This window comes from Oncorhynchus clarkii, chromosome 9 (assembly GCF_045791955.1).
Source record: "Oncorhynchus clarkii lewisi isolate Uvic-CL-2024 chromosome 9, UVic_Ocla_1.0, whole genome shotgun sequence".
Lineage (NCBI taxonomy): Eukaryota > Metazoa > Chordata > Actinopteri > Salmoniformes > Salmonidae > Oncorhynchus > Oncorhynchus clarkii.
Window position 1 is genome coordinate 43649003 of NC_092155.1, and position 241684 is coordinate 43890686.

General features: G+C 43.7%; 3 protein-coding genes across 7 annotated transcripts; all 3 read left to right on the forward strand.

Annotated features, from left to right (window-relative positions):
• Window positions 1-28425: 28425 nt before the first annotated feature.
• On the forward strand, window positions 28426-151115 carry LOC139416366 (nucleolar protein 4-like). 2 transcript variants are annotated; one of them, XM_071164903.1, is made up of 11 exons: window positions 28426-29002; window positions 65043-65195; window positions 69361-69472; window positions 81530-81639; window positions 103909-104056; window positions 144179-144537; window positions 145550-145732; window positions 145906-146094; window positions 148414-148533; window positions 148729-148933; window positions 149275-151115. In XM_071164903.1, exons 1-11 carry the CDS (start codon window positions 28664-28666, stop codon window positions 149496-149498), a joined length of 2142 nt encoding a protein of 713 aa, XP_071021004.1. In that variant the 5' UTR covers window positions 28426-28663; the 3' UTR covers window positions 149499-151115. The 2 variants fall into 2 exon arrangements, with proteins under 2 accessions (XP_071021004.1, XP_071021005.1); XM_071164904.1 differs by lacking the exons at window positions 28426-29002; window positions 65043-65195; window positions 69361-69472; window positions 81530-81639 and adding an exon at window positions 84204-84338.
• Window positions 151116-155253: 4138 nt separating this feature from the next.
• LOC139417237 (tyrosine-protein kinase Srms-like) lies at window positions 155254-176921 on the forward strand. Its single transcript, XM_071166484.1, has 8 exons — window positions 155254-156118; window positions 167700-167821; window positions 170601-170767; window positions 173764-173911; window positions 174275-174433; window positions 174714-174895; window positions 175121-175277; window positions 175506-176921. The coding sequence occupies exons 1-8, from the start codon at window positions 155772-155774 to the stop codon at window positions 175703-175705; spliced, it is 1482 nt and encodes a 493-aa protein (XP_071022585.1). The 5' UTR covers window positions 155254-155771; the 3' UTR covers window positions 175706-176921.
• A 12365-nt stretch (window positions 176922-189286) lies between these two features.
• Window positions 189287-224177, forward strand: LOC139416367 (intermediate filament family orphan 2-like). Of its 4 annotated transcripts, none has more exons than XM_071164906.1 (10): window positions 189287-190635; window positions 203779-203839; window positions 205318-205416; window positions 205543-205587; window positions 217825-218010; window positions 218168-218334; window positions 218802-218958; window positions 219911-220009; window positions 220266-220402; window positions 220568-224177. In XM_071164906.1, exons 1-10 carry the CDS (start codon window positions 190100-190102, stop codon window positions 220671-220673), a joined length of 1593 nt encoding a protein of 530 aa, XP_071021007.1. In that variant the 5' UTR covers window positions 189287-190099; the 3' UTR covers window positions 220674-224177. The 4 variants fall into 4 exon arrangements, with proteins under 4 accessions (XP_071021007.1, XP_071021009.1, XP_071021008.1 ...); XM_071164908.1 differs by having other exon boundaries at window positions 220311-220402; window positions 220568-221750; XM_071164907.1 differs by lacking the exon at window positions 205543-205587.
• The last annotated feature ends 17507 nt before the right edge of the window (window positions 224178-241684 follow it).

Sequence of the window (241684 nt, forward strand, 5' to 3'; positions counted from 1 at the left end):
TCTGGAAGTGTACGACAGCATGTTCCGGTTCCCGCCAATGTCCAGCAATTTCGCACAACCATTGAAGGGGTGTGGGACAACATTCCACAGGCCACAATCAACAGCCTGATCAACTATGCGAAGGAGATGTGTGGTGATGCATGAGGCAAATGGTGGTCACACCAGATACGGACTGTTTTTCTGATCCACGTCCCTATCTTTTTTTTAAGGTATCCATCACCAACAGATGCATATCTGCATACCCAGTCATGTGAAATCCATAGATTAGGGCATAATTAATTTCAATTGACTGATTTTGTTAAATTAACTGTAACTCAGTAAAATCTTTGAAATTGTTGCATGTTGCGTTTATATTTTTGTTCAGTATAATAGAACCCTCCTCCAAGTCGGAAGTTTACATACACTTAGATTGGAGTCATTAAAACTTGGTTTTCAACCACACAAATTTCTTGTTAACAAACTATAGTTTTGGAAAGTCGGGTAGGACATCTACCTTGTGCATGACACAAGTCATTTTTCCAACAATTGTTTACAGACAGATTATTTCACTGTATCACAATTCCAGTGGGTCAGAAGTTTACATACACTAAGTTGACTGTGCCTTTAAATAGCTTGGAAAATTCCAGAAAAGGATGTCATGGCTTTAGAAGTTTCTGATAGGCTAATTGACATAATTTGAGTCAATTGGAGGTGTACCTGTGGATGTATTTCAAGGCCTACCTTCAAACTCAATGCCTCATTGCTTGACATCATGGGAAAATCAAAAAAAATTAGCCAAGACCTCAGAAAACAAATTGAAGACCTCCACAAGTCTGGTTCATCCTTGGGAGCAATTTCCAAACGCCTGAAGGTACCACGTTCATCTGTACAAACAATAGTACGCAAGTATAAACACCATGGGACCACACAGCCGTCATACCACTCAGGAAGGAGACGCGTTCTGTCTCCTAGAGATGAACGTACTTTGGTGCGAAATGTACAAATCAATCCTAGAACAACAGCAAAGGACCTTGTGAAGATGCTGGAGGTAACAGGTACAAAAGTATCTATATCCACAGTAAAACGAGTCCTATATCGACATAACCTAAAAGGCCGCTCAGCAAGGAAGAAGCCACTGCTCCAAAACCGTCATAAAAAAGCCAGACTATGGTTTGCAACTGCACATGGGGACAAAGATTGTACATTTTGGAGAAATGTAATCTGGTCTGATGAAACAAAAATAGAACTGTTTGGCCATAATGACCATTGTTGTGTTTGGAGGAAAAAGGGGGAGGCTTGCAAGCCTAAGAATACCATCCCAACCATGAAGCAAGGGGGTGGCAGCATCATGCTGTGGGGGTGCTTTGCTGCAGGAAGGACTGGTGCATCATGAGGACGGATAATTATGTGGATATATTGAAGCAACATCTCAAGGCATCAGTCAGGAAGTTAAAGCTTGGTCACAAATGGGTCTTCCAAATGGACAATGACCCCAAGCATACTTCCAAAGTTGTGGCAAAATGTTTTAAGGACAACAAAGTCAAGGTATTGGAGTAGCCATCACAAAGCCCTGACCTCAATCCTATGAAAAATGTGTGGACAGAACTGAAAAAGCGTGTGCGAGCAAGGAGGCCTACAAACCTGACTCAGTTACACCAGCTCTGTCAGGAGGAATGGGCCAAAATTCACCCAACTTATTGTGGGAAGCTTGTGGAAAGCCACCCAAAACGTTTGACCCAAGTTAAAAAAAATGTAAAGGCAATGCTACCAAATACTAATTGAGTGTATGTAAACTTCTGACCCACTGGGAATGTGATGAAAGAAATAAAAGCTGAAATAAATCATTCTCACTACTATTATTCTGACATTTTACATTCTTAAAATAAAGTGCTGATCCTAACTGATGTAAGACAGGGACTTTTTACTTGGACTAAATGTCAGGAATTGTGAAAAACTGAGTTTAATGTATTTGGCTAAGGTGTATGTAAACTTCTGACTTCAACTGTATACTTCTGAGAGTGTGAGACAATAAAGTAGCGTAGTTCTAACCGTAAATTCACAACGGACTGCATCGTAAGTCATTGAATGCTGCAAATGTGAAGAATTTGTGAAGAATTTGGCTCATAGAAAAGGAAAATCATAAGAGACCAGGAGGAAGTTATCTACACGGTAAGTGCTACAGACGCCAGGCTTTTGCAGTTGGAACATTCCCATGTCAGTCAGAAATTCTGATATTCCAGGATGTTGTGGGAAAGTGTTGGGGGAAGTTTCCAGGGAGTAGAGTCTAGGGTCTCCTCTTTCTGGACCGGCCTTTGTTCCTGTCTGTTGCCCCACTCCTCCTACAGATGGAGACAAAAAGACATCAAAACCCGAAAGAGAACTGAACTTTTCTTGTGTCCAATCAGGTTGTTTTCATAACGACCTGTGGTGTAATCAGTTGGGTGAAACGTTCCGAATGTTGCAGGTAGAAAGAGATGAAATGATACGGGACAGTGAGTCATTTGTCCAACAAAAATCAAATTCTCTCTGCAGATTGTGTAAAGTTGCACTCTCCTGAATAGACCCAAGTCTACTGTAGCCTGATCCTTGGCGTGGTGGCATCCCCCCTTTCCCCTCTAAAGGGGAAGTGCAGTACACTGGAGACACCAAGGGCTGTGTGTAGGGGCCCACAGTTCAACAGGGTCGTGGGAGGGTGGGTCTGGCTGTGCATGTGACTGTATGTGTGTGTGCGCGTGTGTGTGTGTTCGAGTGCCTGCACGCACGTGCATCAGTGTGCGAAGGTGATAGAGTAAACAGGAGCCAGAGAGAGAAAAGGATAGAGAGAGGTTAATAGTAACAGGCAGAGAGGAAGTGTGATCGGTCAAACATGTTGGAGTCGACGTCTGTTTCCCCTTTGAAACCACAATGGAGGGAGACAGAACACTTCTTATCAACCGGGCCAGTCTAGCCCTGCGGTGAGCGAGGAGAGGCAAGAGGCCTACAACACTCACCCCCCATATACTCATACACATACACACACAGTCTTGTATAACAAACCTTGTGGGGACACACAATTCAGTCCCATTCAAAATCCTATTTCCCTAACCCCTTACCCTAAACCTAACTCTAACATTAACCCCAATACCTAACCTTAACCCTAGCTCCTAACCCTAAAACTAATTCTTACCCCAACACCAATTCTAACCTTAACCGTAAACCCCCTATAAATAGCATTTGACCTTGTGGGAACTAACAAAATGTCCCCAGTTGGTAAAATTTTTGTTTGTATAACATTATTGAGGGGACTTCTGGTCCTCACAAGTATAGCTAAACACGTCCACACATACATATACACACTGACTGTCTGGAGCTGGGGTCTGTAGGGAGTAATTGATGGCTTCCTGCTCAGCACTGTGAGAAACATGCCAGTGAGCTCTTGTCTCCCTGACCACAGGACTACCGGTACGCCCAGGCCTGTGTGTGTGTGTGTGTGTGAGTGCGTGAGACAGCCCAGGCGGTGGATAAGGGACATCCTGTCATATTTCACCCCACATTGAGGCCCTCTAATCTGGGTCGGACAGAAGCATAGGACTGGTGTCTCAGAGGAAAGAGGGTGTCCACTCAAACAGGCTTTGCAGAGACAATGAACTCCCTCTCTCTGCCTCCTGGACGGACGGACGGACAGACAGACAAGCTGTGAACCTCATACACTACATGACCAAGAGTATGTGGACACCTGCTTGTCGAACATCTAATTTCAAAATGATGGGCATTAATATGGAGTTGGTCCCCCTTTGCTGCGATAACAGCCTCTGGGAAGGCTTTCCATTAGATGTTGGAACATTGCTGCGGGGACTTGCTTCCATTCAGCCACAAGAGCATCTGTGAGTTCGGGGGCTGATGTTGGACGATTAGGCCTGGCTCGCAGTCGGAGTTCCAATTCACTTCAAAGATGGGGTTGAGGTCAGGTTTCTGTGCAGGCCAGTCAAGTTCTTCCACACCGATCTCGACAAACCGTTTCTGTATGGACCTCGCTTTGTGCACGGTCATTGTCATGATAAAACAGGAAAGGGCCTTCCCCAAGCTGTTGCCACAAAGTTGGAAGCACAGAATCGTCTAGAATGTAATTGTATGCTGTAGTGTTAATATTTTCATTCGCTGGAACTAAGGGGCCTAGCCCGAACCATGAAAAACAGCCCCAGATCATTTTTCCTCCTTCACCAAATTTTACAGTTGGCACTATGCATTGGGGAAGATAGCGTTCTCCTGGCATCTGCCAAACCCAGATTAGTCCGTTGGACTGCCAGAGGCTGAAGCGTCATTCATCACTCCACAGAATGCATTTCCACTGCTCCAGAGTCCAATGGCGGGGAGCTTTACACCAGTCCAGTCAACATATAGCATTGCGCATGGTGATCTTAGACTTGTGTGCGGCTGCTCGGCCATGGAAACACATTTTATGAAGTTCCCTACGAACAGTTATTGTGCTGACATTACTTCCAGAGGCCGAACTCTGCAGTGAATGTTGCAACCAAGGACAGATGATTTTTACGTGCCTCAACACTCGGCGGTCCCGTTCTGTGAGCTTGTGTGGCCTGCCATTTGGCGCCTGAGCCGTTGTTGCTCCTAGACGATTCCACTTCACAATAACAGCACTTACAGTTGACTGGGGCAGCTCTAGCAGGGCAGACATTTTAAGAACTGACTTGTTGGGAAGGTGGCATCCTATAACGGTGCCACGTTGAAAGTCACTGAGCTCTACAGTAAGGCCATTCTACTGCCAGTGTTTGTCTATGGAGATTGCATGACTGTATGCTCGATTTATACACAAGGCAGCAACGGGTGTGGCTGAAATAACGGGTGTGGCTGAAATACTCATTTGAAGGGGTGTCCACATAGCCCTGATCCAGCATGGCTGTGGACCACACTTTGTGTCCCATAATCAGCCAATTCTGGAGGTACCATTCTAATCCTCCTCTGTTGTGTGCTCCTGTTACTTAGCTACCGGTGGCTGCGGTTGCCTGGGCTCATCATGTTTCCCTGGCAACCATGCCAATTGCATTGTCTGCAATCCTGCGGTGGTTTTTCTGGGCCTGTCCCAAGGCAGCCCCCTCCCCCACACAGCCACCCACCCAGCCGCACTCCACTCTGCATATCAGGAGGAAGGCAGGACACTGAGATGACAGTGCCCACACACACACACATATGCATGTACACACACACACAAACAAACGGACAAACAGGGCTTCCCAGTGCACTAGACTTGTGAGCACACACACCAGGTGCGTGTCTGTAGCCTAATCTAATGGATTGTGTAACCTGCAGCCTGTTTCCTGTTTCCTGCTGCAGGATGACAGTCAGGAGAATTCTCATGCACAGCATTTGTGTATGCTAATCATTAACAATGCAGCCTGTTTGTGCCTCGGAAACAGGGAAGGCACTCTCTCCTCTTTTTTGTTTGTTTACACGCGTTGAAACGAGACCCAGTTAATTGAGTCTCACAGCTATCAAAGGAAGAACAAATACTGTAGGGAGTAACTGTGTTAAATCTGGTGCTGAGGTGTTGCGATTCTCCAAGGAGACACAAACACAACAAAAGCAGCCCAGACACCCCTGCTGTTTCTAAGCTTTGGCTATTACCATTAACTATTGTTTACTTTTCTTCCTGCAACACCACCAGCCACACATGTTGATGATCATGAGAGAAAGAACATCAAAGGCTGATTTATTCATTTATTAAAGGGAATTGAGGTGCCTTGCAATGGGAGGCTGACGTGAACACACATACTGTTGTTACTCTCTGTGAATACCAAAAGCACCGGCCGAATACTTAGCCAGTGATTTTCACTAAACAGGAGGGCTGAAGCAGGAGGGGAGTATATCTATTAACTTATTGAAGACAACGAGATGCCGAGGACCAGAGTGGTACGTACTGTAGGTGAACATAATGAATATGGTGGGGATTAAAAGGTTGGAGCTGAGAATCAATGACAATTACATTTATTCTCACTACTCTCACATTCTACAGAATGAGATCATTTGTTTTAGGTACATTTCAAACTATGAGCTACAGTCAAACAATATAGTATTATTCCGACTGAGACGTGCTGACTTTATTTTGTGAGCTGCACTTGCACACATGTAACACCAGGGGACAGTGTGGCACAAACATTCTCCATACAGATTGGCTGCAAAAACAGTGGTTTTGGATCAAGAGATTGTTCTATGTCTACTGAACAAAAATATGAACACAACATTTAAAGTGTTATTCCCATGTTTCATGAGCTCAAATAAGCACAAAAAAACATATTTCTCTCAAAATGTGTGCACAAATTTGGTAGTGAGTAGTTCTCCTTTGCCAAGATGATCCATCCACCTGACAGGTGTGGCATATCAAAAAGATGATTAAACAGCATGATCATTACACACCCTTGTGCTGGGGGAAATAAAAGGACACTCTTAAATGTGCAGTTTTGTCACACAACACAATGCCACAGATGTCTACATTTTGAGTGAGCATGCAATTGGCATGCTGACTGCAGGAATGTCCACCAGCGCTGTTGTCTGAGAATTGTATGTTAATTTCTCTACCATATGCCGCCTCTAACAGTGTTTTAGAGAATTTGGCAGTACATCCAGCCGGCTTCACAACCGCAGACCACGTGTAACCACACCAGCCCAGGACCTCCACATCTGGCTTCTTCACCTGCGGGATGATCTGAGACCAGCCACCTGGACAGCTGATGAAATTGAATAGTATTTCTGTCTGTAATAAAGCCCTTTAAAGGTAAAAAAAAAAACTCATTCTATTAGGCTGGGCCTGGCGCCCATGCCCAGTCATGTGATATCCATAGATTAAGGCCTAATAAATGTATTTTAATTGACGGATTTCATTATATGAACTGTAAACTCAGTAAAATCGTTGCATGTATTGTTGCATGCTGCGTTTATATTTTTATTCAGTATAGATTTGTGGCGGGGAGAGGTTGGGGGTGTTGAAATAAACAAATACATACGTAAAAAAACATTTTATTTTGTGCAAAATGCCATTATGGAACATATTCCTTCAATACAATTGCTCAGAAAGAGATTTTATACTACTTTTTTTTTCAAAAAAATATTGGGTCCAAAATTATGGCCACCTTTTTTTTCAATAGCCTTCAATACCTCACCTTGCGAGGATAATGGTAATGATACGTTTTCTAAAATGTTTTATGAGTTGAAGAACAATGGGAGGGATCTTAGACATCCCTCCATACAGAATCTTTCCAGATCCTTGATATTCTTCGTCTGCGCATATGGACTGCCCTCTTCAATTCAAACCAGAGGTTTTAAATGGGGTTTAAGTAAGGAGACTGAGATGGCCATTGCAAAATGTACATTTTGTGGTCAATTAACCATTTATTTATGGATTATAGTGTTCTTGGGGTTATTGTCTTACTGGAGGATTTTTAAAAAAATGGTTTAAGTGTCTTGCTCAAGGGCACATAGACAGATTTTTACTTTGTTGGCTAGGGTATTCGAACCAGCGACCTTTCGGTTACTGGGCCAACACGCTAAACGCTAGGCCTCCTAACAAGGTTTTTGGCAAAAATGTCATGTTACTGGATAAAGTTAATGATGTCGTTGACCTTAACAAGGGCCCCAGGACCAGTGGAAGCAAAATAACCCCATAACATCAAAGATCCACCAACATATTTTTACAGTAGGTATGGGGCTCTTTTCTGCATATCAATCAATCAATAATATTTATATAGCACTTCTTACATCAGCTGATGGTCTGAGAGTCAGCTGTCACAAAGTGCTGTACAGAAACCCAGCCTAAACCCCAAACAACGCAGGTGTAGAAGCACGGTGGCTAGGAAAAACTCCCTAGAAAGGCCAGAACCTAGGAAGAAACCTAGAGAGGAACCAGGCTATGAGGGGTGGCCAGTCCTCTTCTGGTTGTGCCGGGTGGAGATTATAACAGAACATGGCCAAGATGTTCAAATGTTAATAGATGACCAGCAGGGTCAAATAATAATAATCACAGTGGTTGTAGAGGGTGCAATAGGTCAGCACCTCAGGAGTAAATGTCAGTTGGCTTTTCATAGCCGATCATTCAGAGTACCGCTACCGCTCCTACTGTCTCTAGAGAGTTGAAAACAGCAGGTCTGGGACAAGGTAGCATGTCCGGTGAACAGGTCAGGGTTTCATAGCCACAGGCAGAACAGTTGACAGGCAGAATAAAACCCCACCCACTTTTCCAAAGCGCAGCCCCCACACCACTAGAGGGATATCTTCAACCACCAACTTACCATCCTGAGACAAGGCAGAGTATAGCCCACGAAGATCTCCCCGACGGAACGAACCCAAGGGGGGGGGTGCCAACCCGGACAGGAAATTCACGTCAGTGACTCAACCCACTCAAGTGACACACCCCTCCTAAGGACGGCATGGAAGAGCACCAGTAAGCCAGTGACTCAGCCCCTGTAACAGTGTTTGAGGCAGAGAACCCCAGTAGAGAGAGGGGAACCGGCCAGGCAGAGACAGCAAGGGCGGTTCGTTGCTCCAGTGTTTGTCCGTTCACCTTCACACACCTGGGCCAGACTACATATGACCTACTGAAGAGATGGGTCTTCAATAAGACTTAAAGGTCGAGACCGAGTCTCCGTCTCTCACATGGGTAGGCAGATCATTCCATAAAAATGTAGTTCTATGGGAGAAAGCCCTGCTTCAAGCTGTTTGCTTATAAATTCTAGGGACAATTAGGAGGCCTGCTTCTTGTGACCGTAGTGTACATGTAGGTATAAACAACAGGACCAAATCGGAAAGATAGGTAGGAGCAAGCCCATGTAATGCTTTGTAGGTTAGCAGTAAAACCTTGAAATCAGCCCTAGCCTTAACAGGAAGCCCGTGTAGAGAGGTTAGCATTGGAGTGATATGATCATATTTTTTGGTTCTAGTCCGGATTCTAGCAGCCCTATTTAACACTAACTGAAGTTTATTTAGTGCTTTATCCGGGTAGCCGGAAAGTAGAGCATTGCAGTAGTCTAACCTAGAAGTGACAAAAGCATGGATACATTTTTCAGCATATGCATCTTTCTTTCGACACAAGACCCACCACTACCAATCATTTTAACCGCTATCTTTTTTAGAAAAAATCTATTACTTGTTAAACAAAATCTCTTTCTCTGGGCAATTGTATTAGCATAAAATAATATAATTTCTCCCCCAAAAATGTTTTATTTATTTTATAGTCTTTTTTGCTCATCTTTATCAACGGAGCCAATAATTACATTGCATTCGGAAAGTATTCAGACCCCTTGACCTTTTCCACAATTTGTTACATTACAGCCTTATTCTAAAACAAAATCAATCTACAGACAATAACCCATAGTGACAAAGCGAAAACAGGTTTTTAGAAATATTGACAAATTTAAAATAAATAAAAACCTTATTTACATAAGAATTCAGACTCTCTGATATGAGACTCGAAATTGAGCTCAGGTACATGCTGTTTCCATTGATCATCCTTGAGATGTTTCTACAACTTGATTTGGAGTCCCCCTGTGGTAAATTGAATTGATTGGACATGATTTGGAAAGGCCCACACCTGTCTATATAAGGTCCCACAGTTGACAGTGCATGTCAGAGCAAAAACCAAGCCATGAGGTCGAAGGAATTGTGCGTAGAGCTCCAAGACAAGATTGTGTCAAGGCACAGATCTTGGGAAGGGTAGCAAAAAATGTATGCAGCATTGAAGGTCCCCAAGAACACAGTTGCCTCCATCATTCTTAAATGGAAGAAGTTTGGAACCACCAAGACTCTTCCTAGAGCTGGCCGCCCGGCCAAACTTAGCAATTGGGGGAGAAACGCCTTGGTCAGGGAGGCACCTAATGACTCTCAGACCATAGAAACTAGATTATCTGGTCTGGTGAAACCCAAATGTATCCTGAATGCCAAACGTCACGTCTGGACGAAACCTGGCACCATCCCTACGGTGAAGCATGGTGGTGGCAGCATCATGCTGTGGGGATTTTATGTAGCGGCAGGGACTGGGACACTAGTCAGGATCGAGGGAAAGATGAACGGGGCAAATCACAGGGAGATCCTTGATGAAAACCTGCTCCAGAGGGCTCAGGACCTCTGACTGGGGTTAAGGTTCACCTTCCAACAGGACAACGACCCTAAGCAAACAGCCAAGACAACGCAGGAATGGCATCAGGACAAGTCTCTGAATGTCCTTGAGTGGACCAGCCAGAGCCTGGTCTTGAACCCGACCAAACATCTTTGGAGAGACCTGAAAATAGCTGTGCAGCAACGCTCCCCATCCAACCTGACAGAGTTTGAGAGGATCTGCACAGAATAATGGGAGAAACTCCCCAAATACAGGTGTGCCAAGCTTGTAGCGTCATACCCAAGAAGACTCGAAGCTGTAATCGCTGCAAAAGGTGCTTCAAAGTACTGAGTAAAGGGTCTGAATACTTATCACATTTATATATTTCATTACATTTGCAAAAAATGTCTAAAAACCTGTTTTGATAAAGCTGCCAACAACAGATATGCAGCCATACAGGTGTTGACTGAGTGTCACCTCTGAAATAAAAGAAAAATGATGCATGATGAGGAATACAAATATCCAGCGTTAAATGGACTGGAATATTCCCCTAGCAGCATGGAGGGTTATGACAACGTTTGCATCCATTTCCATGCTTAATTAAGGCATTGTTATACACACCCACTAAACCAGGTGGACCAGGCATTGGTTATCATCGTCATTTTCAAGAAGACTTGCGGCTGTAATCGCTGCCAAAGGTGCTTCAACAAAGTACTGAGTAAAGAGTACTTATGTAAATGTCATATTTCAGTTTTTTTTTTTTTTATAAATTAGCAAACATTATTAAACCCTGTTTTCGCTTTGTCATTATGGGTTATTGTGTGTAGATTGATAAGGGAAACATCTATTTAATTCAATTTTAGAATAAGTCTAATGTAAAAAAATGTGTAAAAAGTCAAGGGGTCTGAATACTTTCCAAATGCACTGTACGTGATTCAATGCCAACTGTTATATTTGATTACTAACAAACCTATATTTCAAGTCGCAACCTATTTCTTTGAAGTCTCAACTTGCTTTTAATTAACCTTTGGTTAAACCTACTGAATAATATCAAAACAAACTAATATTTTATGTAAAAACAATCCATCTTTTCAGCTTATTCCAATTCCAATTCTCTTTGGAGATCAAGTTTGTTCCATAAAATCAAATAAGTCAAGGGATCTGAACACTTTCCGAATGCACTGTATGTAGGTTCAATGATCACCATAGCCGTGGTTATGATGATCACTGGAGTTTGTACAGTGGTTTACGAAAGTATTCACCCTCATTGGTATTTTTCCTATTTTGTTGCCTTACAACCTGGAATTAAAATAGATTTTGCGGGGGGTTTGTATCATTTGATTTACACAACATGGCTACCACTTTGAAGATGCAAAATATTTTTTATTGTGAAACAAACAAGAAATAAGACAAAGAAAACTGAAAACTTGAGCATGCATAACTATTCACCCTCCCAAAGTCAATACTTTGTAGAGCCACCTTTTATAGCAATTACAGCTGCTAGTATCTTGGGGTATTTCTCTATAAGCTTGGCACATCTAGCCACTGGGATTTTTGCCCATTCTTCAAGATTAAACTGCTCCACCTCCTTCAAGTTGGATGGCTTCCGCTGGTGTACAGCAATCTTTAAGACATACCACAGATTCTCAATTGGATTGAGGTCTGGGCTTTGACTAGGCCATTCCAAGACATTTACATGTTTCTCCTTAAACCACTCGAGTGTTGCTTAGCAGTATGCTTAGGGTCATTGCCCTGCTGGAAGGTGAACCTTCGTCCCAGTCTCAAATTTCTGGAAGACTGAAACAGGTTTCCCTCAAGAATTTCCCTGTATTTCGCGCCATCCATCATTCCTTCAACTCTAACCAGTTTCCCAGTCCCTGCTGATGAAAAACATCCCCACAGCATGATGCTGCCACCACAATGCTTCACTGTGGGGATGGTGTTCTCAAGGTGATGCGAGGTGTTGGGTTTTCGCCAGACATTGTGTTTTACTTGATGGTGCCATATTCTTTCAATTGTTTAAATAATGGATTTAATGGTGCTCCGTGGGATGTTCAAAGTTTCTGATATTTTTTTATAACCCAACCCTGATCTGTACTTCTCCACAACTTTGTCCCTGACCTGTTTGGAGAGCTCCTTGGTCTTCATGGTGTCACTTTCTTGGTGGTGCCCCTTTCTCAGTGGTGTTGCAGACTCTGGGGTTTTCCAGAACAGGTGTATATATACTGAGATCATGTGACACTTAAATAAAGTCCACCTGTGTGCAATCTAACTAATTATGTGACTTCTGATGTCACGCCCTGGCCATAGAGGCTTTTTATTCTCTATTTTGGTTAGGCCAGGGTGTGACTAGGGTGGGCATTCTATGTCCTTTTATCTATGTTTTGTATGTCTATGTCTTGGCCTGGTATGGTTCTCAATCAGGGACAGCTGTCTATCGTTGTCTCTGATTGAGAACCATACTTACAGTGCCTTGCGAAAGTATTCGGCCCCCTTGAACTTTGCGACCTTTTGCCACATTTCAGGCTTCAAACATAAAGATATAAACCTGTATTTTTTTGTGAAGAATCAACAACAAGTGGGACACAATCATGAAGTGGAACGACATTTATTGGATATTTCAAACTTTTTTAACAAATCAAAAACTGAAAAATTGGGCGTGCAAAATTATTCAGCCCCCTTAAGTTAATACTTTGTAGCGCCACCTTTTGCTGCGATTAAAGCTGTAAGTCGCTTGGGGTATGTCTCTATCAGTTTTGCACATCGAGAGACTGGCATTTTTTCCCATTCCTCCTTGCAAAACACCTCGAGCTCAGTGAGGTTGGATGGAGAGCATTTGTGAACAGCAGTTTTCAGTTCTTTCCACAGATTCTCGATTGGATTCAGGTCTGGACTTTGACTTGGCCATTCTAACACCTGGATATGTTTATTATTATTAAACCTACAGTTTTATATCTTTATGTTTGAAGCCTGAAATGTGGCAAAAGGTCGCAACTGTCACGCCCTGGCCATAGAGAGGCTTTTTATTCTCTTTTTGGTTAGGTCAGGGTGTGACTTGGGTGGGCATTCTATGTCCTTTTTTCTATGTTTTGTATTTCTATGTCTTGGTTCTCAATCAGGGACAGCTGTCTATCGTTGTCTCTGATTGAGAACCAAACTTGGGTACCCTTTTCCCCCACCTGTTTTGTGGGAAGTTCTATTTCTAATATTTTTTTTGTTGATGTTAAATTTGTTTCTTCTGACTTGTTTATGGTTTATTTCACTTGATTTGGCAATGTAAACATTGAATTGAGAGCGAGAGAGAGCGGTCCAGTTGCCAGGACCATAAATACAAATTCCATCTAGACACCGTTGCCCTAGAGCACACAAAAAAACTATATACAGTTGAAGTCGGAACTTTACATACACCTTAACCAAATACATTTAAACTCAGTTTTTCACAATTCCTGACATTTAACCAGAGTAAAAAGTCAGTTAGGATCACCACTTTATTTTGAGAATGTGCAATATCAGAATGATAGAGAGAATGATTTTATTTCTTTCATCACATTCCTAGTGGGTCAGAAGTTTACATACACTCAATTAGTATTTGGGAGCATTGCCTTCAATTTTTTTTTTTACTTGGGTCAAATGTTTCAGGTAGCTTTCCACAAGCTTCCCACAATAAGTTGGGTGAATTTTGGCCCATTCCTCCTGACAAAGCTGGTGTAACTGAGTCAGGTTTGTAAGGCCTCCTTGCTCGCACACACTTTTTCAGTTCTGCCAACAAATGTTCTATAGGATTGAGGTCAGGGCTTTGTGATGGCCACTCCAATACTCCTTAAGCCATTTTGCCACAACTTTGGAAGTATGCTTGGGGTCATTGTCCTTTTGGAAGACCCATTTGCAGCCAAGATTTAACTTCCTGACTGATGTTGAGATTTCCACATAATTTTCCGTCCTCATGATGCCATCTATTTTGTGAAGTGCACCAGTCCCTCCTGCAGCAAAGCATCCCCACAACATGATGGTGCCACCCGCGTGCTTCACGATTGGGATGGTGTTCTTTGGCTTGCAAGCCTCCCCCTTTTCCCTCCAAACATAACTATGGTTATTATGGCCAAACAGTTCTATTTTTATTTCATCAGACCAGAGGACATTTCTCCAAAAAGTATGATCTTTGTCCACATGTGCAGTTGCAAACCGTAGTCTGGCTTTTTTTATGGCAGTTTTGGAGCAGTGGCTTCTTCCTTGCTGAGCAATCTTTCAAGTTATGTTGATATAGGACTCGTTTTACTGTGGATATAGATACTTTTGTACCCGTTTCCTCCAGCATCTTCACAAGGTCCTTTGCTGTTGTTCTGGGATTGATTTGCACTTTTCGCACCAAAGTACGTTCATCTCTAGGAGACAGAACGCGTCTCCTTCCTGAGCGGTATGACGGCTGCGTGGTCCCATGGTGTTTATACTTGCGTACTATTGTTTGTTCAGATGAATGTGCTACCTTCAGGCGTTTGGAAATTGCTCCCAAGGATGAACCAGACTTGAGGTCTTGGCTGATTTCTTTTGATTTTCCCATGATGTCAAGTAAAGAGGCACTGAGTTTGAAGGTAGGCCTTGAAATACATCCACAGGTACACCTCCAATTGACTCAAATTAGGTCAATTAACCTATCAGAAGCTTCTAAAGTCATGACATAATTTTCTGGAATTTTCCAAGCTGTTTAAAAGGCACAGTCAACTTAGTGTATGTGAACTTCTGACCCATTCGAATTGTGATACGATGAATTATAAGTTAAATAATCTGTCTGTAAACAATTGTTGGAAATATTACTTGCGTCATGCACAAAGTAGATGTCCTAACCGACTTGCCAAAACTATAGTTTGTTAACAAGAATTTTGTGGAGTGGTTGAAAAACAAGTTTTAATGACTCCAATCTAAGAGTATGTAAACTTCCGACTTCAACTGTATACCTCGGCCTAACCATCAGCCCCACTGGTAACTTCCACAGAGCTGTGAACAAGGCAAGAAGGGCCTTCTATGCCATCAAAAGGAATATCAAATTCGACATACCAATTAGGATCTGGCTAAAAAATACTTGAATCCATTGCCCTTTATAGTTGTGAGGTCTGAGATCCACTCACCAACCAAGAATTCACAAAATGGGACAAAGACCATACTGAGACTGCATGCAGAATTCTTCAAAGATATCCTCCGTGTACAATGTAAACCACCAAATAATGCATGCAGAGCAGAATTAGGCCGATACCCGCTAATTATCAAAATCCAGAAAAGACCTGTTAAATTCTACAACCACCTAAAAGGAAGCGATTCCCAAGCCTTCCATAACAAAGCCATCACCTACAGAGAAATTAACCGGGAGAAGAGTCCCCTAAGCAAGCTTGTCCTCGGGCTCTGTTCACAAACAGACCCCACAGAGCCCCAGGACAGCAACACAATTAGACCAAACAAAATCATGAGAAAATAAAAAGATAATTACTTGACACATTGGAAAGAATTAACAAAAAAACAGAGCAAACTAGAAAGCTATTTGGCCCTAAACAGAGACTACACAGTGGCAGAATACCTGACCACCGTAAGCATAGCCTTGCTATTGAGAGAGGCTGCTGTAGGCAGACAAAGCTCAAAAGAGAAGACAGGCTTTGTGCACACTGCCCACAAAATGAAGTGGAAACTGAGCTGCACTTCCTAACCTTCTGCCAAATGTATGACCATATTTGAGACACATATTTCTCTCACATATTTCACAGACCCACAAAGAATTTGACAACAAATCCAATTTTGATGACTATTTGCACATCGTTACAACACTGTATATAGCCATAATGACATTTTTAATGGCTCTATTCCTTTGGAACTTTTGTGAGTGTAATGTTCACTGTTCATTTTTGTTGTTTATTTCACTTTTGTTTATCCATTTCACTTGCTTTGACAATGTAAACATATGTTTCCCATGCTAATAAAGCCCCTTGAATTGGAGTGAGAGAGATGAGTTTAATCTGAGAGTGGAGGGAGAGTAGAAGCAGGGAGGGAGGGGACAAGGTGAGCCCCAGGGCACAGCTGTTGTTGAATGGGAGAGGAACAGACAAAAGCCCTGGAGGGCATGAGGAGACACAGAGGGCTGAGAGAGACAGGCTGGGGGCAGAGAGAGACAGGCTGGGGGCAGAGAGAGACAGGCTGGGGGCAGAGAACGGTGTTGCAGGGAAAATACCTACCTCTCTCTCTCTCATTCTCTCACCCTCACACACACACACACACACATACCAGACCAGACCACTGACTGAGTCAGAGACAAATTGGAACAAATAAGGTTTGGTTCAAAAGTCTCCCTGGTGCAGGATAGAAAGATACCTACTGATAGATAATGGGCGTGGCCAGTCTGTTTCTACAACATCGTGTGCTGTATTGTAACATCAGTGCAGTGGATAGTGGATACTCATGTAAATGTGGGACAATGACATTATTTTGGATACTGTATGTCATTTTTTCACGTGTACAACTGTTTGCTGTTTTATTTACTCTCCTTTTTGTGTAACTCTGCAAACACTGCACGCACAATGAAGTAACAGAAATATCAAGCCCTGGTTTACAAAGAAAATCGCAAATGAATGAGGCAAATCTCTTCCCAGTCTGGGCTATGATGCAATCAGTGTTAGCAGCTCTCTCCCTGGACCTGGCAGGTGCAACCACAACAGGTCTACACAGAAAAAGGGCTAGGGCTTAGCGAGAGAGGGCGAGTAGGATGGAAAGATGGAGGAAGGGGGGGGGGGTTGTTCAGAAAACCTGGACATGGAGGCTTGCTGGGTGGGGGGGGGTCCTTTTAATTACAGCTAAATGGACTCACCAACAGTGTGAAAGCTGGTGTAAAATTACTCATCCCCACCCCCGGCTTGGGTCCCCGCTCTCCCCAACACACCCCCACCCCAAGCTCCATCAAGGCAGCTGTATGGGAAGCACACGCCGGCCCTGACCTGGGGGCATAACTTGATAGGCTGGAGAAGGTCAGAGATCATGTGAGTCAATAGGTTCTGTGACATCTTCCTTAGACAGATGGACTGAATGTGCAGCTCAGCAAGCTGATAAAGGCTCCCTTTTAATAGTGTGTGTGGGGTGTATTTGTGTGCACTCTCAGAAAAAAAACAGTGATATGTAGAACCATTTGTCCGTGTATGAGAACCCTCTGGAAAAAGGTTCCAGATAGAACCCATTCAGGTCAGATAAACCCCTTTTTGTTACAAATAGCACCCTTTCAAGGGTTCTGTTTGGAATCAGAGGTTTTATGTAGAACCAAAAAGGGTTATTTTTTTCCAGAGGGTTCTCCAACAGCAGAGGTAGGCAATTAGATTCAGCCACTGTACGATTTTAGTCCGAGAGGATTATCGGGGGACTGGAACATAGTTATAGTAATTTGTACACTGCAAATTGACCACAAGTAAGCCCAAAAAGAGATTATATTTCAAAATTCAACATAATCAAGGTATGAAATGATTTTAACACAAACACATCTCTTTTTATTTGTGGTAATACTTGGGAACAGATTTCCTGAATTAAAATCATTTCAGCTGAATTCCTTCTGATTTTAACCTTCTTTTGTTTACTAAAAGCTTTGGGGGGCCAAAGAAAATCCCTCCTGTTGCCGACCCATCCTCCAGGGGAAAATGGTTCTAGATGTCATTTTTTTTTCTGAGAGTGTCGACTATTTGTGTTTCTAACGCTCATACAAATCTGTGTTGGAAAATCTCACGACTAACCTGTCATTGAATCTCAGGCAATCTTTGGCATGCTGTTCCTGGCCTGCACACATGGGGACTCGGTCTCTGTCACACTCACATACACACACCTGGACATAATCACATAGTATGAGAACAACCAAGCACAGGCACACAGAGCAAACGAAAGGTTGTGTTACTGCTCTGTTGTCCTTCTGTGGTTTATATTTTTACCGTTCTGACTCCAGTGACTCTGTCCTCCTTCTGATGTACACATCCCCCCTCCCCACACTGACACTTCGCTTCGTCCCGCTGTTGGGACATTGGGTTGATACAGACACAATCTTTGCGGAATCCCTTGTTGCGGGACGTAGTTAACTGACACTCAATATTAGTAGCTCCAGTGTGTGTCTGTCAGACCGGCAGGGACAAGTCTACCCAGCGCTCATAGATTTGCATATTTTCAGCGGGGGGGGGGGGGGGGGTTGTTTCTAGGGGAGGCAGTACCCTGCTCCGACTGGGGGGATGGGGAGATGGTATGATGCTGAGCCTGTACGCTCCCTCCCTTTCCAGCCTGCAGCAAGGAAACAGGGGATAGTAATGCGAGAGGGAAAGAGCGCGATGGAGGGAAAGAGAGAGCGAGAAGGGAGGGAGAGAGGGATGGAGGGTGAGTGGAGAGGTGAACTCTCAACTCAGAAGGCTGTCCCCTGTAGCTCTGTGTGACGACCACACACACACACACACACACACACAAATAATCTGGACACATCCTCCATGAACAAAGAACAATCCAGTCCTATGATACCTTTGGTATTTATTATATTATATAGGCCTATGGTCTTGGCTGTTTAGTGTAACATTTAAATTACCCTGTACACAACTGCTTCGTTAGTAGGCTAATGAATATTTGCTTCCATTGCCGACGTTCCATAATGTCCCCATGGATCTATAGTTGAACTCTGCCATTTTGAGAGGTGGCCTAACCTTACTGTATCACATTTACATGTTTTAGGTTGATACTTTATGAAAAATGATGGATGAATTTGAGGCGCTGTGCGGGGCCCCGGAGCATGGGGTGCCGTCTTGTTAAGCTGCTACAAAAGATGGATAGAAGGTCATTAAATAGCCATCACGGGCTGCTGTACAGGACTCAGACACCGCAGTTATTAAAGCCATGCTTATGGATCAGTGGGGCAACTGCTCCTTTGGTGTCTAATTTACCTGTGGGATGCAGTCTTGGATGGATGGTAGGAAGGTGCCAGACAAGAGTCTCTGCGGTACAGTCAGGTGATTTATTTACAGCAAGGCTATAGTGTTCAGCAGTCGACTTGGATATTTACAGATGGATCCTCCGAAAAATAAGAAAAAGCTGGAATATATCGCTTTCTTGCACACACTTCACAGTGTAAGGCCTACAGTTTACAACAAGTATATCACAAACATATCACAGGCGGGTAACTTTCAGCCGTTTACCACTTCCTCGCCCTGAAGGTTTGTAACAGACTTGCATAAATACCAGTTGGTAACCCTCCTACTTCGATTGGGTCATACCAACACAGTTCACAGAAAGGGGACATTGGCCTAGATTCAACCCACACAGCTGATGGTTTGCCGGCGTCTAAGGTGCAATTGCATCGGCACTATCAAATCAGTGAGTAGCTTGATCATTGTCACGAAGACACACCTGTCTCACTCGCGTTAGAAGTTCAGAACTAGATGGGAAAACTCCAGGTGACGATGGTTTCCGTATAGAATCAGAACACGTCGTCTCCACTGCTTGTGTTGCTGGACATAATTGCTAAACAGTATTGAGCATGCGTTCTGCCAAAGTCAGGAAAGGATCCTAGGCAAATGTGCAACTTTCGTCCTTTGAGTTTATTGAAGGAAGTCTATGGTTTGCCAATATCCTTACTATGAACCTAGAGAAGGCGATCCCCTCTTTAACACATCTGCATCAGGTGGGGTTTGTACCAGAGCGCCTGTCCTCCAATCACATGAGACTTTTTCCACGTCATCTCAAGGGCTAGCAGTATCGCTGGATGCAGAGAAAGCTTTTGGATAGAATAGAGTGGTCTAACCTGTTCTATGCACTCTCAAAATTTGGTTTTGTGCCTTTTAACATGCAATGGATTGGGGCATGATCACGAACCTATTGCTTCAGTTTAAACTAATAGTATGATATGGTGTTAGATCATTTAGCTTGGTAAGACAGACCAAAACACACGCTGTAAGTGAATTATCACTCAATATAATATATTTTATCTTGCTTAGAATGTACTTTTTGCAGTGTAGGTCAAATGCTACAGTGGTCCACGACGCATCTTGAACATGCAACTTTTGGTCCGCAGCTGAACTCCCATCTAGCAACAACCGTAGAAGCCATTTGTTCCGGGAAACCATCGGTATTACCACACCAGCATGAATAGGCAACCAATCAGGCGCGTCGCCTCCCCGTAGGACCTGGGTTACATTCAGCACGGCAGAACGGTGTGCACCGGAAACGGTACTGTACCGAACTACTAGTTGAATAACCTTGTGATTATGGCCACCATATTGTGTGCTGCACAAGTTTTACGATTTCAGATGGTCACACCCATATTGATCAGGCCACACCCACCAAATGGGACCAAACGTCCCTCAAAGCAAAGACCGTACAGTATAAAGATGGGCAGAAAGTTATTCTCCAATAGAAATCCCAGATAACACTTGTAGGCAATGTCATGGCGACGTTGGCTAGCCAAGCTCATCCGTTAAAGTCAACTAAACACACCCCTGGCCTCGCCATACTAGGAAGCACGTGGTTTTGGACGAGCGGGAAACAAATAAGCAGGCGATTAACGTTTCTAACCTGAGTAATACATTACTTATATTAAATAGTTTCACGATTGCAAAATGCATAATACGTTTGAATTAAGTTTCATAAACCAAATTCTGGTGTGAGACTGAGCAACTGAGGGTGATGATGAAAACAAATGTGCACAGGAACAAATTGAATGGAGCTGCTGGGCACCAGATCGCTATACCATATGTGGTTAGTTGATAGGTAAAACACCTATCCAGGCGTTGTACCATATGGCATGCACCAGCAAAGTCTGAGTAGAGGAGCGCAACCCATATCTCCAACCACAATAGGCCTTTATAAGTTACAAAATGATGTTGATATGCTAATAACGTAAATGCTGTGGCAATCCTACAGCAGAAGAATAAAAGTTTATCAATTAATTCTGTAACAGGTACTGTAGTCAATCAAATGAATGCATTGTTGGTTGGAATATAAGGGGGAACATTAAATAAAAGTGTTTTCTTACTGTGCGAGGCTCAATCTTTCTTTTCTCAAAAAGAGTGGGGTGAAAACAATTGTCACCTGTTTTCAATACTCCAGCACGCTCCACTTGCGACAATAACAGCACCGAGCCATTTTCCAACATGTTTTATGAGATTGGAGAACACTTTGGGAGGGGTTCTAGACCATTCCTCCATACACTCCTGCTCGACGTTTCCGGTCTACTAATCACTGGGCCTGGCAACCCACATTGTGCACGCCTGGATTTCATCACCAGCCTGATTATTCTCCCTTCACATAGCCCTCAGTAAGCATCAGGCAGTATTGGTTACGTTCAGTACACTTCTCCTGTTTTGCATATTCTTCATGTTTATTACTATTAAACTCACCTTCTGCACCTGCTTCCTGACTCCCTGAGTATACTTTATAAGGGTGTATTTATTGTATAGAGTCTTTATTTTGCTCAATGGGTGCCAATCATTTTGAAGATGACTATGTTTGAGGAAGAAATGTATTTATTATTTAACCAGGGAAGTCACAGAGACATACATTTTTATTCCTAGGGAACCTTGGCTAAGAAAAGCAGCATATGTTTTGTTATAGGCTACATGGATTTAGAGCCATATCTCTGGATTTTACTCAAAGTGGTCATTCTTTTCTACTCTATCCACAGCGTTCGAGTTGCACTGCATAGAACCGCCTATTGAGATCTATCATAGAACCTATAATGAAAAAATATATAAATGCAACATGCAACAATTTCAATGATTTTACAGAGTTACAGTTCATATAAGGAAATAAGTCATTTAAAATAAATTCATTAGGGCCTAATCTGTGGATTCTACATGACTAGGCAGGGGCTCAGCCATGGGTGGTGGGTCTGGCAGGGCATAGGCCCACTCACTTGGGAGCCAGGCCCAGCCAATCAGAATTAGTTTTTCCCCCACAAAAGGGCTTCAATACAGACAGAACTACTCCTCGGGTGCCTGGGTGGCTGGTCTCAGACGAAATCTGCAGGTGAAGAAGCCGGACATGGAGGTCCTGGGCTGGCATGGTTACATGTGGTCTGAGGTTGTGAGGCCGGTAAGATGTACTGCCAATTTGTCTAAAACGACATTGGAGGCGGTTTATGGCAGAGAAATGAACATTAAATTCTCTAGCAACAGCTCTGGTGAACATCCCTGCAGTCAGCATGCCAGTTGCATGCTCCCTCAAAACTTGAGACTGATCTGTGGCATTGTGTTGTGTGACAAAATTGCACATTTTAGAGTGGCCTATTATTGTCCCCAGCACAAGGTGCAGCTGTGTAATGATCATGCTATTTAATCAGGTTCTTGATATGCCACGTCTGTCAGGTGGATGGATTATTTTGGCAAAGGAGAAAAACTATTTAAAAGCGATGTAAACAAATTTTGTGCACAACATTTGAGAGAAATAAGCTTTTTGAGCGAATGGAAAATGTCTGAAATATTTGATTTCAACTCATGAAACATGGGACCAACACTTTACATGTTGTGTTTATATTTTTGTTTAGTATACATATATATTTCCAGCAATCATATGCAGCTTCCTCATAATCTATTTCCAGCTGTGAACCAACACCTTTGCGCAACAAGTCAAAACAGATATTGATCTGGTGGGGGGTTTCAAAGCCAAACATGTATTTCCTTATTTGACTTCCTGTGTTCTAGATGGTGATGTATAGATGAAAGCATCAGAGTATTGACTCAGTCTGACTGACTGATAGACTGTGCTACATTGTAGGTCTGCTTTTGAGAGCAATAGATCTGGCACACAGCACAGAGACCTCCTCAGTAACAAAGACGTGGGTTATTTCGAAGCTCTCTTTCCCCCTTTTGCGCCTGTCTCTCTGAGGGTGTGTGTGTGTGTGTGTGTGTGTGTGTGTGTCTGTCTGTGTGCGTGTTTGCTCTAGTGTGCACAGCATGCCCTCTTATTGTGTGCATGCCAGTGTACCAGCGTAATCATAAATGATAGCTTCCCCAGTTTTGTTAGCTGAGCTGTGCATATCAATGTGTGTGTGTGTGTGCGTGAGTATCCGTGCACGCATGTGAGTGTGTGTGCTGGTATGTTAGTGTGTGACAGTCTTTCCTAGGACCCTGTCTGCACACACATACAGGCAGAGGCAGGATGGCGAGGATCAGGCGTCCTGAACGCCCACTTGCAGTCCCTCCAGCTGACTGCCGTCATGGCAACGCAGAGCTCTAGCTAGCCGAGCGAGTGAGGGAAAGGGAGCAGAGCAGCGAGGTCCTGGGTTTGTGTGAAGCCAGGAGCAGGGCAGCCTCAGCAGGCAGGCAGGGGGGATGCATCAGCCATTGGCCCGGACAGACACCAGCCCATTTCTGTGTGTGTGTGTGTGTGTGTGTCTTCAGGGGGGGGGGGGTTGATTTTACTCACTGTGTTAGGTCAGGGGGAGGAAGAGATGCTCTCTCCAATTATACAGGAGGAACAGGCTAGTGTGTGTGTCTGGGGAACTGAACAGGGCTGTGTGTGTGTGTGTGTGTGTGTGTGTGTGTGTGTGTGTGTGTGTGTGTGTGTGTGTGTGTGTGGAGGGGTGGGTCGCTGAAAAGGGCTGACTGTGTGTGTGTGCGGTTTGGGGGTACTGAGTAGGTCAGTGTGAGGTCGATTTTATTCTCAACAGAATCCGGTCAGGGATAGGAGAAGACTAACTCCATTAATTCTGAGGCAGGTGTGCGTGTGTGCGTGCAAGGCACCGTGAGCTTTGTTCTGCATACCACTAATTCAGAGATAGGATCATCCTCTGTTTCAATTTAGACTCAATAACTCCCTGCTGTGCAAGTCATCCTATTAATGAGCATTTAAACAAACACACCTTATGAAATCATATGGTCAGTGTCTTAATTCATAGCTAATGTCAGAAACATGTATGGCTTACTAAGGTCACATTTCATTGATTTCTTTGCTGGTTAGTTTCAGGCAGTTGCCATGTGAGGCCAAAGGAGCAGACACTATATTTTGCTTGATATGCACAGTGAGAGACAAAGCACAGATTTTGTGGAGTTTAATTGTAGATATCACCTAGTTTAGGTTTGTTTATATGTGCTGTCGCTGTAAAAAGTGGAACGGGGCTGTTGTCCATCTGAAGTGCTTTCACTGATTGGTATAATCGAAAATGATGCTGTTCAACCTATTCCATTCAATTGGTCTGAAATCAAATAATGAATTTGACAGATCAATGCGATTAAAAAAAATAAATACAAATGTAATTGAATGAAAGCTTCTAAATTGCTTTCAACCCCTCATTCACATGCACATTGCATATTGCATAGCAGTCTGTTCAATGTAGCGCCGGGCAGGTTATCTGAAGAGTTGGAGGAGTGGCTTTAGTGATTTTTGGCCACCTGTGAGAGTGTACATCATTCTAGTTAATATGTTCCGTTTTTTTTTGTTTTTGTATTGTTGTAGTTGCACACTGCCTGCACTGAATCAGAAATGATACTTGCATAAGTGCATGTGAAACTAAAGAACCTGGTAAGGCTATTATTGAGATAGCCATAGTTACTATACTGTAGCCAGTAAATGTGCAAGTCTTATTTAAATAAAGTTTTTGGATTCATTATTTCATTTTATGGAACAAACTTTATCTCCAAAGATAAAAATCGAAATGAACAAGATGAAAAGATGGGTTGTATTTACATGAAATATTAGTTTGTTTTTATATTATTTAGTAGGTCTAACCAAAGGTTACATTTAAAGTAAATTGAGTGTTCAAAGAAATATGTTGCGACTAATAGGTTTGTTAGTAATCAACAGTTGGCATTGAATCATATATTTGGTTTCAACAAATAGATTTTTTTTTCAATTGAGAGAACCTAATTTATTTACTTGTAACCAGTTTATTTAAAAAAATGTAAAAAAGAGTTTAAAATAAATGGTGTTTGTACGTATTCCTCTGTGTGGTGTGAAGGCCTGTGTTTCTGTACACATTATGTGTAAATGCATTTACACACTACAACACCTTAACCTAGTGTTTCCCAATCTTGTGAGGGAATGGACAAGTATTTACATTTGAATGACAATGTCAGCTAATCACTAATCACTGGCTCAAATGTAACAGAACCAAAACAAGCCAACTTAGACTCAGCCCCGTAGAGGTGAGAACGACCACGGGCCCCAGCCAGCAGTTGCGATTTCCACAGACTTTTCACAGAAACAGGAATGAAGTGTTAACCACACAGCACTAACTCGTTTTTTCCCAAACCGGCCGGTCACTAACTTCCAGGAGCCCTGAGATGAAAAAAGGGAAAAATAGGCAGACGAGGGAGGAAAAAAGATGGCTGCGTTTTGTAACATACTTTCTCTTGCTGTGGCGAAGGTCTATTCTATTTTTATTCCCTCCGTTGCATTTTTTTTTTGTCTTTATTCCTCTGGGGCAGGGACTCTTATTAATAGATAAGACTGTGAAGGACACACAAAAAAAATTGGTTGAACCTCAATGTAACATTAATACAACATCAATGCAAAGTTATCTCCGGAGTATAGTCTATCTTCGTTGTTGTTGTTGGGAGCCCCTCCTCTGCTGTATTCAGTTTCCTCCATGGTTTGGTGGTGGGGTTTAAGGAGCCTGGTGGGGGCCTTGTTTTTAGACCCTGTGGGCTCACAGGAACAGGTGTCACCCCAACAGCCCCATATGCAGTGGTGGAACTACGCCGTGACAACGAGACTACTGTGGCAACAACAAGCACATGTGTGTGCACTGACTGTACAGGCTACATTGACACAGGTATCCAAGCGCAAGTGCTACAATGCTTTGACAGAGAGCGGACAGATATGGATGTCGTTGTGCGCACTAGGCCCCCCTCTCATGCACAAACCATAGCACCACAGAGCATCATGGTCCATTTAGATGCTATTTCAAAGCAACCTGTTGTACTGTAGCATCCCAGCCATCCACTTTATACATGGGTGGGACTCTAGTGCTCTCTTTGACATACTGACTGCTAGGGTCAGTGATTGAGCCATAAGCATGACATTCACTTCAACACAAACTGTGATGTTCTGTAGATAAGCTCTTAATACCAGAACTTCAACTTAGACAGTTGATTGGCCAAAGGACAAAGGTAACAGAGACATTCTTTGGAGATAAACCGGAACAGAGTTGTGATGTATTTTTTTGTTGGTGTAAATGAGAAATGTCATGCCACATATCTGGTATATTTCATAGATGGTAGCTCAACTGGTGACAGTGGTCTATATTTTCTAACTCCAGGGCAATCTCATTCTTTAAACAAACTCAATATTCAGCCAGGCCACTAACAATACATTACAACAAAAAAACGTCTTTCTCATACAGAATGCCAGTTTAAGGGTATAAAGGGGTTTGGGATGTCCTGTTCCAGGGCTTGTACACCCAGACAGGGCCCCTTCATTGACACAAACATACTGTAGCAATTTGGGCACACAGTATCCATGCTCCTGTCTGTACCCACTCCAAGGTTACTCCCATCCCCAACCCCAAAACACAGCCTCCACTTTAGTTGTTCCCAAGCATACGGCCTTTGACACAGCATTAGAAGCCCCTGAATTGATCAAACAGTCAAGTAACCATGTTAGTACTGGTATAAGTAGTGATTTTCCCCAGATGGTTCTGTGTCCTCTATACACATACATGAAATACTTTATACTATACTTAAATAGTATTTTCATTAAATATATGGGGAATGACTTGCACTGTACGGTATGGGGATTACAGCGAGAGCTATAGGTTTTTAATTTTGGACAATGCACCTTGTATGTTCTGTGATGTAGTTCATCAAGGGAAGCAGAAACAGTGGGTCAATATACTAGGTCATAAAATGCCATTGATCCAACATGATGTTCCATGGTCTGTGATTGGGCTGTAATGGGATCCCCTGTTTTACTGTTCATCTAAACTATTGGATGTTATGAGCTATTATCAATAGCAATAACAGTCTGGGTGTTCTTTAGGGTAAGGTAGCCTATCCTATGTAGGCAAACTGAGAGTCTAGACTTTTGTTTTATCCATTACTATATGATATACTATACAGCTGGCATGTTGAGCATGTAGGCTACAAAATAATATGCATGGCCTGGTGAATGAAGAATAGGAACAGTTACAATCTTGAATTTGAGGACTCTTTTGAGTAAAATTGGGTATATTGGATGATGTGTGGTGGCCTCTCTCTTCTTTTTTTTTGATGTGTGAGTGTTTTTGTGCCTTGCTTCAGTGATTACAAGATTACATCTGGACATTGGATGGAGCCACAAAGGGCCACTGACTGTTGAGAGAAAACTAAACAGTCAACTGAGATGTTTTTCGAAAAGAAACACAAAGATCAGGTGGAGTAAAGCTACTCCAGAACACACATTGCTGCTGCATGGGTTCAAATCCGGCACACTGCTTTTTCAACACATTCTCCCGTCTATCTCTTGCCTATCTAATAAACATAAAATATGTGAGGAGTAGAATAATATCAATAATGAATCATAAATAATGATTAATCAATTAATTCAGACTTAATTCCATGACAGTATTTATAGTATAATTATGCTATATCAATAGGTTATCCCTTCATGACAATATGGATAGTGAAGAAATGAGATATTATTTTACAATAGACCAGTCATGTGCTTAGGCTATGCATGGCTCAAAACCCTGCATTTTATAGAAATTATGTTTTTGTTACAATGGGGCAAAAACATTAATTATTCACATGACCAATTGCCCATCAAACGTAAGAAACAGTGCCAACGGCTATTTGGTCCCGCATGGGACGGTCGCGCAACCCCGCTTTGTGTGCGTTTCGGCTACTGGGACTGCACTTCCTGGATTTCGGCGAGCCATTGCGCGCACCCATGTCCCATCGACGCGACGGAGTTCGTGTGGGGAAGAACAAGAGCCTGTCCATAATATATACCATTTGCTCATATTAAGGCTTATCTTAGGCTAGATCAATGTAACGCTTTATCCAGTAGAGAAACAGGAGAGACATCGATGCGCTTTGATTTCCGTCTACGTAAGACGGTTCGGGACAGCGGCGTTCTGGTCCGATTCAAACAGGTGGAACACGAATCAGGTGGAGTTGGGAGGAGGAGGGTATCACGACAGACCGGGCTGCTATAGCCATTCCTTCTAATTAGTTGTGGACCCGTGCTAAAATATGCACTCCTTATTCTAGCCCTACTTAACGTCAAATAGGCTACCACGTTTTGTTGTATCTGATATTCAAACGGCGAATCTTTATAGATTGGAGACCTTTAACACACAGGTGGGAGATACCCGTTTAATAGGACGGCACCTCTTTCAGTTCCTCGGCGCAGGATATGAGCTACTGACATTTGTTATTACCCTTTGGGACAGGAGACGAACGGTTTCCGCTAACAGGTGTGAGAGTACACCAATCGTTCATTGCCTGAAACGGAATCCTTCCTCATTGTTCGCAGAAATATCAATCTAACTCGTATATGGCTCCCTTTCTAACCAGGAGAGGGACATTTAACAGTTAATTGAAATAAATCGATAAATCGAATAAAATAGGGCATTATTAGTGTTTGGAGTTATTTTTGAGACCCCGTCCTCCAATCTAAAGGGACACGGGACATCAGAGAGAAATCATGTCAACGAAAAAACCCAGCGTGGATTTACCCAAAAGGAGCAGAAGCCCGGTGGCGTTAGAAGGAGAGATGTTCGGTGAATTTCAGGACTGGTGTCTCCGTACTTACGGGGACTCGGGTAAAACAAAGACAGTCACCCGGCGAAAATACAATAAGATTCTCCAGACCCTTTCACACACCGATGAGTCGGACCCTGTCTACATCGAGAGCAACCACATCAACGCCAAATTCAAATTCTGGGTGAAGTCCAAAGGGTTCCTTGTTGGGACAATTCAAGGGGACCTGAACAAGAATGGAGCCGCCGACAGACCTGTCCTGTATGTCCCTATCAAGGCGACGGTTAGTAAATGTTCCTCTTTCCTACTGTGCGCGCAAATGTGTGTGCGCACTATGATGATGCCCATATTTTCCTATGTAAATATGTGTATGGAGTCCTGCTACTGCTCTACGACAACTTTCCCTGGCCCTTTGATCCAGTCCTTTCTCACTGTCATGGGTCGGGCAGTGCCATGGTGCCATGCGCGCAGCGCTCTTATTACGACCCTTTTCGCGCAAATAGCATCGCCTAGACAATGATTTTGGCTCCAAAGAAAAATGAGACAAGTATACCCGGATGGCATGATAGTCCACTGTGCGTGTGCGCGCGTTTACACACACGAGGGCAAGCTTCCAAGCTATATTGTTGTTTTTTTTAAATCGGAGATATTTCATGCCGAGAATAGTCGTTTTGTCAGTTCCCACTATTTACATAGTGTTATTTATTTAGTCTCAAATCAATTAAATTCTGTTCATGCGCAATTTCCTAAAGCTCATCAATGATGAACATGGACATATGTGATGCATTGACGACATGGATGCAGCTGAAAAAAATCATTGAATTTCACCCCTGTGTGCAGAGTGCTAGAAACTCATTCTAAAATTGTATCAGTGCAATTGTGTAGCCTGTTCTTTAAATGTTATTCTAGTGGCTTTTGGTATTGAACGTTAAAGGGGGGGGGGGGGGGGGGGGGGGGGGGGGGGGGAGTTGAAAAGATAGACATCTGTGACTGTAAATGACAATGGAAACTAAATTCTAGTTTGTAGCGGTCCAGGTTCAGACAGGGGGACAACCACAGACCATTCATTTAGAGGATTTGTTACAAAGATGAATAGGTTACACATTTCAAAGCCACACAGTCACCTGCTGAGCTTGTGATGCAGCCGTTTGCTGCTGTTCCTTGCCTTTGCATCGAAGTCACATGAAAAGTTTGAGCTCCTGTCTTCTCCACACTTGATAATGTGTCTGTCCTAGATTTGAAGAGGCTATTCTGAATCTCTCTCTCTCTCCCCCATTGTACTGATTTCATTGAGGTTGTCTTAAAAGATTGAATAGAGAGTCTATTTAGGCATGGGGACAGGCTTCTGGACTAGAGTCTGTTACTTCTGTCCCACACAGGTTCTCTCTGATTGCATTCGAACCATTTGTAAACGGACAATGGTATACAATAAACACCTCTAAAATACTTTGCAATCATAAAAAAGGCATCTCAAATGGCACCTTCTTCCCTATATAGTGCACTACTGTTGACCAGGGACCAATACTTTTGACCCGGGAACATTGGGCTTTGGTCCAAAAATAGTGCACCAGGAGTAGGGAATATGGTGCAGCTTGGGAAGCACCCCCAAGACAGTCACATGACTTGTTGACTTGCTCAACTCTGACAGTAGGCTAATTTGAGCTGGCCGGCTACAGGACATTTTTGGAGGAGCTGTTAATCTGCTGTCAGCTAAACACAGAGACAACACCACTCATAACAGCGTTTTGGCAGAAGCTAAGGCAGTAGCTGTAAGTCTGCTTTCTGTCTGAAGGCAGCAAGCAGGGTCATATTATGACTGATTGACTGTGAGACACAGCCTGCTCTCACCCAGTCCTGCTGCTATTCCATTGCTATTCTACTATAGTGGACCGTGCCAAGCAGAGCGTGCAGTAGAGCGATGCTGAGCGATAGATCAACAGTGATGATGGGAAAAACAAATAATCTTAGCATCTTCAACAGCTGTAAAAAAAGCCACATTAAAAAAAACTCAAAAGTAAGTTTAAACCAAATATTGTATTGTTTGGTTATTAATGTTCAATGACATTTTTATATTAGAAGAAATCAACTGCCAATGTTAATTAATTAAGTGTTGAGACACTAACCAATTGGTCCAAGGCTATCATGTAGGCTCCACCCAGAATCTGATCTAGGATATTTCACTTTAGGATATTTGGCTGCTAATATAGGCTAAACTGTATGTTTGGTGTGTATGTGTATATGCATGTGTACATATGTACACTTTTTGTATTTCCTTCTTCTTTTCTTTATTCATGATTTATTATTTGTTTTCTTTTTTTTGTGATGTTGCTCCCCCTGTGTGCTGCTTGTATGTACTGTTTATTTCTTGAAAAATGGTGATGGAGACAGTCTTGCTCACCTTCAGGGTTCTGTTGGGATGCATGAGCTTGAACCCTCACTGCTTGTTTTGTATTTGAGGTTTTGTCCACTTGTAAATTGGACGTGTGTGTGTGTGTGTGTGTGTGTGTGTGTGTCTGTGTGTCTGTGTGTCTGTGTGTGTGTGTGTGTGTGTGTGTGTGTCTGTGTGTCTGTGTGTCTGTGTGTCTGTGTGTCTGTCTGTCTGTCTGTCTGTCTGTCTGTCTGTCTGTCTGTCTGTCTGTCTGTCTGTGTGTGTGTCTGTGTGTGTGTGTGTGTGTGTGTGTGTGGAAGGGATGGATGGGTGTGTGTGTGTGTGTGCGGAAGGGATGGATGGATGTGTGTTTTAGCTGGGTAAATTGTTCTAAATTCGACAGTATGTATACATTTGTTGTGTGTGTGTGCCTGAGATTCCTGAGTGAGCAGGTTGTAAATGTGTTCTAATTGCCAGTAGAGAGCTGTGGCCTGATAGGTAGTGTGTGGATGAATGAGGCCAGAGCTCTGGAAAGCTGCCTGAGGCTTGGAGAAACCTGGAAGGAAATGCCATACACACTGGTCCCACTCCCAGCGTGTGTGTGTTCACACGTGTGTAATACAAGAAAGTGTGTGTTAATGGAGCAAAAGTGTGTAATTCCTGCACATACCCGTTTGTGCAACAGGCAGCTATGTAGGCCTGCTCCCTCTCACCTACTAATTCAAGAGTTTTTCTTTATTTTCTACATTGTAGAATAACAGCGAAGACATCAAAACTATTAAATAACACATATGGAATCATGTAGTAACCAAAAAAGTGTTAAACCAATCAAAATATATTCTAGATTCTTCAAAGTAGCCACCCTTTGTCTTGACGACCGCTTTGCACATGCTTGGCATTCTTGGGGTGGCAGGTAGCCTAGTGGTTAGAGCATTGGACTTGTAACCAAATCCCAGAGCTGACAAGGTAAAAATCTGCTGTTCTGCCCCACTGTTCTTAGGCTGTCATTGAAAATAAGAATTTGTTCTTAACTGACTTGCCTAGTTAAATAAAGGTAAAATAAAAATGATCTCAACCAGCTTCATGAGGTAGTCACCTGGAATGCATTTCAATTAACCTGTAGTGACACCCCATCCCGTGAACGGGACCGTTGTCATCATCTGACACTAATTAGCATAACGCAACGGACATAAATCTTCCTAGAAAATCTTCCTATTCATAAAAATCACAAGTGAAATATATTGTAACACAGCTTAGCCTTTTGTTAATCACCCTGTCATCTCAGATTTTCAAAATATGCTTTACAGCCAACGCTAGACAAGCATTTGTGTAAGTTTATCATAGCCTAGCATAGCATTATGCCTTGCTAGCAGCAGGCAACCTTGTCACGGAAATCAGAAAAGCAATCAAATTAAATTGTTTACTTTTGATGAACTTGGATGTTTTCACTCACGAGACTCCCAGGTAGACAGCCAAAGTTCATTTTTTCCCAAAATATTATTTTTGTAGGCGAAATAGCTCCGTTTGTTCTTCACGTTTGGCTGAAAAATCGCCCGGAAATTGCGGTCACCACAACAAATATTCCAAATTAGCTCCATAATATCAACAGAAACATGGCAAACGTTGTTTAGAATCCATCCTCAAGGTGCTTTTCTAATATCTATTCAATAATATATCCGTCGGGACAATTCGTTTTTCACTAGGACCGATTGGAATAATGGCTACTTCTGTATTTTACGCGAGAATCTCTCTCGGAGCCACCATGTGACCACTTACGCAATGTGGCCGCCTATGGCTATTCTTCAACAGAAATGCGTAAAACTACGTCACAATGCTGTAGACACATTGGGGAATACGTAGAAAGCGTAAGCTCGTTGATGGTACATTCACAGCTGAATAGGGAGTCATTGGAACGCAGCGCTTTCAAAACCTGGGGCACTTCCAGATTGGATTTTTCAGGCTTTCGCCTGCAACATCAGTTCTGTTATACTCACAGACAATATCTTTACAGTTTTGGAAACGTTAAAGTGTTTTCTATCCAAAGCTGTCAATTATATGCATATTCTAGCATATTTTCCTGACAAAATATCCCATTTATAAAACGGGAACGTTTTTTTTCCAAAAATGAAAATACTGCCCCCTAACACCAACAGGTGTGCCTTGTTAAAAGTTAATTTGTGGAATTTCTTACCTTCTTAATGCGTTTGCGCCTATCAGTTGTGTTGTGACAAGGTAGGGGTGGTATACAGAAGACAGCCCTATTTGGTAAAAGACCATGTCCATATTATGTCATGAACAGCTCAAAGAAGCAACGAGAAATAACAGCCCATCATTACTTCAAGACATGAAGGTCAGTCAATACGGAAAATGTCAAGAACTTTGAAAGTTTCTTCAAGAGCAATGATGAAACTTGCTCTCGTGAGGACCACATTTTTTTAAATGGAATGTTGGCATATTGGCCGGTAATTAAAACAATTTATGGAATCATTCCTCTAAAATGTGCTGATTAACTACAGTGGTGAGAACAAGTATTTGATACACTACCGATTCTGCAGGTTTTCCTACTTACAAATCATGTAGAGTTCTGTAATTTTTATCATAGGTACACTTCAACTGTGAGAGACGGAATCTAAAACAAAAATCCAGAAAATCACATTATATGATTTTTAAGTAATTAATTAGCATTTTATTGCATGACATAAGTATTTGATATATCATTAAAGCAGAACTTAATATTTGGTACAGATATTACAGAGATCATATGTTTCCTGTAGTTCTTGACCAGGTTTGCACACACTGCAGCAGGGATTTTGGCCCACTCCTCCATACAGACCTTCTCCAGATCCTTCAGGTTTCGGGGCTGTCGCTGGGCAATACGGACTTTCACCTCCCTCCAAAGATGTTCTATTGGGTTCAGGTCTGGAGATTGTCTAGGCCACTCCAGGACCTTGAGATGCTTCTTACGGAGCCACTCCTTAGTTGCCCTGGCTGTGTGTTTCGGGTCGTTGTCATGCTGGAAGACCCAGCCACGACCCATCTTCAATGCACTTACTGAGGGAAGGAGGTTGTTGGCCAAGATCTCGCGATACATGGCCCCATCCATCCTCCTCCCCTCAATATGGTGCAGTCGTCCTGTCCCCTTTGCAGAAAAGCATCCTCAAAGAATGATGTTTCCGCCGGTCTCACGGTAATTGACCGTTAATTAACGTGAATACATTTAGCATCTCCTGGCTTCCATGTAGAGCCTGCAGGCCACCGATGCAGACCTTTGGAACATCTACATTAAAAAAAGTCTAATAAATCAACACCAATACAATAAATCCCTTATTTATTTTAGACAGGTCTAAAGAAACATGATATGAAGAAAATGTAGTCTATTTCAGAAGAACAGAATAGCATACTCTTCTGAGTTGTCCTTATGTTAGGCCCTGATCTGGCCATGCCATATAGCTGTGGGCTACACTAGTTCATTTAGCAGACAACATTTTCTTAGAATTCTGTGGCAATATTTTATATTATTTTATAGAATGAAGAATACAATTGAACATAGCTGAATAAAATAGAAAGGATTTTTTCTCCAAATGATTTCTGAGAGTGTGTGCACATGTGGCTGTTCTGTTGTGCTTATAACAAAAAAACAAGGTCCTCCATATACTTAATTTAGAGTTATTAATGTAACTTTAGTTGTGATACAAACCTTGGGCAATATGTTTTGAATTTTAATACGATCTAAGGCTTCATGATGTGACTCTAATGTTGATTTGAAAAAAGTTGAATGAAAGGCATGAACTCTGCTTTGTTTCTTGCGCAGGCTGCACACACTTCGTCAGTCTCTCATTCACAATTTGACAAGCACTTGATAATGCGTCAAATTTATCGGTGGCATCCCCCTAGTGTGTCTGTAATGCCTTCTAAAAAAATCCATGCCTTTTGCGGCCAGTGGCCATTGTGCCCTTGGGCTGAATATAATAATTATAATTTCCTTCTCTTGGCTGCGTGTTTCCGAAGCACCTCTCACTCACATGGCTCTCTCAGACATCTAAATTCTTATGAGCCAATGCCCATGTTATTGGGTACTTCTCACAGGCATCTATCTCCGGTCCGAAGTAGGCCAACAGTGAACACAGACACATCGGGAACGCAACTGCACACGTCCTTCTTGTCGAATTCCGAGGCGCATATATCCACATTTGTTTTTCGTCAGCCAACAAGATGATAAAATGCTGCAGGAGAAGAAGGCAGACGTTTTACATTCCCCCAACCGATTGTTTTTTTGTTTGTTTATTTACGTTGTTTGTAACTTACTTTTGAACTTATTTTGTACATATTGTTGCCGCTACCGTCTCTTATGACCGAAAATAACTTCTGGACATCAGGACTGCGATTACTCACCACGGACTGGCAGAATCCTTTTTTCCCCTTTAATGGGTCTGATGAGCCGACTCGAACGATATACTGCTTTCTCAGGAACAGGCCCAGATCCCCATGATTTGTGCGAAGAGGTTCCGGAGGGCGGGCTGCCTTCTGAGAATTCCAAGGCGATTGAATAAACCCCCACTTCCTTCCATTCTGCTTGCAAACCTGCAATCTTTGGACAATAAAATAGATGACCTACGCAGAAGATTAAACTACCAACGGGACATTCAAAACTGTAATATCTTATGCCTCACGGAGTCATAAATGAGCGACAACACTATCAACATACAGCTGGCTGGTTATACGCTGCATCGGAAGGATAGAACAGCATCGTCTGTTCTATCCTAACTTTTCTATCCCGAACTATGTATTTTTGTAAATAACAGCAGATGCATGATATCTAAGGGAGTCTCGCGCTATTGCTCACCTGAGGTAGAGTATCTCATGATAAACTGTAGACCACACTATCTACCTAGAGTTTTCTTTTATGTTTTTCATTGCTGTTTACATACCACCACAGTCAGAGGCTGGCACTAAGACAGCATTGAATGAGCTGTATTCTTAAAAAAAAAATGTTTTACCCCGTTTTCTCCCCAATTTCGTGGTATCCAATTGTTTTAGTAGCTAATATCTTGTCTCATCGCTACAACTCCCGTACGAGCTCGGGAGAGACGAAGGTTGAAAGTCATGCGTCCTCCGATACACAACCCAACCAAGCCGCACTGCTTCTTAACACAGCGTGCATCCAACCCGGGAGCCAGCCGCTCCAATGTGTCGGAGGAAACACCGTGCACCTGGCAACCTCGGTTAGAGCGCACTGTGCCCGGCTCGCCACAGAAGTCGCTGGTGCGCGATGAGACAAGGATATCCCTACCGGCCAACCCCTCCCTAACCCGGGCGACGCTAGGCCAATTGGGCGCGAACCCAGAGTCTCTAATGGCACAGCTGGCGCTGCAGTACAGCGCCCTTAACCATTGCGCCACCCGGGAGGCCCGAATGAGCTGTATTCTGACATATGCAAACAGGAAAACGCTCACCCAGAGGCGGCACTCCTAGTAGCCGGGGGACTTTATTGCAGAGAAACTTAAATCCGTTTGACCAAATTTCTATCAGCATGTTAAATGTGCAACCAGAGGGAAAAAAAACTCTGGACCACCTTTACTCCACACACAGAGACGCATACAAAGTTCTCCCTCGCCTTCCATTTGGCAAATCTGACCATAATTCTGTCCTTCTGATTCCTGCTTACAAGCAAAAATTAAAGCAGGACGCACAAGTGACTAGAAAAATTAAAAAGTGGTCAGATGAAGCAGATGTTAAGCTACAGGACTGTTTTGCTAGCAGACTGGAACATGTTCCGGGATTCCTCTGATGGCATTGAGGAGTACACCACATAAGTCATTGGCTTCATCAATAAGTGCATCGAAGACGTCGTCCCCACAGTGACCGTACGTACGTACTCCAACCAGAAATTACAGGCAACATCCGCACTGAGCTAAATGGTAGAGCTGCCGTTTTCAAGGAGCGGGACTCTAACCCGGAAGCTTATAAGAAATCCCACTATGCCCTCTGATGAACCATCAAACAGGCAAAGCATCAATACTGTACTAAGATCGAATCGTACTACACTGGCTCTAACGCTCGTCGGATGTGGCAGGCCTTGCAAACCATTACAGTGACACAAGCCTACCAGACGAGCTAAACTACTTCTATGCTCGCTTCGAGGCAAATAACATTGAAACATGCATGAGAGCACAAGCTGTTCTGGAAGACTGTGATCACGCTCTTCACAGCCGATGTGAGTAAGACATTTAAACATATCAACATTCATAAGGCCTCAGGGCCAGACAGATTACCAGGACGTGTACTGCAAGTATGCGCTGACCAACTGGCAAGTGTCTTCAGTGACATTTTCAACCTCTCCCTGTCCGAGTCTGTAATACCAACATGTTTTAAGCAGACCACCATAGTGCTTGTGCCCAAGAACACTAAGGTAACCTGCCTAAACAACTACCTGTAGCCATGAAGTGGTTTGAAAGGCTCACATCAACACCATTATCCCAGAAACCCTAGACCCACTCCAATTTGCATACTGCACCAACAGATCCACAGATGATGCAATCTCTATTGCACTCCACATTGCCCTTTCCCACCTGGACAAAAGGAACACCTATCTGAGAATGCTATTCATTGACTATAGCTCAGCATTCAACACCATAGGGCCCTCAAAGCTCATCAATAAGCTAAGGACCCTGGACCTAAACACCTCCCTCTGCAACTGAATCCTGGACTTCCTGATGGGCCGCCCCCAGGTGGTAAGGGTAGGTACCAACACATCCACCACGCTGATCCTCAACACAGGGTTACAACAGGGTGCGTGCTCAGTCCCCTCCTGTACTCCCTGTTCACTCATGACTGCACTGCCAGGCACGACTCACACACCATCATTAAGTTTACTGATGACACAACAGTGGTAGGCCTGATCACTGACAACAACGAGACAGCCTATAGGGAGGAGGTCAGAGATCTGGCCGTGTGGTGCCAGGTTAACAACTTCTCCCTCAACGTGATCAAGACAAAGGAGATGATTGTGGACTACAGGAAAAAGAGGACCGAGCACGCCCACATTCTCATCGACGGGGCTGCAGTGGAGCAGGTTGAGAGCTTCAAGTTCCTTGGTGTCCACATCACCAACAAATTAACATGGTCCAAGCACACCAAGACAGTCGTGAAGAGGGCACGACAAAACTTATTCCCCCTCGGGAGACTGAAAAGATTTGTCATGGGTCCTCAGATCCTCAAAAGGTTCTACAGCTGCACCCTCGAGAGCATCTGGTTGCATCACTGCCTGGTATGGCAACTGTTCGGCCTCCGACCGCAAAGCACTACAGAAGGTAGTGCGAACGGCCCAGTACATCATTGGGGCCAAGCTTCCTGCATCCAGGACCTATATACCAGGCAGTGTCAGAGGAAGGCCCTAAAAATTGTCAAAGACTCCAGCCACCCTAGTCATAGACTGTTCTCTCTGCTACCGCACGGTAAGCGGTACTGGAGCACCAAGTCTAAGTCCAAGAGGCTTATAAACAGCTTCTACCCCCAAACCATAAGACTCCTGAACACCTAATCAAATGGCTACCCAGACTATTTACATTGCCCACCACTCCCCCTCTTTTACACCGCTGCTACTCTCTGTTGTTATCATCTACGCAAAGTCACTTCAATAACTCTACCTTCATGTACATATTACTTCAACTAACCGGTGCCCCCGCATATTGACTCTCTACCGGTACCCCCCCTGTATATAGTCTCGCTATTGTTATTTTACAGCTGCTCTTTATTTACTTGTTACTTTTATTTTTTTATTCTTAAACGTATTTCTTTAAACTGCATTGTTGGTTAGGTGCCTGTAAGTAAGCATTTCACTGTAAGATACCTGTTGTATTTGGCAGATGTGACTAATACAATTTGATTTGAAGAGGAGTAGACCTAACAAACAGCAAATGCACCAGAAAGATGATGGTGTCCTCCTATTTTTAATAGAAGCCATCAAAACTCTGTTTTCTTACGTAATTGCATAGCCTATAGAAATGTTGCGCAACATGATCTCATGGGCTCTCATGAAGTGTTTGATTTGATGTTTGGATTATATTTACATTGATGTCAGAGTGATTAGAGGGACAATAGAGTGCTGAGTACCGGGTAGGCTACTACCCAAATTCTACCCGGTGCTGGGTAGGCTACTAATGACCATCAGAGCTAGGAGATGCCTAGTTACCATGACTAAACGGTCATGTAGAATTTGACTGCGGTCATGACTCGTGACGGCCGGTGTAGCCGTAATACGGTCACAATAACAGCTCTAGGCACAGGTGGCCTTTTAACACTACTGACCCGAACCGATCCGAACTGTGCTGGCCTGGTTCCGCATCTACCATCGTTGCTGGAACCATCCTATTACTGGAAAAAATATCAGAACCAGCACATTAGGGTTTAGGTCGATACAATAGTGTGAAAAGGGTAATGTTGTGATCTTATTATAAGAGAGAGTGGATGGAGACCGCAGGACACAGTTGTAGCACAGTAGTAGCACACCGAAAAACAGACGGACAGACAGACGAACAGAGAGAAAAGTGAGGTAGGCACAGCATTAAGAATAGCGAGAAAAACAAAACAGGGGACAAAGAGAGAGAGCGAGAGGGACAGAGAGAGAGAGGAAGAGAAGTGTGTGTGTGTGTGTGTGTGTGTGTGTGTGTGTGTGTGTGTGTGTGTGTGTGTGTGTGTGTGTGTGTGTGTGTGTGTGTGTGGCTTAGAGGAAGCAGCCCCACAGCTTAGCCATCACATGCAGTTGACACCAGCGGCTCCTATTAATAGGTCTTAACGTTTTTCTCCTTCCTTCGTTTTGCTGTCTCTGTCTTCTCTCTCTCTATCCCTGTCTCCCTTTCTCTTTCTCTCTCTCTCTACCACCTGCTGCACCTGCTCTTAGAGGGGGCTGACTTAGTTAACTGCAGTTTGATCAACTGTTGCTGCTCTGTGCCCATGCTCTTCTCAGGCCGCTGTCTGTCAGCTGCCTTCTTTAACCACAACCAGAGAGGGACGAGAGGATAGAGAGAAAGAGGGAAGAGAAGCGTGTGTGTGTTCTGTGTATACACAGACTTGAGTTACATTAGGCCGTCAATGAGCTTTTCTTAATGTCCGTGTATCAAGCGTCTCAGAGTGCTAATCTAGGATAAGGTCCCTAGTGTACATGTAATTGTATTCGTTGTGATCTAAATCGGCACCCTTACTCTGAGACGCTTGATACGGCTCCAGTTTCTCCGATCAGATAGTAAGAGTAGGAAGTGAGGATTTCTGCAGTAGGAGTCAGTCAGAAGGTTATCGAAAACGGTTGAACGAGATGTCGTCCGTCAGTGGAAACAGGAGACAGATGGGCATCTGAGGTTTTTGTGTGTGGCACAAAATTACCAGTAATACAGCAAATCATTCCACATAGGGTCACATGAGCGTCTGTCCAGGTCGGGGCTGTGTACGGCAACAGCCCCACACTACAGGGCCATGTTCATTAGTCACCAAACGTAATAAAACAAACTGAAACTGAAAGAGGACTGGAACTGGACTGGTCTAATAAGAAACATTTTCTGTTGGGTGCCCTAATGAGCATGACCCAGGGCTCAGTCACAACCCATCCTCTACTCTCATGTGCTGAGGGGGGGAAACAGGATAATATAAATATAGTGTACAGCACAGGAAACTGAGATGGCTCTTATCAATTGTTTAGAGTTAGTTTTACACAGACAGGACACACAAACTGTCTGCCTGTTTTGCATGTGTTTGAGGAGCATTTTGTGTGTTCATGCATGACGCATGCTCATGTTGGGGGTGTATGATGGGAGGATGCACTGTATGTTTTTATGTGTGTGTCTATTTTCCAACCCCCCCCCCTCCTTGGTCCTCCTTCTCCCGCTGCTCCCCGTGGCGGTGACGTGTCGATGGCCTAGGGTTTAATGGTGGCCCGCGGGGGTAACTTAATTGGGACGGCCCCCATATCAGACCTGGGATCTCTCTAATCTCAAAGGGGCCCTTATCCTGCAGAAATAAATACAACTAAATTGATGTGAATGGGTAGGCCTCTGGTTGTGTGACCCCCCCCTCCATGCCTGCCCCTGCTCTCTGAGGCCCGGTGCGTCTGTTCCTCTGTTGAGGGGTGGTAGGAGGGCGATGAGGGAATGGCCGGGGTGAAGCAGAGGGCATGCTCCCCTCTCTGAACCGAGGGGCTAAAGTCACATTGGTCACCCAGTGAATGTCACTCTGCAGCGAGGCAGAGCAGGGCGGGGTATGGTTATGGCCAGGTTGTGGAGCTGGGGCAGTTGAGGTGAAATAAAAGATTCCCTAAGGCACGTGCCCCCTCAGATTTGTCCTAATTTCAGAGGTTAAATGAATGACTAAACTTCATTTTTTTAAGCCCATGTTTCATAATATGAATTATTTATAAAAAAAGATCTGTCATCCATTTGCCTCTTTCCAAGGTGCACGGAGCAAAGAGATAGATATTCCCACACATAATAGGGAGACACGTGATCGCATTCAAATGTATGCAAGGTTTGAAATGATTATGTTTTAGTCAAACATTATATCTGCTTGGGCTTCTTGCGGTCAATTTGCAGTCTAAAAAATATTTGTAATTCCGTTCCTGGCCCCCGGACCATCCGCTCAGGAAAAAAACAGCCCACAGCTGAATCTAGTTGATGATCCTTGCGCTATCACGTGCAGTATCGTCAGTGGAGGAGCAGAGCGAGTGTAGCGTAACACACACAGCCGTTTGATTTGATTTTAGCTGCCACGGTTGGGCAGGAGGTATGTTTGTAAATTAATTTGATCAATAGCCTATTGATTAATTTTTGATGAATAAAAAAAAAAATAAAAAAAAATAAAATAAAAACTAGCAATTTTAAGTCGGAATTAATTAATAATTTCCACTGTGAAATAATATAGCGAGAGCTATGCATGTAAAGATTGACAGACATTTAGATGTGTGACATACCAGTGTGACAGTTGTACTAAACTCCTAAGGCGTAAATGTTCTTAAGGAATCAATGTGCATTCACTCATTAAAATGACAATTGAACAGGTAAAGACGTATGTTTAGATAACCTAGGCAGAACATTTGACTCTAGAAAGCAGGAGAAAGCTGCAAAATTCTCCAGCTTCGTGGGGGGGAATACTTTGTGCCCCCTCTCAAATAATGGGTGCATGGTTACATCCACAAAGATACATACTGTATGTTTGTTCTATGTAATTCTTTGGCTACGTCATTGTTTAATTTTCACTGTGGTACATAGCAGCAGGCTTTAGCCAATCAGGTCCCTAAACCTCTCCTCCCGCTCTTTGTCGGGACCCTGCCTGAGATCCAAACAATAGGTGACTGCACCACCCTGCCCCTCTCACTACCCTTATCTACCCTGTCTGGCCTTGTTCAAACACACAGCCTCCTATGCTCCTTATTTTCTCTCCCCCCAACACACACTCTCCTCTCTTTCTACAATGACCTCCACACGCTCACTCGCTCACTCACTCACTCACTCACTCACTCACTCACTCACTCACTCACTCACTCACTCACCAACTTTCGCTCTCTCCTGGAGCCTTAAGTAGCCACCCATTCAGGTGTGCTGCACTTATCAAAAACACCCCCACACCCCCTCCCCCCCACCTAATACCCCAACCTTGTCTTTGTAGTGTCATTCAAACAAGAGTGTCACATATCAGACGGATAGCTGGAGAGGACGGGGGCTAGGGAAGGGAAGACTGGAGGAGAGAAACAGAAGGTGGTGGGTTGGAGGAACACTAGGACAGGTGCTCCAATGTGGTGACCAGAATTCAGGGTGAATGTCATTGGTGACCACAGTAAGTAGGTGACCATAGTGTTAGCGAAGAAGTGACAGAAATGTGTATAAAACACATTCGAGCCTCACTGTCTCGTGCAAAGTCAACTGCTGTCTTCTAAGAGGTAAACATCATGCGTGGTGTTGTGTATGGATGTGTTTTGGATGGAGAGTGAAGATGAGCTCCACGCCTCCCTGGTGTTGTGTACGCGCCCACACACCTAACCTTCCAAGAGCGCGGGTGTGTGTGGACAGCTACCTGCTGGCTGTGCAGCTGTAAGTCATTGACTGGCAGTAATTGTGTTACTTTGGAGTCCTGGGTTACAGAGAGAGGGAGGGAGGGGAGGGGGGAGAACGACAGAACAACAGAGAGACTGGATGGGGCAGGAGATTAGTTTGTTTTCTTTGGCCACAGGCCACCTATAGTATAACAAAATCCACTTCATTTAGAGTGGGTTCAATGGAGGAGCCATCCGAAGTGTCCCGGGGCTGTTCCGTATATCTGAGGTTCGATCTGGAGCATTCTGGGGGTTTGTGTATTTTGGTGTGTGAGATTTGTGTATTTCTGTGTAGGATAGTGCTTTTGAATGATTTCGTTCAATCAGTTCGGAATTTATGAAACGTACCCCTGATAAAGGAAATGCACACTGCACCTTGGCAGACGACATATTAATAGGAGTCCCTCTGTAGAATTAAAGGCATACTTCACTCAAAGTCAATGGTATATGAGCATTTTCACGTCCAAATCAACTTAATTAACTTAATTGAGTTGCATTATACTTTTTTTTATACTTTAGGATGCTTTGGACATGATCATACAATTCTAATATAGGTACCATTGACACAAATGCTAAAAAGTATTTTGAACAGTGGCCAGGTAAACAAAACCAATGCATGGACTGCTGTCATACCTTCTCCATAGACCACTTACAGGGTAAGGAAACCAATATGTCATTTTGTCATTTGGCTGAACTATCCATGAAGCGGCATATTAATCAAACAGCATAGCAGGCAGGGAGACCAGAACGGCAGCCCCGGCTATGTGTTATGAAGCCTGTGTGATCTGCTCTTTAAAGGAGAAGAAAATATCTATCGACACTATATGGAGCTTCACTGTGTGTGCTGAAACAGGCACGGTGGTGGAACGGATTGATTTGGACTCTCCTCTTAGATAATCAGGGCTAGATTGCAATCTCTGTGAAATGACTGTCTGGAAGAAGACGTAGAGTGCTGTGGTGTAGTGTGTACGTGGGTCTGGATCTGAGGGTATAAATGCACACTCAGGGTGTGTCCGAAATGGCACCCTATTCCCTATATAATGCACTACTTTTGACCAAAACCCTATGGGGTTTTGCCTGTAAGCACAGTGCACAGTACATGCCAGGGTCCAGGGGTAAAGATGTCAGAAGTTCGCTATCTATCCCATAGAGCAGGGAAGAATACTCAAATCTAACTATTGGGCCTGCTGGCTGTCTTTTCTTCCAGGTAGTTGATTGACTGATTCATTTGATCAATGCAATTGCCCAGATTCTACTCACTTGGTGTCTCAGGTCTGAATCAACCCCTGTTTAAAGGCTGAGAAAGGCTGAGAAATCAAATCAGCATGGGCATCATGCTTATGACCTCAGGGGCTGGAGGAAACATGATAGTGAGTTATAAGGCGAGTGTTGGTGCACACTATCTGTGAGTGTGTGTGATAGGGTCATTGAACGGTTTTAACCAAAGATTTATAAACTTGGCAAAAAAAGAAACGTCCTTTCACTGTCAACTGCGTTTATTTTCAGCAAACTTAATATGTGTAAATATTTGTATGAACATAAGATTCAACAACTGATACAAACTGAACAAGTTCCACAGACATGGGACTAACAGAAATTGAATAATGTGTCCCTGAACAAAGGGGGGGAGGGGGGGCAAAATCAAAAGTAACCGTCAGTATCTGGTGTGGCCACCAGCTACATTAAGTACTGCAGTACAGCTCCTCCTCATGGACTGCACCAGATTTGCCAGTTCTTGCTGTGAGATGCTACCCCACTCTTCCAGCAAGGCATTTCTGGGGGGAATGGCCCTAGCCCTCACCCTCAGATCCAACAGGTCCCAGACGTGCTCAACGGGTTTCAGATTCGGGCTCTTTCGCTGGCCATGGCAGAACACTGACATTCCTGTCTTGCAGGAAATCACGCACAGAATGAGCAGTATGGCTGGTGGCATTGTCATGCTGGAGGGTCATGTCAGGATTAGCCTGCAGGAAGGGTACCTCATGAGGGAGGAGGATGTCTTCCCTGTAACACAGTGTTGAGATTGCCTACAATGACAACAAGCTCAGTCTGATGATGCTGTGACACACCTCCCCAGACCAGGACGGACCCTCCACCTCCAAATCGATCCCTCTCCAGAGTACAGGCCTTGGTGTAACGCTCATTCCTTTGACGATAAACACGAATCCGATGATCACCGCTGGTGAGGCAAAACCGCGACTCATCAGTGAAGAGCACTTTTTGCCAGTCCTGTCTGGTTCAGCGACGGTGGGTTTGTGCCCATCGGCGTCGTTGTTGCTTGTAGTTCTGTTACAACAGGCCTACAAGCCCTCAGTCCAGCATCTCTCAGCCTATTGCGGACAGTCTGAGCACTGATGGAGGAATTGCACTTTCCTGATGTAACTCAGGCAGTTGTTGTTGCCTGTCCTGCAGGTGTGATGTTCCCTGGCCACATCTGCAGTCCTCATGCCTCCTTGCAGCATGCTTAAGGCACGTTCACGCTGATGAGCAGGGACCCTGGTATCTTTCTTTTGGTGTTTTTCAGAGTCAGTAGAATGGCCTCTTCAGTGTCCTAAGTTTTCGTAACTGTGAGCTTAATTGCCTACCGTCTGTAAGCTGTTAGTGTCTTAACAACCATTCCACAGGTGCATGTTCATTAATTGTTTATGGGTCATTGAAAAAGCATGGGAAACAGTGTTTAAACCCTTTACAATGAAGATCTGTAAAGTTATTTGGATTTTTACGAATTATCTTTGAAAGACAGGGTCCTGAAAAAGGGATGTTTATTTTTTTGTTGAGTTTATATACACTAGATGACTCATAGGGGGCGCTGTGTTGAAGCCACTCCCCCACCATTGTAAAAAAATAAATATACATTTGTTTTTGTTACACTTATTCTATTACGGACATCTTAATGCATACTTTTAAGTTATATTATGTGAGATTAATATAAAAGGAACAAATATATATAAAACATTTTCTTTAAAGTATCATTTTTTGAGATTACTAATGTTACTGTCCCCACTACAAAACAAAAATACTAAAACACATGTAATTTTGTCCTGAAATACTGTAGAATTCCATTCATTCCTATGGAGGACTGCTCATACTGGGGAGTGCCAATATGGCCAACCAGTGGCTTCAAAGCCTCTCGATGGCCAACACATAGCATCAGCAATCCAGGGTTTATATGCTTTACATCATTGGTTTTAACCAGGCTTTTAATTGGCTTGGTGTCAGTGAGTACCCTCCCTACTGTGCATGCTCAGGGCCCACGCTCCTGACCCAGTCAAACTTCACTGCTGGCTTCACACAGAGAGGAAGTAACCCACTGGGCACACACTGGTTGAATCAACGTTGTTTCCACGTCATTTCAATGAAATTATGTTGAACCAATGTGGAATATACGTTGAATCTGTGCCCAGTGGGAAGATACTTTGCCATTCCAGTGTGTCAGCTTGTCATAATTTACTGTATTCTACCTACTGTAATTTAGCTTGGGGTTATGTTCCCATAGCATGCTGGAGGTCATTTGGTGTCATTAACACACGTCATGTTACAGTATGTACCCAGCTAACAATTCTAGGGAGAGAAGATGTTTTTCGAATGCTACCTGTAATCTTGCACTAATATTTGAGTGTCCAGTTTTCCTTTAGTTAGGGGACATTCTATCTATGTTAGCAAAAAACCTTTTTGAGAACCTTTTTTGTAGCACATTTTTGTGGTGTTAAAGTTAGGAGAACATTCTCTTAATGTCAAATGGAATTCATCTAGAACGTCGTTACGATGTTCTCAGAAAAAACAACATTTAATATTCTGGACACGTTTAATGGGCCGTTGCAAGAACATTCCTGCATATCAGTCGTCAGGATGGTCCCAAAGAAACGTCCCCCCCACCCATTTTGAAAACATTTTTTTATCAATACACATCACCAAGAAGAGAAGAAGAAGAAGAGATCTAGCTAGCTGTACATAGCTAGCCTGGCTTGCTGACATTTCTGATAAGTCCAAATCTGGTGTATGTAGTTCATGACACTCGTTTGCTACAACAAGTCGCAACTTTGTTTCAAAGTTTCATCACGGAATTGTAAAGCGGCGCCGTTACCATGGAAACGTTCTCAGCTGCACATCTGTGCTTGATCCGAATGCCACTTCTTTAGTCAGCTGTTGTACAACACATTCTAAAACTAGCTAGTTTTATCTCTGATCTAGGTTAGGGATGGTCAACTCCAGTCCTCGGGGGCTTGATTGCTGTCACTTTTCCCCCAGCCCCAGCTAACACATGACTCCAATAATCAACTAGTCATGGTATTCAGTTTAGTATGCAATTAGTTTAAATCAGGTGTGATAATCTGGTGTGATAGTTAATCCTATAGACAAAATACTCACCAAATATGATATTTAATCTCAAGGAGACTACAATAACAAGTCTCAAAGGTGAAGTTTCTACGCTTTGAAAACTGCAAAGGACAACATCGACATCCCAGAACTTCAGAGAGCAGTGTTGAGAAGACTGGGCTCTCATTTGTGGCTACCAAGGAGAATGGTCCTGTGATCAGATGACCCAAGACTACCTGAAGTACCAGCTACAACTTTGAGGAGACGTCGCCAAACAACAAGCACACCTGGGAAGGACTGGAGCCTTTCCTGATGTCAGACTTGGTGGTTCCTGGGAAGTTTGCAAACCTATAGAGTACTCAGAATTGTTGTTGAATGATGTGGGCCTAAAAGCAAACACATAAATCATACTAATAAGGGAAAGTGTGTGTGGGCAACATTAATTGTGCATTCAAAAAAAAAAAATTGAGCATATAGTCATCATTATTGTACTTTTGGAATGGATTTAGAACTGTTCTCTTTTTCTGGATATCTATGCTGTTGATGGTTTACACTTTAAATGAGCAGATAGTAGATACCCAGAAAAACGGATGGACTACCCTGGTGTATATAGACTGCAAAACAAGTCTGTCCGATTACACAGACAGGTCAAATAGACAAGAATACAAGGTAGGCTCTGTAACCTCCCTCAAAATAACAAAAGCACAGTGTACGGGAAATGTTCTGATCAACTACTGAACTGATATCACCCAGACCAAGGAAAATGTCATGCCCCCCCCAAAAAAAGATTGACGAAGATATCACCAAATGGGTTTTTTTTTTCTAATTGGGATCCAAATGAAGAGTAAAGTACAGTGTAGTCATGGAAAGTGTTAACCTGTTGTGGTAATACACTGTACTTGGTAATAAAAACATTACATGGCCCATTACAGTGGTGAAATGGCAGCAGTTGTGTGTTGTAAGGTGCAGGAGCACCTGCGATGTTGTTCCAGAGACCCTGGGATAGCTCTCCGGTACTCCATCATGTCAAAACATCACTCCAGGTAGCGGCCAGCTCCAGCACCTCTCCCCTTTCTTCAAATGTTTCCTGTAATGATAAGAAAATAAGCAACATATGAATTTACAGAATGCATCCAAATGTGATATAATTATGTTGTGGAACTAAGAGAGTCTCCAAAAACACCTGTACACAGTTACGCAAGTGCAGGTTTAAGGGAACGTTCTCTACAGTTGTGGGAATGTTTGTTTGCTGGATAACCTTGAATATTTAGTACACTCTGAATTGTCGACAAATCCCGTTCATAAGGGCAGTTCACTTCCCTTCACTACAGTTTCCATCTACTGTACTTCTCACCCACTCTAACCTCTCAAATGAAATTATTTACCTTTATTTCAACAGGGAAGCCATGAGACTAAAGTCACTTTTGCAAATGAGCCCGGAACAAAAACGAACACATCAATAGGCAAGTATAGATAAACCTAAATATACACATTAAGAATCAAAACCCAGTAAATTAAAAAAACACATTCTTCATTATAAAAATCTTCTGATTGCCCTAGGGATACCAAAGCATCCAATCGAAACGTATTTTGGAGATTATTCCAAAGGAGTCTCCAGAGTTAACCAACCCTGTGAACGGTTTTGATAACTTGTCATTTAAAATCTTAACAGTGAAGTTAGGTAAGTTGGAAGCTTGTGGAGCAGGGCTCTGTAAACAAAAAGAGCTTAATGATGTGATCTACGTGACTTCAAAGAGGTTCAGACAACTTTTTTGGTAAATAATTCAGTGGTGAGTAATACATATGTCTACGGTGATAAAACGAAAGGCGTTATGATAAACGTCATCCAGGGGTTTAAGTGGCAACTGCAATTTGATAAATAGTATCACCATAATCAAAAACGGATAGAAAGGTTCACTGCACCGTCTGCTTCCTGCTGACTAGAGAGGTCTGTTTCTGTAAAAAAACAAATCCCACTTTAAATCTTAGCTCCTTAACAAGCTCATTTGTACGTTTATTTAAACAGTAAATCATTGTCAATCCAAATACCAAGGTATTTGTATGCAGGGACTTGTTTGATTATAGAACCATCAGATGAGTGAAGATGTAATCCATTTGAGACAATCTTACGAGAACATTAAAACAACATGTGTTTAGTTTTGGCTGTTTTAAGCAAGAGTTTTAAATTAGTATGGTGTTACATCTGCGCCTGCCATACTCTGTACTGCTCATCCTGTGTCTCCATATCCTGCCGCCAGTCCCCCAGTGCTCTCTCCCTCTTTCTCTCTGTGTGTGTGTGTGTGTGGGCAGAAACAGGTGTGCTGGAGGTAAAGCAGATCCTCACCATCTGCAATCTGTTCCATAATCAAGACCTCTACAAATACTCAGCCCTGCCACTGTCACGCTGCCAGATCGTAACCTCTGCTCATTCTGTCCGCTCTGACGCTGGTACTGGTCTCCAGTCCCACGTCTCGTCAGTCCTGTTATCCTGTCCTGGACCCCCCACTCTACTGCTTCCCTGGATTCACCTGCTCCGCTCTGCGAAACATAAGGTCTTCCTGCACAGTTGCAAAAAATTTGACTGTAGCCTTGTCACGACCAGGTCAGCCGTCGGGGGAATTGCATAGATAATATTATCATCTGCATATAGATGAAATTTACCATTTTTAACAGATTGACCAATAGCATTTATATGAAGTGAAAAGACCAGATCCTAGTATCGACCCTTGCGGAACACCTTTATGTACTTCAAGAAATTTGGACTTAGAACTCAAGCCATCGTGATTGATGGGGTTATCACTAAGATAGACAGGAAGCCAGGCCAATCGAGGGCAACTTGTTCAATAAAATAGCATGATCAATATCAAACACTTTTGACAAGTCCACAAACATGGCAGCACAATACATTTTAGCATCTAAAGCATTGACTGTTTTATTAACTACTAATGGGGTTGCTGTGATAGTGCTGTGATCTAGCCTAAACCCAGATTGATTTACACTGAACAATAAAATATGAACACAACATGCAACAATGTAAAAGATTTTACAGAGTCACAGTTCTTATAATGAATCGGTCAATTAAAATAAATTGATTAGGCCCTAATCTATGGATTTCTCATGACTGGGAATACAGATATTGTCACGTTGTAAAGTGATAGGAGACAGGCGCAGGAATACCAAATAGTTTTTTTTATTTCTCTACCCAAAATAGCGCACGTCAGGAACATGACCGGAACGAAGCCCAAAATGAACACATACATATATTATATAACGCAGGGCTGTAACCCAAACAAAGAGCGAGGTGTAGACCTCTAATAAATACACAGGACGAGACCCGTAATAAAAATACATGGGACGAGACCCTTAATAAAAATACATGGGACGAGACCCGTACTAACATGCGCACAGTAACATGCAAGCTGATACAACAGAGCACAGGTACTCACAAGACCAACGGACATGGGAACAGTAACCAACAATGGAGAACAGAGGGCACACATATACACATACTACTCATGGGGAATGGGAACCAGGTGTGCGCAATGAGACAAGACAGTCCGGGGTAATGATCCAGTTCAGTGACACCTAGAAGGCCGGTGACGTAGACCTCCGGAGCTGGTGAACGACATTTTTTATTTATTTTTTACCTTTATTTAACCAGGCAAGTCAGTTAAGAACAAATTCTTATTTTCAATGACGGCCTGGGAACAGTGGGTTAACTGCCTGTTCAGGGGCAGAACGACAGATTTGTACCTTGTCAGCTCGGGGGTTTGAACTCGCAACCTTCCGGTTACTAGTCCAACGCTCTAACCACTAGGCTACCCTGCCGCCACATGAGCAGCAATACTGGGGGAATCCGTGACAGATATGCATCGGTTGGTCAAAGATACCTTTTTAAAAAAAAAAGGTAGTGGCATGTATCAGAAAACCAGTCAGTATCTGGTGTGACTATAATTTTCCTCATGCAGTGTGACACATGTCCTCCTCAAAGAGTTGATCAGGCTGTTGATTGTGTCCTGTGGAATGTTGTCCCACTCCTCTTCAATGGCTGTGTGAGGTTGCTGAATATTATTGGCCTGAACTAGAACACGCTGTCGTACATGTTGATCCAGAGCATCCTAAACGTGCTCAATGGGTGACATGTCTGGTGTGTATGCAGGCCATGGAAGAACTGGGACATTTTCAGATTCCAGTAATTGTGTACAGATTCTTGCTACATGGGGCTGTGCATTATCATGCTGAAACATAAGGTGATGGCGGCGGATGAATGGCACGACAATGTGCCTCAGGATCTCGTCACTGAATCTCTGTGCATTTAAATTGCCATCGATAAAATGGAAATTGAGTTCGTAGTCTGTAGCTTATTGCCTGCCCATATCATAACCCCATCGCCACCATGGGGCACTCTGTTCACAACGTTGACATCAGCAAACCGCTCACCCCCACAACGCCATACACGCTGTCTACCATCTGCCCTGTACAGTTGAAACCGGGATTAATCCGTGAAGAGCACACTTCTCCAGCGTGCCAGTGGCCATCGAAGGTGAGCATTTGCCCACTGAAGTCGGGTTAAAACGCCAAACTGCAGTCAGGTCAAGACCCTGGTGAGGACAACGAGCATGCAGATGAGCTTCCCTGAGACAGTTTCTGACAGTTTGTGCAGTAATTCTTCAATTGTGCAAACCCCCAGTTTCATTAGCTCTCCGGGCGGTTGGTCTCAGACGATCCCGCAGGTGAAGAAGTCAGATGTGGGCTGGCGTTGTTACACGTGGTCTGCGGTTCTGAGGCCAGTTGGACATACTGCCAAATTCTCTTAAGACGACATTGGTAGCGAAATGAACATTCAATTCTCTGGCAACAGCTCTGGTGGACATTCCTGCAGTCAGCATGCCAATTGCACACTCCCTCAACTTGAGACATCTGTGGCATTGTGTTGTGTGACAAAACTGCACATTTTAGAGTGGCCTTATACTGTCCCCTGCACAAGGTGCAGCTGTGTAATGATCATGCTGTTTAATCAGCTTCTTGATATGCCACACCTGTCCGGTGGTTTATCTTGGCAAAGGAGAAATGCTCACTAACAGGGATGTAAACAAATTTGTACACAAAATTTGAGAGAAACAAACTTTTTGAGCGTATGGAAAATTTCTGGGATCTTTTATTTCAGCTCATAAAACATGAGACCAACACTTTACATGTTTTGTTTCTATTTTTGTTCAGTATATATTCAAAATACCGTGCTCAGATAAAAAAGATTGAAGTTGCTTCTTCGAGAATCTTAGCTAGCTAGACATGGAAACCTGGAGATGGGACGATAATGATCAAGATCACTACTATCCCCATCCTTATGAAGTGGTAGCACATACGCTGTTTTCTATACTTTTGGAATATTTCCTGATTACAATGTTAGATTTAAGATATGGGTTACTAAGCCAACAATGAGGGGGCAGCACACTTGAGCACACCCAGTGGAGTTCTTGGAATATATTACAAGTATACAAGTAAGGCATCAAGGACTTCCTTTTTTGCGAATGACAGAAAACATGTTTGAAAGTTTTTCCTCCCTGTGACATACAACTTTAAGTACTTTTGTGCTCAAAGATAGTTTTTTATAAATACACTCAACACACAGTTCTGATGAGAGATCTATTTGGAGACATTTCACGAAACAGTTGCCATGCCAGTGACAGTAGTCAACCTGTGTCATCACTCTACAAGTGGGAGTGTGTGTTAGTCCACTGTCATGTCTCTGAACTGTCAACACCGTTCTGAAACAGCAGCATACTGGAATACTGAAACAGCAGCATACTGAAACAGCAGCATACTGAAATACTGAAACAGCAGCATACTGAAATACTGAAACAGCAGCATACTGGAATACTGAAACAGCAGCATACTGGAACACTGAAACAGCAGCACACTGAAATACTAAAACAGCAGCATACTGGAACTCTGATACAGCAGCATACTGAAATACTACAACAGCAGCATACTGGAACTCTGATACAGCAGCATACTGGAACACTGATACAGCAGCATACTGGAACACTGAAACAGCAGCATACTGGAATACTGAAACAGCAGCATACTGGAACACAAACAGCAGCACACTGAAATACTAAATCAGCAGCATACTGAAACAGCAGCCTACTGGAATACTAAAACAGCAGCATACTGGAATACTAAAAGAGCAGCATACTGAAACAGAAGCATGCTGAAATACTGAAACAGCAGCATACTGAAACAGAAGCACACTGAAATACTAAAACAGCTATAATATAATACAGAAAAATTATTGATACACTATCAAAGGGCAAATGTCTAGTAAACCACACACACTGTAGAGACATATAATACACACACACACACACACACACACACACACACAGGGCCATAGGGCCATAGGACCGACCCATTGACAGGCCAAATGGAAGGCTTTCATCAAAGACCAGTGAACAAAAAGGCAATTACATCACATCCGAGTTGAAAGGGATGAATGTTATTAGCTAGTTGGGTTCTGGATTCATTAGAGATAATATTGCACCTCTCCAGAGCGAGCCAAGCTGAGGTCAGAGGTGGACACTGCATACAATGCTGGATTGGTTAGTCACTACTGCTACTCTTGCTATAGTAGTAGTGCTGTCTTTTCAGGAGGTTTAATTCTCATAAGTCAAAATGTAATTTAAATGAACTTCCTGAATTGACAGATTTTCAGTTTCTACACACCAGTTGACTTGGCCTTGATATATGTACCTCTGTGTGTTCTGTGTTGAAAGGTATGGCTCATTGCAGTGCACTGTTTGGCTGTGTTAGCTATGCACTGCTCTGTGATTGTTTGTTAGAGACGAGCATACTCCAAGCACTACAGATGCTTGCACACACACACACACACACACGCACACACACACTGACCCACTTCTACTACTTCCAGCCTAAGCTAAGAGGCCTCTGGGTGTAGCAAGTCAGCCACTACCCCTCTGGTTGAAGGATGTGGTATAGCTGTAAAAAACTCTGTACTAAAGCACGCACACGCAGGCAGGCAGGCGCACGCACGCACGCTCACACACACACACACACCATGTGGTATGAATTGAAGGCGGGGCATCTCTGCGTGTGGGGCTATGGATGTGGCCTTGTCCCCTCTATCTAACTGTGTGCATGTTGTGTGTGTGCATTTATGGGGCAGTGTGTGTGGTGGCCTAGCTGTGGGGGCGGTGTGTCGTCCAGCTGCCTGCTAGCTCGCTATGTCTTGGACACAAAGTCGATGTTTGTACGAGAACACGGCTCTGCTCACCTCCCCCCTGGCATTCTCACAGTTGCCATGGTGAACAGCTTTTTTGGTTCTCAATGGAGGAGAAATTAACACCGTTTTTAATTGGCTCTGGGGCCTCAATTTTGAACCTCCTCCCCCTCCATTACCCAGCTAGCCAACCTCCATAAGCCAACCGAAGGGAGTGTCGTTTCCTCATTATTAGACAATGGCCCGTCCATATGAACACACACATATATCTGAAGGACCCTGCTCTACAGGAGGTTACCTTTGCATTCCATTGACATCCCCCTGCAGGTGACCTGTACTATGTGCACGAGGCATGACCCATCCCGACTCACCCAGTCACTCACTGAATGAACAAGTGGAACGTCCTCGCACACTCTCGGTCTTCTGTAGGTTCTGACTGAGTGTGCTCTACGGTGTGCGAGAGGGAGACGGCGAGAGGGTGAGCAGTGGGGAGAGGTGGCGATGGAGCGGGAGTGCTAAGGATGGAGGGATTTAGAGAGCATGGCTTTGTGAAATCCCCATGATGCCTCCTCTTTCTCCCGTCTCTCTCAGGAGAGGATGCTGCTGTGGGACAAAGGACTGCCTCTCCAACCCCCTCCCCCTCCTCTCACTGTGCCCCTCTCTGCTCTGCCAACGCCGCTGGATAATTAGCCCTGCTACGGCGCCTCACTGGGACTGGGGCCTGAGTCTGTCTGTTTGTCTGTACAGGGTAATTGCAACGCAACAAGCAACACTCCCTCCCTAAAAGCATGCTGTAATGACAACGGTGGTGATAATACCAGTATCACTGCTGCAGCTTTGCTGCAAGTAGCGATACAGCTAAAGACACTGATGACGATGATAACGATAACCATTGACTACTACCTCTCATCATCATCACCCTTTTAAAATATGCTATTGGTAGTCCCTATAACAGGTGGGCTACTGGGGTATTCATTCCATGATGTTATTGGTAGTCCCTATAACAGGTGGGCTACTGGGGTATTCATTCCATGATGTTATTGGTAGTCCATATAACAGGTGGGCTACTGGGGTATTCATTCCATGATGTTATTGGTAGTCCCTATAACAGGTGGGCTACTGGGGTATTCATTCCATGATGTTATTGGTAGTCCCTATAACAGGTGGGCTACTGGGGTATTCATTCCATGATGTTATTGGTAGTCCCTATAACAGGTGGGCTACTGGGGTATTCATTCCATGATGTTATTGGTAGTCCCTATAACAGGTGGGCTACTGGGGTATTCATTCCATGATGTTATTGGTAGTCCCTATAACAGGTGGGCTACTGGGGTATTCATTCCATGATGTTATTGGTAGTCCCTATAACAGGTGGGCTACTGGGGTATTCATTCCATGATGTTATTGGTAGTCCCTATAACAGGTGGGCTACTGGGGTATTCATTCCATGATGTTATTGGTAGTCCCTATAACAGGTGGGCTACTGGGGTATTCATTCCATGATGTTATTGGTAGTCCCTATAACAGGTGGGCTACTGGGGTATTCATTCCATGATGTTATTGGTAGTCCCTATAACAGGTGGGCTACTGGGGTATTCATTCCATGATGTTATTGGTAGTCCCTATAACAGGTGGGCTACTGGGGTATTCATTCCATGATGTTATTGGTAGTCCCTATAACAGGTGGGCTACTGGGGTATTCATTCCATGATGTTATTGGTAGTCCCTATAACAGGTGGGCTACTGGGGTATTCATTCCATGATGTTATTGGTAGTCCCTATAACAGGTGGGCTACTGGGGTATTCATTCCATGATGTTATTGGTAGTCCCTATAACAGGTGGGCTACTGGGGTATTCATTCCATGATGTTATTGGTAGTCCCTATAACAGGTGGGCTACTGGGGTATTCATTCCATGATGTTTGTAGTTGTGTTATATTTCTCCTGCTGCTGGGTGGTACAGTATGGGCAGAAAATAGCACATAGAAAAGCGGGCGATACAACATAGCAGGCAGCGTGTGAGCACGCTGGGGTGGTGAGGAGATGAGGGACGAGGGGAGGATGAGGGGAGGCATAGAGAAGTGATCTGGAGTGTCTGGAGAGGGATATTGGGATTGTTGAGTGTTTTAATCCTCGACTGGAGAGAGAGCAGAGGAGGAGCCCGCCAGCACCGTAACCCAACTAACGCTAACATAATGAAGCATGGTCAAAGGACTGGAGAGAAGAAGAGGAGGAGAAACAGGAGAGAGGATGGGGTGGGGGGAGGGGGTGGGTGTAGAGAGAGCAGGATAGGGTAAAGAAAGATACAGAGAGAGGTGGGGGAGGAGGGAGATGGAACAGGGGCATCTGAAGAATGAGAGCAAAGGAGAGAGGATTTGAGAGAGGGAGAAAAACGGGATGGGGATAGTAAGATGGGGAAGGAAGGAGAAGCGCGGCTGTAGCCATTCTGCTATGCCAGACTGTGCCACCCAGCCCTCTGGAAGCTGTGACGACAGACAGACAGGCAGACACAGAGCCTTGCCCTGGTTGGCACACGCTGGGCACCCTGTGGACACCCTGATCTGTAATCAGTTTGTTTACTAACGCAGCCATTTAGGGAAGATTGGCCCATAAAATGGGACTGGCTGTCAGATTCACTGTGAGATAACAGAGCTGTGAACACAATACACTTAACCCTTTTCTCCAGCCTCTTCCCTGTCTCTCTGTCTCCTATTCTTTCTTTCTTTCTTTCTTTCTTTCTTTCTTTCTTTCTTTCTTTCTCTCTGTACCCATCGCGCACGCTCTCTTTCTCCCTCTCTCTCTCTCTCTCCCTGAGCCCCATCTGTATTGTGTTTCTGAGACGGCTCATCTTAAAGGGGTGTCTCTTGTTTGTCTCTCTCTCTCGCTCTCTCTCTCTGACTGACTGGAGAGAACAGAAGAGAACATAAACAGGTCACCAACGTACGTATGCTTTGTAGAGCCACATTCCACTGCAGCTGTGCCTGCCTGCAGCCCGCAGCCTGCAGCCTGCTCCGAGGCGTGTACCCACTACCCACAACAATGATGAGGTTGCCCGATGCATAAAGAGGATGATTAGGGAATTGGCAGCGGTATATACTAGTACTATATCTGGGCTTAATAACGGTTGGCAAAAAAACAAAGGCATGGGGCTGCATGTACACACACACACACACACACACACACACACACCTCAGTGGATAGAAAGCCAGGCTGCTTATGTTAGTATGGTTAGGAGATGTTTTATCATTGATGTTATCACACCAGCTGGGTCTTTTGTTATTTTAAGCTTGGGTATGGGATGGCTTTCTGTGTGTTTGTGTGTTTGATTATGGGCCTGTCTACATGTGTGCTCTTGATGAGCATGTTTGTGAGCATATGTGTGTAAGTGTCCTGTGTGTGTGTGTGTGTGTGTCCTGGAAGTGAAGCAGGTTGTCTGCATCTGCTTGCTTCTGCAGCTGGACACACTCATTCCCGTCTGCAGGGGCTGTGCACGCTGCTGCTCTCCTCCTTCCTCCATCCCTTCATCCCTCCATTCTGAGCCGTCCACCGGAGAGGAGAGGAGGAGAGGGGGTGGGGTGGGCTGGGATGGCAGGGCGAGGGCCAGGCAGCCGTTTACTGAATCGACCCCTTGCGTCTCCTAGCAACAGGGCTGTTTGGAACGGGACGGGGGAGTTGAAGAGAGCGAGAAAGGCAGAAAGAGAGATGGGGGGGGGGGGGGGGGTGGAGAGAGGTAGAAGGAGGGAAAGAGAGGAGGAAGGCTGCACTAATTATGTGCCGCTGGAGAGACCACAGGCCTGGAGGTGCGGTGGAAAAGGGGATGGAGCCGGGGAGAGAGAGATTGAGAGAGAGAGAGCAGGGATGAGGGGAGTTTGGGAGTGAAGGGTCGAGGGAGGAATCACAGAGGGAGATGGAGGGAGTTAGGGATAGAGAGATGAGATGGCTAGATAGATGGAACGATAGATAAACGCGTGGTGGCACAGTAAGCACAGATCCTCGCATTGTAAGGTCGTCAAAAAACATAGCAGGACATTTATTTCTACCCTTTGGTCGTTTCACTCTGTTCGCTTTCATGCCCCTCTGTTGCTTTCTTGTCAGGGTCCAGTGTCAGCATCATATATCAAAACGTTTTGTGTTTGAGTGTGTTGCCTGCTGCCTCGGACTATCCCTTGGTTAAATTGGATGCTATCCAGCTGAACTTTGTTCTCTACGACCATAATTCACTCCCATGCATGAGCAGTATTTACATGTGTATGTGCGTATGCACGGGTTGCACGAGGGCTTCCTGAAACGGGAAAATAAAGGAACCGTCAACATAAAGTGTCTTCATAGAGGGTTGGTCCACCACGAGCCAGAACGGCTTCAATGCACCTTGGCATAGATTCTACAAGTGTCTGGAACTCTATTGGAGGGATGCGACACCCTTCTTCCTCGGGAAATTCCATCATTTGGTGTTTTGTTGATGGTGGGGGGAAAACGTAGTCTCAGGGGCCGCTTCAGAATCTCCCCAAAAAAAGTGTTCAAGAACCACACCTGTGTGGAAGCTCCTGCTGTCAATGTACTTTGTATCCCTCATTCACTCAAGTGTTTCCACTGTATGTTGGCAGTTGCCTGTACATAGGCTACATGTTTATGTATGTATGTTTGTTTGTTCGGTCATGTGCGGCAGGCAGCCTAGCCCTCTTTCCCTTTCTTTTTCTCTCTCCCTGTGCTGTGACTTTGATCCCATCGCCGGGCAGGCAGGGAGTGGGGGTTGGAGGCGAGGGGGTGGCCACTGTCCTGTCCTGTCTGCTGTGACCCCCCCCCCCCCCCCCTTCCTCCCCCCCGTGCCCCACATATATCCGTACACGCAGGTTTCTGCTGTCGCACACGCTATCGTCCCGGGCCACTGATGTGCCCTACAACCGTATGGGGGGGGGGGGGTGCGTCATCATATGTCCCAGGCAGCCACAGGGACAGTGGGTAGGCAGGCAGCCCACGTGTCCTTCCCTGGTAGTAGTCATACCTCCTGGAGGTAGAGTGGTATGGTGGGTGTGGGCCAGTGAATTCCTCTCCTTTGACCTCTCTGTAAAGGGCATGACTGCTGGAGCTGGCACAGTGGCACACCATGCAGCTCTACAAGCTTTAGAGCAGGGTCGTATTCATTATGACACACTGTAGTAAACGTTTTTTGCAACAGACAAATAAGACCCAGCATTGTCCTATGTTAATGTCAAATGTTATCCGCAAAGGGCCTTGTCGGTCATCTATAGAGTAATCAACAACAGTCCCCTTGTCTCATCGATGCCTCTACCTGTCAATGAGAAATAGCATCCTCATCATCGTCGTCATCATCATCACTAGGGTTACGTCGGGCGTGTAGAGAGCTGGCACTTTAGAAGCATGCAGCCCCCTCTGCCCCACACACCATCGAAATATAATGAATAGAACGGGCTTGGAACCTCTAACCCTGGCAATTTGACTGGTCAACTCATGGGTACACAATGACTGCCTGGTATTGTGACACAATCATTTCCATGGTAATGTTTCATTCAAATGATGTTAACTGATGTGGCTTTGTTGAATCAACAAATCGCGTGACTCAGTTATGGGTACACTTCCTGCTTTTATTTCCTGCTTTTTGTTCCTGTTTTGCTCTTATGGGTACACTCGCAATGGCCGCCTGTCCATCCATTAAGCCATTCATTTTATTTCTATGCCGCACGCCGCTCCATGCTGCCATGGCAACCCTCGTTACCTGCCGCTAGTGACAGCCGGAGCAAGGGAGAGCGGCAGAGGGATTGAGGTAGAGTGAGAAGGGTAGGGTGAGACCGGGGGGGAGAGAGAGAGAAAGACAGGCTTGCAGAAGGAATAACTTGTAGACTAAGGGAAAAAAAGGATTTGGAAGGGGAGGAAAAAGGAGGGTGGTGAGGGATTCTGAGAGAATAGAGGGAGTTTAGGGGGAAGGAGGAGTGCAAGTGGGGTTGGGGGGGGGGGGGGTGAGTGCGTTAGTGCATTGACTGACTTCCTGTCTATTGCTTCTGCTAAAGGATGCACAGGGATCGACGTTTTAAACAGCAATGAGGAGAGAAGTACCCCCCCAACACACACAAAACCTCCCCCATGTTCACCTGTCGGCTCCAATGAGTCCCACACAAAGCCAGTGGTGTGGCGTGCCCAGCAACACAAAACAGACATCTCAGCTCAGCTCACATACTGGGAATATACTCACATTAGGAGAGAACGACTGTGGAAAGATGAGACCATATTTAAGAAATAGAAGGTTAGAGCATAAAACAAGGGCAGAAAAAATGAGGAACGAGTCAGAGAGAATGTGGTGCGTGTGACTTGTTTGTAGGGGTATTTTGGATCATGTGTAAATCCACACACCGTTTGTTGACACAATTCAAGTTTTACTAGGTGCAGCCTGTGTCACATGACCCGCTGCCCCGCACACCTGCCCACGAGGTTGGCACTCCGGTTGTCATGGCAGCAAGTTTTGCCTTATGGTGAGCAGAATGCTGGTTGGAAGTAAAATGGTTTTTCCCCCACACCCATTTCTAGCCAGGACCTGTTTGTGTTGTGTGCTCTTTTGTGCTGTTGAAGCTTGAGCTTGGATCTCTGAACAGGATTCGTGTAAAGATAGGCCATGGATCCTGATAGATTAATTATCAATTGTGAAGATGGAAACATGAAGAATTCCACAAAATGAGAATGAAATGACTTCATTAAATGTAATGTTTTGTTCATATTTTCTAAGGTGGAGAGTACCAATGACAGATTCGAGTTTTATGGTTCTTTTAGTTTTGGTTCTGTTGCCGATGGTCATTTTGAAGATCCTGAACAAAGAAAAAAGATCTCACCTCACCCCTCTTACCATGACGGTTTTGTCAGTTTGTTGACCACACACTTTAGCCGGGATGAGAATACAATGATTCACCAGTCAGTGAAAGAAACAAACAATCAAACAAAGGCTATGAAAAAATACGCCTCAAAGAGCCATTTCTCTGTAGAAATTTAAAGTGCATTTAAATGCATCACCTGCTGTTTTTTCACAGGGACTTTGTGTGTGTGTGTGTGTGCTCCTGGCAGGTATCCCCCCTCCCAATCTCTCTCCCCCTACTACACACACAGCTCTCCACTGGCCTTGTGGGAGAATAGGGAGGTTCCCATCAAGACTTCCAGATATTCCAGCATTTCTCTCCTTCTCTCTCCCAGTGTGGGAGATACAGAGCTGGGTGGGAATCTCCTCCCTGCTTTGTTTTCTTTGTGTGTGTGTGTGTGTGTGCAGGGCCAGATTAAGAAATCATATGCCCTATGGCATTGTTTATTTTTTTTATCAGACCACCTCAAACCCTTTCTGGCACAACATCATTTTCTGTAAACAATGGTAAATGTACTTTTGACAAAAAAGCCCTTTTATAATAAAGCCATAGTAACATTTGCCATGTGGCATACAGGATACATACAGGATACATACAGGATACATACAGGCTACATACAGGCTACATACAGGCTACATACAGGATACATACAGGATACATACAGGATACATACAGGATACATACAGGATACATACAGGCTACAGGATTTTCACACATGAGGATTTTATTTTGTTGCAGCGTCAATTATTATTATTTTTTGCATTTTTAAAAACTATTAGCTGAATCTTGTTGAATACCACACAAATGACCAACATGAGTGCCTACTCCGACAAACTGAGATCAATCTGGTTTTGAATTCAAACAAACCCAGCCCAAATCATTATCCCAGGCCAATGGAGCGACACACAGATTGTCAAATATTAGGAGCCAATATATATACAGTATATATATCATAGGCTACTAAATAAAATGCCCAGTGGCAAACTGACTCATCTAATGACGAAGAGGAAGCCATGGGCTACTCACGGTGATGGCCGACGCACTCTGCATGGCAATCTCAAGATGAGCTACTTTGAAAAACAGTGCTGCTGTTAGCTACAAATTGGAGGTTGTTGAGAAAAAAGGGTTACTATTGGTTCTACGGTTCTCTTTGCAGCAGTAGGCATTTGCTTTCCAAACGTTTTTCCTGCGATTGCATTTTGAAATCTGCAAAAGGCAAACCTACAGCTTGTGTGTGTATAAGGTAGTTGTTGTGAAATTGTTAGAGGACTTGTTAGATATTACTGCATGGTTGGAACTAGAACATTAACATCTGCTAACCATGTGTATGTGACCAATAAAATGTGGTTTGATTTGATTTTCAGCTGCAACCAACCATAGAAATATAATTTATAGATGGGCAGTTCCCATTCAAGTCAGGACTGGCATCCATTCCTGGTGTACCCATGAGCTTAGCAGTCAAAATGCCATGGTTAAGTGATACAAAAGCCTTCTATGGATTATATGTCTATGGCCCAACGCAACAAGCTGTAGCCTATTTAGAACGTATGAGGCCCAAACTGTGGCCTTTCTGACTGTAGTCATACCAGTAACTGCCAAAATAACGGAAACCCTTAAGTAAACAAGGGATAGAAAGTATATGTTAAGGTGTGGGGTGCATTTTCCTGCCATGGTTTAGGTCCACTTGTAGAACCTATGCCAAGGCACATTGAAGCTGTTCTGGCAGCTGATCGTGGCGCGACACTCTTTTAAGACGCTTTCTGTTGGTGTTTCCTTCATTTTGGAAGATACCTGTATGTGCTTGTGATAACACTTAAATCCACAGTTCTTTTGAATAAACTATTGATCCTCTGTGGCTAAATGATGCTCTCTGGTGTACTTTGAACATTTAGAGCCGGCTCCTGTGGTTGGATAAAACCATATATTTTTTTTAATGTTGCCTCTTGGGCCCAGCTCCTGACTCACACAGTTGACCAGTCACATTTATTTAAAATGCAGTTTTTATTTTTATGTTTTATTAATGAGTTACCCAATCAAGGCAGGGCCCCCCAGTTACCTACGTGGGCCCCCTACCTCCTCTCCTCCCCCATCTGATGATTAGAAGAGTGGCAGCAGGAAGAAGCAGGCTAACTACACTCACTGAGATTGGAATCTTCCTGTGGTTGGCGGTTGCAGTGACATTTAACAATATATATATATATACTACATATATAATATATATATTTCCTTTATTATTATTTTTTACATCTTTTTTTCAGAACGATTTACCTTTATTTATTTTAGCTGTTTTTTGGGCCACCCTGCGGGCCTGGGCCAAGGGGATTCAGCCCCGGTAAAGCCCCTGCATTAACCCGGCCCTGTGTGCATGCATACCAATGCTGCTATTGGCGAGGACATTCTCTGCTTTACTGTTAATGTGAGTTTGTGAGTTCTACCCACAAAATACAGCCTAGCACTCTGGTACCCTGCAAACCATCGCTGTTCGCTGTTTTACGCCCAGAGTTGTAATGGAGTCTGTTGCACATGTTGTTAATGGTTGCTGTTCATATAATGACTTGTACATTGCTAGAGATGACCACCTTGTCGACATGGTCTCTACTGAGGTGAGACAGGTGGTCTCACCAACAGCACACATACACAAGCAACCTCTTGTCAGCAGAGCCTGGATTGATGTCGGTGATAATGTGTTTTCTTGTATGCTGAATAAGCCAGATATTGATTTTGTGTGTGTGTGGAAGTGGGCTGCTCATTGGACTGCTACATGGAGCAGGCCTTTTCTGACAAGCTGCTTAAATACCAGGCCCCCCCGTGTCATTTCTGAACAGCATCGGATACCAGTCCAAGCTTGCTGTGGTGATATTGGGAAGTCTCGGTCATGTTCACAGGCTGACAGTACCTGGCCTTCAGATAGCAGGCCTACATAAGACGAAGGTGAAGCAGCTAGCGATGTACTGCTCTGTGTCAGCAGTCATGGGCAGCCTTGCTGTGTGGAGAACAAGGTGCTATCTGTCCACATATCCCTGTCCTGAAATGTTACAATCCTTCTTGTATGAATTATGATTTGTGGATTTAAATCAATTATATTTTTAAAGTGTGTGTGTGTGTGTGCGTGTGCGTGCGTGCTCCTGGCAGGTCTCCCCCTCCCAATCTCCCTCCCCCTAGTACACACACAGCTCTCTAGTGACCTGACCTTGTGGTATAATAGAGAGGTTCCCAACAAGACTTCCTGAAAATCCAGCATTTCTCTCCTTCCCTCTCCCAGTGTGGGAGATACAGAGCTGGGTGGGAATCTCCTCCCTGCCTTGGTGTGTGTGTGTGTGTGTGTGTGTGTGTGTGTGTGTGTGTGTGTGTGTGTGTGTGTGTGTTCGTTTGTTTGTCTGTGTGTAGCCTTGGTGCCTGTAGGCCTCATCCAAAGGATCCAGCCTGCTAACGTACCACTCCTTCTCCTCTCCTCCTCTCCTGCAGTGTGCGGATGGGGGCTCTGGGTCCGACTCCTCTCTGAAGAGGGTGGCAGTGGTGGAGGACTTCTTTGACATCATCTATGCCATGCACGTAGATATCAGCGCCGACCCCGGCAAATCACCCAAACACGCCGGACAGAAGAAGACCTACAAAGCGGTGAGAAGACACTCAGTCTTTCTCTCTAACTCTTGTTTCTCACTCTTCCCCTTATGCTGTATCATTCTCTTCTATCACACAGTCACCCTTACTTAAACGTTCTCCTCCTTTACCTCATTATCTTGGCCTACTGCCTCTCTCTTTCCACTTCCCTCTGTAAGGGCTCCAGTAAGGGCTCCACACTCTTCTTTGTAAGGGCTCCAGTAAACAAGGTTCTAAAATTGCCCTCCTGACCATGGTATAAGACGTGTAAGGGCATACTAGGTTCGGTTTGCTTCTAGCAGAACTCGGCTAGGCGAAGTGAAGGTCTGTGCCTCGCATACTCCTTCAAAAGACCTTCGCTTGAAAAACAAGAAAAAAGAGGCAATATTACGGTTTGTCCCTCTTGAGTTGCCATAACAACAAGTAGACTTCCAAATGAATCTAAGCTGACTCAATCTGTAATAAATGTTTACTTTTTTGCAGAGGTTTTTAGTTCCACAATTTTACATCGAGAACTAAGATGCTTGGTGCAGTCATTTCTCAAGTGAAAAAATGTGCATGAAATATTGTTGTCTGTCTGTCGAATGACAACAAACACTTAATTGAAGAATCCCTACTGTTGACCAATCGCCGACGAAAGGGGCGTAGACTTCAGCGACCGAACGTTGACGAGCCTTGTGAAAAAACAATGTCAAGCGCACAAACATCCAGGAAAACCTTGTCGAAGACTAAAATGAGCAAAACATCACAAAATGTTGTTATATATGTACAAACTTTTTCAAACTGTTTTGGATGGGAAGCATTGCGGACGCGTTCCCCGGGTTCAGCGTTCAACAAAAAAAGAATACGAAGCTCCTCTGGTGGGAAAAATCATAACAAACATTTATATAACCCAAGCCCCTTTGTTACCTAACAGCTGTTCTTCGTCTCAGGTCCAAAAACAAAGAAACCGTGTAACAAAGAATTAACCATGTGTTTAAGAACTGTTGGCCTTCATACCCAGGGCTTGTCATGCCCATATTGTAATGCCCATATGGCATAGGGAAAGTTTTTTTTGTTTGTTGCCAGTTTATTGATTGATTGCCAGTTCCACACACAAGCATAACACATCAATTCATAAGTTCTTAATTCCTTACTTTCATAGTGGATTCATAATCACATTATCATAGGTAAATATTTCATAATAATATATTCTAAATATAATAGCACAAATAAAGAAAATCGAATTTGTTCTCGAACATGATTATTTGGCAATAATATGCTGTTGTCTGTTCCTCTCTGGCCTTTAGTATTAATTCCTGTTTCGTGACCTGTTTCTCTTTCTCTGTCCGTCTGGTCTTCAGATTCACATTCAACAACACTAACACTCTCACTTTCTCAGAATAACATTGAAATCAGGAAGGGCAACTGGCTCCTTTTAGTAGGCCAGCGGAACAATATATATATATATATATGTATATTGTATATCTTTGCTATCACGAGGGGCAAGGTAGGGAGGATGGATGTGGCTACGCAGACCCATGAGCCACTGCGGTCCCTCATGATGAGTTCCATCTTTTTGTGGCTCCCACCCCATCAAAGTTGCCCATCCCTGGTTGAAGTATTTGTATGATACTTCTAGACAATCATCTGAATATTTTCTTACACTGCAGCAGGAGTCACCACTGACCTGGAACATTCATGTTGGGCTTGGCCTTTTTCTCTTCAGTTCATTCACAGAACCTCCAGTGAACTTCATTTCAGATAAATAAACCAAAAATATCAATTAAATTTGAGTCAATAACTTTGACTCAATCTCTGTGACACATACCGCCTCCATAGCTACACCACTTTCTCTTTTTTTCATTTTTTTTATCTCACTTCTACAAGAAAATGCCTGAGATTACATTTTTTTTGTGCGTATGAAAGGAAACGTTTCACACTTTAGGGCTGGGGAGGATATGAGATTCCGGTGCCAGGCTGACCTTGTGGTCGCTGGGAGAAGGTATTTCTCTGTCTCTCCTTGACAACGATTCAGCCTTTCTCTCTCTCTGAGCATCGCCACAGTCGCTGAAGGCCAGATGTCTAGTTATATTTAGATGAAGGGTGATGGCCGCGGTGCGAAGCACACACCTGGGCCACATTCTGTTCATCATTCCTTCCTAGCTTTGTTTTAAATGGAGAGTTTTAACATAGTCTGCCGTTGGAAAATGTTGTACTAAAGTCAATGGGAGAAAACCTTTAATTTGCCCAATGTGTTGTAGTAGGACACTTTGCGTCTCAGTTGGGGATACTGCCCTCTTCTGGTTGAACATGGTAACTCATCTTTCCCTCAGTACTATAAAGGACATGCACTTTCATTTTTAGGATTTCCTTTAACTTCTAATGGATATGAATCAAATGAATTCATAAAATTACTGAAAATCAGTATCACATTCGTAGTGAGTAAAAGAGCTGTGACTGTGTAATGAGCAGAATACTTCCTCTGTTGCTGCATGTTAACTGTCGATTTCCTTTGCACACTGCCATGGCTTCCAGGGTACTTTGCCACACAGTGGGTCATGAAATGTTTATTACACACACACACACACACACACACACACACATTGAAGGACACAGGAACCTGTTGTTTCTGTCCTTCGCTGGCAGCGCTGCTCAGCCAACTTTTTGCCTACTTCTCCTCTCTGTCCCCCTCTGTGCGTTGTTACAGTTCTCTAGACCGGACAGAGCTGCGTTGGTGGGCATCCTCACCACCACAGGCCCTTTCCAGACCCACAGTTCCACCCTGTAGGCTACATGGGCTCTCTTTGTGAGCTTCTGTTGGGACTGGGAAGACAATGGCGATGGAGGCTAGCCTAGTCGTCACACACAGAGAGTCAACTCATCTGAGGGGAGCCGCTGTCTCGTTCCCCAACCCCCTCACTTTCTGTATATCCCCCCCCCCCCCCCCCCCCCCCCCCCACTCATGTCACCACTAGCACCCCTCTGGCCAGGATGGCATGGCCGCTCCTGTTTGTTAGAGCCTGAAGGAGACAGTGGCGAATCTGTGTGTGTGTGTGTGTCTGTTCTCCTGCTGCCAAGTCCAGCCTGGCCTTGCCATAAGAGCCACAGAGGGGGGAGGAATAGAGGGAGAAGTGTTTGAGGGAGGAGGGGAGAGGGGAGAGGTTGGAGGAAAGGATGACTGCAGGGACTGCATAAAAAATAAATAAAAAATGGGAACTTGACAGCAAGGGAGGGGGAGAGACAGGGAATACATTGAAAGGGAGGAAGAGAGGGTTTAGCAAAGAAAAGCACGACTGTTTATGGGTAGTCTCTCTACCAACACACATCCCTCTCTATCTCTCCATCTCTTTCTTTGTCTCCCATTAAAACCCTCTCGGTCTGCTCGACTGACTCGCCCCAGTGGCAGTGATGATATGCAGAGGGCTACGTGGTGCTTTGGGTGCATGTGTCAGATTGCCTTCTTGTCCTGTATGGGCTCGTGCTCACTACTGTTCTCCTAGAGATAATCTGGTGACACCAGGCCGCGTGTCAAATGACAAAGCGACAAACTGTCACCAAAGGCTGTGACTGACATTTGTATCTGTTTTATTCTCCTAGAGTAGACAGCACCCTGCTCTCTTCGTCACGCACGCGCGCACGCACACACACACATGTACAAACCATTAAAACCCTACTGCCAATTCCTGCCTTTACTCTTGGTGAAGGGTTTATTTATTGTCGGACACCGGTTTAACAGGAAGTCCAAACGGAGCCAGTAGAAGCAGTAGAGAAGGAGATCGAGAGGCTAATAGGCAGGGTGGAAGTTGCTGACGTATCTTGGTCACCAGTAACGGGCTGAGACAATGTGGTCTTTGTGTGAAGGGGGAGGATATTACATCTGTCCCAAGAACCTCAGTCTTACCCTTTCCCAGCTTAGCCAATACACACAGACACACACAGACAGTAATTCCTCGTCCCATTATGGTATAGCATTATAGAAACAGGTCTAATTTCCCCTCTTTTCCTCTGACAGCATGTTTATCAGCTATGTCTCTCTCTCTCTCTCTCTCTCTCTCTCTCTCTCTCTCTCTCTCTCTCTCTCTCTCTCTCTCTCTCTCTCTCTCTCTCTCTCTCTCTCTCTCTCTCTCTCTCTCTCTCTCTCTCTCTCTCTCTCTCTCTCTCTCTCTCTCTCTCTCTCTCTCTCTCTCTCTCTCTCTCTCAGATTGCGGAGACGTATGCCTTCCTACCCAGGGAGGCAGTGACCCGTTTCCTGATGAACTGTGGCGAGTGTCAGAAGAGGATGCATATCAGCCCGGGTGGAGCAGAGTTCAAAGGTTAAAAAAAAACTTTTCTCTTTCTCTGGAGCAAACTGCCGACTATCATCTCCGCTAGGCTCCTGGTGTGTCTAAATGACACCTTATTCACTATATAAAGCACTTTACCAACAGAGTCCATAGGGCTATATAGGGAATAGGGTGCCATTTTGGACACAGTGTCTGTTTAGGCCCATTTGGTAAAACTCTAGCTCTCACCAAATATCATATTATATGTCTCTTCATAACCCAGCCTTCTGTTACTGTGACTATCTGTAAAGCCTTCTGTTACTGAGACTGTCTGTAAAGCCTTCTGTTACTGAGACTGTCTGTAAGCCTTCTGTTACTGAGACTGTCTGTAAGCCTTCTGTTACTGAGACTGTCTGTAAAGCCTTCTGTTACTGAGACTGTCTGTAAAGCCTTCTGTTACTGAGACTGTCTGTAAGCCTTCTGTTACTGAGACTGTCTGTAAAGCCTTCTGTTACTGAGACTGTCTGTAAAGCCTTCTGTTACTGAGACTGTCTGTAAGCCTTCTGTTACTGTGACTGTCTGTAAGCCTTCTGTTACTGAGACTGTCTGTAAGCCTTCTGTTACTGAGACTGTCTGTAAAGCCTTCTGTTACTGAGACTGTCTGTAAGCCTTCTGTTACTGAGACTGTCTGTAAGCCTTCTGTTACTGAGACTGTCTGTAAAGCCTTCTGTTACTGAGACTGTCTGTAAAGCCTTCTGTTACTGTGACTGTCTGTAAAGCCTTCTGTTACTGTGACTGTCTTTAAGTCTTCTGTTACTGTGACTGTCTGTAAGTCTTCTGTTACTGAGACTGTCTGTAAGCCTTCTGTTACTGAGACTGTCTGTAAGCCTTCTGTTACTGTGACTGTCTGTAAGTCTTCTGTTACTGAGACTGTCTGTAAGTCTTCTGTTACTGAGACTGTCTGTAAAGCCTTCTGTTACTGAGACTGTCTGTAAAGCCTTCTGTTACTGTGACTGTCTGTAAGTCTTCTGTTACTGAGACTGTCTGTAAAGCCTTCTGTTACTGAGACTGTCTGTAAGCCTTCTGTTACTGAGACTGTCTGTAAGCCTTCTGTTACTGACACTGTTTGTAAGCCTGCTGTTACTGCAAGCCCATATTACCATGGATGAAGGAAGGGATTTTCACAGCAGTTGTGACAAAAACGGTTTTGAGAGCTGCTTTGCGCCTTCTTCTCCTCCTTCTCCTGCTGTTGGCTGTTGCCACCCAAAGGCAACCCATCCCCCCATCTCCCACCCCCTCCCTACACTACCCCCCCCCCCTCCCCCCTATTCAAATTAGTCATTGGAGTGTCCTGTATCGTTCCTAACACACTGCAATTAGCCCAATTAGGGGGCTTTTAACAAAGGAAATGGCCAGGAAACAAGCTCTTTTCTACAGTGAGAGCGACCGGAGGTTGGGGCGGGTAGTAGAGAGAGAGAGACTAGCGGGGTTAAGATGGGAAATGGAGAGAAATCTGGAGTAGGACAGAAAGATGGGGCAGAAATAAAGGAAAAGGTGAGGAGAGTCTGAAAAATGGAGAGAAATATTCAATGGCTGCCCTGCTATTTCATACATATTTTATTTGTCTATATTCAGGGGCCCTCCCATATTGACAGAGGGGCTGTCATAACTATATATATGGAGGGCCCTTACATATTACATAGGTAGTATGTAAAGTAAACCATGCCAATTAACATTAACCCCTCCCCTCCCCCCCCAAAAAACCCCTCCTCCGTCTTCATCTCCATCCCACACACACAACCCAGTGAGAGAAGTGCTCCCAGGCCCAATCTGTCAGTGTTGTGTCAACGATGATCATTAACGCTGGGTGTCGCTCATAAAGAGAGCAGCTAATTGGCTTCCTGTCCCGTGGGGGTCCTCCTCTTCCCACCCTGACCCCTCATCCCTCCAACCCCTCCAACCAAACACTCGCACGAAAGTTCAGTGCTGAATTATTGAATGCAACTCATTGCTGTATGCCGGGGCTATTTTTAATTGACTTCAGGCAGTCTTTCGCGTCAGGTCTTTCATCCGTCGTCTCTTCAACCTTCATCATGCTGTATAGGCGATGCAGTAGGAGCGGGTGTGAAGGAGGTGAAGGTTTGGACCCATATTAATGATTCCTTGGCAGTAAGGAGTGCTGATCTAGGTCTTTTTGCCTTTTCGATCATGATGAATAAAATGACATGGACGGGGGGGGGGGGGGGGGGGGGGCTGATCCTAGATCAGCACTCCTAGTCTGAGACGCGAGATTAATACAAGCCCAGGTCGCTGGTCCTGTGACGATCTCACTCCCTTCCTTATGCTGAACTCAATTCCTTAGCCAGCGTGTCTCATCTCTGTCATTTCAATTCATCTGCTGACCTACTAAAGGGACAAGGTTCTCAGGTCCGGAGTCCTGAAGGGCGGAAATACAAGGTAGACGATCAATACTTCTGCAGTAAATAGACAGGAGCGCCATCATCAATTACTGATTGATAGTGTGTGTATGTGTGTGTGTGTGTGTGTGTGCACGTGTGTATGTACAGTCCCAGTAGGTAATAAGTTGTTTGATAACGCTGATTGATTCGTGTTGATATGATCCTTGGCGAGGAGGACCCTGTAAGGAAGACGGACCATTGCCTGCACTTGAGGGATAATGTCAGTGCAGCACAGGAGAGGATAGCAGTTCAGTTATCAAGAGTTTGCAGTTATTTTGCTATATCATATACATTTTTTGTAGAGTCTTTATAAATGAACTGCTGGTATACATACACCACCTTTCAAAGGTTTGGGGTCACTTAGAAATGTCCTTGTTTTTGAAAGAAAAGCACAAAAAAAATGTGTCCATTAAAATAACATCAAATTGATGAGAAATACGGTGTAGACATTCTTAATGTTGTAAGTGACTATTATAGCTGGAAACGGCGGATTCTTTATGGACTATCTATATCGGCGTACAGAGGCCCATTATCAGCAACCATCACTCCTGTGTTCACATGGCACGTTGTGTTAGCTAATCCAAGTTTATCATTTTAAAAAGCTAATTTAGAAAAACATTTTGCAATTATGTTAGCACAGATAAAATGGGCCTTCTTTAGACTAGTTGAATATCTAGAGCATCAGCATTTGTGGGTTCGATTAAAGGCTCAAAATGGCCTGAAACAAAGAACTTTCTTTGAAACTCGTCAGTGTATTCTTGTTCTGAGAAATGAAGGCTATTTATTCCATGCGAGAAATTGTAAAAAAACTGAAGATCTCGTACAACGCTGTGTACTACTCCCTTCACTGAACAGCTCAAACTGGCACTAACTAGAATAGAAAGAGGAGTGGGAGGCCCCGGTGCACAACTGAGCAAGAAGACAAGTACATTAGAGTGTCTAGTTTGAGAAACAGATGCCTCACAAGTCCTCAACTGGCAGCTTCATTAAATAGTACCCGCAAACACCAGTCTCAACGTCAACAGTGAAGAAGCGACTCCGGCATGCTGGCCTTCTAGGAAGAGTTGCAAAGAAAAAGCCATGTCTCAGACTGGCCAATAAAAAGAAAAGATTAAGATGGGCAAAAGAACACAGACACTGGACAGAGGAACTCTGCCTAGAAGGCCAGCATCCCGGAGTCGCCTCTTCACTGTTGACGTTGAGACTAATGTTTTGCGGGTACTATTTAATGAAGGCGCCACTCTCCCATCCTCTGGTCATTCTCGTCTCTCTTTCTTGAGGAAGAATCAATACAGCTCCTGAAGCTCTCAGAGGCCAGAAGTGGGGGGAGGGGCCGTTCACCGCAGCCGCATCTAAGCCCTGCCCAACTGATTCCCCTGGGGACAGAGAGAGGCAGCCATTTAGTCCACACCATGTCCTGTCCCCTCTCGGGTGGAGCACCGACTCCCACCCCATCACAATGGGGGAAAGGTACATATGTGATCCTACAACCCTTCGCCTTTTGCAGCGGCTCATTTCAATGTATCCGCTCACAGTGAAGATGGATGGAGCTCACTTTACCCCCAAGTGCCCTCAGTACCAAAGCTCTCCTCCCGGCTCTCGTTCAATTAGCCGGGGCAGGAAGACAAAATGTCTGTTGCCACCAAGCACTGTCTCTAAACCACAGTGTTTTGACTCCGCCCCTTCCAGTAAAAAAGTATCTGTCGCAACGAAGTGTCTTGCAAATGGCGCAGAGAAAAAATCAACAAAGGGGCAACTCACCATTAAACGCTGCCAGAGGGCCCTCTGGCACCACTGGCGGGTGACTGTCATCTGACTTGTGGGTGACTCGCTGCAAGAGCAGGGAACTGGCGCGCATGCGCAACCCGACCCTGGGTCTTGTTTGCAGTTACAAAGGTGTACAGACTGCAGTTCGCTATGAAGCCAACCGTTTTCAACGGGATCCTAGCTTCAAGAAGGAGTGGCGACTCGGCTCCCATACTAGAGCAGGAAATCTATATATTGCGCAAGGGAGCAATCAGAACAATACCAGCAGAAGAGAGCCATTCTGGAGCCATTCCGGTTACTTCCTGGTTCCCAAAAATGGTGGGAGGGATAAGCCCCATTGTGGACCTATGGCTATCTGTGAAAGTTTGCTTTTAACGTGCTCTCTCGGTCTATTCGTCAAGGTGACTGGTTCACTTCAGTCGACCTGCAGGATTCTTATTTTTACAAAAGTATTCTGCCCGCACACAGGAGGTTTCTCAGATTTGCCGGGCTAGCAGGGGATTGAGAGTTTATATACATGATTACCTGCTTTGCTCCCATCACACGTGCAAGCCCGTCACACATTTTAACCCACCTCACAGAGTTAAGAGTTGAAGATCAACCAGAGAAATAGCTGTTTGGTGCCCACACAGAGAATAGAATACTTAGGCGTAAAGCTGGATTCTCTCTGTTATCACGCTACACTATCAGACGACCGCATTACATTGTCCCAACAGTGCCCTTTCCTGTTTCTCGGTTACGCTCGGAAAGTGTTTCCGAGTACGAGTACTGGGGTTGATGGCTGTGACGGGCCGCACCGCCAGAACGCACAGTAAAGATCCCTTGCCTAACGAATGTCCTTTTTCATTTTATGCACGTTAGCCCTTACTTTGCTCTATGCACATGGAGATACACATAATATATAAATGACGACGTTAACCAGTTAACCATTTTATTATTCTCAAACAAACCACGTTTTATATAATGTCTTCTGTTTACCTCTGTGTCTGAGCAGATACCGACACCATGTCTGCAGCATGGAAGCCGGCTGTGTTCTGGTAAAGGAATCCGCCACGGAAGTATAATTCTGGAGGGGATTTGGAAATCAAATCCAATTTTATTTGTCCAATGCTCCCAATACAACCTTACAGTGAAATGCTTACTTACGAGCCCTTAACCAACAATGCAGTTTTAAAAAATACGGATAAGAATAAGAAATAAAAGTAACATGTAATTAAAGAGCAGCAGTAAAATAACAATAGCGAGACTATATACAGAGGGGTACCGGTACAGAGTCCATGTGCGGGGGCACCGGTTAGTTGAGGTAATATGTACATGAAGGTAGAGTTATTAAAGTGACTATGCATAGATAATAGCAACAGAGAGTAGCAGTGGTGTAAAAGAGGGGGGGCAATGCAAATAGTCTGTGTAGCCATTTGATTAGGTGTTCAGGAGTCTTATGGCTTGGGGGTAGAAGCTGTTTATAGAAGCCTCTTGGACCTAGACTTGGCTCTCCGGTAGCACTTGCCGTGCAGTAGCAGAGAGAACAGTCTATGACTAGGGTGGCTGGAGTCTGACAATTTTTAGGGCCTTCCTCTGACACCGGCTGGTATAGAGGTCCTGGATGGCAGGAAGCTTGGCCACAGTGATGTACTGGGCCGTTCGCACTACCCTCTGTTGTGCCTTGCGGTCGGAAGCCGAGCAGTTACTGTCACGTTCTGACCTTAGTTCCTTTTTTTATGTCTCTATTATTGGTTTGGTCAGGGCGTGAGTTGGGGTGGGCATTCTATGTCTTTGTTCTATGTTTTGTATTTCTGTGTTTGGCCTGGTATGGTTCCCAATTAGAGGCAGCTATCTATCATTCCCATTGTCTCTGATTGAGAACCATACTTAGGTAGCCTGTTCCCACCTGTGTTTGTGGGTAGTTGTTTCCTGTTTTGTGTTTTGTCACCTGATAGGACTGTTTTGTTTTTTCGTTGTTTCACCTTTGTTATTTTGTGTTCAGATTTATAAAGTTAACATGGACACGTACCACGCTGCATTTTGGTCCGATCCTTCATATTCCTCATCAGACGAGGACGAGAATCGTTACAGTTACCATACCAGGCAGTGATGCATCCAGTCAGGATGCTCTCGATGGTGCAGCAGTAAAACCTTTTGAGGATCTGAGGACCGATGCCAAATCTTTTTCAGTCTCCTGAGGGGGGAATAGGTTTTGTCGTGCCCTCTATGGTAAAATCTCGCCGGATAAGAAGGCAGACAGACGTTTTACGTGCCCCAAACCGATTGTGTTTTTTTGTTTGTAACTTATTTTTGTACTTATGTAATATCTTATGCTTCATGGAGTCGTGGCTGAACGACGACTATCAACATACAGCTGGCTGGTTATACGCTGCACCGGCAGGATAGAACAGTGGCATCTGGCAAGACAAAGGGCGGCAAACTATGTATTTTCTGGTTTCTGGTGCACGATATCTAAGGTTTCGAGCTTTGAAAAGCTGGTCATGGCTCACATCAACACCATTATCCCAGAAACCCTAGACCCACTCCAATTTGCATACTGCACCAACAGATCCACGGATGATGCAATCTCTATTGCACTCCACACTGCCTTTTCACAACTGGACAAAAGGAAAACTTATGTGACAATGCTATTCATTGACTACAGCTCAGTGTTCAACACCATAATGTCCTCAACGCTCATCACTAAGCTAAGGACCCTGGGACTAAACACCTCCCTCTGCAACTGGATCCTGGACTTCCTGACGGGCCGCCCCAGGTGGTAAGGGTAGGTAACAACACATCCGCCACCCTGATCCTCAACACGGGGGCTCCTCAGGGGTGCGTGCTCAGTCCCCTCCTGTACTCCCTGTTCACTCATGACTGCACGGCCAGGCACGACTCCAACACCATCATTAAGTTAACTGATGACACAAGGACAACAACGTCTCCCTCAATGTGATCAAGACAAAGGAGATGATTGTGGACTACAGGAAAATGAGGACCGAGCACGCCCACATTCTCATTGACAGGGCTGTAGTGGAGCAGGTTGAGAGCTTCAAGTTCCATGGCATCCACATCACCATCAAACTAACATGGTCAAAGCACACCAAGACAGTCGTGAAGAGAGCACGACAAAACATATTCCCCCTCAGGAGACTGAAAAGATTTGGTTAGCAGATGTTATTGCAAGTGTAGCGCAATGCTTATGCTTCTAGATCCTACAGTGCAGCAGTATCTAACAGGTAATATCTAAGAATTCCACAACAAAACCTAATATGTAACAAATTCCACAACAAAACCTAATACACCCAATCTAGTAAAGGAATGGGATAAGAATATATAACCCCTATCCACATCGATGGAACAGTAGTGGAGAGGGTAGCAAGTTTTAAGTTCCTCGGCATACACATCACAGACAAACTGAATTGGTCCACTCACACAGACAGCATCGTGAAGAAGGTGCAGCAGCGCCTCTTCAACCTCAGGAGGCTGAAGAAATTCGGCTTGTCACCAAAAGCACTCACAAACTTCTACAGATGCACAATCGAGAGCATCCTGGCGGGCTGTATCACCGCCTGGTATGGCAACTGCACCGCCCTCAACCGTAAGGCTCTCCAGAGGGTAGTGAGGTCTGCACAACGCATCACCGGGGGCAAACTACCTGCCCTCCAGGACACCTACACCACCCGATGTCACAGGAAGGCCATAAAGATCATCAAGGACATCAACCACCCGAGCCACTGCCTGTTCACCCCGCTATCATCCAGAAGGCGAGGTCAGTACAGGTGCATCAAAGCTGGGACCGAGAGACTGAGTGGCTGCTGCCAACACACTGACTCAACTCCAGCCACTTTAATAATGGGAATTGATGGGAAATGATGTAAATATATCACTAGCCACTTTAAACAATGCTACCTTATATAATGTTACTTACCCTACATTATTCATCTCATATGCATACGTATATACTGTACTCTATATCATCGACTGTATCCTTATGTAATACATGTATCACTAGCCACTTTAAACTATGCCACTTTGTTTACATACTCATCTCATTTGTACATACTGTACTCGATACCATCTACTGTATCTTGCCTATGCTGCTCTGTACCATCACTCATTCATATATCCTTATGTACATATTCTTTATCCCCTTACACTGTGTACGAGACAGTAGTTTTGGAATTGTTAGTTAGATTACTTGTTATTACTGCATTGTCGGAACTAGAAGCACAAGCATTTCGCTACACTCGCATTAACATCTGCTAACCATGTGTATGTGACAAATACATTTTTGATGATTTGATTTGATTTGATTTATAAGTATAACATATATAGAGGAGCAGTGACAGAGCGGCTAAGATGCAATAGATAGTAAAGAATAGATAGTGAAGGATACAGTACATTATATACGTATGAGATGAGTAATGCGAGATATGTAAGCATTCTTAAAGTGGCATTATTGAAGTGACTAGTGTTCCATTTATTAAAGTGGCCAATGATATCAAGTCTGTAGGTAGGCAGCTTCCTCTCCATGCTAGTGGTGGCTGTTTAACAATTGGATGGCCTTGAGATTGAAAAAACAGCTTCTATCTCTCTGTCCCAGTTTTGATGCACCTGTACTGATCTCACCTTCTGGATGGAAGCGGGGTGAACAGGCAATGGCTCGGGTGGTTATTGTCCTTGATTATCTTTTTTGCCTTCCTGTGACATTGGGTGTTGTAGGTGTCCTGGAGCGCAGGTAGTTTGCCCCCGAGCCGCAGACCGCACCACCCTCTGGAGAGCCTTGTGGTTGTGGGCGGTGTTGTTGCCGTACCAGGCGGTGATACAGCTCGACAGGATGCTCTCAATTATGCACCTGTAAAAGATAGTGAGGGTTTTCAGTGACAAGCCACATTTTTTCAGCCTCCTGAGGTTGAAGAGGCGCTCTTGCGCCTTCTTCACCACACTGTCCGTGTGCATGGGCCTTTTCAGTTTGTCGGTGATATGAACACAGAGGAACTTAAAACGTTCCACCTTCTCCACTGCTATCCTGTTGATGTGGATAGAGGGGGTGCTCCCTTTGCTGTTTCCTGAAGTCCACGATCATCTCTTTTGTTTTGCTGACATTGAATGAGAGGTTATTTTCCTGACACCACACTCCCAGGGCCCTCATCTCCTCCCTGTAGGCTGTCTCGTTGTCGTTGGTAATCAAGCCTACCCCTGTTGTATCGTCTGCAAACTTGATGATTTAGTTGGAGGCGTGCATGACCAGGCAGTCGTGGATGAACAAGGAGTACAGGAGGGGGCTGAGAGCACACCTTTGTGGGGCCCCAGAGTTGAGGATCAGCGGAGTGGAGATGTTGTTTCCTACCTTCACCACATGGAGGCAGCCCGTCAGGAAGTCCAGGACCCAGTTGCACAGGGCAGGGTCGAGACCACGGGTCTCAAGCTTAATGATGAGTTTGGAGGGTACTATGGTGGTGAATGCTGAGCTGTAGTCAATAAACAGCATTCTTACATAGGTATTCCTCTTGTCCAGATGGGATAGGGCAGTGTGCAGTGTGATGGCGATTGGATCGTCTGTGGACCTATTGGGGCGGTAAGCAAATTGAAGTGAGTTTAGGGTGACAGGTAGGGTGGAGGTGATATGATCCTTGACTAGTCTCTCAAAGCACTTCATGGTGACAGAAGTGAGTGCTACGGGGCGATAGTTATTTAGTTAATTTACCTTAGCTTTCTTGGGAACAGGAACAATGATGGCCATCTTGAAGCATGTGGGGACAGTAGACTGGGATAGGAATTGATTGAATATGTCCGTAAACACACGAGCCAGCTGGTCTGCACATGCTCTGAAGACGCAGCTAGGGATGCCGTCTGGGCCAGCAGTCTTGCGAGGGTTTTACTCACGTCGGCCACGGCGAAGGATAGCCCACAGTCTTTGGTAGCAGGCCGCGTCGGTGGCACTGTATTGTCCTCAAAGCGTGCAAATTTGTCTGGAAGCAAGACGTCGATGCCCGCAACGGGGCTGAATTTCTTTTTGTAATCCATGATTGTCTGTAGACCCTGCCACATATGTCTCGTGTTTGAGCCATTGAATTGCGACTCCACTTTGTCTTTATGCTGACACTTTGCTTGTTTGATTGCCTTGCGGAGGGAATAACAACACTGTTTGTATACAGTTATGTTTCCAGTCGCCTTGCCATGATTGAATGCGATGGTACATTCTTTCAACTTTGCGCGAATGCTGCCATCAATCCACAGGTTCTGGTTAGGGAAGGTTTTAATAGTCACAGTGGGTACAACATCTCCTATACACTTACTTATAAACTCGCTCACTGAGTCAGCGTATACGTCAATGTTATTATCTGAGGCTACCCAGAACATATCCCAGTCCACGTCATTGAAGCAATCTTGAAGCATGGAATCCGATTGGTCAGACCAGTGTTGGATAGACCTGAGCACGGGCGCTTCCTGTTTTAGTTTCTGCCTATAGTAGGGGACCAACAAGATGGAGTCATGGTCAGATTTGCTGAAAGGAAGGTGGTGGAGGGCCTTGTATGCATCGCGGAAGTTAGAGTAGCAGTGGTCGAGCATGTTACTCGCTCGTGTACAACAATCGATATGCTGATAGAATTTAGGTAGCCTTGTTCTCAAATGAGCTTTGTTAAAATCCCCAGCTACAATAAATGCAGCCTCAGGATATATGGTTTTTAGTTTGCATAATGTCCAGTGAAGTTCCTTGATGGCTGCCTTGGTATCCTCTTGCGGGCGGATATACATGCTGTGACGATAACCGAGGAGAGTTCTCTTGGGAGATAATACAGTCGGCATTTGATTTTGATGAATTCTAGGTGAACAAAAGGTCTTGAGTTCCTGTATGTTATTACAATTACACCATGAGTTGTTAATCATGAAACATACATCCCGCCCTTCTTCTTACCAGAGAGATGTTATTCCTGTCGGTGCGATGCACTGAGAATTCCGTTGGCTGTATGGACTCCGACAGCATGTCCTCAGCTAGCCATGTTTCCGTGAAACAGAGTTTGCTACAAACCCAGATATCTCTGTACCGGAGCACCAAGTCTAGGTCCAAGAGGCTCCTAAACAGCTTCTACCCCCAAGCCATAAGACTCCTGAACAGCTAATCAAATGGCTACCCAGACCATTTGCATTGCCCCCCACCCTGTTCTACTGCTGCTGCTACTCTCTGCAGTACACTCAGCTGCGTTGACTTTTCACAAAGATACTCTTGTTTTTGTGAGAATTCGTCAAAAAATAAAAGAAATGTCACATTATTATCATGTCATGTCTCATAAATCAATATTTATCTTACCTCTATTGTTTTATGTTTTATGTCCTATGTTTCATGTCCTTTGGATTCGAGACGAAAGATGATGATTTCAGTGGGAAAGTCGGTACTACGACACTGAGGACAGTATGTATAGGGTGTCCAATCAAAAACCAATGGTTCAAATAAAGAAAATTGTACAGCATCGTGTCAGTTTGGCTGGATGCTGTGCGAGAATTAACTACCTGACGGGTTTAGGGATGATTCTGTTGGGACTACCCTGGCTTCGGAGAGCATGTCTGCAATATGGGAGTTAGCCATATTTCCTTATGTGATACATTAAAAAAAGAGTATTTGAAAGAGAACTCAAGGTCATTTTTTCGTAACCCTGGTCCGCAAGAGCCACTCTCTGAGGACGGGAGAGTTGCGTCTCACCTCATTCGCCACTCGACCTGTTTGTCTCCGACAGACATTGTGTGATTGGTTCTTCGTAGTGATCGTGCCCTCCATCGAGTCCCCATATGTATACGTCTCACTCACATTATCAGAGAACCAGGGTTATGAAAGTAATGTTGAGTTATGGGAGATTGAGAGTCATAATACTTTGTGTGTGTTTAATCTTCACAGAGAATGACAGACCGACATCACTGGTGCCGGATCTCATCGACTACAACATGCCGCTCACCACCACTTATCTGAAGCAGATGAAGCTTCAGTACATGAGTACAAATGAGCAGGTAAGAGCCTGTACATTATGTTGTCCAGAATAGGTGAGGGTTGGATGGAAGTGGCCGTCTTCACAGTCCTTTCTATCAGGCTCTCTGTGTGCCACACACTACCCCCCCTCCCTCGACAGCCCCCTATCTTCCATCCCCAATGCCATGTTGGCTATCTGTATAAGAGCATAGACAGAATCATTCAGGACTGCCAATCAAACACAAATAGGAAAGTGCGTGTGTGTGCGTGTGTGCGTGTGTGCGTGTGTGCGTGTGTGTGTGTGTGTGTGTGTGTGTGTGTGTGTGTGTGTGTGTGTGTGTGTGTGTGACTGGTATGATAACCAAGGAGGGAATGGGGTTCAGCTCATTCCAATTAACAAAGCCTCAAAGCGTCAGTCTAATTAACTGAGGTGTGAGAAAAGTTTGTCATGAATCTTTTCCTGGAGGCAGAACTAAGCAATTTCCATTTGATGGGCCAGCTGCAATGTCAAAATTGTCAATATCGTTAGGGTTAGGCATTAGGGTTAGCAGTGTGGTTAAGATTAGGGTTAGGCCTGTACCAACTAGTGACCACTCTATAGAGCTGCTGTGGCTTTTAGCTGGAGATTTTCAGCAGAGACTGAATTGAGGAACAATGACTCAACCTTAAAAAAAGGGTGCACAGGGCAGGTAGGGCTTGGATTGGGTGGTTGAGGGGCGGACGCAGGAGAGAGAGAGAGAGAGAGAGAGAGAGAGAGAACTACCCCATCAGGACACGCATGTCCAGCCCAATTCAATAAAGGAGGAAATTACCAAGCATCCTTCCTGTCTGTAGACACTGGGCGGTGGCTCTGCCCGCACCATGATGGGAGGGGAAGAGAGGAGGGGGAGGTGTGACAATGGGGAGAGAATTAAAGAGGGGTGGTTCATTATCCATTATGGGCCCTTTTCCCATTTATTCTGTCTTCTCTTGAGAAAACTCATTTATTTCTTTGAGGTGGGAGGTGGCAGGGGAGACATAAAGGTGGGGGTAGGTAGGCTATAATTACTAGAGGGCTAAAGGAAGACACCACATAAGATACCAGTTAAAGTAAAGACTAGCTTATAGTTTTATGATGCAGACAATTACACTGATGGACGTGACTATCCTCAATATTAAAGATGATCCACCCCCTAAAAATTGTTTTTATAAAAAAAGACTAGTTTATAAAATGAGGAGTAACACGATAATGATGATGAATAAAAAGCAGTCCATTTATAAGATCAAACAGGTGTCATTTGCATATTGAAAAAGACAGGCACACATATGGTCAATGTAGATCTTCTCTTTCTAACCAATATGAGTTTTATAGAGGGGAGAACGCTGCTCAGAATCAATGTATTGTCTTGGTCACTATAGCGACAGGGATTGAAGATGCACCAGGTGCTGACCTTTTTTATTTATCCTGTATTTAACCAGGCAAGTCAGTTAAGAACAAATTCTTATTTACAACGACGGCCTAGGAACAGTGGGTTAACTGCCTGGTTCAGGGGCAGAACAACAGATTTTTACCTTGTCAGCTCGGGGATTTGATCTAGCAACCTTTCGGCTACTGGCCCAACGCTCTAACCACTGCCTGCCGACCTATGGACCATTTCAAAGGACTACACTCATCAATATTTACTGTTTGTGTTACTGGTTCACGTATTATAACAGTTACCACATTGGATCCAGACAAATCTCTTGCTCTTCGTGGTGAAATGGTGTTTTGTTTAGACATACACTTTCCACGTTTCGCCTGTAGGTGGCAGAAGTTCCCTATAAATCTGTCTCAGAGAGCGTAAATGCAGTTTATTGACACACAAAGCATCTGTTGACTCCCTGTAAACGGACTCACGTGGATAGGGTATAAATCTTTTTAAAAGTTAGACTTTTTTTTAGACCTTTGTACTCCATTACTAAAAAATCCTTTCGAATGAAAGATGACTATTGTGTGGTCAAATCTTGAGGCATAGACGTTTCTTTAATAAATGCCTCCTTTGTGTGCACTGTATGCTACTCTAGGCTATTGATACTTTGTGGATCGCTCACTTATTTGTGAACAGATTTTGTTATTTTGAAATATCAATTACAAATTTCTGTGAGAATGCTTAATTCAAAAGCAAGTTAAATCATCAAGCCTATTTATTATAACCCTGTATCAGTATTTAGAGATTGTGAAAGATTTCCAAAGGTTTAACTAGTTATTCCATTTATGATTGTTTTTTTATATACTGCCCAAAGACTGCCGGACTAACAGGCCTACTCTTTGGCTAAGTAAATTATTAATCCACGTTTACATTTTAATTGTACTTTCCTGTCAACGAAAAAGTGAGAGTGAAAAGATAGCATAAAAAGTCCGGTATGGGCATTTGTAGAGAAAGAAAGCAATGTTCTGGGAATTAACAAATGGAAGAGGGGAGATGGGAAAGGCAGAGGGACGGTAGTAAAGCCTGTCTAAAGAAGCCAATGACAATTGAAATGGATTAAGTCAACCCACTGTATAGCAGTCCATCATTTGCACAAAGTGTGACGTCAGTTATCGCCGCCACGCCTCCGTCTTTGGGGCTGGTTGCCAGTGCGAGTCTCGGAGGGTCCTGTACTTGCTCCCATAGCAGGACATTGTCTTTAGAATTAGAAGCGAATAAAGAGACCGGCAAGGGGGAGGCAATTATAGAGGGGTTTGACACTCACACTTGAAAATTCACCATCAGAAGTGAAGGTAAGCATTTCTTTCACATGATATGGTTGTGTTGTTATTTTCATCTGCTGAGCTGTGCGCTATGTAAAAGCTATTTTCGCCAGCTGTGGGAAGCAATGTTGTGGCAATTACACCTCCACTTTTCTCTGTATTCTTACGCAAATATATAATAATTTCAAAACAATTAATAGCTGATAAAAATGCTTCATACATTTAGTTTTCTATAATAGCCTTAGGCCTTATAGCCTTTCGATAAGCCCTAGGCTATATTTTCTATCAATGCATGTATTATAGCGAATAGTGTGCTGTAGAAGTGAACAATCTATTCGATTCTCTCACAACTTAACATGTAGTATAATAGCCTACCATTCAAATATAATATAAATATCAAACATTTATTCCAAGAAGGTACTGCATCTGACATCTAACATCGCACATACATGTGTTATTAGCCATCCTTGTTATCCAATTAAACAATATGCGCTGATGTATTTGATTAATTAACATAATAGCATTTTATAAATTGTCCTAGTGATAATTCATCATGTTCTTTAGATGTTCGCTATGCAGCAACAGCATACTGTTAAAAGTGCATATTTACGTATAGTGTGTATCGTCGCAGGCCATTCTGTATGTCACATTGTTCTCTGTGGGATGCAAAATGACCAAGCAGTACAATTCTCTACAGTACAATCCAGCACCGCACCGCACACATCCCGCATCGCGCAGTACAATCCCGCACCGCAAAATACAATCGCGTGTCCATCTGCATTAATACAGTAATCACTTCAGAATAATACTGTACAGCAATTTGCTTTGTATATTATATCTTCCTAGTTACCAGGCCGCTGAAAAATTTGCAAGCCCGGGCAGGATACATTGTAGCTATTATAATTTCACCCTGAGAGATTTGAAATAATGTGACATATAGAAGTTCAATTTCGAGGTTCAATGTTACTATGGTAACACTTTCCCTGGACGGTTCCCCCTGATGGCCAGCGAGCCGTTACCCCAAAAGACCTAGCTAGCTACTTTAAAAAAAGGCTAAACATTCAAACGTTAATACCTGTCAGCTTTTGTATTTATATCTGGGGTACGTTTGCAAGCTCTTTCAACATTATTATCGCTTCAAGGTAGCCGAGCCACGGTATTTACGGTAAGTGAATGGAGGTAACGTTAGGGAGGAGCGTTAGCTTGCCAACATTTGACAGTTAGCCTAACGTTTTGCATCTCTGATAAATTAGCTTGCTGGGTAGCTAAATAGATAGCTAGCTATCTGTCTGTCTTATAAGTGGATACTTTGAGATACTGATGAAACGGCATGTTCCCTCAGTCCTCAGCACTATGTTCCCTCAGCCCTCTACTTGTCCACTGAACCAATTTCAGTCAAGAATCAGAATCACCTTTATTCGCCAAATAGATTTGCATACAGTAATTTACTTTGTGAAATGGTGCTTCTATAATAAACAGGATATACAGTCAGACAATAAACAGAAAATAATGACAACAAATATGGAAGCAGAATGTACACAATTCAAATACAGTAATGTATAGTATGTACGCTATGAACACACTCTAAAAACTACGGCAATGTGCAGCTCTATAAGCACAAATGCTTATTTTAAGGCAGAAAGGGCTGAGTATTTCATCATTTTCCACATGAATAAGTAAGTAATATATGGGACCTACTGAATTATGTTCAATCACTATGACCTTGAACTTTTGTCAATATACCAATGACCTGAATAGCATTTTCTGAGAAAATAAATAGTATCTCAGCACCTACTATATATACGCACTAACACTCACACAAAACCCACACACCTTCACATGCAATACGCAAGCACACACATAACACACACAAGCACACACATGCATACCAACAACACAAACACACGCACGCACATACACACACACTTTTACACTAATCATATGCTGCTGCTACTCTTTTCTTTACTTATTATTATATATCCTGATGCTTAGTCACTTTACCCTGCTTTCATGTGCATATCTACCTCAAATACCTCATACCCCTGCACATTGATCTGGTACTGGTACTCCCTGTATATACAGTGCCTTCGGGAAGTATTCAGACCCCTTAACTTTTTCCACATTTTGTTATGTTACATACATACATTATTCTAAAATGGATTAAATACAAATAAAAAACTCAGCAATTTACACACAATACCCCTTAATGGCAAAGCGAAAACAGGTTTTTATAAATGTTTGCAAATTTATAAACAATTAAATATCAAAATACCTTATAAGTATTCAGACACTTTGCGATGAGACTTGAAATTGAGCTCAGGTGTATCCTGTTTCCATTGATCATCCTTGATGTTTCTACAACTTGATTGGAGTCCACCTGTGGTATATTCAATTGATTGGACATGATTTGGAAAGGCACACACCTGTCTATATAAGGTCCCACAGTTGACGGTGCATGTCAGAGCAAAAACCAAGCCATGAGGTCGAAGGAATTGTCCGTAGAGCTGCGAGACAGGATTGTGTCGAGGCACAGATCTCGGGAAGGATACCAAAAAATGTCTGCAGCTTAGAAGGTCCCCAAGAACACAGTGGCCTCCATAACCTTCCAGAAGGACAACCATCTCTGCAGTACTCCACCAATCAGGCCTTTATGGTAGAGTGGCAAGACGGAAGCCACTCCTCAGTAAAAGGCACATGACAGCCCACTCTGAGTTTGCCAAAAGGCACCCAAAGACTCTCAGACCATGAGAAACAAGATTCTCTGGTCTGATGAAACCTAGATTGAACTTTGGCCTGAACGGCCAGTCTGGAGGAATCCTGGAACCATCCCTAGGGTGAAGTATGGTGGTGGCAGCATCATGATGTGGGGATGTTTTTCAGTGGCAGGGACTGGGAGGCTAGTTAGGATTGAGGCAAAGATGAACAGAGCAAAGTACAGAGAGATTCTTGATGAAAACCTGCTCCAGAGCGCTCAGGACCTCAGGCTGGGGTAATGGTTTTTTATTTGATGTATTTCTCCTTTATTTAATCAGGCAGGCTAGTTGAGAACAAGTTCTCATTTGCAACTGCGACCTGGCCAAGATAAAGCATAGCAGTTCGACACATACAACAACACAGAGTTACACATGGAATAAACAAAACATACAGTCAATAATACAGTAGAAAAAAATAAAGTAGAAAAAAAGTCTATATACAGTGAGTTTAAATGAGGTAAGATAAGGGAGTTAAGGCAATAAATAGGCCATGGTGGCGAAGTAATTACAATATAGCAATTAAACACCTGAATGGTAGAAGTGCAGAAGATGAATGTGCAGGTAGAGATACTGGGGTGCAAAGGAGCAAGATAAATAAATAAATACAGTATGGGGATGAGGTAGTTTAATGGGCTGTTTACAGATGGGCTATGTACAGGTGCAGTGATCTGTGAGCTGCTCTGACAGCTAGTGCTTAAAGTTAGTGAGGGAGATATGAGTCTCCTGCTTCAGTGATTTTTGCAGTTCGTTCCAGTCATTGGCAGCAGAGAACTGGAAGGAAAAGCGGCCAAAGGATGATTTGGCTTTGGGGGTGACCAGTGAGATATACCTGTTGGAGCGCGTGCTACGAGTAGGTGCTGCTATGGTGACCAGTGAGCTGAGATAAGGCAGGGCTTTACCTAGCAGAGACTTGTAGATGACCTGGAGCCAGTGGGTTTGGCGACGAGAGTGAAGCGAGGGCCAGCCAACGAGAGTGTACAGATCGCAGTGGTGGGTAGTATATGGGGCTTTGGTGACAAAACGGATGGAACTGTGATAGACTGCATCCAATTTGTTGAGTAGAGTGTTGGAGGCTATTTTATAAATGACATCGCCGAAGTCGAGGATCGGTAGGATGGTCAGTTTTACGAGGGTATGTTTGGCAGCATGAGTGAAGGATCCTTTGTTGCGAAATAGGAAGCCGATTCTAGATGTAATTTTGGATTGGAGATGCTTAATGTGAGTCTGGAAGGAGAGTTTACAGTCTAGCCAGACACCTAAGTATTTGTAGTTATCCACATATTCTAAGTCAGAGCCGTCCAGAGTAGTGATGCTGGATGAGCGGGCAGGTGCGGGCAGTGATCGGTTGAAGAGCATGCATTTAGTTTTACTTGCATTTAAGAGCAGTTGGAGGCCACGGAAGGAGTGTTGTATGGCATTGAAGCTCGTCTGGAGGTTAGTTAACAGTGTCCAACGAAGGGCCAGAAGTATACAGAATGGTGTCGTCTGCGTAGAGGTGGATCAGAGAATCACCAGCAGCAAGAGCGACATCATTGATGTATACAGAGAAGAGAGTCGGCCAGAGAATTGAACCGTGGCACCCCCATAGAGACTGCCAGAAGTCCGGACAACAGGTCCTCCGATTTGACACACTGAACTCTATCAGAGAAGTAGTTGGTAAACCAGGCAAGGCAATCATTTGATTAACCAAGGCTGTTGAGTCTGCCAATAAGAATGTGGTGATTGACAGAGTCGAAAGCCTTGTCCAGGTCGATGAATACGGCTGCACAGTAATGTCTCTTATCGATGGCGGTTATGATATCATTTAGGACCTTGAGTGTGGCTGAGGTGCACCCATGACCAGCTCTGAAACCAGATTGCATAGCGGAGAAGGTACGGTGGGATTCGAAATGGTCGGTAATCTGTTTGTTAACTTGGCATTCGAAGACCTTAGAAAGGCAGGGTAGGATAGATATAGGTCTGTAGCAGTTTGTGTCTAGAGTGTCTCCCCCTTTGAAGAGGGGGATGACCGCTGCAACTGTCCAATCTTTGGGAATCTTTGGGAATCTCAGACGATACGAAAGAGAGGTTGAACAGGCTAGTGATAGGGGTTGCAACAATTTCGGCAGATCATTTTAGAAAGAGAGGGTCCAGATTGTCTAGCCCGGCTGATTTGTAGGGATTTATCTGTGATGACAGTGTTTCCTAGCCTCAGTGCAGTAGGCAGCTGGGAGGAGGTGTTCTTATTCTCCATGGACTTTACAGTGTCCCAGAACGTTTTTGAGTTTGTGCTACAGGATGCAAATTTCTGCTTTAAAAAGTGAGCCTTAGCTTTCCTAACTGCCTGTGTATATTGGTTCCTAACTTCCCTGAAAAGTTGGTTCACCTTCCAACAGCACAAAGCCAAGACATCGCAGGAGTGGCTTTGGGACAAGTCTCTGAATGTCCTTGAGTGGCCCAGCCAGAGCCCGGACTTGAATCCGATCGAGCATCTCTGGAGAGACCTGAAAATAGCTGTGCAGCGACGCTCCCCATCCAACTTGACAGAGCTTAAGAGGATCTTCAGAGAAGAATAGGAGAAACTCCTCAAATACAGGTGTGCCAAGCTTGTAGCGTCATACCCAAGAAAACTTTATGCTCTAATCGCTGCCGAAGGTGCAAAGTACTGAGTAAAGGGTCTGAATACTTATGTAAAATGTAATATTTAATTTTGACATTTTTTATAAATTAGCAAAAATGTCTTAAACACTGTTTTTGCTTTGTCATCTTGGGGTATTGTGTGTAGGTTGATGAGGACATAAAAAAATAAAAAATAAACATTTTAGAATAAGGCTGTAACATAAAATGTGGAAAAGGTCAAGGGGTCTGAATACTTTCCCGAAGGCACTGTAGCTCCATTCTTGTGTATTTTATTCCTTTTGTGTTAATATTTTAACTCTACATCTTTGGGAAGAGCTCTTAGGCAAGTATTTCACTGTTAAGTATACACCCGTTGTATTCGGCGCTGACAAATACAATCTGATTTGATCTACTCAAGTAATTTGTATAATTGTATAATATGTACAATTATATGGCCTAGGACCCACTGAAGTATTGAATCATTGGTGACAGGTGACCGGGGCTGAGGGAACATGGGGTTGAGGGAACTGAGGGCTTGGGGTACTGAGGGAACATAAGGTTGAGGGAACTTACTGTAGGGCTGAGGGAACATGGGGCTGAGAGAACTGAGGGCTTGGGGTACTGAGGGAACATAAGGTTGAGGGAACATACTGTAGGGCTGAGGGAACATGGGGCTGAGAGAACTGAGGGCTTGGGGTACTGAGGGAACATAAGGTTGAGGGAACTTACTGTAGGGCTGAGGGAACATACACATAGTCCCAACATCAGAAGTTAACTTTAGTTAGTAGGAAACCCACAACTGCAAGTGCTTGTGAAGTTGCTCACTGAAGTTGTTTAAATTGTGTTAAAAGGCTGTAACTTCACAATACTCCTGTGCACATTATATTTTCGACTCCCTTATGCCCATGCCAAGGAATATTATAATGCATTTAATATCTTTGGCCCAGACACGCCACCAACTCGTTGAAGGCACGCCCTGTCATCCCACTTCTAACACCAAGTAGCCCAAGGGTCACACAAATCTGTGAAGTTTTTGCTTCCCAATTTCTACACCAAAATGTTGATAAGTCTACAAGTCGAAGGCTATGGTTGCTACTGTACTGTCAAATAATATGCACAACAGTTGTATCTTACCACTACAGTCGGCAGTCCACTGCTTTCCCAATCAGAACCATGGCAACAGAGTATTTTCTGCTGTCAAATGGTGTTTCTATAGGATGGAGTTGGCAGAAATCATTTGAGGGAAGACAACATAACTTTTCTGGCTGAATCCTAAAGGAACTGCAGCTGGTTTCCAGTAGACTAAGGGTTAAGGGCTTTAAAACCGCCTTTAGCATCCCCTGCCTTCGGCCAGCGCCTCACAAGGATAAAGCCTTGCAACAAAAAACAAAAAAATCTTGACCCCTGTAAGTCAGTAAGTCAGCCAGTTGGAGGGGTAGACTGCCTGCATAGTCCTTCCCTTGAGTCAAGCTCCAGAACTGCGGCAGTGGGTGTTTCCCTCTCTCCCCACTCCTTCGTTGCCTCTCCCTAATATTTCTCCATTTCATCTGTCGCTTACCTCTCTGTTGTGATGGTATAGCCTATTGTTTTGTGATTCCCCAAGAGTACCTCTATGAAAGTTGGACATGCTCATTTGGAAATATGTTCTTTTAGGGAAGATGATAAGGATGAAAAACTGAGACTTATGCAGTGTTTATGTACCTGGCTGACTATGGAGGATGGTGGAAGCACTGTGTTTTGGTACCACATCATAGGCCCCACTGTAGTATCCTGATTTATCCCAGTTGGTTTCCTCTCAGGGCAGACAGTGCAGTGTGTGCAGTTCTCGAGAGGAAGATGTGAGGTGACAGAGGATCGAACCCCAGGCTCCCTGTTGCCCCTGGCTCTCCACAGCTGCTCTCTCTGTGCTCAACCAGTGCTGTCTGCCGCGGGATGTGTGTAAGGCTTCGCTAACGGTGCTGCTGATGCAAGGCTCTGCTTTACTTACCATTTTACTAAATCACTAACATGCACCTCACTCAGTTTGGCTCAGTTATAGGCTACATCCTTGGTAGTAGGCTATAGCCTAGCCTAACCAGAAGCAAGCACAGTCTGCTTTTCACCTGGAGTGAAATACTCCTGCCTCTTTACGCAGGATTGGTTCCAGAAGGGAAAGGGGTTAATCCTCATACTCGTGGTAGATTTGTGCCTGACTGGATTGAACAGGAATAGGAGTGTTGGACAATACAGTAATCTCTCCAGGTATTTGTTAGAAATCGGGGTCCTCATCACATGGGTTTTTATCACAGCTGTAGATAAACATATGACTCAGGGTTTTCTGAATCATTTGTACAAAACTACACAGGGACACAATGCTCAAATAGCCTTTGTGGCTTAAAATCACCCATGTTGGTTTTGTTTACATTTGTTAACTATATTGACCGTTCTTCGTTCTCCTGTCAGTTGAAGCCAACATTTACAAAATAAATAGGTTAACTCATCCTCAACTAGTACTCACATTGAAATGATTGGAAACCAGACTGCCATAGGGCTCACCAGCTTGTAGTCCTAAAACCTGCAAATAAGTTAACTCTGGTTTGTTCAGCCATTCCTTTGGGGGAAATGAATGAGGAAAGAATAGGGTTTTTGGACAAACTTAGAAAATAAGGTCTGAGGTTGACACAGGCTTAGGAGATCTTATACATTTTATTCTATGGGATAATATCAGTCAGTTAACATGACCTTTATGAATTATGAAACCTTTATTGTGCTTTATGTGCTTTTTTAAAATGACATAAATGCTTCAAAATTCACGAAAAGTGACGTTAGCTGATGAAGATGATCTCATAGAACAAAACGTGTCAGATCTCCTAAGCCTGTGTTTACCACATACCTTATTTCCGGCGTTTAACCAAAAACTCCATTCATTTGCCCATAGGCTTTGTCCAACGAATCATGGCGTAGTTAGTGCCGACAAAAAGAGGCCATTACTATTGCTCTCTATTGACAAGGTGGATAAAGATAAAGCACATGGGGTTGTAGAGGTCATTGAAAGTGTGACTTTTCTCCACTTCTCATGTGAAATCTCTAAAGCTGCTTCTCCCTCTCTGATCCGTCCTCTGGAGGGGTGGTCAGATAGGCTTAGTATATTGACTGAGGTTACCAAGGGCACTGCTTAATTAAATTGGAATGTGCATTGCCTTGGTCTGCACTGCAGTGTACATGTATTCTGTAGAATAGAACAGTGGTCCTCAAACTTTTTGGTGCCGCGGTACTCTTTTGTGACAGCAAATTCAGAACACAACTCAAGGAAAACATTTTATATTTTTTTTCTTGAAAAAGCATGCAATAAGTTTCACTATGACTTCGACAGTCCATGGCTTGACAAACCAAGTCGCAGGCCCTCGGTAGGAACATTTTAAGAGCCCGCCTCTAGGCATTGGAGAGAAAGACGGGCATATTTCAAGCTAATTTCCTGCAATTCTACAGATTTCGTCATGGGGCAGAGAGATTATTTGTTGTTGATGCAGCTTATAAGGCTAATATCCTGCAATTCTTCACATTTTGCCATGAGGCAGAGAGAAAACATAGCCGTTTTAAAGTTTAAATTATTGTGCATTTATGTAAAAATAAAAAAACTATACAAGAAGTATTGAGTTGAAAAATTTATAATTGGTGGAGGACTGCAGGGGATACCAATGCCCCTGTGAGCATCCCAGGCCCATGATGTTGCCCAGGGTTAAAAACATAAATTGTAGATTCATAATATTACATTGTATTGTATTACACCCTCTAAATTTATTCCACGGATCCCTTGTCCAAAATTAGCTTATTCTGTTGTTGTTAGTAATATTCATAATACATTTTTTTTGAAATAAAAATACTTTGAGAACCCCTTGAATAGGCTACCAGGGTAATCATGCCATGCCATGGTAATGTCATGTTGGTTTAAGCATGTTCTTTTTATTTTATTTTTATCTTGATTTACTGTTGACAATTTTGACTGGTAACTAAGGCACTTAAACTAATTCCGAGAGTACTCGCTGAGAGAGAAGAGTAGTTGTCACCCTTTCCTTTGTGGAAGAGTGTGTTCATATCCCTGTGTTTGAGAGGATGTCAGGTTCCTGAAAGCACCCACCACAACCGAACCCATCACATTCAGTAAACCTTGGTTTGTGGAAGGAGATCAGGGGATTTCCTCCACTGTAATGAAGTCGCGCATTCATGTATTTGAGAAGGCAAAGTATAAATATGTATGACCGTGATTTTCAGACTGAGAAACATATCTGAATTCACTACACCGGCCGTCTGTTCCTATCAGCATCAAATGAAGCCTGTCGGCTTCTCCGAGGTAGAGCTGAAGCCTTGTTGTGGGGACTGTCAGCTAGTCAGACGGTGCTCATCAAGATGAACTGTTGACGTTTTGTGTTGTGATGTGTTGCTTTTAACTCCTTCAACCGGAACACTTACAGAATGACAAACTAGCTCCGTGTGGGGAAATCTCTAGGACTTGGATATTTGTTTCTCATTGTGGGTTATTGAAAAGACTTGTGTCTCCCTGTGGCTGTCTTGTCTGTCAGTTATGTTTAGCACCATATTAATAGCAAAGACTTTTGCCTCTGTTTTTTGTTGTTCAGACATGGTTAACTGAAGGATCTGCCAATCTGAAGTCACAGGGACCAAATTGGCTTTTGTCACAGTACTAGGGCTGGCACAATTACTGTATAACCTTGTAACCCCGGGGTTCTCAATTTTTTCACGCAGGTCCCCCTTCCAGCTTTGAGGAACGTCCCGCCCCAATTTCCTGCAATTCTACACATTTTGTCATAGGGTGCAGAGAAAATGTTGCCGTTTTAAAGCACATTTTCTTGCAATTCTATACATTTTACAATGCCTAATGTGTATTCATGTGATATTTGATTGACTCAACAAAATCTATGGACTAAAAAAACCTAGCTACATTTTTTTTTGCTGTTATGGGCTATTTTATCTGGAAATCTGATGATGCACTACCCAATTTCAAAATGGCATCTTATTACAACTTTCAAGAGTTGAAAGACTGAGTTCCTTTAAAAAGGTTTGGGAACCACTGGTGTAACCGACAGTTATGGATGAAGACCGTCATAAAAATAAAATAACCTTTGTATTATTTATTTATATTTTTGGGCGAACCAACACCTGACTGAAGACGGGGTAGCTGGGCATTCATGCAGAGTCCATTTCTGCTGTACTTTTGTATACTTTTTAGCCAGTAGTTCTGAAAGTAGTGCTCCTGAGCCAAAAGGGGTCCCCGAAAATTGCGTGCTACGTATGTGCCGATATGTGCATCACGTCATTGCTCTCTCGCTTTGCTGTGTGTGCATCTTGCTAGCTGTCACTCAAATGGCGAGGGGCTGAAGCTCATTGGCTAGAACTCAAATTGCCAGGGGCTGGCCCCCGTGGGGGAAAATGTAGGGAAAATGGCACAGCACAGGTGCCAAAAAACACAGTAATTCTGCTCATAGATTATGCATGTATGAACTACACAGTGACACATCCAGCCCAAAGTGGGAGGTTTAAAAAATAATTAGTAGTCGCCAAAGTTCCAGAGGATGCCTTTAACAACATGATACATCTTTGTTACCCCTTGCTGAAACAAGCAAGGTGTTGTAGCAAATAATGAATAGAATGGACTTGGATCTCTAACCCTGGCAATTACTGGTAAACTCATGGGTGCACTCACAATGGCTGCCAGGTATTGTGATGCAATAATTTCCATGGTAATGTAGAATGTTCATTCAAATGATGTTAACTGATGTTGCTCATGCAATGGAATGTATTTTTTGTAATGTCAGTTGAGTTGAATCAACAAATCACAGCGCATATTGATGGGTACACTTCCTGCTTTTACTTCCTGCTTTTACTTCCTGCTTTGCTCCTATGTGTACACTCGCAATGGCCGCCAGTCCACCAATTACGTCTTCATTGACTTCAATGGGGACGCCCATCCTATTCATTCTATTTCTATGGCAGCACATGCGGTCAGGAGCGGAGGAAAGGAGAAAATGTCAGTCAAAAAACGTTATTCCAACGATTATGATGGAGACTGCGGTCTTTGGCTGGCCAATTACCGTCATTCAAAATTCCCGACCATCACAGCCAATGCTACACCAATGCTTTGAGCTAGCTAGAGGGAGCCTGACCAAGCACAAGGTTACAGGTTGTGTTCACTATGATTCAGGAAGTCCCCTGCACACAAGCTCAGTCTCTTGATGGGGATAGCATTTTTGGTTGGCATTTCATCAGGAGTACGATCTGGTGTCTCAGAGAACTAAATTAGCTCTGTAGTGAGCTCCTCGTAGCTTATAACCAGACATGAACAGTCATGTGGAGCTACAGCAAAGCAGAGAGGAGATGGACAACTAGCCCCTAAGTCCCTATCTCCATCCATGGTTAATTTAGGAAAGGCCACCGGAGGACAACAACACAACGGGATGCATGAGTTTTCTTTCGATGCGATGTGATTGGAATGAAGCCAAATCTGGCTTCCCTTGACACTTTTGGACCATTCACAGTTGAGCTAACTCAGTTTAGCTCAATGCTGATGGGCTATTATTATATTTTTATTTTTTATCAAGGGAGACCAAATGCTCGCTGGCTTCCCTTGTATTCAATGCTACGGGCGGCAACAATGTCATACTCTTTTGGACCAGACAGCATCAGATAGACGGCCTACACAACGCTGTTTCACTCGCTCGGATGCTTTCTCCGGTGAGATACATTCAGCCTCTTGCGAATTGACGAAAAATTATAAAACACAGACAGACAAAAGACACATTATTTTGTATTTTTATATGGTACAGTTTTAGGTGAACCCTGACTTCCTGTGGCATCCATTCATACACGCCACTGGTTCAGGCAGATACTAATTGGAGCGCTCACTATTAGTAAACGTTTCTAGTATATTTTGTAGTATCTTTGTCTTGTTATAGCACATGATGCACTTCATGTAGGCCTGAGTTAGGGACCCCCAAAAAACATGTTTCTGGGTATAAGCCTATCACCAGAAACATGGTTTCATTGGTCCGTAGCTACATCATTTTCCTTCTCTATTTAGCATCAGGGGCTCGCTCGGGCACCATATCAGCAATGTACTGTAATTAATAGGCTCGGAGGCATGACATTTATGGATTTGCTTTCCTCTTGGTCATCTTGTTTCTTGCTTGCATCTTGTTTCTTGCAATCTGCTTCATATACCCATGTGTCTGTCTGTCGTTTTGTCTGTCGGTCGCTGGCTGTACATTGTGCAACTAGAGGAGCATCCTCTCTGTCTATGGCCTTGCGGTCAGAAATTATGGGACACCGTTCCAACGTCAGATTCCGCTGAGATTCTGAAACACAAGTCGCGGATCGTTCCGACGCCCTGTAGTCTTTTGCCTTTTTTTTTTACCCCTCACGTTCTCTGTTGTCAGACAGCACTGGATAGAGTAACATGCAGTGGCAGTGTAATTGACTGCAGAGATATAGTTTCAGAAGCAGTTTCCCCCCTCCTCAGCCCCAGCCCAATCTCACAGTGTGACTACCAGCCCTGCTCTGTTAGCTGTGTGACAGCTGAACTCAACAGGCACAGAAATAGCTTCTCACCAGGCTCGGTGGCTGATCAATTAAGGTCCGTTGGAATCACTGATTATTGTTCATCCTGTCTTCATAGTAATAGAATACTTTTTATTTGCCCTTTGGCGGACAGGCCTAGTGGTTTAATATCGTGCAACAGACATTGATATTCATCTGTCTGTGTCCATTACCTTGGCTATTCCAATCCTGATCCACTTTTTAGCTATCTTCAGTTTGCATCATTTTTGTCTTTCTGCCCCTGTTACACTGTAGGTGCATACAAACGTCTGCTATCTGTGTGTAGTGAATGGGTGTGTGCGTTTTTGAGTGTGTGCATGTGTGTTCATGTGTCAGTGGTGGTATTTTCCTCTCCTCGCGGCTGGTTTTCCGTGCGATCAATACTCTGCAGTGGAGGCTTGTAGTCTGCACTTTGTTAATCCTCCCAGGTCTGCCTGGGACTGTGTGTGTGTGTGTGTGTGTGTGTGTGTGTGTGTGTGTGTGTGTGTGTGTGTGTGTGTGTGTGTGTGTGTGTGTGTGTGTGTGTGTGTGTGTGTGTGTGTGTGTGTGTGTGTGTGTGTGTGTGTGTGTGTGTGTGTGTGTGTGTGTGGATTTACATTACTCCCCAGCCAACAAACGCCACACACTTATCAATATCCTCACCTCTGTTCAGAAATGATACACTCTTCCTGCTGCTTCCCCAACGTCCTCATTGATTTCTAAGAAAAAGGGGGTTGCCTGTTAAGTTAGCTAACATTCTCTCTTTTGTTAAAAATAGGTCCGTGACGCTTCTAGAATTTTGGATGATGGTATTGGCCAGCCAAATGAGGGTGGTCACTGCTCATTTTCTCCGCTCCTGAGCGCATGTGCCGCCATATAAATAAAATGGGTGTCCCCATTCAAGTCAATTATAGTATAATGGATGGTGTGTACCCATAGGAGCAAAGCAGGAAGTGTACCCATCAATATGTGTTGTGATTTGTTGATTCAACTCGCCTGACATTACAAAAAATACATTCCATTGCATGAGCCACATCAGTTAACATAATTTGAATAAACATTCTACATTCCAGCAAGGAGCAACAAAGTTCCATCACGTTAAGAGTCCATGTTACCGCAGAAACGGACTCAACCGCACAAATGCCCCGCTGTCCAGTCTTCAGTCAGCTGTTCGTTGATGGTTATGACAGTTATTTTATTTACATGGCGGTCTTCATCCATAACCGTCATTTACACGATTATACGGTAATTGTGCCAGCCCTAGTTAAAAAGTTATTTTTTATTTTGGAACTTTATTGGATTTATTGCTGTTGACATGAATGTGTAGCTCCATGTTCATTAGGAGATGTTAGAAAGAAAACACCACAATTTGCACGGAAGCCTGTTGTGTCTGATTCAGTCTTGTCACATGGCCCCAGGCCTCTCTAATTTGGTCAATCACATCAGTTGGTTGAACTGGGATTTATCCTGCTGAACATGTCTGTGTTACATTGCCTGGAGTCTGAATCCTCCTTGTATTTTAGCCTTCATCTCCAGCAGTCGTACTGTACGTAATTTCTCTCCTCTTCAAATTGCTCAGAACAAGAATTGTTCAGAATCAACTTCATTTCCAAGGCTACTGTTCCTGATCAGTTTCCATGGCAGCCAATAAACATGCTCTCCCTTCCTCCCTATTTATAGAGAGAATGCATTGCTGCTACTGCTCCTGTTGAAATACCAGCATCCATGCAGCATGCATCCATGTGATTGGAGGAGAAGAGGAGAGGAGGAGGAGGTGTAGGAAAAGTGCAGGATAGGGAGGGGGCAGGTGGAAGAACACCAATTTCATCAGGGAGGGTGTGTTGCTCACCTGCCTGCTCCACACTTTAACAAAGAGAACAATAGACAGAGTCTAGAGAGCTGGCTGGATATGAGAGCAGAGCAGACAGGTCTGCTTGCTAACTGCATTAGCTTGAAAACTACTTTCTCAGTTCCGGCCTCTGTGATAAAAGCACTTCAAATGGGGGAATTTTGCGTCGTCTACTTTCTTTACATTGGAGTGTGGTGGGGCTAGGACTAATTGTCTTGGTAAATACATACTGCTTTCTGCTGTTGAATTAGAAATAAATGGGATGGAATTTAAAACCTTGGTACAGACAAGCCTGTGCTTTAGAATATGTTTTTTTGTGTGACTTTGAATGACTTTTTTGAATGACTTTCCTTAGGTAGAGTGACAGTATGCAAAGCATACATCAATCATTGAACTTACTGCACACGGTCCTGTATTTAATGTGGAGCTTAGCAAGATGCCATATCAAAGCAGTGTTTTCATAGAGCTGGCCCTCCTCCATTCTGCTGTGCTTGACACAACTTCATATCCGCAGTCCACTTGCCTGTGATATGGAAGAATGCACATTGGAAGCTTTTTACTCTTCCACCGTGTTAAAAATAGAAATGGAAGCACTCCCAGTTAATCATTTTTAAATATACGTTTTTTCTCCTATCTCCTTGCACTGTCATTTAAACAGACTCATTTTGCTAGGCCCTTCGGTGGAGGCAGTGGCAAACTGTACCATGATTTAGAAGAAATTCAGAGGGCACCACGACCAATGGTAGCCTACATGATTTTGTAGTTCATTCAGCTCCTTCAGCTTTGCGACAACTGCTGATGTCAAACAGGCTTTATAAAATAAATCAGGTTTATTGATTGATTGATTGATTGATTGAAACAGAATGTGCTTGGAGCAAAGTAAGATGGATCTCCATCTCAACGCCCCAGTCATTTACGAAGCTGGTTAAACCGAGTCACTCATTCACACAATGTGAAGTGTTAGGTTGGATCTTAATTAGCCTAGGCTTAGATCTTTAAACATAGGCTTTTTGATGTTGTGCAGGGAAGGGAGTGGTGCTGTTGTTTTTCATTCAAGCCCAAAGAGATCACACCCGGGCTGTGATTTATCAGGGAGGGATATCTCTCTTCTTTCATCTGCATGTAGATGAGATGAGAGCGTTAGCGAGGGATCATTGATAAAGAAAAAATCTACATGAATAAAAGGAAGGGCAGCAGCCAGGATTGAGCCGTGGGGATAAAATGAATGCAGACAGATGGAGTAATACTGTAGGTAGATAGAAAATAAACCGTTGTTATGCACTGGATTCTCTCCCCGACCGACACACAATGACGGACCAGTTTGTGTGGTTTTATATGATTGTAATTGAAATGGAGTTAAGACGCAGATTAAATGAAGGTCGTTTAGGATCCCTCACTTGTTAATTCATGTGCTAACGATATTGGCCAATGTGTTATAGATGTTATACTTAGATCTTCAAGTCTATTTTCTCGTCAAGGCCTGTACTGACTGCCAACCAGTTAATCCACAACGAAGCCTAGCTTTATGTGCTCGTAAGCCTGTTGAGCTCAGACGTGTGTGTAAACCTAACTCATTGTAACTGTGGAAGAAGAAGACATAAGCCTATAGTGAGACCGTGATGATGTCAGCTAACAAATACTTGCAGCCTCCAGTGTGAGTGAGTGCTATAGGTAGCTGAGAATCCAGCTGGCAGCATCAGAATGCTGATTATGTACTCCTCTGATCTGCTTGACCTCAATAGGACATACTGCCCCTGACCCCTCCCACTCTCAGTGAATGATGACCCAGTGACCCCTCTATCTCCTCTCCACTGCCTAAGGACATTTGTTCTTTAGGTCCAGTGTGACAGCAGTCACAATCTAATGACAGTCTTCTTCTACAGTTTCTTCGTATGGGCCACCGGTTCTGTACTTAGATCCTGTCCCTTGTCTTGATGCCTTCAACTGTGCCATGTTGTAGGGCTGCACTTGAGTTGCCTTAACAGTGGACCAGTTAGTTAGGTAGCCTGTATCTCTCTGTGCACAGCAACGGATCAATAGGTCAATTTGCAAGTGAAGCAAGTTAACAAATAGCGGAGGTGCATAAAGATGGCAGCAGCCATGCACTAATCACAAATTCCGTTTCGGCGTATTGTACATTGCTCTTCGTTACTATTTTGTTTGGTATGGGCATTAGCACAGTATATTTGATCCCAAATGTAGGATTCAAGACGGCTGCAATTTTGAAAAAAAGAAAGAGTACATTGTGTTGATTTATTGACATATAGAACCATGTCGCGCGCCGTAGTTTAAAAACTCTGGATAGTGCTAAAACAATTATGGCATATCTGAATTCTGCCATCTTTATGCACGTTCGCCATTGGAGTGCGTGCTGGGCAGCCAGCATGGGGACAGATGGTGACTGGCAGGTTCTGTGGGCTATGTATGCGGGGGCGGGGTGGGGGCTCAAAACCAGCGGGGGACACACAGCCCAAACAGTGTGTGAAAAAACGGTTTCATCACTGCCCTTCTTCCAAAATCAGTACAGGTTAGTTTTAGTCTGTTTCACCTTTAGTCCTTTCCCCTAAAGTTGCTCAATCAGAAAAAAAAGTATCTGATTAGGCTAGAAGTGGTAGTAGGCTAAATGGCCTGTGTGTGCGGGTGTGTATGTGTGATATAGTCCTATGACGTGTGCATGTTGTGTGTGTGTGAGACTGTAAGCCAGGGTTCCCCAACTGGCAGCCCGTGGGTGGTTTTATTTATTTATTTATAAACAAGGTTAGAAATGATGTTTTAGTCAAATGTTATATCTGTTTGAGGTAATTGCCATCCATTTGCAGTCTACAAATGATTTGTAATTATGTTCTGGCCCCCTGACTATCCTGCTGTAGGCTAAGTGCATGTGTGCGCTCATAAGTGTGTGGAACCAAGGGGGTTAGCAAGTGATAAAGAGCAGTGCAATGGATGGGTCTGAGGTTTGAGCTAAAGGCTGTGTCTTGTCAGTCTAGCTGTTGTGTTGCCTGAAAGGCAGCTAGCTTGCTGCAGCACTCTGGACCTCATTACTGGGAGTGGCGGCTCTCAGATCCTCCTCGCTCTTTGCTGCAGCCGGCGGAGCCACACTGACACAAGCAGGCATAAAATGAACACCCACCAAATGCGGGTAGATTTATGTATTGGCGGGTAATAATGTCTATTTCACCAGCCACGTTGGTGGGTGGTCAATTTGCAGGGCTCTACAGTGCAAGCATTACATTTGCTAATAAAAATAGTCAAGTAAGTCAAGTATGAGCACATGGTAGGGTTAGATAAATGCTGCAGTAGCTGTTTTCAAAGTATTTCTGATGTTTTATTTCATAGCTGCTAATTGCACAAAGAAATACGAATCCTATACCATATCCAACCTTGCGCAGCAACACTGCCAGGAAGGAGAGCTGTGTGCAATGAAGTTAAGTGCTGATATTGATTCATTTTTGGAGGCGCTGCGCACAGGCCTAAAAGTTGGTCTAATTTACTCGAAAGTCTACAAAGTCAGACTTTGTCCTTGTGTTTCTTGGCTATTTAAATTGTTTTATTCATAAGCTTGGTTGTTTTTCCACGTTAGTTTGAGCCTGCTGCTTCAACTGAAAGCGAAGAGATACCCTAACCTAGTCAGAACTCACATTTCACACACACACACACACACCTTAACAGGACTCGAGTGGCCATGTTACCACGGTAACCTCCCACCCTTAAAGGGGCAAGCTGAACATTTTGTTGCTGATATTTTGGTTAAAAGACTCAGGTCGCAAAAAATGAAATGAAATTGAGCAACATACCACATTACTTCTTACTAATATTAAAATACTAAAATATTTTTTCTGGCAAAAAAAATCTGAGTGGCGGGTAGATAAAAAACTAAAACAAATCTATTGTACCTGCCACAGTGGCTGGTGGACCAAAAGGTTGGACACAAGTCAAACAAACACATGTGGAATGAATGTTGAATGAATGTAGAATCAGCTCCGAAATGGAAATGAAGACAGGTGCCTCAATCCTTATGGGGTCATTAGGATGGTTGGTTCTGGGCCTGGGTTTGGTCAGGCAGGGTCATTGTGCCTCAGCTGATCTGCTAATGCTTAAAGACTCTTAATGCTTCTAGACTCTTAATGCTTCTTATGCCTGCTATGGGTCTGCTGATAAAGGTTACTGGTAAATCAAGTTCTTAATGTGTTTCGTCTGTAGTCCCAGGTACTTCACAAATTTGAGACAGTTGACAAATCACATTTCACATGCGGTTTTGTAGGCCCAGTGATGCTCTGCAGCTCCTTGCTCAATGTGGTGACTAAAAAGGGAGCGATATTGAAATGACTGATGCATCCCACTGGGCACATACCTCAATTCAACATCTATTTCACATTGGTTCAACATCATTTCATTGAAATTAGGTGAAAACCGCATTTATTCAACCAGTGTGTGCCCAGTGGGATATCACTTTGCTATATTGAAAATGTGCAACGACAGGCTGCCTTTGAGTTTCTTCCATTTTCGCACACTTTCATCATAGTGAATTGTTGCCAGTTATGTCATTTTTATTTATACCAAATAGGCCTAACACTTTGTAGTCCAGACACGCACCAAGTGTCTAACTGCAAAATGTAATCCCCATTTAGGTCTCCCTGCTGTCACAAACAAGGTAGCCTCCCTCTGCCTCTGAGATCTGGTCAGTCATACGTTACGTCTGATATCTTCCCTTCTCTTTATTTTCTTCCTCTTCCACCTGTCTAAGCTGTCCACGGAATGACATGACTGACTCTCTCTCTCTATTTCTCTTTCTCTCTCTCCCTCTCTCTCCCTCCCTGTCTTTCTCCGACAGGATGAGAGTTCAGTGAGCAGTGAGGACTTTGATATGACCGACCCCACATGGATATCAGCTGATCACGGCCCTGCTTCCAACCTGAGTCCCCCGAACCACGGAGAGAGAATGCACAGCCCTCAGAACTCGCACATTAAGGAGGAGGACGGTAAGAAAGAGCTACTACTGCTGCTTTCTCTCTCTCCTCTGATCTCCCTTCTCCTCTCTCCTCTCTCTCTTTGATTGAAATGAAATTCCTCATTGGTATGGTTTGTGGGGGAAACGGGGAGCATTTCCAATGTCACTTCCCACACTCACACTCACACAGTCAGTCAATGTGTAAGTTAGGCTGGGAGAGAGCAGGCTTTTTGGACTGTGATGTGAGTGGAGTGGAAGGCCTTGGTGAGGCGAGAGAAGATGTTAGAATACATTTAGATCAAGCGAGCCTCACCCTGCTGCCCCGCTCTCTCTCTCTGCTTCCGGTGTGGGGGAAGGGCTACTATTCCCACACCAGGGAGGAAGGGTGTGAACGGAGGGGGTTGGATGTTATGAATAGAGCTGGGGAAAGAGGGGCAGGGAGCCTGGTCAGGTCCTCTAGGCCAGCTAGAGAAGGCCTCAGGAGATGGGTAAAAGCCACTACCACCACCTGAATGGTGTTACCCTTGAACTCTGTGTAGAGTCATGACAAAGGGTTGACGTATTCTAATACACACTCTGTAGCATCCAAGTATGAGTGGTACTGAGCAGAGAAACATTTTCCCCCTTAATACGAGTACGAGTGTGTTTTACTATGCACCTTAATGCCTTTCCATGGCTCCATTTTTCAGTGGGCTGTAGAGATGCTTGGCTGTCGTGGGTGACGAAGCGTTGCCTGCTGCAGCTGCAGCTGCCAGGTAAAAGTGCAGAGGTAATCTTCCCGGAGAGAGCCATCATTACATGTCCGCTCGTGGCAAGCAGCAGCAGATGGGCCCTGGGAGCAGCATCGCACCCGGCGGGGATGGGATGCACCGCCGAAAATAAGCTAATAAATCAAATAGTTAACAGCGGAGAACACTGCCAGCCGTGCTCTCTCCTTCGCTAACTCTTTAGCAGACAAATATTGTCTAAATCATTTTGGCTATTCTTATATGCAAAGTCGAAACGTCTATACAGAAATGGTTTGTTGTGGGGGGGGGGTCACATTTTGACTTGGAGGGCTGTGCCTTGTTCCAAGAGGGCCCCAAGAGGTTCTCAGGCCCTGGGTTAAGCGTGGCTATGATTTCACTGGGGCTCCAAAGGGAACCAAGAGGGGCTCCTGATGCACTGACTTCCCGAGCCTGAGAAGCTCCTCAGGCAGCTGGCTGAGCTGTGGACTGGCCACTCGAGGCGCTTTTACTGGAGATGTGACTGGAAGGGTCATTGGGTGAGTGTCTGTGACAACAATATATACTATTCTGTAGTACCTTAGGCACTAGGCACTCCGTCCCTCACCAGGGATCATTCTTAGTAAAATGCTTTTCTCCTCCAAGTACTCCCATGGTTCCTGCTGCTGCAGAACCAAGAATGTCCATTACAAGTGATTTAGGAAGTTAGTTTGTTTCTGTGTGTGTTGCCTGCTTGTAGACGGCGCACTAAAATAACAGAGCACTACTGTACTTATTTAGCTAGCTACTGTGATTTCCCACACTGAAGCACAGCACTGTACCATATAGGGATTGTGGTGGGAAACACTATGCTATATGAGGACAGAGAACCAGGACTACATGGTCCATGTCTTGTGTGTAGTACTAGGGCTAGCTTTGAGCACACACACACACACGCACGCACACACAATACGAGGCTAAACTGGCTGTAGGCTTTAGGAACCATCAGACTGGCTGAGTCATTTCCCTACATTTCTCATGACCGTACAGTGTTTACGTCCCTGCTTCCCCGCCTGGACTAGAGGCAGAGAGAGAGCAGAGCAGAGTACTACCACTACCATTACCACTACAATGCTGCAGCCTCTAGGCCAGTGGCACACATGATAACCTAATGTGTTTGAAGTCATGGAAAGTAGGCCAGTTGAAAATGACAGGAGGATTTTGATCCTCTTCCCCCAAGAGCTAAGGGATCGAGGTCAACTGTTCCAACAAAACACATAGATGAGAATAGCAATGCTGGATTATCTAATAGTCAGCGTAATGAACTGAGGTGGCCCTGTGGCAAAATATACTTGATGTATAGATGTATGTATGGACAGCTGGAATATGAGTAGTGTTGTTAGGTAATGAACCCCCGCTGCTCCAAAACACTCTTAATTGGACAATACCGAATAAGACCTAGCCAATACTTGTTATAAGCACCACAGACTCCTTACATCAGTATCGGATAGTGTAACAGAACAACAGTTATCCCTGAGAAAATTACATGATAACATATGTACAGTACTGTGCCAACCAGAGAAATTCCTTGGACAAATTAGCACATTTTGATTGATTGATGAGGTTTTCAAGGTAATGGCTTAAAGTTATGTGTAATGAACAGGGATTTGAACTCAAGTGTATTGATCGTTTTTGAAAATATAACCCATAGGGAAAAAAACTGCCACAGCTGGCCTTCAATAACAGAGGAAAACAAAGTGTTAGGCTAAAGGCACAATTGGGATTAAAGATGGCCGACCCATTGGAAACGTCAGTGTGTTTGAGTGACAGCGCCATGAGAAGCCTCATTAGTGTCAGCCGTGTCAGGTCCATTTACGTGGTTTCTCCAAGCCAGGGATTCCTTGAGTAATGTCTGTCCCTGACCGTAGTGCTGAGTTTAAGACGCAAGCTAGGAGGCTATCTTTATAAACCTGCCTCTATTGAGAAGAAAAGTGGTTGCATTCCAAAAGGCACCCTATTCCCTATACAGTGCACAGGGTCATTAGGGTGCCATTTGGGCTCTGGTCAACAGTACTGCATTATATAGGGAATAGGGTGCAATTTGGTACGAAACCAGTATTTCTACAACTGCCACACGCATACAAGGGGAGGTGATACAAATCGTGGCGATAATCGCGTTATAACCTAATGGAAATACTCAGGAAATATTCAGCACCGTTAACATATGATATTTCACAGTGTGTTCTATTTGATTATGAGTGTGTTTGCCAAGTTCATCTCTGGGATTTGGGGCACGAGCACGAGAGAGAGGCTGCAGAGTGAAGATAAAATCTAAAGGTGTCTTCAGATGAACTATGGGGAAGGAACAGGATAGGAGGACTAGGCTGCTCTTTTGTCCAGCTAAAATATACCCCACCTACCCCCAATTCCACATGCTTCGGAGAGATGCCAACTACCCAAAATGTATGCACGCTAGCATACGTGCTGGCGTGTGGTGTGGGAGGATGTCTACCACTAGTTGTGTCCTCATTTGTGCAGGGGAAGGATGCTTTCCACTGAGATAGGGCCAGAAGCCTGTTAATTATTAACTGCACCCCCCTCCACGACACACACAAAAAATAATAAGGCAAGTAAATTAATTATTACAAGCAAAAGCTCACTCGCAGGGAGAGAGACGGGTAACAATTTGTTTTGTTTACAGGAATGAACACCAGCTGTGATTGAACGCCTGCCTTCCTGTTGGCGTATTTATAATCAGTGTGTGTTTCTCAGGGAAATTGCAATTAGATGCCTGACTTTTAGCAGGAACAGTGTCTCCAACTTGGTCTTAATGAGGCAGTAGCAGCTTTGAGTGACTGGCTGGATGCTGCCTCAGAATGTTGGGACTCTCCCTCCTGGCTGGCTGCCATAGAGGATAGAGAGGTTTAGTGACCTCCATCTGCTTTCTTCCCCCTGCTAGCTAACTGCTAAGCTCTTCCCAGTCCCATTCCATGGCTGAGTACAAGGTGTGTGTGTGTGTGTGTGTGTGTATTTTTAAGACCTTGGGATCACTCCCCACCCATGTCTCATATTGTTTTATGGGAGGGTAGAAGGGTGCATTTCAGAGAACCGGCGTAAAGGTTGCCCCATAAATCTCAAAAATCTGGAAGTTTGTACCCGTCCGTATCAGTCACTCTTCTGGTTCACCCCACGCCCAACACCCAATTGGACGCCTCAGATAAGATAAGTTGCGACGACAGAGTGTCTGTTTGTCTTTCTAAATTTTAAAGGTGGTTCCTCAGCAGCACCCAGTGACCCGAGGTATTGTGACAGCTCAGCAACATCAACAGAAGGGTTCAGAGCAGTTAAGCAGGACCCTTTCATTGCTTCACTGGGTTAGTGTGAAATAGCTGCCTGTTTCACACAACTAAGCTTGCTACGTATGGCTAGAGTCAGCATGTTAGGCTGCTACCTACATACAGTGGAGTAGAGTGCAGTGTAGTGCAGTACAGTAAAGTACAATACAGTGTATTACAATAGTACTGTAAAATATGATGCGGTGCAGTGAGTGACTAGGTCTTCCTACCTACACTAATGGAAATATTCAGTTCAGTCGAGTACATGCTTAACTGAATGAATGACAAAGACGGAATGCAATATGACATTTTATTAAATAGTTTGGGGAATGGCCTCGGAGCCAGATGATGTGATGGCATGTAGCCCTATGCGGTGCTGCTGGCATCGAAACCCCCCGCTGGGGAAAAGGAGTTCCAATGATGGGCCTTCAGGTTATTATAGCTGGTAGTGGTGGGGAAGGGGATGGTTGTCAAAAACTGTTGCTGACATATAAATACATCCCAAGGTTTACGCCCATTGGTTGAGAGAGAGGAAGGTGATAATTGCAAGAGTGAGCCCATAGGCTAAACAGCAAATATGAGGAGTGTCCATTATTGTGCTTATAGACGATAAGTTAAATAGGTGAATTACATTCCACAAATGGCTAGTAAGAAAGAGGAGAAGAAATAAGACGCTATGATGATCTGTTTGTATTCATTCCCACAATGCCTGTAGAATAGGAAACCAAGTTAATGATGTTATGCTTACTGGATGACGTTAAGCGAGCATTCAGACCAGCCTTCCTGATTTGAACTGTTGTGAACTAGATTTGTGTTTGTCAGTCTTAACATAGCCCGATGATGGTGTATGCCCCATCCCTCCACAGTGGGGAATGGGGGCAGAGTAGTTCCCGAGTTTACAAGATGAGACAGATGTTTCCAAGAGAGGGATATGAGATTACCCAGGAACCCAGCTGCCGGGTTAAGCCTACTACACTGCCTATTGACGTGGATAGGGCTGTGGCGGTCATGAAATGTTGTCAGTCGGTGATTGTCAAGCAAATAACACAGTAATTGCGGCACAGCAATTGGCCGTTAATTAACATAAACACATTTAACATCTCCAGGCTTCCACACACAGCCTACAAGCCACTGATGTAGACCTTTGGAACATCTACATTTTAAAAAGTCAAATAAATTGAATAGCCTACACCATCACAATAAATCCATTATTTATTTTAGACAGGTCTAAAGAAACATGATATGAAGAAAATGTAGTCTATTTCAGAAGAACAGAATAGCATACTCTGAGTTGTCCTTATGTTAGGCCCTGATCTGGCTATGCCATATAGCTGTGGGCTACACTAGTTCATTTAGCAGACAACATTTGCTTAGAATCCCATGCCATTCATTTATATTGTTTTATAGTATGAAGAATACAATTGAACATAGCTGAATAAAATAGAAAGGATGTTTTCGCCAAACAATTTGAGGGAGCGAGCACATGCGGCTATCCTGTGTTGATCGGTTGACAAAGGAACAGGTACTCCTATATTCTTAATTTAGAGTTATTTATTTAACTTTAGTTTTGATACAAATGTTGGGTTATTTGTTTCGATTTTTACATGATGCGACTATGATTTGAAAAAAGTATCTTGAAATGCATGAACTCCGCTTTGTGTTTTTGCACAGGCTGTACACACTTCATTAGTCTCATTCACAATTTGACAAGCACTTGATAATGCTTTGAATTTCCTGGATGCGTCCCTTTTGTGTGGCCGTAATGCCCCCTAAAAATGCCTTTTGTGGCCTATCGGCCCTTGGGCTGAATATAATCATTTTAATTCCCTTTTCCCGGCTCCATCCCGAAGCACCTCTCACTCACATGGCTCCCAGTCACATGATCGGGTCTTTCTCACTGCCTGCAAGTGAAAACAGACACATCCGGGACGCAACTCCGCGCATCCTTATCCAATTCCAAGGCGCGTATTGAAGATATTAGGAAGAATTGTCCACATTTACTTTTCGTCAGCCAACAAGATGAGTAGGCCTAACGAACAGCAAAAGCACTAGCATATGTCAATCTACTATCCCCCATAGTACAAAAGTTGACCTATTCTGTGCGAGAAATAAATATTCCAAACATAGTCTGGGACAGTTGTGGGATGCGATAGATCCCAAATTAATACAACCACTAGCAATGAGGCTGATGCAACAGATGAGAACGTTTAGCTTAAAACATTGATAAACTGTCAGGCTATTTCTTCACATTATAAGCGCAGCAATGCGCACACGGCATTAGCAGGAAAACACCATTATCACAAGTGACCACAAATGCGATTATGCATGTAATGCTTTTATTATGAAGGTACATTCTTATGGTGAAAATGATCTTCCTCAAACTTGATACTCACGCGCTGCGTATGTATGCCAGTTAGGGTCTACACCCATTGTTGAGCGGATTAATGTGCTTCATTTTAATAAGTTATTTGGCCACTTTAGTTGCGATACAAACCATATCAAAACATATAGGCCTATGGGCTAGGCTACATGATGTGTGCGACTATGATTTAGAAAAAGTTGCACAAAACAAAAGCATGCACGCTGTTTGCCTTAAGGTGGGCATCATTCACAAGTGATAATATATTGTAATGAAACAGGCAGGGAGCAGGTCTCGAACCCTCGACCTTCTAGCCCGAGGTCCGGCGCGCTATCGACTGTACCGCAAAAGCATGCTCATGCGGCAGGGTCGATTTCCGCAGGTCGTTACAATATCATTAGGGTGGGAGGAGCTCTGGGCCACAACGCTGACAAACCCTCCATAGTCCCGACGGTGAAGATTAGCATGCTCTCGTAGCCATATTTACACTTTGCATACAGTAGGATCTTAATTTGTTCACTTTTTAGTTTGCTGCGAATGTTCCTGCAGGAAATGCGAACTTGTAGTGTATTCAAGGTTTAAAGGTAGCCTCAGCGAAATGATGTTGCCACGACCAGAACTTCAGATATTGAGATGAGCGAGATGCATGCCTTTGCTCTTGCACAGTCACACACAGTATCTGCATGTGGTGGTAGCCAGAGCACCAAAACAGTGGAGAAGTTGAGCTTCGCACTTCAACGCTCTTAGTTGTTGTGGAAATCGACCCACTATGCTGTTTACTTTTTATAATGTCAGACTTATTTTGCCCTAACAAAAAATGTATCAACCCGACAAAACATTTCCATTAATTATAATCCACATAATAATTCAAATTTGCTCTTGCTACAGGATTATTTTTCTACTGTAGCAAACTGGCTTTCCCTCAATCCCTGAATAACCAAGGGTTGCGCATCAGTTAGAATATAACCGTGCATCAGTTAGAATAGAACAGTGCATCAGTTAGAATAGAACAGTGCATCAGTTAGAATAGAACAGTGCATCAGGTAGAATAGAACAGCGCATCAGTTAGAATAGAACAGCGCATCAGTTAGAATAGAACAGCGCATCAGTTAGAATAGAACAGTGCATCAGTTAGAATAGAACAGCGCATCAGTTAGAATAGAACAGCTCATCAGTTAGAATAGAACAGCGCATCAGTTAGAATAGAACAGCGCATCAGTTAGAATAGAACAGTGCATCAGTTAGAATAGAACAATGCATCAGATAGAATAGAACAGTGCATCAGTTAGAATAGAACAGCGCATCAGTTAGAATAGAACAGCGCATCAGTTAGAATAGAACAGAGCATCAGTTAGAATAGAACAGCGCATCAGTTGGAATAGAACAGCGCATCAGTTGGAATAGAACAGCGCATCAGTTGGAATAGAACAGCGCATCAGTTGGAATAGAACAGTGCATCAGTTAGAATAGAACAGTGCATCAGTTAGAATAGAAGAGTGCATCAGTTAGAATAGAAGAGTGCATCAGTTAGAATAGAACAGCGCATCAGTTAGAATAGAACAGCGCATCATTTAGAATAGAACAGCGCATCAGTTAGAATAGAACTGCGCATCAGTCAGAATAGAATAGCGCATCAGTTAGAAGATAACAGCCCATCAGTTAGAATAAAACAGCACATCAGTTAGAATATTAGTGTTAGGAATCCTTTCATCTATACAATTTTGTAACTAACAGACCAATTATTTTTGCTTTCCCCAATAACATGCAGAGCAGAACAATGCTCAATACATGTAGTGGTTTATCCTGTCTTCTTTTCTCTCTTCCCTTTTCCTGTTTGTCTCTTTTAAGGAGCTCTAGTCTGCATATATCCCCTGCCCTCCCGAACCCACCCTTCCCTGTCCTCTCCCTCACAGCGCTGCTACTGCCTGCTGCACCCTGTGAGCAGTCTGATTCCCTGCCTTCTGCCTTCCCCGTGGGGATTGGGTTTTTGCTGGAGGGAAATTAGATCAGATAAAGCTCCCTCCAGCTCTGACTCTAGCCCTGGCCCCACAGTATCCTACACTCCAGTCACTCACACAGCCACAGCCTGATACTGCTGTGCTGCACTTGCTGGCCATGGAGGGAGACAAGGCAGACAGGACAGGACAGGACACGGCATGGCTGGGCCTGAGGTGGGACTGGGACTGGGCTCTGCTGAGGAGATGCTGCCACATGAATACTTAGTTAGCGTCATGCTTACTAGCTAAGCTAACGTCCACAGCCATCAGAAATACGGTATCATTCATATCAGGCACAATATATAAGATAAACAGTGTTACTCTTGTGGCCCACATTACTCTTATACAGCACATTTCCAAATCATTTTCTTTCCCCAAGATACTCCCAACATGGCCACTTCCACTTGGCTATTTGTGCATGAGATGGATTAAGGCCAGAAGAGGAAGTGGAAAGTGTTACCTACCTGGGATTTCTAGCTCCCATTCTGAGCAACCCTGAGGTCATCATTTACACTGTACACAGTTTTCTGTTTCTGTACACAGTTTAAATGTTTACATTCACGGGTCAATTTTCTCATTCTCCTAACCTTCAACCCCACTCCTTTATGCCCCTCCTAGCCATGAGGATATTGCCTGGCTGTGTTGGGCTGACTGATGTAGGAAGGGGGAGTCAGGGCTAGGGGTTGGTGCCGGGGCTGCTGGGGAGTAGGTGAGCTTTAGAGTCTGCCTGCTCCAGGGACAGGCACTCCCTGATGATGACTGAAATTGGCTATGTACAGTACACTATGTACTGCGCAAGGCTAACCCCAGACACTGAGACACAGTCAGACTAAGCTATACAGTCTGGCTGTACAAACATGGTCCCCTCCCTTTCCTGCTCCAGTCAGACACTTTCTAGGCTACGTGGTGCTTGTCTCCTGTTTTTCCCCTTGTGTAGAGCTCAGTCATTGACATATGGTAGGTCTAACTAAAGTCAGTGGGCAGTGCAATATCAGTATTCTATGTGTGATGTTTGTTTGATTTTCTATTGTCAATGAAAAGACTTTGTAAAGACATACCCAAGATGATGCCAAACTGACATCCATACGTAGAGAGAAATGTTCATGGTTAATGCAGAGAAAATTCAAGTATGCCTTGGAAACGTGCATAATGGGCGAGTTTCCGACTGGCACGATGTCAATGTGTCGTGTAAATGGCCAAAAAGAGTAGAAACAGCTCACCTGCTTTTACACTATGTGCAATGTTTCTTTTGAATAAAACATATGTACACCTTCCTAATATTGAGTTGCACCACCCCCCTCTTGCCTCAATTCGTCGAGGCATGGACTCTACAAGGTGTCCAAGGCCTTCCACAGGGATGCTGGCCCATGTTTTGGGGTTAACTCCAACGCTTTCCACAGTTGTGTCAAATTGGCTGGATTACCTTTGGGTGGTGGACCATTCTTGATACACATGGGAGACTGTTGAGTTTGAAAAACCCAGCAGCTTTGAAGTTCTTGACAAAAACCGGTGCACCCGGGCACCTACTACCATACCCTGTTCAAAAGCACTTAAAACTTTTGTCTTTCCCATGCACCCTATGAATGGCACACATACACAATCCATGTCTCATTTGTATCAAGGTTTAGCCATCCTTCTTTAACTTGTCCCCTCCCCTTCATCTACACTGATTGAAGTGGATTTAATAAGGGATCATCAATAAGGGATCATAGCTTTCACCTGGATTCACCTGGTCAGTCGATGTCATGGAAAGAGCCTGTGTTTTTAATGTTTTGTACACTCAGTGTAGTTTCACCATATTAAAACGAAAGTTCAGTCCACATAACAGGGTTGACCTTAAAAAAGTATTTTTTTCTTTCTTAAAATGTATCACATAATAATAATCTTCAGAGATGTCTTTGTCAAAGCAATAAAATAACTAGGGCTTTACAATGATGGTGAAAACTTGGAGAAATGTTGAGATTAAGTGGGTTAAAATCTTAGAAGTCATAGAGGATGCACAGAGGGACATGTCAAAAAGCAATATTTGTGCACAATTGCTACTTAAAATATCAAAGGTACGCAAAAAGCACTCATTTCGTGGAATGACCCTCTGCTTATTGTTCAGAAATCTTTTGGAGTGTTATTTGTACTGAAAACAAAGTGGCAGAAAAATGAAACAATGCTGGTGGTTGGCTTTGAACTCGGGAGGAGGGGAGTTGGTTCTGGGGTGGGGGAAGATAACGTGTGTGTGCGTGAGTTTGTGCGCTTGTCTGTGTGTGTGCGTGCAGGTACAAGTAAGTACGTACAAAATTGTGCATGTGTGAGTGTGTGCATATAGGCAATAGCATTTGTGTGCTGGCTAGTGAGATTGGGAGGGGAGGCACAGTCAGAGAGTGCCAGCACTTAGCGCCAATGAAGCTCAGTGGCTGGTACTGCCTCCATCTTGTGCAAGAGAGCATAAAGTTCAATGAGAACAAAGGTCACACACAGACAGATTCACACAGAAAAAGTTATCTTTGGTGCTGTATGTTCCCATTGTCATCCTCCATGAAACAACACACATAGCCAAAAATACACAAACGACACAACCTACTTTTCTTCTAAATTGAGTGTGCATTAGAACTTTAGCCAGACAGGATCAACATCTTGATTGCAGTTGTGCAGTTTTACAGCAGGCCATAAAGTGTTAATAATCTTTGGTACAGGGACTCGGGGTGTTAAGGCTGTGAAGGTGCTGTCAGAGTGGGCTGCTGTTAATAGACCGTTGAGGCCCAAAATAATGGGCACGACACAGCACCCTGTGGCCACCCCTGCATAACACACACCGGCTCACACAGTGAATACTAAAACACCTCTTTCAAGGGTGAACCCTCAGACATGGGATAATCACACTCACCGATATGCGCTTCACTCTTCGCTTTTATTTAGTAGCCTACATCAGTGTGCTTAAGCAAGGTAGGAACAGCTTTGTCGGAACAAAATGGGTTATGTTTGTTGTTGTGTTAATTGACCAAAATAAGCTTCAAACACAGATCATAGCCTACACTCTTAGAAAAAAGGGTTCCAAAGGTTCTTTGGTTGTCACCCCTTCTGTGGAAAGCAGTGGAGGTTGCTGAGGGGAGGACGGCTAAAAGTATTGTCTGGAATGGACTAAATGGAATGGTATATAACACGCGTTTGATACTATTCCATTCATTCCATTCCAGCCATTATTATGAGACGTCCTCTCACCAGCAGCCCCCACTGGTGGAAAGGGCTCTACATGGAACCAAAAGGGTTCTATCTGAAACCAAAAAGGATTATCATATGGGGACAGCCGAAGAACCCTTTTAGGTTCTAGATAACACCTTTTATTCTAAGAATGTACTTTGTTTCCAGCATTGTGCATGTGTCAGTGCTACCTACCTCTTCCCCCTTCCCATCATCGTTATTCATTAGGCTAGAAAACCCCCATTGGCTATTAGCCAAGAGAAACGGAGAAGTGTAGAGTCTTTGTGCAGCGCTTCCCGGACAAAATAAAAGGCAGCTGCTGACTCCTCCTGCACCTGTATCGATAACCAGCAGCCCTCCAATCAGCACCTACTCCCCTCCCGCATCCAGCAGCCAGCCAGCCCAGCCACCCACCCTGCCTCTGCCTGCCCCAGTCTCCCAGAATACAAGTGACAATGCCACAGAGCACTCAGTCCCATCACCATCCCCACCACAGGCCCACACAACTGGGGCAGCCTCTCCTCTTTTGTCTCTCTCCATCCCCTTTCTGTCCCCTTTTCTTTGTGGCAGGCCTTCAGTTGAACGATTGCATTCTCCAAAATATGATAGAGTAAGCCTACAGTAGGCCCTATGAGTAGGCTACTATGTGTGGATTGTAGCCTAGTGCCAATGTCAATGTTATTCGTAGGAGAGGAACTCTGAAGAGATGTGTGCGCTTGTCCAGTTGTACGAATCATGAGCATCAGGCTTCTTCTCAGAATATGGCTCCTGTTAATGAGGTGCAGTCTGTAGGAAGGCTCTTAACACCAGAGATGTGTTCTGTCCTATTCTATTCTGTCCCTTCCTCTAATGTTAGTCGTGGGGGTTGGAGTGAGTGGGAGATGAGGCACTCTTCTGCGCTCTCTCGCTCGCTCTATCTCTCCCTACCCCCCATTTAGTACTGCATGAGGGATGCCTGTCATGGTCACCTCCTCTCCTCACCTCCACTATCTATTCCTGGTTGGGTTGAGACTAAGCCTGCTCCTCCTCAGTACCTGCAGGCCTGTCCTATTGTACAAGCATGTCATTCTGTGGACACCTCATTTTGTGAATGTGTCACTCCTTGACATAGCTGTCCTGTATCTGAGTCTCCTGTCACTCCCCATCATCACCGGGAGATATGTGATCACTGAGCGGCAGACAGCCACACGCGCATGCGTGCTCACACACACTCACACACACACACACACACACACACACACACACACACACACACACACACACACACACACTTTCTCTCTACTTAACTATGAGAGCACTCTCCCAATACTGTTTCCTGGCCCTCCATCCTATCTAGGATGCAAAAATGCCTGAGCTGCCTTCTCTCTTCACCGCTCCCCGAGCTGCCAGACGGAAATGTTTATCCCCTTGTCTTCCTCTGGTCAGGTTGGACTACTGATGGTTGGTGTGTGAACTAGGTGATATGTGTGTTGGTATTGTGTATGCCGGGCTTGGAGGCAGTGTGTAGGAGCGGGGCCAGGTGGGGCTCCACAGTCTGGCCCTCTGTGTGGCTGCTGTGTGGGAGGGAGAGCAGGAAGGAGGGAGCTTTTCTCTCTCTATCTCCTCTCTTTCTCTGTCCCTGTCTCTCTCTCTTCTCCTCGGCATTGTATTTCGCCTCTTAAGGCCAGAGACAACACATGCTGCAGGCAGCACCTCAGACAGTCCATGCAGCGCAGTGGGAGAGACAATAGAGAGGGGGAGGACTGTGTCACTGACGGAAAGAGGAGGGAGGAGACAGTGGGTGAGAGAAAGGGAGGGGGACTGAAATGATACAGAGAAGGAAGAGGAAGGGGGAGGACGTTAAGGATACAGAGAAGGAAGAGGAAGGGGGAGGATGTTAAGAATACAGAGGAAGAGGAAGGGGGAGGATGTTAAGGATACAGAGTGGAAGAGAAAGGGGAGGACTTAAAGGATACAGAGCGGAAGAGAAAGGGGAGGACTTTAAGGATACAGAGAGGAAGAGAAAGGGGAGGACTTAAAGGATACAGAGAAGGAAGAGAAAGGGGAGGACTTAAAGGATACAGAGAGGAAGAGAAAGGGGAGGACTTTAAGGATACAGAGAAGGAAGAGAAAGGGGAGGACTTTAAGGATACAGAGAGGAAGAGAAAGGGGAGGACTTAAAGGATACAGAGAGGAAGAGAAAGGGGAGGACTTAAAGGATACAGAGAGGAAGAGAAAGGGGAGGACTTAAAGGATACAGAGAAGGAAGAGAAAGGGGAGGACTTTAAGGATACAGAGAAGGAAGAGAAAGGGGAGGACTTAAAGGATACACTGAGCGAGGGAGGAGGAGAGAGTATGGGACGACTAAAAGAAGACAGGGTTTGTAAGGCCTAAATGTTAGAAGGGGATGAGCTAGAGGGAGGACTGAAAAGATACTGATAACAAACATAGAAGAGTGCATATGGGCCTACACTTTTCTATTGGCTGAAGAATGGTAACCAGTGTGTTTGACAACTACGACTACAGAGTCTTCTCTTCAATACAGGTTTTTATGAAAGGAAATGAAAAGATTGAACATTTTGGGTTTTGGGTGGAATCACTGATAAAGTGAATGACATGCATGTCACTCCATGAACCGGCCTAAAAATCCCTAATTGGCTATCCAGTCAAAAACATTAGCCCAGACCCTAGGTAATAGCCTACATCTCTACTAGCTGTGAAAAGTGTTCCTGTTTTGCCTCAAATAAATACTAATACTAATAATAAAGTCAACAATGGAAATATGTTGCATCGATAGTATGGGAAGTGTTGTTTTCTACCTCTCGGGGTTCTTTGTTAGCCTCCATGAAGAAACACCCTACGCCTGCTCCCTTCTACACCTAGAATGTACATTTCATCCCCAGGTGTATACGCCTTCGCCTAACTGTTGCAACCGGCCCCGGTGGCTAGCTTTAAATGACTATAGCCCACAGTGATACATTGGCTGGTATGTCTAGAGACTCTTTCTCCTGGCGAGCCCACGGGTGCAATTTCACACTTCCTGTCGTGCATTGAAAAGTATTAGATTGGTGTGTTAAGTATTGCCTGAAGAGGGAGTTTCTACCATTGTTAAATCTTTGACAGTAAGTTTACAAGGGCACACCTCAGGCCAAAAAACATGATTCACCCTTCCCTATCTTAGAGGGGGGAGGGGGGATCATGGAGCGAGGATGTTTTTCAAAATGGTTATTCGAAGACAGCCCTTTATTGAATAGGGTGCCATTTCAGACATCTTTTAAAGACAGCCAGGGATCATGGAGGAAGGGCAGAGTGGCCATCTGTAGTATGGATGAAATGAGGCAGACACCTTGGTGTGATGGTGATTAATGGACTCTACAGTATGTAACAGAATATCCGCTGCTGCACTCTGTAATGAGATCATTGTATTAAAGAAACCGCAGTGAACTGAGAGAATATGACTTTTCCCCCTTGAAATTGGAGTTGAATTTGGCATTTAAGCCCTTAAGTCATTTGATGTGGTGTTTCTGGATGCATTGTGTGTGTGTTCCACTTTGGGGCGATGCTTGGTGATTCCAGTAAAGAGCCAGTTAATAACCGTAGAGCATTTTGCAGATATCTGTAAGTCTGCAAATTATCTGACTAGCTAGCCTGCAGTTGTTGTGTACTTTTATTAATTTGTACGTTTTGTGCAAAGAATGCCTAAACATCATTCTGTGTGTATAGTAGGTCTCGCCAGCCTCGCCAAAGGTGATGATTGAAAGCTGTAATGAGCTGAATCATGTATTCTGTGGAAATAGCTGGCAGTTCTTTTCACTGAGGACTGTGAGAGAGTGTGTGGTCTCGAGTTTAATGAGAAAGGGTTTGTGGTTACAACATCACCACTTCCTCCCCTAGCAGACTTCTTTCCCCTGAAGGAAGTCAGTCAGTCAGGGAGAGATAGAGAGATGGAGACACAGTGAGCAGCAGCACTCCTCTTGATACACAGAGAGAAAGACAGAGAGACAGAGAGAGACAGAAAGAGACAGAGATAGAGACAGAGAGACAGAGAGACAGAGAGACAGAGAGAGACAGAGAGAGACAGAGAGACAGAGAGACAGAGAGAGACAGAGAGAGACAGAGAGAGACAGAGAGAGACAGAGAGAGACAGAGAGACACAGAGAGACACAGAGAGAGAGACAGAGAGAGAGAGAGAGAGAGAGACAGAGACAGACAGACAGATAGAGAGAGAGACAGAGAGAAAGTGCAAAATATGAAAAATAGAAGACCTAATTAGTCCAGAAGGGGAATGTGTCTTAAGCAGTTCCCCCCCAAAAAACGCAGAGTGAGTGCAGCAACGGAGAGGCTTAGTGCTAAATCCCACTGCAGGCACGGTGTGCACTGGCCCACCAAGCGTAATGAGCATGAGAGGCTGCATATTAAACATTCTCAAAATCCTATTGACATGCCTTCGAGGAGAGTGACCACGCTATATTTCAGTGACCCAGATTGAGATCATCTTCCTGCTGAATCTTTTATGTGGAAACAAAAAATTAATGTTAACAAATTGTATTTACCATAGCCAAGAGATGTGCGGTATGGTAACGAAAGTGTGTGTGTGTGTGTGTGTGTGTGTGTGTGTGTGTGTGTGTGTGTGTGTGTGTGTGTGTGTGTGTGTGTGTGTGTGTGTGTGTGTGAGGGAGGGTGAGTAGGGGAGGTAGAGATTTGGAGTGTGACAGGGAGAGGATACGATTTCTCGCCGATATGATTTTCACGTTGTCTCTTGGGAATTGTGTCCATGTTAGGTTGACATCTTGACAAAATCTAGGGAACCCCCCCCCCCCCCCCCCCCCCCTCATATAGCATATTCTGATATGGAAATCTTGCCTATACCTTCTCTCATTTTTTCCCCCTGAATCCAATCTGTATCAATATGCAGTGGGAGAGAAAAGCGATATGGAAACTCAGCGGTCTGTTCCCAGAAGGCATTGGAGCAGGGAAATATTTACACAATTAAAGCAGCGGTAAGCGGCTGGGGAATTAGTCTCCGTGCTTTCTGCATTAGGTGACAGTACACCTTTCTGTGTCACAGACTGTGTGATAACACACATGCACATAGCAGGATAAACAACCATCTATCAGTGTAGATGTTTAACTACCCCAGCATTCTCCTCAATGGATAGCAGTCAGTAGCTAGGTTTCCATCCGATTCGCGATGTTCATGCGAATGTTCTAAAATCTGCATGAATAAAATATGCGCGTTTTTCCAACCAGTGTGACTTGTTGCGGATTGGAAAAAAAAGAACAGCTCGTGACGACGTGGTGCACACCAAATGTACTTTTCCGCTGAAGTTTTCATTTAAAGTGTGCTTCCATCGCATTTTCAACTCTACTGATAGTTTTGTCACACGAACTGTTGAGTTAAATAGCAAACGTGCCCACTCTGGTCTTGACAGGTGTGCTCTAGCCAACAGCTGGTAGATACAGTGTGGGTATGGCTGTACGAGTAAGCGAGTCGACATGATGAGATTATTATGGAGGAGAGCGAGAATATTTGTATTTGTCACACGCCAGTCAAGCATAGATCATCATGTCACCAGAATAAGACCCTCCGTATTTATTGGAAAGTAGCATCAAGGTCACTGTACAATTTCACCACCCTGTGAAGTTCGTAAGTCATTTCACCTGTAGCCTAATTAACTGCATGGTTACCCAAGTCGTAGTGGGAGGACCGCACACCACATCATCACGTGACTCCAGGTTTACTGTGATATAGTGGTTATTATATCAATATTTGCACTTATGGTGTTTCCACTTCCACTTTCCCACAAAATACGTTTTACTGACGCAAAAAGATCCCACCATGTTGAACGAACAAATTATCTGGCGGCTTTTATAAAATCGTACCGAAACCTCCTGTTTCCATCACAGATTTCGTAAGAAAATATATAGGGTATGACTTACTCGTATATAAACTGTAACATACTACATTTTTGTTTTTCCGTCGCAAACCGTTTTGCTACACATTGCCCTAATGAATACGACCCAGAGTGAGGTCCTGAGCAGCAGCATAAGAAGAGGATAGTCTGTGGAGCTAACGGGATTTTTCTCTCCGTCCTGTCTTACTGTTCAGCCTCTCCTCTCTCTAAAGGGGCTGAGCCCTCTATCTTCTCATCTCCCCTCCCGGGACACCACAACAAGTCATCCTCGCAAATAGGTCAGTCAAGTCCTCTGCTTGGCTGGGGCAGACAGCAAATGGCCACGGACAGTCGGGAAGAGCTTCTCTACCTCAGGCTCTTAATAGTAGATCAGTCAGTGCAGTCACAAACAGTCACACAAGTCGGCCGACAGGGCGTCACCGTTGAAGTCCCAGATCAGCTCCGAGGGATCATCTATCCTTGGACACGCCAGGGCGAGGTTAGGGCTAGGTGCTCTCCAGGGCAGCCAGGGCTTTAGTGAAAAGCCCAGAGGTCGTTGATAAGTGCAGTTTAAAGTAACGCTAGGCTAAGCGGCTTTGAGACCGAGGAATCACCGTCGGAGGATCTTGTTCCCGTAGAGCGGTGTTGAGCGCCAGAACCACACCCACCAGTCCAAAACCCCCGACCCCCAATCCCCCTGCAACCATTTTACTCACATATGCGCCTAAATATTTTTGCTGTGCGACCTAGAATTGTAAAGAAAACGGCTTGTTACCTCAAACATGTTTTCATTGTGCTCCTACATTTCTTTGTGCGCTCCTACATTTTTCAACTGTATAAAGGGTCCACGTGGAGCCCTGCTTTTGTGTGGTCTCACCCTTGTTGCGGTACTTGTGTCTTTTCAGAGATGTTTATCGAAGTTCTTTTCGAAGGCCTTCCCCATGGTTCGACTGCATGGTGAAATACCCTACATGCACCAGTGAGCGAGCAGGCACTGCAGTGGAGGTCAACGATTCCTAATGATGTTGTCTAGGAGTCTTTAACATGTTTCACCCCTCATTGCAATACTGCCGTGGCTCTGAAGCAAATGCTTTGCTTCCGTAGCGCTGCAGTAGGCCTAGCTGTCTGTGTCTGTGTGAGGCGTTGGGTTTTGCAGTGCTCTAGTCCTTTGGGAGGAAGCAGACCGCGCAGAGCTGGTTCCGCAGGGTGGAAGACTGGGTAGGTGGACAATTCTAATTTAGATGTGACTCATCACACGCACACACCTCATTGTGAGGAGGGGGGCGGGAATGTGGGCTCTTTAAATAGAGCCACGTTGAGTCATGCGGTAATTGGCCTGGTGGACACTACAGGTTAGTATGTGTGTGTGCACGTGCACGTGCGTGTGTGTGTGTTATTTTTTCTGTGTGTATGATCAGCTCTTTCAGCACAGGCATAGAGAATGTGAAATACTTTGTAGCAGAAATACTCTGTAGCAGAAATACTCTGTAGCAGAAATAGTCTGTAGCAGTATTGGAGGAGTATGTTTACTGTACTCAGGCTCTATTGTCCAAGACACTGTTCTCTGTGGAGGTCTCAAGCATTCAGTACAGTCTCTCTCATCCTGACTGCTGTTGACTGAAAAGTCCACATTCCCTCTAGGGTTCTCCTTCCTTCAATAATCCATTCTGTTCAAGGTTTGTGAGGGGAGGGGTGAAATAAGCAAGGGGAAACACGTCATCAAGCCCGTCGTCAAGCCCATGAACGCTATAGTGATAATTCTGTCCATCCTATAGTTCAATTGGAGCTTTATCCCCAAAACTGAACATTGACTGAGGGAAGGTCAAAGTGCAGTAGGATTTTCTATTTGCCTCCGTTTTGCTGTATTCAAAGTATTCCTCTTCTTACGATACAGTACACCAGTACCAGGCCAGTCAAATCTATTCTGTGTGTGTGGAATCCTTAGCACAGAGATGAGGACAAAAGAGAGGCCTCTTGGGTTCAGGTTATGAGAAAAAAAAATATGGCACTCTGGTATTGAATCTCCTGCATGCGAGTGAATGCTTTTAGCCAGGAAATATTTGGTATCTGCAGGCAGAAAAGGCATTTGCTTGGTTCCCCCAACCCCCTCTCTCTCTCTCCTTCCCTCCCCCTTCTGCTTGCAATTTGTCTCTTCTCCTTTGTCCAGCCTCTACTCCCTCTCTCTCTCCATCTCGCTCCCTCTCTCCATCTCCCTACCCTCTTTCCCACACTCTTTCCCTTTCTCACTCACTCTCTTCTCCCCATTTGCAAAAGGAAGATGGTTCCTTTAACACCACACATGTTCCTCTCAGGCCCTTCCCCCAGCCCTCTGAGTCCACCCCCATCCTCTGCATTTCCCTCTCTCTCTGCTTTTTTGCTCTCCCTCTCTTTCCCTCTCCTCTGCTTTGAAGCTGCAGTTTTAGTCCAAAAGGAGCGGCCCGCTGTTGCCACCCCACCCTCTCCTGATATCCTCTCCTCTCTGTGGCCATTCTGTTCTGTTCTGGCCAGATGCAAGATGACTTCCAGGGCGTGTGCATCTTGACAAGACTGATACACTTAAGAACACTGTAACTAGACTGGCTGCCAGCCCTCCTACAGCCTTTGTATCCAGTCTTGGTTCGGTCTTAGGCTGCTTCTGACACACTAACGGGTGACCTAACACACTACAGGGAAATGCCTTTATCATGGTGCCCCCCGCCCATTCCTCCTCAGAAAGCTATTTCATTCCAGATTGTCTCCATGAATATTGGAAATCATTCAGTCTGGGAAAGATGACAACCAAGTGCACCAAATGAATGGTTGTGTGGCTCTAACCTATCTGTGTGTGTGGATTCTTCTCCCCGCTCTCCTTTTTTCAGGCGCATACATGATGCAATATTTATTTGCTTTGGATCAGAGGAATGAAAGATGTGAGGTACGGTAGCTACTAGTTAGTGTGTTAGATAATTATGGACAATCTAGTATTCTATCTCTTCCTTGCTTCTCTCCTCCTCCCCTCATCTTCCCTTGGGAGAGCAATACTACAGATGCAACAGTAGATCAGTGGGCCTGAGTGACGGGAGAGAAGTAGAAGAATGGCTAATGAGTCATTAAACATTGGGGGTTTTCTGTAAATCAGCAGATATCCAGCAGGTTCTTTATAGATCATCTCTAGGTGGCTCCCATTTGGTTTAGAAAACCAGAATGTCAATATAAGGTACTATAATATACTTGGGGACTCAAACACTACAACAGTTTTTATAGTGGACGTGGTATTTTGCTAGAATAGGCCCAATTTGCATAGGCTAATTACTACATCCCTATTTGTCCCATACCCTATACCTCAGAATAGAATATTTAATGTTTCTTATTTTTGTTTGTTACATTTTTGCAGATTAGTGTTGATATGACACTTGGTTTATTAATATGTTTACTTCATCGGCCTGCTACAGCCCATGTTATTCAACACACTACAATATGAGTAAAGAGATACAGACGTAAACTGTATTGAGCTGAATAAGCTCTCTCTCTTTATCTCTCTCTCTCTCCCTCTCTCTCTCAGTGAGCGAAGGGAGGGAGGCATGGGACTGCAGAGCGTGTGATTTGTCATCCACTCCTCTCCCCTCGCTCTCCTCTCTTCCTCTGCATTGCCGTCCATTCCTCCTTTCACAAGGCCATTAAATGGGCTTTTTGTCTCTCCCCTTTTAAAGTGTACAATCATGTCGATTCAGTAGGGAGACCTAGTCTAGCCTATCCCCCTGTTCTCTTCTGTTCGCTGCTGCCTGCCTGCCTGCCTGCCTGCTCCCCATCCAGGCCCCAACCTAGGCCTGGGACTCTGGTAACTATCCAGCCTGCCGGCCGTGCTTCCACGCTATTCCCGCTGGGGCAGCATCCACCCCGGGGAGAGAGACACGCAGAGAGATAGTAGTAGTAGTAGTAGTAATACTACTAATAAACAATACATTTGTTTGTTTAGAATGCGTTCTTTCAATATCAGTTGGGCCTGAAGAGTAGAGCTCCTAATGTTATTGAAATCATTAATAAGACAGACATTATAATATTGACTGAAACATTGTGTAGAGCCAATGTAGCTACCCACTGTCCCTGTAATGAGAGCGATATCATTGTACAATCACAAAAAATGAAAAACACAAGACAGGGTAGAGACTCAGGGGGATTAATAGTTTGGTACAAATCCAAAGTTCATGATTAAATACCTTAAACCCTAAAAATGGGAAATTAATTATATTTGGTTGAAAATCTAAAAATAATTAATTATCTCACAGAGATGTATGTATCTCTCTCCATACTATTCAGATAACATATTCTCTAACCTTGAGTTAGAAATCTGCCATTTTCAAGCCCTAGGTAATGTGCTGGTATGTGATGACCTTAATGCCAGAGCAGAGAGAGACAGAAAGAGAAAGACAGAGAGCGAAAGAGATAAACAGAGAGAAAGACACACTGAGAGAGAGACACAGAGAGAGAGACACACAGAGAGCGCAAGAGAGAGAGAGAGAACAAGAGATACACAGAGTGAGAGAGACACATAAGAGAGAGACACACAGACAGACAGAGAGAGAGACAAAGAGAGACAGAGACCCATAGAGACACAGACAAAGAGAGACATAGAGAGAGAGACAGACCCGAGAGAGACAGACAGAGAGAGACAGACCGAGAGAGACACAGATTGATGGAAAGCGGTGTTGGGAGAAGGCATATGACATTACAAAATCAAGGTACACAAACCACAAGTGTGCAGTTAAAATTGGCAATAAACACACTTTCCTTGGGGCTATGGGGTGAGGCAGGGATGCAGCTTGAGCCGCACCCTCTTTAACATATATATCAATGAAATGGTGAGGGCACTGCAACAGACTCAGAAATCAAATGTCTACTGTTTGCAGATGGTCTTGTGCTTCTGTCCCCAACTGAGGAGGTCCTACAGCAGCACCTAGATCTTCTGCACAGATTCTGTCTGACTTGGGCCCGACAGACTCTGCATGCAGAATTCTGCAAAAATATACTTTGTGTACAATTCAAAACCCCAAACAATGCATGCAGAGCAGAATTAGGTCTATAGTTATCAAAGTCCGGAAAAGAGCTGTTAAACTCTACAACCACCTAAAAGGAAGTGATGCCCAAACATTCCACCACAAAGCCCTCGCCTACAGAGAGATTAACCTAGAGAAGATTCCCCTCAGCCAGCTGTTCACAAACACAAACAGACCCCACAGACCCCCAGGACAGAAACACATTTAGACCCAACAAATTGACAAAGCAAAAAGATAACTATTTGGTACTGGACAGAATAAACCAACTTAACAGAGCAAATTGGAATGCTATCTGAGACACATATTTCCCACAGATCACACAAACCCACACAGGATTTGAAAACAAATCAAACATTGATAAACTCCCATATCGGTCAGGTGAAATAACGCAGTGTGCCATCACAGCAGCACGATTTGTGGCCCGTTGCCACGAGAAAAGGGCAACCAGTGTAAATACAACCTAGATTTATCCGTTTATTTATCTTCCCTTTCTTACTTCAACTATTTGCACATTGTTACAACACTGGACTAAGCCAATAATATAACGTTTGAAATGTCTATATTCTTTTAAAAAGTAATGTTTACTGTTTATTTCCCTTTTGTTTATTGTCTATTCCATTTGCTTTGACAATGTAAACATACGTTTCCCCATGCCAAGAAAGCCCTTTTGAATTTAATTGAGACACAGAGAGAGACAGAGAGAGAGAAAGAGAGACTTTAACTGGATGAGAAAAATGAAAGTTATTATTAAGAGGAGAAAAGGCCAGCAGAGAGAGTACCCTGTTCTGTACCCTGCAGTCACTGTCACTCAATTCTCCCTACTGTTTCAGCCTCCCTCCATGCTGCTGGCATCATTGTTTACTACTCAGCGCTCGTCATTGTATCCTATTATGAGTTGACTGGCTGCCCAGACTCCGCATTTGCAGTATTTTGCAAGCAGCTCAACTGTGTAATGCCGTGCAGTGTTTTATGGTATTATTGTCCAGGATGCTAATAATTGTTGTGACTCTAATGATTATTTCTATCTTTTGTGGTTTCCTGAATAGCCATTGTTATCCCTTTTTGTCCCTAAGAAGTCATGTTGAGCGTATGTGTGCTGTTGGTGTGGGTGATACTGTAACACTAAATGGTTGACACTTGGATGTGTCGCGTTCTAAGGCAACCAGGCAGACGGACACACTGTCCTCCCCTGTGGCTTTGTGCCTCTCCGTGATCCCTCCTCCCTCAAAACATGACCCAGCCAATGCTGCCACTGTCTGTGTGTCATCCAGAACAATGAGAGGCTTTCTCCCGACCCAGTCCCTCCAAGGCTCTTTTCACTGACACCCAAAGAACGGACCATCCACCACCTGCCAGACCTCCAGGAGAAGAGAGAGGCTGGGCTTTTGTTCCCTCTTTCGAGGAGACTGTTGTTCCCCCATGCTGAACTGTATTGTAGGTATAGCTCCTGCTAAGTCATGTGGAGTCAGAGCTGAGGCTGAGGCCCCTAGCTGTGGTTGTCCTGAGAGTGAGGTATTAAAGCTATAGGGAGAGGGCTCCACGGTAGAGCTGCACGAGGGGCCCCACTGAGTCTGGAGGGAAAGGGCTTCACGGTGGAGCTGCACAACGGGACCTACCCGCTGTACTGCAGGATGCCAATTAGGAAGACCCAAGGACCAGGAAAACTGCGGAGCTTTGCAAGCCCCATTCTTCAAAGACAAGACGCCTCAGTATTGTGAAGGAGAAGTGAGGAGAAGGGTGTGTGTGTGTGTGTGAGGACTTTCCCATTAAAGATGCTGTTCGGAGATGATGATGATGAGCCTTCCTCTAATTATGTGTCTCTGTGGCTTTTAACTCCAAACTGATGATGGGCCCTTTAACTTTCAATCAATCTGATTACACTCCCTGTGATCACATTCAGCGGCAAATAGTTAAATAGAATGAACTATACTGTTGGTTGTGCTATGATATGTTGGTGTGGTGTGTCCAGTGTGTTTGCCTGCATGTGTGTGACTGCGTGCCCGCATGCTTAAGTGTGTGTGTGTGTGTGTGTGTGTGTGTGTGTGTGTGTGTGTGTGTAACATGTGCCGTATTATGTACATGTTAGTGTCCAGTGTGTGTGTCTGTGCACACATGGGTCTCTCAGCGCAGTGCGGCTCCTGTTCCCCAGGTGTTAGAAGTGAAGATTATTGGCTGTGTCAGGGGGCTGCTGAGACAGTAGAGGACAAACCCTCCTGGTCTGCTCGCCACTCTTCCCCCCTCTTTTCCTCTTTCACTCTTACACTTTCTACCTTACTCCATATATGTATATATATATATATATATATATATATATATATATATATATATATATATATATATATATATATATATATATATATATATATATATATATATATATATATATATATTACAATACAAAACATACACATATAAATGACAAGAAACAGACGCTCACAAACATCTACAACATCACCCCTGCCCAGACCGCCTTGCTCACACCCGCATCACTCGCTGTGACGTGGCCTCAAACGTCACCCACGCACTTTCAATGTCTAGATAATGAAGCGTTTGACTTTTCCATTGAGTAAACGATGGCGGATTGGTTGATTTTTCCAGTTTTTAAGTAGACATTTTTTTCAAGATGATTGAGGAGAAAAGTATCGTCCGACCAGTCGGGTACCTCACTGCACCCTCATAAGCCACGTCTTGTAATATGTAGACAGACGGATTAAAAGTACATTTATATTCTAATACTTCTGACAGACAACTTTCTAACTCCATTCATAACTTTTGGACTTTATAGCATTCCCAGAAGGCATGGATTATTTAGTCATTGTTACTTTTACACTTAAGACATGACTCTGCCGTTGTGCTGTAGAATTTGTGAATTTTGTCTCACGTGTAATAAATTGTATACATTAGTTTATACTGGATCAAGCGTACATTTTCATTAAAGGGACATTTTGCGAATATAAACTATTGGAACGAAGACTTAAAAAGAACTGATATTGGCACAAGATGGACGGAATGTTGGAACATAATTCATTAATTTACAGTTAAAGGGAAATGTCACCATTTTTTAAACTTCATATTCATCATCTCCAGCACCACGCCAACAGCTACATATGTGAAAATGGCACCTTTCTATGTTTTGTATTCAAAAAGATAGAGGAAGGTAAGTGTTTCCAATGACTTCATCAACCAATTAGTATTCAATTAGTAGGCAATGCATACTCATAATTGGTTAAAATCACATGATGCACACAGATAATGTCATTGGAAACATTTTATCTTCCTCTATCTTTTTTTCCACAAAACATAGAAAGGTGACATTTTCAAATATGTTGATGTTGGGGTGGTGCTGCAGATGATGAATATGAAGTTTTAAAAAATGGTGACATTTCCCTTTAACTGTAATTTCGTTAATTATGTTCCAATATTAATATTAATTCTGTCATGAAAATACATTTATTTCCTATTACCAAGTAATTTACAGTTTCTATACTTTTAGTTTTCCATGTGGACCAATTTATCGGTGAATTCTGAAAAGCTACCCAAGGATTGTTCCATGGGGTTGTGTTTTTAGAGAGTGAAATTGGTTATTGTAGAATACATTTAATTTTCTTCCATATTGTTATATAGTGTTCTTAACCATGAAGTTGTTTTTGTTAGCTTTATCCTTTGAAAATATACACGTCAAAATGTCCATCTTCAATGTTCCTCTTTAACAACATGTCAAAGCCCTGGGTGGCGAGTTGATACAATTCCAAGTCTGGAAGGCTCAGAATGTCTTCAGTGGGGTAATTGGTATTACTGAGAATAAATATGAAAACTTTGGGAGCCATGCCATTCTGCAGCGGTTTATTCTGCCTGTAAGATTCATGGGAAGATTGTTCAATTTAATTACTGTAGATCTGCTTGCATATTGTTGAGTAATGGGATAAAGTTTTCTTTCTCTCCTTCATTCTCTCCCTCCCTGTCTCTCTCACACACACGTCCTTCTGGTCTTTCTCCCTGGTCTCCTGCTCTCCCCTACCTTGTCCTTCTTCCTGTATCGGTGCTCCTTTGTGATGTCCCTCTCCCGCTCTCTCCCCCCTGCTCCCTGCTCCACACTCTGGGTGGGCCGGGCTTTCAGAGGGGGACAGCTGTCACTGCTGCAGCAAAAGGGGGAGGGGGGCAGAAAAGAGGAGACGATTGCCTGTGCAGGGGAGGGGGAGAGAGATGAGGGGAGGTGGATGGAGGGAGGGTGGCAGCGGGGAATGGCTTGTTGCTATGGGGATGCCAGGGCCTTGCGCAAGCATGGGGAGCAGCTCGTGCCACTTCTTAGTGGGATAATCCATTGTAATCCCGCAGAGGGGAGTCAGCGCACCCCCCTCACCCTCTCTCATCCACTATTCCCCCCACCCGCCTCGGGGAGATTGGAGAAGTGGGAGTGAAGGAATTAGCATCTGTTAATGCTCGTGCTCAGGTCAGCTCCGCTGAGGGGAGAAGGAAAAAAAGCCTCAAGCTGTCAGAACGTACTGGAGCCACTAATGAAAAACGACAGGCCGCCCCATTAGAGCTCCTACCCCTCTCTCCCACCCCTCCCCTGCTCCTCTCCATCCAGCCCCCCCCCCCCCCTCACTGGGCCCTCCCATTGGCCACCACCGCACCTGTCTAATCAACACCTCAGCTCTGCTAATGACGGAGAAAATCGATTCGTCCGTATTAAAAACCAAGGGGATAATTGTATAACAGTAATAGGACAAACTGCGGCAAGTGATATTTTTTGTCTGGCCGGGTCACATGTCATTAGCAGTGTCTGAAGGAGAGAAGCGAAACCAGCTGAGGTTTGGCTATGGGATGTTCTTTAGTGTTGTAAACACACAGGCTTGACCTGGCACAGGTACAGATGGCACAGGAACCACAGGAGTTACCGCTGCCTGTGTTTCAGCCTCTCCCTCTCTTTGCTGTAGCCGGCCCCTGGGGGCCTGTTGTACACACAGGGGTATATATTTAACACGTACAAGCATGCATGCACACACATATACACACACACACAAACAAACAAACACACTGGTTGTATCACTAACTGGTATGGCAACTGCTCGGGCATCCGACCGCAAGGTACTACAGAGGGCAGTGCGAACGGCCCTGTACATCACTGGGCCAAGCTTTCTGCCATCCAGGACCTCTATACCAGGCGGTGTAAGAGGAAGGCCCCAGCCACCCAAGTCATAGACTGTTCTCTCTGCTACCGCACGGCAAGCGGTACCGGAGCGCCAAGTCTAGGTCCAAGAGGCTTCTAAACAGATTCTACCCCCAAGCCGTAAGACACTTGAACATCTAGTCAAATGGCTACCCAGACCCCTCTTTGACGCTGCTGCTACTCTCTGTTTATGATCTATGCATAGTCACTTTAACTACTTTAACGTTACCTATATGTACATATTACCTCAACTAACCTATTTTGTACTTAACACTTATTACAACAAAAAAAAAAATCTTACAAAAAAACAAATCTTAACTTCTTAAAGCATTGTTGGTTAAGGTCTTGTAAGTAAGCATTTCACTGTAAGGTCTACAACTGCTGTATTCGGGGCATGTGACAAATTGTATTTTATTTTATTTTGATTTGAAAACACATCAGTGTGTACAGTGCATTCGGAAAGTATTCAGACCCCTTGACTTTTTCCACATTTTGTTATGTTACAGCCTTTTTTTAAATGTATTAAATAATTAAACAATCCTCAACATTCTACACACAATAACCTATAATGACAAAGCGAAAAAAGGTTTGAGACATTTTTGCACATTTCTAAAAGAAGAAAACTGAAATACCTTATTTACGTAAGTATTCAGACCCTTTGCTATGAGACTCGAAATTGAGCTCAGGTGCATCCTGTTTCCATTGATCATCTTTGAGATGTTTCTAAAACTTGATTGGAGTCCACCTGTGGTAAATTCAATTGATTGGACATGATTTGGAAAGGCACACACCTGTCTATTTAAGGTCCCACAGTTGACAGTGCATGTCAGAGCAAAAACCAAGCCATGAGGTCGAAGGAATTGTTGGTAGAGCTCCGAGACAGGTTTGTGTTGAGGCACAGATCTGGGGAAGGGTACCAAAGAATTTCTGCTGCATTGAAGGTCCCCAAGAACACAGTGGCCTCCATCATTCTTAAATGGAAGACGTTTGGAACCACCTAGAGCTGGCCGCCCGGCCAAACAGAGCAATCGGGAGAGAAGGGTCTTGGTCAGGGAGGTGACCAAGAACCGATGGTCACTGACAGAGCTCTAGAGTTCCTCTTTGGAGATGGGAGAACCTTCCAGAAGGAAAACAGTACTCCACCAATCATGCCTTTATGGTATAGTGACCAGGCGAAAGCCACTGCTCAGTAAAGAGCACATGACAGCAGGCTTGGAGTTTGCCAAAAGGCACCTGAAGACTCTCAGACCATGAGAAACAAGATTCTCTGGTCTGTTGAAACCAAGATTGAACACTTTGGCCTGAATGCCAAGCGTTACATCTGGAGGAAACCTGGCACCATCCCTACGGTGAAGCATGGTGGTGGCAGGATCATGTTGTTGGGATGTTTTTCAGCAGCAGGGACTGTGAGACTAGTCAAGATCAAGGCAAAGATGAACAAGGCTAAGTACAGAGAAGATCTTTAATGAAAACCTGCTCAATAGCGCTCAGGACCTCAGACTTGGGCAAAGGTTCAGCTTTCAACAGTACAACAACCCTAAGCACAGAGCCATGACAACACAAGGAGTGGCTTCGGGACAAGTATCTGAATATCCTTGAGTGGCCCAGCCAGAGCCCGGACTTGATCCCGATCTAACATCTCTGGAGAGACCTGAAAATAGCTGTGCAGCAACGCTCCCCATCCAACCTGACAAAGCTTGAGTGGATCTGCAGAGAAGAATGGGAGAAACTCCCCAAATACAGGTGTGCCAAGCTTGTAGCGTCATTTTTAAATACATTTTAGAATAAAGCTGTAACCTAACAAAATTTGGAAGAATTCAAGGGGTCTGAATACTTTCCAAAGACACTGTATACATCAAAACCCCAAACTGTCTGCTCAGAGAAGTACCACACACACATACACACACACACAACACAACACATGCATACAAGCTGAAACACACAAGGTAGCCCATAGATACATATGTGTGCTTTCCCTGGACCTGGCTGAATGAAGACGTTTGTGTGATTGGTCGTGCTTTTGTCACAGAGCTCTACCATGGGACCATCCTCAGCCACTGAAGTCACATGGTCTCTTAGGGGCCAGGCAGAACGCTGCTGTGATCCCTGTGCAATAGATTGACCTGACCTTCCTCTTCAGTGACCCCTCCTGCACACTTCTCTACTCTCCTCTCTAGACTCTCGTCTCTCTCTCACTCACTTTCTTGTTCTCTCTCTCTCTCTCTCTCTCTCTCTCTCTCTCTCTGTACTCAACTCTCTGCGCTCTCCTTTCTTTCTCTCTCTCCCTTTCTTTCACTTCTTCTCCCTCTCTCACTATGTCTCTCACTCTCAATTACTCCCTCTCTTTCTCTCCACTAGCCTTTACTCTGTGCTCAAACACTTTCTTCTGATGAATCTCTCATAGCTACACAATACCCTGTTCCCACGCTCTCCCTCTGCCTTTATGACAGGCGGCTTAGCCTTTTAACAAATGTCAAATGTTAGCATGCCTTTTTACAAGGGTCTTATCACTGCAGGGCTCTGCAACGCAACCATTTTACTCGCATTTGCACCTAAATATTTGACCGTGCAACCCGGAATTTTAATTTAGGAGCACTAGTGCTCCTAGAAAACTTAAGGATTCTAGCTTTATTACCTCAAATATTTTTTATTGTGCTCCTAAATTTCTTTGTGAGCGACTATGTTAACCTTGTGAAAAACATTTTAAAAAAAAGGTTAGCATGGAGCCCTGCACCGTCTGTGTGAGAATAAAGGGTGTGAAGTGTTGGTTATTATGTAGGCTAGGACTGTGTTGTTGTTGCCATGTCATGCTTCCATCTGTTCATCTCTGAATGTCTTAGCACATGTACGCCAGCAAATGAATGTGCTTTTGTGTGAGCGCGCTTGTGTCAGTGGCTCGGGACGCTACTCGCCGCTAGTCTGTGTGCTTGTACGTGCACTTTACTCTGTGGTTACTGGTTTGTGTGTGTGTGCGCACGCCCATGCGTGTGTGTGTGTGTGTGTGGATTCTCCTACATGTCTGTTCGTTCGTAGTGTGTGTGCTCTCCCTCATGGTTGAGCAGTATTTCTTTCTCCCTGTAGCTTCATGCTTTAGTTGCTCTGATGCAGTCGAGCTGATTGAATCGTGGACAGACATTGTGTCTCTCTCCCTCTCTCTGCACAGTGTGGACCGGAGAGCCGCCGCTGCCTGTTTTGTTTAATTTATCACTACATTAAATAAATAATCCCCTTAATTAATGCCAGGTTTTAATCTGCCCGGTTTATTTAAATCAATGTACAAGAGGCCAACTACAATAGAAACATTGATTTACGCACACTGTCTGGGAAAATATAGAATTGTCGCAACAGATTAAATCATATTGATTAAAATGTTTCTCTGTCATTTTTGACCAGGTGGGGTTGTGATCTATTGCTAACTTTTTGAATAAACAAGTTGTTTCTCTCAGCTCTAACCGCTGTAGGAATGGCGGCATATATCTTCTGTTCAATTAGAAGTTGGTAGATTACTGGCAATGAACATTGACTTGACTTAAAAGGCTCACACTGGGATTGTTTGAAGGTGTCCACCTGTCTGAAATGATCAACGCTGCTATATTACTCTCTGTTGTCTCTGGTGTGCGAGAACAGTTGGAGATGAATGTTGTCGGGATGGCTGATGTAGCGTCCTCCTCCTCTTCTCTTCCTGTGTCTGTCTGTCTGCTGTAGAGCGCCGTGACTGGCTCCCTCCCTGCCTCCCAGGGAGGAGCATGGGTAAAACGTTGATTGACTGTCTCTCCCCCACCCTCTCCTGTCCCTGCCTTGGTCCCCTGAGCCTGCCTCTGCCCTGGCGGCTAGAAGGTGCAAAGGCTTTTAAGCGTGTGTGTGTGTGTGCAAGCCTGTGTGTGTGCGTGTGTGTGCCAAGCGCTCTGAGACCTTTTCTGCTAGAAGGCGCAAAGAGCTTCTTAGGGGTGTGTGCTCGTGTGTGAGCGAGCACCTGTCCTTGCATGTACGCGGATGAGACCTTGGCGCTCAGAGACATTTCCTCTCTTAAACACAAACAGTCTCCTTTGTGCCCCTCGGCCTGCTAAACACTCCCATGTATCAAAGTGACATTCCGAATTCACAGGGGCCTGCTGCGCGCCACTGCCACTCCTCAGGAAAGGGAGAGCTGAGGAAAGAGAGAGCTGAGGAAAGAGAGAGCTGAGGAAAGAGAGAGTTGAGGAAAGAGAGAGCTGAGGAAAGAGAGAGCTGAGGAAAGAGAGAGCTGAGGAAAGAGAGAGCTGAGGAAAGAGAGAGCTGAGGAAAGAGAGTGCTGAGGAAAGGGAGTGCTGTGGAAAGGGAGTGCTGTGGAAAGGGAGAGCTGAGGAAAGAGAGAGCTGAGGAAAGAGAGCTGAGGAAAGAGAGAGCTGAGGAAAGAGAGAGCTGAGGAAAGGGAGTGCTGAGGAAAGGGAGTGCTGAGGAAAGAGTGCTGAGGAAAGAGTGCTGAGGAAAGGGAGTGCTGAGGAAAGGGAGAGCTGAGGAAAGAGAGTGCTGAGGAAAGAGAGTGCTGAGGAAAGAGAGTGCTGAGGAAAGAGAGTGCTGAGGAAAGAGAGTGCTGAGGAAAGAGAGTGCTGAGGAAAGAGAGTGCTGAGGAAAGAGAGTGCTGAGGAAAGAGAGTGCTGAGGAAAGAGAGTGCTGAGGAAAGAGAGTGCTGAGGAAAGAGAGTGCTGAGGAAAGAGAGTGCTGAGGAAAGAGAGTGCTGAGGAAAGAGAGAGCTGAGGAAAGAGAGTGCTGAGGAAAGAGAGTGCTGTGGAAAGGGAGTGCTGAGGAAAGGGAGAGCTGAGGAAAGAGTGCTGATGAAAGGGAGTGCTGAGGAGAGAGAGCTGAGGAAAGAGAGAGCTGAGGAAAGAGAGTGCTGAGGAAAGGGAGAGCTGAGGAAAGAGAGAGCTGAGGAAAGAGAGAGCTGAGGAAAGAGAGTGCTGAGGAAAGAGAGAGCTGAGGAAAGAGAGAGCTGAGGAAAGAGAGAGCTGAGGAAAGAGAGAGCTGAGGAAAGAGAGTGCTGAGGAAAGAGAGTGCTGTGGAAAGGGAGTGCTGAGGAAAGGGAGAGCTGAGGAAAGAGTGCTGATGAAAGGGAGTGCTGAGGAGAGAGAGCTGAGGAAAGAGAGAGCTGAGGAAAGAGAGAGCTGAGGAAAGGGAGAGCTGAGGAAAGAGAGTGCTGAGGAAAGAGAGTGCTGAGGAAAGAGAGTGCTGAGGAAAGGGAGAGCTGAGGAAAGAGAGTGCTGAGGAAAGAGAGTGCTGAGGAAAGAGAGTGCTGAGGAAAGAGAGTGCTGAGGAAAGAGAGTGCTGAGGAAAGAGAGTGCTGAGGAAAGAGAGTGCTGAGGAAAGAGAGTGCTGAGGAAAGAGAGTGCTGAGGAAAGAGAGTGCTGATGAAAGAGAGAGCTGAGGAAAGAGAGTGCTGAGGAAAGGGAGAGCTGAGGAAAGAGAGTGCTGAGGAAAGAGAGTGCTGAGGAAAGAGAGTGCTGAGGAAAGAGAGTGCTGAGGAAAGAGAGTGCTGAGGAAAGAGAGTGCTGAGGAAAGAGAGAGCTGAGGAAAGAGAGTGCTGAGGAAAGAGAGAGCTGAGGAAAGAGAGAGCTGAGGAAAGAGAGTGCTGAGGAAAGAGAGTGCTGTGGAAAGGGAGTGCTGAGGAAAGGGAGAGCTGAGGAAAGGGAGAGCTGAGGAAAGGGAGAGCTGAGGAAAGGGAGAGCTGAGGAAAGGGAGTGCTGAGGAAAGAGAGTGCTGAGGAAAGAGAGTGCTGAGGAAAGGGAGAGCTGAGGAAAGGGAGAGCTGAGGAAAGGGAGAGCTGAGGAAAGAGAGAGCTGAGGAAAGAGAGAGCTGAGGAAAGAGAGAGCTGAGGAAAGAGAGAGCTGAGGAAAGAGAGAGCTGAGGAATGAGAGTGCTGAGGAAAGAGTGCTGAGGAAAGGGAGAGCTGTGGAAAGGGAGAGCTGTGGAAAGAGAGTGCTGAGGAAAGGGAGAGCTGAGGAAAGAGAGTGCTGAGGAAAGAGAGAGCTGAGGAAAGAGAGAGCTGAGGAAAGAGAGTGCTGAGGAAAGAGAGTGCTGTGGAAAGGGAGTGCTGAGGAAAGGGAGAGCTGAGGAAAGAGTGCTGATGAAAGGGAGTGCTGAGGCGAGAGAGCTGAGGAAAGAGAGAGCTGAGGAAAGAGAGTGCTGAGGAAAGGGAGAGCTGAGGAAAGAGAGAGCTGAGGAAAGAGAGTGCTGAGGAAAGAGAGTGCTGAGGAAAGAGAGTGCTGGGGAAAGAGAGAGCTGAGGAAAGAGAGAGCTGAGGAAAGAGAGAGCTGAGGAAAGAGAGTGCTGTGGAAAGGGAGTGCTGAGGAAAGGGAGAGCTGAGGAAAGAGTGCTGATGAAAGGGAGTGCTGAGGAGAGAGAGCTGAGGAAAGAGAGAGCTGAGGAAAGAGAGAGCTGAGGAAAGAGAGTGCTGAGGAAAGGGAGAGCTGAGGAAAGAGAGTGCTGAGGAAAGGGAGAGCTGAGGAAAGAGAGTGCTGAGGAAAGAGAGTGCTGAGGAAAGAGAGTGCTGAGGAAAGGGAGAGCTGAGGAAAGAGAGTGCTGAGGAAAGAGAGTGCTGAGGAAAGAGAGTGCTGAGGAAAGAGAGTGCTGAGGAAAGAGAGTGCTGAGGAAAGAGAGTGCTGATGAAAGAGAGAGCTGAGGAAAGAGAGTGCTGAGGAAAGGGAGAGCTGAGGAAAGAGAGTGCTGAGGAAAGAGAGTGCTGAGGAAAGAGAGTGCTGAGGAAAGAGAGAGCTGAGGAAAGAGAGTGCTGAGGAAAGAGAGAGCTGAGGAAAGAGAGAGCTGAGGAAAGAGAGAGCTGAGGAAAGAGAGAGCTGAGGAAAGAGAGTGCTGAGGAAAGGGAGAGCTGAGGAAAGGGAGAGCTGAGGAAAGGGAGAGCTGAGGAAAGGGAGAGCTGAGGAAAGGGAGTGCTGAGGAAAGAGAGTGCTGAGGAAAGAGAGTGCTGAGGAAAGAGAGTGCTGAGGAAAGGGAGAGCTGAGGAAAGGGAGAGCTGAGGAAAGGGAGAGCTGAGGAAAGGGAGAGCTGAGGAAAGGGAGAGCTGAGGAAAGGGAGAGCTGAGGAAAGAGAGAGCTGAGGAAAGAGAGAGCTGAGGAAAGAGAGAGCTGAGGAAAGAGAGAGCTGAGGAATGAGAGTGCTGAGGAAAGAGTGCTGAGGAAAGGGAGAGCTGTGGAAAGGGAGAGCTGTGGAAAGAGAGTGCTGAGGAAAGGGAGAGCTGAGGAAAGGGAGAGCTGAGGAAAGAGAGAGCTGAGGAAAGAGAGAGCTGAGGAAAGAGAGAGCTGAGGAAAGAGAGAGCTGAGGAAAGAGAGAGCTGAGGAAAGGGAGAGCTGAGGAAAGGGAGAGCTGAGGAAAGGGAGAGCTGAGGAAAGGGAGAGCTGAGGAAAGGGAGTGCTGAGGAAAGGGAGTGCTGAGGAAAGGGAGTGCTGAGGAAAGAGAGTGCTGAGGAAAGAGAGTGCTGAGGAAAGGGAGTGCTGAGGAAAGGGAGAGCTGAGGAAAGGGAGAGCTGAGGAAAGAGAGAGCTGAGGAAAGAGAGAGCTGAGGAAAGAGAGAGCTGAGGAAAGAGAGAGCTGAGGAAAGGGAGTGCTGAGGAAAGGGAGAGCTGAGCGTGGAGGGAAGCAGGGATGGATTTATATTTTTCCAAGAGAGAGAAGCAATGCGATTTTTCATCCCTGCTTTTATCTTCCATTCATATAGAATAGAAACAGATCTATCCCCTATCCAAAATATGCTGTTCTGATCACATCCCAGGGAGAAATTTAGATATTTCTGAGAAGAGGAAAGACACAGGTAGAGTAGAAGAGCAGTGTTCAAAACAGGGATGCATGAGAAAATCAGCCCAGTCTCATTGAAGACACTGGTTCATCAAAGAGTATTGCTGCGGTTGACACTGTTCTCTCCACTATGTACTCTGTCACTCTCTCTCCCCCCCCCCTACTCTTTCTCTCTCTCACTGTCTTCCTATCTCTCACCCTCTCCTTCTCTCTCTAGCTCTCTCGCAAACTTTCAAGGAAATTAGCGTAACTTGTTGCTCTGCTGTCCTCTGCTTTTAAAGCCACTTTAGCCTCTGGTGGACAGAAAATTCAGTATTGTGTTGATACCTAATTGTTGGTTAGATTGGAGCGAAACACTATAGCTGTGTCCCAAATGGAAACCTTTTCCCTACATAGTGTACTACTTTTGGCCAAGGTCTGTATGGAATAGTGTACAACCCAATACCCATATCGTATCTGTTGTCTTTTGCCCAGATGCCTTGTGTCCTCTTATAGCTGAAGCTTCCCATGTTATTTCAAGGGCACTTACCGCACTTGTTGTGTCCAGTGTTTGTGGTCCTAGCTGCCTGGTAGCACAGCACATCAATGTACTGTAGCATATAGCCTATAGCCTGCTGAAGCTTCCCATGTTATTTCAAGGGCACTTACCACACTTGTTGTGTCCAGTGTTTGTGGTCCTAGCTGCCTGGTAGCACAGCACATCGATGTACTGTAGCATTGTGTGGAGACTGGAGAGGTGATCATATGTACCATGCTGTACCTTCAAACAGTGTACATTTTGCCCATGCTGAAGAAAAAAACAGCTAGACTAACACTGGCTTGTCATGCTGGTGATCAGCCTTGCTGTGTTTTTGCTGGTGACTTCCAGCCTTTGCTGTGTTTTGGACCAGCATGGACTAGCTTGGTCACAAGCATACCAGCATCCCCAGCATACGCTGGTCACCAGCATACATGCATTACCAGCATCCCCAGCATACGCTGCATTACCAGAATCTCCAGCATACGCTGGTCACCAGCATACATGCATTACCAGCATCCCCAGCATACGCTGGTCACCAGCATACATGCATTACCAGCATCCCCAGCATACGCTGCATTACCAGAATCTCCAGCATACGCTGGTCACCAGCATACATGCATTACCAGCATCCCCAGCATACGCTGGTCACCAGCATACATGCATTACCAGCATCCCCAGCATAAACTGGTCACCAACATACCAGCATGAGCTTGTCACCAGCCTAACCAGCTAGACCAGGGATGGGCAACATGGCCCGAATCCAGCCCGCGAGCACATTAAATCCGTTCTGGGGAAGTTTGAGTAAAAATACATATATATTATGTTTTGTGTTAAGAAAACACTCCAGGCCACTCTTGAACGTATAATACTAGATAGAAAGTAATTATTATATTACATTTATATTACATCATTATAATACATTTCAAATAAATTCCCTTTTTCTGACCCGCAAATTGCTTTTGACGAACAAATCGGTATGGAAAGAATCTGTGTGGTCTGTGAAATCCTGATGTGGCCCTCGAGACTAAATTATTGCCCACCCCTGAGCTAGGACTAGCATAGACCAGAATGGACCGGCTTGAAATTTAGGCTGGTTTATGCTGTATTTCTTTCTGCAGGAACTGGCTAGGCTATATGGTTCAAAATTGCATCCAATTCCCTATATAGCGCACTACTTTTGACCAGGGTCCATATGGGTCTAGTCAAAAGTAGTGCACTGTGTATGGAATTGGGTGCCACGAGACTCAGCCTGTCATTAGTAGACATTAAAGCTGTGGGTGGGAAAAAGCAGTCCACTGTCTGTCAGTGTCCACTCAACTTTACTTTTGCAGCATGTCTGTCTGTCTGTCTGTCTGTCTCTCTCTCTCTCCCTCTCTCTCTCTGCATCCGTGGACAACTAATAGCTTCGGCCTAGTGGTAGTCTGCCATAAAGTGGGGAATGAAACAAAACCTGCTGTGTGTTTTCATCTGTAAGCCTATGTGTGTTACTCTCAGTCCTGTCTGCCTGTCTCAGCAGCTAGATCTTCTGTCGTGCCATACTGAGTAAACTAGCCTGCGTGTTTTCCAGTTTGCCATATTTTCACGTATGGTTTCTTTTAATAGGGACAGGTCGCCTACAAATTCATTGACACGTTGAATCATCCGATGTGTTGCGCCCCTAGATCGTTGCTGCTGACAGAACAGTAGAGTAGTGGAGTACAGTACAGGAAGGACACCAAGGTGTCGTGTGCCTTTAAGAGCAGTAGAGGAGCGTGGCTCCCTCAGCAGGCGACCACACAGTCTTGATGAGGGGGATTTGTGTTGAGCTGACGGGAATTAGGCCTTACTCTTCATGCATGAATACTTTTTATACTCTAGTAAATACACACCGCCTGCCTCCCTTTCTACACTGCCGTAAACCACCACCACATCCTCTCTATCTTTCTCTCCCTCCATCGCTCTCCCGTTCTCCTCTTCTATCCTCCCAGTCCTGCCTTTTTGCTTTCCCCCTTCCTTCTTCTCCCTTCTCTCTCCCTCCCCTGTTTTGCCTGTCCCTTTCTCTCAATCTCTCTTCATCCGCCTCAGTCCCTGCCTCACGTACCCTCCTCCCACTATATCCCCCTCCTCCTGCTCACCCTTGCTTCATCCTCCCTCCTCCTCTTTTGCTCTCTCCCTCTCCCTGACCTGCTCTCTACCCCCCCACCCCTCTTTGACCTCTCATCTCCCCTCTCTATCCCCATGCACTGGTCTCTACTCTCTACCTCTACCACCCTCAACCATAGACTAACCCACTCTCTCTCATCCCTCTCTCTCTCTCTCTCTTTTTAAATCTCTACCTCCTCGCTCTCCCTGCCCTTGCTTCTGGCCCGCTCTAGCCCCACCTCCCCTCTCCCGCTCTCCTCTCCCTCCCCCCTCCTTCACGGTCATTGACCTGCTCTATGGCTCAGGCTCACCCCCCTTCCCCCTCCCCTCCCTCAGTGGAGGCTTTGGAAAGCTGACCCCAATACTGCCCTTACTGCACACACGCTCTCCACGGCTTTAAGTCCAAATTTACACACACACATGCACTGGGAGAGGCATATGAACCCCTCTCAGTCCCACTCGGAGGGTTATGCATACAGGCCAGGCAGTGTGTCTGTGAGAATGGGGATCTGTGTGATGAGCACAGGCTCTCCCCACCCCACTGCCACCACAGCATTGCTCTCAGCTGCACAAGAGACACTACAGTCCCTACTCTTCCTAGTCATAATGGGGCTGTGTGTGTTGTCTTTCGTGTGTCGTGTGTGTGTGTGTCTAGTGTGTGTGTGTTTGTCTGCACGTGTGTGTTTCTGACAGAGACGGGAACGAGGAGGACTGTGGGGGGGGGGGAAACAGGCCATCTATCAGCGTGTCTCAGTGGCAGAGCTGTGCACTAAACAATCACTTATTTACTAGCTGCCTCTGGTTGAGTTGAGGATGGGGAGGGGACAACTTTCCCTGGTGTGGAGAGAGGTGTGTGCGTGTGTGTGTGTGTGTGTGGAAACAAGTCGACATGCTCGGCTCATGGATGGTCAGACTTGGTATTAGTTTACCCTGGTACTATGATGTACGCCGTTGTACAGTGTAGCTTACAGTGTGTGACTGGTGTACAGGGGAGGTGGAGTGCCATGCTCTCATGAATAAGTATCACTGGCTGCCTACCTGGCCCCAGTCCAGCTCGGATGGCTTTAATTAACTAACAGAGCACAGCACCACACGAACCTCTCTGCCTCTTTGCCTGTCTGTCTCTCTGCCTGCCTGCTCGCCTCTCTGCCTGCCTCTCTGCCTCTCTGCCTGTCGACCTCTCTGCCTGTCTGCCTCTCTGCCTGTCTGCTTCTCTGCCTACCGCTCGACCTGCCTGCCTCTCTGCCTGTCCGCCTCTCTGCCTGTCTGCTTCTCTGCCTACCTCTCGGCGTGTCCGCCTCTCTGCCTGTCTGCTTCTCTGCCTACCTCTCGGTCTGCCTGCCTCTCTGCCTGCCCGCCTCTCTGCCTGTCTGCTTCTCTGCCTGCCTCTCTGCCTGTCCGCCTCTCTGCCTGTCTGCTTCTCTGCCTACCTCTCGGTCTGCCTGCCTCTCTGCCTGCCCGCCTCTCTGCCTGTCTGCTTCTCTGCCTGCCTCTCTGCCTGTCCGCCTGTCTGCTTCTCTGCCTACCTCTCAGCCTGTCCGTCTCTGCATCTTTGCCTGCCTGTCCGCCTCTCTGCCTGTCCGCCTCTCTGCCTCTCTTCCTGTCGGCCTGTCTGCTTCTCTGCCTACCGCTCGGCCTGCCTGCCTCTCTGTCTCTCTGCCTGCTGCCTCTATGCCTGCCTGCCTCTATGCCTGTCTGCCTCTATGCCTGTCTGCTTCTGCCTGTCTGTCTGCATCTCTGCCTGCCTGCCTCACTATGGCTGTAACACTTAGCTGACTGTGAGTGCAAATAGAGCCACACCACACCAACACACTGAGTGTTCCATGTGTATTCTTACTGACTACAACAGCTCGCTCTACTGCTAATCGATGGTACTGACACACTAAGGCCTTGGCTGGGTTGAGTGTGGGATTCACACTCAAGGTGTGATGTAGGCTCCACTTTTGATTTCCCCAAGCTCTCATTGACTGAAATATGTGGTTTTACATCTCTAAATACCATCTCTATGGGTTGTGCGTGATGTGATTCTACCAGTCTAACTGGTGTCCCTCCGTGTGTGTTTCCACAGACGACTCATCCTCAGAGAGCGGCAGCGGGAACGGCATGCACACCATGACACCTCCGTCCGCGGGTGGGGCGGCCCCGGGGTTGGAGGGGGGAGCGGGTGGACCCCCTTACAGGGAGATGGTAAACGGCAATGGGCCCCCGGCCCCGCTGGACTTCAGCACCACCTCCTCGTCCTCATCGTCCGAGGACCAACAGGCGCCGGTCAACCTGAGTGAGACCAGGCTGCCCGGGACTGCCCTGATGGGCCCCTTCCAGCCCGACCCCCCAGATGAGCTGCGTAGGAAGTACCCTGTCAAGCCCCTCCCCCATGCCGCTGAGCTGCGCCTGGACAGAGACTCGATCAGGGACTACGGCAACAAGGTGAGGCCTTCTGCTCATACCTGGGTATGAAATGATTGCAAATACTTTAGCTGAGATTTGATTGAGCTTATACAATACAATGCAACTTTTCTGGTACAGTGAACCAATAGAATAGTCACAAAACTGCAAGCCCTGCCCACCTGGCACTCCAGGCAGACTTAAATAAACACTAAAAAAAGAAGGTCTGACGGTAATATATTGCACACCAAGTGTTGAGCAGTGAGCCCACCAGGACTGTGTGAGTAATAGTCTGAAAGATCAGCGTGACCATTGTTATAGATGACCACTGTCTTGCTATGAACTATGCAGGGTGAGGTATATACGCAAGAAGGTGAGGTTCATTGGCAGGGCATTGGACAAAGCTGAGAGAGGTTTCCATTGAGATCCTGCCACACTGCAATTACCTGTTCAGTCTCGGCTCGGGAATCCAAGACATTATTCTTGACATGAAACCAGAAAGAGAATGTGCATGAGAGCAGCGAGTGTGGCTGTGCCACAGGAAGTAGTGTGTTGCTGTGCTTGTGATGAGCTGTGGTGAACATCCGTACAGGAGTCAGTGGAGGACAGTGCTATTGGGCCTGTATGAAAGGAGACTGGGGATAAAAGGTTCTTCCTTTCTGCTCTCTGGCTATTGAATGAGACACACACTTGACCATGCTCTGACAATGCAGCCTTGTCCTTGAAGGCATCTTCTTTACCGCGTTGTCACAGACGAGCGCCATTGGAAGGATCTGACAAGTAGAAAAGTTTGAGCACAAAAACGGCTAGCAGTTTTTTATCTCACTGTAATCAGTGTTCCTCACAATTGAGATTTTGCCGGCTGCTTTCAATGTGAAGGGAGCATACAGACGGAATGAAAACCTTACCGCGGCTTTGTATCTCTTCTTCTATTTATGTGTCTGTTCTCTCTCTGTGTGTGTGTGTGTTTATGCATGCACCTGTGTATGTACGTGTGCTTCATATGTGTGTGCGTATGTACACATGCACCTATGTATGTGTGTGTGTGTGACAGTCTCCTCAGTACAGCTCAGGAAGCTACGACTCATTGAAGATGGAGACGTGTGCCGAGGACCTGACCGTGACCAGAAGTGCGGCGGCAGCCGAGGACGATGACGATGACCATGAAGATCACGACGACAATGACAAGATCAACGACACGGAGGGCGTGGACCCCGAGAGATTAAAGGCCTTTAACGTAAGAGCTGCTCTCACCTCAGCTAGACATGACCGAACACACACACACACACACATACACACTGTACACTACACATATTAGAGCTCCTCTCACCTTTTCATGACCTTCACCTCAGGAACACAGGAAACAGCAAATAGCTAGCAGAGCAGACACACAAAGATTCTTCTTTTCAGATGTTTGTGCGTCTGTTTGTGGATGAGAACCTGGACCGCATGGTGCCCATCTCCAAGCAGCCAAAGGAGAAGATCCAGGCCATCATTGAGTCGTGCAGCCGCCAGTTCCCCGAGTTCCAGGAGCGCGCTCGCAAACGCATCCGCACCTACCTCAAATCCTGCCGCCGCATGAAGAAAAGCGGCATGGAGGTACATACCGTGCCTCCCATACCTCATCCTTCTCTTATTCCTACTCTCTTTCCTATTCCACCTCTGTCTTTCTTATTTCTCTCTCATTCAGTGTGTCCAGACGTACCACACCTACCGTACTCCCTCTCCTCTCGCTCTCTCATCCCTTTCTCTTTCACCCCTCTCGCATTCATAACCTCTCTATCAAATCAAATTTTATTGGTCGCATACACATTTTTAGCAGATGTTATTGCGGGTGTAGTGAAATGCTTGTATTTCTAGCTCCAACAGTGCAGTAATATCCAACATTACACAACAATACACATTAATCTAAAAATAAAAGAATGGAATTAAGAAATATATGTCCGGAATCCGGAGTATACTGAACAAAAATATAATCGCAACATGGAACAATTTGGGGTGGTTAGAGCGTTGGACTAGTAACCGAAAGGTTGCAAGTTCATATCCCCGAGCTGACAAGGTACAAATCTGTCATTCTGTCCCTGAACAGGCAGTTAACCCACTGTTCGTAGGCCATCATTGAAAATAAGAATTTGTTCTCAACTGACTTGCCTAGTTAAATAAAGGTTAAAAAAATAAATAAAAAAATGCAAATATTTTATTTTAGTTACAGTATAAGGAAGTCAATCAATTGAAAAAATTCATTAGGCCCTAATCTATGGATTTCACATGACGGGTCACAGATACACTATATATACAAAAGTATGTGGACACCTATTCAAACTAGTGGATTCAGCTATTTCAGCCACACTCATTGCTGACAGGTGTACAAAATCGAGCACAACGCCATGCAATCTCCATAGACAAACACTGGTAGTAGAATGGCCTTACTGAAGAGCTCAGTAACTTTCAATGTGGCACCGTCATAGGATGCCACCTTTCCAACAAGTCAATTCGTCAAATTTCTGCCCTGCAGAACGCTGCCCTGGTCAACTGTAAGTGCCGTTATTGTGAAGTGAAAACATAGAGGAGCAACAACGGCTCAGCCGCAAAGTGGTAGGCCACAAAAGCTCACAGAACGGGACCACCGAGTGCTGAAGTGCGTAGTGCGTAAAGAAATCATCTGTCCTCGTTTGCAACACTCACTAACGAATTCAAAACTGCCTCTGAAAGCAATGTCAGCACAAGAACTGTTAGTCGGAAACTTCACGAAATGAGTTTCCATGGCCGAGCAGCCGCACATAAACCTTAAGATGACCATGCGAAATGCCAAAGCGTCTGCTAGAGTGGTGTAAAGTTCCCGGCTATTGGACTCTGAAGCAGTGGAAACTAGTTTTCTGGAGTGATGAATCACACTTCACCATCTGGCAGTCCGACGGACGAATCTGGATTTGGCGGATGCCAGGAGAACGCTACCTGCCCCAATGCATAGTGCCGACTGTAAAGTTTGGTGGAGGAGGAATAATGGACTGGGGCTGTTTTTCATGGTTCAGGCCCCTTAGTTCCAGTGATGGGAAATATTAACGCTACAGCATACAATGACATTCTAAACAATGTCAAGGTCAATGTGGAAGAACTTGAATGTCCTGCACAGAGCCCTGACCTCAACCCCATCAAACACCTTTGGGATGAATTGGAACGCCAACTGCGAGCCAGGCCTAATCGCCCAACATTGGTGTCTTCACCTACTTCCTGTAGGCTGTCTAGTCGTTATTGGTAATCAGGCCTACCACTGTTGTGTCTTCAACTTGATGATTGAGTTGGAGGCGTTCGTGGCCACAGAGTCATTGGCAACCATTGCGAGTGTACCCATAGCAGAGACAGAGGATTCCCACTCACATTTTCTTTCTGGTTCATATAAGGTCATTGAACTAAGCAGATCAGGCCCAGGTGCTAATACATTGTGGGAGCCACCCCCTTAAGCAGACAGGAACGGACCATATTTTATTTTGCCCCCCAAAATAAAAGGCCGTAATGGGACATTTTCATTCATGCACCATTTGCCCATAGGAGAAAAGCAGGAAGTAAAAGCAGGAATCAACTCAACGGACATCACAAAAAAAATACATTCCATTGTGTGAGCCATAGAAATGTTGTATCACCATTGTTTATTACATCAGGATATTATACTTTCATTTTGTTCCTTACCTGGTGAAATATTCAGTTAAAAATGTAGTGCTGTTCAGTGCTCATGTATCTGGTTAGGAATGATACTATCTGAAATAGAGGAGTTGGAATAACTTTGTAATGAGCAGGTGCAACTGAACATATTGTTCGTGTAATATCTTCTGTATTATTAATGTTGAATATGCCCCCTGTGGTCAATGTGGGTACTCTGGCGTGGGGATGAATTTGTGCTGATTGTCTCTCCCCTGCTAGACACGACCCACACCACCTCACCTCACCTCAGCCATGGCTGAGAACATCCTGGCAGCCGCCTGCGAGAGCGAGACACGCAAGGCTGCCAAGAGGATGCGGCTGGATGTCTACCAGGCACATGTGAGTGCTCTGATGGTGTGTGTGTGTCTGTGTGTGTCTGTGTGCACATCGGGGTGTGTGTACAAGTGTGTATCTTTTCAGGTGGGTGGATGTACTGTGTATGTCTTCTAATAGCCAATGGCAAAGTCTGTTCTTAACCTTGAGTATATTATATACATGGAAGTGGGACTGAAAACTCTCTCGTCTCCACCTCAGGAGGAGCAGATAGCACTTGACAAGCCCAGTTCTCGCGAGCCGGCCTCCCTGGCCCACTCTGCCTACTCCCTGGCCGCCTCGGCCTACTCCCAGGACCAGCTCTACACCAACGGTGGGCTCAACAATAGTTACCGTGGTTACGGGGGTCTGGGAGCTAGCATGCAACACCCAGTCTCCCTGACAACCGCCACTGCTCAGAGCAACGGTGAGAGAGCATGCTTCGCCTCTTTATTTGGCCAGAGAATGGCAGCTTAGAGTAGCAGCATACCTTAGCTTACCTGAAGCATGTTGCTCGTACTGTAGAAGCATCACTGGGCGAGTTTAGAACAGACTGAGACTTATTGAAACGTATCGAGAAATCCAATTCTTGCCCATATTTGGACGTAGAAAACTTTTTTTTTTTTTTTTTTAATACAGGTGGAACTCATCTAAAATACATTTCCTACAGTGGATAAGAATGCATATTTATGTTTTTCAATAGTTACAATTATAGTAAAATGCCCCCAGTATATGTGTCTTCATTTGAGTGTGTTGTCTTTCCCCCAGGCCCTACTGACCTCAGCATGAAGTCCCTGGGGTCAAACTCTTCATCGGCCAGCTCAAACAGTCACGGGCGGAGTGCTGGTGTCATAGGTGGCGGGGCCTCGGCACAGCTCAGCCCAACAGAGATCACGGCCGTGCGGCAGCTCATCGCCGGCTACCGCGAGTCGGCCGCCTTCTTGCTCCGCTCGGCCGATGAGCTGGAGACCCTGATCCTGCAGCAAAACTGAGCCGGAAACTCCTCCTCCCCGTCTCCCTGCTTCTCCCTCTTTCTCTCTGACTCTCCCACACAACCCCTAACCAACTACTCTCCCACTCACCAGATCCATCTGTCTGTGTTTCGTCCTCCTCCACTGACCTGTATATTCTTCCCGTCTCCAGGAGGGAGGCATGCAACAGCGCTACCTTCCTCTAGTCTAATATTCTAACCCCCCCCCCCCCGATTGTTTTAACATCAGTGCGTGGAGAGAAAGAGCACTGTCTGCGACGACTTGGGAACAGCGTTTCTCCCCCTCTTGAACCACCTGTAAAGGAACATGCTCCCTCCCAATCATAATAGCTCTCCCTCACTTCCACAGCTCTGTGGAAAGAAGAGGGGTGACAGGGAGCGAGCCGGAAATTAGTCTACCAAGTGATGTGCAGGAGAGTGGTGGGGCTGGAGCGCTGGAGAACACTGCAGGGTTGTGCTGTGATGAGGAGAGAACAGCGCCCCCTTGTATGAGGAAGAGAAGTGGATCCTTTTGGTGTGCCAGTAAGCTCAATGTGTTACTGTACACAGATCCCCTCAACAAGCTCACCATCCCCAATAACAATGAAAACGAGACTCTCTGAACAGTAGTAACAAAATGTTTGTTAATGACAAATACTTTTGATTTGAGATCTGAATTTGTTTGTTTGACTATAAGAAGACATTTTGAACCACTTTTTGGATGAACAGAGGCTGAAGAAGGCTGGAAAGAAAGAGACAACCTGTTGCGCTCGGTGTAAATAAACTCTGTGTCCTAAAGCACTTTCCCATGATTCAGACCTCACCTCCCCATTGAGTAATAAAGAACTCGATGTGCCCGGGAGCAACACTTTATCTTATGCATTATGGAGATGCCATCTATTCCACATGGAAATACCTCAGATCTATCAACCCACCGTTCGAGTACTTCATTCCTACTGGGTGGCGACGTCACACAACGCTCATCACACAACACTCACCCGTTACTACCTGATGTGTTCCGTGTTTTCATAGACCTGCAGGAAGCAAAGTCTTAACCATTTCAACAAGTTTCCAGAGTAAATATTGTAACTATAGTTCGAATTTAAAAAAAAAAAAAAAAACTATTATTTGTCCTGTTATTTGTGTACTGTAAATACTCAGTCCATATTTGATTCTAGAAACACCATGAAGAGAACATGAAAAAGCATCAGTAAAGTGAAGGACTGGGGGGCAAGGTAGTATTTTCCGTGAGAGACTGAACCTCTCTGACGATAGCTGGTAGTTTTTTTTTGTTGGGGAGTTCCCCATTTTTTCCAACCCTCTTGTGGCTCATTGCTCTCCCATCAATTCCAGGTTTTGGTTTGTCCCGACTCATCACTCGATGATACCCTGTCTTTTTCCGTGTCCGGTTCTGCATTCCTCTCTCAAACCTATCCCCCATCTCCTCCCTGACCTGGGCCCAGGCCAGCTCGGTTCTGGGAGGGATAACGTATGTCTTTGTCTATTGACTCTTTGAGATGGCCATTAATCCACGCTGCTGCTATATGTACCGGACTTTTGCCACAGACCTGTAACCTCAAGTCAGGACGCCATCCTCCTGCACAACCAGAGCACCTCAATACAACAACACAAACAAAAAGAAGCTAAAACTACTCGAAACCGATAAGAGATTAAAATCTCACTTTTAAAAACGACATGCCATCCCAGTCAGTTGTTTCTCTCTGCTACTAGGCACTCTGGTTGATCTTTTTGTTCTTTCACAGGGCTGTGTTGTTTGTACAGTGACCTTTTTCCTTTTTTGCTTTCTTCGTGACTTTGAATCTCTGGAGGCATATAGGGATCAACGTGCTCCTCTTGCAGCCACTCACAAGGGTGCTTTGGGCATATCTATCTTACTGTGCAGTCAAAGTCTGGGAGGTTTGTACCTTTTAGAATGAGTGTGAGAGAAAAAAAAATGCAAAATGTTTCTTCAAGAGGCAGGCCTGAAGGGGCTGACTGTTGTGTCACTGTAATTTGCTCCCTTTTGCACACTGAAGCAACTGAAATCTGTGACGGAGGCCCTGCTTGTTCAGGGCTCCATCTTGCACTGGCGAGGTGTGGCCTACTAAAGGAAAGAGGAAGAGTATTTGCAATGCAGTTGATAATCATCCTGGCCCTTGACAGCATAGTGTTAACGAAAAATAAACATAGTGTGGGTGCTACGATGTTTCACAACCACCACTAATGGGGGGGGGGGGGGGGGCTTGTGTAAATGAAAGCCATTGATGTAGGTGTGCTACCTCCATGGCCTGAGATTGAACGGAGCACTGTGCTCACTGGTGCCACACTCTGAAACACAGAACAACACCTTGATAAAGCCACCCAGCATACATGTGCAATGTCAAATCCAATCTCCATAATGAGTACACATTGATGTACAAATATTTAATTTATGGAAATATTATGGCTAGATAGAAAGTAGAAAATGGACTCCCAAGACGTTCTATTTATCTCTGAGCAAGCTCTTGATAAGATCTGCGTGGTGGGTAAAAACGACACAAACACAAGAGAAATATGCAAAATGACCAGTCAAGAGGAAACCCCTCACTGTGTTCTCTCGCAACGTGGCTGTGAGGGCTTCAAAATGTGTTTTCTTATTAGTATCACCCTCATTTCTGCAGATCCATCCCTCACTCTGCTCCTGCCCTGGGGTCTTAGGCTACAATTACCTCAGCACATACAACACAGCAGTGTATCAGTACAGTAACATAGTAGAGGAATTACTGTATCACAGGTTGTTTTTTTTAGTGGGGGGGGGGGGTAACTTAGTAGGGGATCTGTCTTATTCACTTCCATCTTAAAACTGCCTTTTTTGCCACTGAGTTTTCAAATGATTGCCAGACACACAGTGCTGTGGCCAAACTGTACATAGTGCTGTAAGTGTTTGTGATCTTACAGTGCGGACGCTAGAGCCAGTGTTGTCGTCCTATGTGTTTCCCTGTTGCCCCGGGTCAACACAGAGTGATGGGTTGATGGATCGAGCCTCTTTAGAGATGACTGCTGGATATTGTAACGTCGCATGCCACAACACATCTGCTATATGGTTTTGTGAAGAAGAAGATTGTGACAGTTATGCATTTCTAATATAGACAAGGGACAGTTAAATGTATCTGTACAAAGGGAGTAAGAGATGAGATGATATAGTAAAGAGGATCTTGCTAAATACGACTCCCTCCTCTGTTTGCACCCTTTGGGGTTTGCTCTGTAGTTTCTCATAGACGGCTACATACGTTAAGAAAACATACTGTAAAAATAGGCAAAGACAATCTTGGAAAGGTGTAACTTGCTCACGGTTTGATTTCCATTCCTTTTCTGTGTGCAGCTATTGCATGCAGTGCGTCTTGGAGATGACAAGAGTATTTTAGCCATAATCAGAGGATTCTTACTCAAACTTCTGACTCCTCGAGCGGTTGGAGCACTCATAGTGGCCCCACTGTCGATACACATTTTTATCTGATTTCTATTTTTATTATTCATTTTGTTATTATTTTATATATATTTTGTAGTGCAAGTAAGTGGTCTTTTCAAATAATATTTTGTACAAAAACCAACATCTCAAGTGAAGTTACTCTGTATGCCTATACTGTACATTCCAAACAAGGATGTCAACACGTTTAACAACCGACCTGACCAGCATCACGTTTAGTGATGTGACCTCAGACCAGAGGGAGTGCCCTCTGTTAAGATTAGCATTGTTGACCTTGTGAATAGCGTCAAACATGTTGTTGATTGGAGCCATGATTATTTTCCTGCTTAGGGCCAACAAGACTTTACATGCCAGGGAATGTGCCAACCAAGCACAGACCAAGTCTACGCCCTTAACCATGCCCTTCATGAAACTCCAACTCCCAGACTACTGTATGCATCCCTACCCCGGGGAATGCTATGTGGTAGTGTCAGCACTTCAGTGGAGGGGAAGTGTTTTGAGTGACGAGCAGGGGTATTTTGCTGTGGGAAAGGTGTGATTCCCTTTATCATACTGTTTTTAGCTCCAGCTGACATTGGATTACACTGGAACTCATTGACTTTACAAATGACGCCCCCAATAGCGACGGTTCCATTCGGACAGGTGCAGTTGTGGTGCTGGTCAGGGTACCGTGAATGAATACACACTTAAAAAAAAAATATCTGCTTTGGTCAGATGTATAGCTCGTCACAACAAAAAAAAACAATAGAAGAACAAAAAAAAGTTTATTTTTCTATCAGGGCAGTGTACAGCTACAGTCAAATCAAAATGTTTTTTCCAACCATAGTCTGTTTTATTTAATCATTTGGTGGTGCTTTAGATTCCTTGGTTCTGTTTTAGGTTTTTCTCTTTACCTACTGTACCAGAAGCTGATTGTCTTTTTCTCAGTTTTGATTTGTACCTAATACCAATGTGAAACTGTATTTTCCTCCTGAGTTTGGACTCAGTGGAAGTGTGATGTTTACATGTACAGATTTGTTTTTGTAATTTTATTTAATTTGGTCATTTCTCTCCTCCTCCCCACTCTGTTAATCTAATATCTTGTACATTGATGGGAAATGGGACCGTGTCGAATAAGGTTAATGTCACATTTAGAAACTGGTTGTTGGGAGAGCTGTGTGCTTGGCTTAAGGAATGCCCTCTCCTTAGCTGACCTGATACACACAAACCAGGGGTCACAGTGAACTGACACTCTGGTGTGACTACTTTACCAATATATGAGAATTTGTTCCACAGTGAATGATAAGCCATTGACATACCCTTTGCAGGGTTTTCTAGACTATTAGTATATTTAGCGCGAAAAAACTAAACTGCAGACAAAAACCTCAGGAAAGGACATCACTTTTTTAACATGTCTTACTGAAGGGCCCATTTCCCTCTTTGATACCATATAAATTATATAAAAAAATAAGTATTCTTTTTTTATATTTATTGTGTTAAATATATAACAGTGGATACCTTTTTTCCAGTACATGTGGCTAAATATTTGAATTCTTTAGAAAAGTGTTGATAATATATGTAAAGCAACTTAAAGATTGAAAAAAACAACGAGAAAAAAAACGATTTCTGTTTGTTTAATGCGAAACAGCATGGGTGGTTATTTTACCTAACATATCACTTTGATTCATGAAAAACCAATGATTTCAAATTAAGCTTTCTTCGGTGTGATGTCACTGCTAAGGTAAAATGTTTTCAAATTCAAAAATTGGACTTTTTTTCTCCCAAGCTGTATGTCACAAGTCTAAATATACTAATAAAACAGTGTGCTATCAAACAGAAACCGATGTATTTTTGTATTTTGTCAAGGTTGTAATAAAGGAAAGGTTGTTCTTGTTCTTACAAAATATATATTATCGGTAAATACCTTTAATGGGTATTTTGTTATTGCATAGTATGTTTACATTAATAATATTGTGTTCATTGTACATGATGTAATATATCTAAACCAATGAGGAATTGGTGTAAGCAACACCGATACCATATTTCTATACTATAGCCTACTTCTACATAATACACTGACCAGCAATAGATTATAATTATGTTACCAGAAGCTTTTTTTTAAACTAGAGCAAAAAAAACAATCAATTAATTTGCTAAGGGAAATTATGCATAATTAGATAGGGAATATAAAACGCTGTGTTGCCTACACGTACTGAGTAGATCCCTTGCACCAGAGTTAAGGGCGTATATATATATATATATATATATATATATATATATATATATATAGGCCTACCCTCTGCGTTGTTGATTTAACCGCCAAGCAGGAGCAGTGGGCAGACAGGTTCACGGATGTAGGGACAGCGGGAGCTGTCGAGTGTTCCAAACCAAAACCCTGGGACTATAAACATGTCGTGGTCCTGGCTCAGCAAATGCAGTTCATGTGTTGACCGTATTCCAGAGAGATGCGGTATTTGGTTATCATTCGTTGGAGGTCAAGTATAGGTAGGGGTATTTTTTTAGGCGTACTTTAAATGAATCAAGGATCAATGTGGGCATGGATATCGTCTCCTCTCCCGACAATATATTGTTTCCGCATTCCCGCAGCCATCGGTATTGTGTCCCTGATTAATCGCAACACAAAACCGGTTTCTCCTGATTGCCAGCCTAACTATCGCTGATGCTGCACTATGCTTGTTGTGAAGGGAGAAAAGGGAGATCGAAGACGTCTCGAAACTGTAGGCTAATAGGCGTCTGGCGTTCCTAAATAGGCACATTTTATTTTCGCGTCGAATTTGTCGCGGTTTCCTTCAAAACCCTGGGATACCTCGGCGTTGCTATTGGTTTGGGATGGAGGGTTGTTGTCGTTGTTGTATGCCATGTTGTAGTCGGCTGTGGAACTGGATATGGCCCGAATTCCATTACCCAAATATCACCCGATCAGCCGAAATCCCCACTATTTCAGGTGATATCCGTGCTCCGTCCCCCAAGAAGAAACCGACCCAGCTCTATGCGGCTCTGTTTGATTTCGAAGCCAGGAGCGAGGAGGAGCTGACTATCAAGGAAGGTGACAAGCTGTCGGTAATAGAAAAGAGGGGGGATTATGTGCTTGCCAAGAAACTTACCGGTTCGATGGAGTCCGGACTGGTCCCAGCTACTTATGTGGCCATTCTACAGGACGAGTTTGCTAATCACAAGTGAGTGGCGCTTTGTGTGAGCTGGAGCAACCTCAATATTGTTTCATTCATAATATGCTTTTGAAATTTCACCATGTCCAATATATTGTGTAGGATCATGTTCATCAACTATGTCTACCAGGCTTATCAAGAAGGTAGACTATCTTCAACACAATGTTAATTGAGCCTGCAAAAACACGATTTGGCCTTATGATCATTCTTTCAAATAGGCCTTATTCAAATTCAATAAGGACAGTGTTGACAGAAAAGTGTCAATGCAGCACCCATCCCTCCCTTCCCATTCACTACTGCACAGTGCACAACATTGTAGTGTATAACAATCACACTGTATTAAGTTTCTGTAGAACTATGTGGCTACACACATAGTTCCTGCTTTTGTGGTCAGATTGGTGCAAGTGCAGCCAAGTTGTAGCTTTATTAAGAACTACGCTAGGTACAGCAGTCGATACACAACTTTTGGCAACTATGGTAAGCGTTCCACTCAGCTCACACCCACACCTGACCGTTTCAGGTGAAACCTGACCATGGACATGTGCATAGGGTTTGCTGAACAGCACAGGCGCACCCATTCTTGATAATAAATGTGAATAGCCTTCCTTACTATTTGGCTAAAGTCTAGCCTATAAACCACACCTACTTTTCCACTCAAAGCAGCTAGAAGGTTGTTTTCACACAGACCTCTATTTAAAGTGAACTCTGGGGTAAAATAAAAAGCTTAAATAACTATTGTCTTTGTATTCACACTGCCCTTGTCTTTGAATGAGGACTCAACTCTTTTGCCAGTTCATGTCACCTATTTTGTGGTCTGAATCCTCTTTGCATTCACATTGAGAAACTAACCAATATCTTTTTCCAACGTTCACTCAATGTACTCTAGGTTTTTCAAATCAAATTTTGTTGGACGGACACATATTTAGCAGATGATATTGCGGTTATAGCGAAATGCTTGTGTTCCTAGCTCCAACAGTAATATCTAACAATAAACAACAATACACACATCGAAAAAGTTAAATAATGGAATTAAGAAATATAAATATTAGGATGAGAGATGTTGGAGTCCGGAGTATAAATAAATATTATATACAATACCAGTCAGAGGTTTGGACACACCTACTCATTCAAGTGTTTTTATTTTTTACTTTGTTCTACATTGTAGAATAATATTTGGGTTAGGCGAATGCCAGGAGAACGCTACCTGCCTGAATGCATAGTGCCAACTGTAAAGTTTGGGGGAGGAGGAATAGTGGTCTGAGGCTGTTTTTCATGGTCCGGACTAGGCCCCTTAGTTCCAGTGATGGGGAGATATTAATGCTACAGCACACAATGACATTCTCGACGATTCTGCGCTTCCAGCTTTGTGGCAACAGTTTGGGGAAGGCCCTTTCCTGTTTCAGCATGACAATGCCCGTGCACAAAGCGAGGTCCATACAGAAATAGTTTGTCGAGATTAGTGTGGAATAACTTGATGGACTGCACAGAGCCCCTCCCCCAACCCCATTGAACACCTTTGGGATGAATTGGAATGCCAACTGCGAGCCAGGCCTAATCGCCCAACATCAGTACCCGAACTCACTAATTCTCCTGTGGCTGAATGGAAGCAAATCCCCGCAGCATCTAGTGAAAATCCTGCCTCCACCATGCTTCACCGTAGGGATGGTGCCAGGCTTCCTCCAGACGTGACGCTTGGCATTCAGGCCAAAGAGTTCAATCTTGGTTTCATCAGACCTGAGAATCTTGTTTCTTCTCCCCCGATTGCTCAGTTTGTCCAGGTGGACAGTTCTAGGAAGAGTCATGGTGGTTCCAAACTTCTTCCATTTAAGAATGATGGAGGCCACTGTGTTCTTGGGGACGTTCAATGCTGCAGAAATGTTTTGGTACCCTTCCCCACATCTGTGCCTCGACACAATCCTGTCTTGGCGCTCTACGGATAATTCCTTCAACCTCATGGCTTGGTTTTTGCTCTGACATGCACCGTCAACTGTGGGACCTTATCTGGACAGGTGTGTGCCTTTCCAAATCATGTCCAATCAATTGAATTTACCACAGGTGGATTCTAATGAAGTTGTAGAAACATCTCAAAGATGATCAATGGAAACAGGATGAACCTGAGCTCAATTTCGAGCCTCATAGCAAAGGGTCTGAATATTTATGTAAATAAAGTATTCCTGTTTTTAATACATTTCCCCAAATAATCTAAACTGTTTTAGTCTTTTTTTATGGGCTATGGTGTGTAGATTCCTGAATTTGATTTAATCCATTTTAGAATCCGGCTTGTAACGTAACACTGAATACTTTTTTCCGATGGCACTTTGTATTTATGGTACCACTCAAAAGTTTGGACACCTACTCATTCAAGGGTTTTTCTTTATTTTTACTATTTTCTACATGGGAGAATAATATTGACGACATCAAAACTATGAAATAACACATGGAATCATGTAGTAACCAAAAAAGTGTTAAACTAATCAAATATATTTTAGATTCTTCAAAGTAACCACCCTTTGCCTTGATGACAGCTTTGCACACTCTTGGCATTCTCTCAACCACCTCCATGAAGTAGTCACCTGGAATGCATTTCAATTAACAGGTATTCCTTGTTAAGTTTAAGGAGAAATTACACAAATTATGTGTTTGAGCCAATCAGTTGTGTTGTGACAAGGTAGGGGCAGTATACAGAAGATAGCTCTATTTGGTAAAAGACCAAGTCCATATTATGGCAAGAACCACTCAAATGAGCAAAGATAAACATTCCTTTTAAGACATGAAGGTCAGTCAATCTGGAAAATTTCAAGATTTTTGAAAGTTTCTTCAAGTGCAGTCGCAAAAAGCATCAAGCACTATGATGAAACTGGCACTCGTGAGGACCGCCACAGGAAAGGAATAGCCAGAGTTACCTCTGCTGCAGAGGATAAGTTAATTACAGTTACCAGCCTCAGAAATTGCAGCCCAAATAAATGCTTCAGAGTTTCAGTAACAGACACATCTCAACATGAACTGTTCAGAGGAAACTGCGTGAATCAGGCCTTCGTGGTCGAATTGTTTCAAAGAAACCACTACTGTAGAACACGAAGAAGAAGAGACTTGCTTGGGCCAAGAAATACGAGCAATGGACATTAGACCGGTGGAAATCTGTCGTTTGGTTTGATGAGTCCAAATATGAGATTTTTGGTTCCAACCGCCGTGTCTTTGTGAGATAGAGTAGGTGAACGGATGGTTTTCGCATGTGTGGTTCCCACCATGAAGCATGGAGGAGGTGTGATGGTGTGGGGGTGCTTTGCTGGTAACACTGTCTGTGATTTTTATTTAGAGTTCAAGGCACACTTAACCAGCAGGGCTGCCACAACATTCTGCATCGATATGTAGAAAGCTGCTTAGTGGGACTCATTTGTTTTTCAACAGGACAATGACCCAACACACCTCCAGACTGTGTACGGGCTATTTGACCAAGAAGGAGAGTGATGGAGTGCTGCATCAGATGACCTGGCCTCCACAATCACCCGAATTCAACCCAATTCAGATGGGTTGGGATGAGATGGACCACAGAGTGAAGGAAAAGCAGCCAACAAGTGCTCAGAATATGTTGGAACTCCTTCATGACTGTTGGAAAAGAATTCCAGGTGAAGTTGGTTGAGAGAATGCCAAGAGTGTGCAAAGCTGTCATCAAGGCAAAGGGTGGCTACTTTGAAGAATCTCAAATATAAAATATTTTTAGATTTGTTTAACACTTTTTTTGTGGGGTTACTAAACTCAGCAAAAAAAGAAACGTCCTCTCACTGCCAACTGCGTTTATTTTCAGCAAAGTTAACATGTGTAAATATTTGTATGAACATAAGATTCAACAACTGAGACATAAACTGAACAAGTTCCACAGACCTGTGACTGACAGAAATGGAATAATGTGTCCCTGAGCAAAGGAGGTCAAAATCAAAAGTAACAGTCAGTATCTGATGTGGCCACCAGCTGCATTAAGTACTGGAGTGCATCTCCTCCTCATGGACTGGACCAGATTTGCCAGTTCAGACAGATTTCCCAGATTTGCAAGTTCCCAGACATTTCTGGGGGGAATGGCCCTAGCCCTCACCCTCCGATCCAACAAGTCCCAGTGTAAACGCATTTTTTTTCCCGGCAATAAACGCGAATCCGACCATCACCCCTGGTGAGACAAAACCGTGACTTGTCAGTGAAGAGCACTTTTTGTCGGTCCTGTCTGGTCCAGTGACGGTGCATTTGTGACCATTGGCAACGTTGTTGCCGGAGATGTCTGGTGAGGACCTGCCTTGGAAAAGGGATGTTTCTTTTCATATGTGTGTGTGAGTGATATATATATATATATATATATATATATATATATATATATATATATATATATATATATATATACATACATACATACATACATACATACATACATACATACATACACACACACACACACACACACACACACACACACACACACACACACTGGGGCAAAAAAGTATTTAGTCAGCCACCAATTGTGCAAGTTCTCCCACTTAAAGGTGAGAGGCCTGTAATTTTCATCATAGGTACACTTCAACTATGACAGACAATTAGAAGAAAAAAAATCCAGAAAATCCCATTGTAGGATTTTTAATGAATTTATTTGCAAATTATGGTGGAAAATAAGTATTTGGTCAATAACAAAAGTTTATCTCAATACTTTGTTATATACCCTTTGTTGGCAATGACAGAGGCCAAACGTTTTCTGTAAGTCTTCACAAGGTTTTCACACACTGTTGCTGGTATTTTGGCCCATTCCTCCATGCAGATCTCCTCTAGAGCAGTGATGTTTTGGGGCTGTTGCTGGGCACCACGGACTTTCAACTCCCTCCAAAGATTTTCTATGGGTTTGAGATCTGGAGACTAGCTAGGCCATGCCAGGACTTTGAAATGCTTCTTATGAAGCCACTCCTTCGTTGCCCGGGCGGTGTGTTTGGGATCATTGTCATGCTAAAAGACCCAGCCACGTTTCATCTTCAATGCCCTTGCTGATGGAAGGAGGTTTTTCACTCAATTTCACGATACATTCATTCTTTCCTTTACACGGATCAGTCGTCCTGGTCCCTTTGCAGAAAAACAGCCCCAAAGCATGATGTTTCCACCCCCACCCCCATGCTTCACAGTGGGTATGGTGTTCTTTGGATGCAACTGTCCTCCAAACACGATGAGTTGAGTTTTTACCAAAAAGTTGTATTTTGGTTTCATCTGACCATATGACATTCTCCCAATCTTCTTCTGGATCATCCAAATTCTCTCTAGCAAACTTCAGACGGGCCTGGACATGTACTGGCTTAAGCAGGGGGACACGTCTGGCACTGCAGATTTTGAGTCCCTGGCTGCGTAGTGTGTTACTGATGGTAGGCTTTGTTACTTTGGTCCCAGCTCTCTGCAGGTCATTCACTAGGTCCCCCCGTGTAGTTCTGGGATTTTTGCTCACCGTTCTTGTGATAATTTTGACCCCACGGGGTGAGATGTTGCGTGGAGCCCCAGATCGAGGGAGATTATCAGTGGCCTTGTATGTCTTCCATTTCCTAATAATTGCTCCCACAGTTGATTTCTTCAAACCAAGCTGCTTACCTATTGCAGATTCAGTCTTCCCAGCCTGGTGCAGGTCTACAATTTTGTTTCTGGTGTCCTTTGACAGCTCTTTGGTCTTGGCCATAGTGTAGTTTGGAATGTGACTGTTTGAGGTTGTGGACAGGTGTCTTTTATATTGATAACAAGTTCAAACAGGTGCCATTAATACAGGTAACGAGTACAGGACAGAGGATCCTCTTGAAGAAGTTACAGGTCTGTGAGCGCCAGAAATCTTGCTTGTTTGTAGGTGACCAAATACTTATTTTCCACCATAATTTGCAAATAAATTCATAAAAAATCCTACAATGTGATTTTCCCGATTTAAAAAAATTAAAAAAAACAGTTTTATTTATTTTTTAATATATATATATATATATATATATATATATATATATATATATATATATATATATATATATATATATATATATATGTATATATATATATATGTATATATATATATATATATATGTATATATATATATATATATATGTATATGTGTGTGTTTTTCTTTCTCATTTTGTCTATCATAGTTGAAGTGTACCTATGATGAAAATTACAGGCGCCTCTCATCTTTAAGTGGGAGATCTTGCACAATTGGTGGCTGACTAAATACTTTTTTGCCCCACTGTACATACGTACGTACAGTTAAGTCGGCAGTTAGATTGGTGTCATTAAAACTCGTTTTTCAACCACTCCACAAATTCTTGTTAACAAACTATAGCTTTAGCAAGTCGTGCATGACAAGTCATTTTTCCAACAATTGTTTACAGACAGATTATTTCACTTATACTTCACTCACAATTCCAGTGTGTCATAAGTTTACATACACTAAGTAGACTGCTTTTTAAACAGCCTGGAAAATTCCAGAAAATGTCATGGCTTTAGAAGCTTCTGATAAGCTAATTGACATCATTTTAGTCAATTAGAGGTGTACCTGTGGATGTATTTCAAGGCCGACCTTCAAACTCCGTGCCTCTTTGATTGACATCATGGGAAAATTAAAAGAAATCAGCCAATACCTCAGGAAAAAAAATTGCAGACCTCCGCAAGTCTGGTTCATCCTTGGGAGCAATTTCCAAAAGCCTGAAGGTACCACGTTCATCTGTACAAACAATAGTACGCAGGTATAAACACCATGGGACCACGCAGCCGTCATACCGCTCAGGAAGGAGACTCGTTCTGTCTCCTCGAAATGAACGTACTTTGGTGCGAAAAGATCAAATCAATCTCAGAACAACAGCAAAGGACCTTGTGAAGATGCTGTAGGAAACGGATACAAAAGTATCTATATCGACATAACCTGAAGGGCCGCTGAGCAAGGAAGAAGCCGCTGCTCCAAAACCACCATATAAAAAAAAGCCAGACTACGGTTTGCAACTGCATATGGTGACAAAGATCGTACTTTTTGGAGAAATGTCCTCTGGTCTGATGAAACAAAAATATAACTGTTTGGCCATAATGAACATTGTTATGTTTTGGAGGAAAAAGGGGGAGGCTTGCAAGCCGAAGAACACCATCCCAACCGTGAAGCACGGGGGTGGCAGCATCATGTTTTGGGGGTGCTTTGCTGCAGGAGGGACTGGTGCACTTCACAAAATAGATGGCTTCACGAGGAAGGAAAATTATGTGGATATATTGAAGCAACACCTCAAGACATCAGTCAGGAAGTTAATGCTTGGTCGTAAATGGGTCTTCCAAATGGACAATGATCCCAAGCATACTTCCAAAGTTGTGGCAAAATGGCTTAAGGACAACAAAGTCAAGGTATTGGAGTGGCCATCACAAAGCTCTGACCTCAATCCCATAGAACATTTGTGGGCAGAACTGAAAAAGCGTGTGCGAACAAGGAGGCCTACAAACCTGATTCGGTTACACCAGCTATGTCAGGAGGAATCGGCCAAAATTCACCCAACTTATTGTGGGAAGCACGTGGAAGACAACCCACAACTTTTGACCCAAGCTAAACAATTTAAAGGCAGTTCTACCAAATACTAATTGAGTGTATGTAAACTTCTGACCCACTGGGAATGTGATGAAAGAAATAAAAGCTGAAATAAATCATTCTTTCTACTATTATTCTGACATTTCACATTCTTAAAATAAAGTGGTGATCCTAACTGACCTAAGACAGGGAATTTTTTACTAGGATTAAATGTCAGGAATTGTGAAAAACTGAGTTTTTAAATGTATTTGGCTAAGGTGTATGTAAACTTCTGACTTCAACTGTAAGTGGGTAAAACAGTATGTAAACATTATTTAAAGGGACCAATGTTCCATGACTATGTACATAGAGGCTGCTGCCCTCAGGTGCATGGGAGAGTAACTGAGTGGTAGCCGTCTTGTGACAGTGAATAAAGTTCAGTGCAAGGTACTGGGGGGGCAGCAGCTAGTGGTGACTATTTAACAGTCTGATGGCCATGCACTAGAAACTCCAAACTGTAGGACAAGCCATTCCATCAGCATGTGTTATTGAAATGCTACAGTAGATATACCTACTTACGTTTTGGATGCTAATAAATTGCATTTAGTTACAAGATGAGACATATTTCTAATCAGAAGATCCAGTACTATTAACATGAAAATATTATTGTTAACAGAATAAAGAGTAGAATACTAACTCCAGATTAAATAATGCTGTAATTGAAAATTGTACAGCCAATTTAGGCTATTGCTCCTTTTAAGAGCTAGAATTGATTTTGTACTTTTGATTGTAATTCTCACCAAACATCTTAAACTAGTCAAACCCCACAATTGAATAAGAAGCTTTCTTAGCCTATAGATGACATACTGTTCACACTGCACAAAAATTAAGCTCCACGTCAAGTCCCCATGAGTGACAAAACACTGAGCCAATCATGGCACAACGCTCCGTATTTTCTGCTGGCTTTGCCCCACCACCACAGAAAGCACTGCGCTAGGCTGAAACACCTGCATTTTGGAGCTGCCTTACTCAAGAAAACAAAAAAAGAGACCATGTTTGTATGTGGCTTTATTAACTCAATGATAAATATATTTTTAACTTTGTTTGCAAACTGATATGTGACACGTATTCGTTTCTTCAATTGATAACATGCATTGGTCAACTCTTCACACATACTCCACCACCTGCTAAACTATATATTTTCAGCACGTTTTCAAATGCCAACACGTGTTAAAAACACATTCAAAACAGAATGATGGCAAATGTCGTACATTTCTGTAGTAACCAGATTGAAACAGAGAATCTCACGAGAATATTTAATCATTCCAAACACAGCTGATTGCAATTTCAGCTGAAAGCCTACCCAAGTGTCCTGCAGGGAGAGGGAGACAAGTGTGGAGGACAAGGAGAGGAAGACCAAGCGCGGTGGTCTCTGAGATAAGGGCCACAATTCATGACCATGTTGTAAACCATGCTCTCTTTGAGGGAGGCCGGTTTAAGGGTGCAACCAAATCTGCAGCGTTCAACAGTTGCGTCAATCGTACGGACTTTCCGGCAAATCAAATCAAATTGTATTTGTCACATACACATGGTTAGCAGATGTTAATGCGAGTGTAGCGAAATGCTTGTGCTTCTAGTTCCGACAATGCAGTAATAACCAACAAGTAATCTAACTAACAATTCCAAAACTACTGTCTTATACACAGTGTAAGGGGATAAAGAATATGTACATAAGGATATATGAATGAGTGATGGTACAGAGCAGCATAGGCAAGATTCAGTAGATGGTATCGAGTACAGTATATACATATGAGATGAGTATGTAAACAAAGTGGCATAGTTTAAAGTGGCTAGTGATACATGTATTACATAAGGATGCAGTCGATGATATAGAGTACAGTATATACGTATGCATATGAGATTAATAATGTAGGGTAAGTAACATTATATAAGGTAGCATTGTTTAAAGTGGCTAGTGATATATTTACATTTCCCATCAATTCCCATTATTAAAGTGGCTGGAGTTGAGTCAGTGTCAGTGTGTTGGCAGCAGCCACTCAATGTTAGTGGTGGCTGTTTAACAGTCTGATGGCCTTGAGATAGAAGCTGTTTTTCAGTCTCTCGGTCCCAGCTTTGATGCACCTGTACTGACCTCGCCTTCTGGATGATAGCGGGGTGAACAGGCAGTGGCTCGGGTGGTTGATGTCCTTGATGATCTTTATGGCCTTCCTGTAACATCGGGTGGTGTAGGTGTCCTGTAGGGCAGGTAGTTTGCCCCCGGTGATGCGTTGTGCAGACCTCACTACCCTCTGGAGAGCCTTACGGTTGAGGGCGGAGCAGTTGCCGTACCAGGCGGTGATACAGCCCGCCAGGATGCTCTCAATTGTGCATCTGTAGAAGTTTGTGTGCTTTTGGTGACAAGCCGAATTTCTTCAGCCTCCTGAGGTTGAAGAGGCGCTGCTGCGCCTTCTTCACGATGCTGTCTGTGTGAGTGGACCAATTCAGTTTGTCTGTGATGTGTATGCCGAGGAACTTAAAACTTGCTACCCGTTCCACTACTGTTCCATCGATGTGGATAGGGGGGTGTTCCCTGTGCTGTTTCCTGAAGTCCACAATCATCTCCTTAGTTTTGTTGACGTTGAGTGTGGTGATATGTACGTCCTTCAATGATAATTGAACTACATATCACAGTGCAATACAGTATGTTCACACTTTTACATGTACTGACATTTTGAAATGTATTGATTTGTTTTTGTTTTTCAGTAGGATCCAAAGGTCGCCTCCCACATTGGCCCCTATAATACAGAGGCTCATTTTATTTTCTGGATGACCTGCATATTTGACTTGTGCCAGCGGAGGAGAAGGGGGCAAGAAACACCCCTACCTTTTTGTTGTGTTGGATAATGTGGCATTCCACTACTCTGTGAAGTCAGACTGGTTTGCTGCACATCCCAGAATGTCAGTACTATTCCTGCCTCCATACTCCCTGTTCCTAAACTCCTCTATGGGGTTTTTCTCTGCGTGGAGTTGGAAGGTTTATCACCACCATCCAGATGCCCTTGCTGGATGCAATGAATGTGGGGTGTGGAGACACTTCTCCTGAAGACTGCCAGGGTGTGGAGACACTTCTCCTGAAGACTGCCAGGGTGTGGAGACACTTCTCCTGAAGACTGCCAGGGTGTGGAGACACTTCTCCTGAAGACTGCCAGGGTTGGATTAGACAAAAAAATAAAAATAAAGGCTATTGAAGCAAATTGCTGCATTTCCGATTCATTCTTTTTACATATATTTTAGTACAGTCAAAGTGAAAAGGTGTTATTCTTATTTTATACCGATTTGTAAAAAATTATTCAAACTTCAATGAAAAAAGTTGATTTATTTAATGCTCCCTGTTAGTGTTTTTTTTAGGTCAGTGTGTTATGAGTGACAATGTATGCTTTCTGAGTGAGAATTGTTGCCAGTGTTCTGGTCGAACAAGCTTATTTTGAGACATGTATAAAGTGTTTTGGTGGTTTGAGTTTGAGTTTGAGGTGAGATTAACTGTTTGGCCAAGATGCATGTTGGTAATGCAGACTGTGTGAAGAGTTTTGTGTGGCTTCAGTATGGCTTCAGTATGGCTTCAGTATTGACCGACGCTTGTTAGCAATTTAAAAATACTGTAATGCCAAAATAACATGTAAAACAGGCAAGCTAAAAATGTGGGGCTCAAAACGGGCGGTGCTCTGCCCTACCTGCCCTGAATGACAGGTCGCCACTGCTCATACCCAAGAAGTTGAGGCTGTAATTCCTTAGTAAAGGGTCTAAATACTTATGTAAATGTGAAATGTATTATTTATTTTATTTAAAATAATAAACAATTACGCAAACTGCACCAATTCACACAAATTGGCTGAAAGGGACAAAGTGTGAAACCACCTTAGCCTACGTCATGTTCAGCCTGTCGTGTGTGTGTGTGTGTGTGCTCTCTTGTCTGCTCGTGTGCAATGCATGTCTCTTAAAATATATATATTTTTTAAAGTCTGTGACTGACTGTCTGCCTCGTTCCCTGTCTGTCTGAGGTGGTACTATGGGAACATTAACCGGGTGAAGGCGGAGAAACTGCTCCTGGCCTCTCAGAATAAGGATGGCTCATTCCTGGTGCGCATCAGCGAGAGCCACAGCGACGAATACACCATCTCAGGTAAGCCAATATTGCATGGTAACATGATAATTACTTTATGTTAACATATTAAGTACATGTTAGTTTCTTTTGGAATTCATTAACACAAGTGCCATAGTATGGTAGCCTACCCACTCTGTTGAATTCATTGTAGTAAATACCAGAAAGAGCCCATTGTTACCCATAAAGATCCTATTCAATTACATTATTTAAGTGATAATGCCCGAGAAGCCGGTGTTTGTTGAATATATTGGCACAGGTGTTCCGGCCACTATATCCAACACCGGCTTGGAGGGCATTATCACTTTTAAACAACGGGTTAACAACATATTCAATAAACAGATCTACATATTTTCATTAAATGTTATTTTGATTTAATTTATTCGTACTATTTCATCCTTCCACAAAGATATAGTCCTGACACGAATCTAGGGTTGCTAGAGACGCGACCCAGTTGTTTGTTCTTTTTGTTCTATATCTATGGACGAGACCCAGTCATTCGTTCTAAACGTTCCATTGCCATCCTGACTTGCAACGTTCTTATACCTGGCCCTGCTTTTACAGTCACGTCAAAAAAAGTGCAGCCAGAACAAAAGCAAAGTAGCTGCAATAGCATTTGTTTAAGCTGTTCCCTAGTTAAGATTTACTTGGGTACATCCATAACAATGAACTTATGTGTGACTTCGCCTGGCAGAAAAACAATTGCTCTCTTGTCAAGACACTGGTCAGACAAAAGAAAGACAATCCATGACATTCATTTGAGCTGATTTTAATAAATGAAACATGTATCTTTGTTATACGCCACAGCTGACATACAACAAGTAGCTATGTCACATTTATCTGTCGGAGTCTGCTACTACTTCTGCTGCCCTGCTTCAGCCTTTTAGGTGTTGATGGTGCTACAGTGTTCTCTTTGTTTTTGGCCAGGATGTTGTCAGTGACGGACGCCAGTAGCTATGGAGCGAACCTTCGCACCGATGCCCTCTCACTGACATAATCTCCCTCGCTTCTAAAGCAGCATTGGCCAGTTTCTGGACTGTTGTGGTCCTGATGTTGTGATTTGTGTATGCCATTGTTCCTGCTGCCCTGCAGATCTTGGGTAGAGGTGCTGCCATAGGTCACGCCCATCGGCTCTGACGTGTGCCAGATCGAGTCCCGGATACACTCTCCTCTCCTTGGATGGAGATAAAAAGACAAGGCCGTTCTCCGGTTGTTTCGATAGGTATTTCTCCAGTGATGACACCGGACATAGTGGGTTCCCTGGCTGCTCGAACATGAATCCCCTCTTGGACTCCCTGCCCCTCTCCCTTAGGTCCAGATTCTTTGTGGCCTTGTTTTATGTGAAAGTGGCGTATCTGAGAGAATGTGTTGTTATATTGTTTTCCAGTAGCCTAATTACGAGTGCAACTTAGAAATAACACAAACAGGCTATGAACAACATACCGTAGACCGTTCTCGTCTGTTTTTACGAGGAATGAGTTTGGCTTTTGTCTGTTCCCCTCTTTTCCTCTTCGACCCAGATGTAACTGGAGGTCAAACCACACTTTATGGACCAGACCCCTTGGTGTACCGGGATTCAGAGCCTGGGAGTTTTGGAGCTGGGCCATGTCTTTATCAGTGATGGGAGGGTGGCTGTTTGTGTTATGAATTCCTTGCCGCCTTAGCTGTTTGATTTTGCCCAGAAATGCATGACTCGAGGTGGTAAATTCAGTGTCCTTCATAAGGCACAAGTTGCAACCGATGGGTGGGTCATTTAGAAACCGGTTGAGCCCACTACGGAGTGCCAGGTAGCTACTTATGCTGTACGGCTCCCCATTTCATACATTTCCATAAAAGTGTCGGAGGATGTTCAACTCTTCCTTAGTGACAGTTTTGTAGTCAACAACGTTTTCTTATTCTCTGCTATCCAGCCCTCGAAGCAACACACAGCCCATTTTGTATTCTGAACTGTGTTTTTTCCATTCGGGCTTTTCTCTAGGTCATTCAATGCAGTATCCTCCAAATCTGCATGCCTGGGTATTATTGCCATCTATTTTTCCCCATTCATCCATAGTCATGCCGCCGAAAAGATCAAAAGTTTTCGCAACAAAGTATCGATTTAGCCAGTCACTTAAAGTGTTGTATGCTGCTATGACAACCAGCTCAATTTGCTGTCAGTGTCGTTCGGACACGTTCACTTTAGATGGGACGGTGGAGATTGCAATTCAATATTGACAAGGTTGGAGAGACAGAGCAAGGTTTATACAAATCTCTGCTGTTGAAAACCAAATGGGAGGAGATGTCTAGATGCTTTTTATAGTGCAGATCAAGTTCATACATTTACTGGCAGGGTTGATGAGACCGTGGATTGCGCATTGAGATAGAACAGAGTAAATTTCATAGATTTAGCTGGTGGTAACTTGTGAAATAGACACCGGTTGGAATGCGGTTTTAACCAATCAGCATTCAGGATTAGACCCACCCGTTGTATAATACATTACATTAAACAGAGTTCTAATATGTCATTCTATGCTGTTATCCCACCATTCCTTATTAAATCATCTGAAAATACCAGTGGAAACAATGGTGTAAAAGGACGTGCTACCGTTCATTCACCAGTGGGTGGCAATGAAATACTTCTTTAGTTGCAAACCTCCTACGTCTCATCACCCACTGTACTGTAAAAACTGAGAGAGCGATCTCTAAGTCAATGCTTATATGTCAAGTTGTGATTAATTTGGTCAATGTGTGTGTGTGTGTGTGTGAGACAAATGTGTAAAAAATATTTTAAAAAGTCTAATCATGTTGGTCTTGTCCATAGGCAGAAACAATGGGAAAGTCTTCCATTTCAGAATCCAGCGTTCATTGATTGGGGCATACTTTGTGTCGGACAAGATTTCCTTTGCCACTCTGGAGGAGTTGATCCGATACTACCAGAACAACTCCAGGAGTCTAGGAGTGCATCTGGATGAGCCATGTGCGCAGCAGGTGGGTGTGTGTGTGTACCAACCAACTCTCTCACACACTTACACATTGTGGATACCATTCACAATCCAGTTATTTTGTGGATGGTGAATATGTTAGTGTTTGGGCCACATATTCCCCCAAAATCAAATCGTATTTGTTAGAAATATGTGTTTTACTTTGACATCATTAGGGAATCAAGAAAATGAAGTGTAGAGGCAGGGATCAGGCTGTTTTTACTGGAGGCCTCTCAGTGATTCCAGTCTCTTCTCTCTTCCTTTCGAGTGGAGACGATGAGACTGAATCCGAGGCCGTGGAAAGCCACACAGACGCACACGCTTGCCCTTCACTCCAGGCCCTTTTTAGTTCACCATTTTGTTATTTCAAAATGTTCTACTTTTCATGCTTTTCTACTTTTCAATGTAGTTTTTTTTTTTTTAATAGTGTTAGCATTTATATTTCTTAGCTGTTAGACTGATACTGTTGAAATATCATACACTATTTGATTGTAGATGTAGTTTTATTGTATCCAAAATGATTTCTGTCCTACATGTTCAATTTGACAAACTCGGTGGCCTTGTGGTTAGTGTCCGCCCTGAGATTGGAAGGTTGAGAGTTCGATCCCTGGTCGATTCATTCCAAAGCCTCTAAAAATGGGATCCAATACAGCTCTGCTTGGCACTCCGCATTAAGGAGGTAGATTGGAGGTAAGGCCCTGCATTAGACAAGCATCCTGTCCAAAAGCCAAGGCTCGTGCAAGGCTACTTTTTATTTTTATGTTCAATTTGACTAAAGAGAAGAGTACATGAGAAGCTCATACCAAGACTAGTTGACCTCTTCGTGAGATTGAAGTTAGCTTCTTTTTTTCTTTAAAAAAAATATATTTGTGTTTTCTTCGTTGAATTATGTTGTGTAGTTAGATGTTCCAAGACAATCACAATGTTAATTCCACAGTAATTAAAGTATATAAAGATCAGGGATCATCAACGAGATTCAGGCCGTAGGACAATTTTTTTTTTTCTGAGCAGCAGCCCCGCAAGAAGCCCCGCAAGAAGCCCAAACTGATATAATGTTTGACTAAAACATAATATTTTCATACCTTGCTTACCTTTGTATACGATCGCTATTATGTGTGAGAATACTTTGGAACCGATTTCCAAAATTAAAATCACTTGGACCTGACCTGTTACATAAAATACTGTACAACAATGAAAATGCAAAGAAATATATACAGTACCAGTCAAAAGTTTGGACCCGCCTACTCATTCAAGGGTTTTTATGTATTGTTAATATTTTCTACATTGTAGAATAGTAGTGAAGACATAAACTATGAAATAACACACGGAATCATGTAGTAACTAAAAGTGTTAAACAAATCAACAACAAAAAATTGATTCTTCAAAGTAGCCAGCTTTGCATACTCTTGGCATTCTCTCAACAAGATTCACCTGTAATGCTTTTCCAACACCCTCAAAGGAGTTCCCACATCTGCTGAGCACTTGTTGGCTGCTTTTCCTTCACTCTGCGGTCCAACTCATCCCAAACCATCTCAATTGGGTTAAGGTCAGGTGATTTGTGGAGGCCAGGTCATCTGATGCAGCACTCCATCACACTCCTTTTTGGTCAAATAGCCCTTACACAGCCTGGAGGTATGTTGGGTCATTGTCCTGTTGAAAAAACAGATGTCCTGTTGAGCAAACCAGATGGGATGGTGTATCGCTGCAGAATGCTGTGGTAGCCATACTGGTTAAGTGTGCCTTGAATTCTAAATAAATCACTGACAGTGTAACCAGCAAAGCACCCCCACATCATCACACTTCCTCCTCCATGCTTCACGTTGGGAACCACACACGGAGATCATCCATTCACCTACTCTGCGTCTCGCAAAGACACGGCGGTTGGAACCAAGAATCTCAAATTTGGACTCCTCAGTCCAAAGGATAGATTTCCACCGGTCTAATGTCCATTGCGCGTGTTTCTTGGCCCAAGCAAGTCTTTTCTTCTTATTGGTGTCCCTTAGTTGTGGTTTCTTTGCAGCAATTAGACCATGAAGGCCTGATTCATGCAGTCTCCTCTGAACAGTTGATGTTGAGATGTGTCTGTTACTTGAACTCGAAGCATTTATTTGGGCTGTAATTTCTGAGGCTGGTAACTCTAATGAACTTATCCGCTACAACTTTAAAAGTTTTTGAAATTTTCCAGATTGACTGACCTTCATGTCTTAAAGTAATGATGGGACTGTCATTTCTCTTTGCTTATTTGAGCTGTTCTTGCCATAATATGGACTTGGTCTTTTACCAAATAGCCATATATCTTCTGTATACCACCCCTAGCTTTTCACAACACAACTGATTTCGCACAAACGCATTAAGAAGGAAAGACATTATTAAAAATGTACTTTCAACCAGGCACACCTGTTAATTGAAATGCATTCCACGTGACTACATCATGAAGCTGGTTGAGAGAATTCCAAGAGTGTGCAAAGAATCTCAAATATATCAAATATATTTTGATTTGTTTAACTTTTATTTGGTTACTACATGATTTCATAGTTTTGATGCCTTCACTATTATTCTACATTGTGGAAAATAGTAAAAATAAAGAAAAACCCGTAAATGAGTAGGTGTCAACTTTTGGCTGGTAATGTATATATTTCCTTTTTTTGTTCTGAAAATAAATCCACCAGTTGAGGAATCCTGATATAGATCATCCTTTGTAGATTATTTATTGATCATTTGATCATTTCTTGATTGACACATTTCTTTTGTAGCATTTAATAATAAATGTGTATTTTTAAAAGAGCCTGTGTTTTTAAAGAAACTTCCCTATCTTTGAATGTACTAAAGCTATCTGAGCATCACACATGCTTAATTAAGCTTGGAGTTTGCAATTTCAGGACTACTTAATTGGTTCCATTGTATTGGGCAAACAAAATGCAGCGCAGCTCAAGTATTTGAAAGTAGTCGCCATACTCGGTAGCTGTGAGTTCTGTGTGTCTAACAGTGTTGTGGTGTCCTCAGAGAGAGCTGTTTGACATGGAGCCTTGGGAGCGTCCTCGGGAGGAGTTTAAACTGCACATGAAGCTGGGGGAGGGCCACTTTGGAGAGGTGTGGGAGGCCCTGTGGACCAGCCATAAAAAAAGGGTGGCCATCAAGATGCTTAAACAAGGTAAGCATGCTAGCTCTCTTTGCTATCATATTAACTACAGTGTTATACATTATTCTGCACACTACAAGCAGAATTTTGATATAGTCTTTCTGGGCATGATCACTGATCAAATTCAACTTGACGAGTTGATGAGGGAATTATTTTCAACAACATACTGCAGATGGGCAAATGCTGCAATGGTAAAAACGTTATTGCAGGCAAACACAATTACACACTCGCTCACCAAGTCAGTCCATTCAGGTCAGGGCCCTCACATTGTTCATAAAGTGATTTATAATGCGTCATGGTCAGTCCTAAGCTCCTTATCTCACACCTGAAGAGCACTGTTCTCAGCCTCGCTCTGTCTTTTTGTCTCTCCTGCAGAGGACACTAAGCTGGATGAGTTTGTGAAGGAGATCCAGGCCCTGAAGAACCTCCACCACCCCAAGCTCATCCAGCTGTTGGCCCTGTGTTCCAGAGGAGAGCCTGTCTACATAGTCACTGAGCTCATGACCAAAGGCAGCCTCAAGTCCTATCTGGGCAGTGAGTCAAACACACCCACATGTTCGGCTGCATGCAGTGTATGCTATGTGTTCACAGATGATTCTGCTTGACCAATAACATATGTAAGTCGACACACAACTTTTCATAGGGTGATGAGATGAAAAAAATCATGTCTAGGGCTCAGGGCTTGATTGGTCCAACAGTGACCTAACCAAGATCATTTTGGTATCGAAAACCGGTGAAGGTATGTGTTGGCGCAATTGAGTAACTATTCAGACCCTTATCGATCCTAACCAGTCTGCTCCCTGTGCTGTTCCAGCGCCGGAGGGTCAGGTGCTGACCTCTGCCCACCTCATCTACATGGGCAGCCAGGTTGGTGAGGGCATGGCCTACCTGGAGGACCGACATATCGTGCACAGGGACCTGGCGGCCAGGAACATCCTGGTGGGAGATGACCTGGTCTGTAAGGTGGCTGACTTTGGCCTGGCACGCATCATTAAGGTAAGGATGTGAACTGTATGGGGAAATGAAGAGCGAGAACAGCCAATAAGTAAAGTTTAAAAAAATGCTGTAGAAAAATATACTGTATGTTGGGCTGACCTATCTGGGTAAAGGAAACCATGTTCACTCTCAGATGAAGCAAGGAAAGGTCTTGCTTAGAAAGCCATTTTTTTCTGGACATTTCCAAGGGAATATGAAAGAAATGGTGTGTGTGTGTGTGTGTAGGACAGTGTGTACACGGCCAGTAGAACCACTAAGATCCCAGTGAGATGGACAGCCCCTGAGGCTGCTCTCTATCAGCGCTTCTCCGTCAAGTCTGACGTCTGGTCCTTCGGTGTGCTGCTCTACGAGATGATGTCACGAGGAAAGATGCCATACGACGGTGTGTCAAACCTTTTCAAGACTATATTCTCTGGTCTTGATTTTTTTTTTTACAATTATACACCACGTGATCACAAGAGGAACAGTCAATCCTCATGACAGTTAATCTATTACCTCTATCTGTAAAAATGCTTTTCAATATTTCCCTCTGACGGATATTTCTCCCTCTTTCTTTCTCTCTCTTCTCTCACACACACACACACACACACATACACACACACACACACAGGGAAGAGCAATACGGAGGTGCTGGAGCTCCTGTCGACAGGCTACAGGTTGCCCTCTCCCAGTAGGTGTCCCCCCAACATCTATCGCATCATGTTGGAGTGCTGGAATGCCGAGGCTTCCAACCGGCCCTCCTTCCACGCCCTGCACAGCCAGCTAGACACCATCTACACCCGCATCTACTTCAAGACCATTGAGGTCTAGGGCTGAAGGAGGAGGCCAAGGTGTGACTGCACTGACATAGACACTACAAAGCAGAGGGGACTGCAAGACATTATCTGAAATGGTGATCCTTTTTCAACAGGCTTTAGTCTATTTTGACGGTTCTCTTGGTTGTTTTTAAATCAAGGTTATGTGCAATATAAAGCTCTTCCTGGAGGAGGGCAGGGGAAGTGGGGCCACTGTTAAGCCCACGGAGGCCCTATGCTACAGTATGCCAAACGGCCAGTCCTACAGAGAGTGCCTATACACTGACTATACAAAACATTAGGAACTCCAGCTCTTTCCATGCCATAGACTGACCAGGTGAAAGCTATGATCCCTGATATCACCTGTTAAAGCTACTTCAATCATGTAAATATAGAGGAGGAGACAGTTTCAAGAATTTTAAACCTTGAGACAATTTAGACATGGATTGTGTACGTGTGATTAAGGCAGCCCTTCGCTCCTTTCTGATTTAGGGGGGTTGGGTTAAATGAGGAAAACACATTTTATTTGAATGTGTTTTCACATCATTTGTACAACTGACTAGGTATCCCCCTTTCCCAATCAGAGGATTAATGGGCAAGACAAAATATTTTAAGTGCCTTTGAACGGAATAGGGTAGTAGGGGCCAGGCGCACTGGTTTGAGTGTGTCAAGAACTGCAAAGCTGCTGGGTTTTTCACCCTCAACAGTTTCCTGGGTGTATCAAGAATGGTCCACCACCCAAAGGACATCCAGCCAACTCGACACAGTGGGAAGCATTGGAGTCAACATGGGGCAGCATCCCAGTGGAACGCTTTCTACACCTTGTTGTACATGCCCTGACGAATTGAGTCTGGTCTGAGGGGAAAAAGGGCGACTCAATATTAGGAAGATGTTCCTAATGTTTAGTACACTCTGTGTATGTTTACACTACACAGACATGGCTCATAGAGACTTTGCTCACACAGTACACAGTGATGGAGGACATGGCCATTGAGACTGGAGAGTGATGAGCCATAGAGGACATCTTCTGGGATTTACTGTTCTACCAATGGAAGACAACTTTTTGAACTGTCAACGCATGATATTTAGAGATGTACTAATACAGTTTGGGAAATATGAGCCATAAATGTCCTTTATTCTTCCTTGATTTGAGTTTCTTCCATATTTTTGAGGTGTCCTCTCGACTACGCCATTGGGTATTTAACAAAAATTATAATAAATATTTTTTGGGATAACTGTCCTGTTTTCATTGTGTGTGTGGCCAACCAATATATTTTTCAATCCTCCATACGATAAGGGGAAAGCCACACCGACCTTAGCTGTCCATTACTGCTAATCATGTTGCTGAACTCATATGAATAGGCCTATGCGGTTAATCTTTTAGTGATAAGCTACTTGCTGAAACTGAAAACAGCTGTATAAACTAAACAAAAATTAACAGTTTACAATTTAGGCTACCTATACACGCTTTTATGAATATTTTATGTTAAAATTCCCATAGTTGAATTATATGCACAAATGTGGTTATTACATACGGTATATAAGATTAATGATTTATACATGCACTAGATGACTACCAGTGGGTGCTGTTTTGAAGCCACCGGGCTTTCATCTTGGCACTCCCCCACCATTGTAAAAACATTTTGGAACTATAGAAATACATGTAATATCTACATTTATTTTTTGCCACGTTTATTCTATTACAGACACCTTAAAGTTTAAATATGCATAAATCTTTCCGCCATTTCCTGGTTGCTAAAATTGTAATAGTTTGCCTAATTTCAGTTTGTGACAAAACAAGCAATGTACAGTGTAGAGAATCATTGTATCTAAAACGCTGTGAAAAATCTTAAACACAAAAATGAATACATATATATATATATATATACAGTGCCTTGCGAAAGTATTCGGCCCCCTTGAACTTTGCGACCTTTTGCCACATTTCAGGCTTCAAACATAAAGATATAAAACTGTATTTTTTTGTGAAGAATCAACAAAAAGTGGGACACAATCATGAAGTGGAACGACATTTATTGGATATTTCAAACTTTTTTAACAAATCAAAAACTGAAAAATTGGACGTGCAAAATTATTCAGCCCCTTTACTTTCAGTGCAGCAAACTCTCTCCAGAAGTTCAGTGAGGATCTCTGAATGATCCAATGTTGACCTAAATGACTAATGATGATAAATACAATCCACCTGTGTGTAATCAAGTCTCCGTATAAATGCACCTGCACTGTGATAGTCTCAGAGGTCCGTTAAAAGCGCAGAGAGCATCATGAAGAACAAGGAACACACCAGGCAGGTCCGAGATACTGTTGTGAAGAAGTTTAAAGCCGGATTTGGATACAAAAAGATTTCCCAAGCTTTAAACATCCCAAGGAGCACTGTGCAAGCGATAATATTGAAATGGAAGGAGTATCAGACCACTGCAAATCTACCAAGACCTGGCCGTCCCTCTAAACTTTCAGCTCATACAAGGAGAAGACTGATCAGAGATGCAGCCAAGAGGCCCATGATCACTCTGGATGAACTGCAGAGATCTACAGCTGAGGTGGGAGACTCTGTCCATAGGACAACAATCAGTCGTATATTGCACAAATCTGGCCTTTATGGAAGAGTGGCAAGAAGAAAGCCATTTCTTAAAGATATCCATAAAAAGTGTTGTTTAAAGTTTGCCACAAGCCACCTGGGAGACACACCAAACATGTGGAAGAAGGTGCTCTGGTCAGATGAAACCAAAATTGAACTTTTTGGCAACAATGCAAAACGTTATGTTTGGTGTAAAAGCAACACAGCTCATCACCCTGAACACACCATACCCACTGTCAAACATGGTGGTGGCAGCATCATGGTTTGGGCCTGCTTTTCTTCAGCAGGGACAGGGAAGATGGTTCAAATTGATGGGAAGATGGATGGAGCCAAATACAGGACCATTCTGGAAGAAAACCTGATGGAGTCCGCAAAAGACCTGAGACTGGGACGGAGATTTGTCTTCCAACAAGACAATGATCCAAAACATAAAGCAAAATCTACAATGGAATGGTTCAAAAATAAACATATCCAGGTGTTAGAATGGCCAAGTCAAAGTCCAGACCTGAATCCAATCGAGAATCTGTGGAAAGAACTGAAAACTGCTGTTCACAAATACTCTCCATCCAACCTCACTGAGCTCGAGCTGTTTTGCAAGGAGGAATGGGAAAAAATGTCAGTCTCTCGATGTGCAAAACTGATAGACATACCCCAAGCGACTTACAGCTGTAATCGCAGCAAAAGGTGGCGCTACAAAGTATTAACTTAAGGGGGCTGAATAATTTTGCACGCCCAATTTTTCAGTTTTTGATTTGTTAAAAAAGTTTGAAATATCCAATAAATGTCGTTCCACTTCATGATTGTGTCCCACTTGTTGTTGATTCTTCACAAGAAAATACAGTTTTATATCTTTATGTTTGAAGCCTGAAATGTGGCAAAAGGTCGCAAAGTTCAAGGGGGTCGAATACTTTCGCAAGGCACTGTATATATATATATATATATATATTATTTCACCTTTATTTAACCAGGTAGGCTCGTTGAGAAAAGGTTCTGCAACCTGGCCAAGATAAAGCAAAGCTGTGCGACACAAACAACACAGTTACACATGGAATAAACAAACATACCGTCAATAACACAATAGAAAAAGTCTATACAATGTGTGCAAATGAGGTAAGATAAGGGAGGTAAAGCAATAAATAGGTCATAGTGGCGAAATAATTACAATTTAGCAATTAAACACTGGAGTGATAGATGTGCAGAATATGAATGTGAAGTAGAGATACTGGGGTGCAAAGGAGCAAAAATAAATAACAGTATGGGGATGAGGTAGTTGGATGGGCTGTTTACAGATGGGCTATGTACAGGTGCAGTGATCTGTGAGCTGCTCTGACAGCTGGTGCTTAAAGCTAGTGAGGGAGATATGAGTCTCCAGCTTCAGTGATTTTTGCAATTCGTTCCAGTCATTGGCAGCAGAGAGCTGGAAGAAAGGCAGCCAAAGGAAGAATTGGCTTTGGGGGTGACCAGTGAAATATACCGTCTGGAGCGCGTGCTACGGGTGGGTGCTGCTATGATGACCAGTGAGCTAAGATAAGGTGGGGCTTTACCTAGCAGAGACTTTTAGATGACCTGGAGCCAGTGGGTTTGGCGACAAATATGAAGCGAGGGCCAGCCAACGAGAGCATACAAGTCGCAGTGGTGGGTAGTATGTGGGGCTTTGGTGACAAAATGTATGGCACTGTGATAGACTGCATCCAATTTGCTGAGTAGAGTGTTAAAGGCTATAGTCAGTTTTACGAGGGTATGTTTGGCAGCATGAGTGAAGGATGCTTTGTTGTGAAATAGGAAGCTGATTCTAGATGTAATTTTGGACTGGAGATGCATAATGTCTGGGGGAAGAAAAAAAAAATATATATATATCCTTAAAGTATACTTTTTTGAAAGTTCTGAAGTTACTGTCCACACTGCAAAAAAAATGACAAAGTAATTTTGTCCTTGAAACATTTAATTGAGCACCACAGTGAAAATGTCATAATACTCTTAAAACCTAGTGGTCAAACACGGAAATGCTTCCAATCATTTGTCCACTATTCATTTTTCCCATAGGGGATTTTAGAAACACTTCAAATGAAGTATGTGTTTGGTGCAGACTTACCATGGCATGAAGTTTGGATAACTGTGTAATTCTCTCTCGGACAAGGTGAGTTTAATCAATATAAAGTGTTGGACTTCTTCTGTCCCCTTTCTCTCTGTCTTAGTTAGCCACTGACAACACTTTAGCTAGCTCATTAGCAGAGCACTAGATCAGTAGGCTAGATCAAATATATATATATATATGTTTTACTTAGCCTAGATAATTGTTTGTACAGTATGTCCACTTTGATGTCTATTTCAGACCTTATGGCATTTTTCTAGCCATGTGGAGAAGACCACTAGAAGTCTGGTCATGTGGAGAAGACCACTAGAAGTCTGGCCATGTGGAGAAGACCACTAGAAGTCTGGTCATGTGGAGAAGACCACTAGAAGTCTGGTCATGTGGAGAAGTGCAGCTATAGTGAGGGGCAATTTCCTGGTTGGTCAGGGCCAGCATTAGGATAATCCTGTGTTGGTGTGTACATTCTCACTCAATCAACATTTATTTGGCATATTCACAAGATATAGTGGGGTGTATAAGGGAATATGACATTGCATTGTACTGTGTACTATTTAAGTAACAAATTGTTTTTTGCTTTCCCACAGTGCCAACAACCCCCACAGAGACCTCGTGTCCCACTACCAACCAAGCAAGAGTTTTTCCAGGAACATCAGTGCAAAGGGCTTGGTAGGAAACTTTGTTCATACAGAATGGCAGACATTACGCTCGTTACAAGTATTTTGAGTATACTTGAGAAATGAATATACAATTACATTGAGTTAGAATATTTACCTACCTCCTCTCTCAGGTGAGACCATGGCCCGTATGTTACCAAGCATCAATTCATTGATGGCTAAATTAATAAATGGTGCGTACATTCTCACTATAATTGACCCATATTCCATCAATATTATGTTATCAAAAATCAAAATCTATGTTTATTTGGCAAATGCACAGGATACAGTGGTGTGTGTATACTGGAATATGACATTACATTGTTCCGTGTACTACGGAAGTAACTATTTCTGTTTTATGTTTTCACACAGTGCCAAGACTCAGACTCGTCCCTCCTGTCCCACTACCAACCAAGCAAGAGTTTCTCCAGGAACACCAGTGCAAATGACTTGGTAGGAAACATTTCTTCATACAGAATGGCAGATATGCTCGTTACAAGTATTCAACCTTTTCCTGATGAAACTTGAGAAATTAATACAACAGTTCATTGACATTTGCGATAATAAGTGAGTTCAATACATTTCAGTGATATGATTATTTTTTTCTCCCAACAGCTTCCAAACCACTGTAAAATATATTTTCCTTAACTAAACATATTGTATTTTCAGCTGTTTGAAGCTGGTGTACAAAACCCCAAAAGTAAAAGAAGCAAAAACAAAACTTAACAGGAAGCACGTTGCAGCTTTAACCGAGGCAGTGTTGTTCAGTACTATTTGGTGACCGATTCGGCCATAACTAGCTAGTACCTCCACAAGCTAAGTTTAGCTAGCTAGTTGTGTTAGCAAGCTAGCTAACTAGCTTCAGTGCCTCTCATTAGGTGCAAAACTGTAGAAATGTTTTGACAATAATGTCAGAGAGTGAAGGAAAGACTTTGGCTTGATGACTCGTATTCGTCTTGGAGTAACTATATATGTATGTTGTAGCTAACTAGCTAACATGTCTGTGAGATGTCGCATATGCTACACTATGCCACTACAGTAGGAATACAGAGAACACCACTTGTGGCAAAGGTTTTCCTAAGAATGCTGAGCTGAAGGGAAAAAATCACTATGTGGATGTGACATTTCTGCTGAGATGGAGTGAGAACATTCTATAACTGTCTGTGCCATGCTGAGAGAGAGAGACAGAGACAGCCCTCCCTCGGCCTTAACATCAGCACCACAGGTAACTTCCACAAAGTTGTGAACGATCTGAGAGACGATGCCTTCTATGACATCAAAAGGAACATAAAATTCGACATACCAATTATGTCGAATCAGTTATAGAAACCATTACCCTTCATGGTTGTGAGGTATGGTGTCCGCTCACCAACCAAGAATTGGAAAAAACAAAATGGGAAAAACACCAAATTGAGACTGCATGCAGAATTCTGCAAAAATATTCTCAGTGTAAAACACCAAATAATGCAGGCAGAGCAGAATTAGGCCGATACCGGCTAATTATCAAAATCCAGAATAGAGCAGTTACATTCTACAAGCACCTAAAAGGAAGCGATTCCAAAACCTTCCATAACAAAGCCATCACCTACAGAGAGATGAACCTGGAGAAGAGTCCCCTAAGCAAGCTTGTCCTGGGGCTCTGTTCACAAACAGACCCCACAGAGCCCCAGGACAGCAACACAATAAAACCCAACCAAATCATGAGAAAACGTTAAAGATAATTACTTGACACATTGGAAAGAATTAACAAAAAAACAGTAAACTAGAAAGATATTTGGCCCTAAACATAAGGGTACACCGTGGCAGAATACCTGACCACTGTGACTGACCCAAACTTAAGGAAAGCTTTGACCATGTACATACTCAGTGAGGATAGCCTTGCTATTGAGAAAGGCCGCCGTAGGCAGACCTGGCTCAAGATAAGACAGGCCATGTGTACACTGCCCACAAAATGAGGTGGAAACAGCTGCACTTCCTAACCTCCTGCCAAATGTATGACCATATTAGAGACACATATTTTCCTCAGATTACACAGACCCACAAATAATTTGAAAAGAATCCTAATTTTTATCAACTCCCATTATCTATTAGTTGAAATCACAGCAGCAAGATTTGAGACCTGCTGCCACAAGAAAAGGGCAACCAGTGAACAAACACCATTGTATATACAAACCATATGTAGTGGTTGTATGTTCCCTTTTTTACTTTAACTATTTGCACATTGTTACAACGCTGTATATAGACATAATATGACATTTGAAATGTCTTTATTATTTTGGAACTTTTGTGAGTGTAATGTCTACTGTTCATTTATTGTTTATTTCACTTTTGTTTATCTATTTCACTTGCTTTGGCAATGTAAACGTATGTTTCCCATGCCAATAAAGCCCCTTGAATTGAATTGAGAGAGAGCATCTAAGGATGGGAGAGCCATCACTTCTGACAGATCTCCTTGCTGAGGGTGGCATTAAACATCATGCAGCCATTGCTTTTCCTTTACTTTTTCCTTAACCTTTTTAAATATTGGAAGTTAGTAATTCCACTAAAACTGTTTGGCTAGCTAGCTGACGAACAATCTCTGCAGATATATCTTCAAATTCATTGTTGTAAACTATTGTATCATATTTGATGGGTTATTGACCGGTCTGTCCTCAGGCTCGATCTGCTGTCGTCTCTACAACTGGACGGTCACCCTCGCATCGCACTGGAACAGGATGTCCATGCACCGGATGGCTTGAGGGATGCACTCCTGTTGGACTGGAAAACAAAGAGACATTTGGTCAGTGGTTGTTTTTTTCCAATGCATTATAACCATCTTTATCTGTACAGGAAATGCATTGTTTATCATAACACAAACACACCTTGGACAATGAGACAAGTGGTCCCTCAACACCCAATCCTTGTGCCTCATTGTTTGTTCTTGTTTTCCCAATCAACAGCTACTTCACTGATGAGTGGGTCTTGGAGGTTTACAAGTCTGCACAAGCACATTACTATAACAACGCAGATAAGGTGGGTTGAATCTCAGGATTTTGAAATATTTTCGTCGAGCATTTGCCATCTCAACATGGATCCTGTTTCTCTATATGTCTTTTGTGAGTGAGATCCATCCATCTCTGTTAACCTCCCCGGGGTTCAGAAATGGAGGAATGTTCACAGTGACTCCTGCAGGCATTAAGCTCTGGATCAAGAAACCTTTGTATGCCAAAATCATGTCTCCAGATGTGAAGATCTTCTCAAACCCTGACTTCTGGACAATGGCTTTGTCCGACACTGGTCCTGAATACAGATCGCTGCAGTATGTTATCACCGAATTAGGTGCAACTCCCAGGAGTAGCTTGAAGGAGCGCATTGAACGGTACACAGAGTAGGTTTGCATCTGCAAGTCCATCTGACCTGGAGTAGCAACTTCTATGTCAGTACAGTCAATGACCATCCTCCAGTTTTTGATGGACCTCTGAAAAGAAGCAGACAAGTACCTTTGGTTCTTCTCCTGACTTGTAACAGTCGTTATGATGCTAATGAAAAAAAGCTTGTGGATCACGTGAATAAAAGTGATGGTAACATTGCTGACTGCTTGCACTACAACAGAATAGTTGAGCCAGGTACAAGTTGGTGTAGCTGTGACCCAACTTCATAAACTCCATGAACACTTAATCCTCAAATGACAGCACCTCAACCCTCCACTTGGCAAAGTATACGACACGGTACTTGTAACGTTCCAAGTAGTCAACAACAATGTTGAACATGTGGAAGTCCTGTTCCCATCCTAAGTAATTTATTAGACAGCTGTGATGCTGAATACCTGTTGCGGGTATACAGCTGATTTTCCTGTAGAACCTTCAACAGCACCAATGTTTCCTCACGATACACCTCAGTGAAAACATTCTGCAACTGTGCAGACAGCAGCCTCCTACATTCTTCAGCGGCCAAGGGACCTGGTACTTCATCGTCTGCCATGGTGGATGTGTCTGGATCGTCCTCTTCTGCCATGGTGGATGAGATACCGTTTCTGGTAAATACAGGGCTATTTCTCTTTCCCAACAGAAAATGTCAGCACCAGACCTAAGTGTTGTCACTGGGTTTCCGGTCCACCCGTGTGAAAGACCCCCCAATTTGTTGCTAGGTTGATAACTAAAATGGTAACATCTATATTAAAGTACCATCACCCACAGACTTGACTATAGTAATGGGGAAAATAGACTGGGCTTTGGTCTATCTGCACATCTGAAATACTACTATGTGGATGGGACATTTCTGCTGGGATGGAGGAATTATCTGGAATGCTCAACTAGATGATCAGGACAGTCTAGGGTACTATTTGCTTGAAGAGGTGAAGTCTTGCGATGAGCTATACGACTGTACCTCTGATTGTAATTCTCAAGAGGAAAGTTAAAACCCTCAGCCGAGAGGTCACTGAGGAGGACCAACAGTGGTAGGGGGATCATCTGATAGGGACTGACATGCAGAGACGGAATTTAAGGATTTTGAGCACTGGCCACCCGAGCCAGTAGACCACAATTTCTACTAGACTGGGTAACATTCGGGTCCTAAATCTGTGGAATGCGATGTTAGTAAAGGCAAACTTTCACTGCTGCGTCAGGCTAGTGTCGTGGAAATTCTAATCAAGTGAGAGAGACTTTGTCATTACTTCAAACAATCAATCTTTATTTGATATTGATTAATCATTGCAATAATGGAGCTGGTCAACGACCCACCCATAGGTGATTCGTTGAGAGCCCATTGATTCTGAGTTGGGGCTTGTCTTATGTAGCCTAACCTTGTTACATTTCCTTAATCCACCACAACTGTCTCAATGTGTCGAACCACCCAATATCTACTGGATGAGGTGGCTAAATATTCTGAGTCCTCTGTGTTCTCCTGTGAGTACTAAAAACTGTTTGTTCTTAGAATAGACATGAGAGACTTTGTTCGGAACAGAGACACCTCGTTACGAACATGCAAGTTTCAGAGTACAGAGGGTGGGGGTAGAACAAGTGATGTGCAAGTGGTGAATTACGTAGAGAGGTATGTGAAGACAGCAATTTACACAACCAGAGTAACAGGATTGTCCACACCTATCATTTATATAAACCTTAAATTAATACTAATTCACATTTTTATCCACATGGTGACATGCTAACTGACGTTAACCCACCAGGGCAGAGATATTTAGCTAGCTAGTTAACGTTAGCTCACTGTTCGTGTCGTCAGAGTTTTCCATGTGGTGAAATTTTAGCTAGCCCACCAGGGCAGGGATATTTAGCTAACGTTTAGCTTGTTACGTTAGCTCATCTTTTGTGTAAGACATTTCCCCAGATCCCACATGCTAGTTAGTCTGCCAGGGCAGGGATATTTCATGTTAGCTAGATAGCGCTAATCGCTAACATTAGGCACATTCGCTAGCATTTCACCGTCTGTTGAGAAAGTCTGACAACACGGCGATGATACGTATGTAGCTAATGTAGCTAACTAGCCAACCAAGGTGGCTAACTAACTAACACCAGGTCATATTTATCTAGTTTTCTAGTTAATATTAGCTCATGGTTCATGTAGTCAGACTTTTCTACGTGGTGAAAATGCTAGCTAACTAACTATCCTTTCCCTAGTGTCGGGCTTGCATTAGCTAGCAAGTCTGACTACACGAACGGCAAGTTAACTAATCAAATCAAAACAAATGTATTCATAAAGCCCTTCTTACATCAGCTGATTTCACAAAGTGCTGTACAGAAACCCAACCTAAAACCCCAAACAGCAAGCAATGCCAGGTGTAGAAGCACTAGCTAGCTAACTAAATATCCCTGCCCTGGGCAAGTGTTAGCTAGCATCTCACCATGTGGAAAAATATGACTACATGAACCATGAGCTAACGTTAACTTCTTGATTCTACTTGAGACGCATATGTCTCAAGTAGGCACCTGGAAATGCAAATGCGCTACGCTAAATGCTAAATGTACTCGTTTAAACTCAAACCTTGATCAAAATTCACAAGCAGGGTATTGAATTAAAGCTACACTCGTTGTGAACCTAGCCAACAAGTCAGATTTTTAAAATGCTTTTCGGCAAAAGCATGAGAAGCTATTATCTGATTGCATGCACCACCTGAAAATGCATGAATGCGACGTAAACAAAGACTCTGCTTATCCGACGCAGCACAAAACGCAGAAATAAAATATAAAACATTCATTACCTTTGACGAGCTTCTTTCTTGGCACTCCTATATGCCCCATAAACATCACTATTGGGTCTTTTTTTTCGTTTAAATCGGTCCATATATACCCAAAATAGCTTTGTATGGAAGCTGTGTCATTCAGAAAAAAACATTGTTTTTAAACGCTGCGTAATTTTTTAAAATTAAAAAAGTCGACGATAAACTTTCACAAAACACTTCGAAATCCTTTTGTAATCCAACTTTAGGTATTAGTAAACGTTTATAATCTATCAAAATGATTACAGGGCGATGTATATTCAATAGCTCCTCGTTTGCAAATCAATGGCTGCCCATGTCCACATTAACAACATCCGGGTGAAGACTGGAAGAAACGGATGCCAGATAGATGGATTTTCCAACAATTAATTCAATTGAAAATGACGACAATGGCGACATCGTGTGGAATTTGTATGAATTGCATGCAGGTCGATATTAAATTCTGTCCTCTTTTAACAACTCATGGAAGTGACTTATGGAAATTATTTTTAGCTTTCAGAGAGCAGTTTTTCTTGCGTTTTTCAATGAAACACACGATCTGTTATAGTCACAGCCGTGATTTAACCAGTTTTAGAAACTTCAGAGTGTTTTCTATCCACACATACTAATCATATGCATATACTATATTCCTGGCATGAGTAGCAGGACGCTGAAAAGTTGCGTGATTTTTAACAGAATTTTCGAAAAAGGAGGGGGTAGAAGTAAGTTAACTAGCTGGCTAGCTCACAAAGGATTTGTCAATAATAAAAAGCTAACAACTGTCATTATGCTAGTCTACGCTGGTTTCCTTTTACTTGTAAGGAAGGTAATGTGCGGTGTCGTGGAAATATTGAATCAAATATTTCTCAGCTGCCGGTGCTTGTGAATTCAAATAGACTTTATTACAAAAAGTAACAAAGCCGAGCAATTCCCTGGAAGAACTGACTCGCCATTCTCATTACTTTGCTTTTATACAGGCTTACCCTTACATAACATTGTCACCCCCCTTTCATGTAAATTATTGATACCTTCTAGCCTTGGCCACCCTAATCTTGCTGCCTTTCCTATTAGGGCATAGATTCTATTGGTGGCGTTACACACAGACATGCACACACCTACTGCAGGTCTAATGGTGCCTATAACTGATTAGCTAATGTTCCTGTCCAAAGGTCTTCACAAGTTCAGGCCAATGTTGCCTTCACAAGATCAGATATGGCCCAGACCAGTCACGTCTTGTTGGTCTACCTTGCCTCATCCACACGGATTCTGCTTACGTTTTGTTTTTTACATGTCTAATATTTAAACTTATATAAATTCTTCTTTCTACTTCAAAGAGAACAGTATAGGTACTGAAAATCACCAGATGACTGGAAATTCTCTAACAGCGCAAGTAACTACAGTTGGTGGTTACCTAGCTAATTTTCATAAGCACCTAGCTAGCTAACCACGGATCTTTTACCTACCCAAAATAGCTTGTTAGCAGCTAGAAAACAGAACTTACCTTATTACACGGCTCCAGCAACGCCTCTCGCTTACAGAGGTCGGAAAATTATAAAATGCATGTGTGCTTATTAAAATAGTGGTTACAATCCGGTATTTAGCACTGAACCATACTTGCTTCTGATCGACGGAGATGCCTAAGGTTAACTAGTTAGCTACAAAGGCCAGGGTCATGTAAAAAAATTATAGTAATTAAAAAATGCTAAGATAGGTCATTTGAAAAATGAGAAACAATACAAACGAGAAATACACAATATAAATTATTTCAACGAGAAATGACAAAAACACTAGAATATCTACTAGTTATTCTACTTGCTAGGTTACTTTCTACTTGTCGATGAGAGTTTGCATGGAGAAATGTGGAATGTTTCCTACCCTGCAACACTGCCTTGAGTTATGATGTCAAAGCTTGCTGAGGATGTGTAGTTCTATGATAGCCACATTAGCGGCTAATTATCATTTCATTTCGGGGGTAAATACAGGCAAATATATTGATAAAAGTGAGAGATTTACACTGTTATCAAAACATCCCGCCAGGGTAAGCCTACATGAAAGACAGTGGTTTTTTATTTGAAGTGGTTTTAAAATCCCCTATGGGAAAAATGAATGGTGGAAAAACGATTGGAAACATTTCCGTGTTTGACTGCTAGCCTAGGTTTTATGTGTATTATGACTCATACTGTGGTACTCTACTGAAATACTGTAGAATTCCATTCATTCTTATGGAGGACTGCACTTTCTGGGAAGTGCCAATATGGCCGACTGGTGGCTTCGGAGCCTCTCACTTACCAATACATCAGCAATCCAGGGTGTATCAGGGGAGATTGTAGAAGAGAGTGCGGGGCGAAGGAGCGGAGAGGGTGTTTTCGTTTGGCTGTAACATGATACCAGTAACGGGAACACAGCTATGGGACAGTAGACATATCCTTGATTTCATGCATTTCGGCGGTAACGCTATCTGGTTCAGTGCTAGGACGACTATCAAAAAATGATGGGTGTCGCAGAACAAATGAATGAAGGCGAATGATTTTGGAAAAACTAGCAGCAGCAATTGACAGAGAAGTTGCGCAGGCTACATAGCCTAGGGCTATCAGAATAGCCTAGTAAACCGTTTTGCATGGAGATGCATTCACGTCAACAGCATCATGAAGAAGGTGACATATGGCGTTTGTGTCGTGTCTACGTTCCTACTTTGTCTAAGATAACACAGTGACACGGAGTTCACAGCAAGATTTGTAGACGCATAAAATAATTTCAAAGAATCACTTCATCGCGGACCTCAGCTTGGAGGATTGGCCTATTTTTACGGTAGGGCGGGGGTGAAAAATCCAGTAGTACGCTAGTTGAAGTTGACCCCTCAGAATACCGGGAACATTTTCAGTGGAATGTATTGCTCATTTAACTCAAAGAAAATGATGAATTCGATGGTCTTTGCTGAGGCTTTGCCATCTTCGGGTGCCTCTGCGTTCCCAGTAGGAGCGCCAGCCTCTGGTGCTAGGGTGTCTAGTGCCCTACGGAACGATTTGGGTTCCAACATTCATGCCTTGAAAACCCTTAACCTGCGATTTCGATGTTTCCTAGCTAAAGTTCATGAATTGGAGCGTAGAAACAAGTTGTTAGAAAATCAACTACAGCAAGCTTTAGAGCAATCCCGCTACAGAGCCTACTTTAGCCGAGAACAAGCCACCCAAACGGGCTATTTGGACTTTTTTCTGGCTCGGCCACGGGTACCCGGTACGATATGGAGCTTTACCCACACAAGGAGGTTTGGGGACCGAATCGAGACTATCCACAGCCCTGGGGTGTCATGGATGCAGCCGGATGGTGTTGGAATTCAAGTCGACACTGTCACCCCTGAACTGCGAGCCCTTTACAATGTGTTGGCTAAAGTCAAAAGAGATAGAGATGAGTACAGAAAAAAGTAAGTGATGTCACTTTCTTTTAGCACTTTAAATTGTTAAATTGACAATCAAGCCATTGTCCACGTGTCTGATATGTTGTTTTTACTCAGACTATTTCACAGCTTGTTGAGAAACGTGTTGAACTTGGTTACAAGTTGTTGACAAGGTGTTGCTTACGTTATTACATTTACATAGCAATAGACCTTCGGTTCAGAGGTTTGAGCTTCTTGGTGTAATGCCTTAGACTTTGGCTGATGGTCCCAGGTTCAACTTTTTTTGAATAGATTTTTTATTTAACCTTTATTTAACCAGGCAAGTCAGTTAAGAACAAATTCTGTTTTGGCTACTCCCTGATATGCTGCATTAGTGTCAGAAGTGGGGTGGCTATGTTGGTAGGCCAATGTAATCATGCCTCATTGTTAAGAGGCGAAAGGGTTTTGTAATAGTGAAGCGCAGGATGTGCTCTCAGAAATGAGACTGGTAGTTAACCTTACAACACCTAGAACTTCGTTAAGAGGTTTGAGCCCCTTGGTGTAATGGCTATGGTGTTGGTCTGACCGTTAGAACACAATCCCTAAACCCTGAATTCACTATGTGCACCAAATAATAACATTCCTATTCCCACTACTATGCAATTACACAGTTACTATGGGACATGTTAACACAATGTTTTAACTAGTGTAATTCCAATGTTATTACACAAGTCTGAATGTCAGTTAGTACCTCAAAAGGTTGAGTCTGTATCTTCTACCCATGCCATATTTTGTATATTGATTTTTAAAAATACATCAGCAAGTGTACAAAATGTTTGTCATAAAGAAAGGCTGAAAAATATTGTAATTAGGTAAGAAAGTGTGTGTGTGTGTGTGGGGCGGGGGGGTACCTCCACAGTACCCAAATATACACGGTTCTAGAGGAACTATAGTGTGCCTTATCAGTTTTCACAGTTAATCCTAAGGAAATTAAACAGCGAACATTCTCATCTCTGAGGAATTCTGTCCTCATTGTGAGAAGTACCTCCCATTATAATCAGAGGATGTGAGTCATGCTATTTTTACGCTTGAAAAGTTGAGGAATGCTTCTTTAACAGTATGAGGCAGTTTGCCTTGAGGATGTTACCCATTTGTTCTTGTCTGGACTGGGAATGAAAAGGCAGCATGCCATCAGACACTCGTCAGCCCAAAATCTCACTCACCCACCCACCCACCCAACTCTCTCTTTCTCTCTATCTCGCTCTCGTGCTCTCTATCTCAAGGGAGTGAAAAACAAGGATTCCTAACGAAATTGCAATTCCAGACTGTCATGAAAGTATGTTCTTACTGAGTGGAAGGGACTATACGTTGGATAATAAATAAAACATTTAAAAAATATATATATATATGCCAGAACTATTGAATATGATACACAATTTACCCCAACACCAAAATGTAGCCTAGCCGTAGTAGCCTTTTGTGCAACCCATAACACGAGAAACAATTCACTGATCATCTGACCATATTATGCTACTGAAAATACAGTAAATGTTCTTGACCCTACATATATACTACAGTTCAAAAGTTTGGGGTCACATAGAAATGTCCTTGTTTTTGAAAGAAAAGCTTCTTTTTTTTTTGTCCATTTTAAAATAACATCAAATTGATCAGAAATACAGTGTAGACAATGTGATGTTGTAAATGAATATTGTAGCTGGAAACGGCTGATATTTTATGGAATATCTACATGGGCATACAGAAGCCCATTCTCAGCGACCATGTAGATATTCAATTAAAAACATTTTTTAAGGCTATTCCATGCGAGAAATTGCCAAGAAACTGAAGATCTCGTACAACACTGAGTACTAATCCCTTCACAGAACAGCGCAAACTGGCACTAACCAGAATAGGAAGAGGAGTGGGAGACCCCAGAGTCACCTCTTCACCTTTGATGTTGAGGCTGATGTTTTGCCGGTACTATTTAATGAAGCTGCCAGTTGAGCACTTGTGAGGCGTCTGTTACTCAAACTAGACACTCTAATGTACTTGTCCTCTTGCTCAATTGAGCACCGGGGCCTCCCCTCCGCTTTCTATTCTGGTTAGAGCCAGTTTGCGCTGTTCTGTGAAGGGATTAGTACTCAGTGTTGTACGAGATCTTCAGTTTCTTGGCAATTTCTCGACCGATTATGATTTTTCAACGCCGATACCGATTATTAGAGGACGAAAAAAGCCAATACCGATTAATCAGACGATTTTTATATATTTTCTTATTGTTATTTATTTTTTGAATTTTACCCCGTTTTTCTCCCCAATTTTCGTGGTATCCAATTGTTGTTTTAGTAGCTACTATCTAAAACAAGTAGCTACTATCGATAGTAGTAGCTACTATCTAAAACAAGTAGCTACTATCGCTACAACTCCCGTACGGTCTCGGGAGAGACGAAGGTTGAAAGTCATGCGTCCTCCGATACAGAACCCAACCAAGCCACACTGCTTCTTAACACAGCGCACATCCAACCCGGAAGCCAGCCGCACCAATGTGTCAGAGGAAACACTGTGCACCTGGCAACCTTGGTTAGCGCGCACTGCGCCCGGCCCGCCACAGGAGTCGCTGGTGCGCGATGAGACAAGGACATCCCTACCGGCCAACCCCTCCCTAACCCGGGCGACGCTAGGCCAATTGTGCGTCGCCCCACGGACCTCCCGGTCGCGGCCGGTTACGACAGAGCCTGGGCGCGAACCCAGAGTCTCTGATGGCACAGCTGGCGCTGCAGTACAGCGCCCTTAACCACTGCGCCAACCGGGAGGCCGGAAACTTTTATTTTAACTTAATATAAAAAATCAATACAATCAATTTAGTCTCAGATAAATAATGAAACATGTTCAATTTGGTTTAAATAATGCAAAAACACAGTGTTGGAGAAGAAAGTAAAAGTGCAATATGTGCATGTAAAAAACCTAACGTTTAAGTTCCTTGCTCAGAACATGAGAACATATGAAAGCTGGTGGTTCTTTTTAACATGAGTCTTCAATATTCCCAGTTAAGAAGTTTTAGGTTGTAGTTATTATAGGAATTATAGGACTATTTTTCTCTATACCATTTGTATTTCATATACCTTTGACTATTGGATGTTCTTATAGGCACTATAGTATTGCCAGCCTAATCTCGGGAGTTGATAGGCTTGAAGTCATAAACAGCTCTGTGCCTCAAGCATTGCGAAGAGCTGCTGGCAAATGCAGGAAAGTGCTGTTTGAATGAATGCTTACGAGCCTGCTTCCTACCACCGCCCAGTCAGACTGCTCTATCAAATATCAAATCATAGACTTAATTATAATATAATAAACACACAGAAATATGAGCCTTAGGTCATTAATATGGTCAAAATTTCGAAAACAAAACATTTATTCTTTCAGTGAAATACGGAACCATTCCGTATTTTATCGAACAGGGGCAACCCTAAGTCTAAATATTGCTGTTACATTGCACAACCTTCAATGCTATGTAATAATCATGTAAAATTCTGGCATATTAATTACTGTCTTTGTTAGGAAGAAATGGTCTTCACACAGTTCGCAACGAGCCAGGCGGCCCAAACTGCTGCATATACCCTGATGCGAATGCGCTTTTGTTAAATCATCACCCGTTTGGGGAAGTAGGCTGTGATTCAAAGATAAATTAACAGGTACCGCATTGATTATATGCAACGCCGGACAAGCTAATTAAACTAGTAATATCATCAACCATGTGTAGTTAACTAGTGATTCTTTTAAGATTGATTGTTTTTTATAAGATAAGTTTAATGCTAGCTAGCAACTTACCTTGGCTCCTTGCTGCACTTGCGTAATAGGTGGTCACCCGGCCACGCAGTCTCCTCATGGATTGCAATGTAATCGGCCATAATCGGCGTCTCTCACTCTCATACAGGTTTAGTCGCAGGTCATTTCACTCCACACTGACCCATGCTTCCTCTGATAGGTCTGGAATAATATAGTAGGTCGGAGGAGTAGAAGTATCCCATTGCCTCTCTGCTGGGCTCAAGTGCCCCTTGCCCTGTCATTCTCCAGTGGAATGCATTCTCAGGGTTATTTATCCCTGGGTAGGAATTCCAGTGCCAATGTCCTTCACATGTTTTTATTCATAATAGAGGCTATTTATTAAAGCATTAAGGACACACACATAAACACACTGAGGTGTATTAATCAGATATTATGAACGAGGGGTCTCTTGTTTTCCCTCTCTGTGCCCCTGATGTTTCAAACCTAATTGACCAATGGGTGTTCATGGTGCCCGTCAATAGGAATAACCAGGATACAGGTCCTATTTATAAACTTGGATTGTGGAATACTAGCTGTTATGCAATGCATGGGCATTCATCAATGTAGTTTCTGACGTAACTGTATGGGCTAACAAACCATTGGCATATGACGTGCCAAACTGAACATGGTGGTGTGGCTCAGTTGGTAGAGCATGGGGTTTGCAATGCCAGATTCGCGGTTTCAATTCCCATTGGACTCAACAATACAAACATGTATGCACACACTACTGTAAGGTGCTCTGGATAAAAATATATGCTAAATGGCCTATATTTGGGCTTCGTTTGTGTTTGAAGGTTTGGAGCCATATATACTTCAGAGTTGTGGTGTGTTCCACTCATTAACTTTGTGAAGCTTTAACAGGGGCCCATTGTTTCAACAAACAGAGAAGCCTGTGTTTTAAAAATAAAGAGTGCTGAGAGAATGAGCTGACTTGGATGACAAAGTGTTATTGTGAGTGCTACCAATTAGGTTTATTTGACAAAGAGGGCATTGGAGTAGAAATGTTGACCCGTGAACAGTGAATTTCAGGTTCAAAGTGCATACACAGTTGTGTTTGATGTTGATGTTGTACCCTTAAAATGTTTTTTTTTGTTTTGTTTGAATCCTGTTGATATTCATTAGGATTAAAATTGGCTCAATGCTTTCAAGCAACTGAATTGTAATGTTCAGGTAGTACAGCCCTGTTTCACTCTGTTTTTAAAGGTCTCCCTAATGAACACGATAGTGGTGCGAGGGTTAGCTGTTTGTTCACCTGCACCCGCCTGCAATTGCTAATAACTAATCCATAACCACCCAACTATATGGATAAAGTGAAAACCTGAGGCCTGCACCCCACCCTAACCCGCTAATATACAAAATACACTGTAGAGTACAGTCAGAGACGGCAGAACCATTTTTGGACAGGGGGTGCAGGATTTTTTTGTTGCCTAATTTAGAAAGGTTTCTGTTTATAATTTCTGACATTTTGGTAAGGCATTTGTTAGTCAACGTGTCTGTAATTAGACACAGTTGAAGTCGGAAATTTAAATACACTTAGGTTGGAGTCATTAAAACTCGTTTTTCAACCACTCCACCAATTTCTTGTTAACAAACTATAGTTTTGGCAAGTCGGTTAGGACATCTACTTTGTGCATGACACAAGTTATTTCTACAACAATTGTTTACAGACAGATTATTTCACTTATAATTCACTGTATCACAATTCCAGCAGGTCAGAAGTTTACATGTGACTGTGCCTTTAAACAGCGTGGAAAATTCCAGAAAATGATGTCATGGCTTTAGAAGCTTCTGATGGGCTAATTGACACCATTTGAGTCAATTGGAGGTGTACCTGTGGATGTATTTCAAGGCCGACCTTCAAACTCAGTGCCTCTTTGCTTGACATCATGGGAAAATCAAAAGAAATTAGCCAAGACCCCAGAAAAATCATTGTAGACCTCCACAAGTCTGGTTCACCCTTGGGAGCAATTTCCAAAGGCCTGAAGGTACCACGTGCATCTGTACAAACAATAGTACGCAAGTTTAAACACCATGGGACCACGCAGCCGTCATACCTGTAACGAACTTCGTCCGCCTCTTCTGAGGAGGAGAAGCGAGAAGGATCGGAGGACCAAAACGCAGCGTGGTAAGTGTCCATAATGTTTATTTTAAAACATAAACTGAACACTACGAAATACAAAACAATAAACGTGAAATGAACGAAACAGTCCCGTGTGGCGACTGACACGGAAGACAAATACCCACAACCCAAAACTGAAAACCAGGCTACCTAAGTATGATTCTCAATCAGGGACAACAATTGACAGCTGCCTCTGATTGAGAACCATACTAGGCCGAACTCAAAAACCAACATAGAAAAACAAACATAGACTGCCCACCGAACTCACGCCCTGACCATACTAAAACAAAGATAAAATAACAGAACTATGGTCAGAACGTGACAATACCGCTCAGGAAGGAGACGTGTTCTGTCTCGTAGAGATGAACGTAGTTTGGTGCGAAAAGTGCAAATCAACAGAACAACAGCAAAGGACCTTGTGAAGATGCTGGAGGAAACAGGTACAAAAGTATCTATATCCACAGTAAAAAGAGTCCTATATCATCATAACCTGAAAGGCCGCTCAGCAAGGAAGAAGACATTGCTCTTAAACCGCCATAAAAAAGCCAGACTACGGTTTGCAACTGCACATGGTGACAAAGATCATACTTTTTGGAGAAATGTCCTCTGGTCTGATGAAACAAAAACAGAACTGTTTGGCCATAATGACCATCGTTATGTTTGGTGGAAAAGGGGGAAGGCTTGCAAGCCGAAGAACACCATCCCAACCGTGAAGCACGGGGGTGGCAGCATCAGGTTGTGTGGGTGCTTTGCTGTAGGAGGGACTGGTGCACTTCACAAAATAGATGGCATCATGTGGATGGAAAATTCTGTGGATATATTGAAGCAACATCTCAAGACATCAGTCAGGAAGTTAAAGCTTGGTCGCAAATGGGTCTTCCAAATGGACAATGACCCCAAGCATACTTCCAAAGTGGTGAGTCAAAATGGCTTAAGGACAACAATATCAAGGTATTGGAGTGGCCATCACAAAGCCGTGACCTCAATCCTATAGAAAATTTGTGGGCAGAACTGAATTAGCGTGTGCGAGCAAGGAGGCCTACAAACCTGACTCAGTTGCACCAGCTCTGTCAGGAGGAATGGGCCAAAATTCACCCAACTTATTGTGGGAAGCTTGTGGAAGGCTACCCAAAACATTTTACCCAAGTTAAACAATTTAATGGCAATGCTACCAAATTCTAATTGAGTGTAAATTGACCCACTGGGAATGTAATGAAAGAAGTAAAAGCTGAAATAAATCATTCTCTCTACTATTATTCTGACATTTCACATTCTTAAAATAAAGTGGTGATCCTAATTGACGTGGGAATTTTTTTACTTGGATTAAATGTCAAGAATTGTGAAAAAAAAATGTATTTGGCTAAGGTGTATGTAAACTTCTGACTTCAACTGTACATGCAGCTTCTCTTCTGTCATTATATGTTGCCCTAGATGACTAAATAAACCCTTGCTCACCAGAATGTCATAAATCGATAGAATGAATGCTTAAATCTACAGTAGTTGACATCTCTAGTTTTTTTCTGTAATCTCTGTTTCTTTCGAGAAGCATAGACATTTTAGGAACCAGGGATGAAATGTAACAGTACAAAAGCGGGAAAGATTTTCTATGCAAAATTCCCAAATTACATCAGTTTGACCACTTGTAAGGAAATAGAAAGCTATGAAAACGACCCACGACCCCAGATTTCAGTTCAGTTTGGATGCATGTTTTATGTGGTTAAAATACTATCACCTTTTATTATGCTGATAAAGAAAGCACCTCTACAGATGGTATCTAATTGCACATTGGCATTCTCTCAAGATGCTGAAATAAATAAATCATACTTCTCCAATCCTGTTCCTGAGTCAACATTTTGCCTACATTTGGTGTATCATTTTACCTCAAGAAATTCTTAATTATTAAGGAGTACATATTAAGGCTATGCGAGAGGTTATAGACCTGCAGTCAGTGTCTAGATTTAAGTTTCCATTTAACCCATCCAAACAGTAGGTTACAGTCCCGTTGACGTGCCATGGGCTTATTTGAAGTCCCCGTCTTGTGACTGTCAAATTTGTAAAGCGCCTCACGATCATCACACATAACATAACACTGCCATCATCTTCCTTTACCACTTCACCAAATCTTTCGCAAACATTACTTTTCTGGCCCTCCCTTCTCTTTATTTTAAACTCTCCATTTCGCAGCTTTACTCTTATTGAATTAAACACCAACATGGACTTTTTTTTGCCTCCGTGGGTTGACGTTAACTTTTTATCTGCCTGTTCCCAAAGCATTTTGCGATTGGCGTGTAGACTATTTAGTCTGGTCCTAAAGTTTAGACTTACGCACTAATGCCAGATAGCCTAAAATAATGGGGGGGAAACTCTATGTGGCCTATAGATATAAATTGCACCAGAATTAGACATTTATCTATTTGTTTTAAGGTATTTTTATTTTTATTCAACCAGCCCTTCATCCACCGCTGATATAATCAAATATGACCTTGTGGACATCGACACCACTCTGTTCTGACCATGCCTGGCGTATGCCAGTGTGTTGCTGATGGGCTGCACAAAGAAGCAGCAAGCCACACTGGATAGGGTACAGAAAAGAGCAAGCAAGATAATAACAAAAAAACTGTAGTACGTAATAGTTTTCAAGCCCTACCACATGCAACGAGTGTCAGAGCTTAATCCTGTATTGACTCTTTGCTTGTTTGATGGTTTGTCTGAGGGCATAGCGGGATTTCTTAAAAGCGTCCGGATTACTGTCCCTCTCCTTGAAAGCGGCAGCTTTAGCCTTTAGCTCAATGCGCATGTTTCCTTTAATCCATGGCTTCTGGTTGGGATATGTACGTACGGTCACCGTGTGGGGACGATGTCGTCAATGCACTTATTGATGAAGCAGAGGACTGAGGTGGTATACTCCTCAATGCCATTGGATGAATCCCGGAGCATATTCCAGTCTGTGCTAGCAAAACAGTCCTGTAGCGTAGCATCCGCGTCATCTGACCACTTCCGTATTGAGCAAGTCACTGGTACTTCCTGCTTTAGTTTTTGATTGTAAGCAGGAATCAGGAGGATATAATTATGGTCAGATTTGCCAAATGGAGGGCGAGGGAGAGCTTTGTATGCGTCTCTGTGTGTGGAGTAAAGGTGGTCTAGAGTTTTTTTCCCTCTGGTTGCACATGTGACATGCTGGTAGAAATGAGGTTAAAGGGATTTAAGTTTGCCTGCATTAAAAACCCCGGCCACTAGGAGCGCCGCTTCTGGATGAGCCTTATAGAGTTGGTTGAGTGCGGTCTTACTGGTAGCATCAGTTTGTGGTGGTAAATAGACGGCAACAAATAATATAGATGAGAACTTTCTTGGTAGATAGTGTGGTCTACAGCTTATCATAAGCTACTCTACCTCAGGTGAGCAATACCTGAGCAATACCTGAGGTACCAGCTGTTATTGACAAATAGACACACACCCCCACCCCTCGTCTTACCAGATGTAGCTTCTCTGTCCTGCCGGTGCATGAAAAATCCCGCCAGATCTATATTATCCGTGTCGTCGTTCAGCCACAACTCGGGGAAACATAAGATATTACAGTGCAAACTACCTGATGACTGCCTCCTCTAAACACATCCCATATTCTTCCAAAAAGGCGTAGCCTATATTTTATTTGTTGAAATTGTCAGAGTGGCTTGAAATATTACAGATGGTTCTTAAGAGTGACCAATATTCTAACCCTCAGCACATGCCCCATCCTCATCCAGTGGATGGTGATATTAGGGATGGATGTGTTATTTTGTTAATGTTAGTGGAGTCTAGCCAGCACTGCGTCCTGGCTCCCGGCACAAGGACTTGCCTCCTAATGGGATTGGTGTCTGTCTGTGTAACCACCATGCTCCCCTCCCCACCCCAGGCCATCCTGCAGAGTGAGATGGAGGCTGCACTTCTTAATTCAACCCCCATCCTATTTTGGAGTCTTTGTGAGTCATCAAATATAGATGTGTTAGGAATTTACCATCTGTGGAATGTTTGATATCACGTTCCATGTACTTTGAAAATGAATGTTTCCGATTGTCATATATACTGTATAATCAGCTACGCTTATGCAGGCGCTTTAAACTTTTTGAACTACAGTTTTGACCTAGCTAGTTTACTGAGTGGGTGGCAGTAGTTAAACAATATGATGGCACACATTCAAAAAAGGTCCCCTACACCAAAGGCAACTTTGCAGATCGAAAAGAAGACGATATGCTTAATTTTGTGTTTTCAGTAACATTTTTCTTTGAAGATTATTCACTACATGATCAACAACATTGAACATCTCATTCCAAAATGATGGACATTAATATGGAGTTGGTTTGCTTTGCTGCTATAACAGCCTTCACTCTTCTGGGAAGTTTTTCCACTAGATGTTGGAACATTGCTGTGCGGATTTGCTTCCATTCAGCCACAAGAGCATTAGTAAGGTCGAGCAATTAGGCCTGGTTCACAGTCGGAGTTCCAATTCATCCCAAAGGTGTTTGATTAGGCTGAGGTCAGGGCTCTGTGCAAGTCAAGTTATTCCACACAGATCTCGACAAACCATTTCTGTATAGATCTCGCTTTATGCACGGGAGCATTGTCATACTGAAACAGGAAAGGGACTTCCCCAAACTGTTGCCACAAAGTTGGAAGCACAGAAGCGTCTAGAATGCTATTATATGCTGTAGCGTTAACATTTCCCTTCACGGGAACTAAGGGGCCTAGCCCGAACCATGAAACACGGCCCCAGACCATTATTCCTCCTCCACCAAACTTTACAGTTGGCACTATGCGTTCGGGTAGGTAGTGTTCTCCTGGCATCCGCCAAACCCAGATTCTTCCGTCGGACTGCCAGAGGGTGAAGCGTGCTTTACCACTCCTGCCGACGCTTGGCATTGCACATGGTGATTTTAGGCTTCTGTGCGGCTGCTCAGCCATGGAAACCCATTTCATAATGCTCCCAACGAACAGTTATTGTGCTGACGTTGCTTCCAGAGGCAGTTTGGAACTCGGTAGGGAGTGTTCAGCACTCGGTGGTCCCATTCTGTGAGCTTGTGTGGCCTACCACTTCGCGGCTGAGCCGTTGTTGCTCGTAGATGTTTCCGCTTCACAATAACAGCACTTACAGTTGACCAGGGCAGCTCTAGCAGGGCAGAAATTTGACAAACTGACTTGTTGGAAAGGTGGACAAGTTGAAAGTCACTGAGCTCTTCTGTAAAGCCATTCTATACCCATGGTTTTGTCTATGGAGATTGCATGGCTGTGTGCTCGATTTTATACACCTGTCAGCAACGGGTGTGGCTGAAATAGGCGAATCCAATAAGTTAAAGGGGGGGTCCACGTAATTTTGTATAAATAGTGTATATAAAACGGTACCATTGAAGTCAAATGACCTTTGTTAAACAAACTAGCATGGTGGACGTGTAGCTCAGGCAGTAGAGCATGGAGCTTGTGACGCCAGGGTGGGTTTGATTCCTGCTAGGGCCACCCAGACATAAAATGTATGCACGCATGACTGTAAGCTTTGGATAAAAGTGTGTGCTAATTGGCATATATATACGTAGTATAAGCAAGCAGATCCATGTTGACACGTTAAAAACAGCCTTGGTGTTTTTGGATGAGCTACAGAATATCTTACACATTTTGCCTCAAGGTTTTTTCATTTTGTTCACAAGCATGGGGACCCACAGGGGAGAATCTCAGTCACAGTTTGACTGTATATTTACAGAGTCAACAGCCATCTCTCCACTGATCTGCTCTCCAGAAGAACAAGGAGTTCTTCAACTGATAAAAGTCTGTGTACTAAAGGAGACAAGCCTACTGATCTAGAATTATGGCTTGGCCATAGAGTAGCCTAACGGTGTAAATGGCAGAAAAAGAGAGAGAGAGACCATCTGAAATGCATGTTAGGCCAAAACAACGCACTCGTGTAACTGAATCAACGGGCGATTCTTGGCTATCCCTGAGTCGTTGGCATATGTGGCAGTGGCAGCCTATGTTCGTCATATCTCAGCTATCTTTACATGCATCGCTTACCTACCACACACAGGCACACGAATCAATGTATTCTCTTAAAATACCCCGTCTCCTGATGCTTCAAAGTGATAGGCGGCCACTGAGTGCATAGTGTTGACAGTGAGATCATGCTCTTTTCCTTGTCCACTTTGTAGCGTTCCTCGAAAGAGAGCCACTGTTTTCTGTTTCTCGGAGACGACAAGGATAATTGTCTAGCATGTGACATCTGTGACAACCTGATGAAGGCATTACGTTGAAACACTCGACACACTTAAATGACACGCTAAAGAACGAGGACCATATTGACAATAGGCCGTTTGATGATACAGTGAAATAACGTGTTTGGGAACATTGAATGGCTGACATTGTAACTGAGCAAAATAAAGTATGGCTATCTTGTCTTTACGACCCACCCCCTTTTCACTTTTATTCTCCCAGTCGCTGTAAGTAATGTTTGCCTACGGGATGGTAAATAGTTATTGCAAAGAGAACAGTCCAATGGTATTTGCTTAGTAACCTTCCGGTGTGACCTATCTCTCTCTCTAAGTCTACATAAGCTGCTGTCATCACTGTCCGTACCAGGCTTATTGCACTGCTATTAAAGCAGATGTACATAACCTAGACAAGTTACCTCGTCGATACCTTTTTGACGTATGACTGATACAGTGTAATAATTCATCATGACTTGAGCATTTGTCTTAAAGTTGGTCACATTGTTTCCGTGACTCGGTGAGAAGAAGGCAACCGCGCCTGTGTGATGAGGAACCTTGCCAGAGACCTGAAACTCCCAGTGCTAATGCCTAGGTTTTAGCTCATCAAGCTAACACGGTCTTGTGTTGCGCCGGAGACCTGAGTTCGAACCCAGTCATTCCACATGGTCTGTTGAGCCTCAGCCAAGGCGACTCTCCATTGAACAGCAAGACTAGACAGAAGAAAGCACAGTGTTTACTACATAGCAACAAAGCTGTGGACAGTTACAGACTTCCCTGACATTGTATCACTGTCCACCATGCATTTAGTGGACAACAGAGAACAAAGAAAATGGCTGAATGAGTAGGAAAGACTTTCTGGCTTCCAGGTTGATGATTTCACATGGTTAGTTGATTTCTTGCGCTACTAGGGCGATTGTGAGTAAACAGGCTACAGGGGTGTCTGCTCAAATTATCTGTGTTAGGATTTATACAGGGCTGACCCTGGGACTGCACTGACCAAACCGTGTGTGTGTGTGTGATGTGTTCCAGATGGGAGGAGGAGCTGTCTAAGCGCCAGCAGATGGAGGCCATGGTGGAGACACTACAGGAGGTGAGAGCTCGCCATTTTAAATCATCACACCCGTACCATACTCCTTCACCGCATCCCAATACTTCTCCAGGCATGGGCAAGAGGGAGATTTCAACATATTTCTTAGAATGGTAATTTTCCTTTTAAATCCGAAGTTCAAATGTCATTGGCCATTAAAGCTAGAATCCTTAGTTGCTATTAGTATACACAGGGTACAAAACATTAAGAACACCTTCCTAATATTGAGTTGCACCCCCCCCCCCCCCCCCCCCTCATTTGGCTCAAGGCTTAAAAATCCTTCTTTAACCTATCTCCTTTCCTTCATCTAAACTGATTGAATTGGATTTAACAAGTGACGTCAATAAGGGATCCTAGCTTTCACCTGGATTCACCTGGTCAGTTTGTGTCATGGAAAGAGCAGGTGTTCATAATGTTTTGTACACTCAGTGTATCCTCATTGATTCTTGACGAATATAACTTATAAATGCCTCATGAGCCTAGTTCGTACCCCATCAGAACCCCAAATATAAGCTTGTTTTACTCTGTTGTAAACAATAGAAATATAAACAAAGACTGTATAGCCTCAAAACATAACATCTGTCATTTTGATTTCATGGATGGTCAGTTCTTACATCCATAGCTCTATGTATGAATGGTCTCTAGCTATGAGTGGTTATATTTCTCTAGGCCCATCCCTCAGCTTTTTACCAAAACAGAGGCAGGGTGGCTGCTTTGGTATTGTTTTAATAAAGGATTCTAGCTTTCATTAAGGGACAACCATGAGGGCAAGTGAATAAGTATACACATACAGGTTATTGGGATGCAAGCTCAGCCTCTGTGTCATGTTTGTGTGTATTTTGCATGATTGCCAGTAAGCTCCCTATTCAGCAGTTGCGATAACATATCTCCGGATGCCTCTGACGTATTGCAATGTGCTGTGTGTCTGTACGCTGTTCTACAGAACAGAATGGAAAAGTTCATGATAGAAAACAGATATTGGTGGGGACTTCACATGCTTTAGTCCCCCTGTGTATATGTTAGTCAGTGGGAACAGTGGTGTGTTAATGTGTTTTAAACCCCCCCCCCCCCAAAGACCGAGATCACATTACCCCCCAAAAAACAGCCAAGATCACTGACTCTCCCTGACTAACTATGCCTCAACTGTTCCTGCTAGCTGCATTCCAGATTACTTTTATTGGAGCTCTTGGCCCAGAACCCAAGACTCAATCCACTTTGGAATGTTGTTGTTGTGATGCATCAAATGAGTGGAGGGTAGAGTAATTAAATGACTTTTCAAACATGTTATGCAGAAAGGGGTGCTCTTATAATAGGAGTTGAACTTATGTTTTTTTGTAAGGTGTTTTAGGACACATTTTCTAAGCACATGCCTTACGCATGGTTATTCGTAAATGTGTGTAAATTGTATTGAGCCATGGTATGTCAATAGATTAGTTGTAGAGTGTGACGTGGCTGTCTGTTCCACGGTCTGCCCTCTCCAGAGTGCCCAGGAGTCTGAAATGGTTCAGGGGCAGCTCACTGAGAAGGTGGAGAGACTCAAGACAGAGCTGGTGGTCTTCAAGAGCCTCATGACTGACAATGTAAGTATGACACCCAGGCTTTCTTCAACAGTCCCTTATTCTCCTGGTATTTACACAGACATGTCATGGTAAAAGGTTAAGTAAATAGTAATCACTTAGTAGTTTTGTGTGCTCCATTTAAACTAGAAACACCCAACCAACTTTAAATTGTGCGGACTGGTTCAACTTACTGTAAGTTGCAAAGCTTTTTGACACTATTTATACTTTGTTTTTAAAATCACACCCATTTATTGCCACCCGCCCAACGTAAATCTATTCATCCATCCACCCACCTCTTCTGCAGCTGATGCATGCTACCACTCTCTCCTGTCGGTGATATGTACAGCCTGGCAGTCAGAATGCTCACCACACATTTTTGTCATACCACACATGGACAGTCTCCCTTGAAGCCTGAGGCTAAGAAATTCCTTTGGAATTGGTTAGAGGCAGGCAGACGAACAGCAGGCAGGCACAGGCAGGCAGACGAACGGATGGGTGGCCGGGCGGACAGACAGACAGGCAGAGTAGGAGTGAGATGAGAAACCCCTATGGCTTGCCTCACACAGCCTCCGCCTGTTCTTTGAGGCTCTGTGGTTTTGGCCTGCTTTCTAATGAACTCCAGCTGGGCTCCGGACTCGCCCAGTCTGTGGTCTGGAGTAGCTACGTTCACAGATTAGCCAAAACCCGGCCCGACTACTGTTTCACACGCAACCACACTTTGGCCCTTCCCAGTCACTTTTGAACCCTTTCAAGTTAATTTGTTCTTTGTTTAAAAAAATGGCACTGTCTGTTAAAGGGGAAGTTTACCTTAAATCCAACATTACCTATGTGATTCCATACATTGAAACTATACTGAACAAAAATATAAACGCAACATGTAAAGTGTTGGTTTCATGAGCTGAAATAAAAGATCCCAGAAATTTTCCTTAGCACAAAACGCTTATTTATCTCCAATTTTGTGCACAAATTTCTGTTAGTGAGCACTTCTCATTTGCCAAGATAATCCATCCACCTGACAGATATGGCATATCAAGAAGCTGCGGGATCGTCTGAGACCAGCCACCCGAACAGCTGATGAAATTGTGGGTTTGCACAACCTAATATTTTCTGCACAAACTGTCAGGAACCATCTCAGGGAAGCTCATCTGCGTGCTCATCATCCTAAGCAGGGTCTTGACCTGACTGCAGTTTGGCGTCGTAACCGAGGTCAGTGGGTAAATGCTCACCTACGATGGCCACGGGCACACTAGAGAATCCAGGTTTCAACTGTACCGGGCAGATGGCAGGCAGCATGTTTGGTGTTGTATGGGCGAGTGGTTTGTTGATGTCAACGTTGTGAACAAAGTGCCCCCTGGTGGTGGTGGGGTTTATGGTATGGGCACGCATAAGCTACGGACAACAACCACAATTGCATTTTACCGATTACAATCTTAATGCACAGAGATACCATGACGAGACCCTGAGGCCCGTTGTCGTGCCATTCATCCGCCACCATCACCTCATGTTTCAGCATGACAATGCACAGCCCCATGTTGCATGGATCTGTACACAATTCCTGGAAGCTGAAAATGTCCCAGTTCTTCCATGGCCTGCATACTCGTCAGACATGTCACCCATTGAGCATGTTTGCGATGCTCTGGATTGACGTGGACGACAGCGTGTTCCAGTTCCCACCAATATCCAGCAACTTTGCAAAGCCATTGAAGAGGAGTGGGACAACATTCCACAGCCAAAACCAACAGCCTGATCAACCCTATGCAAAGGAGATATGTCACGCTGCATGAGGCAAATGGTGTCTACACCAGATACTGACTGGTTTTCTGGTCCATGCACCTACCTTTTTTAAAGGTTTCTGTGACCAACAGATGCATATCTGTATTCCCAGTCATGTCAAATCCATTTATTAGGGCCTAATGAATTTGTTTGTTTGTACTTATATGAACTGTAACTCAGTAAAACCTTTGAAATTGTTGCATGTTGCATGTTTTTGTTTGTGTAGTTAGGTGTAGTTTGCCTTCTCCCCTTCTCTCTCCCTGCAGTCTAGAACTGGAAAGTTGTACTACTAGCGCTGCTCTGTTGTCAGTAGACAAATTCTTTGTTTTATTGAAAGCTTACGTCCTAGTGAGATTTTTTTTAAATCAAAAGTACTATCGGTCAGGAAATGTGTACTTTTCCAACTAAAACAATTTAGATGATTTTATATAATTATTTTATGTGGCCGACTGCAACAACACCAGAGATAGGTAACAACTGTGCATGTGCACTCTTGTGAGGAAATACCTTTACATAAAAATTACAGATTAGGTATGCGAAGTAAACAACAACCTACAAACATGTCTGATGACGAAATACTCGCGTGTCATTAATCAAACTACAGAGAGGGGCGTTGATGGTGTCGTCGAACCCTATTTATTTGAGCCTGAGTTTTCTGACAAAGAATTGAGGAAAATTGAGCTTCACATGGCCGCTGTCGCTCTTGCCACCGAGGCCGCAGCAGCAGGACCACAGCCCCAGCCTCTCTCAGGATGAACGCAGATTGGTGGTGCAGTTGTGGTAACTGTGCTTCAATGTTGATGAATGCTTATGCTGCAGAGAATTTGATGATGAGGAGCAGTTAGTTTGCTTTCGCAACCACAGGGATTTTGCTGTCCACATCAACTCTGGTGCCTGGAAACATTTTTCAGTATCCCAAAAAGAAATTGGAGACGCAACTCCGTTCCGGCTGGGCCACAAGGACAGTTATCCAACAAGTAAGTAGCTGAACTTTACTTTATTGAAATATCGCTTATCATAACGCTCAATGACCGTTGTGGGTATATGTTTTTATATTAGCCCAAACACTGTCTTGATATTTTTTCACATTATCACAATGCTATTTGAGTAAGATATAGGAAATATAGGCCTACATATTTGAACTTGAAATAACAGCAACAACTACGAACAGAAAATAAGAACCTGTTTTCATATTGTCAAGAAATAAAATGTTATGAGTACATGGCTACTGCTCCAGATTCTCAAATCCACTTTGTCCTTTGATTTATAATTGTTATTCCAGGCAGTTCAGACTGGTCTTCTACCGCATCGTTTTGGAATGGGTCCTCCGTGGCGAGACACTGGGTCCAGGAGTCTGGATTCCTCTCCCATCCTGCGTGGTAAATGCCATCCGCACTAAATATCCGCCACCCTATGGGGTCTACACTGGTTTTTGGGAAGTGAAAGACTCCCAGGGCTTGTAAACAGTTGAAGTTAATGGTTTGTGCTACTCCCAGCCTGTGATGTGTGTCAGGTTAAGTACAGTTGAAGACGAAAGTTTACATACACTTAGGTTGGAATCATTAAAATTCATTTTTCAACCACCCCACAAAGTTCCTGTTAAACAAACTATAGTTTTGGCAAGTTGGTTAGGACATCTACTTTGTGCATGACACAAGTAATTTTTCCAACAATTGTTGACAGACAGATTTTTTCACTGTATCACAATTCTAGTGGGTCAGAAGTTCACATACACAAAGTTGACTGTGCCTTTAAACAGCTTGGGAAATTCCAGAAAATTATGTCATGGCTTTAGAAGCTTCTGATAGGCTAATTGGCATCATTTGAGTCAATTGGAGGTGTACCTGTGGCTGTATTTCAAGGTCAACCTTCAAACTCAGTGCCTCTTTGCTTGACATCATGGGAAAATCAAAAGAAATCAGCCAAGACCTCAGAAAAAAATTGTAGACCTCCACAAGTCTGGTTCATCCTTGGGAGCAATTTCCAAACGCCTGAAGGTACCACGTTCATCTGTGCAAACAATAGTGCGCAAGTATAAACGCCTTGGGACCACGCAGCCGTCATATCGCTCAGGAAGGAGACAAGTTCTGTCTCCTAGAGATGAATGTACTTCTGGTGCGAAAAGTGCAAATCAATCCCAAAGCAACAGCAAAGGACCTTGTGACGATGCTGGAGGAAACAGGTAGAAAAGTATCTATATCCACAGTAAAAAGAGTCCTATATCGATATAACCTGAAAGGCCGCTCAGCAAGGAAGAAGCCACTGCTCCAAAACCGCCATAAAAAAAGCCATACTACTGCTTTCAACTGCACATGAGGACAAAGATCGTACTTTTTGGAGAAATGTCCTCGGGTCTGGTGAGACAAAAATAGAACTGTTTGGCCATAATGACCATCGTTATGTTTGAAGGAAAAAGGGGGAAGCTTGCAAGCCGAAGAACACCATCCCAACCGTGAAGCATGGAGGTGGCAGCATCATGTTGTGGGGGTGCTTTGCTGCAGGAGGGACTGGTGCACTTCACAAAATAGATGGCTTCATGAGGAAGGAAAATTACGTGGATATATTGAAGCAACATCTCAAGGCATCAGCTAGGATGTTAAAGCTTGGTCGCAAATTGATCTTCCAAATGGACAGTGACCCCAAGCATACTTCCAATGTTGTGGCAAAAAGGCTTAAGGACAACAAAATCAAGGTATTGGAGTGGCCATCACAAGGCCCTGACCTCAATCCCATAGAACATTTGTGGGCAGAACTGTCAGTTACACCAGCTCTGTCAGGAGGAATGGGCCAAAATTCACCCAACTTATTGTGGGAAGCTTGTGGAAGGCTACCCAAAACATTTGACCCAAGAGAAACAATTTTAAGGAAATTCTACCAAATGCTAATTGAGTGTAAACTTCTGACCCACTGCGAATGTGATGAAGTAAATAAAAGCTGAAATAAATAATTATCTCTACTATTATTCTGACATTTCACATTCTTCAAATAAATAAAGACAGGGAATTTGTACTCAGATTAAATGTCAGTAATTGTGAAAACCTGAGTTAAAATTGATTTGGCTATGGTGTATGTAAACTTCAGACTTCAACTGTACTTTGACTGCATAAATAAAGAATATCCATGCAAATGGACCAATAAAGCAAGTATTGTAATGTTATTTTGAGTCATAAAAAATGTCCAAAAGAAAAGGGAAAACTTTTGGTTCTAAAAAACAAAACAACAATGTTACAACATAATGTTAGCGACTATTGTACAGTATGTGCATCCCAAAAGTCTTTGCCACAGAAGAGAGACCTGAGAAAGAGAATCACTCCAGAACGAAGAAGTAGCCACATACAATGTTGGCTGGAACGTTAGGCTTGAGCAGGTGGGATGAAGGATGCCTGTAAACCACCGTTCGATCCTGTCGTTGCTCCAGTACCTGGTCAACCAGTTTCTTCCTGGACTGGAACTGTTTTGATTCATACATTTTTCGGGCCACCCACTGCTTGGACTGTTTCGGGAACACAGCCTTGAAGCGTTTCTCACCTACACAATTAATGTGGAGTGCCGTTATACATGCTTACATGGTACACACATATTCTAAATTATACTTTTTGTGTTTCACAAAATACAGGTAGCTTATGTTGTAGCAGGGAAGGTGGTACTTTATAGCATGCTAGACATAATTGTCTTCAAAGTGTGATGTACAAGGGCCTCCCGGGTGGTGCAGTGGTCTAGGGCACTGCAGCGCTAGCTGTGCCACCAGAGATTCTGGTGGCGCAGCCGGCCGCGACCGGGGAGGTCCGTGGGGCGACGCACAATTGGCCTTAGGGAGGGAGGGTTTGGTCGTGTCCATGTCTCATCGCGCACCAGCGACTCCTGTGGCGGACCAGGCGCAGTACACGATAACCAAGGTTGCCAGGTGCACGGTGTTTCCTCCGACACATTGGTGCGGCTGGCTTCCGGGTTGGATGCGCCCTGTGTTAAGAAGTAGTGCGGCTTGGTTGGGTTGTGTTTTGGAGGACGCATGGCTCTCGACCTTCGTCTCTCCTGAGCCCGTACGGGAGTTGTAGCGATGAGACAAGATAGTAATTACTAACAATTGGATACCACGAAATTGGGGAGAAAAGGGGGTAAAAAAATAAATATATATATATTTTTCAAAGTGTGATGTACATGCATGATAAAAACATTCATTCAAGTTTTTCAAGTACCTGTGGAAGTTGTACTGTATCTTGTTCCCTGCCCACATTTTCATCGTGGTCCATCATGGCCAGCTTGGTTTTTGTGACTACGGAGAGGGGACGAAAAGTCGCTTCTGGGTGTCCTTAAGCATGGAACTGTGGAACTGTGGTATGACTCAAGCTCTAGTAGTTCAGTGAACTACAAATCACCTTTCAAGTCAAAAATGTCTACCTATTACTGTTTATTAAACAGCATGACAGTTATACAGTAGCAGGACTTTCCAATCTCATATATGTTCTAAAAAGCACTGCAGATGTACGAGCTGTCATGGAAATGATTAAAGTTTTACATACCAGTGTGTTTGAACTGGCACATTGGCTCCAAGTTCTTGTCCAGTCTATTGTCCAGTGCAACGGCAGTCAACGTTTTGTAGACCTCAGATGTTCTGGAGACACACCTTTTCTCTCTCTGCTTGTCCTCTGACAGGTCTGCATGAGAGCAGCTGGACTGCACTCCATTTTCCGTCCCAACTGTGCGTGCCGCAAATGGGGCTTTGGATGGATCGCCATATGCATTTTAATGCCTTTGAAATATAGTGTGTAAACAGGAACAAATAAGTTACCACTTCATGTAATAGGCTTTTCCCTATGTATAGAATTACATCAGTCGGGACAGAATTATTATTTTGTGTGATTCAGCCAATTAATCGCAATGCATATTTGTAGTATAAGGACAGGTAAGCTACTTATTAGGACACTGGGCGAAAAGGGTCAATAGCAGAGGATATCTTCATCGATATATTTCCGGATATCTGCCATTTTCTTAGATCTAAGGAGTAGACATGCTCCAGATACGCATGTCCTTCATTTCATATATGGAGCTAGGACATTCTCCTTAATGGGGACAGTTTCTACATGCATCCAATCCGGACCTCAAAAATCTCCCTGTTACGGTATGAGTCCAGGGAGATATCTGAGGTGAGATCCCTTCAAGACACGTCCCTGATACACTTGCACCCCCTTACATATTTGTAGAATAATTTAACCCAGGAAAGGGTATGTATCAACATGCTGACATATCTATGCCTTTATACATAGGCATGAACAAATCCACATACTTTCAGAAGTGTATCATATCTGTAGTCATTACTTGATCATTTATGGATCCATATTTCTGGAAAAATATATATAATTTCAATAGATATCCATACATGATATGTAATATTCATCCTTCTGCGCATTTTAGCACTTTGTCGCCTTTCTTTGACTCTGCCAGAAGTTTCTTTGTCAAGCCTATTAGAGGAAATGTCAACATTTTACCTAAAATTTAAAAAACGCAAACATGACAGTGAAGGACATCTCTGCTGTTGGTGGAATAGTTATAAACTTACCCTTTGAAACATGCCAGCAAATCCAGCTCATGTTGGGTGTTCTTCTGGCAGTCTTTTTCTTATTGATGGTGGAAGGTAGGCTGTGACGATTATGACATTTTGGGTAGCGATTAATTGCCATGCAGATGGCCACGGTTATTGTCATAATTGTCATTTTTGTTGAAAAATGTTTTGAGCCTTGTAATGCATCTCTGAAAAATAGCTATGACAAACGTAATGAATACAACACAGCTTCTCCTCCCAACGATGCAGTTCTACCTGTAAAATGAATACCAATTTGACCCACTTCATGTTAAAATTGAAAACTGCTATTGGGTAAACTATATCTACTTGAATATGAAGTTGAATTCCCCCTTCTCCTAAAATGAATATGTATTAAGACGATCATATTTTTGAGTTCACGTTTATTGTCCATAAGTGTCTGTTACACGATTATACGATAACTGTGCCAGCCCTGGTGAACAAGAGTAGTTATAAACGCTACAGGTACACCCACTGTCAGTATGCTGTTCAGTCCTTGAAATTGACCTGGTGGCTTCAGTGACTTGTTTTGGAAAATACAAAAAATAAGAGGCATACAAAAACAGATTTGAAATACCATTAACATTTGGCCATTCACATTGACTATACTGGAAGCAATAACTGCAATGAATGGACCTACCGAAATCACATTAGCTTGAATTACTTTCTTGGTCTTGTCATCCATGAAGCTGTATAAATGAAGGAATTAATGATTTTCATGTCAAGTAGAGAACCCATTGTTTCATACGCTATGTGCTATACAGAACTAAAATGTCCCTTAAAAAAATATTGATTATGATATGAATATGATTTATTATGATCTGGTTATAATTTCAATTACCTATATGTCGTAAATTTAGCGGAGTAGCCAGCCAGGGCTGTCCTTCCTTCCATCACCACAGATGTGCACAGCTTTGCCTTCATTTCCATCCTGAACCATAGTGGAAATGATATTTTCCTGCTTCGGTCTGTCTGTAATCCTGGGTTGTGACGGGTAGGAAGTAAGAGGACTAAAAAGTATGTTGTTTGTGAAGGGAACTGTATTGGACATAGTTCAGCCTAGTAATTTATGTCTGTGAAAGTGTCACCAGTGAAAAGCACTGAAGACGGTGCAACTACATTAGCCTGTGACATCCTTCAAACATTCGGGCAAGATTCCCAACTCCCCATACATCCTTTGATGCGCTCTGCCAGTTGATCTCGATTTGTCTTCCTTTTAATATTTTGCTGGTGTTGATTATGGCAGACCAACACTTTTGGATAAGCTTAATGAGATCCATGATCTTGGACTCCATGCACAGTATACTTCCGTTGGGTCCACTGATCACGGTTTGTTTAAGATGTGGTTGAGTCGAACTCAAGACTCCAGACTTGATTTGGTGGATGTTGGAGGTACAGTATGTCGTCAGAGCCCTGGTCCTTGTAATCAGGGAAGCTAAAGCTTGTGTCCAGCTGGGAAGGTGGAGATCGTGGATGTTGCGCAGGACGAGGTGAAGGAGGCTGCTGTAGCTGGATGCATTTCCCTGATCCTCCTTAGAAATACAATAATCCAATATGGCCTTAAGAGCTCAGAAATTATAACAGCACATACTGAATAAGACTTTGCAAATATGGAATCATAGAAAATATGTCAATTGTCCTAGGATACTTACCGAAGACTCTTGGATCCTTTCTGGTGAATCTGAAACTCTGGACACAGTTGCAAAGCCCATGGACTCAAGATGCCGAGAGAAGATTATGACAAATTTAAAGCAGCTTTACTGTCACCCATTTGAATCAAATGTGAAATGCATGTTTTCATAATGCAATGCCAAGTGCCAAATACAGAGCTGGTTATCTCCTGCCTGGTCTTCTTAGTGGTAGGGGACACATGGGTAGAAGGTCCAGAGCTTTAAGAGATGGGTAGGGGACCAGGATGCCTGAAAGATATCAGGCCCCGGCTGGGTGGAAGGCCCGGAGCTTTGACTTGTTGATGCAGTGTTTCATAAAACAAATGTAATGCAACATTAGCATTCTGTCAGTTCATACAGTATTTATATACAAAAGGAAATGTGACAGGGATTAATAGTTGATATAGTATGGGTTATATGCCAAATTATTATCGTTATGTGTATTGACAAATAAAAATGTCCACACTACTAACCTGTAAAACATATGGCCATACTGCTAAAAAGTAATTATACCCGTAGCCCCTATTGACGATGTGAGGTGGGGCTTACAAATACACAATAGACAGACTATGGACAATCAAATCAAATTTGATTTGATTTGACCATATACCACAGGTGGTTCCTCGGGCCAGGTATTCCACGTAAGGCTATACAGTTGCCTGAAAGTTTGTCACGCAAATAAGCCATAGCTAGCCAACACATCAGACATTGGGAAAAAGTGTGAACATTTCCAGTCGACAACATCAACTCACATGGGTGCCAGAGGAGCTTGAAGTTCTTTGGGGTCCTTTGAAGACCAATCCATTGAGCCCAGAACCTGCCGAGTGAGTTGGGGAAATTGACCTCACAGTTATTTGTGACACAATGGGAGTTCCTGATACATACAATTCTAAACGTGAAAGCTATTGACAGTTGATATCGTATGGGTTATATGCTAAATTACTATTGTTATATGTATTGACAAAGAAAAACTTCCATCCTAACTGTTGGATTCTAATTGCTGGTACAAGAAAAACTCAAGCTTGATTTATTCACAACACTGGGTGTTACAGCTGCAAAACCACCCCTACAGGTCACACAAGCACATATATTTATACCTTCCGATTAGGCGGAGTGACCTTGTTGTATTTCTGTGTTAAACAATCAATCTCTGTTGCTGGGCAAGAACTGAGTCTGTTCCTCCTGTTGGTCTTATCGTGTCCCAGAGCTTTCGTATGCCTCCGTGCCTTTCACGGGTCTTCTTGTCAGTCAGGAGAGGCCTTGAGTTATTGGAAGTACACATTCCTACAGTCCACTGAAGACCACTAGATAATTACACTTCTCATACACAAAGAGCTTAAACCTAGCACTAATTTCAATCTCTAAGAATATATAAAAAGGGTACATTCACACCAAGAGTATATAATGAAATAAAACAGTAAAGATATAAGAAAGTGTTATAGATTAGTAATTATGATCTATCAGCACTAACTCCAGACACATGGCTACTATTCAACCCTCGTGGAATCATTCTTGGCCTCAAGAGACAGGGCCCCTTTCCCTCTGCCCAAATACAATGCACATAGATCATTCCATCTAACCCATAACACAATAATTACTACCGCTACAAATTTAATGCACATAGATCATTCCATCTAACCCATAACACAATAATTACTACCGCTACAAATATAATGCACATAGATCATTCCATCTCAACCATAACATGATAATTACTACTGCTAGGCTAATTATATAATTATAAATAGATTAACACGGGATCAAGTCAGATAGTCTCTAACAGTAACACACAAGTATAATGTGATACCACGTTTATAATCTGTAATAAAAATGTTTTGTGTCCATGGGGCTAAAAGTAATTAAATTGTTATGATACTCATGACCACTATCGACAGTAGAGGTGGGGGTTACAAATACACAATAGACCAGACTACATGCGGCCAAATAGGCCTACCCCAGGTGGTTCCTGGGGCCATGTATTTCTTGCAAGGCAAGAAAGTTGTTAAAGCATGAAATGTTCTCATGCAAATAAACCATGGCTAACCAACACATCAGACACTGGAGATTATGATTATGAATAAAAGCGACTAGACCTGATCATAAGTAATTAAAATGCAACAACACCTTTCATTTTTATTCTGCAATGTGAGATCACACAATTAATGTCTGTTACAATGTAAAATGACACAATTACTGTCTATAATCTCCTCAACCCCATTGTCATAAAGACAAGGCACATATGCTAACCGGTAGAGCGCCTAGGCTATGGTTAAATAAAGGTTCAATTTAAATTCAATTAAATGTCTACATGATATGGTGCAATGGTTACAACACAATAAGATCAACTCAAACTGCATTGATTAGACTATATACCTCCGCACAACATTTCTTGTTATTCTGTATGTAAATCCGAGACACCCCATTTAGTTATGATATGTTACGTTTTGTATGGTATGTATTCATTTGTGGATGTCCATCAACCATTTCATATATGTTACAAATTGCAAGTCATATGATATGTAGGTTGCTAGACGTTCACATCATACACCAACACATCCACCCCGACCAACCACCCTCCTTTTATTTTTGCCTTAAGTAACCCCTCTGATTTATATAACCATATCAAACATAACTACAGTATATCATACTAATTTGAGTGTCCCTGATTTACGTTTACTGTTACTGTCTAGTTTATGAGACCAGTCTGCTCTGCACACTCGCTTTGGTGCTTTCCCTTCTCAAACGCTCTTCTGTTTTTTTGGCATGACACGAGATCCATTCCATGGGTATACAGAATGAACAGCTGTGTCTTTTTGAGTTTTGGTGTTTTGTTTACGATTGTATATCTCTTTTGCAGTCATTGTCGATTAAGTGCTTACTACAGACACGTAAATTAGCAAGATCGGCTGTAGGAGTGTTTACATCTTATTTACTTGTTTTTATCTCTACTTCTGCATCTGTCAACGGAAAACAGTGATATTTATTATAGTTCTTATATAAAGTGCAGCCAGGGACCGAACACCAGCTTGCTCTTGCTGCCATCTCTTCGGATTTTCACTTTTCAGAACTAACTTTAGGCTATCGTTGATAAGTTGTTCAACTTTTTCCAGTAGTAGAATGCAGGGAGAGAGAGGGAGGAGGCAAACTCTGCCTAACTAGTTTCAATGTATGGAATCACTCCCCAAAAAATTCTTAAACTTCCCCTTTAAGTGAGTTTATTACTTTTAAACTGCAAGTCACTGCCTCGAGATACTATGAGATTAACTAAAAAAATGGGATGATGTGTTGAGGTCCTGCCTCCGAAAACTGTACACTCTTACTTGCAGTATTGGGCAAATAGTAGACGGTGACACAGCTCATGGGTATAATATTCTCTGATCATCATAACCAATGTAATATTTATTGTAGGAAATGTCGGACTTGGACACTGCGATCCAGAAGAAGGCCATGAAGGTGGACATGGACATCTGCAGACGCATTGACATCACGGCCAAGCTTTGTGACGTGGCTCAGCAACGCAACTCAGAAGACATGAGCAAGATGTTCAACATGAGCCCACACATGAGCCCCTCCAGAGCACCCCCAGAGAGCAAAGTAACTGGATAGCTTTTCATATGTACCCCTTGTGTAAAGGGCTCATTCCATGTGGAAAATAGGACACAAATGTCCATGAAATGTTTTTTCCACACACACACACATTTTCACTCTCGTTCACACACAGCTGACTAGTGTGTGGTGTGTGGTTTCACAGGGGGCTGCATCTTGCAGGAGGAAAGAGCGTAAGGCTGTCTACGAGGAGAGGAGTCCTGAGATTGAAAGTGAGTCTGGTGGTGGAGAGGAGGATGAAGAGGAAGAGAAGGAGCAGGTCGTAGAGTCACTCAACATCACAGACGAGATGAAACGCATGCTCAATCAGTTGTGAGTGGCCGAACCTTTGACCTGTGTTATGTATCTTGTTTAGCCTCAATTGCTAATGAGTGCCAGCTGAACGACTAGAGTCGATATGTCATCCAACTAACTGTGTTGTTTGAGTCGTATGATATCAATCTGTGAATTCAATCCCCACTGTCGTCTGTAGCGTTAGATAGCGTCGCATAGTCAGTTTCATGTGTGCTTTATTACTTTGTGATGTTTTCATCTCTGTCAGTCACTGTCTCTGTTGTTTTCTCTCTTCCCTGTCCTCTTCATTTGCCGTCCCTTTTAAAATGTGCACGCCTTTCCGTTTGGTTTTGGTTTTCCTCCTTTCTTTTTTGTCTTCTTTCTTTTCTCCCCTCCCTTTCCACCTCCGTGTCTCCACTCTTTCTCTCTGTCCCTCCCTCTATCCCACTTCTCCCTCCCTTTCTTGTTTGCAGAACTTGCTCAGATGATAATTCCTTTGTCACCAGGAGAGAGACGTTTGACTTTGATGACGACTGTGACAGCCTAACTTGGGAGGAGAATGAGGAGACACTGCTCCTCTGGGAGGACTTTGCCAACTACAACACCCCCTGTGCTGCAGCCAGTGCTGCTGCAGCAGAAGGACAGGGGGAGGGCCCTGGGCAGGTTAGTGCTGCCCCTTACTGCTCATCCAAAAGCAGTGTCTGGGAACTTTTCTAATATGTCAGATACAGGTAACTGCCAAATGACTCAAATTGCTTTATTTTGTCAGTTACCTGTATGTCTCTGTCGAGGATTTTTTTTAGGCCTTCCCTCTGTATTTCCTCATTTAAAAACAAAAACTTTATTTAACTAGGCAAGTCAGTTAAGAACAAATTCTTATTTACAATGATGGCCTAGGAACAGTGGGTTAACTGCCTTGTTCAGGAGCAAAATGACAGATTTTTTACCTTGTCAGCTCGGGTTTTCGATCGAGCAACCTTTTGGTTACTAGCACAATGCTCTAACCACTAGGCTACCTGCCTCATGCCCTTCCTTGTACTGTAAGACATTTCATCTGAGTGGCCTCAGAAACTGTTAAGGAATATATGTCAAAAATACAATTGTGTCGTTATTTATTTGAATTGATTGTTTGCCTAATTGTGTGTTGGTGTGTGTATTGCTAAATTGTGTGTTCGACCGATCCCACTGGGCAAAAGCTGATTGAGTCAACGTTGTTTCCACGTCATTTCAAACAAAAAACTCAATGCGATGGTGTTGAATCAACGTGGGAAACTGATTGGGTTTGAAAAAAAGTCATCAACGTAAGGGAATTATTTTTTGTTCTAACCCAACTTCAACCTGAGATGGTGAAATGTTTTGCTCATTTCACGTTGAATTAATGTTAGTTGACAACTCAACAAAAATGTAAATCAAAACTTGACATTGAACTGACGTCTGTGCCCAGTGGGATGTTTATCTACCTTATCTATCCATTTTACAACTGTACGAATGTAAACTTTATGAAAGTGTTTATTGTCGATAACGGTGTCTCCAAGCTGCAAAGTAAAGTCTACCACTGCACTTTGAACGTTGCTACAGTACACATAGTTTACATGGGTCTGTTGGGGATTGTTAGGCCTCTCAGGATGGCAGTTTGGGCAGCCTGATCGACGAGACCGAGATGCTTTTCCAGAACCGAGAGAAGGAGTACCAGGAGACCATGGGTCAAATAGAGGTAAGAGACCAAGAGAAGAGAGGTCAAGGTTCATGTGTGCAACTCACTCTCCTGTGTGTTAGTCATCAATTATTACTGCAGAGGGTCTTTGCCCCTCAATCTCTGCGCCACTTTCTCTTTTCAATCTCCCTCTCTGACCCACCCTCTCACATCTCCTCCCACTCTTTTGCTCTTACTCTCTTACATCGTTCACCTATCTTACTCTCCTTTTGACTCTTCCTCTCTCCCACATCTTGGATTCTCGCTCTCTCCTCAGTATGAGTTGGCTACAGCTAAGAGTGATATGAACCGTCACCTACAGGAGTACATGGAGATGTGTTCTATGAAGAGAGGCCTGGATGTGCAGATGGAGACCTGCAGGAGACTCATCAAGGGCTCAGGTGGCACCGGCAGGTCAGAAACACCTCTTTCTCCACTCATGGCAAACAATGACATTTCAATGCAATGTGCATTGTTCCACTGAGACGTGTCTTGACAAAGGCCTTGCTACACAGTAGGCATAATCACACAGATATCAATGACTGACATCTATCCTTGTTTCCCCGCTCTCTGGTGCAGGAACTCTCCATCATTCAGCTCGGTAGCGAGCAGCGACTCAGGGAACAGTGATGAGATCCAGGAGGAGCTGGAGAAGGACGGAGAGGCAGTAGGAGCTGACCCTTGACCCTCCGGCCCCTGGCTACCCCACCACCTGACCCGGGGAAGATGATGGAGGAAATGCCTTTGTTCCTCAATGCTGTGGTCCCCCTTTTCTTCAGCAGGTTTCCAGTTGATCTAAGAGGAGCCCTGTGGAAACTATTGGTGCTTCACCGGTTTACCCATATAGGGACGAACTTGTATTCCACAATAAGGTGCAGTGTTGGTTCCTCCTCACTGATCCTCATTGGCCTACCACTGATCAGAGCGGTCACCCCTACTAAACACAAGTATCTCCACACACACTCAACTTACTGTACGCCTATGGTCATTTTACTGTGTATTCACCCCAGTATTCATCCTAACCATGTTAAGATCAAGGAAACCGGACATATTCAGCCATTAGTGATCTAGCAAAGCATTCAGTGGTCCATAGGATATATTTAAGCAATAAGGCCCGAGGGGATGTGGTGTATGGCCAATTTATTACAGTTAAGGGCTGTTCTTATGCACGACACAACGTGGAGTTCCTGGATACAGCCCTTAGCCGTGGTATATTGGCCATATACCACAAACCCCCGAGGTGCCTTATTGCTATTATAAACTGGTGACCAACGTAATTAGAAGAGTAAAAATAAATGTTTTGTCATACCCGTGGTATACGGGCTGATATACCACGACTTTCAGACAATCAGCATTCAGGGCTCGAACCACCCGGTTTATAATTCAAAATAAGGGCTAGGTTCTATCAGATCCACGCTAGCAGACATCTGCATAGCAGTTGTTTTGGCGGTGCCTGAGGTGGAACTGCATTAGAACTGTCAAATCCACAAGCGGCTCCGAGCACTATACCTAAAGCAGACATCGCCATTAGCTGCAGAGAGTCGCATGAACAGAAATTCCATGCAGCGTTATTTACAAGTTGGAACGCTGAACCGTGAGATGTAATCTACACCTGGATTAGGCTGATAGAAATCCTCATTATTCAGTTGAGTGATTTTCAATTTGAGCATCATTATTTCTACATCCAGTTGAAGTCAGAAGTTTACATACACTTAGGTTAGAGTCATTAAAACTTGTTTTTCAACCACTCCACAAATGCAGTGGTTAAGGGCGCTGTACTGCAGCGCCAGCTGTGCCATCAGAGTCCCTGGGTTCGCGCCCAGGGACTCTGGCCTAGCTTCGTCCGGGTTAGGGAGGGATTGGTCGGTAGGGATCTCCTTGTCTCATCGCGCACCAGCGACTCCTGTGGCGGGCCGGGCGCAGTGCGCGCTAGCCAAGGTTGCCAGGTGCACGGTGTAGCCTCCGACACATTGGTGCGGCTGGCTTCCGGGTTGGATGCGCGCTGTGTTAAGAAGCAGTACGGCTGGTTGGGTTGTGTATCGAAGGACGCATGGCATTCAGCCTTCGTCTCTCCCGAGCCCGAACGGGAGTTGTAGCAATGAGACAAGATAGTAGCTACTACAACAATTGGATACCACGAAATTGGGGAGAAAAAAGGGTAAAAAAAAACAAATAATAATAATTAAAAACTATAGTTTTTGCAAGTCGGTTAGGACATCTACTTTGTGCGTGACACAAGTAATTTTGCCAACAATTGTTTACAGACAGATTATTTCACTTATAATTCACTTGTAATATCACAATTCCAGTGGGTCAGAAGTTTACATACACAAAGTTGACTGTGCCTTTAAAAGCTTGGAAAATTCCAGAAAATGATGTCATGGCTTTAGATGCTTCTGATGGCTAATTGACATGAGGAAGGAAAATTCTGTGGATATATTGAAGCAACATCTCAAGACATCAGTCAGGAAGTTAAAGCTTGGTTGCAAATGGGTCTTCCAAATGGACAATGACCCCAAGCATACTTCCAAAGTTATGGCTTAAGGACAACAAAGTCAAGGTATTGGAGTGGCCATTACAAAGCCCTGACCTCAATCCCGTAGAAAATTTGTGGGCAGAACTGAATAAGCGTGTGCAAGCAAGGAGGCCTACAAACCTGACTCAGTTACACCAGCTCTGTCAGGAGGAATGGGCCAAAATTCACCCAACTTTTTGTGGGAAACTTGTGGAAGGCTACCCGAAACGTTTGACCCAAGTTAAACAATTTCAATGCAATGCTACCAAATACTAGGATTAAATGTCAGGAATTGTGAAAAACTGAGTTTAAATGTATAAGGCTAAGGTGTATGTAAACTTCCGACTTCAACTGTAGCCTACATTTTTGCATTCAGAACTCTGGCTTAGTGGCAATGATCACAAGAGCAGCTGCTCCCCTATTTGACAGCGTCAACGCAGTTACACCTCCGACACCGGCAAAATATCAGCTATGTGGGTGTTGGCTATCGCCGTTTAAAGCTTGATCTGATTGAATCTAGGCCTACGCGTTGACAGGGAAAATGCATTTCACGTACTGGACACGACGTCAATCTTCACTCACTGAAGTCAGATTTAGGTTCGTTCTGAGATTGCCTTAATGTAGATGCCATTGCTTATGCGCATACAAAGAAGGCCCAGAGTGCCTTTGCAGGTACTGTATGAATTGGTAGAATTTAAGTTCCCCCATATCTGGACGTAGCCATCACAGGAGGGGTAAAACTGAGTTGAAGTACTGTACTATGCAATAAGCAAGCCTTATTTTTCTGGACTAACCTCCGTTAGTTTTTTTTTGCTGGGAAATTATGATCCGTCTGTTAATCTGACAGCCTAGAAGACTTGGGGCCAGATATACTTATCATTTGCACCAGTGCAAATTTGCACCTATCATTTTCGGAAGGGAATCAAAGAGACCAAAATACAAAGCTAAAAGCTATTTACCTTTTTCCTAACTTGTTATGTTTGAAAATATGTTAGAAAATTAACCGGTTTCAAACATTGCACCAGTGCCAACGCTCAGCACATCTGGCCTCAACGTGGTGTGTCAGATGACTCCACTCTCTCTGAGGAATGGTGTCACTCAGTATTTTCAGAGGGTAAATATGACCAAATATGGTCATCTAAATAATACCCGTGTGCCTACTGATACACTAGCCTGGTCTCAGATCTGTTTGTGCTGAAAAGCCAACTCCTATGGTCGATTTGGCATTCGAACAACCATAGGAGATGGCAAGACAGAACAAACATCTGGGACCAGGCTACTGATATGCTGGACTCAGAATCAATAAGAATTGCCTTATTACATTGTTTTATTTTTGTTCAAATGCTACTTTAGCACTAACATTTATGAATCATGATACACACAGCCTGTTATTGATGTACTGTATGTCTAGATTTCATTATAGTTTGTATGCTCTCCAAAAATGGAAGAGCAATTTTGAATCATATAAAGGGATAATCATGTGTAAATTGATTTTTGACATTCGTATTTGAATATATCTGTTAGTTTCTTTGGGAACAGTCATGGGTGCCAGGGATTTGCTAGCTGCAAGATTCATATTTGTATTTTATGTGCAGAATGTTGCTAAATGCAGATGCTTGCAAATCTACTGTGTGACTGAACCATATATTTAATAAACATTGTTTTAATAAAAAAGACTGATCTTTATTTTAACGTTATCTCTTGGGGCAGATTGTCACGCCCTGACCTTAAGAGGTCCCTATTATTCTCTATGTTTGGTTAGGTCAGGGTGTGACTCAGGTGGGAAAGTCTATGTTTTCTATTTCTTTGTTTTGCCTGAGTGTGGTTCCCAATCAGGCAGCTGTCTATCGCTGTCTCTGATTGGGGATCATATATAAGTTGTCATTTTCCGTTTGGGTTTTGTGGGATCTTGTTTTCTGGCCTGACAGAACTGTGCGCGTTTGTTATTTTGTTTGAGTGTTTTTGAAATAAAATAATCATGAACACGTTCCACGCTGCGCTTTGGTCCACTCTTCCTACCACCAACCAGAGTCGTTACACAGATAGCAAATTGACAGGCTACTGTGTAAGATTTCAATTTGTGCTTCTCTTGGCTTGATGACAAATATAATGAATCTGAATTACTAGAATGTTGCTACACATTTCAGACAGTTACATTCACCACTGTGTGAAATATTAGATAGAAAAGATATACTGTAACAAATATATAAATACAGCATGCAACAATTTCAAATATTTTACTGAGTTACAGTTCATATGAGGAAATCAATCAATTCTAAAAAATGTATTCCCACATGACTGGGGAAGAGATATGCATCTGTTGGTCACAGATACCTTAAAAGGTAGGGGCGTGGATCAGAAAACCAGACAGTATCTGGTGTGACCATTTGCCTCGTGACATCTTCTTCGCATGGGCTGTTGATGTTGATGTTGCCTGTGGAATGTTGAACCCACTCCTCTTCAATGGCTGTGTGAAGTTGCTGTATATTGGCGGGAACTGGAACACACTGTTGTACACGTCGATCCAGAGCATCCCAAACAAGTTCAATGGGTGACATGTCTGGTGAGTGCAGGCCATCAAAGAACTGGGACATTTTCAGCTTCCAGGAATTGTGTACAGATCCTTGCGACATGGGGCTGTGCATTATCATGCTGAAACATGAGATGGCGGCAAATGAATGGCACGACAATGGGCCTCAGGATCTTGTCACGTTATCTCTGTGCATTCAAATTGACATTGATACAATTGTTCGCTGTCCGTAGCTTATGCCTGCTAATACCGTAACCCCACCGCCACCATGGGGCACTCTGTTCACAACACTGACATCAGCAAACCGCTCTCCCCCACGACGCCATCTGCCCGGTACAGTCGAAAACGGGATTCATCAGTGAATAGCACATTTCTCCAGATTGCCAGTGGCAATCGAAGGTGAGCATTTGCCCACTGAAGTCGGTTATGACGCCGAAATGCAGTCAGGTAAAGACCCTGGAGAGGACAACAAGCACACAGACAAGCTTCCCTGAGACGGTTTCTGACAGTTGTGCAAACCCAGAGTTTCATCAGCTATCCGGGTCTCAGATGATCCTGCAGGTGAAAAAGCCAGATGTGGAGGTCCTGGACTGGCGTAGTTAGATGTGGATTGCAATTGCGAGGCCGGTTGGACATACTGCCAAATTCTCTAAAATGACATTGTGTTGTGTGACAAAACTGCACATTTTAGAGTGGCCTTTTATTGTCCCCAGCACAATTTGCACCTGTATAACGATCATGCTGTTTAATCAACTTCTTGATATGCCACTGCTGTCAGATGGATGGATTATCTTGGCAAAGGAGAAATGCTCACTAACAGGGATGTAAACATTTGACAGAAATAAGCTTTTTGTGCGTATAGAACCTTTCTGGGATTTTTTATTTCAGCTCCTGAAACATGTAACTAACACTTTACATGTTGCGTTTTATATTTTTGTTCAGTATAGAGAGAAAAGACCAAAACTACAATTAGATAAATGAAATGAGATTTAACGAGTTCATAATTAGACTTCCTCCACAACATGTGTCAAACTCATTGTCACGACTTCCGCCGAAGTCGGCTCCTCTCCTTGTTCGGGCGGCGTTCGGCGATCGACGTCACCGGCTTTCTAGCCATCGCTGCTCCATTTTTCATCTATCCATTTGTCTTGTCTTGTTTCCATACACACCTGGTTTTCATTTCGCCAATTAAGCTACTTGTATCTAACCCTCTGTTTCCCATCATGTTTTGTGTGTAATTGTTTCATGTTAGGTGGTGTTAGTTTACGCGCTTTACTTTTATGTTCCGTTTTTTGAGCGCGTTTGATTTATGTAGTGCTCTCGTTTTTTGGAACTATAATAAAAGTGCGCCTGTTCATTATACTTTGCTCTCCTGCACCTGACTTCGCCTCCAATATACCTATTGACACTCATTCCACGGACGGCCGAGTGTCTGCAGGTTTTGGCTCCTTTTTTGCTCAATGACAACTTAGACAAAATATTGTTATTGTTACAAAAAATATATATAATAATAACACTTTAACCAGCACATCTGTATATCTCTTGTCTACCTTTAGAGTTGATCTTGAACATTTTTGACAGGAAGCTGAACTTCCCTCTGCCTTCCTGGACAGCCTCAGCCTGAGGAAGACTGGCATCTCTCCGTTTCTCAACAGCAGACTCAGTGGGGAGGACATTGCCTCCATCTTGAGAGGTTCCTTGCTTTCTTAATGTGCTCTATCTCCATTGAGGGATAAGAACCTTACCCCACCCCCCCAGGGCGCAGTAGGTATGAGAACAGGGAGAAACAACCTCTTCACTACCTCCTCAGTAAAGTTATAAATAGGTTCAGAGGAGAAAAGCTTCCCTCCATTGTTTTTGCCTCATTAAAAATGTCAATAGGACAGTGTCTGAAACACTTTTCCCAGCTGCCAACGATACCAAAATAAATAGTTGTTAGTGCTCCATAATTAGGTTATTAAGTTCATCGACCAGTTGATCATAAGACATAGAGCAAACCTACCCCTGGGCAATTGCTTCCTCCAGTCTCTTGAAAGCAGAATCGACATGAACCTTCCGGCTGGATTGACAATATCCAGGATGTTACTCACAACGTCAGACATGTTGACAAAGCACGAAAACTTTTGCCCTCACTACTGTAAGATGCTCTGGGTAAGAGTGTCTGCTAAATGACTAAAATGTCAATGTTAATAGTTCCACTCTTAACAATTGGACAACTATTGACTGGTACCTCCGTTGGAATAGGGGTCCCTGGGAGTGAAATCTTAGTCCTAAAGACCTTGATAAGGAGGAAGTGGTTCTGGGTGGCTTGTACTCCAGATCTCCATTGCCTCCACAGTTAAACATTCTGACAGTTTCCACCATAGTAGCCACAATGTTATTAAGTCTGGCAAGCTCCCCTGCAGTCTTCATGTCGTCGAACATGGACATGTTCTCCTGCGTGGTCAGTAAGATTCGACTGATACTTTTTTGGGGCATCAGCCACGGTAACACTGCTTTTGACAGCTCTCACTAAGCATTTACCGACTGCAACGTCTTTTTTACGTCTTTTTTTGAGACCGGACGTCTGATGTATTTCAAATACTCTGAAATTTGGTCCAGACCGGACCAAATCTGAACCAATCATAGATGTCTATGTTTGGTTCAGATTAGGTCCAGCCCGGACCGGCCTTTATTTGGCCAAAACATAGATGTCTATGGCTTCACTTACACAGGCAGCCCAATTCTGATATTCTTTTCACTAATTGGTCTTTTGACCAATCACATCAGATGTTTTCACATCAGATATGTTTCAGAGGGTATCTGATTGGTCAAAAGACAAATGAATGAAAAAAAGGATCTGAATTGGGCAGCCTGTGTAAATGCAGCCATAGACAGGTTCAGATTTGGTCCGGTCTGGACCAGCCTTGATTTCAACGTCCACAGACATCCGGTCCGGCCCGAACCATATTTGGCCCAAACATAGGTCTCTATAATTGGTTCAGATTTGGTCCGATTCAGACCAAAAATCAACATCGTTGGAATCATGGCCGGTCCGGACAGCACCATAAAAAAATCAGACGGCCTGTCCCGACATGACCCCAAAAAGACGTCCAAAAGACCAAATCTGAACCAATCATAGTTATCTGTTTCACAAGTTTGGACAGGAAAGCACAGTACAATAGAGTAGAGCACAGTACAGTACATTACAGTACAGTACAGAAAAGTACCGTATAGTACAGAAGAGTACAGTAAATAAAAGCAAAGTATAGTGTACTGCAATATATAGTGTACTGCAATGGAGCTCATTTGCACAAGTGTTTGTTTTCACGTTTACATTTTGGTCATTCAGCAGACACTCTTATTCAGAGCGACTTAGTCAGTGCATTCAACTAAGGTAGATAAACAACAACGTATCACAGTCATAGCAAGAAAACAGAATCTGTAACCGTTACTGAGAATGTTATTGTAGTTTGAAGTGGTCTGTCTGTTGATTTATTCTGTAGGTTGGACTACTTTGAACATCATTGCTGCCAGTTTAAAAGCTAACTTAAGGGCATGTGGCGGATGGGAGCAATAATAAATATTGTGCTTACTCAGCTGGCTTCTTAAGCTTAGAGACCCCCCCCCAGCATTATCTGTACTCTTGTAAACAGTCTGAGTTACAGACCAAATCTTAATCTCAGACACAACAACACTAGTTTGTGAGTTTGTGCAACACTACACTGAGTCTTTTCAACCCTGGAGAAGCACATAGTCGTAGGCCTTAGAGGACAGGGTTTATTTGTCAAATGCCCCGAATACAAAAGGTGTAGACCTTACCGTGAAATGCTTACTTACAAGCCCTTAACCAACAATGCAGTTCAAGAAATAGAGTTAATAAAATATTTACTAAATAAACAAAAGTTTTAAAAAATCGAATCGGTCAAAAAGTAACACAGGAAATGTACATAACAATAAAGAGGCTATATACAGGTGGTACCAGTAACGAGTCAGTGTGCGGGGGGTACAGGTTAGTCGAGGTAAATGTGTTAAGTGACTATGCATAGATAATAAACAGCGAGTAGCAGCAGTGTAAAAACAAAGGAGGGGGGGGGGGGGTCAAAGTTAACAGTCCGGGTTGGCCATTTGATTAGTTGTTCAGCAGTCTTATGGCTTGGGGGTAGAAGCTGTTAAGGAGCCTTTTTGTCCTAGACTTGGCGCTCCGGTACCGCTTGCCGTGCGGTAGCACAGAGAAGGTACTGACAGAGGTGATTGAGTCCAGGTGAGTCCAGTAATCGCTGATGCGTGTGACGGGGGAAGGCAGGTGTGCATAATGATGGTGGCAGGAGTGCGTAATGCTGGGGAGCCTGGCGCTCTCGAGCGCCGGGGGGAAGCACGGGAGCAGGCGTGACAGACTTGGGTGACTGGAGTCTTTGACAATTTTTTGTGCCTTCCTCTGACACCACCTAGTATTTAGGTTCTGGATGTCAGGAAGCTTGGCCCCAGTGAGAGTGAGCCCCTAGCCAGCTCATTTAGTGTATTCACAGAGGGCAAAGCAAGAGTTATGTGACGAATCATTTCATTAAGAAAAACACAGAAGAAGTCATCAGCCAGATTCTGCTCTTACATCTGAAGTCCGAGGTATGAAAGGAAGAGTGGTCATCCTCTGGGGGAAGAGGAGTCACTAGAAGCAACATAATTTGTCTGTTTCTATGTCCTAATCTTTACAGAGTCTGTGTGTTTCCTCACATGGAGTTATTGGTGAACTTTTGAATGATGAGTTTCAGAGGCAGGCCACTCAGCGAGTCCTCAGCAGTAGGGTCAGCGGCAAACAGTTTTTACAGGGTACCCCCACTACATTTTCAACTGTTCGCTGCCTGCACCCGCACGCCTGACTAGCATCACCACCCTGGATGGTACCGACCTAGAATATGTGGACATCTATAAGTACCTAGGTGTCTGGCTAGACTGTAAACTCTCCTTCCAGACTCATATCAAACCTCTCCAATCTAAAATCAAATCTAGAGTCTGCTTTCTATTCCGCAACAAAGCCTCCTTCACTCACACCTCCAAACTTACCATATTAAAACTGACTATCCTACCGATCCTCGACTTCGGCGATGTCATCTACAAAATAGCTTCCAATACTCTACTCAGCAAACTGGATGCAGTTTATCACAGTGCCATCCGTTTTGTTACGAAAGCACCTTATACCATCCACCACTGCGACCTGTATGCTCTAGTCGGCTGGCCCTCGCTACATATTCGTCGCCAGACCCACTGGCTCCAGGTCATCTACAAGTCCATGCTAGGTAAAGCTCCACCTTATCTCAATTCACTGGTCACGATGGCAACACCCACCCGTAGCACGCGCTCCAGCAGGTGTATCTCACTGATCATCCCTAAAGCCAACACCTCATTTGGCCGCCTTTCCTTCCAATTCTCTGCTGCCTGTGACTGGAACAAATTGCAAAAATCGCTGAAGTTGGAGACTTTTATCTCCCTCACCAACTTTAAACATCTGCTATCTGAGCAGCTAACCGATCGCTGCAACTGTACATAGTCTATCGGTAAATAGCCCACCCAATTTACCTACCTCATCCCCATACTGTTTTTATTTATTTATTTACTTTTCTGCTCTTTTGCACACCAGTATCTCTACCTGCACATGACCATCTGATCATTTATCACTCCAGTGTTAATCTTCAAAATTGTAATTATTCGCCTACCTCCTCATGCCTTTTGCACACAATGTATATAGACTCTGTTTTTCTTTTTTCTACTGTGTTATTGACTTGTTTATTGTTTACTATATGTGTAACTCTGTGTTGTTGTCTGTTCACACTGCTATGCTTTATCTTGGCCAGGTCGCAGTTGTAAATGAGAACTTGTTCTCAACTAGCCTACCTGGTTAAATAAAGGTGAAATAAAAAGAATCTTCCTCATAGTCTAATGGCCTAGTGGCCTCATGGGTGGAATGTCAAACAGTTTTGTTATATTTTAGTCTTCTGTTATGTATTTAAAGTGTAATACATTTAAACTCTATATCAGACATGTTACAGGTGTCTTCTTTTTTTAAAGCCCAAAACCATGTGTGTGAGGTGTATACTTTTGTTTCAAAGTATATTTTTTATAGACTACCAAGAAACACTGTGTGTGACCCTGATTTAGGCATTGCAGTAAAAGGTTTTGTTGGAACAATAGTGGATGGTGTGAAAAGCCTGTTCTGCCCCAACAGATCCCCAGATGACGCAATCTCAATCGCACTCCACACTGCCCTTTCCCACCTGGACAAAAGGAACACCTATGTGAGAATGCTCTTCATTGACTACAGCTCAGCGTTCAACATCATAGTGCCCTCAAAGCTCATCACCAAGCTAAGGCCCCCGGGACTAAACACCTCTCTCTGCAACTGGATCCTAGACTTCCTGATTTGCTGCTACCAGGTAGTAAGGGTAGATAACAACACATTTGCCACGCTGATCCTCAACACAGGGTTCCCTCAGAGGGTGCGTGCTCAGTCCCCTCCTGTGCTCCCTGTTCACTCATGACTGCACGGACAAGCACGATTCCAGCACCATCATTCATTTTGCTGACAACAAAAAAGTGGTAGGCCTGATCACTGACAACAACAAGACAGCCTATAGGGAGGAGGTCAGAGACCTGGCTGTGTGGTGCAAGGACAACAACCTCTCCCTCAACGTGATCCAGACAAAGGAGATGATTGTGGGCTACAGGAAAAGGAGGACCGAGCACGCCCCCATTCTCATCGACGGGGCTGTAGTGGAGCAGGTTAAGAGCTTCAAGTTCCTTGGTGTCCACCTCACCAACAAACAAACATTGTCCAAGCACACCAAGACAGTCGTGGAAAGACTGAAAAGATTTGGCATGGGTCCTCAGATCCTCAAAAGGTTCTACAGTTGTACCATCGAGAGCATCCTGATGGGTTGCATCACTGCCTGTTATGGCAACTGCTTAGCCTCCGACTGCAAGGCACTACAAAGGGTAGTGCGTACGGCCCAGTACATCACTGGGGCCAAGCTTCCTGCCATCAAGGAACTCTATACCAGGTGGTGTCAGAGGGAAAAGGCCCTAAAAATTGTCAAAGACTCCAGCCACCCAAGTCATAGACTGTTCTCACTGCTATCGCATGGTAAGTGGTACAGGAGCACCAAGTCTAGGTCCAAGAGGCTTCAAAACATCTTCTACCCCTAAGCCATAAGATTCCTGAACATTTTATCAAATGGCTAACCAGACTTTTTGCATTCCCCCACCCCCACACCCCCTCTTTTATTACCTCAATTACCTCAACTAACCGGTGCCCTCGCACATTGACTGTACAGGTACCCCCGCACATTGACTGTACCGGTACCCCAGCACATTGACTGTACAGGTACCCCAGCACAGTGACTGTACCGGTACCCCAGCACATTGACTGTACAGGTACCCCAGCACATTGACTGTACCGGTACCCCAGCACATTGACTGTACAGGTACCCCCGCACATTGACTGTACCGGTACCCCCGCACATTGACTGTACAGGTACCCCCGCACATTGACTGTACAGGTACCCCGTGTATATAGTCTCGCTATTTTTATTTTCCTGCTTTAATTACTTATTCCTTTTATTTCTTATTCTTACTTTTTATGAAACTGAATTGTTGGTTAGGGGCTTGTAAGTAAGCATTTCACTGTAAGGTCTGCAACTGTTGTTGCATGTGACTAATAGAATTTGATTTGATTTGAATCAACCTGTATGTTTTTTTTTTAATCGCCTAGTATTAATCAGTCGGAGGGCGATTACGATTTAGGAAATTATGCCTTTCTTATGCATGCCTTTCCTACAGCACTTCTCAGTAGTTGGTATTCACTTACCTTATGAAGGAAGGTGCATAACAGACTTTGCAGGCATGGTTCTCTTGCGAATGCTGAATAAATGTAACTTAACCTGAGAAAACACTCCCAATTGCTGGCCATCAGATTTTCTCTTGGAGTTTTCATTCAATAGGGTTTCCAGCCGACGAGGCTGGTGGAAGGAGCTAAAAGACAACGGGCTCATTGAATTTCATTGTGTACTTCCGACGCTGACAGAGATGGCCGCCTCGCTTCGCGCTCCTAGGAAACTACGCAGTATTTTGTTTTTTTACGTGTTATTTCTTACATTGGTACCCCAGGTAATCTTAGTTTTTATTACATACAGTCGGGAGCAACGTCAACTCGCCATCATTACGACCAGGAATACGACTTTCCCGAAGCGAATCCTCTGTTTTGCCCACCACCCAGGACAATGGATCGGATCCCAGCCGGCGAACCAAAACAACGATGTCGTAAAAGGGACAGACGAAGCGGCCTTCTGGTCAGGCTCCGGAGACGGGCACATCGCGCACCGCTCCCGAGCATACTACTCACCAATGTCCAGTCTCTTGACAACAATGTAGATTAAATCCGAGCAAGGGTAGCATTCCAGAGAGACATAAGAGACTAACGTTCTTTGCTTCACGGAAACATGGCTCACTCGAGACACGCTATCGGAGTCGGTACAGCCAGCTGGTTTCTTCACGCATCGCCCCGACAGAAACAAGCATCTTTCTGGTAAGAAGAGCGGCGGGGGGGGGGTATGCCTTATGATTAACAAGACGTGGTGTGATCATAACAACATACAGGAACTCAAGTCCTTCTGTTCACTTGACTTAGAATTCCTCACAATAAAATGTTGACCGCATTATCTACCAAGAGAATTCTCTTCGATTATAATCACAGCCGCATATATTCCCCCCCAAGCAGACACATCAATGGCCCTGAACGAACTTCATTTGACTCTATGTAAACTGGAAACCACATATCCTGAGGCTGCATTCATTGTAGCTCGGGATTTTAACCAGGCTAATCTGAAAACAAGACTCCCTAAATTCTATCAGCATATCTATTGTGCTACCAGGGCTGGTAAAACCTGGATCATTGTTATTCTAACTTCCGTGATGCATATAAGGCCCTCCCCCGCCCTCCTTTCGGAAAAGCTGACCACAACTTTATTTTGTTGCTCCCTGTCTATAGACAGAGACTAAAACAGGAAGCTCCCGCGCTCAGGTCTGTTCAATGCTGGTTCGACCAATCTGATTCCACGCTTCAAGATTGCTTCGATCACGTGGACTGGGATGTGTTCCACATTGCGTCAAACAACAACATTGACGAATACGCTGATTCAGTGAGTGAGTTTATTAGCAAATGCATCGGCGATGTCGTACCCACAGCAACTATTAAAACATTCCCAAACCAGAAACTGTGGATTGATGGCAGCATTCGCGCGAAACTGAAAGCGCGAACCACTGCTTTTAATCAGGGCAAGGTGACCGGAAACATGACCGAATACAAACAGTGTAGCTATTCCCTCCGCAAGGCAATCAAACAAGCTAAGCGTCAGTATAGAGACAAAGTAGAGTCGCAATTCAACGACTCAGACACAAGAGGTATGTGGCAGGGTCTACAGTCAATCACGGATTACAAAAAGAAAACCAGCCCTGTTGCAGACCAGGATGTCTTGCTCCCAGACAGACTAAACAACTTCTTTGCTCGCTTTGAGGACAATACAGTGCCACTGACACGGCCCGCTACCAAAACCTGCGGACTCTCCTTCACTGCAGCGTGCGTAAAACATTTAAACGTGTTAACCCTCGCAAGGCTACAGGCCCAGACGGCATCCCCAGTCGCGTCCTCAGAGCATGCATAGACCAGCTGGCTGGTGTGTTTACGGACATATTCAATCAATCCTTATCCCAGTCTGCTGTTCCCACATGCTTCAAGAGGGCCACCATTGTTCCTGTTCCCAAGAAAGCTAAGGTAACTGAGCTAAATGACTACCGCCCCGTAGCACTCACTTCCGTCATCATGAAGTACTTTGAGACACTAGTCAAGGACCAAATCACCTCCATCCTACCTGACACACTAGACCCACTCCAATTTGCTTACCGCTCCAATAGGTCCACAGACGACGCAATCGCAACCACACTGCACACTGCCCTAACCCATCTGGACAAGAGGAATACCTATGTGAGAATGCTGTTCATCGACTACAGCTCAGCATTTAACACCATAGTACCCTCCAAACTCGTCATCAAGCTCGAGACCCTGGGTCTCGACCCCGCCCTGTGCAACTGGGTATTGGACTTCCTGACGGGCCACCCCCAGGTGGTGAGGGTAGGTAACAACATCTCCACCCCGCTGATCCTCAACACTGGGGCCCCACAAGGGTGCGTTCTGAGCCCTCTCCTGTACTCCCTGTTCACCCACGACTGCTTGGCCATGCACGCCTCCAACTCAATCATCAAGTTTGCAGACGACACTACAGTGGTAGGCTTGATTACCAGCAACAACGAGACGGGCTACAGGGAGGAGGTGAGGGCCCTCGGAGTGTGGTGTTAGGAAAATAACCTTACACTCAACGTCAACAAAACAAAGGAGATGATTGTGGACTTCCGGAAACAACAGTGGGAGCACCCCCCTATCCACATCGACGGGACAGTAGTGGAGAGGGTAGTAAGTTTTAAGTTCCTCGGCGTACACATCACCGACAAACTGAATTGATCCACCCACACAGACAGCGTGGTGAAGAAGGCGCAGCAGCGCCTCTTCAACCTCAGGAGGCTGAAGAAATTTGGCTTGTCACCAAAAAAACTCACAAACTTTTACAGATACACAATCGAGAGCATCCTGTCGGGCTCTATCACCGCCTGGTACGGCAACTGCTCCGCCCACAACCGTAACGCTCTCCAGAGGGTAGTGAGTAGAGGTCGACCAATTAATCGGAATGGCCAATTTAATTGGGGCCGATTTCAAGTTTTCATAACAATCGGAAATCGGTATTTTTGAGCGGCGATTAAATTATTTTTTTTTAAATGGAAAATAAAAATGATACCTTTTATTTAACTAGGCAAGTCAGTTAAGAACACATTCTTATTTCTCGTATTTCTTTGTGTTATTATGTTATAATTAAGTCTATGATTTGATAGAGCAGTCTGACTGAGCGATGGTAGGCAGCAGCAGGCTCGTAAGCATTCATTCAAACAGCACTTTTGTGCGTTTTGTCAGCAGCTCTTCGCAAGCACAGCGCTGTTTATGACTTCAAGCATATCAGCCTAATGGCTGGTGTAACCGATGTGAAATGGCTAGCTAGTTAGCTGGGTGTGCGCTAATAGCGTTTCAAACGTCACTCGCTCTGAGACTTGGAGTAGTTATTCCCCTTGCTCTGAAAGGGCCGCAGCTTTTGTAGAGCGATGGGTAACGCTGCTTCGAGTGTGGCTGTTGTCGATGTGTTCCTGGTTCGAGCCCAGGTAGGGGCGAGGAGAGTTACACAGTTACACTGGCAATACTATAGTGCCTATAAGAACATTCAATAGTCAAAGGTATATGAAATACAAATGGTATAGAGAGAAATAGTCCTATAAATACTATATTAACTACAACCTAAAACCTCTTACCTTGGAATATTGAAGTCTCATGTTAAAAGGAACCACCAACTTTCATATGTTCTCATGTTCTGAGCAAGGAACTCAAACATTAGCTTTTTTACATGGCACATATTGCACTTTTACTTCTCCAACACTTTGTTTTTGCATTATTTAAGCCAAATTGAATATGTTTAATTATTTATTTGAGGCTAAATAGATTTTTTTTGATGTATTATATTAAGTTAAAATAAGTGTTCATTCAGTATTGTTGTAATTGTCATTATTACAAATACATTTTAAAAAATTGGGCGATTTAATCGGTATCAGCTTTTTTGGTCCTCCAATAATCAGTATCGGTATCGGCATTGAAAAATCATAATCGGTCGACCTCTAGTAGTGAGGTCTGCACAACACATCACCGGGGGCAAACTACCTGCCCTCCAGGACACCTACACCACCCGATGTCACAGGAAGGCCATAAAGATCATCAAGGACAACAACCACCCGAGCCACTGCCTGTTCACCCCGCTATCATCCAGAAGGCGAGGTCAGTACAGGTGCATCAAAGCAGGGACCGAGAGACTGAAAAACAGCTTCTATCTCAAGGCCATCAGACTGTTAAACAGCCCCCACTGCTGCTGCCAACATACTGACTCAACTCTAGCCACTTTAATAATGGACAAATTGATGTAAAAAATGTATCACAAGCCACTTTAAACAATGCCACTTAATATAATGTTTACATACCCTACATTACTCATCTCATATGTATATACTGTACTCGATACCATCTACTGCATCTTGCCTATGCCGTTCTCTACCATCACTCATTCATATATTTTTATGTACATATTCTTCATCCCTTCACACTTGTGTGTATAAGGGAGTTGTTGTGAAATTGTTAGGTTAGATTACTCGTTGGTTATTACTGCATTGTCGGAACTAGAAGCACAAGCATTTCGCTACACTCGCATTAACATTGCTGAGCATGTGTATGTGACAAATAAAATTAGATTTGTAATGGCTGGAATGGAATGGTATTAAACACATCAAACATATGGAAACCACGTTTGACTCCTTTCAATGTATTCCATTCCAGCCATTAAAATGAGTCCATCCTCCGATAGCTCCTCCCACCAGCCCCCACTGGTTTTCAGTACATCTATCTTAAGTCATCCCTTTAAATACAGAGTACCTTTAATTAGAATTTTGGCAACAGACTAGAATACATGGGGAAAGGGTGCAAAAAATAGGAATCAATGAAAGAATGCCATTGATGCATCTTTATCCCTGTTTCAGCACTAAATGGTAGATAAAAAAAAAAGATATCTGATCTTGTAGATTATTTAGGCACATTTTAAGGTTGGTAAAGTATGTTGTATGAATAATAAAAAAATAAAAAACATGTTTGGAGAGTCTTTAAGCACATTTTGTGCGTTTTTTTAAATTAAAGGATGAACAAAAAATACAGTGGTTGGTTCATCCTGAAATACAGTTGTTGGTTCATCCTATTCAAGTTCAATACATGAAATATTGGAAGGTGGAAAATAGTGTATAATATGGGTTAAACAATAGTCCTATAAATCTACCCCAATTCTCACTAATCATGGAACTGTATGACAACGGTCCAGTCGTCGTGAACCGTGTGCCGGGCTCCAGGTTTAACCTGCTATGTGTTGTCTGAGTTCCACAATGGTTCAAATAGGCTAGATGTCAGAAATGATTGCATAATGTTAGCCAAATATGATCCACTAATGCTCGTGACCCTCAGGAACAACGTACACGGACGTGACAGAGGAAAGAAAGGTTAACAGAATGGAATAATTCCAAATTTTAGCAAAAAATTCAAGAAGACTAACACTAAAGTGACAGTTATAAATGTATGTGGGTATTACTGACCGTGGCTCCCGATAGCGGCTAATATTTAACATGATAATTGTAAAATAAAAATGAGAAAAGCCCGGGCATAGGCTATAATTAAACATTCTAAAGGGCATACATCAACTCGGAAGGTTCAGCCCTACTGAAGCCTATAACTTGGGCGTCCAAATTTCTCCTTATGAGGGCACACAATTAAAATTCGGAATAACGGCACAGCTATTTATAGCCCCTATTTCACAGTGGAAAGGGGGCCGCAATAGATGTCATGTTGATATGATTTTCAGTATGCTTCCATATGGCTGGTTTCACATTCGTTTCCAGAGACTATAAGGAAAAATCAGTTAAAACAATTGTGTATTTACAATACCTTTCTCCTAACGGATTTCTCATTTACCTAGCTCTTATCAATAGCTTGTATCCATTTATAAATTACAGTGCAGCATGGAAAATGCTGTTATTTTTATCGGGAAAAAGAAAGTAAATGCTTTACCATTTGGAACCGGTACTTGGACCTCGACAATGACGCGTAAATGTGGTGTAATTATGGGGGAATTAAGTCAAGGTAAGAAATAGGGCTTATCTGTTGACACCTCTGCCACACCTTCATTTATTTCTTAGATTTTCACCCCGAACGAATAGCGCGCGAATAGCATGCTATTCTCATGCTTAAATTCAAGGTCAGAATACGCAAAGAGAGAGAAATGCACAAAGAGGAATAACTTTCCAATTTGCGCGCGCTTAAAGGCTGGTTTACAGTCCATCTATCAACATGTCTGTAAACAATTGTTGTTGTGACATCATAAACATAATGTCGTTTAAAAAAAGTATCAACACAAGGACAGCCTCTGCATTACATCAGCAGCCCGGTGCTACAAAGAGCATACCTTGTCTATTTTAACACCAATAAACCAACCCATCCATTTAAAAATGAATTCAGTAAATTTCCACCTAGCAAGCCAGGCAACTAAAAGCAACAATGTTTTGGTCCGTTGCTACTAGCTGGCTAGCCAGTTCAAATAACGACCAGAGTATAGCTGACAACATCTTAACTTCAGCTACTTTTTTATTCATTATTAAAGGAAAATAAACCCACAACAACATAATTTACATGGAGAGCTTACATAAAATAGCTTACTGCCAAAGTAATTTATTATATACAAGAATTGTATAACTCCTGCATGTAACCGGAGGATTTGGTCGGCTGCTGTGGAAGTCTGGTAACCACTACAATGGACAGTCCCAGTGTCAGGGCTGTGCGCCGCTGGTGGAGAAGTCAGGTGCAGGAGAGCAGGGAGTATTGAACAAACACACACTTTATTATGGCAGTAGAGAACACAGCTTCTTGAAACCTCCAGCCCACAGGGCAAAAAGTGTAAGGCGCGATAAATGTTCAATACAAGACACTGTAATACAAAATAAACAAACCGTGTGCAAAAAAAAAAAACACGGAAACATGAAAACCCAGACTGGCGCTTAACGATAACCACTTAACACGAAACAATTACACACAAAGACATGGAGGGGAACAGAGGACATGCAGTGTGATTATGGTATGAAAACCAGGTGTGTATGGAACCAGGCAAAACAAATGGACATATGAGAAATGGAGCGGCGATGGCTAGAACGCTGGTGACGTCGATCGTCGAACGCCGCCCGAACAAGGAGAGGAGCTGACTTCGGCGGAGGTCGTGACATCCAGACAGTCCCAGAGACTTAGTCTCAAACTTTTTTCATGTCTGCCAGTTGAGTCACGATCTACAGACATTCCACCGGAGTATAAATTACATGTTGTTTTGACCAGCGATACATGTCACATTCTAATGGTCTACAGACATGTCGTTAGGCGAAGTATAAACTGGCCTTTACAGTTGGTGGAGGTTCGCAGGCCTGCGCAGTTGTAGACTTTGTATACTTCTTTGTGTATTTGGTCTGGAACGCACCCATCAGCTCGTGTCTTCTTTATGAAGATCTCTGCTGCCATCTACTGTGCTGTAAACTTCTTTTTTTTTTTCAACATTTGAGGAACTAAGACTATGAAAGGCACATTATGATATTATAAAATGTTATATGTATTGAATGCATCATGGTAAATGTGTAAATAAATAAAATGGAAGCAAGTGATGTCAGAGGTGCGGCTGAGGAGAGTCTTGGGACGACGGGAAGCTGGCGCCTGTATGGGGTACTCTTTTCTCTATATATATTAATGATGTTGCTCTTGCTGCTGGTGATTCTCTGATCCACCTCTATGCAGACGACACCATTCTGTATACATCTGGCCCTACGTTGGACACTGTGTTAACAAACCTCCAAACCAGCTTCAATGCCATACAATACTCCTTCCGTGGCCTACAACTGCTCTTAAACGCTAGTAAAACAAAATGCATGCTCTTCAACCGATCGCTGCCCGCACCCGCCTGGCTGCCCGCCTGCCTGGCATCACTACTCCGGAAGGTTCTGACCTAGAATATGTGGACAACTATAAATACCTAGGTGTCTGGTTACAACTCTCCTTCCAGACTCACATTAAGCATCTCCAATCCAAAGTTAAATCTAGAATCCGCTTCCTATTTCGCAACAAAGCCTCCTTCACTCATGCTGCCAAACATACCCTCGTAAAACTGACTATCCTGCCGATCCGGCGATGTCATTTACAAAATAGCCTCCAACACTCTACTCAGCAAATTGGATGCAGTCTATCCTAGTGCCATCCGTTTTGTCACCAAAGACCCATATACTACCGACAACTGTATGCTTTCGTTGGCTGGTCCTCGCTACATATTCGTCGTCAAACCCACTGGCTTCAGGTCATCTATAAGTCTTTGCTAGGTAAAGCTCCGCCTTATCTCAGCGCACTGGTCACCATAGCAACACCCACTCGTAGCACGCTCTCCAGCAGGTATACTTCACTGGTCATCCCCAAAGCCAACACCTCCTTTGGCCGCCTTTCCTTACAGTTCTCTGCTGCCAATGACTGGAACGATTTGCAAAAATCACTGAAGTTGGAGACTTATATCTCCCTCACTAACTTCAAGCATCGTCTGTCAGAGCAGCTTAGATCGCTGCAGCTGTACAGGCCCCATCTGTAAATAGCTACCTACCTCACTCCATATTTGTTTTTTGTTTTTTCTGCTCTTTTGCACACCAGAATTTATACTAGTATTTATACTTGCACATCCTCATCTGCACATCTATCACTCAAGTGTGAATTGCTAAATTGTAATTACTTTGCCACTATGGCCTATTTATTGTCTTACCTCCTTACTTCACACTGTATACAAATGTTCTATTGTGTTATTGACTGTACTTTGTTTTTCCCATGTGTAACTTTGTGTTGTTGTTTTTGTCGCACTGCTTTGCTTTATCT

What these genes read in the sequence shown, in the direction of transcription:
- LOC139417237 (XM_071166484.1), top strand. Translation starts at nt 155,772, where the DNA reads ATGGAGGGTTGTTGTCGTTGTTGTATGCCATGTTGTAGTCGGCTGTGG. An exon ending in CGACGAATACACCATCTCAG is followed by an intron (nt 167,822 to 170,600) that starts GTAAGCCAATAT and finishes TCTTGTCCATAG; the next exon opens with GCAGAAACAATGGGAAAGTC. An exon ending in CCTCAAGTCCTATCTGGGCA is followed by an intron (nt 174,434 to 174,713) that starts GTGAGTCAAACA and finishes GTGCTGTTCCAG; the next exon opens with CGCCGGAGGGTCAGGTGCTG.
- LOC139416367 (XM_071164906.1), top strand. Translation starts at nt 190,100, where the DNA reads ATGTATTGCTCATTTAACTCAAAGAAAATGATGAATTCGATGGTCTTT. An exon ending in GAGCACCCCCAGAGAGCAAA is followed by an intron (nt 218,011 to 218,167) that starts GTAACTGGATAG and finishes GTGGTTTCACAG; the next exon opens with GGGGCTGCATCTTGCAGGAG. An exon ending in AAACGCATGCTCAATCAGTT is followed by an intron (nt 218,335 to 218,801) that starts GTGAGTGGCCGA and finishes CTTTGTCACCAG; the next exon opens with GAGAGAGACGTTTGACTTTG.
- LOC139416366 (XM_071164903.1), top strand. Translation starts at nt 28,664, where the DNA reads ATGTCAACGAAAAAACCCAGCGTGGATTTACCCAAAAGGAGCAGAAGC. An exon ending in GGGTGGAGCAGAGTTCAAAG is followed by an intron (nt 69,473 to 81,529) that starts GTTAAAAAAAAA and finishes TAATCTTCACAG; the next exon opens with AGAATGACAGACCGACATCA. An exon ending in GCACATTAAGGAGGAGGACG is followed by an intron (nt 104,057 to 144,178) that starts GTAAGAAAGAGC and finishes GTGTTTCCACAG; the next exon opens with ACGACTCATCCTCAGAGAGC.